The following is a 246,725-nucleotide window of genomic DNA, read 5'->3' on the forward strand; positions in this document are numbered from 1 at the left end:
TTTTCTGTGAATGTGCAAGAATTCAGTGGCCACTAATAACTAGAAAAAATATCAAAGTGTAAAAAAACAGGGAAACTATTTGCGCTACAAACAAGTGTGTTTATAATTATGACAATACATTAAAATAATATGATGTTGCAAACTGGTATTTCTTATTAAGCACCATAACAAAGGTTTGTACAGCTAAAATAACTGAAACCAGATAACACCAGAGACCTTGCACATTGAAGTTACTAAAGGCCGCACCTGTTTCTAAATGACCGCACATTGATAGTGCATGTGCAACATTAACACAGGTACAGTTTCTGTTTCTGTATGATTCAGAATTGAGTCAGATGGGGGCCTGCATCATGAGGCTTTAAAGACAGGATTTTCTGCTGAATGAGTGGGTGTCAAGGTCAGGAAGAAAGAAATAAGACAGAAAATGAGTTTAACTGTGACAAAATAGCATGAATTATTCATTTGCCCCTTTTTCTTACACTCCTCTTTATTTGAGCTCAGTCTACAGAAAAGAGTGTCGTTTTCTGCACCTTCTTACTTCCCAAAATGGCCTTTTAATTAGGCTGACAAATTACAGTAGTCATTCGCTGCAGCTATTGGGAAAGGGAAATTTGTGTTCCTCAACCTCTCTTTTGTCTGCTGACTTTAAAGAGAAGTAGCAGCTGGTGGGAACCTATTATTGAGACAAAAATTCTAAGCATACCATTAGCATCTTCTAAAAGTATCAGCTTCTTTTTTTACCTTGAATATTTTATCACACACATTTTGTAATGTCTACATCGTTTTTAAATAAAGTGTATTTTTTTTTGTTATTAATTGATTAAACAGTTATAAACCCACAGATAAAAATAGGTTAGGAACAAATGTTGCCTTTAAAAGAAGATTTTACTTTTTTTTTTTAATTAGGATAATTTTCCAACTCCCCCTAGAGTTAAACAGTTGAGTTTTACCGTTTTCAAATCCATTCAGCCGATCTCCAGATCTGGCAGTAGCACTTTTAGCATAGCTTAGCATAGATCATTGAATCTGATTAGACCGTTAGCATCTTGCTCCAAAATGACCAAAGAGTTTCTATATTTTTTCGCTTTAAAACTTGACTCTCCTATGGTTACATCTTGTACTAAGGCCAACGGAAAATTTAAAGTTGTAGAATCTTCTAGGCCGATATGGCTAGGAACTATACTCTAATTCTGGCATAATATTACGCAGCGCCTGAAAGTAGTCCCCAACTACAGTATTTTCCGCACTATAAGGCACACTTAAAAGCCTTTAATTTTCTCAAAAAACGACAAGTGTGCCTTATAATCTGTCAAATTGTTGACATTCCCTTTAGCACAGCTCCATCTAGTGGATTCATAACGCAAACCAAGTCAAACGTTTGACTGCAGTATCTTCTATTCTATGCACCTTATAATCCGGTGGGCCTATATATGAAAACAGTTCTAAAATAGGCCATTCATTGAAGGTGCGCCTCATAATCCGGTGCGCCTTATAGTGCGGAAAATACGGTAGTTTGTGTAGTTGCAGCAATGGAGATGCTAGTGACTATTTTCAGGCACTGCGTAATATCCATAGACTGTATGAAAATATGGACGTAGTGTCCGTGATGTCACCCATAGGTTTCTGAAGAGCGTTTTTGAAGTCAAAAGTGGGCGGAGGCGGCTGTCACCATATTGGCAGCCATCACCGAGCATCACCTCCGGATAATCAAAAATCACAGCAGTGGCAATCCACCTGGAAATATTTGCATTTCATTTGCTCAGCAATGCATCCTCTGCAGTGAATGGGCGCCATCAGAATGTCCAAACAGCTGATAAAAACATCACAGTAATTCACAAGTAATCCACACGACTCCAGTCCATCAATCAATGTTTTGTGCAGCAAAAATGTTTGTAAGAAACAAATTCATCAATAAAGTAGTCCATGATCCATAATAGCCTGCACTAGCAAGGCTCTCTGTCTGTGTAGATCGCTAATCAGATGTGGAGACGTCTGCCGCTTGACAAGCACAGAGGCTCAAAGAGGTGAAGTTTTCCAAGCCATTGCCATGGAAATGGCATTCCGTGCCAAAGCGCATCTTCTGGGACTGGAGGCAACTGCCCACCGCTTCTATTCACACTAAATAAGTTGGTTGAAAAGAGCTGTAGAGAGCAGACTCTTCCCCTGAAGTCTTCCTCTGGCTCTCTAGATGCCACGGCCTCTGCTGTCTCACCGTAAAGCTACACTAATATCAAACACAGATGTACCAGCAGAACGCTATCACAGGCCAAGAACTGGCAGTTTGTGTCTGTAACTGGAGTGCTGCTTCAGTTTGGTGACCATTTGGTTGTTAGCTCAGGAAGTCAGTGCAACCTTATCTCAACACTGATGGGTTTTACATACAATCAGCCTTCACTCAAAAAATAAATAAAAATAATTTGAATGCTTGATCAAATTACTTTGTTGAAATTAGCAGAACCTAACATACATAACATATTTCCATTATGTTCCGTCCACTTCAATTTGTAAAATGTAAGTGAACTTAATAACTTTGTGTTGGGACTACATGAATCATTTTCTGTTGACACAGCTAACTGAACAGAGGATGTTTAGTTCCCAGCATGCTTTTTATGGGATCGCATTAAGACGGAGACATGTTTATCCGTTGTCCAATACAGCCCTCTGGATATACATACAGTATAAATTAATACTGATCTGTCAGTGATGCTTAATTGTCTATAATGTAATGAAATAATACATGCAAGGCAGCAGGAGGGATCAGGATGCTGGATGCAGCATGAATATTCCTCTGTTTTTATTGCTAGAGTACAGGCTTTTCTCTATAGCACCTATTCTTATCACAGAAGAAGGTTGCAGATATAAAGATCCCTTAAGTGCTTTCAGATGTCAAGTGAATTTCTGAGTTCAAAGTTCAGTTTTAAAGGAAGTGTGTGTGTATGTACATGTGAAAGTGGGATTTAAAATAAAACCGCTGTTAAAAAGACGCCCTGCAGACCGCGGCAGGAAACCATGTTACTTTTTGGCTCTCACCAACTTCCTTTTTCTGCCACAGATATTACAGTACAGCTTGAGACACTGTGATTTACTAATTGTTACCATTGACCTCACATCACTAAGGTCAATTGTGACTTGTCCTGACTTTTGTCACAGTTGCAAGATACAAACTCAGAATTGTGACATACAAATTAATAATTCTGAAAAAGATTTAGTTGCAAGATGTTAATTCGCAATTGCAAATTTATAACTCAGAATTTTGACAGAATTGGGAATTTGGAGAAAACAAGTCAACATCACAAGATGGAGAAAACAGGCTTCCATAGTTTGTTACAACTTAAACAGAAGCAGAAAAATTATTAATATGAGACATAATGAATCAGTACCTTCTTGTAAAATTAGTAACTGTTGCTTAGGCGACACTTTTTTTTCTCTTTTAATAAGATCTTTCCAGTTGTGCTTTGTCAGTTTCTGTCCCTGGATCTGCATGAAATAAGATAGATAGATCGAAGTGAAGAAACCTGCCACAAAGAACGCTGACTCATAACACTTATAGATGGAAAATTATGATTTATTTGCCAACCTATCTTCTCTTTAATTGAGCCCTTCAAATGGACAATTGATGTCTGGCTCTCCAGACCACCAAAGTGCAGTGCTAGACAGAATCTGTATACAGTGTTGTAAAACTGAGACCAGACAAAATGTAAATTAGTGATGCTTTTTGCATCGGTTTTGTGTGACCTTTTGTTTTAGGCCATTTTGTTAACATCCAACAATTCGATTATTAACCAAAGTATTAGGAAATCTGACTAGATTTTTACATTTTCTGAAGAATGGGAGTCAGATCACTTAGACAAGCCACACGATTTTATGTCTATAGCTCAAATGGGTTGGGATGAGTTATGCAATGTTTAATATTTAGGACCAAGGGTTTTGAGAAACCATATCTTGGAAAGGACAACTGATTTAAAATAACCCAGGTACATCATGCTGCTATTTGAATAAGAGGCTATAGAGATTTCTTCTTTTGATACCCCCACCCCCCCAAGAAAATTATTTGAAATGTATTCAAGCTTAATTTGTTTTTGTAAAATAAGCAACATATGTTTCATATATCTATATAAGCTTGAACACATTTGATGGAATTAGATTTTTGGGGGGATATCACTTTAAAACTCCTGGGTATCAATTTAATAATTCTCTACTTTTATTGCGTAAAAACTAGTTCGATTTTTTTTATTATGTAATTTTATCTAACGACATCCGCGTGCACACGTAAATATTTTGAATGGAGCAGCAAGTGCCTGGAACAAGAAGTTTCTTTAATTTTGTTCTTGTGCGCGTCCCCGTCAGTGTTCCTCATTAATTTTGTGTGGAGTGTAGCGCGCGGGCGCGCGCACAGCTCCAGCTTTGCCACAGGGAGCGCGCACGGAGCGCGTTAAGACAAACGAGAGCTGCCTGGGAAGGCGGAAACAGTGGACGATAGAGCTGAGGTGCATTAACCGGCGACTGCGGGAAAGAGCGACGCTCACCGCGGAAACCGCGTTTGAAAGCCCAGTATCTGGGTGTAACAGATTTACTTTTTATACCAGGCCGTCGGTTAAGAAGCCTGTTTGAGTGGATAAAACCGCACCGGCGAGGAAAAAGGCGGATTGTTTCTCTCTCCGGCTTGACTAGAATTATTAGGGATTTGAGAATGTCGGGGAGCCGAGAGGAGGAGCGGCGGAAACTCGCCGACATCATCAACCACTGGAACGCCAACCGGCTCGACCTGTTCGAGATCAGCCAACCGACTGAGGTGAGTCCGCGGAGCCGAGAGCGAGCACAGGCCGCGCGGTCTTCTGTCTGTCCGTGCCGCGAGATTCATTCCCCCAACACGCGAGATTGTTATAGTAAAAAAAACGTGCGCTTGATCTGTCATATATTACCTGTCTTTATGTCTCAATGGCTCTGGAACGGCTAAATCACGACGGGAGCTTTATTATGACTTATCTGATGCATTTTTGAGTCAGGTAATGGCAGGATATGCCCATGTTGGAGGTGAAGTAAAGCATAAATAGTCTAGTATGAATAAAATGTGGACACTTCTAGCTGAGTCCCTGTTGCTGTTCAACTTTGGCCTTTTCGTTTTACGTTAAAACATTAGTTATATATTACCACCATGAACGAGCCGGGCTAAAATGATTCGGTGCTCGCTTGCAGTTTGTAGCAGAGAGCTGCATGCAAAGCTGTCAGATTAGATCAGAACAGCTGGATGATATCTTAGATGAATGTAATAAACATGGTTTGTTAGGATGTCAGGCCATGGTCAACAGAAACTGTCCGTTTAAGTGATGTAACCTGAAATGGTTGTGTGTTTATTTATGTAGTGTATGTTTTCATATATTTATAACACAAGCGTCATGCATGTTGTCATTCGGGTGCATGAGAATGCATTTCTATTTTTGCTTAACTGTTTGTTCAACATGTTTTAGATGCATTTAGCAAACAATCGCGGGATAAATGGGGATTTTAACTTGCATTGGTTTTGCGTGCATATGCTTTGGATTGCACGCCAGAGTTGGTAGGGAATTAGTGTTTTTAGGCGGGCAGTGCATGAATGCATTGAATGAAGGGGGTTGGGGGTAAAGCATAATGCCGGGGGTCTTCCCTGCTGATTTACTGGAAACCCCCATAGGCGCAAAGAATATTCTTTGGCCCTTAATAATTCATGCATAAGACGTGATATTGAGCCCCTGCGGCACCTGCTGATGTGACATAAAAGCCTAGATTAGGTTTGTTTTGGTCTGTAGAGGGTGATTAATAAGAAGTGGAAAATGCATTGACAGAACCTCTCCGAGTCCCCCTTAAAGACCACAAACTCTTAAGATCAGCAGGAGTCGTGAAGAGCTGATGATGACGTAATCGTCTTGTCCTCCAACCAAGTGTGACAGCCAATTTGCAGGCCTGCTTCTATTGTCACATTTTATTCACTGGAACATTGTATAACTAGAGATCTACTACTATTTATTATTATTTTATTTTTTATTCAGTCCTGATTATTTTTGGTCTAATAACCAGCGTTCAGAACCGATGTTTTATTTTTATTGCTATTAGATAGCAAAACATAAATGTAATGAAAATATTTTATTTAAATATATATCTTTTACATTATATTCAATATATATACATACAAATTTCAGTTATAATTATTATTAGTTATGCTATGACATACTGCACGCAGCTGTTTTGCAATGTGGTTGCATATTTAATTTGTATCCTTTTGTTTTGGGCTGTGAAGCCTAAAATGCTTTGCATTTCTCACTAGAGAATGAATTATGTAAGAAGTCATTTATGTAAACAATCCATTAAATAAGTAGGTTACTTTACCTTTGAAACACTACTGTTTATTTTTGAATGCACAGTGGTGTAATGGCATTGAAGGGTGCTTTATTTTAGGAAACACAAATGATGCAGAATAACAGTAGAACTTTCAGTAGAAGATTCCAGTCCGTCAAAAAACATCTGGTGAAGTGGAAAAACTACAAGTTTGTAATAAAACAATTAATCTTTAATACATTTTTAACTTAAAGCTGACGAGTCCTCTATTCATAATATAACTTTCTCAGGTGTACTATTCCATGAAAGCACATGGCAAAAGATGCGTTTTTTTTTTTTTTTAATGCTAACATGTATCAGAATCATTTAGCATTACGGTATGTTTACAGATTTTATTTGGAGATCCAGGGCAAACCTAAAAAATGCCTTGTTATACATTAAATAAATAAGCGTGTTTGACTAGCTTAGTCATTTATTGCATGCATACTTTTTCAGCTTGGTTTTCAGGGATTGTAGAAGGGATTGTTTTGCATGTGGTATCTGCAGTGTGGCGTCTTCCTGTTTTGCACAACTTTGTGTGCATGCATAGTCTTTATGAAGTCCGATTGCTTCCTTTAGTTCCCTCTGTTTAGGAGAAATTTCTTGCACTGGTGCTCATTTGTAGATCACTTTGGATAAATCGCCTTCTAAATGATTAAATGTACATTTAAACTTAGCTTTTTATACAGTAATTTAAAATATAACATGTTTAAAAGATAACATTTCATATTTTTTCATAAGGTTACTTAAGCTTTTAGCAAGGGTGCATCAGGCAATTGTTTTTACTGATCAGTGTGGTGAAATTAATTTGAGTCTGAAATACAAATACCAAGCTTTTAACCAGTTGGCACTGTGTTTTTAAGAAGATGGAGGATCAAATTAATGCATGCCGTCATTTCCTGTATCTGCATCTGTATCTTGTCCACCAAAGACAGTTTGTGACAAGTCGTCAGTAAGAACTTGTTCCTTTGCTCACTTGAATTTGTTTACGAATAAGGCACAATTTTCAGAAAGACTGAAACTTAAAGACGATTCTGTAACGATTATATTTGGTCTAACAGTAATGTTGCATCACACAAGTGTAAATCATTTTTTTTATTACGCAGTCACTATTGCTTTGTCTATTATTACAGAAGAAAACAGGACAGAAAATAGCCTATTACTTTTAAATTATATATTTGATGTAAAAATCTTGATAAAATTATAAGTGGACCTCAGACAACAGTACATGATCCCTTTAATGTGTCAAAGCAGAAAACAATGAAATATTAGCTTTAGGTATGATTATCAGACAGTTATACATAAAAATAATCAATGTACATTTATTAGGGATGGGAATTCCAAGAAAAAATAATATTTTGAAAATCGATGAGTATGAATCGTTATTAAACTTAGGAAAAGTTAAGAAAATAATCGCACAACCTCTTGCTATCTCTTGGAATCGAAACCATAACCTTGCCATTGTTGGTAGCACCATGCTCTACTGTTATCATGAAAAAAAAAAAATAATAATTCATCTCTAGTTTTTGTGCATCAAAGCTGGATAGGTGTCCTAGCAGTTATACCTTCAAAGAAAAAGCCTCACTTTTTTAAAGGGGGAGGAAATGCTCAGAAAGCAGGGCAGGCACATACTATACAAGTGAGAGATTTCTGTTTCTTTTATTTTTAATAATAGATAAAATGACAAACTATGTGTTCCAACTCCAAGTGTGTCATCTCTTGTTCAATGACTTTTCCTTGTTTTATGTTTTTGTCATGGTACTGATTCAGTAGTAGTATTGAGATAATTTAGTCAAGTATCATATCAAAGACAAAAACATTTTGTTATCATAGTTTGTAGAGCTTTAGACCTGAAATTATGTTTATAAATACGTTGATGGTCTCTGCATGTTTAAATGTTTTTCTTTTGTTTTTTTTATTGTTGACAACTTAATTTTAATTTTACACTCTGTGATGTTAGAGAACATCATATGTGACCTCTTTGCAGAACAAGTACTCCATTAGTACACAGTTCTTACTGATGGATTATAATCAAATACTACATTTATATGAATTTAAATTCTGATTTCTCAGGGCATCAGAGAGTCAGGTTTGTGTGTTTAATGAGGTGCTAAAGGTAATAAAATGCAACATTTTTACGGGTCTAAAAGTGTTGTGTTAGAAATGATGAGGCTTGTCACCTCAACAGCATGTGGCTCTCTGGGAAATCATCTCCATGGTGATTTTCGTGCCTTTATATGCGCACAATCTGAGCCTGCTTTTTATGTTGTTGAGGAATGTACTGTAGTCTGCACTGTAATTGTGCATATTTAAAACTCATGGAGTTTCCCTCAGCAGTAATTAAAAAATTCTAATCCATAGTTCCCTAATCTGATGTGATTATAATGCTTTTTTTTGGGTTTCAGCATCAAGAATATCTGTGCTTTTTTCTGTCTTTTTATTTTTGTATTGAACCTGTTTCCTATGTCAACACAAAAGCTCCATGTTTCAAGCACAGTGTTGATGTGTTTCCTGTTAAAACAGGAAAGTGGGGGTGAGAGGTTTTTGTTTAAAATGGCCAATAGCTTTTAGTTTAAATCACAACCTGAAAAAAAACCCAATTGTGTTGTAAATGAATGCAATAAAGACAAGCAACATCTTTTTCCAAAAATGTTTTGTTGGCAAAGGAGAGCAAGCATTAAAATGTGTTATATATATTATGTGTGTAATATTTTTGTTCTATTCTCCTGCAAGACTTACAATTTTTTTTTTCATGAGGTCTATAAGATGTATCACCGTTTAACAGTTGCCTAAATTGTCTTGGAGTTCTGAACTGTTCCAAAGTCATTTGCCGTTCATTTATTATTCAAAATCTTTGTATGAAGAAATCAGGGTTTCTGAATCTCTGTGATTTCCTGCAGAAGCTCCAGTGACGCAGAGGGTTTGCTGAGCTTTTAGTTGACTGCGGCTGGTGTTTCTCTCTGAACCTGCAGCCGTTGACAGAGCTCCTGTGCGAAGTCTGTGTGTTGAATCATAACAAGTGGCCTCACGTAGTGCAGAGGGTGGGGTTCCTATCGGAATCATTGTATTCCACTCTTGTGCTTTTCCTCCTCGTACTGTGACTGCATTCCACTCGCACACACATGTGCTTCACCCAGCTACAGGCTGAAAACAGCTCGTCAGCCCTGTTGTGCAAATTCAGCATGAGAGCTTGTCAACAGAGGATCAGAATTGATGTCAGTTCTATGCAGCTAGTTTGATATTTGATTAATAAATGATTACTGTAATTTCCATCACATTAAAGTTAGTGTTTATATAAAATCTTCACTACTTGCATTGCATATAGGATTACAATTTTCACTTTTGAAGGAATAGTTCACCCTTAAAATTTGAATTTGCTGAAATTCGCTCGCCCTCAGGCCAGGATGTAGATGTAGAAATGTAGCATTATATCACTTGCTCACCAATGGGTCATCTGGAGTGAATGGGTGCCGTCAGAATGAAAGTCCAAATAGTTGTTATCCACAAGATTCATATTTGTGATAAATCTATCTTTTGAGATGGTTTTAACTTCAAACTGCTGCTTTCGGCTTATTGCTTTCTCCATTGAAAAATCCATCACATCTGAATCCGGAGAGAAATATGCACAGATCAAGCACCGTTTACAAGCCAAAAAGTTCTTAAATATATTAGTGGATTTTGATATGAGAGAACATAGTGTTTTTATGGATTATGGACTGGTATTTTGGCCAAAAGCGTTAAAACACCTTAAAAGAAAGCTCACCCCAAAACTCTGTCATCATTTTTAGTCACCCTCACATTGATTCAGACCTGTATATGACTTCAGACCTGTATATGACTGTATATGACTAAACAGAATAATGATTTTGAAGAATGATGGTAACCAGCAACTGTTCGGTCAAAATGTTTTAAAATGTTTTTTTGTTTTTGTTTTTAATTGCGGTTTTTAGTTTAGTTGTTGCAGGCCTAATTTTAAAATTGATCAAAATTGTATTTTTTTTATTGAACTTGCAGAATCTTTTTGAATATGAAATGGACAAAGGCAGTATGTTGTTTTGATCGCATTTGTTGCTGGCATAAAATGCATTCCCTATCCACATAGTACAAGATCAAGGCACCTAGATTTCCTACATCCACCTGGTAACTTTGATCCTGTTGTTTTTAAGAGATGGTTCTGCAGTCTGTGCACACAAGCACCTTATTGTCTTGACGCTGAATGGCTGTTGTTAGACTCGATGGATGTCCTGTGAATGGGAGGTCTGATCCCAACCCTAGCCTTGGCCTGTCAGTCTCTATTTATCTCCCGGGAGGCCACGATGGTAAGTCAGTGGCCGCTACAGGGCTGACCTTATTGGCTATTTCTAAAGTGCAAATGTTCCTCAAAACTAAGCCAAATATTTTGCGGTGTGTTGCACATTTTGAAATGTATCATTTGTTACTTTACGCATGTGTCCTCTCATGAGCGTGAAGCTCTCTTTCAGTTGGCAGTCATGCTGGAACGTCTTATCCAAGTGCTCTGGACCGGTCTTGAGGCCTGTTCTTGTTCACTGCACTTTTTTTTTTTTTTGTACCAACAGTTACAGAAAGTGCTGTGGTGGTGCCATGGTACAGTTGTGTATTGGTAATATGTTAAAATTTTTTCTTTCATTTTTATTAATTAAAATGGGTAAAAAATATTTTGATAATATATGATATTTTAGTTTCATAAAATGAAACAAAGATACTCGAAGATACCATGATAATCACACTAATACATTTTTTTACTGAGTCACCATAACCTATATATTTCAGTATATGACTTTATAATATTGTGCGTTCAGTGTGCTGTCATATCCTTGATAGAGAGATTTGTTTTACAGATTAAAATTTTATCCAAATATAATTAAAGTGAAATGGAATGTTGGGGAGATTAGTCGTAATGTCAAATAAGTAGGTTGATGGGAATGAGCCTTTTTTCTCACATAATTAAGGAAAACTAAGCGAGTGGAAATTCTGTGTTTGAGGCACGCATCGGCCCCTTTTTATTGTTCTGGAATGTTCCACACTTTCAGCTCATTCCGTGACACTGAGGACCTGTTTTATTTTGTGACACTGAGGGCCTTCACTACCCATCGTGTGGGTTCATTCACACTCCCCGTACTGTAAATTATAGTGTTCCTGTCCAAAGTTCAGCACAATAGAACTTGGTTCTGAGGAATGTTGTATCATAGAATGTCTGGCTATGACATCATTACAGCTTGTTGAAAGGTTCATGGTACAGAGCAGTGGCTGGATTATGACTTCAGGGCTGTTTTGAGTGCAAAATAATGATTTCTCCGAGCACAATCAGGCCGTATCGTACAGGCTGATATCACTCTTGTTGTACTGCTTGTTGCACTGAAAATAGTCTTTGTTGTGCAATTGTGATTGCTGATCCTGCAGCCTCAGATTCAGCAGCAGATGTGTGCATTTAAACAAAAACTTTTTACATTATATATTTAGTGTTTTGTCTCATATTAGTTCACAGAATCTTAATAAATATTATATTAAATATTTAATGTTATTTTATTCAGTGCCTAGTTTGAGGATGCTTTCAGATAAGTAGTATTGTAGTATTGGTCTTTTTAATGCATTTATCATATTTAAATCAATTTCACAGTATTCTATAGGATTTCTCTCAAAATGATTTCAGTAAAACCTCTACCAATTCACTCTGGCCGTGCATATGAGCCAAAAACCCACGCTTAGACCCCAGTGCTCGTAATCTCTGATGAATTATGGGGGCTGAGCTCTGCTGCTGAGAAGGGTTGAGGGGAAAATGACCACAGCGTCAGCTCTCTGTTTGTGTTGGACAGAGGAGATAAGCACAGCCATCCTGTGAGTGTGTGTGCTGGCCTTAAGATAACACTGGAACGAGAGATCAACCACAGCAGAATGGCCTTCTGCTCTCATGGGACAGAGGATGCCCCTGTCAGCCGCTCACTGTCTGAAAGTGCTCCGCTAAATCACAGCCTAGTAAACGGCTAAAGACTAGTGTGACAGAACCACAGGGCTCAGAGAGGATGGTCTGTTTCCCAAATCGACTTGTTTGGCTCTTAAATGCATTTAGGATTTCGGTGGGAAAAACTTTTCAGTGACCACTTTTAGTAGGCCTCCACTTTTAGTTGAAATAAAATTAGTTTAGATATGGCTGCTATTTATTTAAATGCATGTTCAGTGTATTTCAAAGCGAAGCGTGGCAGTGTGTTGTTTTACACATGAGCAGTTCATGATCCTGTGTTTTAATGTCTCAGAGCAGCTCAGTTCTCAATAGTTTTTTTTTGTCTAAATGTCTCACTAAACAACATTTGTTTTTCATTCAAAGAGATCTTAGAAATTAAATGTGCAGATCTTTTTCTCAGCATTGTAATGACTGTACCTGAGCAGAGCAAGTGCTTTCTTTGGCAGTCGTCCGGGCCTTTCCGTAGTAGCTCTCCACCCCAGCAGGGCCCCGAGCCAGGAGGGGGTGGTGGGAGGGTGCGTTACCTACAGAGCAATAATATTGTAACAAGTAGACAATGCATGTATGGGAGATGACCTGCAGGAGAGAGTTTACAAGCACAACACCGCGCCTCAGATATTTATTGAACTAGACGGAGATTCCGGCCTTAGATAACATCTTTTGACCTGAAAGGCACAGATGTTTCTGTAACCTGCTTTGCCCAATCTGAATTATAACGTTTGGATGTTGGAAGCATGACATGTGGACTGTCAGGAGCTACAGATGCAGGGAAAGATGAGGTTTGCGGTCCATCTGGGTGGTTTTGCTGACTGGTTTGGATGTGGTGGTATCTGTAGGGGTGGCGATGTTGTTGGCTCTTGGATGGCTCTGTATCTGATGTGGTTCTGGTTCTGGTGGGTGGTGAGTGCTTGGCGTAAACCTTGGGGGAAATCCTGCTTGAAAAAAAAAATCACTTCCATATGGGATGAGCAGTCTGACTTCCTCGGACAAGCAGGGAAGGAGGTGTCGGATCGGTTTTGCTATTGAAATGCATTTATGAGTGTTGTTAGTTTATAAACTATTCAAAGTGAATGGTAGGCACACCCTCGGTGTGTGGCTTGAATTCCCCTCTTTAGTCATCGCGTCCATTCGCTGTAGGAGTAGCTCATTGTGCCAGTGTGTGGCCATAATGAAAGTTTAAACAAGGCTAGAGTTTCACCTCTATGCAAAGTTTCACTGTTTAGTCACATAGTAAATGTTGTTAAAACAAGCCTTCGAAATTAAAATATGGATGTGGAAAACCAATCATTGAAACTGTTTCCTGATGAATAGTAAATTAATCGGGTGTAATTGGATGCCTCAGCAATATTTTATTATCCCTGCTCAGGGAAGATGTAATTGGACTGTGTGCTGTTACATAATTTAGAGGCCTTGGAACTGTGTGTGTGTCACAAGTTGAACCTGATACTGTTGTTTGCAAACACACACACGTGATCAAACACACTTTTGGATCTTTCAACCTGTAAGTTGCACACATCCCCCAGGTTTTCCCAAATGGGGATCATAGTATTTCTTATAATGTTGAAAACTGTCATAATATTTTAGGCTTCCTTTAGGAATATAAAGTTACAAAAAAAATTCAATTTCAATTAATTTTTTTTCAAACGACCGCTTACTGATAAACATTTGGACGGTAGTATTATTTATTTATGTATTTAATTATTTTTGGATGAATTATCCCTTAAAACGTATCTCTTTCTGCATCACTCGTGAAAAATCCTCTCACCGGCCCCCGCTCCCTCTAGTGAAGATATAACTGCGCCAAGACAAAGTGCTTACAAGCACTTGCCATGGTATTCCGCCACACAATATAGTTATCAATTTTACACGCTTAGAAAAGCGCAACATTTTGTTTTGTTTTACCGTCCTAGGTCGAGTTACACTACACGAGTAAATGTATTTAAATAGGGAAAACGTGGAGGTGTTTGGTAGCTTCTCTGCTTGGCCCAAAATGAATGAATGGGCTAAGTGCTTTCAAAGTGTCACCGCGCGCCAAAGCGATTGAGTGCACGCACTGAAAGGAGAGAGGTATGTATCAACTCGTCTTAGTTAAGGGAAAAACATAGTTTAATATGAAAACACGGTGGAGTATCCCTTTAAAGGAGGAACCTGAGCCATATCTGGGTTGTCTGTTTTGATTTGAGCCAGTAAGCAACCACTTAGAATCCACCCAGACTCCTGAGATTGTGATGTTTTCCTCCAGTGAAGCCTGTTTTAGAAAGCACGTTTTGTGCTTGGCTTGTCTATACGGTTAGGATAGAGCGTGTTTGTCCCAGTTGGCTGCCGCTTGCTCAGACTGTTAGACAAAGCTGAATGTTGTCCTGTGAAAAACAATCAGTGGTTTCTGTCATGCCTGCTACTCTCGCTGTGCACCATTTAGATAGACAGCAACTTTTTTTTGGCACAGGCCTCTCTAGTTGGTATATGGGTGGTGAATTTGTGTGATGACAGTGTTCATTTGATGACATTGTTTATTTCTAGATGAATAAAGATGTTTAGCGAATTCAATTCAAATTTACAAAATATTTGTATAGTGTTATTTTCACAATACACATTGTTTCAAAGCAACTTTACAGAAAATGCATTTGTCTAAAGCAGAAGTGAATGTGTCCAAGTAATGTTCATTTCACAAATTAATAGTTCAGGATCAACGAATCATACAGCTAGCTAACATGAATTAATTTTAGACAGAAGCTCATAAAAGAGATTATAAAAGTGTGATCATGAATAAGATATGTGTGTATATATATGAACTTTCCTAGAGCTATCTCGACAGCTGCACCTTGTTTTATGGCTGTGTTTTCATGACGTAACACTCTTGATTCCACATTGACTGTATTCTGGAGTGTGTCATTTTCTTGTCTGATTATCCCTTATCCTGTCACACCACAAGCTGTTGTTTTTTCAGCTGTAATAGCATGGTATGTCTTCAACAGGATTTTATGGGAGGGATCCTTGTTCCCTCTCATGACTCATGGCTGAATTGCAAGTGTCAAGGGAAAGAAAACCCTCCCACTCTGTGATCGGTCGGGCATTTAAAGCTTCTGCCACTTAACCACCAGATTTAATTTAACTGCCCGGGACTATTTCCTCTCCTCAGTTTACTGCCAGTTTGAACTGAAGGGGCAGTTCTCATCAGGCCCAGTGGCCTTGTGGGATGATTTCAGGACTGTGTAAATTACTCCAGCTCAGGAGACAGTAAATGGTGCGGCACCCTCGTGATTGCTCCGGTTACAATGCTACTACACAACTGTCATGGCCTAACCTTAGTCCTCCCATTTATTAACATCACACCTGTCATTGCCGTTAAGTATTTCCTGTCTTTGATTTGTGACACTGCAGTTGGTGGGGCGATAAATAACGCCAACCCTCTCAATTTCGTATCTGGGAACTCCTTCACCAATGCAGACTGAAAATGAAAAAGCGTACATTGTGTTATTGAATGACAGATGCATGCATGTGTTAAAACAAGGGGTAGGATATTAAAATGATGTTCCTGTTCTGTGCTTTCTGGTGATTCATGTGCTATTAAAAGGTTTGGTTGTTGTGGCTTCTCTTAAGCGTGAAGTGCATGTGCTTACAGGAACTTTCTGACATAATTTTACACCGTTCCCAGTAATGTAGTCATGCGATGATCACAACATCAAATATTTATTTTGAAATTTGCTTACTCCTGCTGAGTGCTAGCGCCTTCAACAATGGGAGGGGCAGGTGTGAGACGAAGGACTTGAGTTCATGAGAGATGACAACTTGCATCTGGAATTCATTAAGGATACTGGTGTGAAACAGCCCCTTTATCAGAAACCAGTGTCTCAAAAATGTTTTCTTTAAAACTGCTTAATAATAATCAGTATTTTTGCTCAAGAGACACCTGTTAAGTCAAGTAATGTTGGGCTTTCTGCATAACTACATGACATATCTGTTCTGTTACTGTGTGATTGTATGGTATGGTAGATTAATATATGGTAGGTAGATAAATTATCTCAATCAACATTAAATAAAAATCATACATATTTTGTTTAATTAATGTCCTTAGTTTGTGACTGTTATGCTAAAGACCAGAATGGTTAATTTAATGCAATTACTTGATCAAAAACAGTAGTATTATGAAATATTTTTTATAGTTTGAATTTATTTTTCTTTTTGGATATATTTAAAAAAGTAATTTATTCTTGTGATGGCAAAGCTGAATTTTCAGTATCATTACTTTAGTCTTCAGTGTCACGTGATCCTTTGAGAAATCATTCTAATGTTTGATTTGATTGATTCTAATGCATTTCTTTTCAGGAATCTTTTCACTCAAATAATAGCATTTCAATTAAATGTAAATCTTTTAAACAAGAAAAATATGTACTTTTAGTTGATGTTATTTTTCGTTGAATATACATTTTCTCTTGACAAAAAAAGGGCCACATTATAGAAGCTAAACATGCTACAAATGTAATTTTTATCTTTAATCTTTAATAGTCTCATTGAAAAAGCGCACGGTATCAAAGCAGAACATTAGTGACTGAGATCAAAGTCTCCTTTGTGCCTTTTGAAATTCACACTTTGCAACCTTGGTTTTAAAAACCCGTCACTAAAAGATCAAGGTGGAGGTCTGTATCTGTCTGCTAATGCCATGACGGGGACACAAACACTGAAAGCCTGTAAAACGTCCACCTTTCCTCCTGTTTTTGATCACCTCAGTGAACACAAATGGCTGCTGGGGAGCTCAGGCAGGTGTGCAGGTCCCTGCAGGCTCCTTCTTCAACTGCTTTTCCATAAATCTGAGCTGGTTTTTGCAAAACATAATAGTGGGCTGGCTCTTCTTCTAGTGAATATCTGTCAAAGCTGTGCTTCATTTGTCAGGACGTTGAAGGAAGAAGAGCAGTGTTCTTTACAGCAGAACCATGTGGAGAGACTTCATATAGGCCTATGTGTTTTTGTTCTTTTAAAAGTCCACTGCGGCCCATCAAACAGACCACACTAGCTGTCTAGGATTGTTAACCACGTCTGCCCCGGATGAACCTCATGAAGTAGGGCTAGAGATGGTCGTCATGTCCGATATGATGTCTTTTGTTTACAAGGTTTTTGATGTTTGGTTCTGGAGACCTGTAAATCCAGCTCTGTTGAGAGGCGTGGTTGGAAAAGTCTTGGAGTCTGACAGATTTATCTCTGCTTTATTAGACCGCAAAAATCCAAGCTGTTACAGAGAGAACGTCTGGTTAGTGTAGTTCACAAACTGTCTCCGTTTACTGATAGTCATGATAGCAGAGCTCTCTGAGAGAGGTGGCAGATGTTAAGCTAATCTCTGAAAGATAAGTGAAGATCTTTTTGGTTGTGCTGTTCTTTCTTCAGAACTGCAGACCCAGCAGGAGATCAGCACCACTTGAAGATAAGATTAAATAGATTTGAGTTTGGTTTAACAGTCTCATTCAAGATTTCACCTTGACACAGTCCCAAACCAGCCATCACAACAACAAAACATTTTGTTGGTCACCTTCTGTTTGACTTGTTGAACAGGGCTGTAGTAAAACTTCATCGGTCCCAAAAAATTGGAATTGCTATTGGAAACTGATTTCAGTTTGATTCAGATTCAATTTGATTTCAAATAGATTTTAATTCATTGAGGCATTTATTAAAATATCCAGTATTCTAGATGTAATAATAATTTTATATTTATTAAGTAATCATTCTGATGGATTCAGTGAAAGATCCATCAAAATGATTCAAACAATAATTTGATTGATTCAAAGGTTCGGCACAGAAGACTCACTTGTTCTTGATTCACTTGTAAATGATTCTTGAGTGTCATTTATTTGTGAATCTGGTCCTGTTTTTTGTCTTTTTTTTTGTGGTTTTTAAAGAATTTTTATAGAGATCATCCAAATGAATTCTTCAATTAATCTGAAAATCTACAAGTTAAGTTTATATATATATTAGGGCTGTCAAAAATAGCGCGTTAACGGCGTTAATTAGTTGTTTGTCGTTAATTACGTCAAATTTTTTAAAGCATTTCACGCATGCGCAGTGTGACAAATTATTTAGGTCAGGAAAGTCTCGTCGATCTCTGAATTCTCAAGATAGTAACAAACAGCGGCGAGCGCCGCGACGAAAACACCGAAGAAGCTTAAGGTTTTACCCCAGTTACTCTCAAATACATTCATGCCAAGCTCGATAAACAGAGACGACTTTGGCAGTTGATACGCTGGAGCTTCTTCCTGTTATAGCGTCCTGTGTTTCACACTGCGCATGCGCAGAACGCATACATGCAATGCAGCGAAAATTACAGCTGTTTGAAAAAGCATTTGCATTTTTACTTGGTTTTACTGGCACTTGAAGCCTTCAGAACGTGAAAATATCGATCCTAAAGTATTGTGGCAGAGCAAATGAACACCTCCTAAAAACAAGAGTGCCCAGAGTGCAGAGGGCGCATGTTTGTGTTTCTGAGTTCATTCTTTCGAGTTTCTCTATGCATAATTTCATAGATATGTGGCTATATTTAACCACAGGTTCACCTAAAACTCTTACAATATCTGTAGTTAAATGGCATGGTTTGATATAGTGCTCAGGTAAATTTGATTAAGTAAATGTTAAACTTTTGAAATTCAGAAAAAAAAAGAACCACATATTGATGAATCAATACATGAAAATTATGTATCTGTGTCCTGTTATTTATCCTTTGGTACGCATTTCAGAAAAAAAAATGGTTAGGATTCAGGTGTATTTGCAAATAGTGATTAATCATGATTAATCCACTGAAAATTCTGATTAATTTGATTAAAAATTTTGGTCATTTGACAGCCCTAATATATATATACACACACACACACATGTATACACACACACACACACACACACACACACACACACACACACAGTTCTATGCCTATCATTCATATGGCCTGTCAGTAAATGCCCTAAGAAAACCCCAAATTGATGGAGGATTCATGGCTGTTTTTTGTCAGCAGAAGCGTGCTCAGAGCTGACCCGCTGAGGTCTGCAGGCACGTCCTTTCCCTTCCAAGCTCAGCCCCTTGTGGTCTCCATCTTGCCCTTGACTGACCTAGCATCAGTCTGACTCAGTTCTGCAGAGCATCTGCCTCAGCTAAACCTCTGGTGACGTACGTGTTATTTCAGCAAGTAAGCTGCGATATATCAGCAGAAAAACCATGTGAAAGTCTATTAATGTCTTTTCCATAGTCGAGTCTCGTCAGTGAAGAACAGCCTCTCATTCCTTTTGTATGTTCTCTCGCTATTATTGTCTTCTGTAGTCCTGCTGAGCACTTTGGCCTGTCTTGCATGAAGTGGTGAATTAAGGAGTCATTAGTTGACCTGGTTTACAGGCATGACAGAAAGAACACGTCCCTGTGGCTCCTGCTGCCGTCATGGAACACCCGGGATTGATTAAGAGCTTGTAGCCCCACAGCAGCACTTTTACTTTTGATTTTGCATCAGTTTTTGACATTGATACTTTTGTTTTTGTGCATAAATGAGAATGAATTCAGTGCTTAAGTGTAATAACCTTTAGGGACAAGTCCAGGCTTCACAATCCACACAAACTAATGCACCCTCTGGCTGAGACCTCACAGAATTGCTCTAGGGAAAGCAAATGCTTCATGGAGAGAGAGCGAGACCTTGATGTTGTTCCTGTACGCCGCACATATTGTGACCTGCAGGCTGACCCGACTGAGCGGTCTCATTGCTTTGTGCACTTATGCAGATGATTAACAAATGAACTCGGGTCTCATCCCCTGATTATCCAAGGAGGTGGAGAGAGAGCACAGTTCCATGATTCATCATCTTCTCTGGGTTTTAAATGTATCTTTACCTAACTTTACCTATCAGTTTGGACGTCAGGGCTTTTTTGCTATCACTTTTCCTATTTAAAGCATTAAAACATATTAATGTTGCCGTAACCGTTCGTTTTTGTCATGTCTCAGTAAATAGCCTGTTTGGACTTGTTTCCTTGCTGGTATAGAGTGTAAACATCACTAGGTGACAGTTTTTATAAATGTTAACTTAACATATAAATCAGGACATTCACTACTCACTAGCCACCGAGTAATTTCACATCTGTAAAAAATGTGTTTTTTTTTCAAAACTTTTTATTACTGAATTAATCCAAAGAAGAGGTTATGGTCTTTGGCCCCCATGACAACTTTAATTGCAGTAACATTGATCTGGATTACCTTTCTCCAACTTCATCTTGCACTGAGAACTTTGAACAAATTTGAAAAACAAATAAATGCGGTGATTAGTTCTTGTTTCTTCCATCTTCTACGTCTTCTCTCTAAGGTCAGATCCTCTCTTTTTGAGAAAACCTTAGAGATTGCTGTCCATGCGCTCATTACATCACGGTTGGATCATTGCAACTCTCTCTACTATGGCATCGCCAAACACTCTATTGCTCGTCTCCAATCAGTAAAGAGTCCTGCTGCAAAGTTCCTCAAAAGAAAATGTAAATTCGATCATGTTTCTCATGTATCTTAAAATCACTGCATTGGCTCTCCATTTTAGAATGGAGTTTAAAATTCTTCTCTTTGTTTTTGAATCTGTAAGCAGTCTGGCACCGAGGTATTTGTCCGAGCTTCTCTGTCCACACAATCCCCACATGAAACCTGAGGTCTGCTGATCAGAGACTTTTGGCTGTCCCCAGATCACGGCTAAAGAAAAGAGGAGACCGAGTTTTTGCAATTGCCGGGGCCTAACAGACTTCCGGCTTACATCCGAACATCTCAATCTCTAACTGTTTTTAAATCTTCTCTTAAAACTTACTTTTTTTATTTAGCTTTTAATTCATTTTGATAACATGTCATAAGTTTTTATTTAATTTTTATTTTTTATCTTGTGTATTGTTCTGCTCTTTGGTCAGCCCTGCTTGCTGTTTTAAATGTGCTATATAAATAAATGCAAACTTGAAACATTGAAACACTTAAAATATTGAAAATATTAAAAGAATATTTCTCCCAAAAATGAAAATGTAAAAAGAATGTATTCACCCTCAAGCCATCCATCAAATAGATGAGTTTATTTCTACATCAGAATGCATTTGGAGAAATGTAACATTACATCACTTGTTCACTGAAAACCAGCTAGTTCTATAACCTTACAACAACAAGAGAGAGAGAGAGAGAGAGAGAGATTTGTATAAGATTTGAAATAGTTTTTGAAGAATCTGCCAGACATTATTACATTCGACTACATGCAGAGCAAAGTCAAGTTCATGGACAAAAGTCTAGGTATGCCCATCGTTTTTTCTTATACTCTGTTCTTATCCCCCTGCTAATGGATTTAGCGTGTCTGATTTTATGAATTATGAATTCTATTGCATAAGAGTGACATGAAGAGAGAGTTTTAACAGCTTTTTGTGGTGGTTTAGGAATGGCAGTGATCGTGTTTGTCTGTAGAAAACAGAAATCTTTTGCTTGTGTAAATAACAGATACTGATTATTCAACAGTTTTGTGGTAATTTAATTGATTTCATATTTAAAATTGGCAGTTTGATGCTGTAGATCAAGTAGTTTTATTTTAAAATGCACATTTTAAACTGAAATGTTAGTTTATTTTTGAGCAACTCTAGTTTAAAAAGTTCTTCAGTGTCTGATAATAATTAACCAAGCTCTGAGAAGAGTCTTTCATAGCTGGTGGTTAAACTACAACCTTTTGGGTTGTTGTGAACCCCTTGATAGTTTTATTTTTCTGTTTATGTAGGTGGATTAATCTTTTAACAGGCGGTTGCATGGCTGCTGAATGTCTGAGTGCCAGTTTGCTGTTAGAGAGCGGATGTGAGATGATTGTCATCATACTCACCTGATATAATCTGTAAATACTGCTTCCGCCATTCTGGGAGAACTACATACAGTGAAATCACAATGCTGAGCTTGTAGTATTTTGGTTTAGTGTTCATGGATCACATCGTTATAGATGTTATTCTAGATAGCATTTACTCTTAGTTTTGTTTCAGGAAAGATCTGCTGAAAACTGATCTTCATCTTATTATCTTGCTCCTTCTTTGCTTTTTTTGTCAGTGCTGAGTGCCTGTTCCTCACACATTGGCAGCATTACCTCCTCTAATGAGCTGTGTGAGATTGTACTGCGGTAAAAGTTGTAAAAACAAAGTTCAATCCCAGATAACCAATTAACATTGAACTAGATTAGGACTAAAGAAATAGGCCCAAGTGCTGTTTGAAAAGCAACTGATCATTTTTGAGTGTTTTCACACTTTGTGTTTGACGTCAGAGCTGTTTGTAAAACCTATAACATATCTGTAGAAAAAAGAAGAAGAAAACAAAACACAAGCACTCAGAATAACAGAAGTATACTTTGAACGATTACTTAATATAGGCATCTGTAATTGTAATCGCAATTAGAAATGAGATTAATTGTGCAGCCCTATTTTGGGCGCTGATGAAATGTGCCCGGCTGGACTCGTTGTGGTCTCAGGTGTTCTTGTCTCATGGGCGTCTTCGTCTGCCAGTGTGACTCCACTAATTAAAGCCATCAGGGCTCAGAGGATGTTCACACTGACAAGGAAAATTACAGTCACTACAAACATGGAGACTCGGGCATTAATGTCAGCCTGTGAATACGAGCTGCTAGTGGGGAGGAGGATTATTATTTATCATTTATTTATTTAGGCAAGACAAGACTTTAAAAAAAAGACCGACTGGCACTTTAAATTTAGAATGCTGACAGGCGCAGCTTCAGAAGGTCTTAATTGGGTTCCCTCGACTCAGGGTGAAAAAAGATGTTCTTTGTAATTCAGATGAATGATGGAGAGGGCGTTTTATTCAGTTTATCTTTCTTTTACGTAGTTGGGATGGGTCATGATGGTTGAGTTTTCATAGACTCTTCTAGCTGATCGATTAGTTTACTCTTAAATTTAAGATTTTCTGTTTGGAAAGAACACTCTTATGCTCATCAAGGCTGCATTTATTTGATTAAAATAAAAAGAGTAATATTGGGAAATATAATAACAATTTAAAAAATTTTCTATTTGAGAATATTTTAAGATGTCATTTATTTCTTTGAGGTCAAGGCTAAATTTTCTTTGTCATTAGGGGCCATTCATATGGTTTCTTTTGCACGTTAAAGTTCGCTATTTCAAACGTAGCAAACATACACAAATAGAGAGCTCTTCATGACATGCTAGATTTTTCTAGATGCGTATGTGCTGCAGCTAGATAAAAACACCTAAACTTTTCAGAATGCTGCAAGCGTGATGCAGGTCATGTGACAGGAACCAGCCAATCACCTTCACCCTTTCCATTACAACATTGAAATCTCAGCCAAGACGGAGGAACAGCTGATCATAGCTGTACAGGGTTAGGCATTTTAAAATAAATTCGGTATAAATTTAGTAGCATAAACATATTTCATTTTCATATTTCAATACACAAAATAATCTCACTGTCGTTCACAATAGATAGACATCTTTGGCTGTTGAATCATGTCTCATGCTGTTTTTGCACAGCCCTATTAAACGAACAGAATGTAAGTATATAAAAGGCTTATTTGAGATGCTTTTTGGTAGGTGCTCCGCATGAGACTGGATTTAAAGAGTTTAGCTTTGATTTCATTTGGTCTGCTTAATGGTTATTCCAGCTGAAGGTTTGAAAATAGTGAGTTTAGCATAGTTTCTGCTAGCTCTTAAGATCCCTCAATCTCAGGACTTTAAATTGCCCACCTGCCATTGCCAATAACCTCTGTGAGGTGAGATGGGCGGCCTGTGCTGTAAATCAACTCAGGCTTGACACTTACTCAGTCATGGTGATTGTTCCTTGTTCCCTCTTTCCTCTGTTCTTTGGTGGAAACGTGCAGAACTAAGGGTTGCTTAAACTAGCGTATGAGATCTCCAACAATAACTTGCTACTGTAGAGAATAAATGTCCTATTATGGTGTTTGCTCTCTGATGGTCTACCTGAGTCAGGCTTGAACGGTTTGCTTTCTGTGCCAATATGTGGTCAGTTTAGGTCTTTTTCTGGGAGTATTTTGTGCTGGGTATTTTGACCATGCCGAAAGCTTTTGAAAATATATTTTTTAAATATTGCATTTCTCATTGCAAACCTCACCTCAAGGTTAATATGACGTTTGCTTAAAGTGACATATTTTTCCACAATGACACAAGAAAGTGGGCAGTAAGAGAGCGCTTTGAATTCTATGAAGAGGCTGCTGAATTTGTTACGATTGCTTCAGTGGTGTCAAATCACATGGATTTGTTCATCACAATGCAGTGAATCTAGAGAGTTTGCCAACATGATCTCAGAGTAACACTCCAAGATGTCAGCGGTAAGAGCCAAGAAGTGATGTAGTGTATTGAAATTATTGCTGCATGATCAAAGTATTTTCCATTGTGCAAATTAACCCTCCCAAATTACAGATGGTTTGTCCCAGGCATTTTCTCGAGGGGCTGGGGATTTTGGCCTGTTTTTTTCCTCGCTGTCTCTGCATGTGATGCTGTTTTGTGAAAGCAATTACGAGTTTGGGTTTTGTCCGATCCTGGTCGGCGCATTCCTCAGATGTCCCGTCTCGGCCTGGTACGAGGACGGAATGAGCTCCTCTACTCATCCTGTAAGGGAGACACAGACATTACTTCAACTTGAGAGGAGAAAAAAAAATACTTTGTTTCTATGTATTTGTTCCGTAGTCATAGCCAGCCAGGGAGAACAGTCACAAATGTGTTTATATAGGTACAGATTATTCACTCTCATTTCAAATCTTCAAGGCTTGATGATAAGTGCCAGTGTTGATTTAAAAAAGTATGTCTGCTGCTGGTTCCTGAATCCAGTTTTGTTGGTATAAGGGTTGGGTGATGTGTTCAAATTTGGCATCAAACGATGTCCACAGTGAAACATCGCAATGGACGATGACATCGGCAGGGGCAAGCGGGCGATTGGGGCATGTGTGCCCAAAGCATGACTCCTCAGTATTACTGACAAACATAATCTTGTAAAATGTGTGGTAAGTACTTGCCACTCCGTATTATAAACCGAGTTTGTGCGATCGCGAATCTCGAAAGTGATAGTGAAACTAAAAAGCCATGTACATTTTGTATACGTTTTTGATCATTAAATTGTATTATTTATTTACAAGTAATTCTAAATCTGATTTTGAATAAAATGTGTTCATCTAGATAGAATATTTCAATTGTATAGTTATTATTTTATTTACAGACCATTTATAGATATCTGTTGACTGCTAGTTATAATATTTTTATTTTTTATTTTGAGTAAATATTGATTGAAACTTGATAATTATTTAGGTTCTGTTAAGTGTTGCCATCTCAGTTCTGTTTACCGTATTTTCCGGACTATAAATCACACTTTTTTCATAGTTTGGCTGGTCCTGCCACTTATTTATCAAAATGAATTTGACATGAACCAAGAGAAATGAACTAAGAGACATGACACTGTCACTTCTGGTACTTGATTGTGCCACGTCGGGGCTTCCTCGGGGTATGGTTGGGTACCGAAACCTGGTATTAAAATGGCCCCGGGGCTAAATTATGAAAGACCGTAGTATCAGTAAGATCTGACAGTATCAGTTCTGCTTTCGGTACTGGAGAGGACAAAATTTATGTACTATGTATTTTTGCTTAATAATGTTATCGTGCACATTTTATCTCACCGAACATTTCTAATGTGCGATCATATCAAGGCGTTTGTCTGTGAGATCTGCGAGATTAATTTTAAGTCCTGATAAATTAATTCATTCAATGTATCACTTATTCTCTATTAAAACGTTGATGCTTTTGAATTTGAATATTTAACAACGCATGCAAAAAAGCGGCTTTTATCATATTCGTTTTGTGATTGCGCTAGTTCGAGTGACTTGCTTTTTTAGTTTTCTGATAACTTCTCTTTGTTGCTGAAATGATGGGCTTGTGTGATGTTGTTCCTGAGAGGCGTGTAAAGGGCGGGTTTTAGTGAAGCGCAGAGGAGCTTCAGGCTCGACTGTGGAAACACTGTGCTATTCTGGCCTTGGTGCTACTGGCCCGAGGCTTTTAGCCCCGCTCGGCCCGTTTTAAGCCCTGGCTCACACTGGCCCGACAGTGGAAATGCGGCTATTGATCAATAATGCTTCAATAGTACTGAACACAAGGCCATCTAAAGTTGTCATGTTGATTCGAATAAAAAATAATCTGACCACATCTGGTGTCTGTTGCTGTTTGTCACACCTCTGCTCAACTTGTCTGGAGGTTCTTGTCCTTCTGCACAGCTGAGTCTTGCTCTTGAAATCTGAGCCCTTAAGCAGCATGTCTAGAATGTTTCATGCATTTTATAGTTTCTGTTGTTGTTTAGTCTGCTCTGTAAGCTTGGATGCAAAAACTTTGATGTATTATTATGGTTGTCAGTTTTATTTCCCAAACACTTTGATTGAGGTTAGTAAAATGGATTTCTTGCTGCTATACCATCACATGACACCTTGGCACGTTTGAGAGCATAATTTATTTCCCGCTCGATGTAATTTCCCATTTAATTCCTTCCCTCATCTTTATTAATCTGGCAAAGAAATAATGGCTGCCAATTCCCAAGTTCATTATGCGGTTATCCAGATGACTTGATGCTGGCCTTGGGAGCATTTTAAGAAAGGATCAGGTGTTGTGAGAAGCTCGAGACTAAATAACTTCACCTGACTGTTTGAGGCGAACTGTTTCCAGGTGTTCCTGGTGAAAGAACCAAACTTTCGATGGGATAAAGGCGAATGTGATGCTACTTGAATTCTGAAGTGTCTGCAGGCAAGAAATGTAAAGTCTGATGCTCTTATTTAAACCTACTGCAATCTAGTCATTCAAATCAGAATTGGTTTAATTAGGTGTAAAATTTTAATGTGACTCATTTAGAAAGACCTAGAGAGAGTATCTTTTTTTTTTTTATATGCATGATGACAGCATGTGCGAGTGAGAGAGGAGCGCTTCAGTGGAGGAGACGTGCACAGTCAAGCTTTCTCTTTCATGTCAGTGCACAGGAGAGTCCTTTTTTCTTTTTGCTACATCAGTGAATCATTACTGGCAACGGAGGACACGGACGTTCCCGCTGAGTCACTGCTACCTGAAAGTCCTTGTCTTTTTTTTTTTTTTTTTAGCTGACTAGATGATGGTGTTGACACACTTTTAATAATGTACAAAATGACTGGCAAATATTAACTCTCTCGATTTGTGTCTCCGGCTCGGTTCGGCCTTGTAGAGAGCAGGCCGCAGGGTCTGTTTGTTGGCAAGATGTAGAACGTTGGAGCTCGATGCATTATTCAGTGGCTTAGCTGCTTGTCTCTGCTTATCAGGTGACAGTTGCCAGACAAACTGGTAAATATATCTGATAACAGGGCATGACATAAAGCTGCAGTCTGAAGGAAAGGCAAAGGAATTTTGTTAGAGAGAGATTTGAGACTTATTCCTGCACCTGAATTGGGGGAAAGCTATAATGATTGATTAGCTATTTATTTGATGAATGGTGAGCCCAAGTATTTCACTTAGATCTGATTGCTTAACATTTCCGTTATCTCTGCTCACTTTTGCAGCAACCGAGGGTGTTTGGATTTGTTATTCTCTGGCCTCATGACCTTGGGCGTCCTGTCGATACTTAGCGCAAATGATCTCTATTCATTCGTAAGATAGATGAACCTTAGCCAGGATGTTTGAATATCTTTACTTGTCCTTCCTCTTCTTGTTACAGGAAAAACAGACTTAGTGTTAACTTGTGGTCGCTTTTTATGTGAAATCACTCTAGCAGCATTTTTAAGTGCAGATGTCATTCTGATAGTATGGTGCACAATTATATAATTTCTTGGATTTGGTACACCAGCTCCCTGAATATCGAGACAAACTGGTCTTCTTTTTCCAGGAAATCTGCACTTGAAAATGTCTGTTTTGCAAGCTTTGTGGTTCCATCCATTGCAGGTGCAGGGTTCCCATGGTCATAAAAACCAGGGTTTTTTAAAATGTCTGGGAAATCCTAAATATCTTGAGAAAAAATTGAAAGAAATTCCAATAATGAATATGCTGAAGAAATATCCCCCACCCCAGAAAATATTTCTTCAGCAAGATATTTATTTTGGGTAGAGTAAAACTCACAATCTATAGAAATTTCATTTGGCAAAAGTTGGTCTCAACTGAAGTCCCACCAAGTTAAATTGTCATTTTTCACCTCCACATTTGTTCTTTTTTTTTTTTTTTAAGGGTAAACAAACCCAGGAAACCAGTCACGTGTCCATTTCAGGAGGTTGTATGACATGAACTGTATGACATTTGTCTTCATAACACCACTGGCTATTATTCTTCCTGTCTCAAACAGGAAAAGGACAACAGGAGACTGGTAAACCCGCTGAACCACAATCCCTTGACTGTCTGCCTGTAGGAAACCGCCCGGCTCCTCTGGTGGATTCAGAACAAAGCAATCTGCATTTATATGAATAAAATGCTCTTGGCTTATAAAGTGGTATGCAGTGAGTTTTAGCACTAAAAAAACAACACGAGCGTTAGAGAGGAAGAAATGGATATGTTGTGTGGAAGATGTTTATGTGGGTTTGGTTTCAGGTATAGACTCGCATTGCTTTTGAACAAAAAGCTCAAGCCTATTGTTTCTAATCAGAACAGGGTGAACTTTCGCTTGACTTGAAATACTATTGAAGTTTGTTGTTTGTAGGAATGCATATGACCGTATTGATTTCCATTTTAATTACATTTTTTCAGTTTTGCATTTGCATTATTTTTGTCAGCATTTGGCTTTTTTTCACCATCTAACATTCAGCTACACTAAAGATTTTTTTAACAATATTTGAAGCATATTGATTTTAGTGTAATTTTAGGAAAAGTAGTATCAAATTATAATATCGGTCTTGACTTATTTTTCATGTACAAAACAGAATTTTTAGTGGATTGAAATTTGTCGACACCTGAAAGTGAAACATGAAACTGTGAAACACCTGATGGGTTTTCTAGAAGTTTAGGAAAGATTTACAGTCTTAAAGTCTTTGTTTTATATTGATTAACTCTTGTTTGCTGTCTGCTACTTCAAACGTCTCTGTTGTGCCCATTTAGGAGTTTGACTTGAGTGTGAAATCCTTGTAGGATCTTCCCTCTCATATCATGAATCCAGGCTGGTTTGTAAGTACTGGATCGTAGTGGCCTGATTTCACCCGTCCTTTACGATTATGGCACTGTAGTTTGCCTGTGAGCAGACATTGACAAAGGGATTAATGTGCCCGCTGATCTGGAGTTATTTAACCAAGAGGTCAACTGGCCTGGCTTCAAATTGATGCAGATTCTAATGTAAGACTACCGTGGAATTCCAGGCAATAATGTGTCCTGAGGAAGAAATGCTTCAGCTGTGGGACCACAGCAACCCCAAAGCACAATGTCCACCAGTGGGTAACCAGAAATGCTTTCTCCATGTACCACCACTTGTGGTCCAGTGTGTCACAAATGATGAATGAGCTGATACATCGCTGCACAAAAACTGACTGTCATGGTTTTTGTTGTTATTGGTCTTTTTAGCAGGAATACACTGGAGGTTCTCCACAACGGGACGTTCATCTGTGCTTTAGATGATTGAATATACCATGTGATTTTTGCACTGGTTTACAGTCTGGATGGATTCAAAACTATTTGCTAGTAGTCAGATTCAGTCTGTAGATAGTGTATGATATGCACAGATGCAAAATTTGTTGTTGTTGTTTGTTTCAGACTGTCCAGTCAGATAATACAGAGAACATGTTTGATATTTTGAGCCAATTTTGAAAAAAAAAAACATGAACCATTTACAAAGTCTGCAAATGTTTGATGCCTAGTTTTGTGAAATGTGTTCAGATTTTAAAAGCCTAAATGTGTAATCCAGCCTTGAGTTTGGTTGCTGCTGTGAAGGCCTCATCACGAGCGATCAGATTTGAGCTTTGTGGTATTGATATTTGAGCCTGGATTTTGGGTGTTGCCCTCTTGCCTCAGGCTTGCTTGTGCAAATTTTGGTTTGCTCTTGGTGATTAAATGCTCAAGAGTGGGTTTCCTCCCAAGTTGTTTTTCTTCAGCACACCTGTCCATTTGCAGCACATCATTCCATGGTTTTAATTGAAGCCAAGTGAAATCCAGAGGCCTTCAGGGTTGTAACTTTATCTTGAAGTGGCTGGAAACCATAACAGCAAAGATTTTTTTTGCTCTGAGATTTATTACCGGATATTTGAATTTCGGCTCAATGTTGTTCTCTGCGACATCCTGATTACATGTGGGCGCTCACTGTCAGCAGGCCAAGGACAGTCGGAGCCCGATCCTTCTTTGCTGCTGAAGGACGTGAAGACGTGAGGGATGGTCATCACACGCATGTGTTCCCCAGGGGCTCGGAGTGTGGAGAGCTGACGATAGCGGACCCTTCTTCCCTTGCCTATTCCTGCCTGTGTGATGATGGAGAGACCCCGAGGGACCTGCCTGCCCCCTTCACACTCCACCGTGATGGAAGGGCCCTGGAGAGTGATGCTCCGCTTTTACACTTGTCCTGTCTGAGACAGCTTGCCTGGAACCACACAGCTACAGCTGCTTTTCATATAACTTCATAAAACCTGGGCAATATTTTGTAACATCAGATTAAGATATTGCAGTTTGTTGTTCAGGTACAAAAACCATACAGAGGATGAGAGCGCTCATAGATTTGCATTAAAATTTCAATGAAAAGGCAATTCCAGAATGCAGGCAAGCTTTGATGGTATGCAGAATTAAAGCCAAATATAGCCTTATGCATTGCATTTAATTTCACCATATAGTTCACAGTGAGTTTTGTGCGGTATATATTTTTATCATTAATAATTTCTACTTCAATTATAAAACTAACATCACGCTAATTATAGGGGGGAGTCGTGGCCTAGTGGTTAGAGAGTTTGACTCCTAATCCTAGGGTTGTGGGCTCGAATCTTGGGTGTGTGCTCACAGTGTGTGTGTGTGTTCATTGCTCTGTGTGTGTGCACTTCGGATGGGTTAAATGCAGAGCACGAATTCTGAGTATGGGTCACCATACTTGGCTGAATGTCACGTCACTTCACACTCACTTTTTTTTAATGTAAATATAATAGAATTAAAACATTTATTGAATTTTAATATGTATTATTTATTGTTATCAGCCATAGCATTAAAATAATGCTCACCTAAACCTCACTGGGGTTTTGGAACAGAAATAGACCGTCTCGAATATGAATGTTGATGTAGAGCTAACCTGCACCGCTATGGCTCATTGAGAGTAATTTAGAATGCCCTGCAAACATACAGTGTTTATGCAATAATCATTAGGGCTGGCTCTTGAATTTACATAGCACTGTTTCTCTAGTTCCTGTTCTGACATGCACATTCCCTTATCCACTGAGGTATTCAGGTATTATTGGTTCCTATGGAGACAGTGTATTTAGACACACAGATGGAAACAAGCTTGATATTTTGGTTTGTGTGGAGAGGCCTTTGTTTTCATTTCTGTTGCCTTTCTTTCCTGGTGTTCCATCAAAAACACTGACTTCAAACATTTTTCATATTTTTAATCCAGGACTTATTTTTACATGTTTACAAACAGCTAGATCACTAATCAGTTACCCATTGTGAACTGCTTAACCCTCTATAGCTGTGAATTTATGCTTTTGGTAGATCTGGATTTGTGCGTAAAGGGTTTGAAAGTCATTTTAAACAACTTTTCACATGCAAGATGTAGGGGTGCACTGTCGGTCTGCATGCATTGCTGTTGCCCTTTGTCTCAATCTTGCAGAATCCTCCCAAAACCGGAAATTAGGAAGCCAAAGAGCGAAATGCATGGATTCACTCATCAGGGCCATGGAGTGGGATGTGGCAGGATGTGGCCATTCTGTGAACTTTCATCCATGTTTCCTGTGCGCTTTGTGTGGTCACACATGAGAAATGAGATTGGCTTCGTTCTCACCTCTCAGTCATGACTCTGTGCCCCTCGTTGAATTCAAGCATCAAGCTTGGGCACAAGATCTGGGATCTAGTGTCCCAGCATGCACCAGTTCTTTTGTTTTTCTCCGCATGGCATTTATCGTGCGTGACTGTACTAACCAGCACATAGCTGAATGCTGTCTCCAAGGAGGAATAGCTCTGTGGGTAGGCTTGATTGACTCACTTGGAGATGCGCAGCCCACGTTCCTGTCGGTAAATCAGTTTCCTCTAAGTTTCTCATTACCTTGCACTCTTCTCTCTCTTTATTCCTATGTTTAAGAGCGACCCTTGACAAACCACTCCCAAACAGTTGAGTGCGTGTATTTGGGAAAGGAATGTGTAAGAGTTAGATTTACAACTAGTCTATCCCTCCCTATTTCACTCTCCGCATCTCATTCCCTGCCCCCCTCTCTTTCTTTCTCTCTCTCTCTCTCTTTTTTTGACAGACCGAAACCACTCTGTATCTTGTTGAGGATTCTGGGAGGGGTTGACTCATGCAGGGGGGATTTGGCTAGAAAGCAACAAGTGTTGGGCATGAAAGAGGCTCATTGTTCCTCTCCGTGGAGAGACTGTCCCTGGGTCAGCAGCCGTCAGCACTCAGCCCATCACACTGGAATGACTGTAAGCTTACCAGACAGGCTCCAAATCACCCCACTGATAACAGCTGCTGGGTCCCCGCTGTAAACGAGGGCCCCGTTGCAGCGGTTAATGGTGGTCGCGGTCCTCGTGGGTGTATGTATTAAATGTCTTCCGCTGGGTGTCACTGAACCTTTTGAGCTGACTTTTGAGTGTTTTTGTCAAATTTAAGGAAGCTGATGGTTCGATTCGTGCTCAGCAGAAATTGCAATGGATGTTTCCGCTCATTTTCTCTGAAAGGAGTTGATAAGAGTGACATGAATTAAATGGATGGATGGAAAAGCGTTTGGACTTGTCATTTTTGGGTTGAATTTTTGCTTTGTGGACAAGATTTAAGGAGATGTTTGCATGATCTGTCAAATTCTTACTCGTGTGTTTGGGACGACACTGCCTGCTTAAATTGCTAGAATTGTTAGTGAACATGAAACTAAAAGCATTGATTTAAAATGGCGCTTCTCTGATGTCATATTTTGATTAGTAAAGTTTTGCTAAATTTGTTAAATATGAACTATTACAAATTCTTTATATTTTCACTTAATATTTTGTCTTTATTATTTAATGCGTTTTTGACTAAATCTTAAAAACTACTTTTTATTACACCCATCTTTTAAATGTTCATATTTCTACAATGAATTGGAGTGAAAACTAATTCTAATTAAATTTAACTATTCGATTATATATTATAATATAATGTTATTATATGATTAATTGTATATTGTAAAATTAGAATTGTATTTAGTGTTGATTTATTAAACAAATGATTCTTTTTTTATTGTTTCAATAAATTCATTTCAGTTCATCACTAATTGCTGGGTGGATTTGTTGAGATTTGATGTTTTTCATTGGAAATTGATTCATTTGTGGTTTGCTTGAAGGAAAGTGCTTTAAAAAGCACAGAGGTTTCAGCTGAAACGCAAAGTTGTTTTAAAAGTGGAGCAAACTAACGAGTTTTCTTTTGATGAAGGATAATGAAGACCAATATTTGTGTTTTTTTCTTTGAAATAATATGCACTGACGCAGCGTGATTTGTCTTGATTATTGCAGTCATTTCTAGCCTAGATAGTTTCTGTGTCAGAATCTGTCTTTTTCCCCAGTGTAACAGAAAAAGGAAACCTACTCATCCAACCCATCTCTGGTTTTCCAGTTTAGGAAAAGCATCTGTTACTGTACAGTCACTTCATCCTTCAGTGCATTGCTTTTGCCATTAAATTGTGGGATTTGTGTGAAGTGTTCGGGCACATGTTTTGTATAGGCTGGGTCAAAGGTCATGTTGTCAGATCAGTTCGTGATTGATATTGTACACATCTGCCTGTTCTTCTCAAGTCCTGCTTCTTACCTTGTGGTTAGTATTTATAATACATGCTGTGCTTATGTGTTCATGTTTAAATGGACATATTGGTATACAAATAAATGGTAGTAATGATATAATTTTAAGATTACACAATGCACAATTAAATCACAGTCTGTTATGTCATGACAGTCAACCAAATAAAAGTGCATGTTGCTCGACTCTGGTTGTTATTAATATCTGTGGGTTTGTTTCCAGATCCTGCTGAATAGAGTTAATGCTGTGTAAGCACTGTGTTTGTATCAAACACGAGGGCATGAGGCCATTATTGGATTCCTGTCATGGGGGGAAGGATGCCCTCTTTCCAGAAGTTGATATCTGATAGTAAATGTCCACTGATTAAAGATGCATCGCTCATTGAGCACTTAAGCTCAAACGTAGCACCTTCCTACAGGACACACAGTTTAATATGTTGCATACATGGATAACTCAGTTATAACCCATGTTTTCACTGGAAGTTTTTTTTTTGGTCCGATTTATTTCCAGTTTTTGTAAACTGAATGATCGGCACGAAGGGGCAGAACATTACAACATATTGGCCTTTCTATTTTCCCTCTTTTGCATCACATTAAATGCGCCATTTGTGGTTCATTCCCAAACTTTTTTCCAGTTTGCTTTTGTTGTGTTGTAGGGTAACCAACCTCTACCTTTATCTCTGATTTTACCATGTGGAAACCATGGGGGGAGGGCATGGTCAACCGTGCATTATTAACACGGTTAGCTCTTTATTCTTGCACGCGTCCTCAAGCTTTTAAACTGAACCGTAAGGAACGCCCGAACCGGGAGGGCCAGACCACGAGGAACGCCTAATCCTGCTACACAAACAAGATGCTAATCAGATTTAACAGGGCCGTGTTTGGCTCTCATCCACTCCCTTCTCAAACAGCTAGACCTGGATGAGGTGAAGGGGAAAAATACATTGTCCTGATTCGCTGAATAGGCCTGCAGCTCTGAGCTGATTGGCCGTACAGGCCTGGCCTCATCTGCAAGAAGTTTTTCGTACGAGTCATGGGGTTATACTGAATCCTTTGTTATAAGAAAAAAAGCTGAATGCTCTGTCGTCTTGTATTCTGTGAGCATGAACCAGTTACGTGTCTAGAAACTAAGATTGAGGGGGAAGAAGTCCTGAGCAGCAAGTGTCTGTATTTTTTCAGAGATGGGAGTGACCGATGGAGACCCAGATGAGTTATGCTGTCGCAAGAAAGTGTGACATTGGCCTTCTTTAGCAGCTGAATTTTTAGCCCAGGTTAACACTGATGCAACGTGTGGATGCAGTGTTTAATAAACAGAGGAACAGGTGGTCTCTGGTGTGCTGTCAGGACATGGGGCTGCTCTCCAGTCTTGAGATTTGATAGATTAACAGATTTGCTTTATTGGAGATTATCCAAATGAATAGGTTTGTTAGATGTAACACTTGTTTTCTTTGTCATCATCGTTTATTTTATTTAATAATAATAATGATGATAATAATAATGGTTGAATGTTAATCATTAGTAATTTCAATTGTTTCTGACTTTTATTATTATTGATTTTAAATATTCATTTACTAATTGCTTGTTTTCTTTAAAAAGTCACTAGCTTCTCTAATCTTTTTGTATTCAATATGATTTCTTTTTATTTATTATATAATTAACAAAAGCAAAAAAGGCCTCTTACACTTGTATGCTCTATTCTTTTTCTATTTGATCTGTTTTCTTTTTATTTATTATATAATAAAAAAAAAAAAACTTGATTTCGATTGCTTCCATTGTCCTCATTTGTAATGTAATGTAATGTAAATATAATTAATCACTTTTTACCGATTTGGATGATATAAGCAGTTATGGTCATTTGTAGTATTTTTTTAAAACATTAAAAAATTTAAACATTTTTATTCTTTTATTAAATATATTTTGTATTAAATTATTTTGTTATATTAATTTTATAATTTCTTAATTGGCCACAAATAAGAAACCACTTATGTAAAATAATAAAAAAAACACACATTTGTCCAACCCTTATCCAACCTTGACGTTTATTTTCATGGATCAAAACAAGAACATGAGACTCCATGGAAGACTGGTCATGTGACTGGTGTGTGTTGAAGCATGAAAGGAGACACATACACACTCCTGCTGACAGGAGCTCAGACAGCGTCAGGATTAGTCATCCCAACTGAATGCTGATCAAAACGGAAACTGGTCCAATCAGCACGAGTCTGCTCAGCCGGCCCCTTTAGGAATTCTTTTCCCACTACTGCTGTGAATGAAATTAAGTGTAAAACACTGCTGTAGTTTACTTGTAAACCAAATAATTAGGTATATGTACATATCTACTTGCATGCACGATAGATTGATTTTTTGTGTTTACAGGCTTGGAATGCATGCTCCTCAAATTTTAATTCTAAAACATTTTCTGGAGTAATTCTGTTGTCTTTCTCTGGTGATATGCAGGTGTGCAATTAATGTAGAATATAAGAGAAAGTTTGCTTTTTTTAATTAAATTACAAAAAATAAAGAACTGTTCCATAATATTCACATTTTTTTAGATGCATCTGTGTCTTTATCAGCAGCTCTGTGTTCAGTGAGAGCCCCGTCCGCTGTAGGAGGTTAACTGCATCTTCACCACAAGCTCCCGGCCAGATCTGCCAGCTGCCTGCAGGGCAAACCATGAGGATGTTTAAATATGTTTCTATTCTGAGATGTAAGCAGTCTGTTTATAGCTGGACATGGTCTATTTCCATCAGATGCTCCGTGTTTTACATGAAGCTACTTGGACGTATAAAGAATCGATGGAGCTCATAAGGTGCGAGGTTTAAAACAGGATGATGCTTTTACTGTGTCTGTGAATAAAGCTCTAGAACATTGAACACTAGGTGATTTAAACAAGCCCCTTGGCCTGTTTTAGCATCATGACTCATTTACACTGCATCTATAATAGCTTTTTTTTCTTGAACAATCTTACTTGAGTGTCATGTTGAAATTAGTATGCGTTTATGTCTTAATGAATATTCATGTTTGGCAAAAAGAGAATCGTTATGGTCTTTTTGTGTAGTAGAGCTTTATTGTCTCTTGCAGAAGCTGTAATTGCTTATGTAGTACCATGGTAACTTCAGTTTTTCACAGATACCAATGGGTTATAATTGACTAATAACCAATATTAAGGACATTATTAGAAATTAGGGCTAGGTATTGACACAGTTCGATTTGATTTCTATTCACAAGCTTGCAATTGGATTCAATTCAATATCGATTATTTTGAATATATATCAGGTACAATACATGTCAAATTTTCTCAAGGAAAAAAAAATCTCTCAACTAATGCAGTAAATTATACATGAGAGTCAGCTGGTACTACATTATAATACTGTGGATTAAACTTTTGTCACTTTATTGTTATTTATTGGATACGAGGCACACTACAAAGTTCTGTTCATTAAATTAAAAACAGGCTAGTATAATCTGTTCTTGGGATCTAAGAAAGTTTGGGAAAATAGGGATATTTTCTCATTTTGTAAAAATGAGAGTCAATTAAAATCAAGAAATCAATATATTTTACGCAGGCCTGTTTTAAATCTATACGCAGACTGTTCTTACAGTTTCAATGTTTTAACTTTTTTTTTTTTTACTTTTTTTTTTATATATATGCTTTAAGCCATGAAAATATTTAAATCAATAATAGAAAAAAAAAAGATGGAAACTCTTTCTAAATTGGAATTCTAAAAATATCAGGTGATTTGGACTGATAGGAAAGTGATGATGATTAAAAAATCAATAAATGAGAAAAAAGATACTCCTGCACCAAATGCACACCAATGGACAACAGTCTTTCCAACAGATATTAGTCATATTCCTTAAAGTGATGACTTTTTTTTTTCATTGTTTTTAATTGCTAGTCGATCATTATCTTTGAGTCTCCAGAATATGGAAAATTCTTTCTTAATAAAATAGGAATATGGGGTTTTAGTTCGAGCTGTGTGTTAAGAGGGAAGTTCACTCAGAGTTTAGTGGTAACCAGGACAGTCCCACAGGCTCAGGGCTTTGGAGAATGATAAGCAGTGTTGGTTAAAACATGAAAGTCACAGAAGTCTTTCCACTCGCCGTGACCCGACTTCACATACCAACCACCCCAAACTCTCGTCTCTCCTCTGTGTTCCCACACACACTTTCTCTGTTCACTTTTAATACACGGTTGTTCTAAAAGCAGCATCTTTCTGTTTCCTCAGCTCTCTGTCACATTCATTTACGGCTCCTCGGAGAACCATGCAGGGCTGGTTTGGTTTGATGCATTCATTCTGCATTTTGTGATTTTAGACTTTTATTTGCCTTTTATGACCTTTGGTTCATGCTTGATTAGGGGTGCTCCGATCACGATCACGATCACGAAAAGTCATCACTCCCTCTCACTTATTTTGGGTTGAAATTCATTAGATTATCACTCTCTCTATCTCTCTGTTATCCCAGTATGTGTGTTTATAAGGCTATAAGAATCGTGTTTACATAGTGTTTTGCTGTTAGTCTCATGTAAACTCAGATATACAGTAATAAGATTGTTAACTTTTGTCCTCATCTGATTTAGGACACCCAACATCACACCAAAATTAGCTGCTTCCCTTTTAAAGTCATTCATTTTTAGTCCAGATATTTTCTGTGATGGAAAATAAGCAAAAGAGTTGTCCAGATAGTTGTGTGTTGGGAATTTGCCCTCTGTCTCGGCGAACAGAGTGTCCTGCTGACATGGGGTTAACGCCACCCCTCTAAACACACCACTGCATTAGTCCAGGTCAGAGACCTGTTGAACACATTGATTTCCCCCAGGATCAGCCTCCATCAGAGGTGAAAGGTGCTCACGCAGGAATGTGCGTTCACTGCTTTAAATGCAGTTTTAAACCAACTTAATATAACCCAGTGACCTCTCTAGGACTTGAGGTTTTAATTATCTGAACATTTAAAGGGTTCATATTGTGACCCAATTGTCGCATTTTATTTGTTCTTGTAACACAACTTTGTGATTTTGGTTTAGATGACTATTTTGACCCTCACTCTGACTCTTAGAATTGAACAGTTTCTGCTAATGTGCATTTAATAATTGTTTATGTAAGTGAACTCTAGCTATGTTTCCATCCACCTATTTTTATGTGCATGTGTTTGTTTTTGCGCTCTGAAGTGCAAATAATAAAGAGTGGCTTCACCTACTGCAACAATATTTTATGCAATATACTAATTTTGCGCATAAGCTAAATTCGAAACTTTAATGGAAACATAGCTACTGTTTTTAGAATTTTATTGTAAATTTATATATTCTATATGTGCATTAAAAATTTTATTATGGCCAATAAACTTCTAATCTATTTGTGACCCTGACCACAAAACCAGTCATAATATACATTTTTTTTTTATATTGAGACTTATACATCATCTGAAAGCTGAATAAATAAGCTTTCAATTTATGTGTGGTTTGTTAGGACAATATTTGGCCAAGATACAACGATTTGAAAATCTGGAATCTGAGGGTAAAAAAAAAGAAAGAAAAATCAGTAATTTTGACCCATGCAGTGTATTTTTGGATATTGCTACAAATATACCCCAGCAACTTTTGAAAAGTGGAAATTGGAAAGTGACGTGACATACAGCCGTGACATATGGTGACCCATACTCACAATTTGTGCTCTGCATTTAACCCATCCAAAGTGCACACACACAGCAGTCACGACTTCCCACCTGGACTTTTATGGTCCACAGTCACATTTGGTCTAAAAACAACAGCACTAGAAATGTATATATTTTTTATCCATGTCATATCAGTGTTATGACGCTTAAGTGAATCTAGACATTGCAGCATTATAACGCACAGTATGAAATAAGAATTTATTTTGAAATGAATAGTTAATGAAAAAGTTAATTGATGAGATGAGTCTCAATTGAAGGGCCACTTTTCCAGAAGTGTTTAAAGGGATCACGCAAATTAGTTGAAGTTAGTGTTACATGACTGCTATAGTAGCCTAAAGCCTGAAAATAGGTTGAATTATTCTTCCACATTTAAATATCCAGTATCAGCGTATAAGTGATATGGTCATCATCCCAACTATAAAAAAAAAAAATATTGTTTTTCCATGATATGGCATATGAGGTGGAGCAGAAAAAATAGTTAAACTGACAGCGGTTAACCAAGGCTTGCTGGTGCTTTACAAGTGATTGGTTCTTGTTTCTCATTATGGAGATTGATAGTCATGAGTCTGTTCGCACATCGATGAACCTGACTGTCAAGACCAGAGCCGGGCTGTTAGTATGCTAATTGCGCTTTGGGCAGAGATGAATGCTGACCTCGTGGTCTAAAGGGTCATTCTCCTTTATATACGATGCAGGCTGAAGTTGTTGACTCAGTGCTATCTTAACTGTCTGAACTGTCGCTTTGCTACATGGAAATGTTTAGTCATATGCAGTGTGTGGCGAGCAGATTAGCCTGTTTGCATTCTGCGCTAGTGTTTTGTAATGATGATAGCCCTTTTTCTTTCTAGCCTGTTGGTGAATGCAAGCATCACTATTGTTATTGCTTATACACTTGGATTTCAACAAGACATTTCAGGGCGTATAGCATAGCACAATGCCAAAATCCTGTTTTTGATTCCCAGGGATTAAACTATATCTTGAATGGAGCCGCTTTTCATTATAGCATATCAAATGTAAATGTAACAAGTTAGCAACCACGCAGAACATCGTGGCAACCACATAGCAATGCATATCACCAAATTATTTTGCAGAAATTGTGTCCTGTTGTTAGTAAAAGCTGAATGCTTTGTGTGGTGTGAATTGGGAGGTGGCTGCAGTCCCATGTGTTTTTAGTTATTCTGGGTGTGATCGTCAGGTCGGGTTGCCACAAGCTTGACCGAAATTCTACACTGACATGTTTTATTATGCTTTTTCTCCACTTTGAAATAAAGCTATGAGCTCATAAGCTTATCCTTGTCAAACTGTCTGATGATTTGCATGAAGGCTGTAATAACCTGTCGTCGTCCCCTGCTGGTAGGATTTCACTGTTCGTTATGGACATAGGCATTTCCGTGCAATGTGAATATTTTTTGACGCAGAGACTGACAGAATCTTTCAATGCATAGTGCATGCTGTTTATCAAATGTGCAGTTTCCACCTCTAGAAAAAACGATTTCAGCCTAAACCTGGGTTATTATAGTAAAACTAAAACCATAAAAACATTTTTTTCATTAGTTAAAATAAAATACATTTTAAAAACAAAATTACTAAAACATGAACTTAAAATATGGAAAATGGAAAAATAAAAACTCAAAATACTAATGAATCTAATAAATTATCTGAGTGATACCTCAATAAAACTGTCTTAAACTGGATGTCACCACCATCAAGGGACCCAGCCTCCCTGAATGGCTCATGGATTGTAAGTGTTTTGGGGAATATTTCAAATTCCGCTACTTATATTTCTCCAGGTGCTCTGCACATTTTTCCATATGCCGAAAGCGGTGACAGTTGACATCTTTATGGTTCTCATCAGAGGAGCGTGATGATATCAGCCTGGATGGAATGTTTGACTCCGCTACGGAATTCCTGAAATTCAAATGGATAACAGATAAAAGACAGCATCCCGTCCTATAACTGATTTATGAGTTCCACCGCACACAGTCCATGGCTTCAGACTGTGCGTTCGTCCCTCTGTACTCATGATGATAAAGCTGGGATGAGTTTTCTCCAGCAGGGTTTAGAGTTCCAAGGTCAAAGGTGGGACGGCGGGGGGCAAACAGTCAGCCGTAGTGCTCATATATGTCTCCTTTTCATCAGCAAACCCTCTTACCGGGCTTCAAAGACATTCTTGTGTGTAGCCGAAGAGTGTGTCCTGTCTTCCTGTGTCTGTGTGTACTAGATAGTTGAAGTCTAGTGCAGTTCAGCATGCTAAACTGATAAAATCTTATTCATGCTCCAAAAAAATGGTGGAAAATTGTGTGATTTATTTATTTTATTATTATTTTTTTATTGTGATTCACTGAGTGATTTTTTTGTTTTGTTTTACCTAGCAATGGCCCATAGCTGTGGCAAATTCACTATAAGGGAGTTGATTTTCTTTTTTATTAGGCCTTTTGTTACAGATAGAATCAAACTGGCTGAAGTTGGTATTCACACTAGATCTGACAGGAAATGGCCCTTTGTGTTTTGAGGAAACACACGGTGACTCTCCTGACACTCATTGTTCTGGTTGCCATGGCGTTTTTTTCTCTTGATGTTTGAAGTCACACCTCTCGCACACACACTCACATTTCAGGAATTAAAAGCCCAAAATGTTTTCCCTTGCCTGTGATTTATATATTTATTATGTTCAGAACTGAGCCTTTGTTACCCTCCACTACAGAGGAGTTTATTTTTTTTCTTGCTCATATAGCTGGCTTCAACACGACATTAAGGCACTTTTTCCATTTTTTATCCTTATGCGATTAGGTTGAACAATTGAAAAGATCTTGGAAAAGTTAACGAAATTAATTGGTCAAAATGTCGGACCGCCCCAAATCCTTCTAAATATTGACTCAGAAGTCCATCATATAGGAATTAGATGCACAATGACTGCTATTTCATGTCATTTTGATCTCTCTTTCTATTCTGTTATAGGTGCATTGGCTTGTATTGCATCATTGTGGTTTAATTATAATTAACTACATTTTAAAATTTGACTTCAGCTTGACTGTCTGTCATCTTCCTGGCAAAATTGTCCGATCACTTAGAAAAGTTACAGTAAACCTCATTCACCTCATTTGGATTTTGTTTGTTAAAGCACTCATGAATATAATATTGAAAGCGATCTGTGTTGTCTGTCTGTAGTTTGATGTCAGTGTTTTTATAGGAGGTGTCTCATATATCTATGTATGTAAGACAGTGTGGCACACAAGCAGGCGTGTGGTGGGGTGTGTCCGGACACAGCAGTATATAGAGTGAATTAGTTGTGTGTCTGTGGTGTGCTGTTACAGCTCACTAAAATTAATATAAAACCACTTTGATGCTCATATTGCTGTGGTATAATCAGACAATATAAGCGAATGCTGATACGCCTGCTCCTCTATTATACAGACACAAAGGTTTCTTCCAGCACGTCTTCACAGTTTTCTTAAGGCTGCTGTCCTCGTCCCAGATGCATCCTGCTCGGCCAGCTCAAATATCAGCCTCTGCTGCAGGTTACGAGTTTAATGTTGCCACACAGAGCTGCTCTTTTTTTACACACAACAGAGATGGTAAAGATGTAGCCTCCTGCTAGATTTAATCGCAAACTGCAGATGGGGAAGAGATGAACTTTCACAGCAGGTTGAATGTGTATCTGAATGATGTAGATGCTCTTTAAAAGTGCATAAACTTGTTGGGGAATGTGGATTGAAATAAGAAAATAACGTGGACCAAAATAGCATGCACTTATTGTTATGTTCTTTTTCTTCTTTCAGGACTTGGAGTTCCATGGCGTGATGCGCTTTTACTTCCAGGATCGAGTGGCGGGGAACTTCGCCACAAAGTGTATCCGAGTGTCCAGCACGGCGACCACGCAGGATGTGATCGAGACGCTGGCGGAAAAGTTCAGACCGGATATGAGGATGCTGTCTTCTCCCAAATACTCCCTCTATGAGGTCCATGTCAGTGGCGGTGAGTCATAGGAACACAAAAATAATCATTAAATGCAGTTTTGTGACTTTTTACTACTCCTAAATAAATCTGAATTTGTCATAAAACAAACACTGTTTGGGTTTGGTAAAAAAAAAAAAAAAGTTTTAGAAAGAAGTCTGATGTTCACCAAGGATACATGTATTTGATTAAAGTATATATATATAAGAACATAAGAACATCGATAAAATAGTCTTTGTGACATCAGTGGTTCAACCGTAATGCTATGAAGCTACGAGAGTAATTTTTGTCCGAAAGTAAAAGGAGTTTCTCCTCTTTCGTGTTGTGTTCAATACCATGACACATGTGTGCGTGTGCAATCCTCTTCTTGTAAACAAGGCACAGCACAAAAAAATGTAACTTATCTTCGTAATATTACAGTTGAACCGCTGATGTCACATGGACTATTTAATCGATGTCCTTACTACCTTTCTGGGCTATAAAACATTGCTGTCTATGTAGGATCAGAAAGCTCTCGGATTTCATCAAAAATATTTTTATTTGAGTTCTGAAGATGAAAGAAGGTGAGAAATTAATGACAATTTTCATGTTTGAATGAACTATTCCTTTAAATGCTGTAATTTAGAAAATAATGTTTTTATTTTTTTATTTATGGTGTTTTTGTTTCATGAATGAAATCCATCAGGACTGTAGTTTTATTTTCGTTTCATGTACCGTATTTTCCGGACTATAAGTCGCACTTTTTTTAATAGTTTGGCTGGTCCTGCAACTTATAGTCAGGTGCGACTTACTTATCAAAATTAATTTGACATGAACCGAGAGAAATGAACCAATTGGAAACATTACCATCTCCAGCTCGAGAGGGCGCTCTATGCTGCTCAGTGCTCCTGTAGTCTACACTGAAGACATAGAGCGCCCTCTCGCGGCTGGAGACGATAATGTTTTCTCTTGGTTCTTGGTTCTAAATAAATGTGACTTATAGTCCGGTGCGACTTATGTATGTTTTTTTCCTCATCATGACATATTTTTGGACTGATGCGACTTATACTCAGGTGTGACTTATAGTCCGAAAAATACGGTACTTTGATTATAGAGAGGTGATTGTCTGACTGGCATAATCTTTCTCTGTGACAGAAGAGAGGAAACTGGACTTGGATGAGAAACCACTGGTCGTACAGCTGAACTGGAACAAAGACGACCGAGAGGGCCGCTTCGTTCTCAAGAACGAGAACGACATTATTCCCAAGGTGAGAAAAGCTGATCAAGACAAGACCAAAAGTTAGAAAACAAAACCAACTTGTTTCACAGAGCTTGATTCTGTGGTTTGTCTGGCTTGAATGCAGGAGCTATAGTTTTACGATGATTCACCAAGGATGTTCCCATTGAGCTTTTTGCTCTTAGTTATGATGGAACAGCTTTTTTAGTCCCCTGCTGTTCAGACAGCCCCTGAAACCATCTTCTCCTATTCCACGTCAGTTAAAAAACCTCTCAGGACACTAACACGGGCATCAGCAGAAACTTCATTTCCGCACCTAAGTGAAGCAGATCAAATGTTTTTTTTTTTATACTCCGTCTGCATCTCTCTCCTCCACTTCAGTGGCTCTTAGTGTTTTGTGCAGAAAGGCTCCCCAAAGAGACTCAAAATCAGAGCTAGGAGTATCTGAGTCTTCAGGAATGTGTGTTTGGGTGTCTGGGCGGAAGATCCCAACAATTTTCTGCATTTTAGGCTATTTACACACAGTTTGATTATTCGGCCCGTACCAAAGTTTGATTCCTCCCTTTGAACCGCAGTATGTTTCAGTCAACAATGTAAGTACTAATGGCAGCTGTTTAACACTATAACTTGGTATCATCTCAGGATAAGACGCCAGCATCACTGTTTTAGTCGTGTTTTTGTCACTTTAGATTTGCCACACAACTTCACACACAGAACAGCACTTGCATTTGTCTGCTGCAGATACAGTACATTGCAAGAGGTGTGAAGAATGAAAGCTGTATTTTTTTTGTATGTAAGCAACGGATAATGCATTTTGAATGCATTTCACCTTATTCTTAATGTTAGGCATGCAGCCATTTGTAACTTGAATGTATAAGGCTTCTGGTGTTATTCACTTCCAGTAATTTCAGCTGTACAAAAATGGTCCGTTATGCTGCGTATTATTAGAAAATGCTGTGTAACACACATACGTTTACGGTTTACTGCACTTTATTCTTCTAGTCATTTAACTAATGATGCAGAAGTCTCACACATTCACAGAAAATAGCTTACTTATATGTTGCAAAAAAAGAAAGTGGAATTCATGTCCATAATTAAGGATGGATTGCTTTTATATCAACTCTGAACTAAGAAACGTTCTAAAAATCTGCTGTTTAGTCGCTCTCCGCTTAACCATTTGATGATATGGAGTTGAAGTGATTTGTCTTGTAGAGTAACTTGTTAAGCATGCTTGAATTTGAACCCTGCAATCCTTGCTTCGGCTCTAACTATTCATTCATAATGCAATGCTTTGAAAACATTTTTTGAGTGTTTCCTATGATGTATTGCAAAATCACAACGGTGTCAAGACTTGAAATCAATAGAAACACATTGTTCCACTTAATTTAACATTAACCTCTCACCCCTTGAATGTATAATAGTTAATAATGCAATAAATTCTTCAACAATAATTTAAATAAATATTAATAAAAAATGTAGGAAGCTTAAAAACATTGTTAGACATAAAAGGAGACGCTAAGAATTTTCTGAATTAATTTACATTTTCTGAATCATAACCTACTCTGCCTGATATCCCACTGCAATTTTTCTCAATATCTTTCTCTTTATTTTCTCTCTTAATCTCTCCACCAGAAAACACTGACAAATGGCCCTGAGAAAGAGAAGGAGGGGGTTATCCAGAACTTCAAAAGAACACTGTCAAAGAAGGAGAAGAAGAAAGAGAAGAAGAAGGAGGCGCTTTCCAGAATTCCAGATGGAGACGATCACACACTGAACCGCGAGGATGGGTGAGAAGGATCAACTCATTTGCCTTGTATCGTAGACATGCACATACAGACATACAGGCAATAGTCGATTAAAAGGGTTTTTTAGTAAGAAACCATATAAGAGCATTTTTAAAACTAAATCCATTCAGCTGTTTGATTTCTTTTGTTCTAATCATTTGTGAAAGGACATTTAGCATTTTTCTTTCTGTGCTACAGTAGGTAGGCTTAATTGACTGACTTTTTCTTACTCCTGTTTTCCCTCTTCCTGATAGAGAGAACTCTAGGTTGGCTGCTGAGGTGTATAAAGACATGCCAGAGACTAGTTTCACAAGGACCATTTCAAACCCCGAGGTGGTGATGAAGAGGAGGCGGCAGCAGAAGCTGGAGAAGAGGATGCAAGAATTTCGCAGTGGAGACGGTCGACCGGACTCAGGTTTGAAAACCGCTACTACGTCAACATAATCTACACTGACATACAACTGCCCCTATTTACATATCAACTAAGTAATTATTCAGCAGAAAGCCTTGTTATCCATTTTACATGCAAAGAGCCTAGCCAATCATGACAGAGCACTTTGCATATTAAAGTATCACGACCATATATGGAAACTAAGCTACAAAAGTAGTTATTTCATACAGACACGAGCATATAAACATTTAGTACTGGTGCATTATAAGAATTGAATTTATGGTCATTGAGCTTTTCTCATTTTATTGCTGTATATTTATATCTAGACACTGTTTGGTCCAAAAAATGGCTTTGCTTCATGTAAAATGTCAGCAGTTTGTCTCCATGGGACATTCTAATTATATAATAAGAGACCTAGACCAGAGCCCTGGCATCTCCACTGCTCTTGTTGTGACCTCTTGCCAATGAACCACCTACTTTCAAGTGGGAAACCATTCCAGACCGCAACATAAAACTTTATTTTGTAGCTCTGTTCACACTGACACCTAAAATAGCCTTTCTGTCCTGGACACACACAGATATTTAGATTTCCCAGGCTTATGTAATCAGGATAATAACGTATGTCTGCTGCTGAGGGTTTAGACCAGAGGCAAATCCTTAACGTGACATGCATAGAAAGGCTCCCAGTTACTCATCACTTTCGCCCCATCTGACAAGAGTTAAGCAGTGTGTGAACTGGTTAAAGAGGCTTAGTAGTGAACGCAGCTGGGCTTAGATCCCAGTGTTGGGAATGTTGGAGTTCTCACTCTGTTTGTGTGTGTGCTTCAATACTAATAAAATCCTTTAACCTACATTAGACACAACCGAAATCCAGAACATAGGATAGTGTTTTAAGTGTTGCTAATGCTTACCCTAAACCATTATTCATTGACGCTGATGCAAGGGTTTTGAAATGCCAAGAATTGGCCAATTAAACGGCTTTGCCATTATATCGGCCTGCCGTTAGACTTTGGATCTGACACAAGGTAGACAGTTAGGGAGTCTATGGGCATGATTATGAACCAAATATAAACCAAAGTATTTGCTGATTAAGTGGCCTCTCTGCTGTACTAATCTGCACTATAAATTCTTAATTCTCTTGTATTATCAGACGATTCTGATAATCTCCAAAAGCCAGGTATCATCTGATTAATTGGCCTCGCCGATATATTGATCTGCCACTAAGCTGCACTATTAGTTTTGAATTCTCTTTGACACAATCTCTCTCTTTTAGGAGGGACTCTGAGGATCTACGCTGATAGTCTGAAGCCAAACATTCCCTACAAGACCATCCTGCTCTCGACCACTGATATGGCTGACTTTGCTGTGGCCGAGGCTCTGGAGAAATACGGTCTGGAGAAGGAAAATCCCAGAGACTACTGCATTGCTCAGGTGAGTTTTAATGCAGTATTTGCTTTCTAATGCTTTCAGAGAGTTATACTTTCCTAAAATTTGAAGGCGAAATAAATGTAATCTTTAACAAATCTCAAAATGTGTATACGTTTTTATCGTTATAATAAATCTTAATTTCTTCAAATTTCCAATTTAAAATAATCACATAAATAATTGATCTTCCAATTCTGCGGAAATCTGTGGAAGTTTCATAATATTGTGCCTTCACATGCCATGTGTGTCTAATGTAAAGTTATTAAGCTGATTGAACATCCGTGTCATGTCCGGCTCTCTTTATGGACCCCTCCTCCTCCTCCTGTGAATCCATCATATTTCATCAGGGAACTGTACGATTTGTCTTCCAGATTAAAGCCAGCAGCTGACATCTGCTTCAGTTCAGCTGAGAGTAATTGAATTGTGTTGTAAGGTGCCATGCTTGCACATGTCTAGCACTGCACAGAGTGAAAGATGGAGATATACTTGGGAATGAGGAGGAAGTGTAGAGGAGGAGGGCAGGAAGTGCTTGAAGTGGCAAGTCTAATCTCTGCTGTCAGCGAATGAGAAACATTGCTATTACAAAAGTGTCAACCTTGGCTGTCTGCGCTGTTGATCACCAGCTCTTCTCAGCCAATCACACTGAGAGAGTTTTTTTGTGTCATCGTAATATCCTCTCCCATTCTCCCACTCTGGCCAATTTTAATCACATACACAGCTCGTTCAAAAAGCTCCTGTTAAATTGTGGCAGGGAGCGTGTATCTGTCACTAAAACATGCTACGCCAAAGAAGTCAAACTTTATTAGTTCTTTAAGTTGGATTTTTGTTTTTGACTCCGAAAGTGTGTACATGTTTGCTTTTTCTGCAGGTGATTCATGCAAATGATAAACCAGTGGATGAGATCATACTAGACGACACAGATTGCCCTCTGCAGATCCTCAGAGACTGGACAAGCGATACAGGTCAGCCACATATGCCATTTCTTAAGCTTATTTTGGACAAATTTTGGAACATCTTCACTCTTTTAAAAGTTTTGTTTTTTTATTTAATGTTTTTAAAAGTTTCTCTGCACTTAAAGGCTGCATTTATTTGATCAAAAATACACCCATTACTTCTTTCTTTTACATGCTACATGCTTAAAACATTTAAATGAGTTTAATGCAAAAGACTCTAATTTACACCATCTTATACTGCCCCCTGTTGACATTAATGGGCTATCATGTCAATTTCACAGAGGCCTTAGTATTCCAGTTGAAAAAGCGTCCTCCAGACAATGCTCCAAGGAAAGGACGTAAACCCGACAACAGGATGGGGCCGCTTCATGGATCCATTCCTCCCGAGAAACTGCCCTACCTGGTTGAACTGAGCCCAGGTGACACACACAAACATACACTTTGACAGCAAATCCTCTTACCAGGAAATGCAGAGCAGAAACAGACGCCTTTGTGAGTCATTGAATGCTATTCAATGCTGTTTCTGGATCAGTCATGTTGATCCAAGCCTGCTCTAGTGTTTCAACTGCACTGATGTGACAGCTGTGTAGAGCAGCCCACTGATTGCCCACTGAAATTCACGCATGAGTAGAGCTATGGCCAACAAATGAGTTCACTGTCTGGACCTCTGTAGAGTCAGCTAGTGAGACCCCTTAAAATATACCTTAGTTTCAGTCGAGTTGTTTTTTTTAAGAGTTGAAAATTCACATCATTTAGATCTGACCCTCACTAACGCTGTCTCACAGTCTAACTGTTGCTTGCATACTGTTCCTCCCCCTACTACAGCCCACAACTAACCCTTTCACTGCGTTTATAACCAACGCTTTTTAACTGAGAGTTAGGAGCAGAAACTCTCCTGTGTCTATACTGGAGGCAACCAGTGTCGCATTGCGAAGACAAAAACCTTTAGGCTGTCTACAATGAAAGCATTAAAGCTTAAAGACATAGTTCACCCAAAAATGAAAATTATGTCATTAATGACTCTCCCTCATGTCGTTCCAAACCCGTAAGACCTCCGTTCATCTTCAGAACACAGTTTAAGATATTTTAGATTTAGACCGAGAGCTCTCAGTCCCCCCATTGAAGCTGTGTGTATGGTAAACTGTCCATGTCCAGAAAAGTCAGAAAAACATCATCAAAGTAGTCCATGTGACATCAGAGTCAGTTAGAATTTATTGAAGCATCGAAAATACATTTTGGTCCAAAAATAACAAAAACTACGACTTTAATCAGCATTGTCTTCTCTTCCGGGTCTGTTGTTGAGCGCGTTCACACCAGTGCAGTGATGTCCGGTTCGTGAACGAATCACTCGATTTAACCAGTTCTTCTTGAACCAGTTCTAAATCGAACTGAATCGTTTGAAACGGTTCGTGTCTCCAATAAACATTAATCCACAAATTACTTAAGCTGTTAATTTGTTTAATGTGGCTGACACTCCCTCTGAGTTCAAACAAACCAATATCCCGGAGTAATTCATTGACTCAAACAGTACACTGACTGAACTGCCGTGAAGAGAGAACTGAAGATGAACACCGAGCCGAGCCAGATAACGAGCAAACGACTGACTCATTCTCATATCATTTAATATGCATGTTTGCTATTTTATTATTTATATACTCAGTTTACATTTTTATAAATTATCAAATTTATTATTATTTAATATTGCATCATGTTGTTATATATATATAATACAAATATTTATTATTATATCATGTTATTAACTAAAATATTGTTAAATTTGTATTATATTTTTTATAAAAAAAAAAATGTTGAATCATGTCATGTGTTATATAACAAATATATGAGTCATACCAAATCAAATTATTACCAGGCAGTTCACTCTGCTAATGTAAATAAAATAAAATAATAATAAAATTGGACTCTATATCTAAATATGTCTAAATATGGCTGGAGTAGCAGTCAAGTCCGCAAAAAAAGAAACTTAATTACTTCTGGTGTTGACAGTTTAGTTAATTATAATGGGATAATTCTGGTTTTGTCATGTTGAGACGGGCTTTAGCAAGTCGTGTAGATATGGTGTAGAAGTGGTCATGAGGATTTTCTGGGCCTTGAAAATTGAGATTTGATTGACATGTTCACGCATCTCTGGAGTATGTGTCAGCTAACAGACTGACCACTTGCTTATGGCGCTTTTTTCTCTTTCTTGCTGCGTTTGGTACTCTTTGGCTTTTCCTCTCTCTGTATCTCTCTCTCGCTCTTGCTCTCTCTCTCTGGCGTGTGTTGGTGTGTGTCCCGTCGTTCTGTCTGCTCCTGGCTCCTGTGCATGCGTCCCGTCCTAGGGCGAGGGAGTCACTATGCCTACTACTACCGTCATCATGAAGGTAACAAAAATCTGCCTGCACCTCCCACTCTCCCCCAGATCAACCTCTCTTACACACACACAAACACACACTGAAAGAGAATATAAAACACTTCTGCAAAATTAAAACTAATTAACCTTTTTGTGCCCTACAAGTAACGGTGCAGTTATGTGGTCAATAAAGCCTTTAGTTTTATAGTACATTGTTCCTTCTATTGGTACAAAGTTCCCAGCGTTGCCCATTCAGGCTCTTACGTAATTGCTAAATATCTTAGACTATTATTTACAGTGTATTCATGGTAAGAGATCCTTGTCTAAAAGTCAACATGACATTAAAATTGGCTCTATTTACTTTTTCTAATACATGTTCCTGGTCTTACTCTGCATGATTCATCAGTGCATGTTTTTCAAAAGAAAAAAGTATTTGTATTTTTAATGAAAATTAAATTAATATTAAATTAAAATTAAAATGGCTGTGTCAAGCTATAGTCAATTGAACAAATTAAAAATATATACAAAAGTGGCTCTAACACCATTATTATGAGGATGTTATGACATACACTCATTTTTAAGGCTTATTTCCTTTTACTTTTTGTGCTTTGCATTTTCCTTACAACTCCTAATTGCCAATCAACTTACTCATGTAAGAATTAAAATACAAAAACCTAATCATCCCATCAACATTTACTACCCAGGATTTCCTGTAAAGGTTTGTTGTTTCTCAGCAAAGTTCCAAGGATTCTGAGGAATTTCCCATTTTTTAGATATTAGAAAAGTCTTTGATTTTGCACAGTATTCAAGGAACGTACTTGACGCCTATTATTAAGGTTATGTCATGAGGGTTGACTGGTCAGTTAATGACCAACTAGTTGATTAGTGCGGTCAGTATTTATATACAGCTCCATTCAAATATTGAGGGTGAGTAAGACTTTTTAAAATGTTTTTGAAAGAAGTCACATGGCCTTAAGCACAGAAGTGACACGAATGGTTTGTGCAAGCATGCACAATGTATTGAGTGTGAGTAAAATGCAGAAAAAACTCAAATGTGTGTGTCTCGATGCTCTGTGGCTGCTCTGCAGATGGGTCAGACTCCAGGGATAAACCCAAACTTTACAGACTACAGCACAACATCACTGAGGTTGGATCTGACCGGAGTGAAGATGGAAACATTCAGGTAAGGAAAACGCTTAAATGACCATTTCTGTGCAGCAGTATAGAACAACGAAAAGTGAAGACATTTAAAAACTCCTCCAACACATGCCTGATTTTTGTTGTGCACCTCAGCTGTATGGGCCTGGGATTCTGCCTCACCACTGTGACCTGATGCATGAGGACGGGCTGGTGACTGTGACCCCTGTCAGCTTGGATGCGGATACATTCGTGGATGGACAGCGGATCTCTGACACTACGGTTCTGCACAGCGGCGTGACGCTCCAGTTTGGAGCCACTCATGTCTTCAAATTCGTAGACCCCAGCTATGACCACAGCATGTCCAAGAGAGACCCAGGGCCCATGATGAAGGGCAGACACAAATCAGGGTGAGACATGTTTTCTTTAAGAGCAGCCACATAGAGCTGAAAAGCAAATATAACCTGATAAGAATCACATTGAGTATGTTCAGAAAGATTTGAACTAATTGAATTGTCAGTAGCCGTCTACTGATCCTTTATTGACCAGCTGTGGCAGTGCAGCACAATGAACCATCTGTCGTACTGTGTAACATTAGATGCAGTGATAGGGAAGCTTTGAAGCTATAGCTTGCCAAGCGAAGTCATTAGCTGTACTTAAAGCTAATAACAAAAATTAACTAACTACAATTGAAGATATTTAATATATTTTTTGAGGAAATCTTTACTGTCACTTTTGAACAATTTAAGTTGTCCTTGCAACACTTTCGTTTAGGGACCAATTCTCATTATTAACTAGTTGCTTATTAGCATGCATGTTACTAGCATATATAAAGCACACATTAATGCCTTATGTTGCATGACCATATTTTAGATCTCTTTATCCTACCCCATACCTAAACTTATAAACTACTTAATTATTATTAATAAGCAGAAAATTATAAGTTTGGCGCAAAAGTCTTAGTTAAGTTAGTTAATAGTCAGAATTGGTCCTTAATCTAAAGTGTGACCTAAATGTTTTAATTTTATAAGTTAAGTTTTAACGAACTCACCCCAAACTTTTGAATTGTACTGTAAAAAAATTAACAGCTGCTTTAACTAAAACTAAAACGATTGTTTTAACAAAATGTGATGAAATGTTGGTGAAGATAGAAGTCTAAAAGCTATAGTAACAAAAACAGACAATTTACCGTATTTTACCGACTATAAGTCGCACTTTTTTCTTGGTTTGGCTGGTCCTGTGACTTATAGTCAGCTGCGACTTATTTATCAAAATTAATGACATGAACCAAGAGAAATTAACTAAGAGACATGAACCAAGAGAAAAAATTACCGTCTCCAGCTGTGAGAGGGCGCTCTATGCTGCTCAGTGCTCCTGTAGTCTACACTGAAGACATAGAGCGCCCTCTCGCGGCTGTAGACGGTAATGTTTTCTCTTGGTTCTAAATAATTGCGGCTTATAGTCCAGTGCCACTTATATATGTTTTTTTTCCCTCGTCATGACGTATTTTTGGACTGATGCGACTTATACTTATAGTCTGAAAATTCTGTAATTCTAAGAGTTAGAGTGAAGCTGGAAATTGGCCATGAAAAGCTAAATAATGCCTCTTTTTTTTCAAGTAAGAAAGGTTTAATAACATAAGTTGATGTCAAAATGCTTCAAAAGTGGACAAATATGGCACAGTTGCTCATGAGATGTTCTGTACTCGTGGAGCCATTAGATGGCAGTCTTTTGATAGTCTCACTTTATGGCAAATGTAAATGTAACTCTAACTGTCTCTGAACAACCAGCGCGAATCTGCCATGGCAACAGGGGTTCCACAGGTTTAGCAAACCGATTTTCTCTGCAGTGAACCGTCCTGTCAGATTTCTGGTATTAAATACAGCCTTTACTGTGAGAACTGTTGGAAAAGAGGCTGGAAGAGTGACAGGGAGTGGGTGAGTGAAAGGTTATGTCGGCCATAGGAGCAGAGAGACTCTATAATCTGATCAGCGTGGGCTGGAGAGGGGTGTGCCCCGTGTCATTTCAGAGAGAAACGCTGTGTTTGAGATAGGGCGGAGTGTAGTGACGCTCCCACCAACACACACTCTTCACCGTACTCCACTGTTAAACATATCAGACAGGAGCAAGAGGAGTGTAGAGCTGTCCTGGTGAGTTCATCCACATTTTACACGTGTTTCATGGAGCCTAAACACTCTGCTTAAGTAATCAGGTGACATGAAGATTTGTCGTTTGGTTACCAATAAACTTTGATTTAGCTTGCTAATTTTTTTTTTTACATTATTATGTTTATCTAATCATAAAATGCTAATTAAAACATTTGTTCTTTTAACTCTTAAATATATTTATTTATATATATTTTTGATTCATTCTGTATTTGTGGTTAGTTGACACTAACTTCTCATACTTGTATCTAAAAACGTAATTCATTATATGATATTTTATGTATTACGTTACATATGTTTTGAGGAAACGGTGGTAAAAAACAATTTCAGGATTCTTTGATGAATAGAAGGTTTAAAAGAACTGAATATATTTGAAATAGTAATATTTCGTTAATCTGTTAAGAACTTAAGTACATCCACTACACTACATCCAGAGGCACTACATTGATTGCGTTTATTTTAAGACATTGAATAGTCAGCATTAATTGCATAACACAATTTTTCATTACTTCATTAGTAATAGTTTATTTGTAGATTATGACTCTCTGTTAGAAAATGTGAGCTTTCCCCCATGTAGCTTCATTATAAAGCTCTTCCTTTTTAATGCAACTTTACAAAATAATGTTGTCTTTGAGATTTTTCTTTGAGCTTTTATCCCATTGGCATGCATGTGAATGTGCAGTAATTAAATCTGCGTTCATTTCAGGCCATTTGTCTGTGATGTATAGGTTCAATTAGGTTCATTTCCTGCATTCATTTTGATGTGAAAGCATGTCGTCTCTTAGCAGACATGTTTGTGGCGGTAAGCAGAATCTGTAATCTGATGTCCTGATGTTCTGCTGGATTACAGCACTGCTCATTGCAGGACATGGAAGCTTGCTGATGGCAAGGATCAGACAAGGGCTCAATCCTTGTAATATCTGATTTTTCTCATTTGTGTTATGTGGAAACATGTAGGCCAGACATCATGTGTAGTCACACTGCAGATAAATAATATTAAATGTTCTGTATACACTACCTTTAAAAAAGGTTCTTGGGAGGACTTTGAAGTTAGAAAATGAAGTTGTTTGTCATTTGTCACATTAATAAAACTAATTAAAGGCTGTTTTTTGTGGCTCAATAAATCAGAAGAATACATTTTATAATATTATTTGTACTGTTTGGAGTTACATAACGTGAAGCTGTTTTTTCACTGATGCCAGGATTAATTTGTTATGGGTATAATCATATCTTTTGGTTTATGGCCTGTACTTTTCATTTTTAAAGTATTTAATTCACTGGATAATCCAAAATGGACATTACCACATGGTTTTTTTAATAGTATGTAAAATCTGGAAATGTAATGAATTTCATTGAAATGTTTGGATGTACTGCCCACTCCACAAGCTGCAGTATAGATGATACCTGGATATATTATGTCTCATCTGAATACGAACGGCTGGAAACAGCTGTTGGACAGCTGTTGAACACTGTAGCGGTTTGCTGCCTTCTAATCTTGTCATTTACGGTAATTTTTCCATTGGTATAATTTTGTTCAAACACTGCGGGTGTATCTTTAGGCTGTGGGGTTCTACTCATTCATTTAGGCTGGTAAGAATGTCTGTGTGTTGCTGATTTTCTTCAGAGCTCATACACACACACTAGTATCCGGGTGTTTGTGAGGCTGTGGGCCACTGTTTCTGTTTGACTTACCATTCAGCTCAGGTTTTATGTAGTTGTGTGTTTTAGAGTGTATGCAGATTGTTATATTATGTGTGTCTGTTTGTTTGACCACGAGCACTGTTTACTTCCATGTCATCTGCTAAAATGATGAAACCCCCCTTATCTTTTTGTGTTTCTCAGAAGTGTCCCAGAAACGACCTTTGACCTTCACGGGGACGTTCATAGTGGCTCTGCTCTCCCTACAAGCAAGGTGTCACATTGGCCTGTTTCTTTTGGATCTTTGTGCATGTGTTTGTGTGTTGTGACGGATCTCTTATGGGATTTGGTTGGTTTCAGAGCTCAGGGAAGCTGGAGATGGAGCGTTCAGGAAACAGTGAAAGAGGCCTGGTGAAGCCCATGATTAGGGGAGAACAACAGGACTTTAACAAACATGATGGAAGGTAAGGACTTAGCTGACTCTTGTGTGCCCTGTTTTTGGAAATTGGAAATTTGGAAAAAAATGAAAACACATCTGTCTGTAAAATTTTTAAATCTGACATTCATGTGGTGATATTTTAGGCTATTAATCATTTCAAATATTTAATAGGGATGCACGATATATATCAACCGATGTTTAAAACAAGACTGTAGGACTGTCAGATGAAAAGATTTTACCTCATTAAATTTTTACAACACAAATAATAATAATAATAACAACAATATATGATTACTATTATTATTATAATTAAAAAAATGAATTTAAAACATTAAAATAAAATTTATTTTTAATACATTGTATTATTTTTTTAATAAAAATAATAAAATCAAATATTAATACTTTATTATAACCTTAAAATAAGTGATCCTAGCCTCATTTTTTTTTATCCATTATTATTATTAGAATCTCTTTATTTATTATATTTTATTTGCATGGCTTTGATGTGATGTTGAAAATGCATAATTCAGAATTCTGTGGATTTTGCTCTACAGTTAAGTGTAGAAAATGTAAGAACAAGTGATTTAGTAAATGACACAAAGCAATACCATGTTAGTTACATTTTCAGTTTAGTAACAGCAGGTTTAGTGCACATCAGCTATCAGTAAGCGAGGGTCTCCATAGAGTCAGAGCAGGGTACAGGTCTCTATATGTAACCTGACCCTCTTCCTCTGTCTGAACCTGAGACACCTGACGCTGCCGCTCACCTGGCTTCAGTCTTGTCATCAATTATCCAGTAGAGATGAGAACACACATTCAAGCACGCACAGCACAGTTTGGCATCTGTGACAGGATGTTGTACGGCAGGCCAGGAGTGGGATCTCTGGAGCGGTGGGCGTCTGTGGACAGCGGTGTCAATCTGTCCTATCTTAACTGGTTCATCGAGCATCAATTCTTTCCCTGCAGGTCCCAGGACGGCCCAGAGCTCACTCTGCCAGCCACCATCGAGTTCAGGGAAAACTGTGAGTACCACGTCCATATGCAAAGCAAAACCAGTCGATTTGTGCTGGTATAATTTCCCGATCTGATCTTAACTGGGTCATGTGTTTTGTCTGGTGTGGTGGGTTTTTAACTTGCTGTTAAGTTGACATGTTTTGGCATTGGCTGGGTGTTGCAGACACAACATAGCGTTTCCACTTGACCTGGTTGATCTGGTGTCAATTATAAAGCAAAACAGCCAGCTAATTATAGAAATCACTAATGGTTAGCTGCCTCGGATCAATAGATGGAAAGTATTGATCACTGCTAGAAAACCTTTTTCATCATAAAGTCAGTTCAAAATAAATTAATCTAAATTCATTCTCTTCGACTCACTCTGTCCATTTAAAAATTCTTAAGTTAGAATATATAATGTGTAGAAAAAATAATTGTCCCACCATGCAACTAGGTGGCAGCAGTGAGTATTATGCCAGAAACCAGAGAAGGAATTCTGTGCAGCTGCATGGTTGGATTGGACATAAAAACAAAACAAAAACGACATAGGGCCACTGACACAACACAACCCTAAGTGGAAAATAACCCACTATATATTTCATTTGCATTTGTATGTTTTGGTTAACATATTGGCTCAAAACCAGCTCACGAAAACTGGTTATGTGTAATGGTTATATGTTGTGTCTTGTCATTGTCGTTATGTTGTGTTGTGTATTACGGTATGTGTTATATGTTGTGAAATGTTATGTGTCATGTTGTGCGTTATGTTATTGTTATCTGTTGTTTAGTTTCAGGTTTTTTAATTTTATATGTACGGTGCGCCCAGTAGTGCACAACACAATGAAATCTCCACAACACAACAAAATTGCCACAGCACAATGGAAACAAGCCACAACACAGAATTAGTACAACACAATCGAGTGATTTAATGCTGTATCTAATGATCTAAAGAAATATTTTTTTTTAATATCCAATATATTTTCTCAAATCCTTAAATTTTCTTACATTTTCAGCCTTTTAGACATATAGGCGTTTTACACTAATTATGCTCAACGGTGTCTGGTTGGGCCACACATAAATAAAAATGACGTGCGCCGGGTAACAGAGCAGTGGCGTGGCGAGGAAACATAAAAATTGCATTTTGATTAAAGTCTGCCTTTTGCTGGACTCGCTCTTCTCCTTTTTCTCCATCACATATCAGATCAGAAAGGCATTTACTTTCAATGTAGAAAATATTCCAAAAGTGGAAATAAATACTGTGTAAAACGTAAATGTAAATGTAATAATTTACTCTGCATTACTTTTGCATTCTGTTAATGTACAATAACACTGAGGTCCAAACATCTACCATTGTTTACACTATACCCTATAAATAATATCTAAGGACTATTTACACTTACCGCAGAAAATAAATAAAAAAAACTAACGTGCAAGCTTTATTAAGTGGTAATGGACTATCCAAACTTTAATTTTGAACATTTTACTAGACCAATACTATACCAATGTTTTATGGACTCTTGAACTTGCACATATTATTACTTCATTTCATAACGCTGTTACATGCTTTAAAATGAAAATTTAAATGACACTTTAAATTCGCATTGCTATATAAATGACTTGGCTAATGGTTAAAAAAAAAAAAAATTATATATATTACTACAGTAAAATACCTAAAATTGGAACTTCGTTAGACCATTACCTCTGGTATAAAGTCCTTAGTTTTAATGCATCCCTTAAAGTGGCCAAGAAAGGGAGCGGGATCATTTTGTGTTGCGACAATTTCATTGTGTTGTGACTTGTTTACGTTCTGGATGTTTTATGTTGTGGCTTGTTTCCGTTGTGTCGTTCTAATTTCATTGTATTGTGCGAATTTTATTGTGCTGCAGTGATTTCATTGTGTTGTGCACTACTGGGCCACCGTAGATATAGCTGAGAAGTGTATAAAAGCAAGACCAACACAACATGTTTTTGCAAACAACATACACTTTGCAAAATGAATTCTGTTGTAATTAAGCCATTATATTACAGTTGTTGTTTCCACATGCTTTTTACTGTCAGTTATACTGCAGGGTGATCAGTAGTATGGAATTTACTAAACAAAATGTATATGTGTAACTGTCATTTAAATGAATGTACATGCTAAAACCTAGCTCTCTTCTGGTACATTAAAGCTTGGTCCATCCCAATTAAATCTCTCTCTGCTTCCTCTATCCAATGATTTCTCCCCATAGCCGAGGATGCTTTCCTGTCTGCCATCATTAACTACACCAACAGCTCAACGGTGCACTTCAAGCTGTCTCCCACCTACGTGCTGTACATGACCTGCCGTTATGTCATGTCCAGTCAGTACCGGCCTGACATCAGCCCCTCTGAGCGAACACACAAGGTCATCGGCATTGTCAACAAGATGGTGAGCATGATGGAAGGAGTTATCCAGGTGGGTGTTCTCTCTTATTTCTGATGATAATAATAATAATTATTAATATTTATTCATTTTTTACAATGCAAGTTGTGTGTAACTTTGTTATATTATAACTAGACCTGTCGCTGTAGCTGTGATGTAGAGATTTGTCTGTGGAGTTACATTATGCATGGTTTTGTAGTTGTAGTGATAAAGCTTGTTTCACTCTGCTTTCATCGATTCAGGTCATTGCCTCAGCAAACAGTGCTTACACTACTGCACTCAGTGTTCCCCCGTGTTTGTTTCTATATGAATGTCTGTGCGTGTGTTTGTGTCTCTGTGCCTTGTTTTACCTGATCCATGCACCATATTTTCCTAGCTGCGCTTACTTCAGCGACTTCTGACAGTCACCAAGTGGCCATACTGATATGTATCACTAGAAAAAGAAACAAAAAAAGCTTCTTGATGTTTCTAGTACATTACAGTTAAAAAATGTGGGGTTGTTAGTCTCTTATTCTCGCCAGGGCTGCATTTATTTGATCAAAGAAACTGTAAAAACAGTAATATTGTGAAATAATATTATAATTTAAAATAACTGTTTTCTACTTGATTATATTTTAAAATGTGATTTATTCCCGTGATGGCAAAGCTGAATTTTCAGTAGCCTCCAGTCTTCAGAAATCCTACTCGTTTGAAATGAAACTTTTCTCATTTTCTCATTGTGTTGCACATATTTTTGCGTAAGCCATGTGATAAATCCTTTCAAGATTATTTAATGAATAGAAAGTAAAACTTTTTTTAACTTTTGTAACATTGTATATATCTTTACAGTCTATTTTAAGCAGTTTAATGCATCTTTGTTGAATAACAGTATTGATTTCCTTGAGAAAGTCTTACTGACCCCAAACTTTTGCACAGTGGTGTAAATATCATAAACGAGACTAGATTAGCAATGCATGAATCGTGATGACAAATTATGACTGTTTTCCCTGCTTTGTTCTTTACTGTATCGTTGTATAGGGACAGATACTAATTTTATAGAACAGTGAAATTGTTTACAGTAACCTCAACGAGTAGTCGTTGCTCATTTAATGTAAGAGTAAAACTTTTCTCAACTGTGTATAGTCACTGCACACGGCCTCATTGGATCGCCATCGTTCACTTTCATCATTTGGTCACCACAAATAACTGTGAATGCCCCTCCACAGCTCAGAAATGAGGTCCACATTATCTATGTTCTTATTTGGTCAGCGCCTGCAGGTTTTGAGTGGCCCACCCAGGTGTTCAAACTGTATATATCATAGACTAACAGAAATGTTCAAATGCAAATAGTTATTTAATAAATCATCCATTTCCTGACTCCCTGTTACATGACGTTCAGTGGAGTTCAGTATCTAAAATGAGAAAACAGACTGTCGTTTATATGAATGGAAACACACTCTTAAAAATAAAACCGCGTTAGTGTAATAATACATTTAAATGTTGATTTTCTTTTTCCGTATTTTTGGTAAATTCAAACTCTTAAGCCTCGCTTGTATAAGGGCCTAAACTTAGAAAAAGAGAAACACAATTTCAGAAAGAGAGATGGAATTCATCTTTTAAGGCTTGGTAGCAAAGCTAAATTAGTAAAACAGAATATTCTTAATTTGGATGTGTATTTGTTTTTTGTTTTTATCTGAAGTAACTTTTTATCTGCACAGATCAAAATATTCAGTAGGTTTGTCATTGGTCAAACCCTGATTGTTAACATCAGGTTTAAAATCAGAGTTTTCTCATATAAGCATTAAAAAGTAATGAATGAAAGGATGATCTACTCCTTAAAACAAAAATAACCATAATTTGCTTCTTGTTCTTGCTAGTCATTATAGTTATAGAGCTTTTTATCAGACAGTTATTTTTTCACCTTTCATGGTTTCACTAGCACAATTACTCTACTGTTCAAAAGTCTTTTATGATGAACAAGTCTGCATTTATTTGATCAAAAATACAGTAAAGCAGTAATATTATTACAATTTAACAGAACTGCTTTATATTTGAATATATTTTATTATCATAATGTGTTACTGTGATGCAAAGCTACATTTTCAGCATCATTTCTCCGGTCTTCAGTGTCACATGATCATTTAGAAATCATTCTAGTATACTGATTTGCTGCTCAAGAAGCATTTCTTATTAGTAAAAAAAAACCAAAAAAAAAACAGAGCATTTATCTTGTGGCCTGTAAATATCATCCTTGGTGTAACAGGAAAGCAGCTGTATCTTTAAACCGCACCATTAATTATAAAATCAAGTAAAATCTCTGGATGACTCGGACGTCCCGTATGGCAGTCAGTGCAGGGTGATGTTGTGACCTGTCTCGTGTGAGCGTGAATGTCTGTGTTTACATGCCTGTGAATTCTGTCCATGCCATGGCTGTTGTTGACAGTCTCTCTCTCTGTCCTGTCGGTTGTCTGTCCACCCCCCACCCCTTCTTCCCCCACACTTACTATCTCTACAGGAGATTGCTGAAGGTGATCAGGTAGGAGTTTGCACTGCTAGGGAGGCGTCTCATTCTTCCTGTTTCTCTCTCTGTTCTATCTGTCAGCTTGGCTCCGTCTTCCATGCCTCTTGTATTCCCCATAACAGAAAGCAAACAGCCCAAGCCAACTAAGTAATCCCTCCTCCTACAGCTGGACACAATCGTTCATATAACCCCTCATTACGACTCAACATGGAACATGTGATACTAAAAAACACACTCTGATTGTGGCAACATTTTAATAGCAGCATCTTCCATTTTTGACCTCTGCTTACTGCACTTCAGTGTGGATGAGAGACTACCCCATGTTCTTCCGCTTTGTTTGGAAAACTTTTAATTTCCTTTTCATTTGACTTCATGTCTGTGGTTAACGTCATTGTTCTTATGGATGCGTCCTGTGGCCAGTATAATGTATTCGGGAGGGGCGGGGCGGGGCAGGGGGTTGCTGTCGTCGTCATGTGGGATAGATGTGTGCAGGTATACACAGAGGTCCGTTTATTTCCGGACCGTGTGTATCCCCTCTCTGTGTTGCAGGGATGTGGGATCCAGAGCAACCAGTCACCGCAGCTTCCCAGTCAGTCATGCCTAGCTTGAGCTAACTGTAACACGTGAATGATTTCACCTCTGTCTGGACGCGGTGACTGGTTGTTGGAGGCCGAGAGGGTCGGACAGAGGCACATGTCTATCTCGGGAGAGCTACTCAGTGCTTCTCATGGCTGTAACTCTTTTCTTTGTTGTTTGTACGTCGGATTGTTTTACTTGAGCTGTGTGTAACAGCCTATCTCTGTGCGTTACAGAAACAGAAGAACATTGCCGGGGCTCTGGCTTTCTGGATGGCTAATGCCTCAGAGCTACTGAACTTCATCAAACAGGACAAGGATCTGAGTCGCATCACGCTAGATGCACAGGATGTTCTCGCTCACCTGGTTCAGATGGCTTTTAAGTGAGTTTTTGAACGTGCATGCATATTTACACTTAAAAACATTAGCCATGTTTCAAAACCTAGTGAGCTGCCATCCCGTACAGCATATTTCAATGTATATTTATGATTGTAAGGAATGTTCTGGGTCTGAGTTGTATTGGCTGAGCTGTAGTTTAGGTGTATGAGAGACTGTTACAGTCCTGGGGCCGGTTTTCAGCAAAAACAATGCGGTTGGAGAGCCCCTGTTTCCTTTAAGCACTAGAATGACCAGCTGAAACAACTGCGCTTTTGTGCGGTTTCTGAAGCGACCAGGTCTCAGATTTATTGTGGGATTCTACAGGACGTTCCTTTAAGCTTTTGATTGTCGATATATGGACACCAAATGATGTGTGTTCCTGCAGGTACCTGGTGCACTGCTTGCAGTCGGATCTGAATAACTACATGCCAGCTTTCCTGGAAGATCCCGATGAACAGAACCCACAGAGGCCCAAGATAGGTGAGCAGAGACCCAGTCTCGTGTTTTTTTTTTTATGCAAGTCACCTTCATTTATATACAGCTTTATGCAAAATAGAGCAGCTGACTCATTGATGCAAGCTTCTTCAAATATGAGACCAATTCATATTCTTCTGTGTAAAGCAGCTCTAAAAAGACAATAGTGTCAGTATTGGTTCAGATCAGTTCAATAACTGTGTAAGATTCATCAGCAGTTGCAGTTTAAAGATGAGTAGATTGGTAGATTTTAATCTGTTTAGAAAACAGAAATCTGAATTACAATTGAAATAGTTATATGGGGCCACCTAGTGGTGGTTTTAAAGCTCAACAGCAGAAATGTTCTACACAATGCAGCGATTTCTTTCAGTTTCTTTAAAGGAACTTGCAACATCTTCATTTCTTTGTTGTCTTGGTCATTTGTAGAATGTTAATTTGTCACTTTCAACAAAATGACATGTACAAGTGAACAGAAATGCCATCAACATCTTAAGGAACACAGAAATATGCTGAAATGGACTAAAACATCTTAAGTAACATAGTAGCACTTCCAGTTCTCTAGAAGAAGGTTTCCAATTTTAAATGTGATGCACATCAGGGAACAACCACAAAAACAAACAAAATGTTCAAAGAGAACAATAATAAAAAAGAAATCTAAATGTTTTTCAACCTTTTGTATAAATATCTGTCCCAGCTAACAGCGGTAGTTCATAACATTTTATCATTATAATTGCAAATAAAATAAAATAAAGTGATGGTATTGATTCTGTTTATACTGCATTAAAAGCCCTGACTTTCCTTTCTCCTCAGAGGATGTTCTGCAAACATTAACGGGCGCCATGTCTCTTCTGCGGCGGTGCCGTGTCAACGCTGCCCTCACCATTCAGCTGTTCTCGCAGCTCTTCCACTTCATCAACATGTGGCTCTTTAACAAGCTGGTGACAGAGGCCGACTCGGGCCTGTGCTCGCACTATTGGGGCGCCATCCTGCGACAGCAGCTCAGCCACATCGAGGCGTGGGCTGAGAAACAGGGTTTGGAGCTGGCTGCGGACTGCCACCTCAGTCGCATAGTTCAGGTACCACATGCAAATATATACACCAGTCTTTCCCAGAGCTCCACTTATAGTTAAGCTATTAAAGTTGAGTAATTATAAGCTATAGGTTAAACTAATTATGTTTAATACACACTAAACAGACCCTTACAGACACCTTTTGGCAATTTTTGATTTTAAATAAGACATTATCTGGTCCAAATATATTTTATTTTTATTAGTAAGAATGTTCTATTGTTATTAGATTTCAACTAAGACATGATTTCCCCCCTTTATGAGCCTTTTTCTTGTGAGCACATCCAAACAAAGAGGTGTTTCTATTCTTTTGCAGATATTTACCTCCACAACATCAGCAAAGCTTGCATGTACACGCACAACAGGATTAGAATCCCTTGAGCTGCACTGAGTTGCTTATGGCTTGTTTTGTATATAATGATTGTTTTATTAGATGGAGGAGGAACAGCATGCGTCATTTCTAAAAATGTGACCTTGGGTTATGTTGCCTGTTCATGCTATCACTAATCTTTTGTTTTCCAGTATGAGGGTAGTTCAAAGTTAACATTGCCAACTTTTTCTCAACATCAAGATTTTTTCTTAAAATGTACAGTAATGTGTAAGTGTAAGTGGACTGCATATTTTGTCTCTCATGATCAACGTTTGTTATTTTATTTTTCGCTTTGCTCTCAAAAAATGTAAAAAATTTGACCTTGCTGTCAATTAACATTGAGGGTTTTTTTTTTTCTAACACACACACACACACACACATATATATATATATATATATAATTGTAATTGTACAAACCAGTGGTATGCAGAGAACATTTGCAACACTAAAATACTTTGTAAGTAGTAGTAGTATTTTTATTAGAATTAAGTGTCATTATTTTTATTTTTGAAAAGTTTAAAAACCTCAGTCCTACTTAGATGGACTATGAACCAACACATTACTTTATCGTAACTATCCCTTTTTCTCTATAGGCCACGACCCTCCTCACCATGGACAAATACTCCATGCAAGATGTGCAGAACATCAACAACACCTGCTTCAAGCTCAACTCTCTGCAGCTCAACGCTCTGCTGAGCAACTACCACTGCGCTCCTGATGAGCCCTACATTCCTCCTGTAAGTGAACGGTCTCATTTGGGCCGTGTAGTCCCGGGCCTGGTGACACGTGTCCTTTTTGAGATAAACCAAACCAGGTGTTCTGCACCTTCACAGTAGCTCTGCTCACTTACTTTAGGGTTTCTCATAATGTGACCTTCTTGTTTGATGTGAACCCATTACTTTAAAAGGTGCTGTAACTGATGTTAGCTGTTCTGGAATTTCTCCCAGACCGAATTAAAAGCACCCCATCTTTCCGAAACTCACTCTACAAAGCGAATCAGAGATGGAGGAGATTAACTATAGTTTAAGTTTTCCTAGAGTTCTCATGTAACATCAGGATCATTGTCCCCGTCATGCTCACAGGAGCTGATTGACCACGTGGTGGCTGTGGCCGAGAACACTGCGGACGAACTGGCCCGAAGCGATGGGCGGGAAGTACAGTTGGAAGAGGACCCTGACCTCCAGTTGCCTTTCCTACTGCCTGAGGATGGCTACTCGTGCGACGTGGTGCGGAACATTCCCAACGGATTCCAAGAGTTCCTAGAGCCGCTTTGCCAGAGAGGTATGGATGATAAACAGAATGCTACTAATCTAAATGAGTTTTTAGAGCGTTTGATGTCAGTTGCGGTGTGCGCAATAAGTATCAGGTGGACGGTGAATCAGAGGTTGTTGGCTTTGTTTGTATAAGGCTGACGTGATACCAGTGGAATGTGGTTTGTTAAGGCTGTGTTCAACTGTCTGTTTGCTGCCATTCCTATCAGTAAGAATGTGCGTGTTTTTACAGGTGTGTGACACAAGGCAGTGAGAGACCAGAGGATTTGAAGTTTTATCATTTAGTGGATGTGTTCTGATCTGCTCGTTCTCCTCCAGGTTTCTGTCGATTGACACCGCATCCACGCTCTCCGGGAACTTGGACCATTTATTTTGAAGGAGCCGATTGTGACAGTCACTTCTCGGCTGACATGTCAGAACTGGTAAGTTATTATGCCATTTGGAAAGATAGATAGATAGATAGATAGATAGATAGATAGATAGATAGATAGATAGATAGATAGATAGATAGATAGATAGATAGATAGATGAATTTGACTTTGAGGGCATCAGATAACAGTATTTGTCTTTTTGATGTCAGTTGCTAGCGTGTGTGTTCTGTCAAGTTAACATTCTCTTAGGTTTCAACCAGCAACAGTTACACCACAGAGGGCAATATTTAACCATAGTGTTAGCTGTAAATTATATCTTTCTCCTCACCCTAAACACACTAACCCCTTAAATGCTCCTCCTTCCCTGTAATTAGTCTGTTTCTCGTATTTTTACATAAGTGATTTATTTTTTTCTAAAAAGACATAATCTTATTATTGTTTTTATTTTTTTACACAATGTCGGTCTGCCCTACAGCAGACAAAGCTGGAGTTTGGGGCGCGTTGAAATACCACACAGAAATCTGATGAGTGCATATTGATCGTGTGCCAAACCAACCCACATCCTTTTCTTACAGCCAGCCCAGGACCAATGCTTACCGTAAACTCTAATATTGTACCTTGTTTGCATTTCCTGGTCGTGCTGTGTATTATTTATATAACACATTATTTGAAAGATACAAAATTATGTTTATGATTAAGTGATCAGTTAGCATCGTTCCTCGTTGACAGACATTGACTATAGGCTGGGAAAAAAAATGTTGACCAATAGCAAATGGTTATTTAGACACTGTTTTAGATTACTGATGAAGGGTAGTTTATGCATTCATTAAGTAAGATTATCAGAAAATTATTTTCGAAAGAAACATGCTGTAACAAAGCTAAAATTGCTTGCTATGTTGCCTATTGTAAAACCTTACCAAAGGCATCCAAGGACATTTCTTGCATTACCCATCAGTGTTCATAAAGCTTCACTGTGCTTTAAACAAGCTCTGCTCCCACCCCCAAAGCTGTACTCAACAATGCAGACAGGCAGCATAGCTAAAGTTCCCTGTACAATGAATGCATGCCATGTGCACCATTTATACTTAGGGGTTCTCAAATGTAGAGGCAGTGGCACAGTGCCTCTCTTTCTCCCAGGCCTGCCTGTGCGTAAGGGAGCCCACTGAGGCCCGATGCACTCTGGAGCTGACACATGTGGCTTTCATTCTTGACTCGTCTCCAGAGCCCGCCGATTCGCTCTGCGGTCGGCTGTGCTCTGAGAACCAGCAGTGGCAGAACCTCCCTAATTCTCTCTCCTCCTCCTCTTAGCTCAGTTTTCTCTAGGAACAGCCACCAGTCACAGATTTCAGAAGCAGCGTGGACATAAAGCCGAAATTACAATATTGACAAATCCTCCACCCCCCAACCCCCCCCAAGTAAAATCACCTGTCTTCTCTATCTACAGCCAATGCAGAAGGAACCGGAAATTGTGACAGTGACTTTGAAGAAACACAATGGGATGGGCCTCAGTATTGTGGCAGCCAAGGTAAGAACTAATATTATACCCCTTTCAAAGTCTGTGATCTTGGATATTTCGGTTTTGGCATAGAACTAGATCCGGCTAGTTTGATGAGAACAATTTTAAATTGAGGATTGGCTTTTGGTTTCTGATGTTGGTGGCTGCTGTATTCTGAGTGGGAAGTAACAGGTCATAACAGATGGTCTAAACAGGGATGTGCTTTCAAGAGGACATGCTTTGTTTGATTCAGTCACAAGCTGGTCTGTGTGCTTGTCAAACATTAAGATACGAAATGGAATCATAAGCAAATCTTTCCGTTTCCTTGTCGGTCTGAACGCTTTTCTGGTATGCTGCTTTCAGCAGAAGGAAATTTCTTCTGGGTCGTCACCTCTTTTACAAAATGCAGTCTTTTATTTTGGAGTTTACAGCACAGTTAATAGGATAAAATATTACATGTTTTGCATGATTTCCCCAGTTAAACTCGTCAAGCATAGAACGTTTCGATTTGTTTCATTAGTTTTGATGTCAACATTGCAAATTAAGGTTTTGTTTATACTCTAAACTCTTATTAGCTTGACTGATATATGCTGTTAGAAAGCGCTTTCAGATCCAACATGGACCAGATTATGATTTTATTGTGCAAGTAAATATTTCTTAATTTTTCAAATTTAGATTTTTCTCAGTGGGTTATATGGAACAAACATTTGAAATTCAGTAAACTGTGTTTCACCACTTTGGTGGACAGAAGAACGTTTTTCCCACCAGATGTGCGTCAGGTTCACGGACAGAGAAGAGGCAAGCAAGGGAAGTGTAGTGGGAGGAGAAGGGGGTTAACAGGAACTATTTGTTTTCATAGCAAAACCTCCCATTTACTGCTTCTATTTTCATCTATGAGTGTCTCTGAGGAAGCATAAAGTTTGGTAGAGGTAGAACTGGGAAAAAGAAGGAAGAAAAGGAGTGAAAAATTGGAGGACAAGGAAAGGAGGAGTGAAAAAGGGGAGTTAGGCATGCTCTGGGACAAATGGGTGGATCTAAAGAGGAGAGGCGGTTTGTACTGGTGTGGAGCTGGGACGCAGCTGGGAGTAACGCTAAAACTTTACCTAACTGTTAGTGAGTTGTGGGAGTTTCTCTTACATAACAGTCTGGATGTGGTATTTCCTACACTGGCTTTAGATATTTGCATATTGTGTTGAGCATATAGCTCTGGAGTTGCTCCTCAGTAGACCCGCCTGCTTTTGAAAGAGTTGGATACGTTTTTGTGGACCACTATTATTTGATTCCTCCGTTCATTCTCGACTCTGGAGTGGACCGCGGCACCATGTGGTTCTCTGTGGTCGGGAGGAAGGAGTCGGTAAGGAACCACTTGACATGGAGTGTGTGTCATTTTAATGTGGGAAAGTGAGCAAGTAAACACTGAGAGATTAATGGTGTGCTAAAAACTCAGCATGGTGGTTTTAGTTGGATTATAGTTTTGCAGCTTTTGACTATATAGATGCCAGACAAGGACATGCAGGCGCTTACATTAATTCCGGTGAATGTTATCAAGTGTGAGAAAGCAAGGTTTTGCCAATGTAAACAGTCATGCGACCAGACTGCACAAACATGCATGTACACATTGTACAGGTGGTAGTTTTTCCTACTGGATCTCGCCACACATTAAAACGTTTTACATACAAAAAAAAAAAACTTAAATGACTTTACACATAAAGAATATTTTAGCAAGGTGCCCATCTCCATTTTGTCCTGTGCAAGTTTAAGAAAACTTTTTATTGTACGTTTTTTATATTTTCAAACTTAAATGTGCAGTATCTTGTTATCAGGGTCACAGGCATAATGATTCCAAGCTATGAACATTGAGTTCTCCACCATGTATTGCAGTTTTAGTGACTCATCATCACTTGTTGCAAACAATCTGATACTGTCAGTCCAGCTAGATGACCATGCTACCATCACATGGCTTGATATGCTCAGGCTGTAGAAGTTTGTGCGAAACAGCTCTTCTGGGATGATGCTGAGATACAGGGGGAAGAACAAAGGAAATCCTGACCTATACTTCACATTGACGAGTGCCTACCTTCTGCCATGTTTCTGGAATCAATCTTCTTCTGCCCCAAAAGGAGTTGTTGCTACAAGAATCAAAGCCTTCAGGATCGGTCTTCTATTTTATTGCCAAATCTAACTTTTCAAAGCAAAACTAATTTTTGTTTGTTTGTGGACATGGTTTGGAGCACTATGGCTTACTGACTTCCTTCTCTGTGCGCTTCTTGATCTAATGTAAGACAACAATAGAAGGATGTGACTTCCCATATGCGAGCCTGAATTTCCTGAGGACTTGGAGAGTGGAGAACTGAATGTGAGCCTAGCAAGAGTCTCTGCAAATGTAATGTCTCCAAACCTTTTATTAATCTGAATTGATATGAAGAGAAACCAGTATGGCCACCCACTGTGGCAGTGCGCCAAAGACTTTGTTTTGGTACGCAGGTCAAAAAGAAAACATGACCATAAAAACACTGCTCTACGGATCCAGGATTTCTTTCTTGTGTTTCAGGATGAGATCTTTTGACAGTTGTGGGTGCAGCCCCTATTCAAGAACTAGTTCACTTTAGTCCTCAGGCAAAAGGAAACCTGAAAAGCTCCTACAATTGTCTAAATAAAGATGCTTCAAGATGTCAGCTTGCGTTCATCAAGATTTTGTACCTTGACTCTGCATGTCCACAGAGAGCGGAAGGGAAGAGGTAGGGAATTATGACCCTTTGTACACTATTTTCTATTTATAAGTTTTACATTTTATAAGGGACATTCTTGTTTGAAACAAATGATGTCAAGCTTGCACGTACTGTAAAACCAAACTCTTAAATTGATTTGTGACCCATATCTTGGACATAATTCTGTCCTTTTACAATACAGATTTGTAATAGAGACATTTTCTTTGTGTCCAAACACTGAGCTGTCTTCTAAATGCACCGCCAGAAGAACGTGAAGGAAGACAGACCTTTTTGTTTGGTCTTTCTTAACTGAAGCAAGCAGCCTTTAGAGTCTGCAGATCGTTCGAGCTGGAATGGGAGCCACTCAGACGTGATGAAGACCGTCGGCTGAAAGCAGCTCATTATTGAAAGCCTCTTGTGTTAGTCATGATATTTTGCACACACCATTAGCCGACAGCCTCGGCAGTCCATCTGTCTTCCCTCCGTCTAGACGTGACGGTAAGGACCAGCTACCTTCAGGAGCAAACTACTGTCCTGGCTGCTTTTTTCCTGACTGCTGTGTTTGTTGTGGGGGATTATTCGGGGCAGGAAATGATGGTGGTGGGTCAAGTTTCAGTGAATAGATGTATTTTCTGTTTTTCTAGTGGCCCATGGACTCCATCATCTCGGTCAGAGGTCAGGCACTGCCTTGACTCCTTGGGGCTGTTAACAAATTACACTTGATTGCTTAGGCTTACACGTGCAGCTCCCTGAATACCTCTTTCACAAATCACATCCACAACCGTAAGCCTTAAACAGGAAGCAGTGTGTCTGGCATAAGGGTCCCCAAAAAGTTTTGAGACTGAAGAGGGGGTGTGAAGATTGAAGCTCAATTCTACCTCTTTTGCAAGGCACTCATCTTGCCTAAGCTGGGTTTCCAGTTTCCTGTTTTTGCACTAGCAGGTTTGGGAAGCTTTTCCGTGGACAGGAAGCATCAGGGTGGGACCTCGAAGCTGTAGACTTTGTTTGCTTGCTTCCATGTGGTTTTAGGACCTTCAAAGGAAACTGAGTTCTGTGGTTTAAGCATCTGCTCCAAATACCGTTATCAGTGAACACCTTCCTGTTAATGTCTAATGTCTGAAATGCAGATGCATGCATGTTTTTGAATGCAGACCAAGCCAGACAGCAGCTGGAAAATATGTACTTGGACTGTGTTTTTTGTGGTATCCCGTTATGTGTGAAGAAGTTCTTGCTAGGCTTCAAGTAAACAGACTCAGTTCATCCCCAAGTTTACTGACCTTTACCCTCTGACACACTAAAAGGCAAATAACCTGCTGCTGTGAAGAAGCCTGCAGGGATAACGGTTTCTATTTTTGCTTATTTTATATTTCGAGGCATTTAGCTCCTCTTAAATATTAAGTAAAACACAAGATGTGTTCACATACTCACATTTGGATAAGTCAAGATGTCTATTAGCCACACAGACATTATAATTGTCTTTAAGCTGTGCTCCTGACAGTGTCCCTGGAAAGATGAGCATGAAAACAACCACAGCTAGAACACAATCCATCCCACACCACACGCTCCGTGACATGCACACTTACGCAATGAGTGTTTACCTCACAAGTAAGGTGGTGTTTTGTCGTCACACCTGACTTATTTTACATTATACATTTACATATCTGTCTGTTATGTCTCTCATTTTTAAGTCTGTCACATATCATTTGATCTTTATGTTCGTCTGTTGTTCTATCATTTTTATATCAGTCTACCCATTTAGCTGTCTATCTATGTCTTATTGTTTTGTCTATCTGTCTTATGTCTTTTGATCTATCTGTTTTTCCATCTATCGTTCTATCGGTCTTATGTATTAAGATCCACCCTCAGATCTAGCATTCAAAGTTTGTCTTAAGTTTTATAAATTTCAAGTTCCAATTTTCCATCATGTTTGCTTTCTTAATTTAGGTTGCACAACCGTGATAAACATACCACCAGTCTCACTAACCTGCTCTTCAAACCGTTTCTCTGTTGTGACACTACTTGACTTTAATGAGAAGAGTGACCATGGAAGACTTTTTGCACTAGTGCCCCCTTGCAACAACTCTGAGAATTTAACACATACTTGTAGTTTAATGTATAATGTTCTCATTTTAATAATGCAACATGTTAAATTATATTTTGTGCTTGTGTATCTGCATGGAGTGTGTTGAATGCTCTGCCAAAGATTTTTTGATTATAAACTTTAAAAGAGAGAGACTCTGTAAATGTGATTACTGTATTCTCAATGAAAGCATTTCAAATATGCTTTTCTGTTGCTTACAGTCTAGTGATGAAGCTTTTAGAAAGAAACAAGCCCTGTACTAAGTAAAATTGACTTCTTTGGCCTTCCAGCACACAGTAATGAACTCTGTGCCAGTATCACCTCACCCCTTGTTTTAAAAAACAGTAGAAGTGTTAGTTATTTTGTTAACATGCATCTGTTTTTTATCAGTGGCTTTTATAGACCTTACTTCATTTCATGTTATGTGCGCCAGGGTTGATCAAAGCTAGTTTAACCCAGGTATCCTGAGGAAAGGTCAGTCGAGTTGTTCTCCCACTATGTCTGCACGAGACTCCAGCATCAGACGTGTTCAGACGGCATGGAAACCGCCCTGCCTCAGAGCCCAACCTCAGGGCTTCTCATCTGTCTTTCACCGCAGGTTCACTCTTTAATGTGGAGAGACTGGTTTTTGAGCGGTTGTTTTTCATCACAGTGTAATACGCACTTTCAAAGTTTAATCAGAGCTTTGGGCTTTGCCAGGCGACATGTATCTTCCCTCGGACAAGTTGAGACCTTTCAGCAGATGTGAAGCGGCTCACATGCACAGGATTGGCATATCTCTATTTATCTCAATTTCAGTTTATTTGCTTCTTGTTATTAGGCTCTCAGTGTCCATTGTGTTGCATTAGGTATTATTACAGGCCTTATTGTCTCTTATGAAATGGCATAAGTAGAATTTTTGAGGGATGATGGTGTGTGGCAGATTTCCAGTGTTTTTGTTTGTTTGCTTGTTTGTGGAATGATACTAGGAAATGATGCTTAATGATGCTAAAACCATAAGGAAATCTATTGTACAGTGTGACACAATCACAGCCAATCAAAACATATTTGATACTAAGCATAACACTTCAGAAATAGAAGCCATGCATTAATTGGTAACACTTTAAAATAAAGTTCAACTTATTAACTTAATGCATTAAGTAAAAAAAGATTTTTCCAATCTGTCAATAAAATAAAGATGTAAATAACGATTTTACAAAAAAAAAGAACTTTCACATTTAATTCAATGAGCTACTTGCCATTTATTTGTAGTTGTTTGTGAAATGTATTAGAATTAAGTGTAGTTTAATATTAATTTCTGCATATACATTAATATATGATTTTATAAATAATAAATATAAAGTATTGTGAATCAACAAGAATAGCTATGAACAACTTGGTTAGTATTCCCGCCGGTCCTTTGGAATACCCCCACCCAGTTTGTTGTGTATACTCCCTATGAGGATGGACCATTGTCCAGGATCATATCATATCACCCTCACAACATACAGGAAAGAACTTACTTGTTAGTTATCAGCGCACATACTGTACCGGTAGGTAGTTTTTACACATCTGCACCACAAGATGATTTATGACATCTGATTGCATATTTTTCCATTACTGTTTTCCTTATTTAATCACATGTTCTCACAGTAGACTGGTTTTGTAGCATTTTGATGCTGTTATTGTCTTTTGAATGTGATGTGCATGCAAATGTCTGATCTATCTGTATTTGGTAACCCCACCCTTGATTTAATGCTGTAGGTTCTGAGGAACTGGTGCTTTTTTACTTTTTTAGACATAAAGAATGTTAAAATTCAGTCCGACTAATTGCTTTATAACTAGCATGACCTTATGCATTTTAGAGGGCTTTTAGCACTTAGTGCATATTGATATTTTTCTTATATTTGTGGTTAAATCCTGAAGGTTAACTGAGATTTCTAAGCGATATTCATGTGGTGTTCATGTTACAGCTGTGTTTGAATTGTAGGGTGTGTTTATGCCAGTGTAATGTGAGTGGGTTATGGGGGTCTGTGGCTAACATTGGCTTTATTTCAGATGGCAGAATAAAAGACGTTGCTGTTTCCCAGGCAGATTCTGTTACTGGGTTTCTCGATGCATTGCTTCTGGTCAGCTTCTTTTAGGTTTCTCACTATGATATAAAGAGCTTATGAGCAATCTAGTGCAAACAGTCAATTCGAATTTCACATCGCATCTCATAAAGGACTATCTCATCATTGTCCAATAAAACTATTTGAGAGACTATTTCAGAATGAGCCATCTAGTAGCTGTAACTTCACCATTTGAACCCAATAAACATCGTACTCCATTGATGGCCAGAACAGGTTCATTTTAAGTGTTCCTGCACAAGGTAGATTGTTATTGACTTCTGAGGTGTGAATATGTGTTTATGAATATAATGGTAGAGCATTGCGATATCAAGCGCAAGGTTAGGGGTTCGATTCCCCGGGAACACATGATAGGTAAAAATTGACAGCCTGAATTCACTCTAAGTCGCTTTGGATAAAAGCGTCTGCTAAATGCATAAATTTAATTTAATTTCAAACAGCAGCAATGCATGGTAGATGTCAACCGAACATGGCAGTCCTGTTTGAGCAGCATGGGTTTTTTATAAACCAAAGGAAAAACCAGATCCAGCGGGCTCAGTCTGTGCCTGCACGTGGAGATTGTTGTAGACTTGGGTGGTGTGCCATTTAGTAATGGTTTGTTATGACCATGAAAGCATAATTTATAGGTATGGCATGGGCTTTTAGAGATCTGGCCCTGGAATTAAGACGTACATACTTTACTCTTGAAGGAGAAGACATATATTGAGTTTTAAAGTAGCAATTCGTTCTTGTTTCCATTTCCAAGTGCAGTTATATAGCTCTTTTTCATACAGTGAAAGTGGATTGGGTCTGTGTTAGTCGAGCTCCAGAAAGAACTTTAAAGAACTCCACATGATTTGTGCGCTATATGTACTGTTCAAATGTTTGGGGTGGAGTAGGTTTTATTATAATGTCTCTTTTGCTCACCAATCCTGCATTTATTTGATCAGAAACACAAATATTAATATTGCAATTTAATCCGTTTTAAAATTTTATGACATTTTATTTATTCCTGTGATATAAAGCTGATATGTCCTTTTACTGTCAATTTTTGAACAAAAGAAACAAAAGTCTTTACACTTTTGTTAAGTCTTAATAAATTTCTGTACAACAACAGATATTAATTAGGTTAAAGTATTTCAAATTGAGCACTTATTCAAATATGGTGCCTCTAGACACTTTCCACTTGGTTTAACCTCAAACATTGTTTTTCTTTATGTGTTTATTATTAATTAAAATCTACACAAAGGAGTAAAGTATTGAATTTTCTCTTTTCTTGTGAACAGTTCTTCAGTCAAAAAATTGCATTTAGGTCACAGTGCTGGTTTTGTTGTATATGAGCAGATGTGAGGATTTGTCAGGTGGTTGAATATGAGCAGTTTGCATTTCTGTATGAGAAAACAGCTGAGATGGCTGGGAATGTAATACAGACCTCACATTTTTATAGTTCATTTTTAGCATGATCCCACTCAAATAGAACCTCTGGCAGCAGCCAGGGGATTTTGGGTACTTGCTTGCTCAAATAGCAAATCCAGCCATTGGAAAAAACAAATGATACAAACTTGAAATCTCAAGTTCTTAACACCTTTAAAACTCTTGTCAGTGGTGCACCGTCAGCTTAAAGCTTTGAACAGAGTTATGGAGCATTACGTGTTAGAAATGTTATGTTTGAGTGGTGAAACTTGTATGACATTACTGTTTCAAGTCTACAGGAAGTGCCTCAGTGAATGCATCGTTTTATCTTGAAGTTAATTACTAATTTTATTTTGAGAGATGCTTCTCGAGCATGCAATTGCATTTAGATCGAGCTGATATCTCAATGGGTGCACAGTCCAGCAGCCATATGGCCTGTGCCAGATGATGACATCTGACCTAGGATATAGGATGTAGAATTTTGAGAGGGTTAATCATGACTAGTTTGCACAAAAACCCCTTCAGATCTGCTCTGAATTTATGAATGAGTTTATTTATGTGGATGTCTTCACTGCTGGCTCCAGATTTATAGTCTTTCATGAATGAATGCCTGGTTTCTTCGTCCAGCAGTTTCCACAGTGGAACTAGTGGAGCCTGTAAATGACATTTAGATCTTTCCCAGAGCGCTAAGAATCTTTCTTTTGTGTTTTTTAGGGTGCTGGACAGGACAAACTTGGCATTTACATCAAATCTGTTGTCAAAGGAGGTGCGGCAGACATGGTGAGTTCGGTTTGGTTTATATTGTGATGTTCTTTATGGGCAAATGCAGATGCAGTGACCTCATTTCTTCAGAAACCACTGAATGACTACTGTAATTCAGTAGTACTCGGAAAAAAATCCAAAAAACGTAGTTCAACCTTGCTGCTTAATGACTGTTTGAGTCTTGTTTTTGAATGTTTCTCTTTAGGATGGGCGTCTGGCCGCTGGAGACCAGTTGCTCAGCGTGGATGGACGAAGTCTGGTCGGCCTCTCACAAGAGAGGTAATTCTGTAGCATTTGGATCTTTAATGATGTCTGTAGAATGGGATTTAAATATATCTGAAATGGATTTACAGGTAAAGCATGCAATTTCCGGCTACATCTAAGAAGATCAGTTAAATAAATGAAAGGATTGGATACTAAAACCATTTCATTACACCACTTAAGCAAAGACTGTGTCTTAATATATATAATTAAGTTGTGTAAGAACAAACTGTGACTGACGTCTCTTGGTCTTTAGAACAAAGTCAGGTAAAAACACCATTAAAATGCCCCTGAAATCTAACATTTGAATAAATTCTGGGTCTCATTATTGGGATTATTGAATTATTTGGCATCCTAAATGAAAATTTTCACTTAACTTATTTTAAATTTATGTGCTTATGTTTGCTAGGTGTACTATAAATCTGTATGTTTTAAAAATGCTAATAATTTAAGCTATTTTAAAGCTTAAATTCATAGTTTTTATTTTATCTTATTTTTTTATTTGATATTCATTTAACCAACTTGCTTGCTTTTAGATAGTACTTTACAAAAATATGCGCACTAAAATAAGAAATGCTTCTGAAAAGTTACAAATATTGCCCTTTCATGGAGAACTTCCTGTACATTTCTGACACCGTTGTTTGTCATGTAATTATTCTGGATTTGACTTGCAAGCATCTTTATTCCTAGTTCAACATTTTCACCCATTAATCTGTGTAGTATAAAGCACCTTCTGTTTGCAAAGTCAAAACGGCTTAAAAAGCATTCTTATTTCTGTCCGAAACATTTCATTCATACTTTATAGTTTTGAGAAGTGGTGGAATTGATGAAACTCTTACATCTGTGGATGTAAGTTAAATGAGAAGCATATGGCTCAAAAGGACACACAATTTAAATTGCCTCTGGGATTTTTTCCAGCCTCCGTCTCTTTGTTTACAGTCAGCTGACGGCAAATCCAAACAGACATTCTATGAGATTAGTCTCTTTAAATAATATCTCATGGGATTGTGGGATTGCACAAATAATGCTTTAAACTTGAAATTCATTCATCATAGTCTGCAGTTTTGTGTGTTTTGCTCAGATGTCTCTGTCTTGTAGGGCGGCGGAATTGATGACACGAACCGGCTCGGTTGTAACACTCGAGGTGGCCAAACAGGGAGCCATTTACCATGGTCTGGCCACACTCCTCAACCAGCCGTCCCCCATGATGCCCCGCGGTAAGTGATCTTAACAGGCTTGCATGTGGCAGCTGCAGTATTCTGCTTAAAAATTATCACCAGCGGCTGCACAGCGTGCTAGCGTGACAAATTCTTTAAAGAGGAGGAAATGTGGTGGATCTGGGCACAAAATGGTTCAAGATTTGCGTTAAATATAAATGCTTTCGACATATGTCTGGTAATGTTTTCTGATTTAGTGCATTTTGGGTGATTTCCCCCATTACAGAGAGATTGGCACTTTCCCAGTGCTGAATTTAGTCTAACTCGAGCCTCTTTTTCATCTCTGCAGCATCAGACCGTGGACGTGGAGACAAGGGAAAGATGAGACCAAAGAGTGAGGGCTTTGAGCTCTACAACAACTCTGTGCAGAACGGCTCACCTGAGAGCCCCCAGGACACGTGGGACACCTATCCTGAACCAAAGAAGGAGGACAGGTTGTTGAAGAACCGTGCTGACCATCGCTCCAGCCCAAATGTGGCCAGTAAGTATGCCACTTCAAATGCTTGGCACATTTATCAGTATGGCTTATTTTGAAGTGCTGACATTATAGTAATAACATGCATTTTTTTCCCCCTAAAGACCAGGCCCAGAGTCCGGGTGGGAAGCCTGTTTATCCTGGAGCCCCAGGAAAGATCACTTCAGTCTCGACGGGTAACCTCTGCCCTGATGTGAGTTCACACAATCATCGGCACCTTTAAGATGAATGTTGCATGTGTGTGCTGAAACTCTCTTTGCCCAGTGAATTACGAGTTTCTAGCACTGCTGTTAAGCAACACTGTTATTGAATCTACAGTGCAATCTGTGTTGTCCAACTCATTTCTGAAGGAATAAGACAGATAACTAAATCAAAAACCTGAAAACTGAAACAAAAACTCCAGAACACTTGATTCTTATCATTCAAATGATTCTTTTTAACAATTCAGAAACATAAAATATGAAAACTTTAGTCCAACAATTTTCCAAATAGATGAGTCTTATGAGTTGATTCGAATAAAACCATACAGCATGACAAGTGTACAGTAGTTTAAACAATTCCCAAGCAAATGACTTTTATGAGCTGGTTCTTTTTAGCAAATCAAACAAATGCTGGTAGATACAATTTTATTTAAATTCCTTACGATTCCTATTTGTAGTAAGTTATTTATTAAGAAATGTGGCTACTTCTGCTGCATTGAAGCTACCCAAAAGTGAACTGTAGCGTTTTGTCATGATACACAATTAATTGGAAAAATTACATCATACTTAACAAGATAAACATTTTTGTAAACTGCTGATCCTAGTGACACACAACTGAAATATGTAGATAAGTTAGTAGTTCCACCTTTAATGTGTTACTCCCTTATATCCAGAAGCATGTGAGAATAGTTAATACTGTGATGTGTTGCACTTTCAGATATTGTAATGCAGTTGTTTTCTTCAGTGAGGACTCCTGGTTTTAATTAAATCACCAGAAACTCTCAAATCCAGACACATACTAGAACATGTTTTTTTTTTTTACTCTAAAACCACAGGCTAATAGAAGCCTAATAAAAACCTGAATCGTGACTCTTTTGTTGTGTTCCTGTTATAATTAATCCCAATCATGTCTGTAACCACCGTCTGATTGGCCAATCACTCTGTGATCCACACTCCTTGACTTATACACATACATGCAAACTCTTATTCTAGTTTCTGTAATCAATAATAATACACTAAAAAGAGATAGAAAGAGAATTTAGACCGTCCTGATTTAGTCTAATTTATCTTTATCCTGTTTGTCCCACAGGAGGAGCCCTCACCACCCCGTCCAGAGGCGTATCCGATCCCCACTCAGACATACCCAAGGGAATACTTCACCTTCCCAGCCTCCAAATCTCAGGACAGAATGGGCCCTGGGCAGCCCTGGCAAAACAACGAACTGGAGCCTCTCCCCCCTATGGATAACCACTCTAACAACAGCATGGCTATGCAGGTTAGCCTTTTTTAGGAAGAGAATGCATATGAGTGGTGTATAAGTGGTATTTCTATTTATTTAATATTAAAATCATATATAGTATCCTATGTTTGTATAATGTACTCTACCATTTAAAGATTCAGGGTCAGTAAGATTTCTTTGAGAGAAAAAACTGCTTGTATTGAGTAAGGATGCATTAAATTGATCAAAAGTGACCGTAATGGCCTTTATTATGTTTCATATGAATGATGTTCTTTTGAAGTTTCTATTCATCAAAGAATCTTGAAAACAAAATATACTGAAGACTCAAGTAATGACTGCTGAAAATTCAGGATGTAATTAAATTTTAAGATATTTTACCATAAAAAGCAGTTAATTTAAATTGTAATAATATTTCACAATATTACATTTTCTTTGCTTTATTTTTGATCAAGTAAATGCACCCTTTGGGAGCCTAAGATACTTTTTTTTTTAGAACGTCACAAAATAAAAACAAAAACTGCCTACCATAAGCTTTTTAAGAGCAGTGTGTATTGTCTCTTACTATTATGCTTTTCCAAAATGTCTATTTGAATCCAAATTATGATCAGATTTATCATCAGATTAGATTATCAGATAAAATGTTATTTTAATTTAGTATAATTTAATGTGAATTGTACAATAAGTAAATCAAATTATGTTAAGCATGCCTATTTTAAGCATAATTTTACAAGTTTTTTAAGGTTATGAGCAACAAACATTACAAATATTTCACATTTTTGCATAAATATGTGTCTCTGTGTCATTGTGCCCTGCTATCAGGCTGCTCGCTCTCAGGAGGAGTTGTGTGACCTGCCAGGGGGGTACCCAGGTGAACACCTGCGCCAGGAAGACCTGATGCACCTGCAGTATCAGCGAGGCAGTGGTGAGCACTGGAACCACCAGATCTCCTCCTCGGTGGAGTCCAGCAACTCTAGCCAAGAACACCTCAACTTCTCATCATCCTCTGGCTCCAGGATCCAAGGCAATCACAAGACTGGCCCTGGACGCTGGAAGACCCCGATAGCTCCCCACTCCGGCCCTGTAGGTGTCTCCCAACCTTCCCGATTAGATCTTCCACCTCCTCCTCCTCCTCCACCTGTGCACTACGACTACGAGCCGCAAACAGACCTGCCACTTCCTCCTCCACCCTCCGTTACGCAGCAACAGGCAGCGGCTGCTGCGGCTATGGCCGACCGCAAGAAACGCGAGGAGCAACAGCGCTGGTATGAGAAGGAGAAGGCCAGGCTTGAAGAGGAGCGAGAGAGAAAGAGAAGAGACCAGGAGCGGAAGCTGGTGCAGATTCGCAACCCTCCTGGCCCAGTCATGCACAACAACCAGCACGGTCCGCTGCCACCCGCCCCTCAGCACCAACAGATGCCCCAACCACAGCTCCCCATCCAGGCACCCCAACCGTACCTTCCCCCGGTCCAGCCTCCCCAACCACCACAGCCACAACCTGCTCGACCAGACAAGCTAGCCAGCCTTCCCCGCCAGCCATCACAGGACACAGTAATACGTGACCTCTTGCCCCAACAGCAGCCACGCACCATAGAGAGACGTGACTTGCAATACATTACCATCAGCAAGGAGGAACTGTCCGCCAGTGACAGCCTGTCACCTGACCCCTGGAAGAGGGACGCCCGTGAGAAACTGGAGAAGCAGCAGCAGCTTCACATCGTGGACCTCCTGGACAAGGAGATCCAGGAGCTTCAGGCCAAACCTGAACGCACAGCCGAGGAGAATGACCGTCTGCGCAAGCTCATGCTGGAGTGGCAGTTCCAGAAGAGACTGCAGGAGTCCAAGCAGAATGATGAGGATGAGGAGGATGAGGATGACGAAGATGTAGACACCACACTAATAATGCAGAGACTGGAGGCTGAGAAGAGAGCACGGGTGAGCAGAATGGGAAGTGGGATAGCTAGAGATTAATGTGTGGATATTACAGTTAAAGTCAACATGAAATCAAAGCTGACCCCATTTACTGAATGGTTTATCCAAAAAAGTCTTTATAATTCCACATCTGAAACCGATGAGTAGCAAACCTACAAATGGTATAGTTGTTGTCACTACATAGGAAGCTATAGTAAAACATACAGCATTTGCTAATTGCTGAATTCTGTAATGTGAGAATTAATGTTAATGAAATAAACGTTACCAGTGCTTCCAATGACAAAACATTTAAAATTGTGATTTCCAGGCCTTATACTCAGATCTAAGGTATTCTGTCAGGAAAAACTACTTTGTGAGTGCATTTGCTTATTCACGAATCACAATCAATTGGAAAATAATGGAAGTTCATTGGTAAAAAGAATTAGATACACTACTGTTAAAAAGTTTGGGGTCTGTGCGAATTTTTATTTATTTATTTTTGGTTAGTTTTCGAAAAAGGCTTGTATTCTCTCTAAGGCTGCATTTATTTGATTGCTAAAAGCATTTAAAAAAACAGTGATATTGTGAATTATTACAATTCAAAATAACTATTTTCTATTGTAATATGTTGTAAAATATAATTGATTCCTGTGTTTCAAAGCTGAATTTTCAGCATCATTACCCCAGTCTTCAATGTCACATGATCGTTCAGAAATCATTCTAATATGCTAATTTGCTGCTCATTATTATCAATGTTGAAAACAGTTATGCTACTTATTATTGTTATTATTATTATTAGGATAATAGAAAGTTTTGAAGAACCACATTTTTATTGAAATATACATTTTGTAGCATCATAAGTGTCTTTACTGTCCTTTTGATCAATTTAATGCATCCTTTCCGAATAAAAGTATAAATTTCTTATAAAATCTTACTGACCCCAAACTTTTAAACATTATCATATATGAGGATTCATTTCAAATAAGCCATATCCCTATGGATACAATCACGTAAACTGGGTTGTAATGTCTATCATGTTGACTATAAGTATTTTAAGTGTTAGCTTGATGAATGGTTTCTTCATGCTTAGACGATTGAGCATTAACTTTGTTTCTCAACTGCTTTGGAAAGACTCAGGACAGTCAGGACAACTGGTCTTACTTGAGTACACTTGAATTTTCCCAGTGCTGGAGAGATTGAGTCATCTAAGTTAGCTGTAAACTTCTGCGGTGTTGTTTGTAGTATAGTGCAGGTCTCTTTCTGTATGTTCGTAAACTTTTTCATTACGTTTAAATCTACAATCAGCAGCAGGATAGACTGGTGATGGAACAACTTAACAACCAACCTGGGATTCCCTGTGTAATGCTTTAGTCTCCACTATTATAATGAATGTTTGGCCGTGTGCTCCAGCAACATGCCTATGTCATTGCTTTTCCATGCTGCACTGCTGATATATATATATATATATATATATATATATATATATATATATAGACACAGACATACGTACGTATATATAATGCGCACTGATGGAGGGGAGGAGCAGGGCTTTCTGATGCCAATCACTGGATCTGATTCCACTGCTTGCACCAGCATCAACCTGCCTCGTCCAGATCAGTACATCTCTGATCTCATCTGCCATTTAAAATTGAATATTCCTTTAACTTCTAAAAACAAATTAGCGATGGAATCATTTCTGACATGTAGTTACTGGCTAACCAACCACTAACAGTAGGATCAGAATCAGGATCATTTGAAATGTGCTATTATTCTTTGACAAGACATGACCATTTTTCGTTTACATGCAAGGCCTTTTCAGACACATATTAGGTCTCGTCTCTGAGCTGGGTGGAGAATTAAGACCATTGATTAAGCTAATAACTAGGGTATAAATATAAATATAAATAAATACAATTTATCTATTGAAATGTTGAATAATGAAAACACCTAGGCTTCAAAAATACAAAGATTATACAATAAATATACTATATGACACCAACATACAGCTTATAATAACTTGTATACTATATATTTATATAATTATTTTTATGCACCAAAATAATGATACGTAGTAAGCAAAATTTATGTATTTTCTGAAATGACATTTATTAGTATATATTTATTTTAATATATTTTACTACACTTTTTAAATCAATAACTTTTTTTATGTATTTTATGAAGCTTAACATTTTTAAATGATGACTAACAAATCATTAAAATGTGCCTTTCAGATCAACTAATTTGCAATTTAGGATGTGTTGTAACTTCTAGGATGTATAATGGATGTATAATGGCTATATGTATTCGAATTGGCTATTTTTTTATCTCTAAGAAATGTATAATAAATATTGGATGTATCATCTAGCCTTTTTAGTAACTAAAGGCTTAATCTGTGTCCAGAAAACAGCCTGTAATGAGTCAAACTGCAGTTTAATCAGGCTCTTGACTTCTTGGTGGGCTGGAATGTGTGCAGCATTTCCAAACAGCTTCCTTGTGCTTTCCAAGTCTGTGAGACTCTCAGTACTAGCACTAATGTTCTTCCCTCCAACACCTGCTGTAGCAGCTGTCATGCAGAGCATAGCGTCCACCTGAGAGTCTGCTGAGTGTAGCACACTGCTGGAAGCTGCCATTGATATCGCTCCATCTCTGAGGAGTTGGCAGGTCGAGCCGTCTAAGGGAAGGTCAACACAATCCTGTATGTTTGAAGGAAAAATATTGCCAGTGCTTCAGTGGGGGGACGTGGAATGATGGCTAAATTCTTTACCAGCTCAAATGTTTGTGTAAGAGAAGTGGACCGCTGGTGCTAATCAGACCCATACTGCCCTGGAATGTTCCTGGCAGCACATCACTGCGTCCCAGCCCACTGCGCCAGGGTTTTTTTTTTTTTTTTACTTTTATCTTCTCGAAAAGCCCTCCTTTTCTTTATTTCTTACTATTTTAATTATTCTCTCTCTCCCACCCCTTTGGTTGCTCTGTATGTTTTTGTTTCTCCTGCAGCAGACTGCTGTTCCAGCAATCTCTGTACTAGACTTGGTATGTTCTTTATGCTCTTTACCTCTCTTCCTGTTCGGCTCCACCTGTGTCTCCTCTTGTTTACTACCTCCCTCCCTCCCTTCATTTGGTCGTAGTAGCTTCTTTACCCATGGGTATTGTTTAGAGAGAGATGTACCGCTTTTTCAAAAACGGGACTCCATCTTGAGATGTTCATTGTGCTTCACTGGAAAACTGCTGCTTTAGAACAATGTCTAAAAGTAAAAATGAGCTGAATGGATCCATAAGGAAAGTTAATTTCTACATAAAATGCATTTTTAAAGCTTAAGTGTGTAATTTCTAAGCCAGTATCACCAAACGGAATACAGTTATATTTAAAACTAGTTTCCATCTTCCATTGGTTGGATGAACAGTTAGTCCTGACAGTTAGTCCAAGCTCATACCATTGGTTGAGGGAAAACATATTTGTAATTTATTAGAGAAATCAACCTTTTCTATTATGAAAATAATTATTTTTCATTATTAAGATAATAAAAAAGAATTTAGACTCTCATCTCATTGTCTTAAATTATTTAAAGAATTATTCTTAATTATTAAATAATTATAATGAAAATAATTGACTCACCCTTAATTTTCTTAAAAAAGAAATTTAAAAATATTGTTTTAAGATAAAATAATTTCTCACCCCTCGTTTTTAAAAATGGTTTAAATAATTACATTTTTAAAGTTATTAAAATAATATTTAAAATAACTTTTATTCATCCCTCGTTTTATTTTATTTTTAAAAGCAAAAAGTTATAGCACTTACAATAGAAATTAATTGGTCCATTTTTTGAAAGCTTTAAAAGCAGATATAGTAAGCTTATAATTTAATAAGCTGAGTTAATTTCTTAAGTTACAATTTTTTTATTATTTGTTACATTACATTATTTGTTATTATTATATACTTTATTACAGTAAAGCTGTTCTTGTCATTTTTATGGTAATTTTAGGGGTTCATGGAGTTGTTTTCATTGTATCTAGACTGAAAATTCAATATAAACAAACAGAAAAGGTTGGAAAAAATCCACTTTCAAAACTGTTAACACACATTGTTTTTGTCTTGTGACTATACTATTAAAACCATGAGCATTTCAATGCCCCATTCACTTCAGTTGTAAGTGCCTCACTGTAACCCAGGTTTTTTTCAGAGGGACAAGGTGAAATAAGTTTTAGAGGTACTTCTCATTATGCCAGAAATGCTGTTGATTGTAGCCTGTATGTATTATTCGTTTATTAACATCAAATTAATTACACACTTCAGCTTTAAATGTGAACAGGACAGCAACCTTGTGTCTGGTAGCTTTAAGAAGAAAACCACCAAATGCATTCTTAAGAATGGAGAACATAATTGAGCTCTGCTGGTTTTCAACAGCCGTTGTTTCAGTGCAGTGTCATCATGAGGAGATGGGTTGGCGCATGTTTTCTTCCAGCCCGCTCTCTCCGGCCCTGAGCTTGTTTGCATGTTGGTCTCATTTCCGTGTTGTGATCACCATTCCTGGTTCTCCATCTACTCCACTCATCATTGTATTGACCCTGACGCTTTGCCGCTCATTTACTCTGCGTTTCTCCATGGTTTTCTGTGCTGGGTTTCTTCTTCCCCTGTCCTGACTACTGGACATGTCTTTGTTTTATGTCCACATCCTTCTGAATTTGGATGGAAAAGGTGTATGGCCGTGATTTGTATTTCCTAACCTGTTGAGGATTGTATATGTATTGTGTATGAATTTTGATGGAGGTGTTTGGAATTCGTTTTGAATGTTTTGAAAGAGTGAAGAAGCATTGAAATTGGGTCAGTAAGTTGTTTTGCATGCAGTCGTGTATGTGCATGTGATTCTGTGTGATGGTGTGCAGTGCACGATACCTCTTATAGGGGCTACATTGACAAGTTTACTGGTGTGAAACACCTTTATACAAATCATCTCAGCAGGCTAATTTGAATAAGGTTTTGTACCTGTTCAGGCCTAGTCTAAACTAGGCTACTATTTTAAATATAAACATTACATTTATATTACATAACTTACAACCCTAGTTGTAAATTTAGGGTTTGTTAGTCATTTCTGTTTAGGAACATGGATTGCAGTCAGTCTAATCCATCATCTCTCTGGTCTAGTGTTTTTCTTCTAAACCTGATTATGCATTGTGCACCTCAGCTACAGGACGAGGAGCGACGACGGAAACAGCAGCTGGAGGAAATCCGTAAGCGTGAGGCAGAAGATCGAGTCAAACAGGAGGAAGAGAGACGCTGGAGAGAGGAGGAGAGAGCCAGACGAGAGGCAGAGGAGAAGGTATTGAGATCGAAGCGGACCAGCGTTAATAACAACTTTCTATAAGAAGATAAATGCAATAAAGATGATTTTGATGATAAAGGACTTATAGTCAAGAAATACGTTTTTGTGTAATATGCCAATTGGAGACGTATTTAGCACACTTTACTTGGGATGCAGATTATATTTGCCTCAGCCAGGCTTTAGATGCAAATCACAACAACAGCAGTTAGATTTTAATATGTCAGACCAGTTCTCTTGCTTTTGATTAGTCAGGCTAGTTATAGTGAGATGTTCTTGTTTTTTTTGGGGGGGGGTAGATTCCCAGAACAGTCTCTCTACCTATATAAATCAATTTTTGGCATAATTTCCTGATGGAGACCTTTGTAATCTGTCATGTTTATTCATGCTTACTCTAAGCTTTTTCAAGGTTTTGCCCGATTTCCATGTGGATGGTTCCTCACGACCTTGTAAGTGGGTGTGATTGGAGACAGCAGCTGATACTTCATGTGTCAGACTGAGATCACAACCGCTTATGCTTAATTTAAAATAATGTGTGTATATGTATATATACAGTCCTATACTTCCCGATAATAATAAGGTTAACAGCAATTCTGGAATTAAGAATGATTTGTTAACCGTCAGAGGCTAAATTAACTTTGTTTAATGCCCATGTGTTACACTTTTGGAATGCCTCGGTGGGTCATCGATTTACCAGTGGTCTGAATTTACATTCATAAATTAAAAATGTGACCACAACATTGTTCCACTGTGTGACCATTATGTGACCATCCAGTTTTATTTGTGTCAGTGTGCGTCATTTTCAGACCACTGGTAATTTTAGAGCCCATTTGTGATGTCCAACTGCATGTCTTCACATCATTTTCTCTCTTGTGTTTGTGATGTATCCCCATCCCCTTCTAAGAAACGCATGAGAGTCACATGTCAGATCTTTAAACAACACTCCAGCATCTTGTTGGGAGAGCATTGCCATTCCATACAACATGCTTGGAAGTGCTGTTAGAAATGGGCCTGCCTTGGTTTTCGTGGAGGCCATCCCAGATTGAACTAGCTCAAGTGTTTTGCCTCCACATGCTCTCATAAGAGACATTCCCACCACCGCAATACTAACCCAGGGGATCCATGCACAGAGACCAGAGCAGCCAGCCACTGGGTGTTTTTCTCTAAAGCTAAACCACCAAATGCCAAACCATCCAGTCCTTCAACTGGAGCTTGTAACAGTATCATACTCTCCAGTCTTTCCATTCCCGTTAGAAACAAGCATATTTGTCAGCTGTAGTGACTTGTACCTCTTCAACACCATCTGGTGTGCTTAATCAAAGTCAAGTCTTACACAGTGTCTGCACTGCAAGCAAGCAGCACAATGCAGCTAAACTAGATTGCATTCATAAAAAAGGTTCAATCACTGGATTTAAATCTTCAAAGGACTTTCAAAAGTGTTTAAACACGTAAGCACTTTACTCCGATTCTAAAATATTTATTTACATTAGAAATTGAATCGGATTTCTACTTTTTTAAAGGTTTCATTAAATGTATTTATTTATTTATTTTTATAAATATATATTTTTGGAAAAATATTTTCTTTCCTGACAGCAGCCTATTTTTACGTTGACGACTATTTCACTAGAACTAATTTCTGAATTGAACATTAGAATAAAACATCTGACATTTCCTGGACAGAATAAGCTGCAAAGTGGATTGAACTTGTGGAACTATTTGTGTAACAATCAACAAAGCTCGCTATGCTACCAGCGGCACTGTAGATTTGAGAGTGCTGTTGATTTATGTGTAGGTTATGACATTGCTTGCTTGCAGTGTAGCTGTGTTAAATAAAACCAGTGGCTTACTTCCCCCAACATGCAGAATTTAGCTATTTAATTCAGTCGAAAGCACATTATATCATATCAGCAAACACATTTTTTCTACTACAATGTAGCTTTACTACATTGGTGCATCCATTAGCTTTAACCCAGGCCTCGCAACAGCGCAGGCTTGCAAAGGCAGCTCTAACCAGCTCTTCCCATGTTCCCCCCTTCAGAGGAGACAGGAGAAAGAGTACTACACCCGCCTGGAGGCAGAGCGGCGCCGGCAGCACGAGGAAGCCGAGCGCAAGCTGCTGACGCCAGACGAGCCTGGTCTGTACAGACCCCCACTACCCAGGGACTACCAGCCCCTCTCTCCCTCAAGCACCCCCACCACTAACAACAACAGCTTCCCTCCGCCCCCACCTCAGAGAAACACCTCCTACCTCAAAACCCAGGTCACCTCCCCCGACACCATATACACTGCCAAGTTTGTCTCGTACAATGACGAGGAGGAGGAGGATGAGGAGGACGCGGGCCTAACAGGTCAGGTTAAGCTTTCGGCCACCCGGAAGTCCTATGGTGACCTTCCACCCGCCCCAAAGCCCCAGCCGCCGCCAACCGCACGCAAGCCCCGTCCCGTCTCAGATGGCATCTTTCTGTCCAACTCATTCCAGCTGCCCGCAGCGGCCAATGCCAACAGTACTGCTCCCAAGACAGGGCAGCCCCCTCTCCCTTCCGCCAAACCCAGCTTCATCCCATCAGCCAACTCGACAGGTAGAGACGCAGAGGAGAGTAAGGGGCCCGACCTCAGCCCGCTCAACCTCCATTTATTATTGGTTCATTCGGGGGTTTTTTGGGGTGTTCGTTTTCCTGTTTTCCAGTGGAGACTTAGCGCTCTCCATTTTCCACATTCCGTCTACCTTTCTATCTGTACATTTTCGTAGTATCAAATCCAATCAGTCTCAATTCTCATTTTATCCTTCCTTTTACAGGGAATCTTTTAGGTTCAAGTTGAGCTTAACTAAAAGCATGTGTGCGATTAACAGACGATATTGACTTCTGTTTAAAAATTTGAGGTCAGTAAGGACTTTTAAAAAGAAATACGTACTTTTATTAAGGTTGCATAAATTGATAAAAATGTGATATTATATAAATGTATAATATAAAAAATCTCTTTTAATTAAATGCTGTTTTTAAGAATCCTGAAAAACATGTATTGCTGTTTCCACAAAAATACTAAGCAGCTCAGCTGTTAATCCCAGGAATAAATTACATTTCAGAATGTAGCTCAAGTGGTAGAGGATTGCGTTAGCAAGCGCAAGGTTGGGGGGTTCGAATCCCAGGGAACACATGTTAGGAGAAAATTGTTAGCCTGAATGCAATCAGCTAAATGCATAAATGTAAATGTAAAATAATATATATTCAAATCGAAAATGAATTTCAATAATATTTCACAATATTTCTGTTTCAATCAAAAAAATACACCCTTGGTGATTATTAGAGACTTCTTTAAAAAAAAAAAAAAAACATTAAATTAAAGGCCCCAAACTTTTGAATGGAACTTGTTTATATATATATATATATATATATATATATATATATATATATATATATATATATATATTTATGTTAACGTAAGGCTTGTGTGATAAAATCCTTACTGAGCCTGTCTGGGTAAAGTTCTGTTTAAACTTTGTTTGTCATGATGACGTTACTGCTGTAAAATGCCTATAAACTGTAGTACATAACTTTTTTGGTAAAATGTTTATGCAAGAATACCAGGAAAGTGACATAACTTCCTTATTTACATTGAGGTCAGCTAGTAGTGTGCCAGACCTTTGCCTTTAGCCATCAGGACAACATTTTAACCTTCATTTAAGAAATTCAGAATTCAGAAAATATATATTTATTTATGTATAATTGTTAAAAGGTATCACTTAATTTTATGCAACAATTGCTGTTGGTTGAGCTTAACTTATATTGAACCTGGAATATTCCTTTTAATTAGTAATTAGTTTTTGTTTGTTTGTTTTTTCCGATCACCTATTCTCCCCGATTCCTCTTCCTCGAATCATCCTAGAGTCGTACAAGCAGTCAGTAGACCTTTGTGATTCCCTGTGCGATCCAAAATCAGTCCAAGTACTGTTGGTGTTGCCAGCCGTTTCATGTGTGTGTGTGTGTGTTTTGCTTTGGGGCAGGCTGGGCTTCAGGAGCTAGACGCCTGCCCATCCATTATCAGCTCAAGGAACGAGACACTGGCTTCTTGTTACTTGCAGTGGTGGGCTCAGCACTGCACCTCTCCTCAGTCCGGTTTACACTTGGCAAAGGGGAAAAGATCTGTCGGATGAGGCGCCTTTTTGTGCTTGACTGTTTAAAAGCCATCCAAATTTGTTGTGCATCACAGAGACCTTAAACAATCTTGGTACAGACAGTCACTCTGAAATATTTTTTTTCGGTTTGCCTCCCTCAAGTGTTCATTTTACATCCATGCATGTAGTTCAGCCAAGTTTAGAAAAGATTTATTTGTATATGAAAGTAAGATTTTTCTATCAATTTCATATAGCTTTGAATTTAGCTAAAATATGCAAATTAAATAATCATAAGTTAATTATATTATTTGTATAATTATTATATTTGAATATTAATATGAACAAATATGTATAAATACTATTTAAATTAAAAAAACATTGATTTTAATTGATTTAAATGAAACCTTTACCTCTCAAGTTTATTACTGAGGAAAAACAATGTAGTTACTAAGTTCTCAATTAACCTTTGCACAAATACTGTTTTTGTGTATTTGTTTTGTAGATTTTGCAATTGCCTGTACCCACTTATTTTTTAAGTAACTTCTGCAACATATCAGCTGTAAAAGTTTTAAACAGTCATGTGCAAAAAAAGCAGTTTCAACCCCATTTCACAAGGATGCCCAGTGTATCTGACCTTGCATGTAATCTGCACAAAGCTTCACCCGACTTAATGTCAGTGGGGCCTGTTGTGATCAAAATTGCATTTACGCTTACCAAGGAACTAACTTTGTATTAATCAACCAATCAAAAGCACGGCTTTTCTCCATGCTCAAGACTTTTTAAGCTACGAAACAACCACTGCAATCGCTGCTGCTTTGCTTAATGCGTCTCTTACCAAATCAACATCTTCATTCCTGTCTGCAACACTGCTGAAGCCACTCATGGATCCAAAACCAGTTCAATCCAACAGCCTCTCAGCAAAACACTAGTGATGTTTTAACACCAGTCTAGTGCACTGTTGATATTTCATACACACCCATTGATTTTTGACTTTACATTTAGCCCCGGTTCCAAAACCTAGTAAGCCGTCTACTTAGGGAACTGTTAATCATTGCAGGTTCTTTTTGTCCTAATTCTCAAGCAGTATCAAATGTAATCTAAGATGGTCTACAGTAGATAAATATTAATAAAAAGAAAAAAAAGTATAATAATAATATAAATCTTCAAATATTATATTAAAAACAACATTTAGATCACAATATATTTATGCACATATGTACTACATACTTTTTGATTGTAAAATGTTAATTAAAATAGTACATTCATTGCTAAAAAAATATTTAAATTTATAAAAAGCATGTATGATAATTTAATTTGAAAGATACATATACATAACACATTATTTTGTTTGTTTTAATGTTCATTACAGAAAAAATAATTTCGATCAATCTAGATTAATTATGTATAATATGAGTTGTGTATCAGAAGACATTGTTGGCTCAGCATTCTATCTTTGTGAGTTGCTGCTTATGTAGAGTAGCTCAAATCAGTCACTTTTGAGGTTCACTTATATGTCACCTTAAAAGGCAACTCACTATGTTATGGAACAGAGCTTTAGTGTCGACAGTATTGGTTTTGCCTGGTTTCAGCTGTGTTGTAGTTCTCACTCTTATCTTCTGTCTGTCTGCCTGCTGTCTTTATATATGTTTGGCATCATCATTTGCTTGGCTCCGCCCACCCTCCCCTGCTTCCTCTCACGTTGGGCTGCGTGGAATCATGGGATTCCACAGCCCCTCTCCTCACCTTCTCCGAGGAGGTGCATCAACCTTCTGGAACCACCAAGTCTCTTGAGCAAAAAGGATCACAAGCTGTGGACTTTCAGCCTTTAATGGTTATTTTCTGCTTTATTGAGTTGCCATGGGAATTTTAACTGGGTTTTTAGAAAGGATTTGTTTAAATTTTTGAGTAAAGGGATATATTTGTTCAACATTCTTTTTGGAAAAAAAAGTTTTTTTTTTTAAAAAAAAGGAAAATTTTAAATTTTTGTACCTTTTAAAGGTGCTGTATGTAGGATTGACACCGAGTGGTTGAACTAGGTATTGCAGTCCAAATACAAAATATTGGAGAGGGTTTTTGTCATTTGGCCCCTCCTCCTCAGACATGACTCACACGCAGGTTGCCAGATTGACGACAAAAAAACAGGAAAGAGCACACTTGAAGATAAATGAAATAGACTGTTTTTTCAACTAACTGAGAACTTGGGGTGCCAAAATACAATTGGGTTAACTAGCATTGTCGGATTTCACAAACCAAAACGGAGACAGACATTCCGGCTCGGAACGCACATTTTCAAAGGAGAATTACTGACTGTAGCATTGTTTGTTTTTTTCAGAATCTTTCATACAGCACCTCTAAGGTGAAACATTTCAGTTTTAGTAAGTATCAACAAGCAAAAAAGTACAACTGTTTACACATTTTTCTGAGTTTATGAAGGACTACACAATAAAAATGTGACTTTAGGTGAATCATTGTCAGAACTTCATTGTCAGAAAAGAAAAAAAAAAACAGGAAAGTCTCAAAGTAATGTGAACCACAGATCTTAGTTGGCTCATAAATCAAAAACCGGCATTAAAAATAAACCCTTAAATGTTCTTCAGAAACAAAACCATTCTTTGGCTGCTTGTTTTAGGCTAAACCACCAGCTGTCCTGTTTTGCTCTTGATGTACTTGGTTGTCACCAGAGGAGAAGTTTTTACATTTTTTTTTCTGGTTCACAAGTCTATGTGTTTGTGTTTTTCTCCGGCCCAAACTCATTCCATTATCAGTCAATCAGTGAAACCATCAACATGCATTTGGATTGCGGCGGTGCTCTTGCACCCCATTGGTTATAAACAAACTTCCGTTCTGTGGGTCAGTGTGGACCATCCCTTCGCCCTGACAGACACAAGGACACGTGAGCCTCACAGATGATGCCTACGGTGGGTCAGTGGTGGAGGTTGCCGTACAGGCCAGTTTTGCAGAGTTGGGAAGCGTCTCACTTGCAGACGTTTCTCAACACAAAACAAGTTTAGTAGCAGCTGGTGCTTGACCTCCACCTCTGACCTGTGATCCACAGACCTTGTGTCAGGTGTGCTTTGGATTGCTTTAACACTAACTAAACCAGCTTTCTTCTCACTGTTCAGCTTCTGGTCTGTGGATTCCTGTTGAAAACAGAAGTTGCTGGGCCAACAGTATGGATAAACTGCACGGTGCACTATGGGGATGTTGGAGTTTAAAATCAATTTAAATTATATTCTGTACATTTATATAGAAATGTAAATTAAGTTCTTAAATTATTAACATTATTAATATTTTCTAGGTAACTAAAAATATTGAAAATCAATTTGAAAGTAAATTGCCATTGAAATAAAGCTGCAATAAAATAAATATTACTTGGAAAAACTTATTTTCTTTTTTCTAATAAGAAATGTTACCTTGGCAAGTAACTGTAATAAAAAAAAAGTTTCAGTACTAAAATTACTTAAATTAAAACCAATATAAAAACAAAGCTAAACAGTTCTATTTGAAAAGAACAAAAAAAAAGAAAAGAAAAAAACACTTAGTTGCAAATTTTTAAATATTTTTTTATTCATTTTGATTATTTTGGGTAGCTTTTTTTCTGTTTTAGTTTTAATTTCAGTAATTAAACTTATTTTATTTTAGTTACTTGACTAGGCAACATTTAATTTTAATTAAAGTTAAGTTTGTTTTTCCATGTGATAGTTATATCTCATTTAGTTTATTTAAATGAATGAAAATTATTTTTAATAATTTTAGTTACAAATAACTAATATAAACTTTAAATGTAATTTAAATGTATGTATATATTGTACAAGCAGTTCACCATTACGTGCCCAGCAGCTTTTGCAATTATCTTGCTAATCGCTCTTGAAATTACATTGATTTTTCTTGTGAAGTTCACATTGTTTTTACCATTTGACAAAATTAAAACAGGATTTAATTCATACACTGGAAGCACAACAGGACTAGGATCAGGAGAGGTTTACAAGGACCCGCGAGAGAAGTGGACGAAAGGGTGAGAAACACACTCATGCACCTTGAATGTGTCTTGAAACCCAAAATGTTTGTGCTTGTATGATGCATATAAACTAAAGATGCCTACAGGGCTGGACTTTAAGCTATGATGTTTCTCATTAAGCTTCCACAAACATTATCCCTTCATCAAACTCTGAGCTCACAGCTTTGGGTGTGTAAGAAGAACCACCCAAACATATAGAAGAACCCGTCTACTTGGGACATTTATCTGTGCTTTGTTTAAACAGATAGTTCACCTAAAAATAAACTTCAGTCATCATTTACTGACCTTCCTGTTGTTCCAAACCTGTACATAATTCGATTTTTTTTAGCTGAGGAACACAAAAGATGATGTTTAGCAGAAGATCCTTTTTATATAATAGGGACTGGGACTGTCGAGCTTCAAAAATGAGACAAAAACACCTTTAAAGTACCACAGAAGAAGTCTGTTTGACTCTATTTGTGCTATAAATACAGTATGTATAAGTCCTCTGATGCTATATAATAATTTTGTGCAAATTTCTATCCTTTTGTATTCCACAAAAATAAGTTGTACAGGTCTGGAATGACACAGGATGGATAAATGATCGCATTTTCATTTTTCAGGATGATTGTTTTTATGAATACTGCATTTACTAACAAATGATTGTTCGATTGCAGCGGCCCCGATCAGGAAAACACGATAGGAGGAGCTCCAGAGAACATGACGTTTAAGGAGCGCCAGAGACTCTTCTCACAGGGAAAGGAAGTGTCGAATAAAATGAAAGCGTCCCGAAAGCTGATGGAACTGGAGAACGAACTGAACGTAAAGCAGTAGTGAAGAACCCTTGTAGGACTAATTGCCAATATATGACCCATCTCTGGAAAACACACACACACAAAACACATCCAGCTGTGGCTTCCCAGTCATTTCCAAATGTTCTTTTTGGGTTTTAGCTGCAATACGAGACGATATTCCTAAATTCCCTCAAAAGATATATTATAATAAAGCACTGTAAATTCTTTTAATTATATTAATAAGAAAACTGAAATGACATGAAGGGGGTATATTTTTGTTTATGAAATTCAGAAATTGACACATTCTATGCTCATTTAATAGTTTTTTTTTTTAGTAATGTGGGATATTTTATGGTGTCATTTTATTCTCTTTCTACATCTTTTCACTCTTTTTCTTTTGAAAGTTAAGTGCCGATATAATAGACAAATGTAAACCGCTCTGAGTACACAACAGGGGTCCACACTTTTCCCTGAATATTATTGAACAACTCAACAGTAGCGCGTGAACGAAACCTACATAGGAGGCTTACAACTTACGTTGTTTTGTCACAGTTTATTATTTTTATTTTTCAAGCTGGTTCTTCCACGTTTATGGATACTCAGGCACCTTTCTGCCAGTCTCGTGTCTGCATTAAAATAATTTTGCTCCGAAATGAGCTCTCATAAACTTGTTAGCACCATTTGTGAATTTCCTTTGAGAATGTACGTAGTCATTTTTCTTGATTATTTTACAGCACCTTCTGGAAGTCTGTCATTCCGTAAGCGCTGAGGTTTACCACTTTCATAAAACATTTAGGAGTTTTTGTGTTTAAATGAAACGGATGACGTGACAAAGTAGCCAGCTGTTGTTGGTGAAGCAAAGTGTGATGGTAGTATAATGTTAAAAAGATCTGATTTAAATAAAGAGGTTTGTGGAAATGAGACGCAGGGGCCTTTTAATTAACAGGAATTTATTTGAACCTTCTTGACATAATGACAGATTAGTTTGCTTTTATAAGTCAGGATAGAATCTGCAGGTTTAATTTGATGAGTGAGTGACAAAACCGCTGTTCGGCTGTGCATTAAACTCTTCCCTCAGCCTCAGTATTGCAGATGTTTATTTAAGTGGAGGATCTGGTTGTGTCTCTTCTGTCTGAAGCACATGCATCTTCTCATTCATAGTCTAGACCTGTTGGCGCCCGTGTAAATAATTTTCCAGAGAACAGACTTCGTAAATCAAATGATGCATAAGGATAACGTCAATATCCTTCCTTTTTTGCCACTTTGAGAAACATAAACTGACACATAAACACACACAGTCATGTTTTCATTTTAGGTTAAAGATGAATTTGATTCATTTTAATGGTTGTTACATAGGCTTTTGTAAATCATAAATAAATATGGATTTTACAAAAAAGCTGAAACATTGTCTATTTTGTAAGTGTGCGTTTTTCCAAAAAGTTTATGCTGATGCAATATTTAAGATTTATTGAGGTTCTATATTTCCATCAATCATTTTTCAGTATTTGGTTAATTTATTGTTTTAGATATTTAAGTAAATATATATTGTAATATTACCTTTATTAGACCAGAAAAAAACCACTCATATACTCATAACGTACATCTCATACATTTACTCATACTCAGATTTTACAGTTTACAATTATCTCTATTTTTTAAGAATTTTTTGTTATATTTTATATATTGCTTCACTTATTTTTTTCAAGAAAGAAAATAATATTATGCTGACATTATTATTTTAGTATTTAAAATATAATAATAATGTCAGCCTTTTAATTAGTTCTTCCATTGAAAGACCCAACAGTTTCTACTTTGCCCCACAAAAATTCATAGAAAATTCACAGAAAATGAACGCTTGTTAAAAAAAGGTAAACGATCAAGTCATTGTAGGTGAATTTCATTTTTAATGCATTTTTTTTTAAATCTATAGATCTGATTACAAACATAAACATTATTGACATTGCATTAAAGAATAACCAACTTTGGTAATTAATCACCATGGAGCTGTAGTTGTGACCTCTTAATATGTTTTTGTGTTATGAAACATCTACACACCCATATCATTGGTTACTTAAAGAGTAGGTTTGGTTACACAAGGCATGAGTTTTGTCATCTGAAGTCTCTGTGGGCGTATGACGCTCTCTCTCTCTCTCTCTCTCTCTGGTGAAGCCCATACTGAAGTGACTTAAACTGTTTTTCGTCAACTGGCCGCTAGAAGCTGACTGCAAAAGGGAATCAATCCCATAGACTCCACTCCCAATGTTAAAATTCCCAAGCTGATCAACATTTTTAATAAAAGAATTTTTTTTATACAGTTATAGCCCATTTTCTCCTAAAACATCCCAGTACATCTGAATTTAGACGTTGAAAACATGTTATAAATTATAAAATCAAGCCTCAGAATTTTTTTAAGCCATTAAATATTTGTAATACACTTTTGAACGAATCAATACAAAACAACTACCGTATTTTTTGGACTGTAAGTCGCACCTGAGTATAAGTCGCATCAGTCCAAAAATACGTCATGATGAGGGAAAAAACATAAGTCGCACTGGACTATAAGTCGCATTTAGTTAGAACCAAGAACCAAGAGAAAACATTACCGTCTCCAGCCGCGAGAGGGCGCTCTATGCTGCTCAGTCTAGATTACAGGAGCACTGAGCAGCATAGAGCGCCCTCTGGCGGCTGTAGACGGTAATGTTTTCTCTTGATCCATGTCTCTTAGTTAATTTCTCTTGGTTCATGTCAAATTAATTTTGATAAGTCGCACCTGACTATAAGTCGCAGGACCAGCCAAACTATGAAAAAAGTACAACTTATAGTACGGAAAATACAGTATTTTTGTCTAGACCCTAAATTAGACTTTTGGCATTCCTTGAGATTTCCAGGAACATGGGAAACCTGATTTCCATGATATGATTTGTTATTACTGTAACATATTATGTAGGATTTTTGGTTATCGAAACTATTATACCTGCGAGGGTTAGGAGCTCCTAATCTAGATTGATTAACTTTTAATCTTTGACATGAACACAACAACCGGTTACATCAGTAGTATTTGTGCATGAACTGCACTGCCAAACAGAGGAGCAGTGAAGCAAGGCTTTTGGTGGCACAGCCGCTAATGCAGGGTGCAGACGGCATGACACTGAGGTCAGGAATCAGCCCTGTGTTGCGTGATATGTTATTCTGGAAATAAAAACACAAAGAAAAGTGTTACCAACTTAGAAAAGCAAGAGATTGATGTATGGTGTGGACACTTACAAATGAATCGGCAATTATGACGAGCTGGCTAATGCTCTTTAGTGTTTGTTGGTATTGATTGATAGACGTGTCATTCCAGGTTTTGTTGGTCATTAAGCTGAGCCAGATACTGCAATTATCAGATAAAAGCCATGGTCATCATTAGGGCTAAATGCATTCATGGTTGACATTTAGATGATGCTTGTGTGTATAAGTGGATTACTTTGGACTTGGCGTTCCCATCTCAGATCTTAAAGCTGTTGTATTTGGGAAACTCATACAGCCACTCAGATTCATCGCTGGATAGTAGAAGAGGAAGGCCAAACACATCTCATCTGAAGTTGAGAGCCCCCCCTGCAGGGAGCCCAAAAAAAGAGAAATTTTAATATATGTAATGCATTAAGAAAAGTAATAAATCTGTATAAAATACTGACCCATGTGAGTGTGCTGCGGTTTTCAGTGTTATAAGTGCACTCCACCAGCAGTTTGTCACCCTGGAAGGCGAAAAAGATCTTTATTTTTCTGAAAATTCATAATTATGTACTGATGAACTAACTTTTCAGTTAAGTTTTTAGCTTGGATAACATATCAGTGTGATGTATGGTATTGTGCATATATTTGATACAGTATTTATGCTTGAAATCATTGTAAACTAAACAGCACTGCAAGTTATTCAATGATTCAAATCATTTCACACTTACCAACTTCACTGTCTTAGTTTTGCCCAAGTTCATCACATCCTGGTATTCAAAATCATAGTTTTCATCCACAGCTAACAAATCAATCTGTTTCCCCCCTCTGAAATAGACAACAGCCTGCACATTTGAAGGAATAGTTCACCCAAAAATAATTATTTGCTCAAAATGTGTATACTGATATATAATGCCATTCTGTTAGCTGATACTGTTCTTTCACTTGTAATGGCAGTTTTTTCTTTCAGTGATTGTATTGTGAGCTATGGAAATTATAAATCTTAACATTAATATTAATATTATATGATCTACTTTTATGGTACTTTGTGTCCAGGGGCGGATCTAGAAAAATATTGATGGGGTGGCGTGAAGGAGGCAGGAATTTTTGAGGGGTGGCAACATATGGCAGACATATATATACTGAATTTAGTCACAGTTATTACAGTTTGATGATAAATATATGTGCACACTACAAAAGGACACAGGCTATCATTTACAAACTTAATCTCATGCAATCAATGTCTTGCATTTGAAACAGTTATAACAAACATTACAAACATATAAGGAATAAGTGACCATACTCCATAAGCACCACCACACTCACTAATGCATACAGTATGCATCAACATGTAATTAAGAGCATTATAAAAGGTTCAGTGTTATTAATATGTCAATTTATCATAAGAAACACAAGATTTTAACAGCCAGTGACATTTCCAGCTGGGGAGACTCAACTGATTTTCTACTGTTCAGTGTTAATCATCATCTAACTCAACCAGTCAAGAGCTAGATTTAGCCTTAGATGTTATATGAATATGGTCTCTGAAGCACAGGTTTTATTAGCTGACAATAATAATTAATAAATAAACATTATAGGCACAAATACAAATGTACTTTTAGAAATTGTTTTTGAAAAATATGGTGTTATTGTTTTGGCAAGCTTAAATTAAAACTTCTATGAGAACTTGTGTGATATTGCTTTAAAATAATGTTTTAGTATATCTTTTTTTTAAAGTATATTTTACTAAGCAATTTCTTAAATAATTTCTTTGAGTTAGACCAAACTTTTATTTTGGTGGGTTGTAACCAGAGTTTCTGTGTTTTTTAATTAACTATTATTATTAGCTAATAGGAAGTATAGCATACTCTACTGTGCAATAGTACTATATTTCTGTTTGAATTTCTTTGAAGTTATTTTGACAGGTTGTCGTAAAGACATTGCCATTTCTGTCAGTCTGTGTATACGATACGAATGAATGACGATAGTTTTATCAAATGAAATGGTGAAATCCTCTCATAGCGCACTGACATACACATGTGTAGCATACATCATGCATCAATATAGTGAAGAGCTGAAAACACCACGCATTTAGAAATCATGCAAAAGGAAATTAAGCAGTTTTGCTATGATAAAACCATGGATTTTGTATGTTGCCTACATTATGTATTTTAACAGCGTTATTATTAACCAATCATTATTTATTTTATATAATACATTTTAAGCCATTTTAAAGGCTATTGATGGCTTAGGTCTGTTTTTATAGCAACAACAATAACAACAAAAAATATTACAGTATATAAATACTTTGTAAATTATTAGAGTTTGGGGATCACAAATCATTTGAATCAGTTCGGGAGTTCGGAGCGGGTTCGCGAATCATTTGAGTCAGTTCGGGAGTTCAAAGCGGATTCGCGAATCATTTGAGTCAGTTTGGGGATTGCGAATCATTTGAATCAGTTCGGGAGTTCGTAGCGGGATCGCGAATCATTTGAGTCAGTTTGGGAGTTCGGAGCGGGATCGCGAATCATTTGAGTCAGATCGGGAGTTCAAAGCGGGTTCGTGAATCATTTGAGTCAGTTTGGGGATCGCAAACCATTTGAATCAGTTCGGGAGTTCGGAGCGGGTTCGCGAATCATTTGAATCAGTTCTGGAGTTCGTAGCTGGTTCGCGAATCATATGAGTCAGTTCGGGAGTTCAAAGCGGGTTCGCGAATCATTTGAGTCAGTTTGGGGATCGCAAATCATTTGAATCAGTTCGGGAGTTCGGAGCGGGATCACGAATCATGAAAGATTCGCGCTCGTAAATTTTCAAATTGGCCATAACTTTTAATTTGTTGCTGCCAACTGGGGTGGCAGCAGGGGTGGCAAGGCTTTCTTTTAGGGTGGCATTTGCCTATGCCACCCCGGTAGATCCGCCCCTGTTTGTGTCTTTAGTAAAATGGGAAAACCACTGGCACACTACTAGATGTTCCAATTTAATACTAGTACTACTACTACTACTACTACTAATAATAATTATTATTATTATTACGGGCAAAAACAGAATGAATATTTTACTTAACATCTTCTGTTCAACACATAAGAGAGAAAAGCACAGGTTTGTAATGACATGAGTATGAATACTATAAAAAATTGTGTGAACTCTTTTGGAGAGCTATTGGTCAAAAACAATCAAGCGTTCAAAACATTTACCTGAAGTGTCCGACTCGCACCTTGCGTCCAGCTAAGTGTGTGTGCAGCATGGCAGAGAACACCTGAAGATCATGAGGCGTCTGCAGAACCTGTAGAGCACAGAACACAACAGATCATCCCGTCATCTGCTGAATCTGATCGTGAGAGTGTGAGTAGATAAACATACAAACCTCTGGAATATAAGCAGTGTCACACAGGCCATATGTGAGGAAGGATTTGGCTTTGGGTGGGATGGCGTACCCAGGGTTCACTGCAAGCCCTGTCCCCAAAACAGCTGCATCGTGCTGACGGAGTTCAGATGTGTAATAGAATCGCAGACCAGAGTTATCAACTCGACCTGTGCAGAGAAAATATATAATAATGTAGTGTTTTATAATTCCAAGCACCTTAAATTAGATATTTAACATTGAAAACCAAGTTGCTGACCGACCTGCACTTTTATTTGGGTTGTTGTAATGCACTTCAAGCCTGTAGAGAAAACCACCAACATTTCCTCCAATTGGAAGTCCTGCCACTTCAGGAAATTCAAAAGCCTGAAAGAAAAGGATATGAAACCTAAATATTTTTTGATCACTCATAGAACCCACAAAATGTAAGTCATTGCAACCAAGATTTAAATTAATCATTTTAAAAGTATACAAATAACCAAGAAATGAAATGAATGATGTCTGATGCAGAACAGTGACTAACCCCTCCACCAACTCCCCACACTGCAGTGGTCTCCATACACAAGTTCGTTCTTAACGATGTGTAACACTCCGCCTCAAACGTCTCCGTCACACTCGGAGGACAGCGGTACAGCAGCAGATGATGCACAAGGTCAGGGTTTGTGATCACCGGCTCAATCTGGACATAATGAATGTAAATTGGTAATGAAGATGACAGACCATTGGATAGATCAGGATAGATTGTGTGTGTGAAGTTCATAAACTCACTTACGCGATAAATGTGCTGTTTGCGATCAAATGTCAGGGGTCTCACGATCTTGCAGTGATAGTAGGTTTGTTTGGCTGGTACAGTGAACTGAAATGATTGTAAATATAATTTAATTAATAAATTAAGACATGTTTTTGCAAATATTATTAAAATAATCATTACTGTAACAAAGTAGAGTAGGCATTAGTAATGGCAATTTTTGACAATGCTATTTTTGGGTGAACTATTCCATTAATTCACTCTTACAAGTGAACAATTATGATATAAACATTATAGTCTAGTCTAAATTTGTTTCAATTTTTTTTACTTAATCAAAGCACCTTATTCTAACCTGATACATCACACCAAGTAAAATCTTTTATATATTATTAAATAATGAATTGGCTATTCTCTGAAATTGACTAAAGTAAATAAAGCAAAATAAATCTTTCTTACATTGACCATAGTTATGTCAAAAGAGCTGTTGTTTGGAGGGTTGACCCGAGGCTTGTACTTCAACAGGTTCAGCTCCTTCGTTCCTCTTTGGGTGCTGTGGTACGTGATGTCATCAGTCTGGCCATACGCATAGATCAGCTTCATGGGGAGATTCTGATCATGCAATTAAAACAAAATACAGTCATTTATAGGCATTCAGAAACACCTGACCTGCAGATACCAGCTGGAAAATCTGAACCGAAAAATAAATAAAAACTCTTTAGCTGTTAGTTCTGATCTAGACTTTCAGGGTTTCTGAGTCCAGTTCATCTGTTTAAGGGGTTTCAAGTACAACTGAGGGACCCCAAACAAAACGGTCAGTACAGGCTTAAAGGTGCTGTAGGGAACTTTTGTAAAAAATATTTTTTTACATATTTGTTAAACCTGTCATTATGTCCTGACAGTAGAATATGAGACAGATAATCTGTGAAAAAATCAAGCTCCTCTGGCTCCTCCCAGTGGTCCTATTGCCATTTGCAGGAATTCATCCGCTCCTGGTAAGAAACAACCAATCAGAGCTGCGGTCCGTAACTTTGTTTGTGTTCAAAATGTAGAAAAATTTATATAATAAGCGAGTAAACAATGAATCCATTTTCCAAACCGTGTTTTTAGCTTGTCCTGAATCACTAGGGTGCACCTAAAATAAGTGTTTATATTCGGACTATTTTAGATTAGAGTAACCCAGTACCTTTGTGATTCTTCATAGACATAAACAGAGAGAAGTAGTTCCGGCTACGATGTTCTTCCGCAAGACACAAGCAGTTCTGTTTATTAACCGCTAGAGCTTCAAAAGTTCCCTACCACAGCTTTAATTGTCTCAGAGTGTGTCTAACATTGTGTGGATTCCCAGTATGAGAGTAATGAGAGTATGAGAGTAAAAGCTACCTGGAAGATGACCCCTCACATTGCTTTGTTTATCAATGCCATAGAGTTAAACAATGAAAGGGGAGAGTGAAACTGCTGTTGGAACTCATTTTCTTTGTAGCTGCATCACAATTCAAGGTTGCACACATTCCTTGGGAGTAGTTTTTGTAGAAAATTGGATACCAAATTCTTTAAATAGGTGTTCTGTTTATTTGTAGACTAGTTCCAGGAACAAACAGTACATTTATCCAACCTGTTCACTGTAGGTGTCAAGTAGGAAGTGTTATTACATTATTTGTTGTGGGTCATAACATATTTAAGTTTTAGTTTTAATTTAAGATTTAACTTGGCTTTGTTTGTGGATGTTTTTTGACTCTCAAAGCCTTGATTCCCATTCACTTACATTATATGACTGACAGACTGCAATGGTTTGAGTTATAAATCTGAGAAGCAAAACCAGCAAAAATCTGAAGAAACAAAGTAACCTGCATTTTGAATGCCCGGGGGGTAAGCAGATAAACATCAAATTTTCATTTTTGTGTGAACTATCCCTTTAAAAATCTTTAATACTGACCATTCTCCAATCCCCCCCTCTTTTTTTTTGTTAATGGGGTCTTTGAAAAAAAATAATTTACCCCAAAAACTTTTTAACGTTAGTGTGGGAATGTTGTTCCAGAACTCACAGTGATGGGTAAGTCATGTTGATCACAGGAACTGATGGACCTCTGAAACTTCATGACTGTTTTCCCATTAGATTCGGTCAGAGACAAGAGTTTGTAGTTCTGTTGCTGGTCAATCACAGGCATTGAGTTACCCCCAGCATGACGGTCCTGAACAAAATGAATGACAAACTGTGAATATTTTACTCATAACAACATGTTTTTGTGTTTGTTCTATATCATTTGTTTACGCGTAACAGGTAACTAACTGGAAATGGTTAAGGCCAGAACACACACTCATAAAGGCTGTTTTACAGTATCTGGGTAATTTTAATGTCTAGTTAATTACAAAATAGCTTGAAGCACCTTCACAGATTGAAATAAAATATAAACTTCTAAATGATCTTACGTTCCAACCCAATTATAAGACTCACATATTAGAGTTACAAATGAAATAGATATGAATAAAAAAAATAGAGCAAAATAATATAAAATTAGTTGTAATTCCACTGTAGGTGACTTTGACAGTTATCAGTCTTTACCGTGAAGTATCTGCCCCCAGGTCCGACTCCTCCAATGACGATATCGGCTCCTGTCATTCCTCCTTTCGGGCTGAAGCCAAAACCGACCCAGCCGCTGGTGTCGACCGTGAGCTCGAACAAGATTGTGCCCTGGATCTCATCAAATCCCCACTTCAGCCGCACCTTGTGCTCGGGGTCCAGGTGTTCAGAGAAAGGCAGAAGGGGGTCTTCCTGAGCCCGGGACCACTGGACTGAAAGCAAGAGCAGAACAAGAGATAATGTGCCCATGTTTCCTTTACAAAATCTGACAAACCGTGTCTCTGTAAGATGTTTGAGAAGGCAGTGGATGTGAAACTGCTCTGTAGTCACTTTAACAGCCCTCTTTGTAAGCTGTCTGTAAACACCTGAGTCTCAGTTGTCCTACCAGCCTGCTAAATCTGGTTCCACATCACCTGATGATACAATATTGTTTTAAAACACAACATACTGTAATTATTATTAGAAAGGAATGTTGAGATGAGCTAAACAAAAAGGCACAGGAAGTGTTTAAAGCTTAATGTTTAAAGTAGAGCTAAAGCCTCTCTTTAAGTATACTTGTCAAAAAATACGTTTTTGTTGAATTTTGATGGACCAACAAAATTTGTGAACAAATATAATGGCATATTATTATTATAAGCAATTTAAATCAATTTAAGATAATATAATATTATAATTATTTAATCATAATAGTGGCCAGAGTATTTTTCGTAGTAGGGGAACGGTTAAACTTTTTCACTTTTTCAGTTTGTTTCACGGTTTTAGTGTCACGGTTTTGGTACAGATCGGTATGTGCTGTGTTTATGCAAAAACTATACTTAAATTCTAACTACAGGCAACAGCACAAATAAATACAATAGAGTAAAGATAAACATAAAATAAACAGTGATTTGCAGGTTTTTTTTTAGGTAAGTCTAGCATTAGTTTTTAGGTACAGAAATTGAATAAAATAATTAAATGTAAAATAGCACTGCATATTGGACTGTATAAATTAAAGATCATTCTTTGTAAGAGTTACAAAAGCTTTTCAATCAAGAGCATTGAGTGATTTATTTGTTGTTGCTGTTCGATTAATTTAATATAATATAATATAATATAATATAATATAACCGTCCTTCGTATGAGACGTTAAATTGAGGTCCTGACTCACTGTGGTCATTCAAAATCCCATGGCACTCCTTATAAAGAGTAGGGGTGTAACCCCAGTGTCCTGGCCAAATTGCCCCCTGGCTTCTGTCAATCATGGCCTCCTAATAATCTCTCCTCTCCACCTGTAGCTGGTGTGTTGTGAGCAGTGTTGTAATGGCATCATGTCATTTAATATTAAAATAAATGTAGGCCTAACTGTAATCAGTTAAAGTTACTAAAAAGAAATGTGTAATTAAATGACAGTTGCTTATGAAAATGTTAATGATTACAAAGGGGATTACATTTTAATATTCACACACATCCACATACAGTTTTAATTTATTTCTTTCCCAAATTGCACTGACTAGACTACTCTGAGACAAATGGCCATTAGGAGAATCAGCACAATTCCCAGGGGCCTGGCAGCCGATCTGGCCTGCTATTTTAATATTATTATTGTATAATTGCCTGTCGAATATACTAAAGCGATTATTTCTGAATCCGCTATTCGATAATAAAATCTCGAATAAATCATGACTCGGTTAGTCGTGACTGCAATCCTCCGGCTCACGCACGAAAATGAACATGGTATTACTTTAAACACAAAGACAATGGTTACTATTGTTAACCCATTGTAACCACAAGTTAAAAATGAATTTACACATTAATTTATTTAAAAAACAATTACAAATGGTAATCCATTTGCCAAAATAATCATAATAATAGAAATACATGGTTACTGTACTTTTATGAAATCATGGTTAATTTTTATGAGGGGGAATTATAATGACTCATATTTAGTATTAGGATTTTTCAATAAAGATATTGTAGTGATGCACTAATTTTGAGATGTAGGCAATTTAGAAAGTATAGATTTGTTAAATCTTAAGTATTAAAGTCAGGAGAAAGATAGATTTCAGGCTAAAATAAAGAGACTGAAAAGAAAAATGGAAGTGAAGGTGCAGGAGAGAACTTATAATTATTTTGCATGTCCCCAACCTAAAGATTTAAACCATTTATATGTCAGGTTCATAAAAAAATAGTAAATATGTACATGTTTCAGAATTAGTTTGTATGAGTTTTGAGATTTCCCGTCTGAAATGTTTTTCCCCAGCCCACCCCTCATGGAAATGAATGACATGCAGTTTCATTTACTACAAATATAGTCCTTCTGACGCTAGCAGTGTTTTCAGCCTCTGCCACCTCAATATATGAGTACATGAACACAAGCATAACTTCTAGAACTGCTCTGAGTCATCATGAGCATTGTACTTGTTTTGCGAAAACTATCATATCATATACAAAGAGACACCAATGTTTGAAATAAAACACCAGTTTCAGGAATTTAGTACACAGAATTGTACTTATGCTTATTAGATAACCATATTTGAGCTGATCTATATGCTTTTATTTATTAATATTTTTTAATTAACTATTTTTTTCCAAACCATTGTTAGATACAGTGTTTCCTGTAGTTATGCAAAGATTTGGTTTCAAGTAAACTATTTCTTATGATTTTAAATCTGCATTGAACTTCGGATCAATCTCAAAGTAAAAGGCAGTATAAAATCTGATTTTTGTGGTGGATTTGTTCAAATTTGATCATTTAATTCAAGTGATGAGTCATTTTGAAAGTTTGACAGTGTTGAGCACTACAGGCTGGATGGTGTAAATATTTGAAAATGATAAACAGTTGAAAATAAACATTCATTAGAAATTTAGAAAATTAATAAAAAAGTAATCAAAAGTAATCAGATAACATTGCTTTAATAAAGTAATTAAAAAAGTTGCACTACTACCGCACTGGTGCCGTTGCACCGTGGCAGCCGTCACAGGATGCTGCACACTGGTGGTGTTGAGGAGAGACCCCCCCACATGATTGTAAAGAGCTTTGGGTGTACAACAATGCACAATAAAGCACTATATAAATGCATCATTCATAAAGACTGTCACTTTAAGAGTCCTGTCATTTTATCCTACCCGTCTGATTTTCCTACCCTGGTTTACTGCGCATGCGCACATCAATATTGCATCCTTTTTCTCCATATTTAATGTATCTGCATTACTGTAAGGGTAGGTTTAGGATTGGGGTAGGTGTAGACTTTAATAAAAACACAATCTAATTGCAAGAATAAAATATTTATTGTTGGTTTCCTTTAGGTGTATCCCTTCTAGCTACAACCTTGAATATAACGCATAATGACTGTATTTGCATTGCTGTAAGGGTAGGTTTATGGTTGTGGTAGGTGTATACGTTAATAAACCATACTTTACAGTACCATTTCTCATTGTCGAATTGTACTACACACTGTTTTAGTGGGAGGTAGGAAAATCTGACAGGTTAGGACAAATCAACAGAACACCGGCAATGTCATTTTGAACTTGTTTCTGAAGCAGTGTTTACTGAAAGCTTTGAACATTTCCACAGTTAGAAGAAGCAGCAACTATACATTTCTAGGTACTGCTTACACTGCAGACATACATTTGTGCATTCTGGACACCCTCAGCACTCCTCTGTCTCTTGTAACAATTTTGAGAGTTCCCTCTCAGCTTCTTGCCGGTTGATCTTCTTCTTAAGAGACGCTGCCAAACAATGTTTTTATTGTTTATTTTTTTGATATACAGCTATATGAGATAACATTCAAAAAACACATTTGTGCTCAGCTGAATCATAGTGATACTTAAAAAAAAAACTATTAGGACAAACTTTATCAGGAAGATGATGTATGAGGATGCTGCCATGCCCTAGAGTAAAGAAAACAACAAAGTAAAAACCAAAGTGTCTTCATGCCAATCCAAACTTTCTGGATGTGTCTAGTAAATGTAAATACTATGTTACTTACACGTAAAATACTATATGACATAACTTATACTAAGGATAAGAAAAAAAACTACTTCAATTGGAATGGTCAGTGTATTGGAATATCACTGGAAGGGCAAATTAATAGAGAATAACTGTTTATTTATTTAGACAATTCTGATTTCAATTTGTAATGCTAAAATCATCTTATAATCTATGCATATGCATTTTAAATATTTTTCTGTTAGGTAGTTTCTCACATTCAGATTCTCTGACATGGATGGAACAGACCAACAAAATAATGCATAACAATTTATTTATTTATTTGTATTTATTTATTTTGTGAGGCACCATTGACTTCCACAGTAAGAAAAAAGAATATGAAGTCAATGGTAACCCACAACTGTTTAGTTACAAAGATTCTTCAAAATATCTTCTTTGGTGTTGAGCAGAATAATTAAATTCATACAGGTTTGGAGCAACTTGAGGGTGAGCATATGATGACAGATTCTTTTGTTTTTGTCAACTATTCCTTTAAAAGTCACAGTTTTAATAACTTAAGTTAGAGCTGCATGATTCTGGATACATAGAGAATCCAATTTATTTTTTTATTTTTTTCAAACAGACATCACGATTCTGAACAGACAACTAAAAATAAAATGTAATTTACTAGAAGTTCTGACTAAATCTTAATGGCAACAAGCTATTTAAAATGCTTAATCTTGAATGAATTAAAAATAAAGTGGTCTGAATTAAATGATTAAATGACTCATTAATACATACAGTACTTAACTTGTTTCATCACTGGATGAATCAAGGTTTTTTAATGAATCTCTTGAATGATTCATTAACAAATACATTTTTTAACAGTTACTTTTTGGTAACTACTGATGTAACATCACTGATATAATCTTTATCTAAAGTTTCAACTTTGTTTCAAATGATTTGCTCTATTTTGATCGCTACTGTAGACACAAGTGTTTATATTCAAACTAAATTTTACCCCAGTACTTTCGTGATCATTTGAATAATTATAACACAGGAAAAAAAAAGAAAAATAAGAGTTGTTGTATTGAAGTAGAAATTATGTTTGATGGACAAAATAAGCCGATGTTGGTACTATTGTTATAACTGTTTGGTTATCACCATTCTTCAAAATATATTTTTGTCTTCAAAAGAATAAAGAAATTCATACAGGTTTGGTAGAACTTTAATTTTGGGGTGAATTATCTCTTTAAGCAAATTATGTAAAATCAAATTACGTAAAATTATTACATTTAGTTAAAATAAAAAATGTCACAAATCACAAAAGGTCAGTGAATACATTCCAGAAGTTAAAGTGCAGTGTAGCAGATAAAGGACGATCCTCCTCCAAATGGTCCATGAAGCTGCGTTCACAGGGGCTGGGGATGAGGCTCACTACTGGTTACCTTCACAGCGAATCAGGTTTCCTGTCACTAAATACAACATTTTGGAGGCAAAATAGTAAATATAATATAAATACTAATTAAATCTGTAGATACAAAAAAGCCTATTTTATTCCACTGTGTGTGTTTATTTACAGCCGAGAGGAGAACGATCATATGAGCTCTATCTTCTTCTTTCCTATTGGCTGTCGCTCCTGAAAGTTTGTCGCATAACTGGAAACGCCACATCCAGTTGCCAAAGGCCTCTTTTGCTCTTGTTGCCACAGAAATCTTCAACTCTCCATTGAAATGAATATGATCGTGTTGCTTTGTCGTTGCGTCACTTGTAGTGTGAACGGGGCTTCTGCTGGATCCTTCCACTTAAATTTTGAGTGGGGTGTGGCTGACGAGTCCTTAAATATATATATATATATATATATATATATATATATATATATATATATATATATATATATATCAATCAATCAATCACCTTTATTTATATAGTGCTTTAAACAAAATACATTGCGCCAAAGCACTGAACAACATTCTTTTGGAAAACAGTGTCTCAATAATGCAAAATGATAGTTAAAGGCAGTTCATCATTGAATTCAGTTATGTCATCTCTGTTCAGTTGAAATAGTGTCTGTTTTTATTTGCAATCAAGTCAATGATATCGCTGTAGATGAAGTGACCCCAACTAAGCAAGCCAGAGGCGACAGCGGCAAGGAACCGAAACTCCATCGGTGACAGAATGGAGAAAAAAACCTTGGGAGAAACCAGGCTCAGTTGGGGGGCCAGTTCTCCTCTGACCAGACGAAACCAGTAGTTCAATTCCAGGCTGCAGCAAAGTCAGATTGTGCAGAAGAATCATCTGTTTCCTGTGGTCTTGTCCTGGTGCTCCTCTGAGACAAGGTCTTTACATGGGATCTGTATCTGGGGCTCTAGTTGTCCTTGTCTCCGCTGTCTTTCAGCGCAGTAGAGGTCCTTTCTAGGTGCTGATCCACCATCTGGTCTGGATACGTACTGGATCCGGGCGACTGCAGTGACCCTCTGATCTGGACACAGACTGGATCTGGTGGCCACGGTAACCTCGGAACAAGAGAGAAACAGACAAATATTAGCGTAGATGCCATTCTTCTAATGATGTAGAAAGTACGGTGTTATGTGAAGTGTTTCCGGTTCCAGTTTACCTAATTAATGCAGCCTAAAAATCCTTTAACGGATTTGGATATTAAAAGCATATTAGTATGTTATGTGTATGCCAGGTTAAAGAGATGGGTCTTTAATCTAGATTTAAACTGCAAGAGTGTGTCTGCCTCCCGAACAATGTTAGGTAGGTTATTCCAGAGTTTAGGCGCCAAATAGGAAAAGGATCTGCCGCTCGCAGTTGATTTTGATATTCTATATATTATCAAATTGCCTGAGTTTTGAGAAAGATATATATATATTTTTTATTATTATTATTATTTTATACAATATGAAATATATTTCAATTGTATTGCCATTTGATATTATAAGCCATTTAGACAACATAAACAAATTGTCAAAGGTTGTGGGTTCGAGTTTTGGGCTGGCAATACCACAACTAAAGTGGCCCAGTGTAGGCAGCCTATATGGGATTAATTGAAATTGCCAATGTCTAACCCATTTGTTAAACCCATATGGGCCCCATTTGTGTCGCCCATTTAGATCCTATGTCCTCATCTGCCATTTGTGACCCAACTAGAACCCACATAGGGAGCCCATCTGTTTTTTGACCATATGGGACCTACTAAGATGACCCAAGTGGGCCACAGATAAGATGCCCATTTTAGGACCATGCCCACTTGGTACCCATCATAAACCATGTGGGGCCCACATAGACATGTTGGCTGGGATGACTTAGGAAAAAACGCTTGAAACAAAAAGCATGATTCATAAGGACTACTTTAATTATCATTTTAATAGTTTTTTTTTTCTTAATTGTGAAAGATATCCAGAATATTCCAGCACAGAAAAACAAGAATTACAGATTTGTAACTACAAATGTGAATGAATTTAGTTTTTTTGTGTAAATTATTAAAGCAAGCAGTCGATAGCATCAACACGTCAATCATTTTATCTCTCGACATACCTCTGCATAAACACTAAATTAACTGGGTATATGAAATCTGTATTTTGAATAATAATAATAATTAGTATTAGCATTAGTATTATTGCCATTTTGTTGTTTTTAATTACAATTCAAGGTTGGAAAAATTCTGAATCATGCTGTCAAAGTGATCCTTTAATATAAACTTGTTTTTAGATTTTCATATTGTAGAAGACAAGGAAAGTAAGGAAAGTAAAGTGTAAAGTCCATCTCCATCTAATTATTTTCTTTTAATTAAAATAAGTAGTTACATATTATAACTTTTAAAATTTCTGTCCCTGTGATCCAGGAGTTTTTTGCTTCGTTAAAATTATTGACATTTAATCAGATAATGAAAGAACAATGTGTTACATCAGTAGCATTTTGAATTGATGTTTCATAAGGATGCCCACTGCACTGCCAAACAGAGGAGCAGTGAGAGCAAAGCGAGACTTTTGGTGGCACAGCCGCTCATGCAGGGTGCAGGCGGGATGACTTTGAGATCAGGAAGTGTCCCTTTATTTAATGATCCGTTGTTCTGGAAATACACATGCAAAACAGCATCAGGTAAACAGCTGTGATCAGAGAAGAAGCAGTTAAGATTGAAAGCTTCATACTGTGGAGTTGTGGACACTTACATTAGAGTTTGTGACTATGGCGAACTGGTCGATTCCCTTCAGTGTTTGTTGGTATTGATGGATAGATGTGTCATCCCAAGTCTTTGTTAACATCATTACAAGCCAGGTACTGCAAAATTATCAATTAAATTGCACATTACTATTTTAAGTATTTTAAGAGCTTAATGTATTCAAAAATCTGGGTTTTCAGTTAGATTACTATATATCTGGTGCTCCCATTGTAGATGCTAAAGATGTTACATCTGGGAAGCTAACACAGGTGCTCAGATTCATCGCTGGATAGTAGAAGAGGAAGGCCAAACACATCTCCTCTGAAGTTGAGAGCCCCCCCTGCAGGCAGATAAAGGGAGTTTTACACATCCATAATCTTCCCTCAATATTTTAATGATTAGATCAATAGAGTGCTATAGGAATGATGTATTCTGGTTCAAGTCAATGCCTGAAATAAGGTCTGTGCTAAAGTCATTTTCTCATTTGCAGTGTGAAAATGCACATTTGCAGCATTCTACAACATAAAATACATCAGAAATAATTCCGAACAATATTTTTTGTAAGCTTTGACTTGTCTTGAAAAAGGCAGTTGCTAAGAAGTGGCCGACAGAGACCGGGACAGGGACCTCAAACAACATCATAGTCAACAGATAAACTCATCTACAGTACTCACTAGTCCTTTTTTCAGCCTCATTGTGTTTATAATCACTCTTAGGGGAAAATATGGACTAAAAGAGTTGACTGAAGCTTAATGTCAGTCATGTAGAAGTTGTGCAAATGCAGTGTAGTATGTTTGTATTTAGGCTTAAAAATGCATGCAATTTGAAGATACATGCCATTAAAGAAAATACAATATGAGCCTCCTGTAAATGCACTGACCCATGTGAGTGCGCTGCGGTTTTCAGTATTATAGGTGCACTCCACCAGCAATTTGTCACCCTGAAAGACCAAAACGTTTCTTTATTTCACTTATTGCCAATGATTAAATACTAAAACATATAAAAACTGATATATAAATGTGCCATTTGGTATTGTCCAGTGTGTATATTTGATAATTATGCTTGAAGCCCCTGTAAACTTAACGACAACGTAACTTTTTCAAACCTTTTAGCACTTACCAACTTCACTGTCTTAGTTTTACCCAAGTTTGTCACTTCCTGGTATTCAAAATCATAGTTTTCATCTGCAGCTAGAAGATCGATTTGTTTTCCCCCTCTGAAGAGGACAAGAGAAAAAATTATAATTCTTTGCAGTAACTTCATGTTATGAACCGCAGGAGAAAGAAATGCACACAGGCTTACCTGAAGTGTCCGACTCGCACCTTGCGTCCAGCTAAGTGTGTGTGCAGCATGGCAGAGAACACCTGAAGATCATGAGGCGTCTGCAGAACCTGTAGAACACAGAACACAACAGATCATCCCGTCATCTGCTGAATCTGATCGTGAGAGTGTGAGTAGATAAACAGACATACAAACCTCTGGAATATAAGCAGTGTCACACAGGCCATATGTGAGGAAGGATTTGGCTTTGGGTGGGATGGCGTACCCAGGGGTCACTGCAAGCCCTGTCATCAGAACAGCTGCATCGTGCTGACGGAGTTCAGATGTGTGATAGAATCTCAGACCAGAGTTATCAACTCGACCTGTGCAGGGAAGAAAGTATTGTTTTATCACATCAAAAGACCTGAATTATTTATAACAGTGTGATATTTTACACTGTAAACCTCTGCTGACCGACCTGCACTTTTATTGAGGTTGTTGTAATGCACTTCGAGCCTGTAGAGTAAATCTTCAACATTTCCACCAATTGGAAGTCCTGCCACTTCAGGAAATTCAAAAGTCTTGAAAAATGTAATTTAATTGAAAAGATAATCAGTAATTTTACCTCATTAAGAATTTTTGTACATATAAATAGGCAAAAAAAAAAAAAATCGGATCATTGCTAATAAAAGGTGAAAATGAATTATCCTCATGAGGAGGACCTTTTCAGTGAATCAATTTAGCAACTTCTTTAAATGATTAACTTAAGAATTAAACTGATTTGATTCTTGATTTTAACAATATGTTTAACCATAACGTCATTAATGGCTTCAATTTGGTCATTTGTTCTCATGAAAATGTTTTAAACCTCAGGCACAGGAGATACTAACCCCTCCACCAACTCCCCACACAGCCACGGTCTCCATACACACTCCATCCACCCCAGTATAACACTCCTCCTCGAACGTCTCCGTCACACTCGGAGGGCAGCGGTACAGCAGCAGATGATGCACAAGGTCAGGGTTTGTGATCACCGGCTCAATCTGGACATAATGAATATAAGTTGGATATTTTCATGACTGAGTGATTGATATGTGGTGTGAAGTTCATAGAAGCACTTACGCGATAAATGTGCTGTTTGCGATCAAATGTCGGGGCTCTCACGATCTTGCAGTGATAGTGGGTTTGTTTGGCTGGTAAGGTGAACTGAAATGATTGGAAATATAATTAACATGTAAAGTGAAAGTATACACTCACTAGAATTTGACAAGATTATCTCTGCATTCACTTCTATTAAAAAATTTACTATGGTGTCAGAATTTTTTTTTTAAAACTTTTCTTCATCAAGAAAATATTAAATTGAGGCTACTGTAAAGATATCTAAAATGTTGCAAATTATTTTATTTTCAAATAAATGTTGTTCTCTTGAAATTGCTATACTGAAAAAATGGTTTTCAACTGATATAAAAGAAATTCTCTTCAGCAGCAAATCATGATATTAGAATAATTTCTGAAGGATCGTGTGACACTGAAGGCTGCTGAAATTCAGCTTTGCCATCACATGAATAAATTATACTTGAAATTAAATTAAATTAAAAATCCTTTTTTATTTTTTTCAACAGATATAAATATATCTAATAATTCTTTTAAACTGGAATAATATTCCACAACATTGCTGATGTATTTTTAATAAATTATATTTTAATCAAATAAATATGGCCTTGGTAAGCATAAAATATATTTTTTTGTTTACATTTTTTAAGAAATATTTAATGTTTAAAAAACATAAAAAAGTAACCCCAAAACTTTGCACAGTCTATATTCAAAACATACATTACAACATATGTTCTAATCTAGATAAATATTATAGATTTAAGTCTTATTTTATTTTAAATTAAAATAAGACTTATTTGCCTATTAAATAGCAGGAAATGTCAAGATCCGAAAATTGGTTTTACATACAGAAGAGCAAAACAACAAAGTAAAAATCTTTCTTACATTGACCATAGTTACGTCAAAAAAGCTGCTATTTGGAGGGTTGACCTGAGGCATGTACTTCAACAGGTTCAGCTCCTTCGTACCTCTTTGGGTGCTGTGGTACGTGATGTCATCAGTCTGGCCATACGCATAGATCAGCTTCATGGGGAGATTCTGATAAATAAAAATAAACACAACTGAAATTAGAAACTAGCAACATTTAACTAAAGTTAAATGTTAAATGCAGTTAAATGTGGTTGTCAATCAAAAAAGTTTACAGTGTATATGTAGCCAGTTATAACTCATTTGAGCTATTTTTGATCTAGAATTGCATGATTTTATAGTTCAAAAAGACAGTCCGTGTGTTCAGTTCAAGGAGGGGTTTTGATGTGCAGCTCAGAGCTACTTGACAAACGAGATCAACAGTTTGTTCTGAGAGGGGAGTTCTCAGAAATGGCCTGATCCAAGTGGACTTAACATTGTTTGGATTACTTTACCTTGCTGGTTTTGTTTTGTAATGTCATTAAGCATGGGCCAGTTACCAGTTTCAAGGTATACTGTGCTCTGAAAAACACTGTTTACGATCATAACCTCGGTTTCCTGAGATTAGGGAACGAGAGTTGCGTTACTGATGCTCATGGGGAAACTCCTGTTTACTCTGACAGTGAAGCCTGATTTGTTCAGCTCCTTATCCAGCAGCTTTTGTTGAATGGTTTGCACATAGGACATGTACTGTAGCACGATGAAGGGTACTGGTTCTGTGCTACACACCAGTCAGAGAGGACTGGCCATCTAAAGGCATCAAGATGTCATGTAGATGGAGCTCTAGCCTCTAAAATAGTTTTAGTTACACTCACAGGGAGCTGTTAAGGCTGTCCCAAACATGAAGGCTCCACAGCTCTGTGACACAAATACTACTACTGCAAATATTCTAAATGTTGCTTAAAATAAATATAGTATATTCAATGGGGGAATTTACAGACATAAGACATTTTACAACCATGAAACCCGTGAAACTGTGATATTTTTGCTTACGATCAAAATCTTATACTTTCCCAAGCCTAAATGCCATAGTTCCACCATCATTGCTTTCTGGATAAACCTGCATCTTACAAACAATGAAAGGGTAGGGTTACATTGCATGTATTGAAGAATGGTTAAGCAAGCTCACAGTGATAGGTAAATCATTTTCATCACAGGAACCGATGGACCTCTGAAACTTCATGATCGTTCTCCCATCAGACTCATTCAGAGACAGGAGTTTGTAGTTCTGTTGCTGGTCAACCAGAGGCATTGAGTTACCCACAGCATGATGGTCCTGAACGTGGAAAAGAAAGACAAAAGAAGCATGTATGTCTAGCAACAGGTGTTTTTATGATGCCATAGTTATAGTTGTAGTTTCCAAACCAGTTAAACTGGGCTATCAGTTTAACACTTTGACTCTCAACCTCTTACAGTAATATCAGGTTAATGTTAGCATTTGCATATTTTAGAACATCTAGTTTAAAAAAACAGGTATTAGTAAATAATGTATATGTTTGGTAAAAAAAAAAAAGATTTTGTTACACAAAGTTACTGTTGTATAATGTTACAGTAATGTAACATAATTAATGAACTATATATGAAATACATATCAGTATGAACCCAGAATACGAATTAAATATAAAAAATATTAATTATATTAAATATAAAATTTGATTTATAGAGCATGTCACTCCACTCTAAGTGAAATACTGGCATTATCACCCTCAGTCTTGATGGTGTGAAATACTAAGAAACCCAATTATAACCATTTATATTATAGATAATGAACTAAATATGAAATACGTGATGAATTAGAATTAGCAGTATGCAGAACAAAATATCAAAAGAATATACAATTATTTGTAACTTCACTGGAAGTGATTTATTGACAGTTATCAGACTTGATTTAGAAACCCAAATATACAAAAAATAAACCAAATTTGAAATATGAATAAGAATCAAGAACATGAACAAAATATCAAAATAATATAAAATTAGTTGTTATTCCACTGTAGGTGACTTTGACAGTTATCAGTCTTTACCGTGAAGTATCTGCCTCCAGGTCCGACTCCTCCAATGACGATATCGGCTCCTGTCATTCCTCCTTTCGGGCTGAAGCCAAAACTGACCCAGCCGCTGGTGTCGACCGTGAGCTCGAACAAGATTGTGCCCTGGATCTCATCAAATCCCCACTTCAGCCGCACCTTGTGCTCGGGGTCCAGGTGTTCAGAGAAAGGCAGAAGAGGGTCTTCCTGAGCCCGGGACCACTGGACTGAAAGCAAGAGCAGGACAAGAGATAATGTGCCCATGTTTCCTTTACAAAGTCTGACAAACCGTGTCTCTGTAAGATGTTTGAGAAGGCAACAGCCCTCTTTATAAGCTGTCTGTTAACCCCCCCCCCCCTCTCTCCCCACCTGAGTCTTAGTTCTCCTCCTCTCATACCAGTCTGGTGAATCAGGTTCCTCCTCACCTGATGTTGCAATATTATTTTAAAATACAAGAGAATTAATGTTGAAATGAATTCAACAAAAATGTACAGGAAGTGTTCAAATCTTAATGTTTACAGTGGAGCTAAAGCCTCTATTAAATGATTATGTGTGTATGACTGTCAAAAGTTTCTGTTGAATTTTGATTTACCAACAAAATTTATGTGAACAAATCTAATATATTGTAATTATATTTTTGCAAATTGTTGCTTGCAAATGATAATAATTTAATCAGAACAGAGCCTAGAACAGTTTTTGCCCCCTACTGGTGTGACAAAGTAAACTAAAGATGATAAATGTTTTATTGAACTGATTTAAAGTCATTAGAATCCTCTTTTTTCCCACTTTTTTTTAGTTCCGGGCCTTGATTCTAATAAATCAGGTGGAGTTCAATCATGAGGACAATAGGGTGATGCACCACCAAAGTGTAAAAAGGATATTCTATCAGTGTTATGCTAGCTTTCACCATTGTAGACTGTTTGTTCTGCCTTTGTATTGTCTATATTTCAATCATCATCAAGTCACATTATGTGGAGTACCGATTAACTCTGGCTGAGAATCACCCTGAGTGTTCTCATACTTCCATATTGAGCTTTCACAAGACATCACAGATGTTTCTCTCTGGGTCTGGTCCATGTCGAGGGGGTGCATTTGCCCCGGGGACTAGTTTGTGTACATGGACTTAAATGATGTATACTTTCACATTCAGATAGCGCTGCATCATAGATGCTTTCTGAGGTTTGCTTTCGAGAGCACAGCATACCAATACTCTGTTCTCCCATTTGGACTGACTTTAGCACCATGCACTTTCTCAAAGTACATGGATGCAGCTATTTCTATCTCAGAGAGAATGCGATGCATGTTCGCACGTCCTGATTTTGCCAAGTCCGATGTGTTCCTAGGTCAACATATTTTGTTGACCCTGGAACAACATTTTACTCCAAAAATATATTCTTAACCATATCCCTACACCTAAACCTAACCTTAACCATGAGTAATCCCTAAAATCAGAGGAAATGATAGATGAATGACACTGATGTACAAGCACCAAACACTGATTTTAAGCATAAACTTCACAAAATCTATAAACTGGTTCTTCAAATCTGATTGGTTAATCACAATGTTGTTCCAGGGTCAACAACGATGTTGTCCCAGGAACATGTCTCACTTGGTAAAATCAGGTTAGGCTGCATGTTCTCAACTATCTAGACGATTGGCCGATTGTAGTTCAGTCCCGAAATACTAGTCAGCCATATAGACACGCTGCTTTGTCACTTTGAGTCCCTAGGGCCATGTCAACATGCAGAAGAGCATTCTTTCCCAAAGTCAGTTTTTAACATATTTGTAAAATTTGGTGTTAAATTTTAAATTAATTTTTTTAAAATTTTTGTTAAACTACAACAGTAATAATAATATTCATCACTATATTGCAGTGTATCAGGTTTTTTATGTTTTGTATGAATATTTAAGGTGGACTTATTGAATAGGTGCAAGAGTAGTAGTGATGGTTAAAATAATAGATTAATGCTGAAATAGTAAATTGAGCCTTGTTCCTAGATGGACAGAGATTGGAAAGTAATAGATCAGATGAGGAGATGGAGATAGAGGAAGAAAAAGAGGGACATGTAGAGGCACAAGTGACAGAAAGAGAGCAGGGAACAGCAAGCCAGGAGACAGAGGCTGGTGAGAAAGAGGAAAATGTAGAGGCACGAGCGTTTTCTATAGTTTTTACTATAACCGCTGTTCTTTATTATTCTGTAGAACAGAGAAGAAAAAGCCATCAGGTTGGGACAATTTAAGACATTTCAGTTTCTAATCCCAGAGCTATTATTATTTTAAACTTATAATTGTCTTCTCTATTGTTTCTTTCCTACTGCGATTGGGCTAGTTTTGGACTAGTTTTTCTGGGCAGGATTTGTTGTGAACACCTGGCAACCCTGATCTGAACGCACGTGCTGGAGATATACTTCTAATTACAGATGCATCTTTACTGATGACATGCGCATGGAAATCGCATTTGATTTTTTGCACAGCCCTATTATATATTAAGGTTTTCTTTTAAGCCAAGTTCATAATCCAGGCAGGTCGCGGTGCTGTTAAGACTACATGACTTTCTGTCGGTCTTGAAGTCGTTGTGGTGCTCACACTACAGGAGCTGACAACAGCATTTTAAATAATGACAATATTAGTTATATACATTTTTATCTCTTTTACAAGAAATTTTTTATTTCTGGTTGCTGTCCAGGAGTTTTTGCTCCGTTAATATTACTGACATTTAATCAGATAATGAAAGAACAATGGGTTACATCAGTAGCATTTTGAATTGATGTTTCATAAGCATGCCCACTGCACTGCCAAACAGAGGAGCAGTGAGAGCAAAGCGAGACTTTTGGTGGCACAGCCGCTCATGCAGGGTGCAGGCGGGATGACTTTGAGATCAGGAAGTGTCCCTTTATTTAATGATCCGTTGTTCTGGAAATACACATGCAAAACAGCATCAGGTAAACAGCTGTGATCAGAGAAGAAGCAGTTAAAATTGAAAGCTTCCTATTGTGGAGTTGTGGTCACCTACATTTGAGTTTGTGACTATGACGAACTGGTCGATTCCCTTCAGTGTTTGTTGGTATTGATTGATAGATGTGTCATCCCAAGTCTTCATGAACATCATATTGACCCAAGAACTGCAAAGTTAACAAATAAAAGCTGCATTATCATTAGGACACATACTGAGAGGGAAACTCATGAAAACAATCAGTGTTTTAGATTACGCAGTATCGTTTGCTCCCATCTCAGATATTAAAGTATCTTCATCTGGGAAGCTAACACAGCTGCTGAGATTCATCGCTGGATAGTAGAAGAGGAAGGCCAAACACATCTCGTTTGAAGTTGAAAGCCCCCCCTGCGGGCAGATAAAGGGAGTTTTACACATCCATAATCTTTCTTCTGTATTTTAAGTATTACACAGAGTGCTGCAGGGATGATGTATTTTTGTGGGCCAATCCAAGAAACCATCGTTTTAGCCCTTCCAGTTACATCGTCCTGTTGTAAGTGAGTTTTTTCAATGGGATTTTGGTTAAATGACTGATAGGAGGTATTTGGTTAACACAAGCTCAAGATATTTTCAAGTTTAATTCTACAACATAAAATACATCAGTAATGCACCTTTGTAAAAGCTTTTACTTGTCTTGAAAAAAGCAGTAACTAACAAGTTGCTAAATGTGACTACAGAGATCATTTGGGACATTGAACGAGTGATATCAATTAGTCCTACAAAATGACTTCACTGCAGAACGCTATACTTTATGGATGTTCTATGTTTTTACAGGATAGCCAAAAGGAAAATGTAGACGAAGTAAGAGAAAAAGGGTCAGGATATTAAAACTCATACACATTTCCGGGACATATGAAAACATATGTGCACCCACCAGGCTCTAACTTTTAATATAATCTGGATTTTAAGATAATGAAAATTTGAGGATACATGCCATTAAAGAAAATACAATATGAGCCTCTTGTAAATGCACTGACCCATGTGAGTGCGCTGCGGTTTTCAGTATTATAGGTGCACTCCACCAGCAATTTGTCACCCTGAAAGAGCAAAGCATTGATTTATTTTATTTACTTATAATAATTCAATGTGTTGTGTGTGTGTGTGTGTGTGTGTGTGTGTTTAACACTTACCAACTTCACTGTCTTAGTTTTGCCCAAATTTGTCACTTCCTGATATTCAAAATCATAGTTTTCATCCACAGCTAGAAAATCGATCTGTTTACCTCCTCTGAAGAGGATAAGAATTTACAAAAATTACACAAAAAATGAAAGGAAAGTAAAAAATAACATAATCCTATGAATCACAGAAGAAAGAAAAGTCTACAGGTTATTATATCAAGTGAATTATTTCTTTAAATCAGTCATCGATCATAAATTGACCATTTACCTGAAGTGTCCGACTCGCACCTTGCGTCCAGCTAAGTGTGTGTGCAGCATGGCAGAGAACACCTGAAGATCATGAGGCGTCTGCAGAACCTGTAGAACACAGAACACAACAGATCATCCCGTCATCTGCTGAATCTGATCGTGAGAGTGTGAGTAGATAAACAGACATACAAACCTCTGGAATATAAGCAGTGTCACACAGGCCATATGTGAGGAAGGATTTGGCTTTGGGTGGGATGGCGTACCCAGGGGTCACTGCAAGCCCTGTCCCCAAAACAGCTGCATCGTGCTGACGGAGTTCAGATGTGTGATAGAATCGCAGACCAGAGTTATCAACTCGACCTGTGCAGGGAAGAAAGTATTGTTTTATCACATCAAAAGACCTGAATTATTTATAACAGTGTGATATTTTACACTGTAAACCTCTGCTGACCGACCTGCACTTTTATTGAGGTTGTTGTAATGCACTTCGAGCCTGTAGAGTAAATCTTCAACATTTCCACCAATTGGAAGTCCTGCCACTTCAGGAAATTCAAAATCCTTGAAACACGTAATTAAAAGGTAAGGTTCAATCAGTAATTTTATCTCATTAAGAAAGTTTACACATGAATAGTATTTTAACAATTAAAATTCGTTAATAAAAGGCTGAAAAATAATCATTCTTTTGAGGCAGATCACTAGCTGAATTACCATATTTTTTTAACTATAAATCACACCTGATTATAAGTCGCATCAGTCCAAAAATACGTCATGATGAGGAAAAAAACATATTTAAATCGCACTGGACTATAAGTCGCATTTATTTAGAACCAAGAGAAAACATTACCGTCTATAGCCGTGAGAGGGCGCTCTATGTCTTCAGTGTAGACTACAGGAGCACTGAGCAGCATAGAGCGCCCTCTCACGGCTATAGACGGTAATGTTTTCTCTTGGTTCATGTCAAATTAATTTTGATAAATAAGTCACACCTGACTATAAGTCGCAGGACCAGCCAAACTATGAAAAAAAGTGTGACTTATAGTCCGGAATATACGGTAGTTTAGAAAACCGTCTGAAAGATTCGCTTAAGAATCAAAGTGATCTGATTTTCGAATTTAACTCACCGCCGTAATCTGTTCACAGTGGTTACTTAGTGGTTTATTCAAGTAAGTAATGTCTTAATTTCCCCCCCTCACATTAGAAATGCCTTGCACACAGAAGATACTAACCCCTCCACCAACTCCCCACACAGCCACGGTCTCCATACACTCTCCATCCACCCCAGTATAACACTTCGCCTCAAACGGCTCCGTCACACTCGGAGGGCAGCGGTACAGCAGCAGATGATGCACAAGGTCAGGGTTTGTGATCACCGGCTCAATCTGGACATAATGAAAATAAGTCGAAGATGAACCATGCTTGACAGATCGCTGGACAGATCATGTTTGTGAAGTTCATACAATCACTTACGCGATAAATGTGCTGTTTGCGATCAAATGTCGGGGCTCTCACGATCTTGCAGTGATAGTGGGTTTGGTTGTCTGGTACAGTGAACTGAAATGATTGGAAATATAATCAACATGTATAAACTTCAGCAATTTCAAGAGATCAACCTGTAATATAATCTATGCAAACCACTATGGGGTACACTATTTTTCCACTATTCAACAAGGACACGCTAAATTGACTAAAAGTGACAGAAAAGACATTTAAAATGTTACAAAATATTTTTTATATTTTAAATAGATGCTGTTCTTTTGAACTCCATTCTTGGGTTTACAGACAGAACAGCAGGACAAGAAATTAAAAATCTTTCTTACATTGAACATAGTTATGTCAAAAGAGCTGCTGTTTGGAGGGTTGACCCGAGGCTTGTACTTCAACAGGTTCAGCTCCTTCGTTCCTCTTTGGGTGCTGTGGTACGTGATGTCATCAGTCTGGCCATACGCATAGATCAGCTTCATGGGGAGATTCTGATAAATACAAAGAAATGCTTATAAAATAAAATAAACAAAAATAAACCACAAGCACGCTACAGCTAAAATGCAGTTGTCACTCACACAAGTTTGCATTGTGTATGATGCCATTGATAACTAATTTTTGAGCTAGAATTTCAGAGGTTTTAAGTTCAAAAAGACAGCTCCCTGTCAAACAAGATTAGCAGTTTGTTCACACAGGGGAGTTCTCAGAAACACCCGATCCCTGTGGACCTAACATTGTATGGATTCCTTTACAGAGCTATAGTATATTTTTGCAATGCCATAGTTCTCCTGTCATTGTTTTCTGGAAAAACGGCATCTTACAAACAATAAAAGGGGAGAGGTACATTGCTGGTGTTGACCTAGTTTTCCTTTGTAATGAACCTAAAAAACAAAGGTTTAACAGAACTCACAGTGATGGGTAAGTCATGTTGATCACAGGAACTGATGGACCTCTGAAACTTCATGACTGTTTTCCCATCAGACTCGGTCAGAGACAGGAGCTTGTAGTTCTGTTGCTGGTCAATCACAGGCATTGATTTCCCCACAGCATGACGGTCCTGAACGTGGAAAAGAGAGACAAATGAAGCATGTGCGTGTGCATGGCAACGGGTGTCTTTATGATGTTGTAATGTATAGTTCCTAATACATCTTAACTGGACTTACATTTTAACACTTTGAATCTCAATAGCTCTTTTTTTTTTTTTACCAACATTTACATATTTTAGAACATCTTGTTTATTAGTCTTCTACACAAGCAGACTTTGTCAGACTTTGAATTATATCAGACTTATAAAGTATCCACATCTGCTGAAAAAAACAAAAACAAATATAAAAGATTCATATTAGATACTCGCTGAACTAATGAACTAATATATGAAATAGATATATGAATGAAAAAAAAAAGATTATAAAGTTATTTCTGAATCCACTGTAAGTGACATTTATCAATCTCAGACTTGGATGTGGATGTGGACTATGATGTGAAAGACTAAGGAACCCCCCCAAAAAAGAATCATATTAAATATAAACTAAACTGGAAATATGCATCTGAGTCAAGAACAAATAACATAATATCAAAAGAATTTTAAAATACGTCACCTTGGAATTATAAGGTTCTTTCTGACATTTTTGTTAAAACTTATTCTGTGATACTTATTTACATAATGTGATATTTTGTGTGTGTGTGTGTGTGTGTTGTTGTTGTTGCCAAAAAAAAAAAGAATGCAAATAGAACATTATAATTCCAAGGTATCAATTAGTTATATTTCCCCTGTAAATGACTCTGGCTGTTATCTTTGACTTTACCGTGAAGTATCTGCCTCCAGGTCCAACTCCTCCAATGACGATATCGGCTCCTGTCATTCCTCCTTTCGGGCTGAAGCCAAAACCGACCCAGCCGCTGGTGTCGACCGTGAGCTCGAACAAGATTGTGCCCTGGATCTCATCAAATCCCCACTTCAGCTGCACCTTGTGCTCGGGGTCCAGGTGTTCAGAGAAAGGCAGAAGAGGGTCTTCCTGAGCCCGGGACCACTGGACTGAAAGCAAGAGCAGGACAAGAGATAATGTGTCCATGTTTCCTTTACAAAATCTGACAAACCGTGTCTTTGTAAGATGTTTGAGAAGGCAGTGGATGTGAAACTGCTCTGTAGTCACTTTAACAGCCCTCTTTGTAAGCTGTCTGTAAACACCCCATTGCCCCCTCCACCTCGCCCCCTCAGAGTCTCAAGAATGAGTTCAAGCAATCGACATAAAGGAATCCTTTGGAAAGTATCCTGCACTGCCACCTGTTTTACAGTCCCCTGTCTATGAGTCCCTTGGGTGTATGAGACACCAGGGAGAGGCTGCTCCGCTGGTGAACTAGATACCCTGCTTGAACAATGTTATTTCATCTGCTTGTGTTCAGTATCTAAGCAATTCAAATATTTAACTGCATTTGCCATTGCTGATTTAGCGGTTGGTCATCAGAGGTCTCATTTTCTCCAATCCTTTGTAAGAAATACATTGTCTTTGTAAAGCTCAATAATTATAACAATATCAAAGACCAAACTAGATGTTTGCTGAGCTGCAAACTTGACAGTAGACAGGGTCATAGATTACTATGCCCTCAACTTTGATAGAGACAAGACCATTCTCTCTGTAATAGTGTTCTGCTACTCACCCCATTTTATGTCATCAGCAGAATTATCTTCCTCCTTGAAAGGATCAGAGTACTGCTGTCAGACCTCAATGTCAATGTGTAATGCAAGTGTTTTGTCTCGTTGGATTCTTAGTCCTCAGCCTCTACATGGAGCTGGAGCAGATGTTGCTTAAACAATCTTCTCTAGTTAAATGTCCTGTGACACCCAGCTTGGCCATATATGGAATATATTAAAATTGGTTTACCCAGAGCACAAATGGGTTATAATGAACAAGAAGCGCATTTTAATTTGACCTAAATAAAGTTTACCTTTAAAGCTTGGTATCAGGATATCCAAGTTCCACTCTTTCAGCTTGTCTTAATTATCCATTATTATTATTAGCTGTTATTCTGCACACTGTCAATGGGAAAATGCTGTGTCTGTGAGTTTTAAGCAGACATCACTTTTTTAAAACATTTTAAATGAGACAAAATGGTCTGTATATCAAACAGAAATTCTACTACACTTAAAAGGATATTTCACCTTAAAATGAAAGTTCTGTCATTAATTACTCACCTTCATCTTGTCGTTCCAAGATCAGTGTTTTAACGCCGTCATGCATTTTATAAATACTACACATTACCACTAGAGGGCGCTCTAAACTCACACATCTGTCGTTTCACCCCGCCCCTCTCAGTTTGAACTTGACGAAAGTTAAAAAGCTGACACAGCCAGAAATTAAAACATTTATGGGCACAAACAGCATAAATATCTACTTGAACAAAACAAAATCAAGACTTTGATTTTGTATGTATCCCTACTTTATTTACATTAGAACTTTTTGTTTTTATTATTAGTCTAAAATGTGATCCTAAAAGTCCCACACTATGGAGTATATACGATATGTGTAAGTATAATATACTGTATATTAATGCTTAATTTAATATAATATATGATAATAATAACGATAAATATTATATGCACAACATACATATATATTATATGTCCTAGTATTTTTAATAGTAATAATAATTATTATTAGTAGTAATAGTATTATTATTATTATTATATAGGTCCTATGTACAGAGGCATCCAGCAGCAAGTGTACGTTTTTTCAGGCCGCTCGATAAGTGAGTTTGTTTCCGGTTGTGTCTCTTATGTGTAACACACTCAGCTGCAGTGAAGTTGAACCTTAAACGCTGGAAACGTCGAGTTTGGATTTACACACTTTTCTGGCTCCACTACATTCGAGTCTGTTAGGCTCGGACAAGAGAGTAAAGTGTCTTTGGTGATGTAAATAAAGCGGTTTGAGAAGGATTGTTTTGGGCAGAAGAAACATGTCTGGATGAAGAAGAGAGTTTATCGCCTTCAAACTGCAGGTTTCTGTAATGACTGGTTAATTTGGGTATAATGGAGACGAAGGTAAGGGCTTATTTGACTTATTTTTGGTTAAAGTTTGTGTCTGATCTGTTTGTAGTTTCTTTAAACTGAAATCACACTGGGTGTGCACTGGCAAAGTATTTCCAAACACACGTCAATACATTTGCCCTTAAGTGTTTATAACCGTCACAGGCTTCATAACTGACCTGTTTAACACCCCGAAATGGGTCTAAAAGGTCTCTTTTTGTAATTTTAACAATGTTTTGATGGCTTTTTGGTGAACGTCGGAAAATATGGATCATTAAGAGTCTTGTGACATTTTACTGAGACCATGACGTCGTGTGCAATGCATTCTGGGATACGTAGTTGAATTGTAACTCATTCACCAAGTTTAGTTAATCACTTACTAATTCTCCATGTAAGTGAGAGCTTAGGCCTCTAAATATAAATTCTCCTTGGGTTAATATATTTAGTTAAATGGGACCCATTTATGAGAGTCTATCTTATATAGCCATTTATGTGCATATAAATGCATGACATTGCTTTATATTATATCTGTAAAATAACAGACACTTAATTTTCTTAATTTTGAAAAATACTATGAATTAAGAAATATAAAAATAACTTTAAAACTAATTTAATACAGTGAAAAATTGCAGTGTTTTCACTGTTATTGAATGGAACTGAATCTGACTAAAGAATTTTGTCGATCTTAATTCAGTTCAGAATTCAATGAAATTCACACTGTTATTGATCCGATTCTGATCAATGACACTTTTGCCTACTAAGAGTTGTGTTACAGCTAAATCTGAACTGCATAGTTGAATTTCCATAACAGATTCTGCTCTTTTTCCTGTTTATCACTGTGAAGCTACTTTGACACAATATGTACTGTAAAAAGCACAATAAAAATAAAAGTGACTTGATTTAGATTTACATTCGGTTTTATTTTAGCTTTATTTTTTGTTAGTTATTATTTTCAGTTATTTCAGTTTTCAGGTCTATATGAGGATGTTTCATTGTCTTGCACATCATTTCTATTTCATCATCACTTCTCTTTGTTTCTCTGGAAGACTTGTGTAAATGGTTTTGCACATTTATGACATCAGACGGTTTGTGATCTATCATCACTGTTTTTTAAGTGCTGAATTTAATTTAAATCAGAAGTGAATTTTCTCACTCACAGACTCTCTATGTCTGAGCATTTAGGAATGGTGGCTTGTAAATTCCTACATAAAGAGAGCCTGTCTCAGACTGTTCATACAGACCTCACTGTTTGCCTTTCAATATCTTCAGTGTGTGTGTGTGTGTGTGTGTGTCTCTGTGTGTGTTACAATAATGGGTGCTGTGTGGAAAGTGTTTTTATCTTAATGAATTGTGGAATTGATTCTACTTTAACCATTTGTGTGCTTTTTATTACAATAATGTGCTCTGTATAATTCAGTAACCCCCAATATCTCCAAACCGTGTGTTCAGTTCAGGGTTGCCAGGTTTTCACAACAATTCCTGCCCAGTTGCTTCTTAAAACTAGTCCAAAACTAGCCCAATCGCGTTTCCGGGAGGTTCCCCGATAAAAATTGCTTCCCGGGGTTGAAATATACATATTTGGGAAGGGTTGCCCTGGTAAAATTCGCATTTTAGGGGCTAAATATTACGTTATTTGTATTGGGGTTGCTTCAAACGCGGATATGAAAAACAACCGGAGACTTGGCAACACTGGTTCAGGTGGAGCGGCAGTTACTACACAGAGCCGTAGTCTACCAACAACTAACACAAAATCGCTTTCAAAATCGACAAAGAATCGTCTGCAATTTTAACATCGATTTTGTGTAAATTGTAAGTGAATTACGGCTCGGTGTAGTAAATGCCAACCAGTGTTGCCAATCTGCGGTTGTTTTTCATGTCCGCGGGTCAAAGCGACCCCAATACAAATAACGTGATATTTAGCCCCTAAAATGCGAATTTTACCAAGGCAACCATGCTAAAAAAAAATGTATATTTTAACCCCGGGAAGCAATTTTTTATCGGGGAACCTTCTGGAAGCGCGATTGGGCTAGTTTTTGACTAGTTTTGAAAAGCAACTGGGCAGTATTTGTTGTGAAAACCTGGCAACCCTGATCTGAACACATGTGCTGGAGATATACTTCTAATTACAGTAGCGTCTTTAATGATGAGATGTGCATTAAAGTCGCATTAGATTTTTTGCACAGCCCTAGCGTTAATCAAAATTAAGGGAAATACTACCATATGTATAATCACTTTTACCTGAGAAATCTTCTTAAATGTAATTAATATTATGATTATTTATTTATTTATTGCATTATAGTAATGAAATTATAATTTTTTTAGGCATTTCAGAAGTGAGATTTGAGTAAAAATATGATTGTCTTGTAATTTATTTATTTATTTTTATGATTTTATGCACAAAACAAAAAGTTACAGAGACCTTGACAATTTTCGTGTGGTTCACCAGTTTGCAAAGGTGATAGTTGTTCATGTGAAAAAACATTATTTCATTGATTATACATGTAAAAAATGTCAGAGACATAGTTGAATGTTAAACAGGTTAGTGCTGAGGTCATGAGCATTAGGTGTCCAAAAAAATCAGGTAAAACAAGTGTAGCTGGTTCTGTTCTAGTAATAATGATAGCTTAATTAACAAATTTAGTGTGTTGTATATGCATGTTTTACTTACACATGTTTAGTCTCCACACAGGCACAGGTTTTATATGATTTCACGGCAGAGCCTGGGAATAATGAGCTGTCGGTTCGAGAGGGTGAGACAATCACAATAACCAACCGGGTGAGTTTATTTATACTTTCATAATGTTTCATAACACCTGGCTCTTCATGTCTGTTGTCTCCATGAGTTGTTGCATGTGAATGAACAGATCAAAACCTTCTCTGTAGTGATGAACCATTCTCTTCTGTTCTCAGAACATTGGTGGAGGATGGCTTGAGGCAAAGAACTCCAGAGGAGAGGTCGGATTGGTGCCAGAGGACTATATAGAGGTAAGCAATGGTTACCAAAGATGACATACTGTGTGTATTCTGTTAAAGAATATAAAAAAAAATGCATCAAATTTTCCTAAAAAGTATTAAGCTGCACAACTGTTTTCAACATTGATCATTTTTATCAGTGCTATTGTTTTCTTGTTACTTTACTATTGATCGTTACTGACTATTGTATCTGTGATATTGATGTTTTTGTATGATAGTTTCTTAGAAAAAAATGTATATTGACGTATTTAAATAATAATGTTAATGTCGCCATGAATATAGCCATTGTTTGTTGCTGATATCGCGTCAAAATAAATAAACTTTCATAATAATAATAACAAATATTTCATGAGAACTAGATCAGTATATTAGAATGATTTCTGAAGGATCATGTGACACTGAAGACTGGAGTAATGATGCTGAAAATTCAGCTTTGCATCACAGGAATAAATTGCTTTTAAAAATATATTAAAATAGAAAGCAGTTATTTTAAATAGTAATAATATTTCACAATATTTCAGTTTTTACTGTGTTTGATCAAATAGATGCAGCTGTTATTTTCATGGGAGACATCTTTAAAAAAAAAAAAGCTTACAGAAGGCTAAAACAAGATTAGCAACATTAATAACAACTTAAAAGAACAGTTAATTTTATACAGTAGATACTTAAAATCCACTCAGAAATATTTAAAAACAAAATGTGCACAATGAAGTTCAGGTGCTTATGTTTATCAATACTTCAAAATAAATTCTAGCTGATTAATTGCATGGTTGGCATATTAGTCTTTTACTATGGATGATAAAGTATATATAATACGCACCTGGCAGTGTTTTGATACCAAAAGGACAGAGAAACCGTTGCTGCTGGAATATGACCTGTTTGATCAACAGGAAGTGTTTTCTTATCACTGAATGAATGTGCTTGCTTCACTTTATAATACTTGATATGGGAAAATAGGAATTTCCTTGCTATTGGAAAATACAAGAGTTGCACAAGTGTTATTTATGGAAACTTAAGCCAAAAAGCCTTGAGAAGTCCAGTTGTTTATCAATCAAGCAGCGGTATCTTTGTTTTAAAGTGCATCATACTGTGTAGCTGAACATAATCACATTATAAAGCCATGCTGAGGCAGTCATGCACACGCTGACCTGGTAAACCATGTACTCTCTGTATAAAAAGGCTGGGGATTGATTCCTTCTGTTGCTGGCTGCAGACATACATTTCAGTTTCCCTCCTGACCTGAACTCACAGCTGCACTGTCGTACAAACACATGTGCTTCCTTCATTTCTCTGTTCTCCGAGCCAAACTAATGACCACATGTTCACACTTCTCCAAATTCACATTCTTTGCGCACCCAAAACTATTTTTTGTTGTGGTTGTTTAATTCTTGGAGTTGGATTTTTTTTTTTTTTTTTTAATGGAAGTTAAATTGGGTTGAAAAAGCCATTTCTTATACTTTTATGAATGAAAACAAAAAACTAAAATAGGACTTCAGTAGTCCAAACTTTCATATAAAGTCATCTGGAGGGAATATTTTCCTAGGAAGTATCGAATGAGTGCGTCAAAAGGAGTAAAATATTGCACCATATAGAAATAAAACATTAATCTCACATTTTTCTAATGATAGTGATTTAGGCTTAATTGAATTTAGTAGTATCCATGGTCTTTTTATTTATATATTTAATGCTCAGGATTAACGATTAAAAACATAAAAAAGTCTTTTTTTTTTTTTTTTTTTTTTTTTTTTTTTACAACGTTATCAGCTTTATTTTTAGATATATTTTATACAAAGCTGAATAAATAATCTTTTCATTGATGTATGGTTTGTTAGGATCGGACAATATTTGGACGAGATACAACTATTTGAAAATCTGGAATCTGAGGGTTCCAAAAAATCTAATTATTGAGAAAATTGCCTTTAAAGCAATGCATATTACTAATTAAAAATTAAGTTTTAATATATTTACAGAAGGAAATTTACAAAATATCTTCATGGAACAAGATCTTTACTTGGTATCCTAATTATTTTTGGCATAAAAAAAAAAAAAAAAAAAAGATAATTTTGACCCAAATATTTTTTTTTTTTTTGGCTATTGCTAAAGACATACCCCAGCGATTTAAGACTGGCTTGTGCTCCATTTGGTTTAGAACAACTTTGTCTATAAATCTACCAATTCATGAGATACCAGTAATCATAATGCATGAAATGAGATATCATATCTAAAACCTTGCCTCACAGGATTTTACTTTTTTTTTTTTTTTTTTAAGCTAATTTTAGGGGTCAGAAAAAAAATTACAGTAAAGATGATAATTTAACAAATGAAACGCTAATATTATATTAAATTAATCTATTATCTACCATTAAATATAACATTTTACAGAACTTCCATTTAGTCTCATATAACACAAAGTATCAACAAAATCTCTGTTTTAAAGTACAAACCCGCTTGATTCTGTCTGATTTGACAATGACTGACACTTCTAAACTCTTCTCTTCATGTTCTTCTAGATTAACCAGGCTAAGCCTTTTACTTCTGGAGGAAATGCAGCCCCCCTCGATCTCTCGTTCTTCGACAGTCACATGCCGACCCCGGCCAGCACCGCACAGGTAAGGCATCGTGAGTATGACGGGTAAATTTCACGTTACTGGTTCAGTCCGTTGGCTAATGCTGCACATAAACCAGTCAGTTTATCATGAACTGTTCAGTTCATTATCTGTCTAATGCTCCTCCTTCAGAGCATTTCTCCCACTGTTTAACTTCCTGAGAGGATGTGAGCAGGAAGGGAGATCCCACTTGTGAAGATTTAAACATCTTACTCAGAATGTAAAAATGCATGTGAAAGCAAATACTGATACTGAGAATAAAACATCCTGTGGTGCTTATTCAGAGGATCAGCTAAGGGCCAAATGTGAAGGATGATGATTTTTAATTAATATACAGGATGAAGTGTTTGGATTCTCCCGTATGTTAGTGAGGTACTGTGGGTTTGGCCTTCAGTGCTGAGACTGAAGTTTTCATTGAGTGGGCTGCTTTGTTTTTTGGAGAAACTATGATTTGATCAGCAATATTTTGAGGAGTGGGAATCCTTGAGTTGCAGGGCATTTGTTTCCCCTGCCATTGGTTTTAGTTTTATGTAGATTTGAGCAGTTTTAAAGAATATAAAACCGCTTTCGTCTGACTTCCATTAAGTGAAACATTTCAGAGCAGCTACAGGAAAATAATATCAGGATTTTATTTGAGTGAAACATATTAGAATTTTAGAATTCTCATTGCTCACAATATGTTAAGTTGTTATAAGCTGATTACAGCTTATGAAAACAAACCTTTTTTTCTTCAGAAAATCTTTTTATGATGAATCGTGCTTAACAAAAACTATTACTGTTAGTGTTGAGTTCATGTTGTCTTCAAGTCTGATCATGATTCATCAGAACTGACCATGTGAAACCATCCCTGATGAAAAGCAGTTGTTTATGGTGTTATCTCAAAGCCTGGAGCTGATTGGCTAGTCAAGGGAGAGACTTTAACCTAGAAGCTATAGTCCGCATGCGCTCGATGGATTTCTGATAACAGATGTGAAACCAGCAGCAATGCTAGATAAATATGAGTCTTTGCAAAATGTGTGGCACAGTTAACCACAGAAGTCCCTATGCTCTGTAGGCACAAATATTAGTTGGCGCAAATTTTTTATCGGTTGGTCATCAAGTCTTGATGTAAATCAGATCTTCGATAAAACAGCAGAAAGTCCACATTAAAGTTTTTCTGGTCAAAAACCACCCACTTACACAGAAAGAGACGGGGCTTGGGCGTGGGTGACATGTAAAACTGCTCAACCAAAAATAGTTTTGTTTCTGTGCGCTCCAAAAAATATTTAGGCCTAAATTATGTATTTGAATTGCATATAAAATCTCCATTCAATGTTTTATCATAAACTAATAAATTTTATATGACACAAACTATATCATACAGAAAATAAATGGAATGAAAATGAGTGACATAGTTTATTATCAACCGTTTCAATTTATTTTTATTTAATTCAAATATCCATGTTTTTAAAATGCATTTATTCAGATTGCTTAGTATCAGCATTGATGTGAAATTGATGTTGATGTGAAAACAATTAAATTGATGTAGTTAAAAGTATGAACGGTTAAAATATGGCTAGCTATGGAACAAGCATTATTCAGTTGGTTAAAATTAATTAATTAGTTAAATTAGTTGGTTAAAAACCTAACTAAATTTATTGATGATAAATATATATATTTTAAAGTTGTATATACATTTTAAAGAGATCTTGGGAAATGCTTACTTTAACATTATAGCACTGAAAGCATACATCCATATAACAGTACTACAATACCAAGGAAGGAAGGTTGTGGATGTTTGTGTGCTATTCTAGCTCTGTCTACACGCTGATGACATATCGTGTCTCACATGAACAGGGTGCACAGAGGTATGCAAATATGTATGCTGACAGACCGGTAGGAAAGCCAATTAAAATGCTTGGACCAAGCTTTTGATTGGACGAACATTTCTTGGTCTTATGCCTTCCACAGAATACATAAATGCATATAAATACGTTTAGACCTCTTAACTTGATGATTGCTATCAGGATGTGAAGAAACTTTTAACCAGCATAACAAAAAAATGTTTCTGAAGACAATCACCTAATGCACCTTTAATTATTGTGAAATTAAAACTTATTCAGTTTATTAATACAGAAACATTACCTGTTGTTTTCTTTTCTTTTTTTCTTTTTTTTTAATTCTTATAGGTTTAAACTGTATAATCCAAATGGATTGCCTTTTAGATGCAATTCAAATACATCATTATTAAATTTAGGACAAAATATTTTTTGAGCATGTGGCCTAGAGCAGCTGTGTCTGTTAGTGGTTGTAGAGACAACACAATAAATACTGGTGTTTTTGAGTGCTATGGTGTGTCATCTGAGGTTAAGACCACTAAGTAGTTGCTTGAGTTGTGGTTTCTTTTGATGATCCAAGCATTTGTCTGAAATGCATCATAAATGAAATGGGCACTGATGGTCAAGTTGCATGAGCGTGTATCAGCACTCTTTTTATGTTTGATGAATAATGTTTTGTGATAGTTTTCGAACTGTCTGAAATTGAAAACCATTGTAGGTCTCAGCTGGGCTTCTGCTATTGATAAAATCAGTGGTTTGATGAAGAAGGTGTTGTATTTAGGGGATCATGTCAGGATAACCCTTCCTTTTCAGCGCTTTATGATGTCACGTCTTTCCCCTAAGGTGGATGTAGCTCAGCCGGAAACTCCAGTCACCCCAGTAACCCCAGGATTTTCATCCACCTCCCCTGATGAGGTACACGAAATGCATTTGGCATGACGGATGCCACACATGCTTGATTTCGGGGCCCTCACTAACAAGACCAAAACCTAAACACACGGTTTTCGGGGTCTGAATGCATTCAGATTGAATCCAACTCCACTGATTACACCAGACAACTACAAATCGCACATCAATCAAACTGATCAGCACTGTTTCCACATCACAGTCTATCTGCCAGCTTCTGAAACATAAATACGATGATTCAATCATTTGTTGGACCGCTGCTTCGTTTTTCATGTTTTGTTGTTGAAGAACTGAAAACTGGTCTGTTATCAAGATTTTAAATGTTCCGTACTGCTTTTTTAACCACCTGACCTGGCTGCAAACTGATAAACAGTATACGTGAGTTGTGAAAAAGCAGACATTCTTGCCACTTTTTCTAAAGGAAAACTTGCCCTTTATTGAGTTATGTAAAATATAAGTCTAAGAAGTGGCATCTGAATAGCTATCGGCGAGAAAAATCCTAGTTCCAAGCATGCATGAATCAACATAAACACTTTCTAAAACCAGCCCTTCTCTGCATGGTGCTACATTCAAAATGCATGACATGAAGTTTTTGCATGAGCAAATACGAAAATAGGGAACCAAACAGATAGTGTTTGACTTTATCTGATGCCTGTCTTTCGTCAACAGCAGTAAAATAACAATATTTTTCATTTGACATGTATGTGACAGAAATCATTCAACATACTCCGAGCTAAATTTCATCATATTGAATACAACGAGATAATGAGGCTAAGATGATGTGTCTATTGTGCACCACCAGATAATGACTTGGAAACACAGAGCCTATGTTTTTGTGTCTCTGGGCTTTTGTGTCATGAAGGCCAGAGGGCCATTGAGAGTCAGTTGTTCAGTGTTGACAAGCTGAAGCATCCATCAGGAAGGTCAACATCTCTTTCCATTCAACATTTCCATCCATATACGTATATTCCCTTTCTTTAGAAGTCCTTGAATCGGTCGACATCTGAAAATACCTGTTCAAATGGAGTCTTTCAGGATAATATAGTGACAACCAAAGGTTATTTGAGTGCTTGTCGTCAGGTGTGAGTGGGCTTCTTTTTTTTTTTCGCAGATAAAAAGTGTTGCTGTGTGCTGCTTGAGTTATGGAAGATTGTGAGCATGTGCAATCATAATTTACTCAATCTACAGGACAAAAGAGCAGTCGACTGACCTCAACCAGTTGAACGTTAATTAATTGTACATAAATTATGTTCAAGACAGACTCATGCTATGCTGTGGAAAAGATTTTAGGTCTTAAGTGTGCGTTGTGGTTAGGACAGTTATGTAGCCTTGTATAATAAAGTATCAATATTATTTGTAAATGGTTCATATGCATTGCTTGGTCGGAGACCACTAGTGAAAATGCTCCTATTTGAGGCTTTCTGTTACTTACCAATTGTAAAATAGTTTTTCTTTTTTTTTCTTTCAGACAAGTAATGGTAATGACCCATGGGCAGTGTTTGATAGTAATGCATCTGGGGGGTTTTCTAATAACTGGGCAGCTCAGCCAGAGGGCACCGAGACGGGGAAAACCAGCAGCAATGCATGGCCTTCTGGAGGACAGGGGCATCCGCAGGCCTACCAGGGTCCAGGTAACTATTCAAACCCATGTTGGATTATTCATTCTACATATTCAGTATTCCAACTTCTTGGATTCAAAGACGTGCCGTTGTCCACAAAAATATTAGAAGGCCCTCTAGTCCTAGCATTGTTTTCAGATGGGTTTTAATATGTGGTACCTCCTAGTTTTTGTAAATTACATAATTAAAATTAAAATAATTAAATTTCAGAAATATTACAAGCACATATTACAATGTTCTTCAGGGATCTCACTATTTTTGACCAGTCAATTTCCATTACTCTTCCAGTCATTCATGATTTAGTGGGTAAGAACCAAGGATAAAATATCCACAGTTACTCACAATTTCTGCTAAAATAAAACATTTTAGAGTTTAGCATGACTGGCAAAATTAATATTCATTATATAAATTCCCAATGGTGTTTAAATATTAAATTAATTTTCCATATCTAAAATTGCACTAAAATAATGCCACCTCATATATCCAAAAGTTTCAAGACTATGAATCCTGTTTCTTCATAGGAAACCGTTGTTGAGAAGGTGAATTAAATATTTTATTTTAGTTGTTTTAGCTTATTTGAGTGCTTGTGTCTTTATTTTAAACCTCTTGTCGTGTTCCATACATTTTTAACCCAATTTCCTTTTCTTTTTCATTTCCTTCCCCAAAAATGCTAGTTACTGTTATCGCATTGGACTAAAACTTACTGATTTTGCACAGGATATAACAAAAAATGATTGGTCTTAATGATTCATTATCACACCAGTCTGAATCAATATGATTTTTTGCATTTCTTATTCAGTAATTGGCAATGAATAGAGAGGTCTCGGAAATGCATTGGTCAAAAAGTGTGTGAACCTTGAATGTTATATACTTTAAGGAGTAATTTGTCGAGGGCACCTCTATGATCATTTACCACAGCAACAAGACAAAAATACTTAAAATAATGTTTATTCCTCACTGGGAGCTGTTACATTCCTCTTTAAGGGTTTCGGTCCAGCATATTTAGAGAACAAGAAGGCTCTGCAGTCTGTGAGTAGCGACATGTTGCCCTTCATGGATGTTCTTGGCAGATTTTTTTATCACAAGAGAGTGCATTCATAGTGCAAAACTAGCATACTGCACATTATATTTCCTAGAATTTGTTTTAGTTGAACAGTATAAACTGAGTTTTTGTGTGTGTGTGTGTGTGTGTGTGTGTGTGTGTGTGTGTGTGTGTGTGCGTGCGTGCGTGCGTTTGCGTGTGTTTTTTTTTTTTTTTTAACTCTTGGCAGTCAGATGCTGCTGATTACTTTAGGTTCATTTGTGACACCGGAAACTGAAAGTCAAGTTGCTTTGTGGTATTTTTAGTGTGCAAATCATATTTAGTATGCATTGAAAAAATATGAAAGTTGTTTTACGAGTAGATGGGGAAAATGTGGGCATGGTTCAGTGATCTCATCGTTGACTGACTCATTTGTTAGGCTGAAGTTAGTTTTGGTCTGTTTTGGAGTCATAAAGAGATGAAAGTCACCATTTCCATGTGTTGCAACATTCAGCTTCTACAAGTCTGTGTCCAATAAAGACAAGCAAGAGCATGTGGATTTGTTTAAGAGATTTTTTTCCCATTGAAAAACTGATTAATTGCCACAAGCAAGATGACACTTTCACCAAATTATTCATCAATTCATAATGTTTTACTAAGAATGAAATCTATTTTTATATGTAGAGGTGATATTTGCTGTCAAGATTTATTTTATCATAACAAATAATCTTTTCCTTTTCTCTGAAGACATTTACCCCTACCCATGTCTTATTGATCTCTCAGGTAAACCATGAAATTCGTGTGCGGACTTTAATGTGGTTTTAATATCATGCTGCATGAGCTCAACTGTTGCCAGAAACTCTCAGGAATGTGTGTGAGAATGTTTTGTAGGGCTTTTCTTGCTGTGAACTTTGTTGTTTATTTAACACGGCCTCAGAACAGGCATGTTTATGTCCCCGGGGTTTTATTAAAACTAACAAATGCAAATGTCTTTGTTGTTGTTAAATTATTATATTAAAACTGACTTGGAAATGGTTAAGCATTCATTCTTACATTTTTAATACTTTTCAAAAACCTTTTATATACAGAACTTCAGAATAGGATAAGTTTATACTGTATACATTATACTTTTGTGACAATGACCAGTTTTTGTACAAACTACAACTGTTATGATCTATTTAACCTTCATCAGAGGTTAGTGTAGCTGATTTGTCCAGCTAGTTGTGGCTGATTTCTCTTGAGTGTGATTTAATAACTTACACTTGGTTCTTAGTGTTTTTTTCTTAATTTTCAAGTATGTTTGAAGTGTGTGTAAATACTGTTTATAGGCGCAGAAGATGATGAGTGGGACGAGGAGTGGGATGACGTGAAGTCATCGGGTGGCTATGCTGAATCTGAAGCTGGAGAGGGCGGAGCTATAAACAGAGGCGGAGCTCATGGTTCATCCATGAAAATTGCCCTCAACAAGTAAGTCTGATCACACCACACAGATTGGACATGCATCCAAGAGTCATGTAATAATAATACACATAATAAAGATATAATCCAGTTCATGTGCGTTTTCGTGTGTTCTTTCTGGATTAAATTATTTTTAAACATCTTCTCTTTGCAGATTTCCTGGTTTCTCTAAATCAGGTCCTGAGCTGTACTTGCTGTCCAAACTGCCCGCCAAGGGAACCAAACTGTCTGTTTATGTAAGCCACTCTTAAAAAAACAAAGCCTTAAATCATAGAAGAAAGTCTGAAAGTCATAGTGATGGCATTAAAAGTTGCATGCACTGCAAAAAATCTTTCGCAGTCTTTTCCATCGCAAATATCTAAACAGCCTTAAATCAAAATAGATTGAATTGAAATACAACAGAAGATAGTTGAGGTCTTGTTTTCTGAGAAATCAATTATAATTATTTGAATTGATGCTTAAAACATGAACAAACATCTGTCAATGATCATAAACTCACTTCATTTTGATTGTTTTATCATTAAACAAGACGTTAAGAATGTAATTTTGCTTCTCGATGAACCTGTTGTATTGAGACTCTGCCACATACTAGAATGAGACTCATGTTCCATTAAGGGTTTTAATTACTATATCATTTTTATATGATGTGGATGTATATATAAACTATTTCAGACAGGAGAAGTTGGCCCAGTGTGGGCGTATCCAGACTATCAGCTGGACTGTGTTGTCGCTGACCCTAAAAAGGGCTCCAAAATGTATGGCCTCAAGAGTTACATTGAGTACCAAGTCATACCCACTGTAAGTACAGAAACCATGATGTGTGCATGAGCATCTCTGTGTTAGTCATTCCAGCTGATGTTGTGTCATGTCATCTAATGTTTTTGCAGACCACGAACAAGCCTGTCATTCACAGGTACAAGCACTTCGATTGGTTATATGAAAGGCTTTTGGAAAAATTTGGATCGGCTATTCCAATCCCCTCTCTGCCTGATAAGCAGGTGACAGGTTAGCACTTTTGATTACATTCTGTTTGCTGTAAAGAAGTTTCAAATGCAAATAGCATGAGGTTGATTAACCCCCCCCCCCCCCCCCCCTTTTTCAGGTCGCTTTGAGGAGGAATTTATAAAAATGCGCATGGAAAGGCTTCAGGGTTGGATGTCGCGAATGTGCCGGCATCCCGTTGTCTCCAGCAGTGAAGTCTTCCAACTGTTTCTCTCGTACAAAGATGAGAAGGTAAAGAGTGTTTTTAGTACTAAATAAATATGTAGTTGTTGATTAATCAGTTGTCTTTTGATCCCTTTGTATCTTCCATGTGAATATGCATCTAAATACTGTAGGTTTTTAGACATAGCCTTTGATTTTATTACTATAAATCTGTATTACAGGACTGGAAAATGGGAAAGAGAAAAGCAGAAAAAGATGAGACCGTCGGAGTCATGGTTTTCTCCACGATAGAGCCCGAGGGACTGCCAGACCTGGACCTGACTGAAGTGTAAGTCCTAAAGCCCACCTCAGGATCACTTCCCTCATTTAAAATCAAGTCCAAGTTGGTTATTAGCTTATTATTATTATTGTCAGTTTGACCAACTCAAGTTAATGTGATCAGCCAGAAGCTGTTTTGTAGCTGGTCAGAGATAGGGGTGCAACGGTACGTGTATTTGTACCGGACCGTTTCGGTACAGGGCTTTCGGTACGGTGCACGTGTGTACCGAATGACCGAAGCCAATTTTTTTGTGCACGGAACATAGGTACATTTTCGTGTTTCCAAACAAACATATTAAGTGGCGGAAGTCTCCGCGTTCAGCGCAAATCCCACCCTGCAGCTGATTCTAAGGCCGGTGACACACAGGCTGCGTGGCGTGAGCGTGGCGTTTCTGCTGCCTGTCAGTTGCATGATGGCTGCCTCGCATTTTCTGTGTCTTTACACACCAGAATCGTGCCTGACGCGTAGGTGACATAGAGGGAGCCGCCGACAGACCAGGATCTTGTCTTCACAACAACAATATCTATACTTCATGTTGAGCATAAATATAAAGCCTACTGATAAAGGAAACAGTCAACAGTATTGACGGCAAAATAGACTATGTTTGACAGGTTGCAATATGCCAGTGTGTCACAGGCCTAATGTTTTCAAAAGGCATCACGCGAGTGTGAACATCATTACAACTAGGAAAAAAACTATTGTAATTCAAACGCAGCTCCCGTCGGCATTTAAACAGACCTTTGCTCTTAATTCTGATCGGTCCAACGCAATCACGAAATCTGAGCAGGTCTAAAAACTGAAACTGTTGCTAATGCACTGTACACTTTGGAAAAGTTATATATATTTTTTTAAATATGAGCAGGCCTACAAGCTGGGATTGGTAATGCTACACTGTAATCATAGTTATTTAGTTATATTTTTCATTATATTTTATTATATGATATTCGTTTGAGACTGAGAGTATTTTATTTAGTGTAGAACTTTGCAGCAGTATTTTATTTCTTATTCTTTTTTAATTTTATATATATATTATTAAAAAGTATTTAAAAAAAAGTGTAAACAAATTGTTAAAAAAAAGTTTATAGTAATGAACAACCTGCAGTTTAATGTTTCCATTTCTTTCCCTTACTGTACCAAAAATGAACCAAACAGTGACTTTAAAACTGAGGTACGTACCGAACCGTGATTTTTGCGTACCGTTACACCCCTAGTCAGAGATGGTCTGCCAGTGAATTGCATGCATCCTCTTGTTGATGGAATTTCATCCGTGTTGTCTTGTTACCTTCAGAGAGCAGAAGTGTGAACAGTTCAACCGTTTCACCAAGGCAATGGATGATGGTGTGAAAGACTTGCTGACAGTAGGAAATGAACACTGGAAACGCTGCACAGGCCGTGAGTATCACATATGATATATATATATATATATATATGTGTATGTATGATATATTTGTGTATATAGATATATAAAGTGGATCTAGAAAAGAATCTTCCCCTTTAAAATAATCACATTTTGTTGCTTTGCAGCCTGAAATGAAAACAGACACTGTTTTGTTTTATCCAGCAGTATTTACTCAGTGCAACATATAACACCCATGTGAAAGATATGACACCAACATGTCAAAAAAAATTAATTTGAGTTGAGTTGAAAAGTTGCATAAGTATTTTGCTGAACCACTTTTTGCTTTAATTACAGCCTTTAGTCTGTTGGGATATGTCTCTGTCTCTACTAAATTTGCATATCTAGACTTCGCAAAATATTTGCCCACTCTTCTTTACAGAACTGCTCAAGTTCAGTTCAATTTGATGGTGAGTGTTTGTGGATTGCATTCATCACGTAATTCCACAGATTTTCAGTGGGGTTTAAGTCTGGCCTCTGACTATGGACCATCCATGCAATAACATTCACCTTTTTCTCCTTCAATCACTGTGTGCTCTGTTTTGCTGTGTGCTTTGGGTCATTGTCATGTTAGAGGGTAAACCTTCTCCCCATTGACAACTTACTGGTAAAGGGCAAAAGATTTTCCTCAAGACTTTGGTGGTATTTTGCCCCATCCATTTTTACTTCTGTCCTAACAAGTGCTCCAGTTCCTGCTGCAGAGAAACACCCCGTCACAGGATATCACCACCTCCATGCTTTACTGCAGGAATGGTATTATTTTTGTAGTGAGCTTTAATGGATTTCTGCCAGACATATCATTTGGTGTTGAGGCCAGATAATTAAATTTTTTTCTAAAAAAATTTGATTCAGGGAGGATCTGTGTTGTACCAGATACCTTCCACTTCTTAATAACAGACTTCACTGTGCTTCTAGGCATTGATAAAGCCTTTGAAATGTTTCTGTATTCATCTCCTGACTTGTGCCTGTACACAACTTTCTCCCAGAGATCTTTTGACAGTGTCTCACCACCCATAACTGATTGTTTGCTTCAGTTGCACTACCAAGGACTGAAATGCTTCAGGAAATCTCTGTTAATGCTGAGCTAATCAAAATGAGCACAACTAATCACAGTAGAAAGTCAAATGGCTTTGTGCGCCATTGAGAAGGTGATCAGCTACACCAGATTGAGTTTACAAGTCTACAAGTTTACAAGTTTTGTGAGATTTCGGTGTTATGTTTTTAATTTGGATGTTATAAGTTTCACTGAGTAAATACAGCTGGATAAAATGTCATACTTCAAGTTTATAGATTCTCAAGTTGATTAGTCGTATTTCCTGTTTGTTCTTCACAGCTCTTCCAAAGGAATATCAACGGATTGGCAAAGCTTTCCAAAACCTGTCCTCGGTGTTCATCAGCAGTGGATATGAAGGTATCAGAAACTATTTGGTTCCTCTTACTAAAGAACATTAATGAGGTAAAAATATTCTGTTCCCTTTTTACCATCTGGTCTAGTTCTGAGAAACTTTGAGCATTTTCTTGTTCCTTTTTCCCTCACCTCGCTTCATCTTTAACCAGCAGTATTTGTGTTCGATGTTCACCCATTAGTCTGTTTTTCTTTCCTGAATGTATGATTTTGTTTGTGTTTAAGGAGAGGCTGTGCTCACAGATGCACTGACGGCAGCAGGAAAGACCTACGAGGAGATTGCTCAGATGGTGGCAGAGCAGGTAGAAAAAAAAACCTTACTCTAGAACATCTCAGTTCTCTCTTATATTAGGAAGTTAGGTCTCTTACAGCCTCTTATGTTACAGGAGAAGTATAACTATTTGTGCATCAAAACATCCTTATATATTAACATCTTTTAAATTACACTACCATTTAAAACTTGAGGGCCAGCAAGATCATTTTTCCAACGTTTTTGAAAGATTGCTCCTATGCTTGCTTTTATGCTCATAACGACAGCAAAAATACAGTAAAAACAAATATTATTGCAGAATTTTAAATTTTTTTAATTGTAATATATTTTAAAATGTATTTTACTCAGTGTCACATGATCATTCTACTCAAGAAACAGTTCTTATTATTATCAATGTAAAAATGTGATATATTTGTGGAAACAGTGCTATTTTTTCCAGGATTTTCTGATGAATATGAAGTTCAAAAGAACATAATTTACATAAAATAGCAATCTTTTGTAACATTAGCAATGATTGTACGGCCACTGATCAAAACTGTGCTTCAGAAAAATCTTACTGATCCCAAACTTTTGAATAGTAATACATGTAAAGTCATTATTGCAAAATAATCAGGATCAGGACCCTGAAAGCTGCTGTATAGGTCGCACATTCATGCACATTCATATAGCCTTATGTTATTTATCTTCATCCTTACCACTGAAACATTCAATGAATGAACACATGGTTGTTGTCTGACTCCAGCATAGCCTTGAAAATGTTTTAGATTTCTTTTAACCCTTTCGTCTGATTTAATCATTATGTTTTGTCTCTCTCTCTCTCTCTCTAGCCCAAGAAAGACCTTCACTTCCTCATGGAAACTAACAATGAGTACAAAGGTCTGCTGGGATGCTTTCCTGATACTATTGGCGTTCACAAGGTAAACCGGAGTACTTTACTCACCATGTCAGCGTGCAGACATGCATCCTTACAGACTCAAACTCTGGTTTAAAACTTAGCGAGCGTCCTAATTGTTATAGAACCTGATATTTTAGGCCGCTCTCTAGGTGTTTGAACAGAGCCGTAGATTATATACAAAGATATGAAGACTGGGGAGCTGACTTTGCTGACTGCATTCTCTCACACAGGCTGCCATAGAGAAGGTAAAGGAAGCAGATAAACTAGTGGCTGCGGGTAAAATCACCCCCTCAGATAAGATCACCATGTCCAAACGTGCCAGCACCATGTCTTACTCTCTGCAAGGTATTGTGATTTACATACAGTGACCCCAAAACCACCTGTTTAAAACGTTTGTATTACATTACAGAAGAAGTCATAATTACACTAAGTCTTACATGATGTTAGCACAACATTAGAATGCTGGAAGCATAACTATAATTTTCAACAGACAAAACAGACACAAACAGAGTTAAGTACAGGGTTCCCGCGGGTCTGGAAAACTTGGAGATATCAGTGATTTCCAGATTCGGAAAAGCCATGAAAATTTCTGTAGTCAATATAAGTACATTTTTCTATCTATGCAAAGTATTTATTTTTATTTTTGCTTGAAATCTGTACAGAGGAACAAAATCACTATCTTAAAATGTTATTTTCTTGTACTGTTATTGTATGATTGTTTTATTATTATACTGCACAACATGAATAGGAGAAAAAAAAAAAAAAATATATATATATATATATATATATATATATATATATATATATATATATATATATATATATATATATATATATATATATATATATATATATATATAATACAGTGTAATAAAACCTGCAAGTGTTTGTTTTTCAAAGTCTCTCCTGTTCACCAAGGCTTCATGTTTTTAAAAATATTTGTAAAAAAAATATTTTGTGAATATTATAACATTTACAATTTAATAATATATTTTACTATTTATTTATATGATGCAAAGCTGTATTTTCAGCATCATTCCTCCAGGCTTCAGTGTCACATGATCCTTCAGAAGTCATTCTAATGTGCTGATTTGTTTAATTATTATTTTTGGTGCTTAATATTTTTTGGAAACCATTATAAATATATATATTTTTCAGGATTCTTATATTTAATTCTTATATTTAATTGTATATTTCTGCCTATAATAATTTTAAATGGCAAAAAAAAAAAAAAAATCCTGTAAATTCGAAACACTGAAGTGACAATTTTGACACATCTGTCCTCTGTGCAGCCGAAATGAACCACTTCCATAGCAACCGTATCTATGACTACAACAGGGTGATGCAGCAGTACCTGGAGCAGCAAGTCAAATTCTATGAGATGGTAAAGTGTCTAAACAAAAAAAAAAGTTTAAAAAATGTGCTGTAATGGTGGGAGATGTTAAACGGTTGAACTGGTTTTTGTGTTTTGGCAGATTGCAGAGAAACTACGACACGCTCATGGTCAGTTCACTACTATGTAACGGCGGAGAAGCTGCCTCACTCTTTCTCTCTCTTCATCTTACACGATTATTCTCGTTCTGTTTTTCTGTTCATGTTATTGGTGTCATGATGTCAGTGCCATAAAAATCTCCTGTCGATCTCAGGCCAAAGATAGCAGCGATCATGTCCTGCATGAGCACTGGCCGAGCTCAAGTGTTTTTAAAAAGCAGCTACAGATTGTGACTAAAATATCAGATTATATGGGAGCTTGAATTATTATAATTATGTAGTTGTTGATTTGATGGATGTTCCAAGGTTTGTTAGTTTTGATTAATGATAAATATGAAAGATGCAGAGAGAGACGCAACATTTATACAACACATGCTTTTATACAAGTGATCTAAAGAGATTCTGGTGCATGTATGAGGCCAAGCCAAGTTTGATTGTGCCTGGATTTGTAGAGACCCTGCAAAAAAATAAATATATACATGCCCCACTGCACTTTACTGTGGCCTTTCAGATGCATCATCCTGTTTGTGTTTGGTCTCAAAAACAATCCCAATCATTATCATTGAACTTTTCTGGAGATGATAACCGGAGGGCTGGTCCTTTTTCCCCATAAGAGACATTGTGACATTAATTTTCTCTCCCCAAAGCCAAATAACAAACCGAGATTATGCTCAGCTTGATGCTTCCACCTCAGTGCAATTATCACCAATTTGTTATCCTGTAAAAATCACATTATACTCCACCTGATGCATGTTGTTCATATATATTTTTATGTATAGCAGTGGTTGCAAGTCTTTTGCACGCATAATGACAAAACAATTGAGATTACGATTTAATAAAAACTGATTTGTATGCTATGCGGTGTTTTTTTTTCTTCTCTTCGTACGAGTGTCTGAAAATGGATATAAAGTGTGAATAACAGGAAACCCTGAGATGGGGGATGTGTCTCAAAACCTAGCAAGCTGCCTATGTAGATGTTGACTCTGCTTAATTCGAGAGACTTTAAGAAGCTGTTTTGGTAACAGCGAGTCGGCTCTCAAGGCTAGGAAAGGGAGACTTGTGAGTCAGCTGTGTGTTTATAGAGAATCTGAATGAGGCTGTCTCAAAAGAGGTGTTGTTTCATGTCTGGATGTGCTTCACACACTAATAAGACCAATGTTTGGTGTGACTTTGTGCTTAGAAAGGAAAGCCTTTGTAAGATAACTGTATAACATACAGTAGAAATAAGTACATGTTTAAAATAACCAGGTCATCAGGGTTGTTGTAGCATTTCCTCTTTATTTCAATCACTTTTGGCATTTCATAAACCATATTATTTTTTGCTTTCAGTACAGTACTCCACATAAAGAACCTACAAAATTACATTTATTCATTTAGCTTACGCTTTTGTTTTTGTTAAATATTTTTTTGTAAAATTATATTTAGTATTTTGATCAAATAAATGCAGCCATCATGAGAGTTCTTTCAAAAACATGAACATATTTCATCAACCCCAAAATTTTTAACAATAGTGTATTTGTGACCCTGGACCACAAAACCAGTCTTAAGTGTAAATTTTTAGAAATTGAGATTTATACATGAATAAATTATATAATATAAATATATTAAAATAAATAAGCTTTAAATTGATGTATGGTTTATAAGGATCGGACAATATTTGGCCGAGATACAATTGAAAATCTGGAATCAGAAGATGCAAAAAATCTAAATATTGAGAAAATCACCTTTGTATTTGTCCAAATGAATTCTTAGCAATGCATATTATTAATCAAAAATTAAGTTTTTATATATTTACGGTAAGAAATTTACAAAATATCTTCATGGAACATGATCTTTACCTAATTTAATATCCTAATGATTTTTGGCATAAAAGAAAAATCTGTAATTTTGACCCATACAATGTTTTCTTGGCTATTGCTACAAATATACCCCAGCGACTTAAGACTGGTTTTGTGCTCCAGGGTCACATTTTTGATTAAATGTAATAATGAATTATTAATCATACTCATGCAATAATCCTCTTGATCAGGCAAATAGTGATAAACATACACTTTAGATCAGTATGTTTTTCGAAATTAAAATGCATTTTAGTATTTTAGTTGGGTTAAAAATGATTAGTTGATGTAACAGTCCTGAATTCAAAAGACAACAGATTTGCTATATGCCATAATTGTATTATTTATTTATTTACACAAAAATGTCAGTGTAATATAACCAGCTTGCTAAAACCAATTAAGTACTAAGACAACAAAAATGTCTAAATATTAATCAAAACTCTTAATAGTATATCAGTGACACATTGATCAGAGGAAAACTACATTAAATAAAAAAAAATATCATGCTTGATTTTGATCATTGATTTTTTTTTTTTAGCAATTTTATTTATATACTTCCTCACAAAAATGTCAGTATAATATACCCAGCTTGCTAAAAACATTTAAGTACTAAGACAAGTAAATATTCAAAATATTAATAAAAACTATAATAGTATAACAGTGGTACATTGATCAGTGAAAAACTAAATTAAATAAGTATAAAAAAACAACTAAATTACTAAAACAGACTAAAATTGAAAACATAAAAATAAAGTATAAATCATAATTAAATGTTCATAATAAATAGTCTATATAGACTAGAGATACATTAATCAGTGAAAAACTACATAAAAACTTTATAAGCCACATATTACCAACTTGCATGTTTAATGACAATTTATGAAAGATTTAAATTAAATTAATATTTAAAAAAAAAAAATTCTTTTAACAATTATATTTAATATAACAATTTTATTTATTAGTTTAGTGTTTACTTATTTATTTTCAACTACATAACCAAACCAAGGGTTCAGTAACAGTAACAGCTCATGAACACTTCTGGGGCTTAAACTTACAACCTTTGTGTCTATAACAAGCAGGCCACATCATACCTTGTAGTAGATGCCGTTGAGGTTTGCGTAGAAACACTGGTTGTACCACCAGCCAGCGTGGGAGATCTCGACACAGATGTTGCCCGTGTCGGGTGTGCTGAAGCTCTGCTTGTCATGGGACCAGCTGAAGGAGACAGTACCAAGTGCCCTCGTCCTCCACACTGCAAACACACACACACTTAAAGTGCTGAATTTCCTCACAAACACAATGCTGATAGTTCATCAAGGGTTTGAAGTGTTTTCAATTACAAGGCCAGAGGTTTAATCACTAAACAATGTGCATCCATATGAAGTCCTTCAAATCAGTCAGTGATGGACATGCCTCACCTGAAACTCTGATAAACACTGACTGCCCACAGTGCCCAGGTCATGGATGTGTTCGTTTCCCAGCCAGTATTCGGTGTGTGGGTCTCCGAATCCCTCTTTATACTCCTTCCAGCTGCGGTCAAAGTTCACAGAGCCTTCTTACTTGCGCTGGATCACAGTCCAGCCGCCACTTGAGACATGCATTATGCATGGGCTCCGATTACGACCATGATTTTATTAGGAAGGAAATGTAAAAAGAATATACGTTCAAGCATTCAAAAATCAAATCTCTTTTTATGAGTTTAATGCACATGGAAAGTCATTTGGCTTTCATCTAACGACCACAGCAATTATCCTTATGGTTAGGAAGTGTTTTGTAGGTCATCAAAATGATATTTGCCTTTGCTATTTTAAGCCTCAGAAGGTTCCTCATGCGCCCCAATGGTGCCATTTCAGCACAAAACTGAAGTCTCATTAGACATAAAAGAGAATCAGTTTCTTTTGCTACAGTTTTGAAAGTCTCTAAATTTTCCTATAAACTGGATAAAAATAACCCAATGATTCATCCACAGCAGATTTCCAGTAAAACATTTCAAAATAGAGAACGGTACAGCTCAGCAAATAGGCAGTTTTCTATAAGGATGTTCAGATGTGTACTTGCCCTAAAACGGTGTCCTCTAATTCTGATCAGAGTTCTTTTTCCCATTTAAATTGTTTTATACTGTGCTTCAGAATATAATAGATTTATGAAATATCATTAAAGCCCCTCAGATATGTTCAGAAATGCAGAACATTAATAACTACTGTCATATAGGCCAACATTATAATGAAAGCACTATTGTAAATGTTTTTTTTTTTAAATTATTATTATTTGTTAGGGTTTCGCTGATGGTTTTTTTTTTAATCTTTTAATTAGTGTTGTTAAACGATTAATCGAGATTAATCACATCCAAAATACGTTTTTGTTTACATAATATTTGTGTGTGTGCTGTGTACATTTATTATATATATATATATATATATATATATATATATATATATACACACACAATATATATATTTAAAATATTTACATGTATTTACATGTATACTATGTTTATATTCATATAATTTATATTATATATAAATATAGTTAAAATATAAACATAACATTTTTCTAAAATATATACATGCATGTGTGTGTGTGTTTTTATATATACATAATCAACATACACAGTACACACACATATATTATGTAATCAAAAACGTTTATTTTGGATGTGATTAATCGCGATTAATCGTTCAATAGCACTTCTTTTAATCAGAACATAAAACATTATTTACCCCTTTTGTATCTGCGAGGCGTTCATTACACACATTCCCTTACTTGTTAACGTCAGTAATTAAGGCGGTCGAATGTCTATCTTGACTCTATGTATTTTGCCCCGTCCCCAAACATAGGATTCGACTATCAGTCGAATATCGGCAAGGTTTCGATAATTCTGATTCGACTGTGAAAATCCTTAGTCGGGGACATCCCTTATAAATATATCTTTTGTTAAAGATGGTCAACTGACCCAAAACTCCAGGCCCATCCTTATAGTTGAGTCCTGGACAGTCATTACTGCATGTGTGGAGTGGTTTCTTACCGTCAGTGTCCAAATTACAGTAGACTTCCACTGGCATGGCCCCTAGTGAGGGCACCACGGTGTAGATCCCAGAGTGATGCACTCCGTTATAGTAGATAGAGACACAGTCGATGACAAGCTGCACCTCTGGAATGAAAACACATAAAAGATGGTGCTATGATTTGTCACCCTCTGTTGGTTCAGACTAGAATCTGACCTTAACACCATACTAGATAGAAGAGCTAGTCCACTCAAAAAAACAACAAAATAAATTCAGTCATCATTTACTTATTCACATAGCCATAAGACTTAGGTTAGACTTCGAAAAACAAATTAAGGTATTTTAATGAAACCTTGAGCTTTTTAATCCAAGACAGATGTGAAGTAAATCCTAAATTAAATCAGTTCATAAAGTGATCATATGTCTTCCTAAAACTATATACAAACTAACAAAGATTAACTAATCTTTTGGGTTTGGAATGTAATTTTATGAGTAAATGATGAAAGGAAATTACATTTTTGGGTGAACTATGTTTTTAGTGCACCACAACTTGTAATATAATTTGTCTGATTTGTCTCTTTTGGCTGTGTATACAATAGAGTTAAAAAAAAATTATAATTAAATATTATATTTAAATGATAGTTAATAGTACATACATTAATATATATATATATATATATATATATATATATATATATATATATATATATATATATACACACACACACTCACACACACACTGTATATTGCAGTTTAATCCAAGCCTAAATTAAATTTGTTCATTATATAAAGTGATTGTATCTTTTAACAAGACTTGAATTAAATGCTCAGTTCATATTGATTTTACAATGCCTTTATGAGTGCTCCATAGATGTATTACTAAAGTTCTTCTCTTCACCATGTGAAAGGCCAAACAGACTAACATCACGACTCCCAATCCAAAAAAAAAAAAAAAAAGTGACAAGAACAATTCCTGTTAACTTGAGTCCTTCTCAAGTGTAATGCAGTGCATTTGCATAATAGGCCAGCAGAGGGAGAAGCAGACAGGATCCGTCCATGTGAATCATCAGCTCATTTAACAGCATGAACAACTTAAAGGGATAGTTCACCCAAAAATGAAAATTATGTCATTAATGACTCACCCTCATGTCGTTCCAAACCCGTGAGACCTCCGTTCATCTTCAGAACACAGTTTAAGATATGTTAGATTTAGTCTGAGAGCTCTCCATGTCCAGAAAGGTAAGAAAAACCTAATCAAAGTAGTCCATGTGACATCAGAGGGACAGTTAGTATATTTTGAAGCATCGAAAATACATTTTGGTCCAAAAATAACCAAAATTACGACTATATTCAGCATTGTCTTCTCTTCTGGGTCTGTTGTGAGTAGAGAAGACAATGCTGAATAAAGTTGTAATTTTGGTTATTTTTGGACCAAAATGTATTTTCGATGTTTAGCTTAAATTGGTTAATAATTGACTCACACTTTAATATTCACTTTAATACATACATTTTCAATGGAGGAACAGAAAGCCTTCGGACTAAATCTTAAATATCTTAAACTGTGTTCTGAAGATGAACACTGGTCTTACGGGTTTGGAACAACATGGGGGTAAGTTATTAATTACATAATTTTCATTTTTGGGTGAACTATCCCTTTAAGGGTGCATACTAATGAAGGCACATGGAGAGCGGAAAGGACTCTGGTGTTGATCTCGTTAGCCCTCGGGTCAAGGAGATGTTAGGCTGAAAACAGTCAAGCTGAGTTAGCCAGAGCGACAAGAAATACTACTGTATTTAACAATTCTGATATACCATGGTATTTACAGTACAGTATAGTACTTTTGAATAATACTATAATTCTACCACACTTAACTCTCCACAACATGGTAGCACAAAGACATTACATCCAAAAAAATAAAATAATAAAAAACATTGCCATATATACAAATATAAGTGCATAGTGTGTATGTTACTGTGGTACGAAAATATTATTACTATGCATGTCAACAAACCATGGTATTATCATAGTAAATGTCCAAAAACCATGATACTAACATAATAATCATGAACATAGTGGTAAAAAAACTAAAATGTTAGTATCATGGTACTATCATGCTGCATATCATTATTGATGCATCATTTATAAGGTATTGGAGAAATGTTATACTTATCAGAATAAGATGTTTTATAATTATTCTTAGGTCTGTCCCTCACCTGTAACTAACGTTACCAGACTCAGTACCCAATGCTTAACCTGTGGGCCAAGCGTTCTCATTCCCTGTCAAAAAGTAATACAGACGTCATCCAAACTATGATCATTTTACAGACAAAAAAAGTGGCGGCGATATAACTTAACTTTTTTTCAATAACCGTAACTTTAGCTCAGTTGCTAGCAAAACACTGCAGTAACAAGCTACTTCACCACAGAAAAGTCCGAATCATTCTGTTCTGAACGGCCCTCTCTCATATGTAGGAAATTTTGAATCATTCTACTGAATCGGTTCACCCTAAATGGCCCTTCCTTTCATAAGTAGAGTCGGAAATTCGAATCATTCTACTGAATCAGTTCGTCCTAAACGTCCTCTCCATCACATCAGAGTTTCAAATTAGACGACTCAATCGATTCGTTCTATACTGTCCTCTCTATCATATATAGTCCTGGAATATTCAATTTAGTTAAGTGTATCGGCTCGTTCTGAATGTATCTCCATTTATAGACTGCAGCATTTAAGAAAAAAATCAATCGGTTCAAAAATCTTTGAATTGATTTGTTGCATTCTCAATGAACCGATTTAAAAAGATGAGTCTTGATCCTCTACATGGCATATTAAGGTCTTAGAGCAGAGTTTTATAATTTATCTATAGCCTATACGCACACACACACACACACACACACACACATGTCTGGTCAGCTATGCTTGTGGGGACTCTCCATAGGTGTAATGGTTTTTATACTGTACAGACCGTATTTTATATCGCCCTACACCAACCCTACCCCAAAACCTAACCCTCACAGGAAACTTTCTGCATTTTTAGATTTTCAAGAAACTTCATTCTGTGTAATTTATTAGCTTGTTTACCCGTGGGGACCTCAATTTAGGTCCCCACCGTGACACGAGTCCCCATGAGTCTGTGTGTATTCAGGTTTAAGTCCCCACCAGAATAGAAAAACAAGTACACACACACACACACACAGTGTTATATATATTATCACTGCCAGTCTGAAAGTAGTAGCAGTTGAGCCAACAATCATGGAAACTAAGCAAACCCACAAAATCCACACACACACCTGTAGTTCTAAGACGTTGACTCAATGCCGATGGTTGCAAAGCTCCTCCTGAAGTTCAGACACTGTCTCCAGCAGGGCCAGAATCTGCTGTTTGAGTTCCTCGTTCTCATGAAGCCAGTATGAAACTTCATGTCTGGGCAGCGCTTGTCGTCCAGCTGGGGTAGCATGGCCATGAGTCGACACGGACCGTCCTCCGGGACCTGATTGCTGTGTTCTCCACACGGAGCCATACTGCCCTGATGCGTGTGCACTGAGTGGTCATCATCGCTCGCACCTGTTGGCAGAAACAGTACAGCCAGCAAGAGGGGGAGAGAGGCCTGGCCTCCATGTGATCGGTGCAGCTGACCCTGGGGGAGAGAGCTCTCTGACCTCCAGTCTCGAGTCTTGAGGAGAGCTTGTCACACAGAAAAACTGCAGAAGTGTCAGAGTCACTGTCCAGACTCGGTCACCACAGTTTCTGATGCAATTCGCCTGGAAACAAAACCAAAATATTTCCACTAACTAATGAACTAACCAAATAAATAAATATTTAACTGTACTAGCAGCATTAAAAATAAATTAATAAATACCAGAAAGTATTAAATAAATATTTTGCTGTATTACAATTTACGTATTTATATTTATTAGGCTATTTAATAATATCTATTATTATTTAAATATATAAATTTTATATATCATATTTGATTTTTATATCATATCTTATATCATATTTTATTAGAATGTATTTATTAATTATTTATTGTTATATTTTACCTTTAAAATATCTTATTTATATTTAAATATGCTTAGTTATTTTATTTCGTGGTTCATATCACATTTTATTACAGTTTTCATTATTATGATTTCATTAATCATTTTTATGATTATTTATATAATATTTTATTAGTAATAATATTATATATTAATAATATTAATAATATTTATATTTATTATGTATATAGATATATAAATAGACAGATGGGCAGACGATAGATATTTTTATATTTATTATTTACTTCATATATAATTAAAAAAAAGACTCTACCACTGTTATGTGCAATAAGCATGCATTCAACTGCTTATTGGATTCATATTGGACATCAGAGACATGAGAAATCAGTCAAGCTCAATTAGGTCAGCTTTAACATCTATGAAACACCACTTTTTATTTTCTTCTGAATGTAAAAATTGAATTATTATTTAGCAGGCAATCTTTCTAATCCTTATTCAAACTTTCTTATTCAAGTACCTGGCTCAAAGAGGAATCGCAGTGAATCACCACTTCTGAGTTGAGATTTATAAGCATTACGTTATGCATCCCACACAGTTATGATGTCACTTGAAAATGTTTGGTGAGATTGATCGTGGTCTATGATAATAACAGTAGGTCATTTATTTCAATCACTCAACGGTGTGACATTTCAGTGCACTAGTGTCAGAGAACTATAGGTCAGCTGTCAAAAACCACTCTGTACTGAAGATGCTCCCTTGGGATTAGGTTTAGGGGGAAGATAATGTGATCTGTCATAAATCTTAATTCGTGCATGATCTGCATGTTATTGCATTGGAAAACAAAACATCAAACCAAATGCAAAATTTTAAATAAATAAAAAATGATGCCTATCTAGTTCAACTCGTGCAGGGAATGCCTTGATCTGACCCATGCTTTGCCAAAACCTTGAGCAGACCTTTTAATGCCCAAGTATCACGTCTAAGCACCTTGTGTCTCTGATCCAACGCCTAGTGCACTAGATCCCACAGAGAAATGTTGAATATGCCAAACCACATTACAGAGCAATGCCTGAGAGCCTGATGTCCTGCAGCATGAATCAAACACTGAGAATCAGTCAGACTGATGAAGCATTCTGTGTCTTGGCAGTGACATTTTTATTAGAAGTATGAATGCAGAGTATACATCTGTTTGTTTTTAGGGCATTTGATTTACCCATGACTCCAGACCTCATGAATCATACCATCTCACATGGAGAGATTTCCCAAACTATTTACAAAACTGTTGACGCACTGCTGATCCTCTACACTACGTTACAGCCAGCGCTAACGTCATCAGCAAGTACGCTCTACAGGGAAACAGTGACAAAACTTCATCTTTACCCATTTCAGTGGTCGGAGACGCCCTGTTTGTCTTCTGCGGAGATACAGACGCTGCCATCCTCACTCCCTCTCTTTCTGCACCTGATGTGTTGCAGGATGGCTGATATGGTGGGCATCTTATCTTTGCAATCCTCTATAATTGGATCCCTGATCAGAAGAAAGAGAGGAGCACAAACCAAGCGCTGAACTACAGCCACGCAGACTATATCTTTACTCTATACGTCTGAAACAATTACAAATAATTGATGCACCAAACTATGTTTGTTTAAGAAAAGTCTACTGCATCATATTTGATCAAATATCCAAGGCCTTTAAATGATCAACATGATCAAACCTTTGCTAAAAACCTGTTGTACACAATCTACTAAATGCTTTCTTACATTTGATTGATTGTTCACACTTTTAAAGTAAATAAAAGGCCTTTTACAGATTTTTATAAAGTAAACATTAGAATAACTTTTATTTTGTATATATTTTATGGTGAACACTTACTGGAATAAAGCAGTTTATATGTTTACATGATTATCCATATTCATATTACTAGAGAAATCGTTAAAATATGAGTATAACATTTTTACTCATCATTTGGAACATTTATTTGTTCAGGTCTCAGTCATCATTTTATTGCATTAGTTTTATATGTTCTGCTCCAACTGTAAAACTACAGAGCTTCGTTCATAAAGATTTAAATGCTTTTTCAATTAAATTTTTTGACAATATTTGACCAAGATACAACTATTTGAAACTCTGGAATCTGAGGGTGCAAAAAAATCTGAATATTGAGAAAATCACCTTTGAATTTGTCCAAATGAAGTTCTTAGAAATGCATATTATTAATCAAAAATTAAGTTTTTATATATTCACGGTAGGGTATTTACAAAATATCTTCATGAAACATGATCTTTACTTAATATCCTAATGTTTTTTTGGCATAAAAGAAAAATCGATTAATTTTGACCCATACAGGGTATTTTTGGCTACAAATATACCCCAGCAACTTAAGACTGGTTTTGTGCTCCAGGGTCACATATCACTTAAGACACATTATTGGGAGATATAGTGTGACAAATGATTTTTTTTTTTGTTGCATTTTAAGTAAGTGGAAAGATCTTATTGATTTACAAGTTGTCAGAATTTCATCTATACTTTTATGCCAAATATCAGCAAATTCAAAATAGCAAATTTTTTGTTTAGTTTGAATAAATTTGACAAAGGTCAAATAGAGTGGCATTCTATTTAGTTTCAACAACAAATATTGGTTGCAAAAAAGGTTTTCGCAGTGATGCCGTGGTCCCCGAAGAACCTTTCAGTGAACAATTGTTAAAAGAACCGCTTTTTGCAAATTCAATAATCTAAAGAACTAAAGAATCTAAAGAAACTTTTGTGGAATTGAAAGATTCCATGGATGTTAAGGCTTTTTCATGAAGCATATATGCCAATAATTGCTGTTGGTTTTTGACATTTGTATCCTTTATAATTTAAAAACGTATATAAAAATATCTCTAATTTCAAAGGTCTAAACCTGCACAGAATCTTTTGACTATTAGGTTTTATATTTGCAAAGAATTCTCTGCATGCCAGTGATATTTTGGTATTATTGCAATCTATATTTTTTGTTTTAATGACATTTTATTTTTTAGAATTTTTGATTTCACTTTAATTTTATTCAAATTATTTGTAAAAAAAAAAAAAGGGTTTTTTCAAATGTTTTAATTGTCTTTTTTTTAGTGTTTTTAATTATGATTTTTTTTGTGTTTTCATATTATTTTATGTACTAATTTTCTTTTTGTACTTTAAATTAAACTAAACAAAAATGAAAAATGAAAACAGCAACAATGCTGTTTTTAGTTTCAAGTCTCAAGTGTTTTTTTTCCCTGAATGACTAAGAATTAAAGTCACTCTTTTCTTCTTTTTCAGTTTATTAATTTAAGTGAGTGAAAAAAAGAAAGAGTAATTGATTTATCACAAGTTACCAAGGCAACACAACATTAGCTTTCCTCCATCGTTAGTGATTAAATTTGCTACAGATGGGGCATGAATGGGCTTCATTAAAAAAAGAAGCAACAAAGAGATGAGAAACTAAGTTAGAATATGGTTCAGCTTGAGCTAAGCACTTAAGATATTGCACATCTGGTCAGTCTGATCGATTTGCACACTGCTTGTATGTTTTTCCGATTGACAGGGAATTTGTGATGTGAAATTACGTCATTCCATCTTAATTTTCCTGAGTTAACTTTCATTAAGTTTCTAGGTGCCTCAAATGATTTGAGTGACAGAACCGCAGGACTTGATCCATAATTCACCTGCCACTTTCCATGGATGTTTTAATGTGTCAAAAACCGAGGTATGAGCATGACCAAAAAAGTATGAACGTTTGGTGTTTTATTAGTAATTTCCCTTGTGAACCCCCCCCCCCCTCCTCCCCTCAGCAGAGACCCACCTGATCATCTTCCAGCCTTGAGGGGCTGCCACGCACCTGTGAGTATATAAGAGAGCAGAGCTCATTCAGAGAGAGAGAGATCCATTCACATACGCTCGGAAAAAAAGTGCAAAAACGAGATCAGTGGAGGTGAGCTTGATGAGAGCTGGAGACCCAAAGAAGAGTCAAAAGAGGAGATTCAGAGCCATAAAACCCATCTATAAATTCAGAAAGGTAAGAATATGGAATTTGAATCATTTTGCTTTCGAACCATTGAATCACTTGTTAGTAGTGCATCATTTATGATCAGTGTCCAAGAAAATAGGTCATTTACATTTTTGATTTTAAATAAACAAAACTTCTTTAATGTTTAAAAACATTAGAAAACCTATTCCAGAATTTTATAAAATCGAAAACAAGTGTGATACAAAGTGAACTAAATAGCATGCATGACTCAGAATTTAAGTTAAAGACAAAAACTATAGATTTTGATGATCTTGAAAATGAAAAAAAGTTATGATTATTATTTCTATTAATAATTATTAGTATTTTATTTTTTATTTTTTAAACAAAACATATACATTTGCATAACTAATTCAGATTTTAAAAAAAAGTCAGATCTAAAAAGTAATATGTTAAATTATTACTGATTTTAAACATGATTGTTTTTATTATTAATAAAATGCATTACTATATTATTTAAAATGTATAAATAATTATTGTTGTAATTAAAATATAGTTTTATATTTTTAAACACATATGTATTAATTTCATATTTAAGTTATAATTATCATTTATTATGACAATTTTTTTCAAAGAATTTATTTTTTTAAACACTTTTTTTATTTAATATTTAAATGGATATGTTTACGTATAGTTCTACAATAATGTGCATTATTCTTAATTAAATTAATGTGGGGAAATTGAAAGTAAAATATTATAATTCATTTGATCTGGATGACATGCATGACCATGATGAAATCATCAAACAATATCCAATTTTGATTTACTTGGTATGGTTTATAAAGAAATACAATTTTAATAGACCTTTTTCTTCCCCTGTGAAATGGTATAAAATTTAACAAGGGCTTTTGACTAATTCTGAATCCTCATCGCTATACCAAAACCATTTATTGTGGACTTTCATGGACAATCTTATTAAAGTTTCTGTTAACTGCAGCGGATTTATTTCAGTACTTTTCCCTTCATCCTTGACGCAACACTTCGGCTGACGTCCTGGTGTGACATTAAAGGACCTCACAGATCTGTGTGTGTCATAACATAATCATTAAAACCATAAAAGGTCACGTACCAATGAATTACAAGAGTAGATAAAAGTCTCCAAGTTCACGTCTCTTCTTTTTAAGCATCCTGAACAGTCAAAGTCACCAATTTAGTGTTTTGAAGAGACATCTGTTTCTCATGACTGTACGTGACCTGCCCACACGACATCATTGAGTGACTCAAGTCAAATACCGGAATAATAAAACTCGTCCTTGACTTTATATATATTTCAGTATCAGCCGTTTTCTTTTCAGCTCTCCATTCTGACTCATAGGAATGATACCTGAGGGATTGTTTCTTGTTTTCAGATGCTCTGTCCTTCCTGGCTTATGGTTGCAGCAGTCTTGTGTGTTCACAGTCCGTGTGTAGACGGCCGCTGCTTGGATCTGATCGAATGCATGGGCCTAAAAACTAATGAACAAAAATTGGTAAGATTACTTTAACAGCCTTAAAACATGACTTCACAGATACTATTAAAGATTAAAATCTAATACTGTTTAAGAGTTTGAGTTCAGTTGAGAAAGGTCTCTGATGCTCACCAAGGCTGCATTTACCTGATTAAAATAAAGTAAAAAGAGTTATACTGTCAAATATCATTCCAATTTTAATATATTTGAAAATATAGCCCTTAAATGATCGGTCAAAAAAATTTCTGCTGCTTTATATTTTTTTGTGGAAACTGATCAAATTTGATTTGCAGGGATCTTTGATGAATGGAAAAACTCGGAAGAAAAGCATTTATATCAAATATAAATTTCTGTAACATTATAAATGTCTTCACTGCCACTTTTAGCAATTTAATGCATCCTTTTCGAATAAATGTATTAATTGCTTAAAAAAAAAACTTTGAAATGGTAGTAAGTTATTCTATTCTGTCTTTGCAGTATATATATAAACATATTTATATAATGAGCGATCAAATAGATTTTTTTCTTTTTCATTCCAATGTACTGTTGATTTTATGAGATTCACCCAATTATGATATAAGGAATACATACAAAATATTAAAATCAAACTATTTATTTGAATATTATCTATATATCTATGTAGCATAAATAAGTGATCTATTCAGCTTTGTTAGTTAATGAAAGCAGCGGTGATGGTTAACATGCATCTGCATCCTCTCTTCTCGTTCTCTGTCCTGCCTGTGCAGCAGTGCATCACGCAGTGCAGATCTGCACAAGAATCCTCCAATCATGGGGAAGCGTCTTCATCTGAACAGCAGAACAGTGAGGAAGAGAGCCTCAGTTTGGGCCTGCTCTTATCGGCTCTGTCCCCTGATTCGATCGAGCTCCAAGACCCCACTGGAGAAGCCCCTCACAATGACGACAGGAGGTCCTACTCCATGGAGCACTTCCGCTGGGGCAAACCCATGGGCCGCAAACGCCGACCCGTCAAAGTCTTCACCAACAGCGCTCTGGAGGAGGATTCGGTGGAAAGCGAGCGCATGGAGCGAGGGCAGAGCGGCACGCTGGACATTCAGCCGAGGAACGATGCTAAGAGCATCGGGAAGTATCGCATGACCCATTTCCGCTGGAACGGCCCACTTAACAAGCGCTATGGAGGCTTCATGAGGCTGGATTCAGATCAATCCCACAAGCCCCTGCTCACGCTCATAAGAAACGTCATTGTTAAAGACGGACAGCAGTACAGAGATAAAGAGAGGAAAGAATAGACAATATCTGGTGTTAAAACATTCAAATGTGTAACATTCAACCTTAATAAAAAGAAAGCTTCCTCTAGACATTTAAATACTTGACAGGGCATGAAACATTGTCCTATGAAAGAAAGAAACAAACTCGCCAAATCACTTCTATATTAAAGTCAATGTATCTCACATGACATTTACAATTCATTTAGACACCCGACACCATAACAATCACCTCTGGGATTTAAAAAGAAAGTGTACTCAGAAATGCCAAGTTCCGTATTTTCCGGACTATAAGTCGCACTTTTTTTCATAGTTTGGCTGGTCCTGTGACTTATAGTCAGCTGCGACTTAATTATCAAAATTAATTTGACATGAACCGAGAGAAAACATTACCGTCTCCAGCCGCGAGAAAGCTCTCTATTTTGCTTAGTGCTCCTATAGTCTGCACTGAAAACATAGAGCGCCCTCTCGCGGCTGGAGACGGTAATGTTTTCTCTTGGTTCTTGGTTCTAAATAAATGCGACTTATATGTTTTTTTCCTCGTCAGGACGTATTTTCGGACTGGTGCGACTTATACTCAGGTCCGACTTATAGTCCGAAAAATACGGTATTTGTCTGCCCTAGATGTGATTTACTGTGATATACTGTACATGAAACACATTAAAATGAATTTGCAATGTCGACAGCTGTTGATTTCTGTGTTTGGATGCTGAATTTATCCTGGAGTTTAACAACTGTGAATTTGTGGATTGGTCCGAATTAACTCATGTTGGAAGCAGACAATGGTTCACACAAAAGGAAAAAATCTGCCATTATTTACTTGTTCGAAATCAGTTTTTCTTTCTTTCTGCAGAACACAAAAGAAGATCTTTTGAATAATGTTGGTAACCAAACGGGTGACGGTAACCATTGACTTCAATAGCATTTTCTTTCATACTAGTCAAGTCATTTTTATTTATATTGCGATTTATACAATACAGATTGTGTCAAAGCAGTTTTACAGTATTAAACAGGAAAACAGTGTGTCGATAATGCAAGAGGACAATAACAATGACTCAATTCTTCAATTAAAGTCAGTTCATCATTGATTCAATGATGTTATCCTCTAGCTCAGTTCAGCAATCAAGTGGACAATATTGGCAGAGATGAAGTGTCCACAACTGAGAAAGCCAAAGGTGACAGTAGCAAGAAACCAAAACTCCATCTGTGACAGAAATGGAGAAAAAAAAAACCTTGGGAAAACCAGGACGGTTCTCTTCTGGTTATTACTATGGTCATTGTATGAAAGTCAATGGCTAATGTCAACTGTCTAGTCAGCAACATACTTCAGAATATCTTCTTTTTATGTTTAACAAATTATATTGATATATATATATATATATATATATATATATATATATATATATATATATATATATATATATATATATATATATATATATAGTGTTCCTGTAGCTCAAGTGGTAGATCATTGTGTTATCAAGCAAGGTTGGTGTTTTGATTCCCCGGGATAACATGCACTGTAAGTCGCTTTGGATAAAAGCATCTGCTAAATGCATACATTTAATTTTAAATTTAATATATTACTGTATATTATATTTTGATGTCTAATATAACATTTATAAATCTAAAAGGAAGCTTTTAATCTAAGGGAAAACAAGCAAAAACATACAGATTGTTTAATAAATTAATAATATTGGCCATATCTCAAGCTCAAACATTTCTCATCAAACTAAACAATTGAGCAATAAAACGTCCTCTGGATTGTTTGAGCGCCACTAGCTTTAAATGTCAAAAACAGTCCCACTTCAAGGCTTTCAGAGAAAACTGCAAATGTGCACACTGCATCGTATTGAAAATGTTTTATTGTCTTTTTGCAGTTTAACCACAAACAAATTCTGCTGAAAACTATCATCCAGACAGAATGGAGAAACGGAGACACTGTAACTGATATTTCATCAATGCTACACATGAACAGCGCAATCCATTTCAAGACATCAGAAATGACACTTGAATTGCAGAGAAGTCATAATAAATGACTAACTTTGGCATGTCACAGCCCAGGAATTCATATTCTTGCAAAAACATGAACATGAGATGCATTTACAGAACTACTGCGCATTAACAGGACTTCAGTGATATAATCGGGGCAAGAGCTATACTTCAGATACATTTTAAGAGAATAATTATATTTAAACAGCAAATGCATTTAATACTAATAACACTGAGAGAACAACAGCGGCCTACTTCTGTGACAATGACAGAACTGACTACAGGCATTATAGCATTTTCCATTTAGGTATCTCTGCTCATTCTTTATTGGATTGTTAAAATATCTACTGCTGTTTGCGTAATACAAATTAATATTGATTTAATGTTTTCATACTTGGCCTCCTGGTCTCAAAAACATAAAAAGTAACACTTAAAAAATACACTGTATGCAGTCACCAACTGATGACATAAAAGCAAGTCAGAAAAAGCACAGCAGTTCAGTTCATGGCACTGTAAAATCCAAAACTACACAAAACCATTCCTGACAAATAATGAGACTAAACTACACACACAACATTAAATGTCTGTTAGCTGAACATGAACAAATTACACTCACCATTACACCACCCCAATATGAAAGGAAAGCATACTTGAAGTTTTCCATCAAATGATGACAAATTGAATTATTATTCTTAATTTATTAACAGTTCTCTAATATACTTGGTTCTTAATTGTTGGCCAATTGGTGAAATTGTGCATAGTTTGCTAAAATTGTATGTTTTTCCAATCACATTCGCTTTTAAAACATTTGATGGAAGGCAGCTCAGGAGCCAAGCAAGAAAAGAAAAAAAGTAAGAACAATGACCTGGATGAGAGATATTAAAATAGTGGAAGACTTGTTAATTATGTTGGTTAACTAGTCCCTACAAACTTTGATTGCACATTAAAAATAAAATATAAATGAATATTGTGATATTGTTGCCGTGCTTGTCTTGATGCTATAGGCAGGCTGTTTTCTACGTTATAATGGACTATTTCTCTTATCTTATACACAAGTAAGTTTTTCTACATAAACAACATAAAATGAAAGTGTTATGTCCATATATTTATTTATTTGGTAAGCAGCCGTGTACTAAGCAGGATACTGTACAGCCAGAAGGTCAAAATTACAAAACAAACCCTGGCTGTATATTATCCTTTAAATATTCTACTGTACTTAAAAACACAGATCAGCACAGAAATAGTAGTCATATCTCACTATGATCTAGAATATTTGCAGAGCATCATGTGATTCAAACAACATAAAAATAAGTTTGTCCAGGAGTGTGATGTATGGCAATGTTGTCATTTTTTCTTCATTTGTCTCTGAACCCTGAAGCTAGCAGTCAATCACAAAAACAGATCTGCCATTATGAGCTTCACAAGCTCTTTTAAACTGGAGACATCATGCTAGCTCTTTCTGGGGAAATACACACACATACACACTCTCATTCAGACGATGACTGAATCCAGGGCAATCTAAAATTAATAAACTATTATTTACATGTATTTATAAACACAATAAAAATGATGGTTGAGCTTACAAAATAGAAATAATCAAAAAACTGTCTGATGCCACAAGACTGTGTGGAAGCACTTAAAAATAACCACAACGTAGCAGGTTACAGATGCTAAACAAATGATTATGGTTAGATAAATAAAGTGCTAATTTAAAAGATCCTTCAGCACCTTAATGCCACTTACAAACAACTGTCCATGCAAACACAAGCAGAAGACAGACGTCACTTCCAGTGATCTGAACGCCAGATATCTGCAGACTGCAGATCACAGCGATAAACAAACTACCAATGCTTAAAGAAACAATAAAAAAATCCATTTACTAAAGACTCAAACTACTAGGAACAGAAATTAGCACCAAGTAAAAATCCTCTGAGAGCAACAAAAGAGCCTCATTTATATTCATTGCACTTAATCTCTAGGTAGAAAGGTTTGCTGTTTGACTTGTCAAAATGTATCATGAAATGACTGTTTCCCCTTTTTCTCAATATGGAACAATGACACTTCACTTTAAAAAGAAAAAAGGTAAATCAAACAGACATTGTCAAAAAAAACAAAAAAAAAATTATATATATATATATATATATATATATATATATATATATATATATATATATATATATATATATATATATATATATATGACCATAATATGACTATATTCCATACATTTAACACAAAACTATGACATTATTTTTATGACAATTAAACTCCATTGACCTCCAAAAGGCTCAATATTGTATTTTTTTTTTTACTGAATGTAAATAGATTTTTATTATATTATTATACTATATTACAATAAACAATAACTATAATGCAATGCTTTTTAAATTAAATCTGCATTGCAATAAGCATAATTAAAGACATTATAACAATTCCTAATGTATAAAAGATTTAAAATTAAAATATTTTTATTTTCACATTAAATGTGCTTGATTGTCATGAAAATAATGTCACAATGTAAAAAAAAAAAAAAAAAAATCTTAATGGTACTAAACTTCCTAAAGTTTTCTTTATACAAAATACAACTCTTTTCTTTCTTTTGATTTTAAGGGTGAAATATATATAAATTCCCAGGTATGCTCTTGTTAAAAATGTTTTTTGCGCCCCTTTTGAGTTAGGTTTTTGCTGCAAGTACAGATTTATGTTAGCTGATTTTATCATTGAAGCGCAGAGTATCAAAGATTATGTGGAAAATATTCGCAAACAGGGAAAACTCTCAACTCAGGAATCCAAATTGTCAAAATCCTTCCAGTAGTTCAACGGGTGAAGTGTCTACAGTCACAGTGTAGACAGTGGAACATGGGACGATCCAGCAGTGAGGGTTATAAGATAGGACTGACCTCTTATTTTTCCTCTATTAAAAAACATCAAAATATAATTTAATATCTAAAACCCTCCAGCTCTCTGCAGCTCTGGCTGCTACTGAAGGTTTCTGAATCCTGAGTTGAGCAGCACTAGTAAACGCACAAGTCCGGGAACTTCATCTCATAAACGGGGACAGAGCGACTCTGGGTTTGGCCGTAACTTGATGTGATGGTTCCAGATGGACTGGGAGGAGGCCTGCAAGCCAGAAAGAGTGAAAAGATAAGATGTATCTGCACAAATATCTTTCATGGGTTTGAAATGAGCCGTGCTGCAACCTACCTGATCGTGATTTCAAAGATTTGATTAAGTTTGCTCTGCAGCATTGTAGCCTGGGAGGAAACAGAAGAAAGAGTATTAGCCCTAAATTACAATATTGAGCTGATCAGTGTTGGGGGAGACAACCACAGCATACATTTTCATGAAATAAAAGGAAAAGGGCAACTAGTTAACTTACTCTGGCACCACAGTGGGCAGCTATTTCCTCAAAGGGGGCCTTCTGGAACTTCTCAACCACCTGTCTCCTGCGTTCCTTCTCCTGTTCCTCCACGCCTACACTATCCACTGGAGAATACACACACACACACACACACGCTTTAACACCGTTCAGCTAACAGAGAAGTTAATAACAATGCAAACGATTGCATGCAGGTTCTGGAAATATCTGGAGGGACAATTTGGAACAAGTTCAATTCTCATTAAATCAACCTACCAATGGCGTTTTTTAGTGTTTCAAATGTGATTTCTTCAGCTGGTGTTCTCTGTTGGGAAAGAAAACAAACATCAGAACAATACCGTTCCCATAATTCAACTATACCTAATAAAACCTTATTCTGGGGATATCCATAAAAAAGTTAAAATTATAAATTATACAGTTAAATTATATAAATCATATACAACTTACGATTAGCCTGTGTGGTACCTTATTATAAAAATAACAATCTATTGTATATCTTCTTAAATTTAACTGAATAACTGTGTGTGTGGTCTTTTTTAATGCTTTCAGTTACCTCCTCTTTCTCAGGACTGTTTCTGGACTCTACCTCCACCTGCAGAGATATCGTTTCTCCAATGCTCTTTCTTTTTGACAGCCGGTCCTCATCTAAGGGAAGAGGGTGGAATTAATCAACTGTTTATGTGATCCATCTCTGTCAGTCGGCTAATAGGCAGAAACAACTTTAGTCTAAAGCTAATCAGACTAAAGTTAATCAGTTAATCTCCAATGCAAATGTCTTAACTGCACTGGCTACAGCCTGAGGAGCTGCTTATCTACTATAGCGACCATAAGAATTGATATGTAGAGTGTGTTGTGACATTTTCAAGTGAACATAAAAATATTCAGTGGGTAATAATAAAGAAGATGATATCTGTTGGGATTTGATTGGTGCATGATAACTGTGCACAATGATGATTTTGTGCACAAAAATAAATGTTTACATGGTGTATGATGTGGCACAAAATGCTCATCTCTGCACCTGTGAACTGTGGGACATAAGGTGTAGCTAGTCGCTCAGTGTTATAGCCGCTGCCTCCAAGAACCTCGGTGATCTTGGCCTGTTGAAACAACAGCTCTCCTTCCAGATTCTCCAGTGTCTTAGGAATCCTGGGAAATCAACAGAGTGCAAGCAAATCATCATTTATGATGTACATATATTGTGCTGCTTGATATATATTTTGTTGTAAATTGTGAGTTTTATTCAGGATCTTGAAAGATTAGAATACACATAACATGAATAGCATTTATTTGCAATAGAAATCTTTTGAAACTTTTTTTTTTTGTCACTTCTGGTCATTTTAATGCATGAATAATAAAACAAAATAAATAACCACAATCAAAACAACTCCGAAGACTCGTAGTTCGTCTTACTTTGGGTTTTCAATGAAGACATCCTCAGGTAACAGGTAAGGACTTTCTTTTTGTCTCATTTCAATCACCTGCAAAAAGGTTTATAAAACGAATTGATGTCAAATTTGAATTCAAACACAGGTGATGTGAACAAACTGTCAGTACGTGGCACTGACCTCATGAACGTGCTGGCAGAACGCGGGCACTGTGGTGAGCTGACTGATGAGATTGAGGTAAGCAGAGGACAGAGCATGAACAGCACAGCGGTTATACACCGGTAACATCTCCTCACAGCTCAGAGCCAAGTCCTGGACAGAGAACGACAAAAATTCTGAAATACATCTCCACTGATTTAAAAACGTACAACTTCAAAACCTGAATTGGAGTTTTAATTTTAAAACATTAAAAGAGTTTAATAGTATATCCACAACTGTTCTTATCAGATTAAAATGCTTCATTGCATATTAAATGTAAAAGGTTAGAAATCATCAGAGTGGATCCGGGAAACATTAAAGCCATTGTGTAAGAAACAGAGGGAGAGAACTGATTTCAGTAATATCTAATGCTGCCTTATCGGATTAAGTGACCCTGCTGTATATCCTGGACCTGAAGTGTTCATATCAGACTAAAATACATCCCTGGATGTATAATATAAGAAGGTTAGACATCACCAGAGTGAGTTTGGGTAACATTAAAGTCATTCTATGTGAAATAGAAGGAGGTAATCGGTTGTGGTAATCTCTAATCCTGCCTAGTTGTGTTTGGTGACCCTGTTATATATCTGCAGCTCTGCACATCAGAGCAAACTCATTTTTAGGATATAAAATACAGGACATTGGACATCACCAGAATTAATTTGGGTATCATTCAAGCTATTGTGTGTGAAATACAGGCAGGTAATGGACTTCTGTAACATATAATCCTGCCTTGTCAGATTTGTAAAATGTGAATTTTGTCATGATTTAGGAGCACAGTATCTTACGGATAACCTTAAGGCTAACATATTCATACAAAAGCCACTAAACCTAAACTTTATATAATGGGGACTTTAAGAGTGTAAACACAATGAGGGTGAACCTGCAGAGCGAGCGCCACACGGATCAGGTCCACCACCACTTCTTCGTTGGCCAGCTCCATGCTGATGAGGGCCAGGAGTGAGTAGAGCTTCTCAAAGTGAGGCTGCACGCTGCTCTGTTCCTTACTGCACAGGTAGATGTGTCTATACAGGTGCTGTGCATGCTAAAAACAGAGAGATATCCTTCAGACATGCATGCGTTCTCTGACGCATACCCAATAAAAGCACTGATTCACATCACAATAAGAATGACAACAGGACGTTGAGAACTGATTGGAGGGATGGTGTACCTTCTTCATGAAGAGGTTGTCTTGGCGTGAGCACTTGTCCACTTTGAGTTTAAGCACAGAGATATCAGAGATGATACTGCATGGGGAAAAAGCAACACATGAAACTATAGGAAAACTGTTTGTTATTTAAAGAGGCATTTTTATTCTGTCATTGATAGTCGAATTACCTGCAAATTTTAAAGCATTTACTTTCTTCGTGACATAATGTAATTGAAACTGAATGTTCAACAGCTTAATTTTATCCAAACGTTTTAATGGTAGTTGTAATGTGTACACCAAGCCTGTTTGGTGTAAATCAAGTAAAGACACTAACCTGATGGTGGAAAACTTGGGGAGGTTATCATGGCGATCAATAAGGCTGACCAGAATTTCCAGCACCAACAGTCGAATTTCTGCATCTTCTAACAGAGCAAATGACAGCAGTGGGTCCAGAAAGGAGTTTGGCAGAGCTGTCAGCATATTAGTCGTCTGGAAACCACATGTGACCTGAAAAGACAGAGAGAAACATTAGCTATACAACATCAAATCTGTGCATTGATGCAATACTCTTTCATGAGGCATCAAGCAGGTAGAGCAGGGTTATTCAAATCTTGCCCTGGAGGGCCAGTGCACTGCAGAGTTCAGCTCCAACCCTGATCAAACACACCTGAGGCTGTTTATCAATATCTTTGGTAGGTGGGTTTGATCAGGGTGGCTCTCTGCAGGTAGAGTTTACCTGTCTCAAGGACTTCAATAACATGACTTGGATCATTCGATTGACCTCAGGCCTGCAGTACAGAAAGAAGCAAATACAATATGTTCACCTTGTAAATTTCAAGTAAAGACATTTAATTAATTTTGAGGTTAAAAGGTGATTTATTCTGTTTGAGTGAATTATTTTAAGATAACTTTAACTGACAAGTTATAACCACAATACACATTTAGGGACACAATAGTGACCGCAGTGCTCACCCTGAGCCTGTAGAGGGCAGTGTGGGATGCATGCCTGGAATGGGGATCTTCCCCATGATGAAGAGCATCACCTCAGAGCGCTGGTATGTGGGTAACGTGTTTGCAAATGAGCCTGATTTTAAAAGACACAAACCACAGTAATGGAAAATCAGGATATTTAAAGAAAGCAGTGAAATGGTGGTTATATAATGCTCATTACACACACCAATAGTCCTGATGACGGCTTCCTGTAGCTGTCTCTCCTCGTGCTCCTTGATGATTTTGGTGCCGATGTTGGTGCAGTCATAGGATCCTGTGAGTTCATAGTCCACACTGAGCCTCAGATGCCGGAGCAGCGTGTTGAACACCTCCAACACGGTGGGGCCTAAAGTAAGCAACACACACATTTTAAATATATGCAGAGACTTTTTTTAAATCACTCATCTGCAGCTGAGCAGACAAAATCAGTACAGCTGGAGACATCTGGTGCTTTGATTTGAGGTCTCCAATTAGTGAATGAATAGTTACATTTTATTATTGTCAAAATGACTTGCAACGGGTTACACTACCCTGCATCATATTTGCTGAATCAAATCTAATACTAGTTTCTTATTCATTTTGTAATGCTGATTCCAAAAACAGTGCTTGTTTTGCTCTAGCGAGAAACATGACATGCATTTCATAACATTTTTGATTTCAACAACCATTTGTAAAGTGAAGAAATCTTGTCTTATCCTTCATACCGGGAAAAAAACTGTCTTATCCTTCTTATTTATTCATTTTGCAGTTCTGTATTTGTGTGTTTGTGTGTATACATATATATATATATATATATATATACATAATCACCATTGGGTGATGGATCAAATAAATCAGACTTTTCTTTACAAGGTTATTTAAAACCACAAAATTTCCAAATGACCAGATTCATTCAAATGAATCAAATTTTAGTTTAAAGCTGCAGGTGGCGCCATCCCCCTTCGGTCAGCAGTAGTGGTGCATGAAGAGGTGTGAAGGGTTTTCACACGGGATATTAGGTGTGAGCACTGACTTGACGTAAGAGAGTAGGGTCGGGTGAAATTTATATTTTTGGCTGAAATCGAGATTGGGTCAGATGCAATGTTACATTTCTGCTCTCCCAGAAAAAAGGCTTTACGTCTGGGGGAGAGTGACCCAGATTCTGAGCACAGGAGTAAAATATGTGATATGCATTACAGCATCTGAAAAAAAAACACAACTCTGTTCCTGTGCAATGAGATACGCTCTGGCTGCACTCATTAAAGTTTTATATAGATATGATAGTGATTCACATTAACTGGACTGTAAATCCATACTCACCAACAGAGCCACTGGCAGCGATGGCAGCTGCCTCCAGAAGGACCTCCACTATCCCAGCACGCACTGTGGCCGAGCTCTTACTGTTGGCATCCAAATGGCCCAGGAGCTGCTGGATGACCAGATGAGAATGCTGGGACTGGAGGGTGTGAAAGAAAGAGAGACAAAGAAGAGAGACAAAGAAGAGAGAATAAATTACCTTATAAAAAAATCAATAGATATATATTATACACATAATTTTTTTTATATTTTATAAACACACATTTTTTCAGCAATACTGTAACCAGTGCAAAATTACTAATGTATTTTTTAAATATAATAAAAAAAAAGCTTTAAACAGGTTAGGACAAACCGCTGGTTATTTTAATGATTTATTATAAAAAAAAAGAATACTGTATTTTTCAGACTATAAGTCGCACCTGAGTATAAGTCACATCAGTCCAAAAATACGTCATGATGAGGAAAAAACATATATAAGTCGGATATAACTGGAATATAAGTCACATTTATTTAGAACCAAGAAAAAACATTACCGTCTCCAGCCGTGAGAGGGCGTTCTATGTCTTCAGTGTAGACTACAGGATCACTGAGCAGCATAGAGCGCCCTCTGGTGGCTGGAGACGGTAATGTTTTGTCTTGGTTAATTTCTCTTAGTTCTTTTCTCTTGGTTCATGTCAAATTAATTTTGATAAGTCGCACATGACTATAAGTCGCAGGACCAGCCAAACTATGTAAAAAAGTGTGACTTATAGTCCGGAAAATATGGTACTTAAAGAAAACCAACAAAATAAATACAAATCAATGGCATGCATTTCAAGTATTTTTCTTCACCTTTTTTTCATTAGGTAAACATTAGTGTACATTTCTTCCATTTATTTATTTAAAACAAAAAGCGAGTTCAGATTCTCGTCTCAATTTAAAAGAGGACTGAACTCACCTGAATAGAGTACATGATGATCTTAAAGCAGCGCACTGCAAATGTTTTGCCTTCCCACAGCGAGTGGTTATCAAGATGCCTGCGATGAGAGAACAGAGCTCGCGCTTAGCAAATGAAGCCAAAAGTGTCTGAAAAATGAGATTCACTCCACCCGCAGGGAGATTCATTAAAAGTCATAAATACTCCATAACTGAACATGAGTATTAAATATTCTGAGTTACTCTTAGTCTCTGATCAGAATATCAGTATTAAGAGGCTAGAATTCACTAAATTCACTGAATTTTAAGTGGCATATAGCTATACCTTAAAAACTAAACCAATACCTGCACAGATGAACAAAATGAAATTCTCAGTATTTCATGATCTAAGATGACAGGTGCGATATGTGGCAGGTCTCTTACATAAGCACAGGGGTGACTGCGTTCTTGATGTTGCCATAGGCGGCACGGCCCAGCAGTTCCCGAAAGCAGCGCTCCGTCAGCTCGGCTGGGCTTTCTTTCTCCTTCTTACTGGCTTGCAGTGGGGAGGGAGAACGACTGCAGCGGAAACAGAAAGAGAAAGAGGATTTAAACAGAGCTTTGGTTTCTGAGAAGAAGCTGAATAAAAACATACAGACAAATAAAAAGATCAAATGAGAGTTTACAAGTAAAAACCATAGGCATAGCAGACGTCTGGTTCAGTTCATCATCTCATTAGTAGAGAATGGGAGCGTTAGATAAAGGAGAGATGAAAAATGTGCAGTGTTGGGGGGCCTCCAGAAATGTGGTTGGGAACCACTGAGCACTGTTACGGCAACCAGATACATTGCACATTAATTACTTGTGCTGTGCTAGCAAGAAACATGTTGAAAATAATGCACTATAAACATATTTGTCAACAATATCAAATATTGAATTTCTCACCCACTTCTGTAAAAATGGGCTCCACGTGGTGGAGCTAAACCCATGGTAAAAGCACCATCTGTAGCCAGTGTTGGGTAAGGTACTCTAAAAAAGTAATTAATTACTAGTTACTAATTATATCTTCAACAGTGCAATTAGATTACTGTATTACAATTACTTATTATAAATTACTTTCTAAATCCTATATCAACCTCGACAAGTTAATGATACAAGGATAGACATAAAATGCTTATTTTATTTATAACTACATAAATTATTCTGGACACACTTTAGATTAGGGTGCGATTCTCACTATTAACTAATTATTAACTATGACTTTGGCCTCAATATACTCTTAATTACTTCTTATTAATACTTAGTAAAGTAGTTGTTAAGTTTCAGAATTGGGTTGGATTAAGGATTTAGAATAATTTCTCGCCGAAAAAGACATTAATATGTGCTTTTTAAGTAATAATAAACAGCCAATATCCCAGTAATATTCACATTAATAACCAACAAATTAATAGTGAGAATTGCACACTAAAGTGTTACCAATATTCATATTAACTCATTAAAGTATTTAAACTGACAAGGGTACATAAAAATCATGCATTTGAAGGTTAGACTTTCAATGTTGATGTTAAATCCACTATTGGATGGTGTATAAATGTTCTAGTCTATACATAGTATTATGTTCAATTACATAAGAAGTAACTGATATTAAACTACAGAAAAAATATTGCATATAACAAATTCTTCCTAACTATATTAAATATTTTTTTATTTAATGTTTGATAATAATTCTAATAATTGTCTAGTAACATAAAAGCAAGACAATCAACTATCGAGTCAGATGAATCTTATAATTTCTTATAAATACATATTTTGCATGTTCAAGCAATTCTTTCTTATGTTTATGCATTCTTGTTTGAATGCATTTATGTTTCTTATCTTTTTTACAAGAAAACAACAAAAACTGATAGTAATTCTTGTATTGTTACTATTGAAATTTATTAAAACCCTGTCAAATATGCTACAGCAACTAGATACTCATTAGTCTTGTCAAATTTTTATACACTTTTCCCCCTTAGCAAATTAATCTTAGGTTTTTTCTCTTGTATTTACAATAAATGTAATTTTTACATTTTTTATTTGAACTTTAAATGTAAGTTTGGAGATTGAAAGTCTGATATTAAAAATAATACAATATTACAATATTGTACACAACTAAACTCAGAACTACATAAACTCTTTCAGCTTAATATTTGATAGCAACTATAGAGTCACTTGAGTCTTATGAAAGTCTGATTATCTTGCTTCCCAAGACATGTTCAAAAGAAAACATCAGACAAAACAGACATAATGAAAATGCTTTTTTTGAATAGGAGTCTGAAAGTCGGACATCTTGTCACGTATAATGGAAAACTTCCTGTGTGAGCTTCACTGTGTGTGAGTGTGTCAGAAAAAGAGCTGAGGGTCTCACAGGGTTGGTCTCTTCATTAATTAATCACACTCTTCCTCTGCCCTCACACACCCTGCTGTCAGTCAGCCTGCTGCTCCGCTCACGGTCCCTCGGTTATACAACCACATGACGCTGGGCTAAATCTGCAGAAACTCTTCTCAGCACAGCTTAAACCCTCCTGGTATAGCCAGAAAGATGCTGGACTGTTTAGTTGACCAGAAATAAAAGTGCATTGTGTTTTAGTTCACTGCTGTGGATGCACTAAACCAGCCTTGCACCTTTGCCCATCTGAAATGTGCACATCTCACAGGAAGAGTCAATTATCAGCTGCCCTTTACATCAAACAGCAATTAGCACATACCAAACAGCAGAAAAGGGTAATTAATGTCTCCGCCTGTGGTGCAATCCCAGGTGCGTAGGGGGCGCATCAACATGGAGCCAGCTTTGTTGATTATAATCGGAGCGATATAGGTCAATTTCAATTTTCAAACATTGCAACTTTTTGTGTTAATGCAAAATTAAAAAGATTTGATTTGTGTGAATCAGCTTTAGCCATAACTCAAGTCGCATATTTTATAAAACCTTTCTGAAGTTTCTGTTGCCAGGTTTATTCATTTCTGTTGAATAATATTAATTATCATTTGATAAAACAACAACAACAACAAAAACTAGTAAATATACTGCTGCTCAAAAGGGTCAGAAAGATATTTTCCAAAAGTGACCGTAACGACTTGGTTAGTAATTATTAACTTTCTATCTATCAAAGAATCCTGAAAAAATACATCAACATTTTTTTTTGTATAAAATATTAAGCAGCACAACCGTTTTCAACACTGATAAAAATAAATGTTTCTTCAGCAGCAAATCAACGTATTGGGATTATTTCTAAACGATCGTATGACACTGAAGAGTGGAGTAATTTCAGTAAAAATTTATTGAAATAGAAAACATTTATTTTAAATTGTAATAATATTACACAAAATTACTGTTTCACTGTATTTTTTATAAAGTCTAGATGAGCATAAAAGACCACTTAAAAAATCTGTAATATTTGAAAGATATACACGTTTTTTCTAATCGTTGCCTAGTAATATTAAAGTGAATATTAACGTGTGAGTCAATTATTAACCAGTTTAAGCCCAACACTCTCACCTCTCCGTGCCTTCACCAGACTGCAGATTGAAGAGCAGTGAGGGGACAATCTTGTCCATGTGCTGAGGGTCCCAGATGTTCGCCTGCAACTCATCGTTTACGGTCTTCCTCACTACTCCCTGCAGACCTTTGATGCCAGCCATTCGGATTCTGAGACGAGTAAGTGAAGTGAAATTAGATGTATAGCTTGTACATAGTGTGTATAGCATGTCTATAGGGTGTATTCTCCATAATATTCTATCAATCCATCCATCCATTATCCATCTACCTGTCATTAAACCATCCATCCATCTATCCACACACCCATTATCTATCTATTTATCTATCTATCTATCTATGCTTGCATTCACCCATCTGGATTGACTGCAGCACAATGTCAGATGTGTGCACGTGTTTGCTCACTTGGTGCGGATGTCGGGGTCCTCAAAGCTGGAATGGCACATCTCACTAAACCGTGACACGAAGAAATCATAACTGCGATGATATGAGGGGGTGTCCTCCTCAATGTTGGCAAACTTCACAAACTGCAAATGAGAGCAATTCAATAGAAATACATGAATCACATAACTAGACAAACCAAAAAACAAATCTGGTTAAAAACCCATTTCATTGAAAAGACTGCAAATGCTGCTTTTCCCAGGGCCAGCTAGTGGGTGATTATGGTATAATCAAAGATGAAATGTTAATGTGATGTTTTTTTGATCTACATGAACCCTGGCACTGTCACCTCATCATCATTATTAGACAATACAAGCTTTCCTGACACCTACAAACAAGAGTAATGAATCATATAATACAGAGGAAAAGTCTTCATCTGCATGGAAGTAAATTAATTAAATTAATAACATTAACACATTATTTTAAGATTAGGAAAGGGTCATTAGGTAATGCAGATTTGAATAGTTAAAAATGTCATTAACCATGTATGAATCATGTATTTTATTCACAAATAATTTCACACATTCAGATAGATATTTGCATGTATATAAATATTTCATGTACATGAACTAATCTGTTATACAGAAAGTCTTACCGTATTTGTTTCAAGCTAAAAAATAAATATTTGATCATTTAACAGGTTTTAGGTTATTTATAGATTTGAGCTATTTCAGATCGAGATAAGTCATGAATAAAATAAACATAAAATGCATTAATCTTTAAATAGTAGTGAACTGATAAATGATTATTTAATTATTTAATGACTCATTTTAAACTAGTGCCTGCATATCAAATCTGTAATTAATAAATAATTGCATTGCAAACTCTGGACCTACATCTCCTTCCTATTATGCAATTTGGTCTTTGCCGAACCGACTGAGCCTTCAGAGAACAGATGTGGGTGCAGTTCAGACTAACGCATCTCTGTCCTAGCATTTCCAGGTAAATAAGGTCATGTTAAACACCACTGAGAAATAAACCTGTTTAAAAGGGGGCTTTATATCTGCAGCATGCAGTAGCTAAGGTGGTTCTGGATGTTACAGAATAAAATAAAATAGGTTAGTCACCCTGAGTTTAAGTACTGCATTTTATGAGTTTAATGTGGGTGCATGTTCAATGCCCTAGATTACTCATTTTGATCTTTAATTAAGTTGGAATTTATGTCCATGTCCTGATTGCATTTAGTTGGATGCACTGCAGTGTGTGTGCTTGTTTATGACTCATCTGCAATGCTCATCAGCAAACATACTTTTATATAGCTGGCTAAAGTTTTCATTTAAAATAAATACAGAAAAATACATAGCATTAAAAGGGCAATATTACATACTTTTACAATTAGATTGTGACAAAAAAGTGGTAATTTGGTTGATGGATTTGTTTCTTACAAATACAGTGCTTTTTGCTTCACAGGACGTAAATTGATGCATTAGAGCCATGTGAATTACTTGTGGATTATTGTGATGTTTTTATTGGCTGTTTGAACTCTTGTTCTAATGGTACACAGTCACTGCAGAGGATCCATTGGTGAGCAAGTGATGCAATGCTAAATTTCTCCAAATCTGTTCTGGTGAAGAAGCAAAATCAATCTACATCTTGTTTGGCCAGAGAGCGTGTAATATTGCAGCTAATACATTTTTTTGGGTGAACTACTCCTTTAATTTTCTTAAACATTCCTTCGATTTGTGATCATTTGATAAAGATTTTTTAAATACATTTTATAGAATACTGGAGTTCAGTGCAGTACCCTCTGTGTCAGTGAACTACCATACAACAGTGTGTACAGACCGAGTTTGTTCCCAGGATTTGCAGGTTGGGCTTGTCAGCCTCCAGGAGTTTCCGCACCATCTTCAGGAAACTCTCCACGAACAGGTTGATACTCTGACAGTGACAGGCCATTAGCAGCTGGTCGAGGGCTTCCATCGCAATACACACATACCTGAAGAGACAAATACACATTGAATATGGGCAAGAGGTGTATTATGGTGTACAATATGGCTATATCAGACCAGGCTTATTATGAATTTCAGTACCCATAACGGTGTCTAGCTACATCACGAGACAATCTCTCAGACAGGTACGCCCCGATCCGATCCAACTTCTCTGGAGCTGACAGAGCATAAAAAGTCAGTTTCTCCATGTTGGCCTTCACCAACCCATCCTACAGACAAACACACACAGAAAGTATCAATATCATCAACACAGCACACTTGGAACAGGGCAAGAATTACGTTTCAATCTTTTTGGTCTTGATCTTGATCTTCTTTCTGAATGAAAGTATTTTATTTCAATTAACAAAACAAAAAAGAAAACATACTGAACCCAAACTTTTGAATGGCAGTGTATCATTGTCAAAATTCATGAAAATTCACATCTGATCTTACAAGTCAATTCAAGTATCAAGCAATTATAAATGAAAGTAAGGAAAACTAAAGATTTCTAAAGATTACATTTAATAGTATTATTCATTAGACCTTTAAAATAAAAAAAAGGGGAAATAAGCATGCATAAATAAACATCCATAATCAATCCATATCAGGTGTTTACCAATATGGTAAAAATAAATTGTGCAGTCCTACATGGGATGCATATTAGCATTCAAACAGAATGTAGACAAAATGCAAAAATAAACTTCGACAGGGTGACAAAAACTATCACAGTCCTCCAAGAAGAAGACTTATGCATTCTGCATAGTAATGGGAATCTTGCTCACAGCTGGTGACCTATGGTAGCGACAGGAACAGTCTTGAATAAAGACAGTGAATTTGTTACAAAAGTGCTGCTTAGATGGCTGCAGCACTTTAAAAGGATGCAACTTCTCTAAAAATGTTTTAACAAGTTGAGTCTAAGTTGGAAATGACTTTCAGTTCAGTTCAGTTGACGTCTACTGCTGTTAAAAAAATATCAAATTGATGCTTAAAACATTGCAGATAAACTTGCAAGTACCTCACTGACTAGTTGAGTCTTAAAAAATTAAATAATCCAAGCTTTAGGGAGACAATAATGTGGCATACAGATCAGTCTATTTATATGGACAGTCAGTTTTTGGTGCTAAAGAAGAAAGTTATCTGTAGGAGTTTCTCTGTAGCTGGAGAATCATTATAGTAATGTTCACCCCTGCTGGTTTTAACCCACATTGAACACGAATTTACTGAACTGCCACAGCACACAGGTTCATGAACATGAGCTGAAGGAGGTATTACAGGTGGATAGCTTTTGAGAAAATAACATAAAATGGATTTGAACTCTGCCTCAGCTTGCATCCTCAGACACCTGCTTTGGTAATTGCCTCTTACACATTAAATGCACTTTCTTTTAAGTGGTCTTGAACAGCAAGCATCTGCCAAGAGCATAAATGCAGATAATTGCAAATAAGAGGTTTGAGAGGCGAACGAGGGCTGTTTGGCTGTAAATAGGCTCTCTGTGAAGAATGGATTTGAGACAGAAGGGATGCTCTCACCTCTGGGTCTTCAGGGAAGATGTTGTCCACCAGTCTCTTGTAGCGTGGCCTCAGCGCTCCACAACAACCACACACCCCTGCAGAGAGAGAAAAATCAAGAGCAAATGTGGTTAAGGATTCATTTCTGTAAGCAAAATGGCATTGATTTTAGAAAGACAGCTGATTTCCACCCACAAATGGCATCATTAAAAGGGTTCTGGGTTGTCATCAACACCACAGAAAGTGATATCAGACATTGACAGAGTGTCGTATTCCTCACAAGCCTGTTATCTTACATATAACATTTCTTGAAATAGGAGACAAGCAATGTCTAATATATAATGTTAATGACCAAAATCTGAGACAATATTGTAAACATTTTTAGCTTACAATATACACTCTTCCAGAAATAGAGGCTATGACCTTGTGTTATTAGAAATGGTATTGCGATACCATTGGTGGGTTGGGGTTGGGGGGGGCGGGATTTGGGGCAAGAGGAGGTCAAGCCATTAGTGAAATTTAGTGGGAAGTTCACAAGGCGATGTGTGGGCTTTTGGACGGTCCTTCATGAAGGTCAGAGATGGCACAAACTGCATTTGTCAAACATTGACAAATTTGTGGAAAATCATGCAAAATATAACACATAGTCTAAAATCAGCAATAAAAATGCAGAAGGAAATCTGTGATCCGATTGGCCCAAGCAACTCAGCAGTGATGAGTCACATGTGTCCCACTGAATAGCATGACGGCGCAACAATGAACATCTGGAGGCAAGGATAAACCTGTTTTCTTCCACAGTATTAACTGAAAACTATAGTAAGATAAAATCCATTTGTGAAGTCACAAAACAGATTTCACGGAGATCTGGCTCATCTTGAGAGCAGAAAGACCTTAATCTCTGAATGACGTCATTGAGGGGAAAATATTCCGATCTGCGAATGGTTTTTCTGATCTGCTCCGCTAAAATGAGTGTTTGAGAAAAAAGAGCCAAGGCGCTTCTATTTTTAGCTTCTGCTCCATTTTGACTTCAAAGAGAAGCTTTACTCCACGGCTCAACTCAATGTCCTGTTTATGTTGAACCCATTTATGTTCCATCCTCATCCCATTGACTTCATTTCATCCATGAAATGCAAAAGTAAAATATTCAGGCTGCTCTTTTGCATATACAATGAAAGTAAATAAGTCATTATTCACTGAAAATAGTTCTCGTATAGTACTTTATCATATTAATTTTTTTTGCAAAAACAGAACAACTAATGCTTCTGAGCATCATATAAAAAGTAAAAGACTATTTGCAAATATATTTTCTAACACAAAGCTATCATATGGCTTTAGAAGAATTGGAATATAGTGTAAGCACAGCAGAATAAATTAGGGCTGTCACTTTTTATTCGATATTCGAATATGCATTCGAACATGACGTGAAATATCCGTAATCGAACTATTAAAAAAATGTCCGGTTTTTAAAATGCCATGTGTAGCGCATTTTTTACAGTCTATGATTAGACTGTTTTTTTATTTATTTTTCATTTATTCTTTGCCATCTTATCCAGTAGAGGGCACTCTAGACGTATTGTAGCATAGGCCCATGACCAAATCAAGCAAATAAGAGCTACTGTAATAGCCAGGCACGTCTGTGTGCTCCAAACGTGTGTTCTCCACCACAGGGAACACTGTAAATAAAAAGAGACCCGCACTTAATCCAGATCAAGTTGATAGACTGGTTTTTCTTGCAAACAATATTAAGAAATTAATTAGGCTAGGCTATATACACATTACTCCTGCTGCTGTTTAAGTTGTCACATTATTGTTTGTGCCTGTTCTGAATCTTTTTTTATTTTATTTTTTCATTTAGCCTAATGTTGTGGGATATGCATAGTGGCACTTCATATAAATTGATATTCTAAGTTGATAACCTGCTGTTTCAAACATTAAGTAAAAAAAAAAAAAAAAAAAAAAGAATAATCCAGATAGTCCTGTTTATGACTCCCTGTTAAACATTTGTGATTGAATCTCCATTAGGGGCTGTTCACATATCGCGTCTTTTGCGCACATGTTCCTTATTTCCAATGTATGCACGCTCATAATGGAAGCGACTGGCACGCTGCAAATCCATTTATCCTTTGCTGAAATTTCCGCGTATTCATTGAGAGAGCAGGTCATGGTTGCTTAGCAACAGCAGACGCCTCAGGAGTGCAACTGCCCGAGCACTTTGGAGAAGGAGAAAGCAGCACGCCTAGCGTTTTCCACGCGTTTTTAGGCGTGATATGTTAACAGCCCCTTAGGCTACGTTTTTTTGTTTTTTTTTCGCGGGTGGGGGTGGGGGGTGGGTTTGTGGTTGGAGTGGGCACGCAGATATTCGAATATATTCGAATACATTGCATGATAATCGATATCCTTTCAAATTAGATTTTTCGCAAAAGTGACAGCCCTAGAATACATACAGGTGCATCGCAATAAATTAGAATGTCGTAGAAAAGTTAATTTATTTCAGTAATTCAACTCAAATTGTGAAACTTGTGTATTAAATATTTCAATGCACATAAACTGAAGTAGTTTGTGTAGTAATGTTGGCTCACATTTAACAAAAACTCACCAATTAAATCTCAAAAAAATGTGAATATGGTGACATGCCAACCAGCTAATCAACTCAAAACACCTGCAAAGGTTTCATGAGCCTTCAAATGGTCTCTCAGTTTGGTTCACTAGGCTACACAATCATGGGAAAGACTGATCTGACAGTTGTCCAGAAGACATTCATTGACACCCTTCACAAGGAGGGTAAGCCACAAACATTCATTACCAAAGAAGCTGGCTGTTCACAGAGTGCTGTATCCAAGCATGTTAACAGAAAGTTGAGTTGAAGGAAAAAGTGCGGAAGAAAATGATGCACAACCAATCAAGAGAACCGCAGCCTTATGAAGATTGTCAAGCAAAATTGATTCAAGAATTTGAGTAAACTTCACAAGGAATGGACTGAGGCTGGGGTCAAGACATCAAGAGCCACCACACACAGACGTGTCAAGGAATTTGCTGAACCACAGACAACATCAGAGGCGTCTTACCTGGGCTAAGGAGAAGAAGAACTGGACTATTGCCCAGTGGTCCAAAGTCCTCTTTTCAGATGAGAGCAAGTTTTGTATTTAATTTTGACACCAAGGTCTGGAGGAAGGGTGGAGAAGCTCATAGCCCAAGTTGCTTGAAGTCCAGTGCTTCCACAGTTTCCACAGTCTGTGATGATTTGGGGTTCAATGTCATCCGCTGGTGTTGGTCCATTGCGTTTTTTGAAATCCAAAGTCACTGCACCAGTTTACCAAGAAATTTTAGAGCAATTCATGCATTCTTCAGCAGACCAGCCTTTTGAAGATGCTGATTTCATTTTCCAGCAGGATTTGGCACCTGCCCACACTGCCAAAAGCACCAAAAGTTGGTTAAATGACTGGACAGTAAACTCACCAGACCTGAACCCCTATTGTCAAGAGGAAAATGAGAAACGAGACCAAAAAATTCAGATGAGCTGAAGGCCAGTGTCAAAGAAACCTGGGCTTCCATACCACCTCAGCAGTGCCACAAACTGATCACCTCCATGCCACGCTGAACTGAGGCAGTAATTAAAGCAAAAGCATTTAATTTATTTAATACACGAGTTTCACAATTTTAGTTGAAATACTGAAAAAAAATGAACATTCCATGACAATGTAATTTATTGAGATGCACCTGTACTATCGTACAGCCTCTTATGCTCTCCAAGGCAGCATTTATTTGGTCGAAAATACAGTAAAACAGTAACAGTTTCTAATTTGAATATGTTAAAAATGTAATTTATTCCTGTGATGAAAAGATGAATTTTCAGCATCATTACTCCAGTCTTCAGTGTCAAATGAACCTTCAGAAATCATTCTAATATGCTGGTTTGCTGCTCAAGAAACATTTCTTATTAACAATGTTGAAATTTTTCTTGCATATTGTTCTATTCTTTTATTAATAGAAAAAATAATAAGAACACCATTTATAAAAACTGTATATCACTTATAGTTAATTTAATGCATGCTTACTAATAAATACTTTTTTTTAAGTCTTACTGTCCCCAAACTTTTGAATGATGTGTGACCGCGATAATCAAATTTCAAGTAAGTTCCACACACAACTCTATCATAAGATTTCAAAAGACTTATGGATTACTGATACTTTTATGGTGCTTTTAACCTCTTTTCTAAAGCCTGAAAGCCCCTGGTCCCCATCCACCTCTGAGATTCTGCGAAACACTTTTGTGAATCATACACCATTTTGAAAGACATGGAGGTGAGTAAATGATGATAGAAATACAATTGTTGGCTTAACTGCTCCTTTGGGGTTTGTAGGTTTTATGATAATGCTGGTGCCACGTGTGAGAAGGAGAGCTGCTGCACTGCGCCGTGACTCTGTACCCACATGAACAGACAGAGATGGCACCACACTGACAGCCAGTGCTGCCACCCCCTCACAAACAGCTGTGTTGCCTTCTTGGGTCTCTCTCCTACAAATTAAAATCTCCCTCATGCAGATAAAGACACAGAGAGATGGTCTTTAACAAATACGTTTCTGAAAACTGGTCAGAAACTCGCTTACACCAGTCCCAAAGATGGAGTTAATGATGTCTGGGAAGTTTTTTCACACTGACAAGTGATGCATTTTGCATACCGCACAGAACACTACACTAACACCACTTAAACTCTCAGAGAGCAGAACAGCTCATATTCTCTGTGGTGTACATTACTATAGCAATAGTTTAGCCACAGATGGGAAAGCGTGAACTCTCGATGTCCTCTTTTTGTGCCAGAATCTGAGATGCTAACTCTCACCATTGATTAATCTGCGGTGTCAACAGGCCAACCAAACTGTGTCACTTGGGCAAAGCTGTTGAAATCAGTATATCCAAACACATTCTATACAGACTGATACAGAGAAAGAGAAGAAAATGCTTATTAAAAACAGACAGAAGGAAGGAGATTAGAGAGGAAGGGAAGGAAGGGGATGATGATGCTAATGACGGTCACTCAAACAGCAGGAAGCATCTCCAACTGTTTCCTTCATCAGAAACAAATCTGCTCCCCTCTCTGATGCCACATGGCTTCGAGCAAAAGCATACATGCACCATCCTTTCCCCAAATAAAGCAAAAGACAAGTGTATAGAATCAGTGCCTTGAAAAGATTCTCATCTACAGGGCTAAACTAATTCTGCTATTTGATCTGATCTATCATCATGCCATATATATGAAATTGTCGATCAGTGCTACTCATTCATTATAACAAGGGACCAATATTGTTTTACTGCAGCACCTGCCAATAATTAGTGTAGAAATGAGCAGTGAGAAAGAACAAATCCAAAAAGTGAAAGCTTTAAGACAATCTACAAGACAGTTAAATATCAATATTTCATGTCCATGTATTTACTTGTTAAGTAGTCAAACAGCCTCAACTTTAGTAACACAGAACAACTATCACGAGTACATGAAGTTTGTCTACCACACATAGACTGTCAGTCATCAGCAATCAGTGCTGCTCACAAGGCTGAATCTATCTGGCACCTGTGTATTTACAGTCAGCACAGCATTCCTAGCTGCAACGGAGCCTCAATTATGAAGAGAAGGTTCCTTGATTACAATGAACGCTCCAAATGCTCCACAGAGCCCCACAAAAAAAGTGCACTTCACAGGGTATTCAGCCAGTTACAAATTCTGGGATTACAAATCATGAGGACATAAGGACATGGCAAACAACATGGGAAAGAAGTGTATATCAATATATTAGCCCTACATAAAGTTTGGCTAAAATATATTTTATTATAAAAAGTAGAGACATATTGCAAAGCCCTTCACAATCAGTAAACACAAATCAGCACACGATATTTCGATATTTTAAACCTTTTTTTGCCAATAGCCGATGCACATACTGATATACTTCCTTTTGTTTGAAAACAACACCAAGTCTTTCCTGTACAGAGATTATAAACAAGTTATTTTTAATTTTTAGTTAGTTTTTAACAAAAAACTTGATAGGATTATATAAGCATATATATATATATAAGCATATATATATATATATATATATATATATATATATATATATATATATATATATATATATATATATATATATATATAAATTAATTATATGTTAATTAATTAATTAATCTGCATATATAAAATTAATTTCAGAATCTAACATTTACTTACTGATGCGTCATTCTGTACTTGTATTCTCAAATAGATCAATGCGGTGATCCAAAAGAGTGAGTCTAATCATCATTCAGGCAAAAATGTGCTTCAAGAATGACCACACTGTTGACGTGATCTTATCGCTAACACACCCTGAGCCGATGCCAATTTTAAGCACATATATAATTTTGATAATATCGTGCATCCCTACTGCTCCCAAAGATCAACACAACATTTTGACATTAAGATCTTAGTCAGGCAAACATCAAGTGCACAGAAGAACCTTTCCTTTAGATGAGCGTGATAGACTGACCTGTATTTTGCGATTATTTTGCATTTTACTTTTTTAATTTTTATTAGTTTTTTTCGTTTACTAGATGATTGTTGATAGTTGACTAATCATGTGAGGTCTGATGGATTATGTTGATATATGTATGGTCATTATTTCACTTTTTTGGGAGTAAAGCATAATGTGAAACATTAAATCTCATCTTTCATTGGACCCAAACTCACACCGTTGTTTTAAAAGCACCAGAGAGAAACTGAGAATCAGTCAGAGATTGGCTTACTTATAATTGTTTCTACAGATTAATTTAACTATTTGTAGTGAGATCTCACTAAAAGTACAGAAGTACATCTTCAGAAAACACAAGGACACACATACAACCAGCAATGTGAAGGGCTCAGTGGGTCAGCACAAGGAGATGCTGTATTGCCCTTCAGTGATGTTATATAACACACAGCTAGGATCCACATTCTTCTATTTTTACACGCAAGGGGAGAGGGCCGCCTCAGAAGACATCTCCAGCACAAACACACACACACACACACCTCTATCTGAAACCACCAGCTACCCATTCACTGACAATCATATGATTTCAAATGTCTAAGTCCAACAACAATATATGAGTAATGATGAATTAAAAAAACTATATTTCTACACTGATCATTAGATGAGATTAGACTCACCTTTACTGTCATTGTGTACAATTACAGAGCCAATGTGGGCAATGATATATATTAGTGTTTTAAAAATCCATCCCATGTTTTTAGCACAACAAAATCATCACTGCCTGGCAAACCTGTGCAAAATATCTGGAATAAAAATGGAAGTTAATGCAATCTGTGAGGAAAACGTGGCTTAGAATTTATGAACATCTTGGTACTTCCATACAGTGTTTTTGTTCATGCGATACCCCAGAATTCACCTTTAAATAGGTGAATGGAATAACTATTGGTTTTGTAATCTCCTAGTCGTTCCCTCCAGGATTTCAAGTATTGATTTGCGATAAAAATGTTAGATTTTTGTGATTTTCCAAAAATATATATTTTTAATTATAATAGCACATTTAACATTTTGTATTATGTTAGAATAGTCAGTAACACTTTACAATAAGGTTCCATTAGCTAATGTTAATGTATTAACTAACATGAAGAACAATGAACAGTACATTTATTAAAGTATTTATTAATCTTTATTAATGTTAGTTAATGTAAATACAGGCGATTATTGATAGTTCATGTTAATTCACAGTGCATTAACTAATGTTTACAATCACAACTTTTGTTTTTAATAATGCATCAAATGTTGAAATTAACATGAACTAAGATTAATAAATGCTGAAGAAATATTGTTCATGCTTAGTTCATGTTAACTAAAGTAGTTAACTAATGAACCTTATTGTAAAGTGTGTTACCGAATAGTCATACATGAAAGAACAAACAAAATGTATAAAGCTAGTTTACAAATCATCAGAATTTAATTATATCAATTGAAAAATTTTAAACTCAAAATTCATCCTTTGAAACCCATTTTTAAATCAGACATTATCATTACCATGAAAATGGTACATCAATATCATGTTACAAAAGGTTTTCATTCATGAATTATAAAAATGTAAGTTTGGATCATGCACTTTCAAGTCTATGTTCAAAAATGTGTGGATTATATTTGTGAAACGTGCATTTTCTTAAATGATTTCTGGAAATTAGAGATAAAAGGAAGAAAGGAGATTATTTCTGGAAATAAGTGTAAGTGTCCCAACTAGAGGGGAAAATCATAATGAACATGGTTTAAACTATGTTTTTAGCCCAAAACGAGAAATATTACAAACAGCATGATAACACTACAAGAAATCCACTGAGTTTCCTGAGCTATCCAAGAGCAAGAGTGAGGTGAAAATCATCAGAGTTTTCTTGAATTAATCAGTTCTCCTGTGACATGATGAGCAGGCATGCACTGCTAACTTGACATCACATGGCGAATTGTGTCCTGAACGATGAAGATCCAGCCGTAACGTGATCTGTTAACACCACGATCAGTAACCGCACTGAAGGGTCATCAAACGTACACAATGTGCTGTATTGACAATGACATCTCAGCTAAAATCTCCAAGACAAACCAGCAGATCAAACAAACATGCACTGACTCAGAAAACTCAACAACATAAGAAACCAGCCACCATGAGAGCAATCAAACAAACCTACAATAAAGCAATCTCACGACAGCGTCTGATTGACAGCGTGCACACTTGGGTTTATCAAGAGTCAATGGATGTACTAAAGAGAAGTCATGCCCGAGTGCTCAAAGATTTAGTCAGGGAAGATTCCAGTTTCCCTTTATTACGCACAAACCCCTGCAAAACCCACACACACACAAACAAAGCTCAGTGCTTACCGTACATTGCTCTTGATGTCAGTGAAGCTGCTCTCTCTTCTCAATCCTTCCCTGCAGCGTCTTAGATGCAGAGGGATTTTTGAAGACACTCAGTCTAAACGCTCACACACACATGCGGTCTGCTGCTCTGACGGCTGAAAGTGATGCGATACAAAACAGGAGAGATCGCACATGCTAACGGACAGTGATGGGGACGTTATGATGCTGCTGCGATGACCTTGGCTATTGCACCAGCATGCGCATGCAGGTCTCAAAAGAATAACGCTCATTTTGCACGCATGAGTGTACACCTGCTCACCAATCACCACTCACAGAGGGAGGGGCTAGAGAGAGAGAGAGAGAGAGAGAGGAGGAGAGAGTGGGATGTGCTCATTCATTCTCGGCAGAAGCTCCTCCCTCTTAGATTCTCACTTTCTGGTTGTGTTTAGAATCAAATACTACTTTAACCGCTTACTGCATAGCATGTGAAACTGAGAAAAGTTTATGTATACTGTTACCATTCTGAAGTATGATTTTATAATGCTTTTAAAAGTCGTCTCTAATGCTCACCAAAGCTGCATTTATTTGATAAAAAAATACAGTAAAAACAATTATATTGTGAAATTATTACAATTTCAAGATTAATTTTTTAACATATTTTAAAATGCAATTTATTCCTGTGATAAAGCTGAATTTTCTGCATCATTACTTGAGCCTTCAGATCATATTTGAAAACAGTTGTGATTTTTCATATTTTTGTGGAAACAATGATAAGTTTTTTTTCAGGATTCATTTGAAATAGAAATATTTTGTAACATCATACATTTCTTGATGGTCACTTTTGTTCAACTGTGTGTATATATATATATATATATATATATATATATATATATATATATACACACATACATATATATATTTTTTTTTTATCTTATTGACCCCAATCTTTTGAACAGTAGTGTATAAGTATCAGAAACAAACCCTATTACACAGTAAACTAAATTTCAGGAGGACGTCTGTAAATAATATAGAATGTGCATGGCTCTTCAAAAGATAAAACTCATGCGCAGTTATAAGTAAATAAGACATTTTTTTGTAATGTTTTCCTTCTGGAGCCTGAAATGTTTTTTATTTATTACATTTTTTAATCAATAACATTGATTAAACAAAATTTTGGTTTAGACCCCTCATGGATAAATGAATATGACAACTAAACCACCAGTAGGTGGAAGAAAGTCACTGTTTTAATAAATGAATAACTAAATCATTAAAATTATATTTGTTAAAAACAGCAGATTCAATTAAAAAAGAAACAAGTAACCTTTAAGAATGGATCGCTGAATCACTGGCATTCACTCGAGATGTTCAAAAATAAAACCACCATTTCGGCTGTACTGTTGTATAAAATTAAGAGCACATTTGCGATTGCACATACATGCTGATATTCAGGAAAGTACTCTTGCTTCTGTGATAAATCTAGAAAAAAAATAATAATAAAAGGGTCAAAACGCACCTTTATTTAAATGAAATGTGGACTATTTACTCCGATCTCACAGTAATTTGTACATATTTTACAAGGTGGCTTATTTGTGTGAATGACCACACCTAACCCCACCCCTAAACCAAACCCTCACAAAAAATCATGCTAAATTATGATTTCACTAGTTCACGCTTACATATAATTAGCTGAGGTATGGTATGCGTATTTGGCGTGCTGTCCGGGGAAGTGCTCCGAGCTCGGGAATGGCCCGAACCTAGAGTACCCCCCCTTCCCCGTATATTATAAAGTGAACTTGATGTGAGGAGATGGGGTGGAGGAGGGATGCTGATAAACCGTCAATGGATAGAGGTAAGTCAGCGATATTTATACTGTGGGATTGATTACTTGATTGTGGCCCACAAATCTTTATTGATAATTACATTTATTAATCATATACATTTTACGTGCATGTTTGTTCCCTGGGATTGAACCCATGATAGCATGATTACATATCAAGGTATAACCCAATAATCTACCAACTGAGCTACACGAAATGCAAATCAGAGTGCAAATAAAATACAAAACATTAATATGAAAATGACCTTCTGCTGATAGGGGCGCAATTGTAGTATACGCTATGATGGGTCATATTTCAGGGATTTGGACAAACGACCTATACAAGCGTATTGGTTGGAGGACAAGTTGTTTGCCGCAAATATGGCTATTTTAAAAATGAAAATGTGTTCTATAAATAGTACTGTTCAAAATATATTTTTCAATCAGTTCCTCCTCCATGAGATGGAAAAAGCTAAAGTAAAGAAAGAAAGAAAAAAAAAGACTAAAAGCAAATGCTCCCTGAGAAATAATTACCACCAGAATAAGTCTTGAGAGCAATATATTAGTATGCTATTCCAAACATAGCCTTTCTCTCTCTCTCTCTCTCTCTTAGATGGCATGGTTTTCCTCTTGAAATCCATCATTCTCCTCCTACACTCTCTCTCACATGTGTGTACTGTGGAAAACATATGACACACAAACAGCACAGCTAATGTGTAGGCTTTCACACATGCTGAAGATCCTGCTGCAGTTACACTGGACTGCGAGAGATATGCAATAACAACACCTCAATTAATACAAACCGACTCCAAAAAAGTTGGGACACTATACAAATTGAGAGTCAAAAAGGAATGGAATAATTTACAAATCATAAACATTAACTATTTTATTCACAATAGAATATATTTAACATAAAATGACTAAAGAGGACAAGGACAACCCAAGTTGTTATCAGTGCTCAGTTCAGAAGTCTGTATCTCTGATGGTATGGGGTTGCATGAGAGCGTGTGGCATGGGCAGCTTACACATCTGGAAAGCACCATCAATGCTGAAAGGTATATATCCTAGTTCTAGAACAACATATGCTCCCATCCAGACGTCACCTCTTCCAGGAAATACCTTGTATTTTCCAACATGACAATGCCAGACCACATACTGCATCAATTACAACATCATGGCTGCGTAGAAGGAGGATCCGGGTACTGAAATGGCCAGCCTGCAGTCCAGAACTTTCACCCATAGAAAACATTTGGCGCATCATAAAGAGGAAGATGCGACAAAGAAGACCTAAGACAGTTGAGCAACTAGAAGCCTGTATTAGACAAGGGGACAACATTCCTATTCCTAAACTTGAGCAACTGGTCTTCTCAGTCCCCAGATGTTTGAGGACTGTTATAAAAAGAAGAGGGGATGCCACACAGTGGTAAACATGGCCTTGTCACAACTTTTTTGAGATGTGTTGATGCCATGAAATTTAAAATCAACTTATTTTCCCCTTAAAATTATACATTTTCTCAGTTTAACCATTTGACATGTCATCTATGTTGGATTCTGAATAAAATATTGAAATTTGAAAGTTCCACATTCCACATTTTTATTCACAATTTGTACAGTGTCCCAACTTTTCTGGAATCAGGTTTGTAGACATTTTATCCCAAATAGTTTAAGAAGCATGTTATGATCATATTTAAACATACACAACAAACATAGTTTTGGCCAATCTCATGTTAATCTTGAATAGTATTGCATCCTTCATATCTCTGAAGAAGCTTTAGTTTCATCAGATTTATAAAAGAAAAATACAGCCTTACTATTCTCTCCGAAAATAGCCGCGCTCATGGATCTGTGTCGTGGGGGGAGGGGGGGGATTTGGGGTTAATGTGTGGAGTGTAAATAACTTAACAGTGTAAATAACTCTGAATGCATGAAATAGCATGAAATAGCTTTAGACCCCCCTTTAATTGAAATAAACCGAAAATAAAATAATAGATTAAAAAAAATTAAAAATCTAACTTTTTCCTTAATAACAGTAATAAAAATATTAAAACTGAATTAAAAATCAATTACAGCTCTCTGTCTCTGTCTATAATATATACACATGTATAAAATAAAAATAAAGAAAATGCTGAAACCTAATCTAAAATTGTAATGATACATTTTAAATATAAATATAAAAGGTAATTCAAAATACTAATATATGGTATATTTAGGATTATTATTAACAATAATAAAGATAATACACATTAATAAATACTATAATAGCATATAACACTAAAATAATACTGCTGGACTACATGTCAAAAGACTAAAAGTCAAAAATGAAACTGAAGGTTCAGTGCCTGATAAAAATACCAATCAATGTTTTTTGAATGTCAAAGCAATTCTGACATATTGGCAAATGTCAAACAAAAAAAAAAGAGAAAATACTCTGTTGAACCCAGTTGCTGTGAAGCTGGAGCAATCGTGAATGTGCACATTTTTAGAAGACTTTCATTAAAAATATGACACTAACCTGTCAGAATTGTCATTAGCGGATCTTGGAAAGATATTAGTGCATAAACAGCCGATTGACATTTACACAGGAATCTGGCTTGGCTTATTAGCAACTAAATGTGTTTAATTAAAACCATCCAGAGCGCAGATGCCAAGTGTCAGTCACAGTCACATCTGTCACGATTTCAGCATCCAGGTACCTCTGCACTCTCTCATTATTTGCAAGGAATTTCATTAGAGATGCTTTTGACAACACCCTGGCCACCACCCATAACATTCTTGCATCATGGCAGAGTTTTGTATTAGCAGATAGCACTCTTAAACTAGCACTTGTCCTCTCATTCAAAAATGTACAATACTTCAAAAGATTAAATCAATCAAATTGGAAAAATCTTAAGCAAACTCATATACTTAAAAACTGTGCAATGATATCACTCTTGAGTTGCATCATGAACACAATGCCATTCAACTGAGTGAATCTGATTCTGTGAGAAGAATACATCAGTATCCTTGCAGAGATGGGACCTCTTACCACGACTCGGGCGGTGATCCAGCAGGGTACGACAGTCCAGTGCCAACCTCCGGGTGGCAACAGGTTCAGGGACAGCCATGGCCATTAGAATAGCAGCTTCAACGCTCGAAAACAACTCTTAAAGTAACTAAAATATCGTCCTTTTGTTATCTAAATAAACCCACGGATGAAAATAATCAGTATAAAAGCAGCCTGCTCTCTTGCAGCTCACATAATCCTCTAATGTGCTAAAATACAAAGTGCAGACAGCAAATTAGCAAATTGATCCAATGCTGAGTATTAGAACAATTATAATCTCTCAGAAAAACGAGAATTGCTGATTGCTTAAAATCTTGATTTTTGAAGCAAGCAAATAAAAAGGCTCCTGTAAAGTGCCTGGTTCCTGCTGTCTCTCAGGTTTGGAGGTCTTTCTTTTTAAAGTCAATCACAGGGTCTTTTGCAGGCTGTTCAGCTTATGGCATCCCTTCAGCTCTGGGCACATTCCCGTGCCTTGTCTCCACGGTCCGACAAACTCCCACACTCTCTCTCTCTCTGGAGTTTACTGAAACAATGACGGAGGAGGAATAGTGGAACTCATTGTGTAAGTGAGATGTTTATTAATGAGGGAGAGAAAGAGAGAGAGAGATGGAAACCGGCCAAATCCAAGGGCTGTCCTTACAAACAGGACTAGATGTAGGCCCAAAAGGAATCTGTGCCCACAGAATCCAGCAAAAGAAGAAAAAAAAACATTTTTGATTCCTGCAGAATGGAAATGACTGTCATTTACAAATGACTTCAGCTACAATTAACAGTGCAGCACTCAAAATCTGCACAGAGAAAAAAAGAAAAAAAGTTTGCAGATTTCATTTCAGGCCTGGCTTTAAGAAACAACCTCAAAGATGCAAAGTGACTGAAGTAGCGGCAGCTCTTTTCTTCTGTACTGTAACAATCAATTTGAGTTTTATTGAAAAGAAAAGAACGTAGGGCAGGTAACTGGTTCTATCCATCGGCTGTTGATTGGATGGAGGCAAATATGAATGTGAGCTTGCTGTCAATCATAAGAAAGGACGGAGTTTAGGTGGAAAGATTCACATAAAGCACAATTTTGTGAAAAACAAAAACCATTGTCTGTAGTCTATAGTGTAGCAATGACTAAAGCACAGCTCGTAAAAGTCACTTTCAAACCAAGCAGCTTTCTGTTGGTCAGTGCAACAAATTTGATTAACCTGAGGGAAATTATAAAACCTCAAGCAACTCCGCATTACACAGACTCCTACTGAAACAACTGGACTCTGCCTGCTAAATTTCACAGGGCAACAGTAAATGTGACTTCACCTTAAATCCAACATACATCACCAGAAAGTCTGACATTAACCAGAAGATTGATTAATTATGGATTAATTCTAAATAATACTAAATGATTCAATGCAAATGAAATGTAAAAATTAAAAGGTAATAGTTTTTTTTTTTTTTTATCCATACGCATAGGTAAATTGTTCACAGTAAGACCATTAAGAAACATTTAGAAAATAGATTATAGAAAATGTATGAATTTCCATTTCGTGCTGACTTTAAAGGTCTGCTAAAACTTTTCAGGAAACTTTTAAGCTGTGGAGTTTATGCATTGACAATTTAAAGTTGCATCTGGGAAACTGGCCATAACTGCTTCCATCAGACACACTGACGTGGAAAATTAAACACAATCACATAACTTACTCTGCATGTCAACCAGCTAATTAAAGGTTTTTCGCAGAACTCGTTAATAAAGCTGCCATTTTTTACCTGCAAACCCGTCTAACGGCCAAAACTGGACCAGTATTTAAACCAAATTTCACTTTCATTTCAGTGTACTACTGTAACCAGTTTGCAATGAGGTCATAGTAACTAAATACTGTAGTTACTAGTTTACCATGGTCATTTTTTGCTGGGATTCATTACCCGTTCGTTACATACACTGCAGTAAGCGATTCAAAATTTCGACATGCATTGGACCCTGAATGATGTAGTATCATAGCAGCTCATACCTGTCATGATGACTTTTTCCGCCAGATGTCGCTCTTGCTCTCAAGAGGTTACTGCGACGCACCGGCGTCCAGCGGTAAAAAGCCGGACTTCACGCAAAACCAGGACCCTCTTTTCCGTTCACTCACAGTAGGAAAGCCGCAGGATGATTTGGGGCCTACCGCTGGAGCACATAAAGTGACATTTAAAACAGATCCCGCTGCACTTGAGCACTTTTTACATTTATAGGCACAACTGACAAATATGTTTCATTTTTTGCGGGTTTTATTGTATCAGACAGGTTTGTGAAAAAATTATGTTTTCCTTTATCATTCCAGTCAGTCGGGTTAACGTACTATGAGCGATTTTTAAGAAAAACATGAATGTAAACATTTTAGTAAATAATAACGTTTAACAGTGTTTTTCTTTTTTTTCATGGAGTTAATAAACTGGTATAATAATATACAAATACTCTGAAGAACAGAAGAAATTACCGGTCTAGAAAGGGTGTGTATAATATTTAGTGTCATTACTAAAACAATTGGCTGAACATGCTCTTTAGACATATTAACTCTATATTAACTCTATCATAACCTAACCATACAGGATGTAATTTCATGTTTTAATTCCCTCACCGCTTGTTTTCAGCTGCATAGTCTGGTAGAACATAAAGCTCCTAAATGTTCTGTCAGCGAGCCCAAAGAAGCATAATAACTGACTCTCACTCACTCACTCAGTGCCTCTCCTGTGAATGACGCTCCTTCCGCACACACTTCCTCTGAGATGTGCGCTGTTACAGGAAAACTGCATACATTAAGTGTCGCCATGTCAATTTAATAATAATAATGTGAATTATAGATGAACACTTCAGATTAATCAATCATTCATTAAATGCCAGACAAGCTAATTTTATATTATAATAATAATAATAATAATTTATTATTATTATTATTATTTTCATTGACAAAAACTTATTAAATGAACAAGATTAATTCATCATGCATTGACTTATCAGTTACCAATAATAATGCTAGTTAAAATTAATAGCTGAACACTTTCTTGTGAATTCTAGCCATTGTGCCCATTTATTTATTTATTATTTTTAATGTAAATTAAAAATAAACATTTCCAGATTAATTCATCATGGCATGTCATTTGCTGTTTTTATCTTTCATAATTAATAACAATAATAATGTGAATTAAAATTAATAGCTGAATACCTCTATATGAATTCATCAAGTAGCCTATTTATAGTAAGTGCATGTTACTGTTTTTTATTTTATTTTATTTTCTTAACGCTTGGAGTAATGATTCTTTGTTATAACGATCTTTAAATAATAGTTGTTGAAATCAGAGTTTTCTGAGAATGGCTCTTTAGGTTTCTGGAATCAATGGCAAAGTCTTCCATTCATTTTAAGATTGCATCAGAGCTATATGAAGACATATAATAATGAAGATACTCTCTCAAGTGATGCCAGGCAGTTGTGGGTAGTGATCCATTTTAAAGTGCAGCTGACATAACACAGCTGTATTGTATCTGGTCTGGGAAGTCTCTCGACTATAGAAAGTGTGTGAGTGATGGGTGAAATACATCCTCAGTCCGTTTTCCTCAACAGATTTTATTCTAAATTCAGTAAATATCATTTATATATCTGTTTCAAATTTGTGATAATTGTCAATGCTTCAGTTAAACTGAAGTTAACCAAAATAAATATAATTTTCAAATTATTAACCATACTTTATTAACTGTATCTATGCTGCTGAACTTTATAAATGAACTTGTGTTTACATTGGCCAGGAGCCCTATTCTTTTCAGTTGTTTTTAGCAGAGCTAATACTCTCCTTCAGCTTAAGCCACCCTCACCTAGTTTAACCTCTCTGCTACTTTATATTATCTTCTTTCTACTGAACATTTCCATCAATAACATACCAGTCAACCGTGTCTAAGAATCAGTCATGCTATTCCACCATGATATAATGCTTGCCATGTTTTAGCAAAGAAGGTGAAAATCAGTGAAACACATCCCTGTCCTGTTTAGATATCATATTCTTAGTTTACACTTAATGGCTGGCAAAGATGGAATTGATCCATTACTGTTGAATAATTAATCGCTTATGATCCTTCTTTTAAAAAGTCACAACTGCTCAAATGGAGCCTACTTTCATTAATGGAATATCAATTAAAAATCTGTCAGCATAGATACAGTGCATTTTTAGCCTATTTTGCATAATTCATTTGGCAAGTGGTTTGACCTCCTTGTGCACAAGAAAAGTAACTGCTTTAACACACTTGGGCTTTGGCCATGGTCAGAAATAGCAGTTTTGAAGCCTGAGCTGGGTGCCTGGCTGTGTGTAGAGCTCAGGATAGATCTGCTGCTGTTTAAAGAGCACTGGATTGAATCATGTGTGTATTAACTGATTAGTGAGCTCTGGGAATCCCATTAGAGCCAAGCTACCATTGCTAATGCTGATTAATCCCTCTACAGCCGACCATAGACCAGTCCATGGCAAAATCTCATCCTCTCTCAGTAATGAAAAGCACTCATCATTCTTTTATTTTTTTTTCACTTTTCATTAATGTAGTGAAGTATTTTTGTAGGTAAAGACAGATGCTTTGTAACTGTATTAGCTATCACAGTAGATAGCCAACATGTTATCTTATCCGTGGTAACCATATGGTCAATATGTATTGAAAAAGTCCAACCATATCTAGTGTTTCCTCATTTTCCTCATGCGAAGCTTCATGAACCATCCACTCTACACTTAAGAAAAGGTTCTATATAATACCTTAAAAGGTTCTATCAGGCGCTATGTATTTGGAACCCCTAAAAGGTTCTATACAGAACCCCTTTAGGGTTCTTTGTAACCAAAACCAAAAAGGTTTTATATGGAACCTTTTAGGGGTTCATTCATGATTATTATATATAAACTGATTTTAATTACTAATTATAAATTAATTAGTCGTGTTTACAAACTGATTTTTATTGTTGCATTATGTCACAGTAATTTCAATTTTTAATTATAAATTGTTCTTTAGTCTTGTTTTTAAAACATATTTTAATGTTGTATTATATGCTATTATTATTATTATTGTTACTAATGTATTGTTCTGTTTTTTTTTCTATTTTATTATAAATAGTTAGTCTTGTTTTTAAAAACATTTTATTGTTGTATTATATACTATTGTTACTAATGTATTGTTGTGTGATTTTTAATGATTTATCATAAATTGTTAGTCTTTTAATTTGTTAGTTAGATTTTTGGTTCGCGAATCATTTGAGTGCGCTTGGGAGTTCGGAGCATGAATCATTTGAGTCAGTTCGGGAGTTCGGAGCGAGTTCGCGAATCATTTGAGTCAGTTTGGGAGTTCGGAGCGGGATCGCGAATCATTTGAGTCTGTTTGGGGGTTCGGAACGTGAATCATTTTAATTAGTTCGGGAGTTCGAACCGGGATCGCGAATCATTTGAGTCAGTTTGGGGATCGCGAATAATTTGAATCAGTTCGGGAGTTCGGAGCGGGATCGCGAATCATTTGAGTCAGTTCGGGAGCTCGGAGCGGGATCGCGAATCATTTGATTCAGTCTGGGGATCGCGAATCATTTGAGTCAGTTCGGGAGCTCGGAGCGGGATCGCGAATCATTTGAGTCAGTTTGGGGATCGCGAATCATCTGAGTCAGTTCGGGAGTTCGGAGCTGGATCGCGAATCATTTGAATCAGTTCGGGAGTTCGTAGCGGGTTCGCGAATCATTTGAGTCAGTTCGGGAGTTCGGGTTCGCGAATTTAGTAGCTAGTTCTAATTAAGTTTTCTATGTGTTTTTAGGTGTGATATGTGAACTTGTATTTTATTTTTAATGATGTTTTTTAACAGTATCAAGTATATTCAAAAACTAAACAAATCGTGCCTAAAAGTGCACGCATCTAGGCTAATGTAAAGTTACATGATGAAGTCATACTAGTGCACATGGCGCATGTGCATTTTGCGTGTGTTCTTTCACTGCATTATTCAGTGTATTCAAATACATTTATGAATGCATGTGAAAGATCACAAAATTCAAGATATGGGGGTTAGAAAATGTAGATATTTATATCATTTTATGTACTTAATCAATATCACACGAAGAGTGCCATTTCAGTTTTTCTCCAAAAATTAGTTACTACAAACAATAATTGAATTACAAATACAAATTGTTGCAGAATAATGTAATATATGAATTAATAATAGCCTAAAGAAAGGGTTCTTTCTTGTCAGTATAGAACCTTTTTAGCATAAAAGGTTCTTTGGAGTAAAGAACCCTATGGTTCTATATAGAACCCCAATGAACCTTTTTTTATAAGAGTGTAGCCACAGCCTTTTATAGCAACTGCCAACAAACCCCTAATATCATGGCAAGCTTAGTGCAGGCAAGTAAGACTCATGTTGTACTTATGTACATATCAAATTCTTTTTGGGAATGTGCACTTATTTAAGAAAGATTCAGAACTATGGAATAAAGTGTACAATGGTACTACCAAACTGTAGTGTTTTGGATATGTACCATGATGATAGTATCATGCTATTCTATGCATCTTGGTATATATGTTTATATATATATATATATATATATATATATATATATATATATATATATATATATATATATATATATATATATATATATATATATATACCATACAGTCTATGATCTATACACATTGAAGTAAATTATAATAGAGAAAACTATATAGAAGTACAATGTAAATGGGATCATGAATCATGGATCAGCAGATGACAACATCATGGTACAACAACAATACTAATTTAAATGACTTTTAGTTTGCATTTTTTGGTATTTTCTTGTGAGATCCCAAGACTTACTCCTCATCAGGTCATTGTCTAAAGTCTTGTGAATAGTGCACAATTAGTAAATTCTATCTCAAGCACTTTATCCAGATTATAGCCAACATTACCTGATCCTACTGACCTGACTAGCTCAGTTCAGCCAATCAGATACTTTATTTTGGTATCGTTTACTCCTCTACCCAGCCTCTATATTTAAACTATCTATTCCTTTAAATATAATCGTATATAAGTTGTATGTGCCATTACATTGATTTGAGTCCTGTCTGTACTTATTTTGTATTCTTTGCATATAAATCATTTGTAATTTATATGGTTTATCTCTTATAATAATAACACATATTTCATGAGATAGAGTGTTGATAATGTACTGAACTTTGACCCTGGAAGGTTCTTGTTATCCTCAGGTCTTCTCTGTGCATCATGTGACGTCAGTGATGGATGCTTTGAGTAGCCTGGGCATGAGTGCTGAGTAAGTAATCCTATTTGCGCAACTTGAGCTTCCGTCTCGCTTTCGACGCGGCAATCTGTTGATCACTTCTCAACTCAATGAATCAGAAAAAACATGTTCATCTCTCATGAAATGTATGTACTTTTTCATCACCAAGCTGGCATATAGATTGTGTAAGTATTTTGCTCATGCATTTCTTTTTCCTGAATTTTGAGAAGAGTGTTGTTCATAACAACAAGATGAAGAGAATCAAAGGAACGGCTCTTTGATGGAGCTGAACAACTGGATTTCTCAAAAAGCAGCAAAATGTACAAAAAGGCATTGGGAAGTTTGTTATCTAAAAGGTAAGCAAAATATTTTTTATTCTCATTATGTTAGGCTACATGATGATGTATAATAAATAGAGGTCGACTGATATTGGTTTTGTGACAACCGATTCCAATATCTTGGAAAGCAGGGTGGCCAAAGGCTGATATAAAGCTGATATAATTTCATTAATTTTAATTAATATTTAAGAAATTTGAAATCATTTAAAAATTTATTTTTAAATAAATGTGTAAAATACACATACTTAGGATGACAAATTATTTTTCACTATTAAATATTTAATTAAAATATATTTAAAAAGGAAGTAAACACTGTAACCAACATTAGTGTATTCCAGAAAGTGTTTGTTTTGTTGGAAACTCAAGGTTTTTTAATCCCAGGAAAAGGGAAACTTTTGGTTTTTGGTTCCAATAAAAGACAAAACTAAATTTCTCTGTAAATTACCATACACTGAAAAAAGTATTTGTATTATTTTTTAGTTCAAAACATCGACAGATATAAATATTTTTCTTTAAGTGCTCAACTAAGACTTTTTTTTTTTTTAACAAATGTAAAATATCAAGGTTGTATTAACACATGCCACTGAAAAATGGACAGTTCAGCTGTGACATTCGGACAGCTGTGTCCTGTGTCACTGGATATTGTTACGATCATGTCGCAGTATGTTGCCTACAGTTGTGACTGGCAGATGAGTTGAGCAGCTGTAATTGCAACACAAAAATACTAAATAAAAGGCTGAATTTAGTGATTTTTAAATAAATGCCCATTAAACGGATTTAACAGTTTATTATATGTTTTTCAAACACTACAGAAGGTGCGAAACCCTTCGTCTCTTGTTTTAGTGACTCATGCCACTGTCCACACTGACACATGCCACCGGATAGTGTCACTGAGCAATAGTGGCATGGGCCAATGGCATCTGTGCATCAGATTCATGTCACTTTAACATTAAAACTGCTGCTGGGCAGGTGCCTATATTTGAAAAATGCCAAATATCGGCCGATATATCGGCCTTTGCGATATTTTTTAGTTAAAATGTATATATTTTAAAATTTTTAAACTGTATTGTACTTTGCAGTAATGATTGCATGAAAGATCTCTTGCATTGTAAGCTTCTGTTTACACCTGAAATCTGCTAACTGATCTATGCTCTCTGGGAGAAAAGCTAATTATTTTGGGATCACAGGAATGGGATGGATTGTCTATGTTGATATAGAGTCACACAGAAAGGGATTGTTTATAGCAGATTACAGTATTATGCAGTTCAGTGCTAAATCTGGCAGCCTCTTTTAGAGCACATGGTGACATCACAGGTCCAGTTTAAAAGTCTGATGGTGTGAACGATACGATAAAATGTTGTAACTTATTTAACTAATACAGTAAACAACAAAACTTGGAATGTAAAAGTTTTTGCTTTTCATTTCAGAAGCAAAATAAATGTGATGTAATTCCCCTTTTTCTCATTTCAGATGAGGATGACCCCTAATGGGCCACCTAAACTCTGAAGAGAGATTTAGCGAGTCACTATCTCAACCTGTTGTTGGCATGGTAACATTCAGTGACACATCTGACATGCACAAGATGCCGCCACCATCTTGTATACCCACTCCACTGTCGCCAGGCTTGCGGCGCAAACAACTGCTGTGGCAGAATGCTGTGAAACACATCATCAGCCAACGGGGGCTGAGACAGCAGTTTGGCGTCGAGCCGGCCCGGAAAATTCATGTCACTGATGCCTACATTGAGGAAATCAACCAACAAATACGCAGCAAAGCATCACGGGGTATAACAAAACGGCGTTCCTCGGTTGCCAGAGTTCATCCATCCTTTTTCGGGGAACGTAGCAGTTCATCCAGTACTAACACTAGAACATCTGCAGATTATGCCAGTGATGCTGACTTTTTTGTGCACTGGGGCCACATCATCCACGGGGTGTATGTGCCAACATTGAGACACATCTTCAAATCCAAAGACCTTGAGAAGCTCTACCAACGTCATTCCTCACATACTAGAAGAACCTCATTAGTTGTCACAAACATTATTGATGCAGCTGCCAAACTGCACCTGCTTTTGCTCTACCTGGCACTGGTGCCTGACGGTTCAGACATACTGCTAGGCTGGTTTACGGGGTTCTTCATGGCTTGTGCAATTACCCTGTGTGTTTTGGTACTTACCTGTAAACGCTCACATTCTCCAAGATGGTTGCATTATGCTGGTATGGCTAGCTGGTTGTCACAGACTGCTCAGGTATTGGGTGGGCTGGCATATGGGTTGGAAAGAGACCAATCCTGGTATGTTCTTTTCACCCTGTTTGCAACATACACCCTATTGCCACTGCCACTGTTCTGGGCTATTGGAGCTGGCACCCTCACTTCCATACTGCACCTCACTTCAGAGACAATACGTCATGTCAGTGAAGTGGGACTTTTAAGAAAGGTAGAGATGGATTGGGTGTATGGATGATAGATATATGAAAAGGTCAATGACCATGCATATGGTGATTGATGAGTTCCCTATAGTTTACCAGAAAAATAATCTGTCAGACTAGTTTCCATTTCTTTTTCCTTTCCTTAGAGATTAGTTTTCAATGGCCCTCTTGGTTTGTCTTTAGATTATCGCCAAGGCTTTACTGTACACAAGCATGAATGTGGCAGGTCTGTTCATCCATTACCTGACCGACCGGTCCCAGAGACAAGCCTTTCTTGAGACACGTCGCTGCATTGAAGGCCGCATGAAACTAGAAACGGAAAACCAGAGACAGGCAAGAGAACTTGAATTCTTTATGTTGTGCTAACAATCTATTATCCTTTGTCCAGTACTATTAACAAATTTGTTTTAATATGAACATCTCATATGTGTAAAAGGTGGATAAGTGAAGATATTTTAGGACAGCGTTTGTTCCCTCCTCAGGAGCGGTTGGTGCTGTCAATCTTGCCCCGCTTTGTGGCCTTGGAGATGATTACCGATATGACTTCTATGGATGATGAGCTTGATCCACAAGAGTTTCACAAAATATATATCCATCAGTATAAAGATGTCAGGTATATAGCTATCTATATAGCTATATTTATCATAGCTTCTAACAAGGCATGTTTCATTAATAGTTAGACAGTAAAGATGAATATACTCTGACCATTCCATTAGCTGAGATCATTTGGTTTTCAAAAGCAGTAACAATTTTGATACTTATGGAAAGATGCAATTCATTACTTACTGATTGTAGATCAAAAAACGGTTTATAAAATTAGTAACACATTACACTGAATATCGTAAGCAGTTTTGCTTGTACAATGAACATTTTTTCTCGTAGTTATTTGACAGTCTTCATCATTATTTCACTCATTATCTTTCCTTTCTAGCATCCTCTTTGCTGATATTAAGGGCTTCACACTGTTATCCATGAACATGTCTGCTCAGGAGTTAGTGTGTTTACTCAATGAGCTCTTTGGACGTTTTGACCGGCTAGTCGAGGTATGCTTTCAATTTAAAGGTTTTTCTGAAGTTGGGATTTTAGAGTTCTATCATTTAACATCACTGAAAAACACCAAAGTACATTTTCAAAGTCACCTAAGACTTGTTCAATTGACGATTCCATTGTGTTTCCTCTTTCTAGGAATATGACTGCTTGAGGATAAAAATATTAGGGGACTGTTACTACTGTGTATCAGGGGTACCAGAGCCTCAGCGAGCACATGCACGCTGCTGTGTGGAGATGGGACTAGCTATGATCAGCACCACACGGTACAACGCAGTGCCTTTCCCTGTATTACCAAATGAGTAGTTCACTGTGTTTCTGTAGAGTTAGAATTAGTGGGTCCACATATATTTGTGACTTAATCTGATACTAATTTACTATACTTCTGAGCTTATTTGTACAGTAAGTCATCAAGGAACTCTATCTGTATATTCGTAGATCTGTAAGGAAACAACTGAATTTTGACATGGATATGCGAATTGGGATCCACTCTGGCTCTGTTCTTTGTGGGGTTCTGGGTCTACAAAAATGGCAGTTTGATGTGTGGTCCAGGGATGTAGGCATTGCCAACATGCTTGAAGCAGGGGGGATCCCTGGGTGAGTGACCAAAACTTCATAAAGGAGATTTACCAGAAGTAAACATCATATAAACACATCCCAATGTTACATTGCTTCAGTCTTTGCTCTAAGGCTTGAAACAAACTAGATACGAATGCTTCAAAAGTTTGACTTGGCTTTTACAAAGAACTACAATTGTGTGCAAGACTCTCTTTTGACCGTCTACGATGTCAACAGACGCATCCACATTTCACGTGCTACTTTGGACTGCCTGGATGGAAGCTACCAAACGGAGGACGGGCGTGGATATGAACGCAATGAGTTTCTACGAAAACACAAGATTGACACTTTCCTTATCTGCCATAAAGAGGAGGATCTAGATGAAATTGAAGCAGATCATTTTAAAACTCGGCAAAACTACCGCCCCTGGAACAAAGAGGTTCTATTTAGCAACATAATTGATTTAATATCTGTGCATTGCTCTCTTTCAGTAGAAGAAAGAAAAACATTGACAATGATTTACAATTTTTGTATAATGGGTCTTCTCCTCTGGTGAACTGTAAACTTACAGATCTTGGCCTCCTTCTCCCATGGCTCTTACACACAACTTCCTACATCCTCAGTGTGCAGATCTACATCCAAAGAGATCAACAAACGGATAGAGCATGCTATTGATCTCCGCAGCAGTGAGCGTATGCGTCAGGAGCACATCACTTCAGCTACGATGGTGTTTAAGGATACACATATTGAGGAGAAGGTATAATGGGCAGGATGTGACATGGTTGTTACATGGAGACAGTTGATTGGCTTTTAAAGGAACACTTACATTTTTTGGAAAATAGGCCAATTTTCCAACTCCTCTAGAATTAATCAGTTGAGTTTTACCGTTTTTGAATCCATTCAGCCGATCTCCCGGTCTGGCAGTAGCACTTTTAGCTTAGCTTAGCATAGATCATTGATTCTGATTAGATCGTTAGCATTTAGCTCACAAATGACCAAAGAGTTTCTATATTCTTCCTATTTAAAACTTGACTCTTCTGTAGTTACGTCGTGTACTAAGATAGATGGAAAATGAAAAGTTGTGATTTTCTAGGTTGACATGACTAGGAACTATACTCTCATTCTGGCATAATAATCAAAGGATTTTGCTGCCACACCATGGGTGCAGCAGGCGCAAACTCGCACAAACTAGCTGGGGACTATTTTCAGCCAGAATGAGAGGAAAGTTCCTAGACATTTCATCTGAGGAAATCGCAACTTTTAATTTTCAGTCTGTCTTAGTACACAATGTAACCAAAGAAGAGTCAAGTTTTAAATACGAAAAATATAGAAACTCTTTGGTAATTTTTGAGTGAAATGCTAACGGTTTAATCAGATTCATTTATCTATGCTAAGCTAAGCAAGGTAAAACTCAACTGTTTAACTTTAGGGGAGTTGGAAAATGAGCCTATTTGTTTTTTTAAACCACAACACTGTTCCACAACACTGATCATATAAATCACTTGGCAATTTCCAATTGATCAAAACTTATGTAGTTACTGAAATGTGTATGTACCCTAAGACTTGATTCTTTCTAAGTCCAAGGGTGTCTTCTGAAACAAAAAACTGACTATTTATATTTTGCTTCATGTTTCAGTTCTCACAGGTAAGGGATGAGATGTTTAAGACCAATCTAGTATGCTCCTTCATCATGTTTCTTCTTCTCATGGCTGTCCAAGCCCTCATTCCTGTACCCAGGTAAAGAATCTAGTCAATCAATGTTCAGCACCTGAATAAGATTATATTTCTGTCACTCTTACAAACCATTGAGCTTAGATATGTTAAACTCCCCCTCCATTCACTTCTTTGTTCATTGTTTTACCTACAGGTTGTATTACTGGACAGCATTGCAGTTCGTTCTGTTCTTGCTTGGATATCTATTACTGCTTATGATTGTCCTGGCCGAAGAGTTCAGACATTCTCCCGGTGTCCTTCAGCAGTTCTGCTGCTGGATCCATGAAAACAACAGTATGCGGAACCTCCTCACTCTCACAGCTATATCCATCAACTTTAGCATGGCTCTGTTTGACATGGTGAGCCTTGCATAAATTAATTTTTTTATGCAACTTGGAATGCTGACGCCATAATAGTTTAAGTTTCTGATCTTCTGCTTTAAACGTCATCAATATGTCTCTAGAGTATACATGCCCAAACATAATATATATAGTTATTTCAGGTGCTGTGGCATAGTGGATAAAGTTCAAGGCTTGTAACTTTAAGGTTGCTGATACAAGAACCATTGGGCATAGTAGTTTTTCATCTTGTGATTATCCAGATATGGTGTAACTCTACTGAGACAAGAGAAATAAGCACCAGTGAAACAGAGGGATATAAGACCAGCCAGAAGCCCCTTACTGCCTGCACATATCCAGAGGTGGGACTTCTGTATAAAACAGTTCTTTTATGAAGACTACACCTACCTGTTGTTCAATGTCATGCCTATTATATCTATGCATACAGTTCTTTGTTCTAAGCGGGGTGATTTCTATGGTGACCTGTGCTGTGTTCTTGAGGCTGAGCTCTCTCTTAAAGTTGGCTATTCTGTTGTTGGTGGTGGTCATGTATTCTTACTTCATTGAAGTGTCCTTCCACATGCTGTATGTACATGAACCAGAGCAGGAACAGTCAAGCAGGTGAGTTTCTATGCCAGATCTCTAACATATTTGATTTAGAAATGCCTTTAAAATACTTTCATGTGGTTATAATTTGTTTGCATTTCATACTCACATGGTCCCACTATCTCAGAAGGAAGGGAGTCTCAATTCTGTTGATGGCGATGTTTGTCATAGCTGTGTTCTACAATGGTCGACAGGTATGAGTATTCAGTTTTGACAATGCAATGCCCTGAAGCATTGTATTCTCTATAGCATGTATCCATTTATCTGGCAGGGAATGGGAAGATGTAGGAAAAATGGAATACACATCCATATTATCTGGATCTTGCTTATTCCCCAATTCAGTGGGAAGCAACAACACGGCTAGACTTCCTGTGGCGTTTGCAAGCTCAGCAGGAAGTGCAGGAGATGAGAGATCTGAGGGAACACAATGAGAGTCTGCTGCATAACATCCTGCCTGCACATGTTGCTCGTCACTTCCTAGAGAGGAACAGACATGATCAGGTACAGAGTCATATGAAAGCCACTATCAGTGACGATGTTAATTATGACTGAAAATGTGAGTGTTGCTTGCCTTTGCAAAAATGGCTCCCATGGTGTTAGGTTGGGCTTATCATCCACCAGGTGAAAACTGAAAGTCTGATAGCTTAGATGAAAAATACCACACCTCAGGTTTTAGGTATAATTAATGTCAATAGCAATTGAAGGTATCATTTAGATCCCTAAACCTTTAAGCTATGGTAATAATGATGCACCACTAATAAACTAAATAGACCAACTAAATGCCCAAACTTCATGTTATATTTATCCAGGAGCTGTATTCTCAGTCCTATGATGAGGTGGGGGTAATGTTTGCCTCCATCGCTGGCTTTAATGAATACTACGAGCAGAAGGAGATCAATCACGAGGGAGTTGAGTCTCTCAGACTGCTCAATGAGATCATTGCAGACTTCGATGAGGTAGGACTTTGATCAAAGTTTATACTTTTTTTTTTTAACTGTTGTTTTTATCTCTCAGTGTTTCTTACAAAGCCATCATTGTTTTTGGTTCTCCCTGGAAAAGCTGTTGGAGGAGTCATATTTTTTGGACATTGAGAAAATCAAAACCATTGGGAGTTGCTACATGGCAGCATCTGGTCTATCACCTGATAAACAGGTAAACCATGTTAAAAACAGCCTTTTTTATTGAATATATACATTTGGAATTTCCCATTTACTGTCTATGCACCGTAATCGTTCTGTGTTCTATCCTGACAGTCTCGTGTTGTAAATGACTGGCATCATCTCAGTGAGTTGGTTCTGTTCGCTCTGGCTATGAAAGAGACCCTTAAAGAAATCAACAAAAAACATTCCTCAAACAATTTCCAGCTCCGCGTTGGTAATGGGTCAATGAATAGACCCCAGTCAGAGTATATGCCATATTTAATTTTGATGTGAATGTGGCTGTAAATAGAAATAGAAGAAAATATTTCTGTACTGTTGTTGTGCACCTGGTTTTAGTAACAATATATTTCCACAAAATATGGGTTGTATGACAGATTGAACAGACTGTACTTACAGTATGTTTCTCACAGTCTTGTTTTGTTTCATGTCATTTTCAGCTAAGTTCTGCTAACTTACAGTTACGTTTTTCAGCAAATACCAACTTCAATTTCAGTCAACACCTATATGATCAAATGCCTTCGACTTGACATTTTTGGATCTTGACAAACCCTGGTCATTGATCGCTTTCATTGTAAAATATTTTAGTTTTTACATCTCCTTAAATATGTCAGGTACTCTGATTATGAAGCCTATAATGTTACCTGTAATTTATGCCAATAACCATGAGTATATATGAGTAATTTCAATGTACCCCCCTAGGAATTGCCCATGGTCCTGTTGTTGCTGGGGTCATCGGTGCCACCAAACCGCAGTATGATATCTGGGGCATGACAGTGAATTTGGCAAGTCGAATGGACAGCACTGGAGTCAGTGGAAGGATTCAGGTCCCTGAGGCCACACGTAATATTTTAGAAGAATGGGGATTTGTGCTAGAGTTGCGTGGTGAGATATACATAAAGGGTGTCAGTGAGAGAAAAGGACATATCCGAACGTACTTCATCAGCACCAAAAGGCGTCCGCTGTCAAGAAACGGGATTACAGACAGAGGACAGAACAGACGGAGTGGGAGGACCACGCTTGCCGCTGTGGTCTTTGATCTTGTACAGGCCATTCATAGAGAGAAACAGAGAGGTACCAATGGAGGTTTCACTCTGCCAAACAACAACTTTGACAACTTAAAATTATGAAATGAAGCATCAAACCTATATTTACCATAATTTGAGGGGCCCCAGATGAAACACTGCCTTCATCTTTAAAAGGATACCTCAAATATCATATAAAATTCTTATATGGATTTGTCTATAAAGTACAATAATTATTTATTTTGTACCTATTTCATAAATACCGGATATTTTCATAAATTTCACACGTTTAGTGAGGTTCTTGATAGGCTAGATTTCACTTTACTACAGCCAATGTAAATATGTTCAGAAAATCACATGAAAAATACAGTTTACAGAATTGTTCCTCATACATGCCTGACAGCATAAAGTAAAGAAAAAAAAAACCTCATATGTACCATAGATACAAAGTGTGCACAAACTGTTACTTCTTTATGAGTTCTATGATCTCAAAAAATAATTGTGTACCTCACAGGATTATTAAAGACGATTCAGAAGATGTTATATATTTTTTTTAACATCTATAATACTTGTTTTTAAGGTTAAATATAGTTTTAGCCTATATTTAGTATAGTATAAATTATTCTTTCTTATAGTACTGTGAATCCAATTGCATTTGTATATTTGCACAATTTGCATATTAAAATGAATGAATGAAAATAAATGTATGTATCTGCCTTTTGTCTGTTCTTTTCTTTATGCTAGAAATCCAGTTGCGTTCTCAGCAGAGTTCTTATTAAATGACAAAATTGAGTAAAAAAGCTCATCCCATTGCTTTCAAAAACATTTACCATGGTAAACAATTGCCCCCTGAAAATATAATTATTTGAACTCTGCTGTTTTAAAGAAGACATAAGGACCTAAAATAAGACAGAAAGGTATTTTTTTTGAGGAAGCACATTGCTTACCATGGTATCTTTTGTAATGGACTTCTACGAGTGAATTAATAATTTATTAAAGTTATAATTGAAACATATCGACTCTGTTTCTTACCAATATGGAGATACACATGTTGTGTTGTTTAAAACGATGCTATAAAATTGCAGTGTTGAATTTCAATATTAAACACTACAGGTATTCGCCAGTAGCTCTGAGTTCGATTAACTAACCACTTTAGAGGAATGTAGACTCGATTGGTTTGGGCTGGTATTCTGCGCGGGTGCTTCTGCACGCGGGTTGAGCGCCGCTGTTGCGTTGTAGTTGTTGCCCTTTCTGACCACAGTTAGATTGGAAACTTCTGCTTTTTACAATTATAAACGGAGGAATGGCTGATTCACAGGATGACAAGCTCTACAAAGCCGAATATGCGAAAAGCGGACGCGCCTCTTGCAAGAAATGCAAAGAAAACATAGCAAAAGACTCGCTGAGAATGGCCATTATGGTGCAGGTGAGGAATTGTGTGCAACTTCAGGCAATAGTAACTGATACAATAACATCTGTGGTGTTGGAAATGCATTTGTGTTTTGCATTTATGTTCTAGGTGTAATCGATTCGATTGCATATAACGTTACAAGAGAATGTATTGATGTCATGAAATGAATCTCAGGCCCAGGAGGAGTTTAAATGGTGCACAGTCAAGGAAGGAAAGAATATTAGAAATCAGCACTGAATTCCTATGGTCATCGGTTTACATTTGCTTTAAGTGATGTTTTGTGAAGTCATGTCTGTTTTTAATTTCATGTCTATGCATTTATGACCTATTAAACTCGTTGTTTACATTTGGTTGTTGTGACTGACTACTGAAACACCATAGACAAGAAAGAGCACTGTATTAAAATGTATTTAAACCCCAATATTTGTTTAGACATGATCTGTTAAGCTGTACATTTTCAGCTGTTATAGGACCGGAACTAACCAGTTTGGTGACCGCTGTGACGTTATGTTGTTATGTGCTTTCAGTTTCAGTTTTCATGCATTGCTGCATAACACGGTTGCTGTATTCAGTTGGTTATTTCTTGTTTAATGGTCCAACACCTGTCTGTGTTCCACAGTCTCCCATGTTTGATGGCAAAGTGCCCCACTGGCACCATTTTTCCTGCTTTTGGCTCCGGGCTGCAGTACAGTCACCCTCTGACATATCTGGATTTACTGATCTCCGCTGGGATGACCAGCAAAAAGTAAAGAAAGCCATTGAGAGCGGAGGTGCTACAGAAGGTGATTTGTTAATATTCCTTTTAACCTAAGCACAGATTTTGCTTTGTTGAGTTTGCCATATGGGCTGCAAAGTGGTTAGGCTTGAGTCACTAAGTCTTCATTAATTCATTGATCCTCATTGCTTTGCAGGGAAAGGAGAGCAGAAGGGAGCAGCTAAAGGAGAGAAGACACTGAATGACTTTGCAGTGGAGTACGCCAAATCCAACAGAAGCACCTGCAAGGGCTGTGATCAGAAAATCGAAAAGGTGCATTTTTGCATTACCTTTTGTTAAACAAATGATGCTTTTGAACACAACAAGTTAGTTATAAGTGTATCTGTTCTTCCCTGCTGGTGTTCAGGACCACATCCGTGTGTCAAAGAAGACGGTGGACCCAGAGAAACCTCAGCTTGGTCTAATCGATCGCTGGTACCACACGGGCTGCTTTGTGGGTCGCCGTGAGGAGCTATTGTTTAAACCAGAATACAGCGCCTCCCAGCTCAAAGGATTCGCAGCTCTTCGAGATGAAGACAAAAAGGAGCTGAAGACAAGACTTCCTGCAGTGAAGAATGAAGGGTGAGCTTGCAATTTCTTATTTAGGTTGCTGTCATGTTGCATTAAACTATATATGCACCGCTTTAGGATGCTTTTGACTTGTTTATTCAGATTTACAAAAAAATCTGCATAACTATTTATGTTTACTGGATAGGTTTGTGTAGCAATTTCAGCTTAAAAGATAGGCGTGCTCCAATTAATTGGCTACCAAACATCTATTTAAAAACTGCTGTAAATATTAATGTACCTACCAAACCTTTGTCATGTATGTTCTGTATCATTGCTTTGAGATAACACTCAGCGCTTGATGTTCGTTGCCTATGTTCTGCCAATGCATTTGTCGTCGTTGGATCTACCTGGGGAAAGTTCTTGCACCCATTAGCAAAAGATGCCACATATATATTAATTTATTTTCTCTATCCCCGTGTCACTTTTCACCCGTAGCTGTGATATGGGCTTTTATAAGCCTTTCATTCTAATGGGAAGAATGCTCTTGTTTGTGTTTGGTTAGCATAGTTTTAGACTTTAAATTGTACACGTATGTACATTTGGACACCCTGAAAGAGTTTGTGGTGATGACTGTACATTTAACTTGCTTATTACAAGACTACTTACAAATATAGACAAAGCTAACAAGTGTTATTTCAGTATTGTTTATATAATATTAAAGATAGTATTTATTTACTAATATTTTTAATATTAGCTTTCACTTTTATATTTGCAGCTTTTTAGTTTTTTTATATATATTTATATTTAGCTTTTGTATTTCAGTTACTTACAGTGGCAGTATTGCTAATTAAATTTTTAGGATTGTTTTATCTAATATTTGTATTTTATTTTATTCAATCTTTATTTCAATTTAAAAAATTGAGTTGTAATAGCTTTAGTTAATCATAACAAAGCTGTGTAGGTTATTACTTGCCTGGGTCAATGGTAAGTTGTATAATGTAGCATCATTATGCAGAAGAAATAGCAAGTGAAAGCTACAGCTGACCTTTCAGAATCCGCTGCAAAGAACTGAATTTTCAAATTATGTCCTTAGGATATAAATGCAACACATTGTGTTTTCATAAAGTGTTTTATGCTCATGCATCCGGTTGTTTTTTTTCTTTCTCAGGAAGAGAAAGATGGATGATGTAGATGGAGAAGTCTCCAAGAAACAGAAGAAAGATGATGAAAAACTGGAGCTGAAACTCAAGGTATGAGTTGTGTCTGATATCTTTCTTATGGCTAGGATTATTATGGATAACTTTTGCTTATAGTAACAAATGAATTTGCACCAATATAATGTAGAGATTTTGGTGCACGCTTTTACATTTTTGCTGATTAGCCTATCTATTTATTATCTTAACAGGATTATATGGAATTACTGAATTTTTATTTATTCAAATACACTTTATTATTTGCATTAATAAGTTATTTATCTAGTACCAGAAGAAACCTAATAATTTTATTACCGGTACATTAGTTGTGCTATTTGTAGAAATGAGACTATAGTGTTTTCTCCCAACTTTTAAGTGACGTGTCATTCACCCATACTCAGAATTCGTGCTCTGCATTTAACCCATCCAAAGTGCACACACACACTGTGAACACACACCCGGAGCAGTGGTCAGTCATTTATGCTGCAGCACCCGGGGAGCAGTTTGGGGTTCGATGCCTTGCTCAAGGGCACCTCAGTCGTGGTATTGCCAGGCCAAGATTCGAACCCACAACCCTAGGGTTAGGAGTCAAACTCTGTAACCACTAGGCCACGACATCCCCAGACTTTTAGCTGATTGCTCTTAGTTTTTTTCCATAAATTAAAAAGTATATCAGTCTGAATATGCTTTTGTCTGGTTCCTGATGTATTCTAGGAGCAAAGCCAGCTGATCTGGGGAATTAAGGACAAGCTGAAGAAATTCTGTTCTGTCAATGACATGAAGGAGCTGCTTATTGCCAACAATCAGGAAGTTCCCTCTGGGGAGTCAAATGTAAGTGTGAAAAACAGGAAAACTACTGACGTGCTGATTTGACCACTGTCAGTTTCAATAGCAGCATCAAACGTCATTTCAATATTTGTGTGTCATTTCTCTTATGAAATGTGTCTATTTAATTGACAGATCATAGACCTGCTTTCAGATTGCATGGCTTTTGGGTCCTTGAAGCCTTGTGAGACTTGCAAAGGACAGCTTGTGTTTAAGAGTGATGCGTACTACTGTACTGGAAACATCTCTGCGTGGACCAAGTGTGTATTCAAGATTCAGACGCCTGATCGCAAAGACTGGGTCACTCCTAAGGTAAGCGCTGTAGATCTGTGGTATCTGGGTATTCACATCTGCATGCAGGTGCATTTCAGCACCTAACATGTCCTGCAAATGTCATTCTTCCTCAGGAGTTCAGTGAGATTCCATTCCTGAAGAAGTTTAAGTTTAAACGGCAGGACCGTGTGTTTCCCAAAGATGCCCCTCCTGCAGCCCCCGCCCCTTCTGCTGCTGCTGTGACCTCAGCCGGCCTGAGCGCGTCCACTGCCACCAGTAAGAACCTCACGGAGGTGCCTGCAGGTCAGTGACTCCGAGAGAAACCTTGAGAAATACTGGGGCTTATTTAGTGGTCAATCATTGTAAGTTACTGAACAGTGGATACCCACACGAATAATGATAGCAAGGTAGATGCACACAAAATTAGTGAAATTATTTAGTTAAAGTTCATACAGTAATTGATTAATGTGTATTTTCTGGTCAATTTGCAACAGTGTTTTAGGAATTGTATGTGCTTTTGTCACTGTTATTTTATTTATTTTAGTTTTAAAGCTAAATAGAAACATTTCTAATTTTTCTTTGTTATATATAGTTTTTTTCTGATTTATTAGATTCATATTTTAATAGTTTTAACTTTAGTACAGCATCAAATTTTATTTGGGAAAATAAAGAAAAACGTGAAAAATAAAAGTTGTGGACAATACGAGGCTACTGTGGCTGTTTTATTCATTTTAATAAATTACAGAGACAAAATGTTATTTGCATCTTGATGTTTCAGGGCTCCAGACTGGGCCTAAAAATAAACATTAGTTTGCTAGTTTAGTTTTTTTGCTGAAATTTGCAAGTAAGATAAAAAATGACAGAGACGTGTAAAGTTAAAGTGCAGAAAAACAGTGTCTTTTTCGTGCACAACTTGACCAAACTACAATATCAGCTGTGTGGACATTAACAGTATCATTAACAATTCTCATTTAGAATCTGTACTAATTTGGCTTCTTGTTATCAAGCTCTTTAGTCTCTGCTGGTGTTTTCTGGTAATGTGTGAATGTGAACTTCCTATTATGGGCGGCAGTGGCATAATAAAAAAGTGTCTGTGCTTTAAGCTAGAATAAAACAAATTTTTTGTTTAAGAGAAGATGCTTTGATCTTTATTTTGGTGTTTTGCACATTCAAGATATTCATACAGCTAAATATACTGTAGGCCATCAAATTTTTGTGAAAATCCTCAAAATTGCTGGTGGTGGCTGGCAACTTATTTTCAAAAATGCTGGCGGGGAAACATTTTAAAATGTGTTAATGGAAAAACGGCTGATCTCAAAATGGCCAGATATTGGACAGTTGCTTGGGTCTGCAGCTAGTTTTATTTATTATTCTCTTAAAAACTGATCCTTTGGCAAACACATTAAGTGGTTACTATGATGCAACGCTCTTTCAATTTTTATGAGTAAATTTTGTTTTTCTCAACGTATCATCTAGACAAGCCTCTGACAGGACTGAAGCTACTGGCTGTGGGAAAACTTCGAAAGAACAAAGATGAACTGAAAAATGCAGTGGAAGAACTGGGAGGAAAAATCACAGGCACTGCCAACAAAGCTGCTCTGTGCCTCAGCAGCAAGAGTGAGTGATGTTCTCTAACTCTTTTCCAAACCTTAGTGAGCTCCCATGCTGTCCAAGTAGACAGATATTGTGTTTTGCATGTTTGCAGACTGACTAAAATAAGTGATGCTCCGTACAAAACAAGGTGTGTTTGTTAACTAGGTGTCCTGCTTGTAGTTGCCGATTTGTCCCTTCCGGTTTTTTGCTAACCTGTTTATTTGTTGGCATCCATTACTCTTGTATCTCAGAGGAGATTGAAAAAATGAGTAAGAAGATGGAGGAGGTGAGGGACGCAGGTGTGCGTGTGGTGGCAGAGGACTTCCTCACTGACATCAAGGGGTCCGGCAAGGCCCTCCAGGAGCTCATCTCCCTGCATGCCATCTCACCCTGGGGTGCTGAAGTTAAAGTCGAGTCCCAGGCTGCAGCCCCAACCTCCAAATCCACTGGCGCTCAGTCCTCAAAGAGTACCGGCAGAGTCAAAGAGGAAGAAGGTAAGAGAGGCATTTCCATTTTCCTGAAAAACATAGACAGAAAGAACAAATATTTGACTCCTGTATGCACCTGCATAAGATTAAATTTAATTACTTAAGTTTTACTGAAAGACTTTCAATTATATTAATAATGCATTTAAATTAAATAATAGTGTTTCAGAGTGAAACTTAATATGGCACATGATTTTAGGCAGGATTTTATTAGGTGAAACATGTTAGGAAGTGATATGATTCAAATTATTATATTATAATGGAAGCACATTCACTATTAACTAAGAATTCTTCCTGAACAAACTCTTAATTTGCTGCTCATTAATAGTTAGTAAGGTAGTTGATGAGTGTAGGTATGGGATGGGTAAAAATAAGGGATCTAAAATATGGTCATGCAGAATAAGGCATCAATATTTGCTTTATAAGTACTAATAAACAGCAAATATGCTAGTAATAAGCAAGTGTGTGTGTATGTGTGTGTGTATATATATATATATATATATATATATATATATATATATATATATATATATATACGGTATATATTATCCACTTTTGAAAACATTAAGACATGCATTAAGAAATAAAATGTGTTTTTCTTTTGAAGTTGTTGTAGTTTTGTTCTAGGATTGATAAAACCTTTTTAATTGTCAAATTTCATTTATATACGTTCAATACATATATACGCTCAAATGCATAGACGATTTTTTATTTGTAAATCTTAAAAGGGATTGTTAGACACTTGCTGAATAACGGTCCTGTTTTCTTACTTCGGTAGGTGGAAGCAAATCGAAGAAAATGAAACTGACCGTGAAAGGAGGGGCAGCAGTTGATCCAGACTCAGGTGAGACGGACTCATTTTTCAGTCAGGATGTTCTGTTTGGATTTGTTCACTACACTTAGTTTGTGCAGTGCCTTAATCATGAATTGATTGCTCAGGTCTGGAAAACTGTGCTCACGTTCTGGATCAGAATGGGAAGATTTACAGTGCCACACTGGGTCTGGTGGACATCGTCAGAGGGACGAACTCGTACTACAAACTACAGCTGCTGGAGGATGACGTCAAAAAACAGTAAGCATTTGGATTCCTCTTACATATACTTCATTTTATCCCAAACACAGAACTTGTTCATTATTAGACAGCCAATTTAATTGTACAATATAGATAATCCATAGCAATTTCATACTGTATATACAAGTTTCTTTGATGTAATAGTTAGTACTTTGCAGTTAGCATTTTAACCAACAGCTGCTTTTTTTTTTGCAAATGTTTCCCATAAGGTATTTCTCTAATAAAAGTGTGAATTTAGGATATGAATCAGTTCAGTTTACACTTTTTATGTGAAAAAAGACCTTTTATTTATTTGACCTAATTTGTCTTGGGCATGCTTATGCTGCTTTTTTTAGATACTGGGTGTTCAGGTCGTGGGGTCGAGTCGGCACCACCATTGGGGGAAACAAACTGGACAGTTTTTATGATAAGAACTCTGCCATGGACAATTTCTGCAGCGTGTATGAGGAAAAGACTGGGAATGCCTGGGCGTCCAGCAGTTTCACAAAATACCCCAACAAGTTTTATCCTCTAGAGATAGACTACGGACAGGTAAGAAGTGAAATCAAGCCAGAGCACTGTTGGAAACATGAGAGCGTGATTTAAAAATTCCCTCATGCAGTATATCCAGGGTATGCAAGATCATGAGAAACCTGGTTCATAAAAAAATGGCATGTGTTAAGGAATATGATTTCAGTTTACATCTTGATATTTTTGCTGTTTTAGCTCATTTTAAGCCTTGTTTTGTATTGTTTTTTTAAAATAATTTAAAGCCATTTCACATTGGAAGTGTGCTAATGCTTTCTACTGGGTCCTGGATCCTCTGATGGAGAGCCTACAAATATAAACATAGTGATAAACAAATAGTTTATGTACCTAGGACGAGGAGGCAGTGAAGAAGTTAACTGCGAGCGCAGGTGCCAAGTCCAAGCTGGACAAACCCATCCAAGACCTCATCCGAATGATCTTTGATGTGGAGAGCATGAAGAAAGCCATGGTTGAGTTTGAGGTGTGTTCACTTCTTTCTTTTATTTTTTAGAAAATGTAAGACATGTAAGTGCAGTAAAATAGCACTAAAACGATCTACATTTGTTGTGGTCATATATTTCTCCTCTACAGATTGACTTGCAGAAGATGCCTTTGGGAAAACTGAGTAAGCGACAGATCCAGAGTGCTTATTCCCTCCTGAGTGAGGTCCAACAGGTTTGTCTTAGTGGTTCTGAAAGCTGGATCTCAACCCTATATATGTATTAAAAGCCCAGTTCTTCCTATTTCAGTTTCCTTCATCCTAACGTCCTTATTGCTTTCATTCATTTCTGTAGGCTTTAGCCGATAGCGCAGCAGAAGCACAGATCTTGGATCTGTCCAATCGCTTTTACACACTCATACCTCACGACTTCGGTATGAAGAAACCACCACTGTTGAATAACACGGATTACATACAGGTATGACTTGGGCAACCATTTAAAAATTGTCAACGCAACAGTCTTGATGTGATTGCACTCAATTCTGTTGCATTATAGCAAAAGGTGCAAATGCTGGACAACCTGTTGGACATCGAGGTGGCCTACAGCCTGCTACGAGGAGGAGTGGAGGACAATAAGAAAGATCCCATCGATATTAACTATGAGAAACTCAAAACCAAAATTGAGGTAAAATGTCTTTCACTGGAAGAACTGTGAAGTATCCATCTCTATAACCATGAAGTGGTCATGTTGTTGTAGTGATTGATACCGATGTTGTGTTTATAGGTGGTTGACCAGTCATCAAGTGAGGCTCAGCTTATCGTTCAATATGTGAAGAATACACACGCTGCTACTCACAACACCTACACACTGGATGTTGAGGAGGTGAAGTTAACCCTGTTGTTAACCCTACTGTATATGCATTATTTGTTTTGCCCCCACAATTATAATTACCAAACTTTTATTCAAAATAAATAAATAAAAAAACTAAGCTTTTAAATGAAATCTTGGTAGGACATATTATTGGGAAATATAGAGTGGTATTTATATGTATTTTATGCAATGAGTTTGCAGTACTGTTATAAAGGTCTCATTGATTTATATTCAAAGTTATCAAAATTGCATACTTTTTTCGACCCTATCAAAATCAGCAGCTGCACAAAATGAAATATTTTTGCTCAATTTTTGAGGAAAACATTTCAGGACTTTTCTTTTGACCAATGGGTTGAAGGTCCAAATTGCAGTTTCGGTGCAGCTTCAAAGGGCTCTATACAATCCCAGCTGAGGGATAAGGGTCTTATCTAGCGAAACGATCGGTCATTTTCTAAATAAAAAAACTAACTTATATACTTTTTAACCACAAATGATCCCTTTGAAGCTGTATTGAAACTGCTTTCAACTTTCAACCCATTGGTCCCCGTTGAAGTCCATTATATGGAGAAAGAGTCCTGGAATGTTTTCCTCAAAAACCTTAATTTCTTTTCTACTGAAGAAAAAAAGACATAAACATGTGACATGGGAGTGAATAAATTATCAGGAAATGAACTTATCTTTCTTTTAAGGGGTTAGTTCATCCCAAAATGAAAATTGTCATTACTCAACCTTATGTCTTTTCAAACCCTTTTAAGACCTTCGTTTATCTTCGGAACACAAGATATTTTTGATGAAATTGGAGATCTATCTGACCTTCCATATACAGCAACGAAACTGAAATGTCGAGAAACGTAGTTAATATATTGGTAAAATAGTTCATGTGACATCAGTGGCTCAACTTCAGTTTTGCGATGCTACGAGAATACTTTATTTTATTTTAATTCTTTTTTTTTTTGCGTAAAGAAAACAAAAAAAGATGTATTTACTTAACCATTCTTCTTCTCCGAATTACGTTGACTGTTCTACTGATGTATTCACTACGTTTCTGAGTTTCATATTGTGTTGCTGTCTATTGATGGTCAGATAGTGCTCCGATTTCATCAAAATATCTTATTTTGTGTTCCGAAGATCAACATAGACCTTGCCGGGTTTGGAACAGCATGAGAGCGAGTAATTAATGGCATAATTTTCATTTTGGGGTGAACTAACCCTTTAACCACTGCTCCATAAATTAGTTGAATCATAGCTGTAAAATAACACTATTATCTCTGACTACTGCGTTTTTGTATTGTTAGATCTTTAAGATCGACAGGGAAGGTGAGTCCCAGCGTTTCCGGCCCTTCAGAGAATTACACAACCGGCAGCTGCTGTGGCACGGCTCCCGCACCACTAACTACGCTGGTATCCTGTCTCAGGGTCTGCGTATCGCTCCTCCTGAAGCTCCAGTGGTAAGTGTCTGCACCTTCATTGCCATTGGCTGCTTCTCTCTGGAAAAAAAAAAGAGCATGCAAAAACCTTTGTTGATTTAATTACTGTAATGGAGCAGTTTCTATTATAAGTGCTCATGAATGTTCTTGATATTTACAAGAACATTCATGAGTTTTGCCAATTATTGTAAACTTGTTGCCATTTCTTCAAAACATGTTTTATTTAAAGATACGGCAGTGCCAAGCATTTTATCCTCTGAGGTCACATTTCATGACTCCTTACGTTGACATTTGACACACAGGCAATAGGACTGTACTCTAACCATATCTGTTCTGGTTATGTGATTTTTAATACAGACAGGTTACATGTTTGGCAAAGGTGTTTACTTTGCTGACATGGTGTCGAAGAGTGCAAACTACTGCCACACGTCTCAGGCTGATCCTGTTGGCCTCCTCCTGTTAGGAGAAGTTGCCCTCGGAAACATGTAAGAGATGCTCCTTTTGTCCTAGTTTCAACATGACTACAGTTTAACAAGTTAATATTCTAGAGTACAAAAGTTTGGGGTCAGTAAGAGAGAAAGATATAGATATAATATGTATATTTATTATATATATATATATATATATATATTAGGGCTGATCGTTTAATGTGTTAGATTAATTAATCATGGAGAACAATAATGTGTTAAAAATAACTCGCCCCAGATCTACCAGTATCATCTGCCATTTCATACAGTCGATTAATGACTAATATGAGGCAGGGCAACAACTTACAGCGCAATGGAGCCTAAAATACAAAATACGGGGCAAAACACCCGTTTGAGATTGTGACTCATATTTGCATCACATACAGTAGTTAAAAAATATCAGATGGAGCACACGAGTGCAAATGTGATACTCCTCTTTTATACAACAGTTCATTATTTTAAGCCGCGTTTCCACCACAGGAACTTTACCCAGGAACTAGGGACTTGGTCCGGTACTTGGTGTGTTTCCACCGCAGGAACCAGGAACTAAATAAAAGTTCCGGGTAAAAAAATGCCCCCCAGAAAGTCCCTGCTGGCGAGGTGGTACTTTTTTAAAGTTCCGGAACTTTCGGGGGCGGGACTTTGGCGCTAAACATGCTGATTGGTTGAGTTCACGCAGCATTGGTTGAGTTCAACCACCATTTATTCGGATCAACATTTTCAAAATATTACTGTTATTGTGTCATGAAATGTAATTTTAAAAGTATTTCAGGCGAGAATGTAGTTGTTTCAAACTCAAATCTGTGGTTTATTTATAAAGACAGCGCCTATTTAAAAATGTGTTTCGCCGATCTCGTAGACGGTGAGCTCTACTCGATCAGCGGGAGCTCAGTCCTCATGTATCTGCAGAGAGCAGCCTCTCCTGGGATAGACCTTCTGATATGCGCCGCTGGCTCTGATGTGTCTTTAGTGGTTAAACATAAAATATAATTCAGCTGCGGGGTAAATCTAACAGGTTTTCTTTGGTCTGTATTCAATTTATCTATATGTAAAAATGAAAATAAAAAGGCAAGTCTATATAATATTTCTTTCATTGTAATGGCTGTATATAACGTTACACTTATCCCTGAACTAAGTACATTTCTGCAGCTGTTATTATGTTTAAATGAAAATGAAAGGAGGCAGTGGTATTTTATATCCTATTTCATTTTATTGTAAATATACTGAGGGGAAAATAACAGTAGCCAAAGCGATCTGAGTTCACGCAGCATTGGTTGAGTTCAACCACCATTTATTCGGATAATTTTCAAATATTACTGTAATTGTGTCATGAAATGTAATTTTAAAAGTATTTCAGGCGAGAATGTAGTTGTTTAAAACTCAAATCTATGATTTATTTATAAAGACAGCGCCTATTTAAAAATGTGTTTCGCCGATCTCGTAGACGGTGAGCTCCACTCGTTCAGCGGGAGCTCAGTCCTCATGTATCCGCAGAGAGCAGCCTCTCCTGGGATAGACCTTCTGATATGTGCCGCTGATTCTGATGTGTCTTTAGTGGTTAAACATAACATATAATTCAGCTGCGGGGTAAATCTAACAGGTTTCTTTGGTCTGTATTCAATTTATCTATATGTTAAAATGAAAATAAAAAAGGCAAATTTATATAATATTTCGTTTCATTGTAATGGCTGCATATACACATTTCCCTGAACTAAGTACATTTCTGCAGTTGTTATTATGCTTAAATGAAAACGAAAGGAGGCAGTGGTATTTGATATCATATTTCGTTTTATTGTAAATATACAGTAAGGAAAATTGGAGTAGCCATGACGAGCAGACTGAAGTTATCAAGTACGCTGCTGTTTATAGATTTACCGGACTTGCGTCGTCGCGGACATCACACTCCCGAGAGGAATGCACAAAGTCTGAACCAACTACCGAGGATGCACGTCCAAAATCAGCGTACTTTTTTTTTTTTTTTTTTTTTTTTTTTTTTTTTTTAATCAGCGGTACTTTGTTTTGAGAAACGCGCGCAGACCTACGTCACCAGTCTATTTGCCTAATCTACCCGGTACTTTACACCGCGGTGGAAACGCAGAAAGCAACAGGTCTGGGGGGGAAAAAGTTCCTGGGAAAAAAAGTTCCTGGTACAAATGTTCCGGGTAATTTCGGTGGAAACGCGGCATTAGACACAATGTTGTCTGTTTTGCTCAATTTTGCCAACAAGAAGATAAAGACAAAGCAGAACTGTTCATTTCCGTTTTGAATGAATTTGGTGAACCATTTGGCGCGTTGAACCATTGGCTACATTGGCTTTGAAGTGGCGCTGCACAGATCGATCGGTGTGTGACATCAAAGTATTGCGAGAGCGATTCAAAAGCACAAGGAGTCGTCTGCTCTCTAAGCTCATGCAGTTCTTTGATGTCACACACCGATCAGTCTGATGGTGATGATCCGCTTTGAGTTGAACAAGCCTAATGATTCAATGAACCATTCATAAAGAACCATTAACTTCTCTCCTGAATGAATCAGCCATTTGAACGAATCAATTGAATGAATAAATGACTTGATGACTTAATCATGAAGACATTTACCACAACCTACTGGCAGTTTTAGTTTATTATTTAGAGTATCATTATTTTTTTCTTATTATTTTCAATGTTGAAAATATTTCTTAATATTTTTGTGGAATCCACACTACATTTTTCTCAAAAAGCACAGCATTTATTTTACATGGCTTTTGTAATAAGTTACAAAATAAGTTTAATCTTTTTAAAATGTCTTTTATTTTGCATTTAATAAATTTGTATTATTACTATTTGTATTTTTTTTTTTACTGACCCCAAACTATTGAACAGAAGTGTATGTCAGCAGTTTGAAATTAGTAAAAATATATGCAAAGTATATTTGCAAAATGCACTTTTTTGATTCATTCTTGTCATTGTCTACTCTAAAGATCTGACTGTGTTTTTTTTCTTCTTCTATTCGAAGGCATGAACTGAAAAAGGCCTCACACATTACAAAGTTACCAAAGGGTAAACACAGTGTAAAAGGTAAGATGGCTCTTCGTTCAGAAAGATACCTTTTTAAGCTGTTGTTTAAAATGTTCAAAGCTCAAAAAGTACAGAAGTTTCTGACAGAAATGTTTTAATGTCTGAATAAAGGTTTGGGAAGGACTGCTCCAGACCCAAGAGCTACTGTATCTCTGAATGGAGTGGATGTTCCTCTGGGCAAAGGCATCAACACAAACGCTGAAGACACAAGTCTGCTCTACAACGAGTATCCTTTTGTTTTCTGCATTGTTCATTTTCCTCCTTGCTGTTGTTTATCTGTTGTTTTCGGTAAATGTAAATCTCAAATATATTTAGACAATTGCACATTCACTGTCTTTCACAGTTTCCCTTGACTCTAACTTTCCTCCAGGTACATTGTGTATGATATTGCTCAGGTTAACCTGAAATACCTGCTGAAGATTCGCTTCAACTACCAGACCTCTCTCTGGTGAGACAGCAGATGAGATCTGTCCAGGTGGACAGGCTTTTGGACACCACTGAAGCCCACTGCCACAGCTTTAGCACCAAGACCAAGCAGCATATGGGTTGACAAATGATTAAATCGTTTCTCTAGTGCTTCGGCAGCACATTTTCTGTTGCTCTAATCTGTTAGTTTGGAGTTAAGTGGCTATACCTAAATCGTATTACAGCATTGTTGCAAATATTGCATAATACAGAACAGAGGATACATAATCACAGAAATGAGTTATCTGTGGAGATCTTGCTTCTAAGCTACCAATGATGATAGGTAGACAGTCTTCCATTTGATTCATAGGCTTTCTTTGTTTAAATAGTTTTGCTAAACCTGGAATCAGGTTAACGGTTACATATCTAGTGTATATTTTTGTTTGTCTTCTCGATATAAAAAAAGAGAGTGTACGGTTTTAGAAAAAATGTTGTAAGCTAGCAAATAGCCTGCCATAAGTGAGTAACCTTTTACTAGAATTGCCAATGAATGGGCAGATTTTCTTGTATGTTAAATCTACTTTCGCAGTTTTGTTATTCAGTTTGATGTCCCTTACTAAAATGTACTCTGGCCAACTAAAATGGCAATGAAAAACTAAAAGCAATGCTGTACTCGTGCACTTGTAATCTTTAGTTTTTTGGTAAATGTTGCTCCACTACGGTTTTGTGGCAAGAAGCTGCTGCCGTCCTGAACGATGTCTTTGCATCATAAATAAAACCGTTTTGGCTCATGTTTGAAGCTCATTTATTTGTCAGATGCTTCTGGTCAGTTTCACAAATAATTTGTGTATGAGACAATCCAGAGAAAAAAAGATTTTTATTACATTGATATTTTAACTCAAATGTACCAAACCAGCTTATTTCTGTACATTTATAAATAAAATGTATCAGGACTTCATATTACAGCATTTGTTCTGACCAAATTTCTTTTTTTTTTTTTTTAAAGCTATACACTATTGTATGTTGTTGGATATTTGCATTTAAATCTTTTGAGTAATAAAGTAATCTAATTAATTATAGCTATGATCCTGTTTGAAGTCGCACAGTAAAAATGTTTATATCTTCAGGAACTATAATAAATGTAGATCTAGATTAACAAAAAAAGCATCATGGTACTATGGTTTTACCAGTGTTGGGCTCATTACTCAAAAATTGTAATTTAATACGCCTTACAAAAATATTATTTACATCCCCTGAATATAAGTATTTCCATATTCCTAGCTTGCATGCTACACTGGTGACGTCATGTGTCTGTGCGAGCTGTGAAAATTATGAAGATAAATCTAGTTGTTTGATCTAAAATCAGTAGGAGTTGAGGCATCTAAACTAACAAGCTGCTAATATATGGTAACTGTAATATTACTGAATTCTTATTAAACTACTAGTTACTACAAAATGTAACAAATTTTTACTATGTTACTGTGTATGTGTGTCTCTGACACGAATGGAATTCATACTTTTACCTGTGGTAACTACGATTTTGCAACAAATTAACTTTGGCAGTGGTTCAAGGGTCAAAGGCCCATCATATAAGCTTTAATATATCCTCTGGTATCTTCTGCTATAAACCTGCTTATTTTCAAACTATTTTTATTAACAGAAAATATGACCGAGTTTCCGCGGGGTCTTAAAAAGTATTAATAGTTGATAAATCAATTTAGAAAAAATAAAGGCCCTTAAAAAGTATTAAATGCCATTTGCCAATGTATTACATTTCGTATCATCTTTTCATTGTGTATATTTTCCGATTTTTGTGTTCGCTTCCGCAAACATTCTAATATTGTATATATTATCCGCGCATTATGGCGCCGCTGTCAGTATGTGGGTATTTAAATCCTTTTGAATGAACGCTCGCAGTCGCAGTTCACTTTCACTTTCACTTTTGCGATCACGCGCACACTGTGTGAAGCGAGCACATCTTACGACACGAGATATTTGTATTAATGAGCTCTAGTTCTGTTGAGGGGCAAATCCTCCAACATCTTGTCAGTCATCTCTCCTTACCTTTGACCCGTGATCAGTCAAATCTGACTACTGCAGCTCGTGTTGGATGGAGGGTTGTTGTTGTTATTGTTTTCCACGAAATTGGGCTGCTTTAAAACTGTTGCCATGGGTTGATTTCCCCCAGTGGGTTAAAGGTTTGAAATGCTGTATGCATAAATTACATTTGTTTGAAATGCTTGTACTGAAACATTGTTGCATTCTACCTGTAATAAATCTGTGCTAAATGTTTTGGGCCACACTAGTAGGAAGACATTTTTTGAGCTGTGTTTATGAAAAATGTGCATAACAGTGACTGTAAAATATGTATTTTAGGGATGCAAATAATTTTTTATATTTGGGACATGGTAATTGCACTACTTTGGGCTGTTTTTTTTTACTGGCATGGGATGTACAATTAAAATGATATAATAGTTGTGATCATTACTTTACCTTCCATGATCATTCAGACTTGATCATGGGCAGTGTTACTGACACTCTGTCAAGTCTGAATCAAATCAAGCACTCCATAATCACAGGTAAACTGTGTGATCACTCAGATGTTTGTCATGAGAAGAGTTCCACAAAACACCTATGGTTTGCAGACAGTTATAAGAGTTGATGTGACAAATACATCTCTTGAATATACAGTGTGAACTCATTGCCCATTAGCCCGGAGAGCTTTATTTCCCTCCTCAATAAGTTTTGTCAGTTGTTTTATTTAATGGTCTAATTCTTGTTTCTTGGGTTGCATTGGTTAGTCTCAATTCTCTTGTGCTTAATTCCCCTCTTCTGAATTATGTTGCATTGATAAGGAGTCATCACAAAGTAAGGCTGTTTAGTTGTGCTATCTTACAATCAATTTATAGTAAATTAAGTGAAAGTGTCACCGATGTAACCGATTAAAACATGGAGCGGTGATGAGGTCTTACAATGTATGGAAAGGGTCTTAAAAGGTATTAAATTTAACTGCATGATTTCTGTATAAGTGTAAATATGTTACATTAATTAACTACAATTATTTTGTTATTCCAGCAAAGTATTCCTTAATAAAACAATTGTTCAGAATAATGTTTTGTAATGAAAATCATTTTTTATATTAAAAGATAAATAAATAAAAACTCAGTTTATGCCTTAATTTTACGTTTTTAGTCAGAATATTTTAAAATAAGAAAACTGAAGTCATCCTGAGGTTCCCTAATGGGCCCAACACTCCTGGTTGTGAATCAGTAAACTACGGCAAACTTTTCCAAAGCCTTTCCCAGTCCTGATGTATTTTAAGATTCTTATTTCGTACCACGTTACCCAGGCTGTGCATGAAATCGCAAATATTTTGATAGTTTGTGATCGCAGACTGGAGTGTTTGAACTGCCCTCTCCGTCCCACAATGCATCGCGGCACTCGGCCTTTGAAAAACCGGCGCGGCTAATTCAAGATGGCGGAGCTCGAGCAGCTGTTAGACGAGAGTGAGTAATAAAACTAACTCCTCATTAGACCTTTATTACACTCTTGTCGAGCTTGTGTAGAGTTTTAAGGCGCTTTATAACAGTTTTTGTTTGACATAAATTTAAAGTGTTTTTCATTGTTGTGAGTGGTGTTAAAATAGACGCAAAGTTATTAGCGCTGGGGCTAACGTGCTAACAGTTAGCTTTCAGAAGCTACTACTATAAATAAATATCATACCTGAAGAGGTTTTCGCTTAACAGTCATTTTCTAATGCCTTATTTTTAACTAAAACTAATCTTAGGGTTGAAAACAGTAGCGTGGTGGTTAAATACGGACAGAGCTTAACTTCACGGACGTTTTTATGGTAGAAACTCGATGACAGCTGCTGGGTTTTTGTTGTTCTTGTCAGTGTCAGTCTGATAGTATAGTAAAATACTCTCCATATAATAAATAAACACTTTCCATATGTCCACCGCACTCTTCCTATGTTAAAAATACACTCTCTATATGATGCAATGCTGGTGTGTAGATTTTAACTGGTTCATCACAATAAATCTCAGTAGATTTTTTTTTTCGCTGACACAGATTTGCTTTGTTTTTATTGCATTAGGATTGCAAAGGATGCAATTCCTCATCTGTGCTGTTCGATTGTTTCTTGTTACTATTATATTATAATTACTACTGTTAATATTTGCAACAATGGCAATACTGCAGTGTTTACATTTTGAACTAGAGCAGTGATAAAAGACACGACATTGTAATATAGTCAGTACTATAAGCAGCTTATGTTACAAAGAGATTATTTGTGGTTTCTGAGTGGATCAGTCTGGTTAGTTATCCAAGTTAATATATATATATATATATATATATATATATATATATATATATATATATATATATATATATATATAATTTAAGGTTGTTATAGTAACTGCCCAAAGCATTGTTGGAATTATTATTATGCAGTTAAGCTTGTTATATTATTACTTTTAGTATCTTTGTGAAATGAGGTTAATATGAACTTAATAATGACCTATGCCTTTGCCCTAGGTGTGTTGCATAATTTTAAGATTTAGACACTTAATCATACCTTACTTTTGAAAATGTTATGTTTTGATATATATATATATATATCTCGAAGAAGAAGTCCATTGTTCATCAATTGTTCTTTTGTCTCTAGGCTCTTCAGCTAAAGCCCTTGTCAGTTTAAGAGGTAGGTCAGTCTACGTTTGTGACACCCACAACTAAAGCACTGTAAATTGTCACAAAATGCTGAGGCTTTACATACTGCACTGTTGTTTTCTACAGAAGGAAGTTTGTCTCATACTCTAAATGAAAAGAACAATTTACCAAAATCTCAGACCACCAGAGGACGGAGCAGTTACGTTTCTGTGGAAACGGTAAATTGTCATTAATGCTTCATACTTGTACTGTTTGCTGCAATTCCAGGTTGCCTTGTACCACCATGTTTAATTTTTGATGGGGATGAAAACAAAGCTGTGAGGGCACAGTGAGTACAATGCATTACAATTGGATTGTACTGTTGTTTAAAAACATAGCGATTGTTCAAGTGATTAAATGATTAAAAAAAAAAAAACTCCGTAAAACTGTATGTTAGTTGTGTAAATTTTGTGATCTAGGACCCTTAAACAGCATTTGTCATTGTAAAGATGGTTTAAACATCACAGCTTCCTTTTCATATGCCTTAAATTCAATATGATGCCTAACCTGACTAAGGTCTATAAGGGCCTTTCACACCGCTTTAGTTCCAGAACTAAATGTACAGTACTGAAATACTGGTACGATTTTGTGCAAACTATTTCCCAGTACCATTTAAAGGGTTGCATTCGCGCCAACCATGTGTACTTGGATGTGACGTAAGACATTCAACAGCAATGTCATTTGTGCACGGCGTTCAATGTTAACAAAGAAGAATAACGTTAACAACAGGAGGATGGAGGACGCTGTGATCAGAGCTGTGTTTTTGTTGTTTCTCGCGGGTTTCACAGTAATTGAATGTTGAAGTATACATAAAGCATTTAAAAGAATGGAAAGGAGGATTAAGAATCTCCAGCGACAACTGGCAGTGCTACATTTGCTAGAAGTTTCTGCACTGTATATTTATCGCTGTTCATCATACTTGTGAAATAAGTTGACACAATGTTTACAGTATGTTACACATCGTTTTAAATAGGGGTGCATGATAAATATCGGCCGATAATTAATGCACATCTCGTCAGGTGCATGATTTCACATAGAGCAGCTGTTACTACACAGAGCCATGGTTAACTGACAAGCTGCGCAAAATCTATTCTGATAATGAATGTGGATTTGTGCAGCTTGTTACTCTGTATAGTAACAATTGCTCTATGTGAAATCACACACCTAATGGAATTTACCGCTGATTAGAGAACCGGCTTTACTGACGAGATGCGCATTAATTATCGGCCGATATTTATTTTGCACCCCTAGTTTTAAATAATTGCGGGTGAGGGCCTTTTCGAACGTGTCTGGCCAATCAGTGTCTACTTATGTCTCCATTAGTACCGGATGTCCTGGTTAGACCCTGCTCCGGAGTAGGAGCTAATTTGGTTCTCGAAAAAGGCAGTCCGGTACTAAAATCACACCCAGTTCCTGTTTTGCGAAAATGCTCAAAAGTGAAAAGTATGAAAAGGTTCCTGCGGTTCAAAAGGCTCTTATTGTAGTAGTTTTGTGTCTGAATGTTTACAGTCCCTAAATGTCTCCTGTCTGCTTTGCCTTTCAGCCAACAAGGAGCTCAAAGAGGAGTCGACTGTCATGTGAGGATGAGGAGCGGCCGCTCGCCTCCAGATCTCCCAGGAGAAGCCAGAGGGTCACCACTGTGCCTCAGGTGAAGGAGTTGTCCTGGATGCACTTTCCGAAGGATAGATTAATCTTTTAACATAAAGATCATTGGTATTGAATGTTTGCCATTTGCAGAAACTTACAAATGTTACAACACCAGACAAAAAGGCTTCACAGAAAATTGGACTGAGACTAAGAAACTTGCTCAAACTTCCTAAAGCACACAAATGGTGCATCTATGAATGGTTCTACTCAAATATTGACAGGTATGTTCTGTAGACCATATATTTTCAATCACTTTGTGCAGATTTTATGTTGTTAATATTCACGTTATTATATTTGTATAATTTTGAGTATTGGAAAATGAGAGTAGTGTCTGCCTTCCATAAATATGAGATTGCATTTCCATTATTAATAGACTATTAGTATAAATAGACCCAGTAAATGGGCCTAAACAGTCTGCTTGGCTAATTAATTTTTTTATTAAAATATTTATTGCCCCTTGTATCAGTTCCAAAATCTTCTGATAGTCTTGTCATTTTATAATAAAAAAATGTCTGCGTTCAAATTTAGTAAATTCTAGATAAAGATTTTGTAAATAGTATTATGTATGTGTCATTTGCTAACCTTAAATTACATTAAGTATATATCAGCATTGTATTGGCATATTGCTAGAACGCTTATTTATTTATTTATTTTATCTTTTTCATGTTCTTCAGGCCTTTATTTGAAGGAGACAATGACTTTTGCCTGTGTCTGAAGGAGTCTTTTCCCAATCTAAAGACCAGAAAGTTGACAAGAGTTGAATGGGGAACAATCAGAAGACTTATGGGCAAACCTCGAAGGTTAACTGACTGATCACTTTTAACCTTACACAGTAATAAATGTCCAAAACATCTTCATTATTAACAGTTATAATATGTATGAGTATAGACTGGCACATAATAGATGGGTTAGAATGCCGATATCTTGGATTCAGATGTTTGGACTTATGTCATGTGTTTTTCAGATGTTCCTCAGCATTCTTCGCCGAAGAGCGAATGGCTCTGAAACAGAAGAGGCAGAAGATGCGTCTCCTGCAGCAGAGGAAAATCACAGACATGTCTCTATGCAAAGACCTGCCAGATGAGATCCCCTTGCCCTTGGTCATTGGCACCAAAGTCACAGGTGAAGATCTGATTATACACGTTTAATATCTGAGCAATTCAAGATAGATTTGTTTTCAGATTTTGAGTTGAGTAAATTGAGTTCAAAGATTTTTTGGTTAATGAAATGTTTTGAATGAAAAAAAATATATATATTTTTTTTATTTTTCTTTAAAATGTAGCTCGTCTTAGAGGTGTCCACGATGGCCTGTTTACTGGTCAAATTGATGCAGTAGATACCAGTGCAGCAACGTATCGCGTGACCTTTGACAGAAATGGGCTTGGCACACACACTGTTCCTGACTACGAAGTGCTTGTAAGAAAATGTTGTTTCTGTTCATAAAAACAGTAAAGTGTCATTTGACTTGAATTGCTAAAACTGCCCAATGCTTTCTCTCCAGAGTAATGAACCTCATGAGACGATGCCCATATCAGCTTTTGCTCAGAAACAGCGGCCACCTCGTTTCCAGAACTTTCTGACCCCACCCCGCGGGTCTTATCCCGGCTCAACCCAGTCCATCTTAATGGTAAAATGTTTTTTGAATGGGGTGGTTAACTGGCATGTGATTATCCTGAAATGTTTTGTGAGATCCGTTCTGCTAAGATTGCAGGAAACATAGACAAAAACCATGCTAAGTGCTAATAATAAAGTGCAGCAACCTGTGGTTTGTTCCAGCCACAGTGTTTTCTTTGGTAAATAACTGAGTATGCAACCATTTTAAGAGTCATTTAGAAACCAAACACTAATTTTTTTTTAAAGACAGGTCTGTGTTATATTAATAATAATGGATATTGTTGGGCCATTAATACATTTTAGTGTTTTATTTAAGGATATTGTTGTTTTTGATATTATGACAGTTTTGGAACTATGCAGAGTCACACTTCATATTTAATGTAAAATCTGGGTCCTAAAGCAGAACTAGTTGAGAATTACTGACATGAATGATAAATGTTAAGTAATAATTGCACTAAAGTGTTCAGGAAAATAATCAAAGCTTCTTCTTGCTCTGTTCCCAGGATAATGACCCTCTGTTCAGTCAGTCTCCCTGGAGAAGTAAACTAACAGGAACTGATGGAGAGACACTGGGTGGATTTCCTGTCAAATTTCTTGTGCAAGTGGTGAGAATTCCCATTGCTAATGTTGTCTGTTTACTTGGCATTCACTTTACACAGAATTTCAACATTTTGTTTTATGTTTCTGCTAGACACGCCTGTCCAAAATCCTCATGATTAAAAAAGAACATATAAAGCATTTGAAGGAGATGAACACAGAAGCTGAGAAGCTGGTAAGATTTAAAGTCACCTGATGTGGTGTTGTTTTTGTGCATGTTCATTCAGTATTACACTATGCAACTGTTTCCACTGTTTTGTCTGCAGAAGTCTTATTCCATGCCGATTGGGTTGGACTTGCAGAAGAGATATGCCACAACAGTCCTGGACCTGGAACAGCTTAATAAAGACCTCAACAAAGTCCTTCATGAAGTACAGCAGTTTTGCTATGAGGTACTTATGTTTCTTTTATTCGCCCTCCGACATGACCACAGTTTTTTTCTAGACCTTCAGTTCTGGTTTTCTTCAAAAAAAATCCTGGACATAAAGCATGCATTTAAATTCACTTTCACCCATTTCCCACTCACTTTGCATGATCTTCTCTGTTCAGCTGGCTCCAGATCAAGGCATGCAGCCTGCAGATCAGCCCAGTGAGTTGCGACGGCGCTGTGAAGAAGAGGCGCAGGAAGTTGTGCGTCAGTGTAATGCATTGCCTGAAGGAGAACAGCGTGTCCAGAACCCCAGCCTCACCCAACTCGTCTCTCGTCTCACGGCACTCCTCCTGCAGATCAGGGTACCAGACTAAACAGATTACAAAAACAGAACGTTTTTACATTTTCTGAAGGAAACATGCCTTATCATTATTAGAGTTTATTTTGACCATGGAATTTAAATAATTGCGCATTTTCTTTTTTCTCTGAATTCTGAGTTTGTCTCGTAATTCTATCTTTTCTTTGCCACAAAAAAGAAAAAGTAATTGTGACCTTTTATCTCACAAGTCTGACTTTTTTCCTCACCATTCTGGGTTTGTCTCATTCTGACTTTTTTTTTTTTCTTCTAATTTTGAGACAAATGTCCAAAGATATTTTTTTTAATTCCCTGTCTGAAATAAGCATTAATGCATGTACAAAAAGCACGGACCAGGATCTTGTGACCTAGAACTACCATGATGAAGCTTGGTCAATACTTATTATTTAACAATTTAGCCAAGTTGTTCATCCAGCTCTGTCAAGCACTTTCAAATGCCACAAGTTCACATGCACCTGTACCTCACATTTCTCTCCTTATTTAATGCAGTGTTTAGCCGAAGGGGGAGACCTAAATTCGTTTGAATTCAAATCGCTCACAGACTCTCTGAATGACATAAAGAGCTCAATAGATGACTCCAACCTCAGGTAATATATATTTGCTTGCATTTCTCTCTCTTTTCCTGCATTCATATTCTGTTGTTTTTATTTTTCCCATTTTAAAAGTACTAGTTGCGCTGTGGAAGGAATTAATCATCTACAATGATCTGTTTTCTGCAGTTGTTTTCAGGATAATGTGGAGATCCATGTAGCACATATACAGAGCGGTCTGAGCCAGCTGGGTAACCTCCATGCTTTCTCTGCCAACAACACCAACACAACGTGACTGAAATAAACTTGCACACCTCCCGGGAATCCCATCTCATATCAGACAGCAACTCACCTCTTCAGTTCACCACTTTGTTATTTTGTGTTCATTCTGAAATAACAGTAACTTTACCTGCACAAGCAGTGCTAAAATTCCATGCCCGAAGACGCCAAAGTTGTCTGAAGATTTTCAACTAGCTGGCAAAAAAAAAAGTAGAGTGTGAAGTTGTTTTGTAGATGTAACTGTTTTACATTATTTCAGATGTTGCTCACACTCAATTTGATATTTAAGTTTCCCATTATTATTGGTGGTTTCCAACTGGGGTGACGCTCTTTATTTGGTGCAGTTTGTTTTGACTGAAACTGTTTTGTGTAATTTTATTTCCTCTGTTTCTTTCACCAAGTGCATAGCTTTGAGTGCCCTGAGAGATGAGGTACTGTTCTGTCTGTTTTAAACCGTTCTGTATGTTTTAAATATGTACATTGTAGATAACTGTACAGTTCACTCAAACTATATCAATAAATTGATCATATATAGGGTAATGTGGACATTTTTTGACTTGCCAGATTTAGGTATTTTTGCAAAGCTACCAATCTGTTTATACAAGTCCTATAATAGACAGCTGTGTGGAATTAAACAGTTTGTCTTGTCCTTAGAAGAAATGATCACCCAAATGCCCCTCTGGTGTATGTTTTAAAAGAGTTTGTTTTCTGTGGGGTTCTTTTTTAACCTGTTAAGTGTATGCATGACACAAACATTTGTAAATAAATTGATTTCTATTATCTTCATAAAGGCTCAGAGTCTGTATTTTGATGTTTTATAAAAAAAAGATTTATTAGAATGTAGAATGTCTCCCTTTACACCCACATTGTGTGATAATCACACATAACAATATACAATAATATCTGAAATATACAATAAATATCGCATTTTAAAACTTGAGATGTTCTTCAAAGCTTCAGATAAATTCTGTAAGAGTGTTAAAATTGAAAAAGCTAAATAAACCCATTAAAACCAGACATGGCTTCTCTTTCCCAATCCGAGTCGGAATCTGAGAACTCGACGGCTTCGCTTGTTCTAATGGGAGAGAAAGTTCCAAAACTTTCTGGCTGGACCTTTACTGGCATATTTTGGACAGAACAGGCGACATGTTTGGGGGATGATGAAGACATCATGAAGTTATTCTGTGATGGGAGGGGTGGAATAACAACCTTCATCTCTGGCCCAATGGTCTTGTTTGGAGGGAAGTTATCATATTCCACCAAAAACTGCTTCATTGTAGATTTAGCATGGCTTGTGTTTATAAAAGGCCCATGTCCCTTTGGATACGGCTGTGTGTAATTGCGTGGCACCACAACACTCAGGTGATCGGTCTTGATCTGGTTCTCCTCAGTTCTGCTGAACATGCATGGAATCGTGGTTGGGTTGTACACGTCACCTTTCATGGTGCAGATCTTCTCATCTGAAGAGCTGATCAGGTGTTGACTGAAGTTGTCCATCGTGGTGAAGTTTGGCAGTCTTTGTGTCTCCAGGCCAGTGTGATTCTGAGGTGTTGTAAACTGGTTCATAAGGAGACTGTTGGGGGTCAGGACATTTCCACTGGTCTTATTTGAAACAGGAATTCCCACTTGGCGCCGTGACTTGGCTCTTCGGTTCTGGAACCACACCTGAATAGAAGATTAGCACTGGTTTACTACATATTCAGTGTTATGCGAAGAAGTAAACAATAAAACCACACTGGTAAGTTGTTATATAGTAAAATTTCATACAAAATATTACATTTTTCATGTTTACAACATGCTCCTAGAGTTTACACCTAAGACAGGCTTCATAAGGCTAATCCTAAATACATATCAAAATGGTAGATTTTTCTTCCCCTTACTACTTTTGAAAGTATTTTATATTTTTTTAAAAAAAAAAAAAAAAAAAAGACAAATCTCACCTGAATTCTCGACTCTGGCAAGCCGGTCAGTGCCTCAAGTTTCTCCCTTAAATAAATATCAGGGTATTTGGTGTCCAAGTAGACTTTCTCCAGGACGTCGATCTGCTGCTGCGTGAAGTTAGTGCGTTTTCTGCGGTGCGTAAACAAGCTCGCGCTGTCCGCTCTGGTGACGCCATGGAGGAACTTCATCCTGTCTTGAGCTACGTAATCTGAAGAGAAAATAAGGAAAAATTATTTAAGTTAGACGCTTTGATTACTTCGTTCCTCTCAAATGCATTTCCAGAGAGATTCCTGTGTAAACACCCACCTGTTGTGTGCATGTTAGTCCTCCTTTCCAAATCTGCAGTTGGAAACAGCTGGAACTGTTTTAAGTGTCCATTCCCAAGGTTGCCATGCACGACTGCCATTGTGACCTAACTCTACCGGTGGTCAGATTGAAATGATCGGACATCTCTACGAATGGCATTAAATATCCAGCCAGCCAGCCTTCCGTCAGAGGTGATCAAAGTGAGCCGAGTGGCGGCAGGACGCAGACATTCGTGGCACATTTGCATCTGTAAAAGGTTCGTGTGTGATTTTAATGGGATCTCCACCCGAATACACATGACTTGAAAAAACATGTACGTGTATTGTTGGGTTGAGATGTGTTCCTGGTCAGTTTGAAGCCTTGCACTTCCTGCAGACTGCTCACCTGAGCACAATATTCGTAGGCTAAAAGATCTTGCTATTAGGCTAAAAGGAATGCATTTTTCTCAGTATATGAAACATCATGAACATGTCATTTGTGTAATAATTCAGACAATAATAAAAAAATTGCATTTTCACTGCAATTTTATATTAGCAGAATTTTTAAAATGTAGAAAATGCAGTTAAGTGAATTAATATTTTATATAGCTACATATGAAATATGAGAATTTCCAACTAAATGTCAATATGAATTAATCCACTGTATAATGTAATTTGTGTAAAAAAAAAAAAAATCACAAAATTATTAAAATCGGTATCGTCAGAAAATGTTTTTATATTAGCAGACATTTTATAAATTTAGTAAAAATGTATAATTGCATTCATATTTTATATACATAGCATAAAAATAAAATAGTCACATTTCCAACAAAATATGGATATGATAGAAAATATGCCACTGATGTAATTGGAGTGAAAAAAAAAAAAAAAAGAGCGAGAGATAAAATCAGAATATTAAGTGTTAAAATCTATTTTAGTAAAGAGCTACCCCTGGACACAAAGGTCTCCATACTCAAAATTGTGTTATTAGCAGTTTATAATATTTCTTTTTAGCATGGATTGATTGTTTTTTAATAGAATATAACAAGCAAATGTCATAGATAAACCTGGCCCTTAAGAGAAAAACCTGTAAGGTTCATGTAAAGGCGTAACCTGACAAAGATTCAGAGAGGTTTTCTTCACACAGACAATATATTCAGAATCCAGTCTGTCTGTGTTCTTTGTCCTGTCTGCAACTTGCATTTTCAGACCAGGCGAAATTACATTTTACTCCAACGACCATTTCTGTGTTGCTGAATGACTAGAAACTAAACTGAAAAAAAAAAAAAAAAAATCATATTGCAGTCGATTTGCAATAATGCACTCCTTTAATCCTCGTTTGACTCATTTTAAATGCCTCCCCTAGATGAACATTTTTAACTTTGATCAGATCATAAACCACAATGATTAACTCACCTATTCACAAATATCACCATCTAGAAACATCAAACATGTGGCCGTGTCTTTTGATGGAGCCAGCTGTAGAAGCTAATGATCAGCCGTTAACACATCAGATGCAATCTCTGATAGACAGAGCTTTCTCACCTCCAACATACTGCCATAGACAGAGGGATTAGCCAGGGACAGTTTGCTCCTAATGCCAAAAAGTTGTTGACATCATTTGTCTAGACATTTGTCTAGAGTTTTTCCCTTCACTCTTACTTTTTTGAAAATGTAAAAACTAAATCTAAATATACAAACATAAAAAGCAGGAAGAAAGGGGGAAAAAAAATTAATCAAGTTGTATCCTTAAAATTAACACTTTTTGTTAATGAACCTAATAACATCTACACTCTCAGAAATAAAGGTACAAAAGCTGTCCCTGGGGCGGTACCTTTTCAAAAGGTACATATTTGTATATGTACCTTTTCAAAAGGTACATATTTGTATATGTTTTGGAACATTTTGGTTCCTTTGAGGTACGTATTAGTACTTAAAGTGTACATATTAGAACCCAATAGGTATAAAAGTGTACCTTCTGAAAAGGTACTGCCCCAGTGACAGCTTTTGTACCTTTATTTCTGAGAGTGTATAGTTTTTTTTATTTTATATTCAAACTAGCGTGATGCAATAATGCAAACCCACAAATAAACATTCTCTCAGTTTCTCTTCATGGGATAATGTTCTTATACCATATTTTAATCTTGGAACAATCTGTAAACAAATTGCATGCAAGTGCAGCTGTTCTTGCCAAGTAAAATCCAACATTAGTGATTTTGAAGCACAATATGTGGCATTACATTTATATTCATGTACCCCAGCCACTGCACAACAATATCAACATTGCAATAGCCCAACTAATGTGCAATCAGCATAAAATGAAACAAACACACAAAAAAAAAAAAACTAACAAAAATTGATATCATAATAGGACTCGATGAAGGATCTAATTTTGAGGATTTACGGTCATTGTGATATACATCTCCAAACCCTCCCATTGTAGAAAAACCATTGCAACACTTGTTTACGCTCTTAAATGTAGCATAGCATTTTTTTGGTCATGGAACACATTTACAATATGAATATCCCATGATTACAAAATCACATGTTGGTTGCCTACAAAGTTTGGGATCAAGTATTTCACTTGAAATATATATTAATCTTTCTGTATATATCTATCTATATACACACACACACTTTTTAGAACCAGTGGCTTTCAAAGAGTAAAGAAGAAAACCCTTCAACATGAATGCACAAGCATGCAGTGATTACAGCTGATGTTATCAGAGGTGTGTCTGAAAAGGGTGTTTCATTCAGCTCAACTCTGATTTCCTTTTGTATTCACTCCGCTTCCTAAGCTTTTATTCCCCCATAATGTCCCATCACCCCAAAGACAAGTTTTTTTATTCCAATCTGCATCATTACATTTAAGACTTCAAAAGAAATTAGCTGATCCACAAACATTTAGCAGTTTGTGAGAAAATTACAGTTGCTGAGAGCCTGATATTGGCCAATAAAACATTCACGTTAAAATTTCAATCACTACTTTTGATCATGGTCTTTTCTGCATTTTGTAAACATCAGAACGTTTCAAGACTGATTCAAAATGTTAAGTAAAAATCATTTTATACAATAAACAAATATATATATATATATATATATATATATATATATATATATATATATATATATATATATATACAGCACCCAAAAATAAAAGGGACATAATGTGCAATAGGAAGTAGAAGTGTCAGTGTCATAAGTCTGGCACCCAGACCACAGCGAAGATAATTGTAGAAGTGTGAAGCTCTCCACTCCCAACACACATTCAAGATAAGCTGCTCACCTTTGAAGGAACCATTTAAAGCCCAAAATCACAGGTTTACCATATTTTGTAGTTATTCCCTTTTGAATTAAGTATAACGGGAACACCCACAAAACAGGTACAGCTGTAGCTTATGATAATGTAAAGAAAGAGAAAAGTTTTTTTTTAAGTATATATATATATATATATATATATGTGTGTGGTAATTGGGGCAGTACCTTTGAAATGTACATTTGCACTTTATTTAACCCTAAAGTCTACATATACATCAAGTACATCTTCGTATCTAAAGTGTACATATTAGTACCCTCTGATAAAGGTCTGCCACACTAGCTTTTGTTCCTTTTCTTCTGAAAGTGTTTGAAAGAGGCCTCCTGCTGCCCAAGGCTGTGATTAATAAAAATAAAATAACACTGCAAAAAGAGTAATGTTGTGAAACATTACCATTTAAATTACTTCAATTTGCTTGTGGCCATATATAGGCCAAGCATTTTGGAAAATGGATGAAGGTTTTCTATTAGTAGATGTTAAAATGAATTTTCAGCTTCTTTATTCCACACTTCAGTGTCACATGATCCTTCAAATATCATTCTAATGATGGTGATTTAATGCGATTTCTAATAATGATGCCATGCTTTTGAATATGCAGAGAAACATTTCTTGTCAATGTTGATAACATTTGTGGTGCTTAATATTTTCTTCTAGACACTTTCAGGATTCTTCAATGGAAAGTTCAGTGTAAACTGTTCTTTTTGATCAATTCAGCATCATTGCTGAAAGTATTAATTTCTTTAAAAAAATCAGCACATGACTTGATGGTTTCCCACTTTGTTGTTAATGCTTTTTAAAATCACTCCTTACACATTTTCTACTCCACCTGCCAAAATCACTGCTTCTTTTCCAAGCCACCCTTTGACTGTGCTACTATTCTATATGCTCCACGCCAACCACAAACAGTCCACAAATGCAAGTTTGAGAATTCCCTCGTCTTTTTGCATCTTTTGGTAAAATTCTTCTGAAACCAAGCTGTGCCTTCAGTCCAAGAGCTCAAAGTGGACCAAACTGTTACCAATTGCAGTTGATATTGCACTGA

At 36.8% G+C, this 246,725-nt stretch overlaps 11 protein-coding genes and 1 long non-coding RNA gene across 37 annotated transcripts; 6 read left to right on the forward strand and 6 right to left on the reverse strand.

Moving 5' to 3' along the window:
- The first annotated feature begins 4,430 nt into the window (after positions 1–4,430).
- Positions 4,431–98,746, forward strand: LOC113092595 (afadin-like). 14 transcript variants are annotated; one of them, XM_026258243.1, is made up of 35 exons: positions 4,431–4,792; positions 43,681–43,876; positions 44,993–45,102; positions 46,704–46,858; positions 47,110–47,270; positions 48,520–48,677; positions 49,540–49,633; positions 49,906–50,043; positions 51,964–52,005; positions 53,063–53,157; positions 53,268–53,521; positions 57,119–57,188; positions 57,275–57,378; positions 58,320–58,375; positions 60,578–60,783; positions 63,245–63,265; positions 64,063–64,208; positions 64,589–64,683; positions 65,488–65,753; positions 66,708–66,851; positions 67,197–67,395; positions 67,704–67,807; positions 69,201–69,281; positions 78,254–78,319; positions 78,507–78,580; positions 79,661–79,779; positions 80,069–80,260; positions 80,359–80,447; positions 81,545–81,730; positions 82,514–83,626; positions 86,600–86,635; positions 88,786–88,920; positions 90,959–91,499; positions 96,968–97,049; positions 97,709–98,746. In XM_026258243.1, the coding sequence occupies exons 1-35, from the start codon at positions 4,691–4,693 to the stop codon at positions 97,863–97,865; spliced, it is 5,787 nt and encodes a 1,928-aa protein (XP_026114028.1). In that variant the 5' UTR covers positions 4,431–4,690; the 3' UTR covers positions 97,866–98,746. The 14 variants fall into 14 exon arrangements, with proteins under 14 accessions (XP_026114028.1, XP_026114037.1, XP_026114027.1 ...); XM_026258242.1 differs by having other exon boundaries at positions 4,432–4,792; positions 44,990–45,102; XM_026258250.1 differs by having other exon boundaries at positions 4,432–4,792; positions 44,990–45,102; positions 90,959–91,268.
- A 1,861-nt stretch (positions 98,747–100,607) lies between these two features.
- On the reverse strand, positions 100,608–108,090 carry LOC113092564 (DBH-like monooxygenase protein 2 homolog). The gene is made up of 13 exons (XM_026258185.1): positions 107,708–108,090; positions 107,190–107,336; positions 105,604–105,756; positions 105,172–105,255; positions 104,923–105,078; positions 104,663–104,765; positions 104,403–104,569; positions 104,233–104,321; positions 101,770–101,866; positions 101,503–101,562; positions 101,292–101,422; positions 101,090–101,198; positions 100,608–101,014 (listed from the first exon to the last, which is right to left on the reverse strand). Exons 1-13 carry the CDS (start codon positions 107,972–107,974, stop codon positions 100,874–100,876), a joined length of 1,704 nt encoding a protein of 567 aa, XP_026113970.1. The 5' UTR covers positions 107,975–108,090; the 3' UTR covers positions 100,608–100,873.
- A 7,404-nt stretch (positions 108,091–115,494) lies between these two features.
- LOC113092566 (DBH-like monooxygenase protein 2 homolog) lies at positions 115,495–121,435 on the reverse strand. Its single transcript, XM_026258187.1, has 13 exons — positions 121,101–121,435; positions 120,206–120,352; positions 119,056–119,208; positions 118,180–118,263; positions 117,948–118,100; positions 117,536–117,638; positions 117,274–117,440; positions 117,100–117,188; positions 116,917–117,013; positions 116,678–116,737; positions 116,007–116,137; positions 115,808–115,916; positions 115,495–115,707 (listed from the first exon to the last, which is right to left on the reverse strand). Exons 1-13 carry the CDS (start codon positions 121,365–121,367, stop codon positions 115,567–115,569), a joined length of 1,701 nt encoding a protein of 566 aa, XP_026113972.1. The 5' UTR covers positions 121,368–121,435; the 3' UTR covers positions 115,495–115,566.
- Positions 121,436–123,741: 2,306 nt separating this feature from the next.
- LOC113092565 (DBH-like monooxygenase protein 2 homolog) lies at positions 123,742–129,097 on the reverse strand. Its single transcript, XM_026258186.1, has 13 exons — positions 128,747–129,097; positions 127,852–127,998; positions 127,280–127,432; positions 126,930–127,013; positions 126,689–126,841; positions 125,918–126,020; positions 125,656–125,822; positions 125,482–125,570; positions 125,226–125,322; positions 125,073–125,132; positions 124,313–124,443; positions 124,117–124,225; positions 123,742–124,016 (listed from the first exon to the last, which is right to left on the reverse strand). Exons 1-13 carry the CDS (start codon positions 129,011–129,013, stop codon positions 123,876–123,878), a joined length of 1,701 nt encoding a protein of 566 aa, XP_026113971.1. The 5' UTR covers positions 129,014–129,097; the 3' UTR covers positions 123,742–123,875.
- A 1,236-nt stretch (positions 129,098–130,333) lies between these two features.
- LOC113092579 (sorting nexin-9) lies at positions 130,334–151,163 on the forward strand. 6 transcript variants are annotated; one of them, XM_026258204.1, is made up of 20 exons: positions 130,334–130,465; positions 133,644–133,741; positions 133,876–133,950; positions 136,449–136,547; positions 139,205–139,276; positions 140,736–140,898; positions 142,655–142,690; positions 143,236–143,374; positions 143,520–143,601; positions 144,038–144,163; positions 144,253–144,370; positions 144,468–144,598; positions 144,751–144,857; positions 146,137–146,240; positions 147,578–147,655; positions 147,875–147,951; positions 148,748–148,837; positions 149,046–149,160; positions 150,108–150,199; positions 150,291–151,163. In XM_026258204.1, the coding sequence occupies exons 1-20, from the start codon at positions 130,462–130,464 to the stop codon at positions 150,336–150,338; spliced, it is 1,854 nt and encodes a 617-aa protein (XP_026113989.1). In that variant the 5' UTR covers positions 130,334–130,461; the 3' UTR covers positions 150,339–151,163. The 6 variants fall into 6 exon arrangements, with proteins under 6 accessions (XP_026113989.1, XP_026113992.1, XP_026113991.1 ...); XM_026258205.1 differs by lacking the exon at positions 130,334–130,465 and adding an exon at positions 130,654–130,980 and having other exon boundaries at positions 133,655–133,741; XM_026258209.1 differs by lacking the exon at positions 130,334–130,465 and adding an exon at positions 130,657–130,980.
- A 3,681-nt stretch (positions 151,164–154,844) lies between these two features.
- LOC113092588 (uncharacterized) lies at positions 154,845–160,689 on the reverse strand. The gene is made up of 3 exons (XR_003287602.1): positions 160,527–160,689; positions 158,436–158,906; positions 154,845–155,292 (listed from the first exon to the last, which is right to left on the reverse strand). It is a non-coding gene; the product is annotated as an uncharacterized LOC113092588 (long non-coding RNA).
- A 1,930-nt stretch (positions 160,690–162,619) lies between these two features.
- On the forward strand, positions 162,620–166,242 carry LOC113092578 (pro-opiomelanocortin-1-like). Of its 2 annotated transcripts, none has more exons than XM_026258202.1 (4): positions 162,620–162,870; positions 162,956–163,179; positions 164,538–164,657; positions 165,383–166,242. In XM_026258202.1, the coding sequence occupies exons 2-4, from the start codon at positions 163,105–163,107 to the stop codon at positions 165,902–165,904; spliced, it is 717 nt and encodes a 238-aa protein (XP_026113987.1). In that variant the 5' UTR covers positions 162,620–162,870; positions 162,956–163,104; the 3' UTR covers positions 165,905–166,242. The 2 variants fall into 2 exon arrangements, with proteins under 2 accessions (XP_026113987.1, XP_026113988.1); XM_026258203.1 differs by having other exon boundaries at positions 162,959–163,179.
- A 3,835-nt stretch (positions 166,243–170,077) lies between these two features.
- LOC113092563 (protein EFR3 homolog B) lies at positions 170,078–200,996 on the reverse strand. 3 transcript variants are annotated; one of them, XM_026258183.1, is made up of 24 exons: positions 200,886–200,996; positions 200,274–200,434; positions 184,598–184,674; positions 183,171–183,298; positions 182,926–183,076; positions 181,105–181,226; positions 180,703–180,852; positions 177,609–177,743; positions 177,208–177,286; positions 176,274–176,409; positions 175,162–175,320; positions 174,957–175,068; positions 174,721–174,772; positions 174,319–174,491; positions 174,006–174,081; positions 173,718–173,879; positions 172,817–172,948; positions 172,662–172,729; positions 172,270–172,397; positions 171,805–171,896; positions 171,507–171,555; positions 171,252–171,358; positions 171,077–171,126; positions 170,078–170,992 (listed from the first exon to the last, which is right to left on the reverse strand). In XM_026258183.1, the coding sequence occupies exons 2-24, from the start codon at positions 200,278–200,280 to the stop codon at positions 170,887–170,889; spliced, it is 2,451 nt and encodes an 816-aa protein (XP_026113968.1). In that variant the 5' UTR covers positions 200,281–200,434; positions 200,886–200,996; the 3' UTR covers positions 170,078–170,886. The 3 variants fall into 3 exon arrangements, with proteins under 3 accessions (XP_026113968.1, XP_026113967.1, XP_026113969.1); XM_026258182.1 differs by lacking the exons at positions 200,274–200,434; positions 200,886–200,996 and adding an exon at positions 198,271–198,607; XM_026258184.1 differs by lacking the exons at positions 200,274–200,434; positions 200,886–200,996 and adding an exon at positions 193,451–193,736.
- Positions 200,997–205,447: 4,451 nt separating this feature from the next.
- LOC113092585 (adenylate cyclase type 8-like) lies at positions 205,448–215,398 on the forward strand. Of its 5 annotated transcripts, XM_026258230.1 has the most exons (20): positions 205,448–205,672; positions 205,757–205,882; positions 207,335–208,301; positions 208,477–208,626; positions 208,776–208,906; positions 209,225–209,336; positions 209,479–209,606; positions 209,779–209,937; positions 210,136–210,337; positions 210,470–210,655; positions 211,535–211,635; positions 211,766–211,970; positions 212,213–212,311; positions 212,398–212,570; positions 212,683–212,749; positions 212,898–213,056; positions 213,365–213,511; positions 213,615–213,707; positions 213,809–213,929; positions 214,415–215,398. In XM_026258230.1, the coding sequence occupies exons 3-20, from the start codon at positions 207,351–207,353 to the stop codon at positions 214,840–214,842; spliced, it is 3,612 nt and encodes a 1,203-aa protein (XP_026114015.1). In that variant the 5' UTR covers positions 205,448–205,672; positions 205,757–205,882; positions 207,335–207,350; the 3' UTR covers positions 214,843–215,398. The 5 variants fall into 5 exon arrangements, 4 of the variants coding, with proteins under 4 accessions (XP_026114015.1, XP_026114014.1, XP_026114016.1 ...); XR_003287601.1 differs by having other exon boundaries at positions 205,448–205,882; positions 213,809–214,326; positions 214,415–214,479; XM_026258229.1 differs by having other exon boundaries at positions 205,448–205,882.
- A 513-nt stretch (positions 215,399–215,911) lies between these two features.
- LOC113092557 (poly [ADP-ribose] polymerase 1-like) lies at positions 215,912–230,815 on the forward strand. Its single transcript, XM_026258163.1, has 23 exons — positions 215,912–216,163; positions 216,768–216,930; positions 217,060–217,175; positions 217,270–217,484; positions 218,581–218,662; positions 219,320–219,436; positions 219,566–219,742; positions 219,838–220,006; positions 221,180–221,320; positions 221,548–221,790; positions 222,560–222,625; positions 222,721–222,853; positions 223,189–223,384; positions 223,713–223,841; positions 223,952–224,035; positions 224,155–224,277; positions 224,356–224,484; positions 224,584–224,682; positions 225,966–226,118; positions 226,455–226,582; positions 229,556–229,617; positions 229,729–229,843; positions 229,988–230,815. Exons 1-23 carry the CDS (start codon positions 216,041–216,043, stop codon positions 230,067–230,069), a joined length of 3,045 nt encoding a protein of 1,014 aa, XP_026113948.1. The 5' UTR covers positions 215,912–216,040; the 3' UTR covers positions 230,070–230,815.
- A 2,613-nt stretch (positions 230,816–233,428) lies between these two features.
- lin9 (lin-9 DREAM MuvB core complex component) lies at positions 233,429–240,928 on the forward strand. The gene is made up of 15 exons (XM_026258195.1): positions 233,429–233,528; positions 234,689–234,721; positions 234,817–234,908; positions 236,273–236,377; positions 236,467–236,597; positions 237,051–237,176; positions 237,341–237,498; positions 237,659–237,792; positions 237,878–238,003; positions 238,494–238,595; positions 238,682–238,762; positions 238,854–238,979; positions 239,137–239,319; positions 239,823–239,920; positions 240,053–240,928. The coding sequence occupies exons 1-15, from the start codon at positions 233,498–233,500 to the stop codon at positions 240,156–240,158; spliced, it is 1,632 nt and encodes a 543-aa protein (XP_026113980.1). The 5' UTR covers positions 233,429–233,497; the 3' UTR covers positions 240,159–240,928.
- LOC113092572 (homeobox protein OTX2-A-like) lies at positions 240,232–242,693 on the reverse strand. The gene is made up of 3 exons (XM_026258196.1): positions 242,390–242,693; positions 242,083–242,291; positions 240,232–241,807 (listed from the first exon to the last, which is right to left on the reverse strand). The coding sequence occupies exons 1-3, from the start codon at positions 242,487–242,489 to the stop codon at positions 241,136–241,138; spliced, it is 981 nt and encodes a 326-aa protein (XP_026113981.1). The 5' UTR covers positions 242,490–242,693; the 3' UTR covers positions 240,232–241,135.
- Positions 242,694–246,725: the final 4,032 nt, after the last annotated feature.

The sequence above is a fragment of the Carassius auratus genome, unplaced genomic scaffold, assembly GCF_003368295.1.
Source record: "Carassius auratus strain Wakin unplaced genomic scaffold, ASM336829v1 scaf_tig00214657, whole genome shotgun sequence".
Lineage (NCBI taxonomy): Eukaryota > Metazoa > Chordata > Actinopteri > Cypriniformes > Cyprinidae > Carassius > Carassius auratus.

What these genes read in the sequence shown, in the direction of transcription:
- LOC113092595 (XM_026258242.1), top strand. Translation starts at nt 4,691, where the DNA reads ATGTCGGGGAGCCGAGAGGAGGAGCGGCGGAAACTCGCCGACATCATC. An exon ending in AGACTGGACAAGCGATACAG is followed by an intron (nt 49,634 to 49,905) that starts GTCAGCCACATA and finishes TCAATTTCACAG; the next exon opens with AGGCCTTAGTATTCCAGTTG. An exon ending in GTCCCCCATGATGCCCCGCG is followed by an intron (nt 79,780 to 80,068) that starts GTAAGTGATCTT and finishes TCATCTCTGCAG; the next exon opens with CATCAGACCGTGGACGTGGA.
- LOC113092564 (XM_026258185.1), bottom strand. Translation starts at nt 107,974, where the DNA reads ATGGGCACATTATCTCTTGTTCTGCTCTTGCTTTCAGTCCAGTGGTCC. An exon ending in ACACTGCTTATATTCCAGAG is followed by an intron (nt 104,322 to 104,402) that starts GTTTGTATGTTT and finishes TGTGCTCTACAG; the next exon opens with GTTCTGCAGACGCCTCATGA. An exon ending in ACCGCAGCACACTCACATGG is followed by an intron (nt 101,423 to 101,502) that starts GTCAGTATTTTA and finishes GGCTCCCTGCAG; the next exon opens with GGGGGGCTCTCAACTTCAGA.
- LOC113092566 (XM_026258187.1), bottom strand. Translation starts at nt 121,367, where the DNA reads ATGGGCACATTATCTCTTGTCCTGCTCTTGCTTTCAGTCCAGTGGTCC. An exon ending in GTGCGAGTCGGACACTTCAG is followed by an intron (nt 117,014 to 117,099) that starts GTAAGCCTGTGT and finishes TGTCCTCTTCAG; the next exon opens with AGGGGGAAAACAAATCGATC. An exon ending in ATGGGAGCACCAGATATATA is followed by an intron (nt 115,917 to 116,006) that starts GTAATCTAACTG and finishes ATAATTTTGCAG; the next exon opens with TACCTGGCTTGTAATGATGT.
- LOC113092565 (XM_026258186.1), bottom strand. Translation starts at nt 129,013, where the DNA reads ATGGACACATTATCTCTTGTCCTGCTCTTGCTTTCAGTCCAGTGGTCC. An exon ending in AAACTAAGACAGTGAAGTTG is followed by an intron (nt 125,133 to 125,225) that starts GTAAGTGTTAAA and finishes TTGCTCTTTCAG; the next exon opens with GGTGACAAATTGCTGGTGGA. An exon ending in TCATAGTCACAAACTCAAAT is followed by an intron (nt 124,017 to 124,116) that starts GTAGGTGACCAC and finishes GTGTATTTCCAG; the next exon opens with AACAACGGATCATTAAATAA.
- LOC113092579 (XM_026258204.1), top strand. An exon ending in GCCTGATAAGCAGGTGACAG is followed by an intron (nt 144,371 to 144,467) that starts GTTAGCACTTTT and finishes CCCCTTTTTCAG; the next exon opens with GTCGCTTTGAGGAGGAATTT. An exon ending in CTCAGATGGTGGCAGAGCAG is followed by an intron (nt 147,952 to 148,747) that starts GTAGAAAAAAAA and finishes CTCTCTCTCTAG; the next exon opens with CCCAAGAAAGACCTTCACTT.
- LOC113092578 (XM_026258202.1), top strand. Translation starts at nt 163,105, where the DNA reads ATGAGAGCTGGAGACCCAAAGAAGAGTCAAAAGAGGAGATTCAGAGCC. An exon ending in CCATCTATAAATTCAGAAAG is followed by an intron (nt 163,180 to 164,537) that starts GTAAGAATATGG and finishes TCTTGTTTTCAG; the next exon opens with ATGCTCTGTCCTTCCTGGCT. An exon ending in AAACTAATGAACAAAAATTG is followed by an intron (nt 164,658 to 165,382) that starts GTAAGATTACTT and finishes CTGCCTGTGCAG; the next exon opens with CAGTGCATCACGCAGTGCAG.
- LOC113092563 (XM_026258182.1), bottom strand. Translation starts at nt 198,355, where the DNA reads ATGGCCATGGCTGTCCCTGAACCTGTTGCCACCCGGAGGTTGGCACTG. An exon ending in GGATCACCGCCCGAGTCGTG is followed by an intron (nt 184,675 to 198,270) that starts GTAAGAGGTCCC and finishes CTCTCTCTGCAG; the next exon opens with GGGTGTGTGGTTGTTGTGGA. An exon ending in GCAGTCACCCCTGTGCTTAT is followed by an intron (nt 177,287 to 177,608) that starts GTAAGAGACCTG and finishes CTCTCATCGCAG; the next exon opens with GCATCTTGATAACCACTCGC.
- LOC113092585 (XM_026258229.1), top strand. Translation starts at nt 207,351, where the DNA reads ATGGGCCACCTAAACTCTGAAGAGAGATTTAGCGAGTCACTATCTCAA. An exon ending in GTTTTGACCGGCTAGTCGAG is followed by an intron (nt 209,337 to 209,478) that starts GTATGCTTTCAA and finishes TCCTCTTTCTAG; the next exon opens with GAATATGACTGCTTGAGGAT. An exon ending in GCCCTCATTCCTGTACCCAG is followed by an intron (nt 211,636 to 211,765) that starts GTAAAGAATCTA and finishes TTTTACCTACAG; the next exon opens with GTTGTATTACTGGACAGCAT.
- LOC113092557 (XM_026258163.1), top strand. Translation starts at nt 216,041, where the DNA reads ATGGCTGATTCACAGGATGACAAGCTCTACAAAGCCGAATATGCGAAA. An exon ending in CCTCACGGAGGTGCCTGCAG is followed by an intron (nt 220,007 to 221,179) that starts GTCAGTGACTCC and finishes CGTATCATCTAG; the next exon opens with ACAAGCCTCTGACAGGACTG. An exon ending in AGCAGTTGATCCAGACTCAG is followed by an intron (nt 222,626 to 222,720) that starts GTGAGACGGACT and finishes TTGATTGCTCAG; the next exon opens with GTCTGGAAAACTGTGCTCAC.
- lin9 (XM_026258195.1), top strand. Translation starts at nt 233,498, where the DNA reads ATGGCGGAGCTCGAGCAGCTGTTAGACGAGA. An exon ending in CAACCCAGTCCATCTTAATG is followed by an intron (nt 238,004 to 238,493) that starts GTAAAATGTTTT and finishes CTCTGTTCCCAG; the next exon opens with GATAATGACCCTCTGTTCAG. An exon ending in TACAGCAGTTTTGCTATGAG is followed by an intron (nt 238,980 to 239,136) that starts GTACTTATGTTT and finishes TTCTCTGTTCAG; the next exon opens with CTGGCTCCAGATCAAGGCAT.
- LOC113092572 (XM_026258196.1), bottom strand. Translation starts at nt 242,489, where the DNA reads ATGGCAGTCGTGCATGGCAACCTTGGGAATGGACACTTAAAACAGTTC. An exon ending in GACTAACATGCACACAACAG is followed by an intron (nt 242,292 to 242,389) that starts GTGGGTGTTTAC and finishes TTTTCTCTTCAG; the next exon opens with ATTACGTAGCTCAAGACAGG. An exon ending in TGCCAGAGTCGAGAATTCAG is followed by an intron (nt 241,808 to 242,082) that starts GTGAGATTTGTC and finishes TCTTCTATTCAG; the next exon opens with GTGTGGTTCCAGAACCGAAG.